Consider the following 226,740-nt stretch of genomic DNA (forward strand, 5'->3'; position numbering starts at 1 on the left):
ATTTGCATGCATCGCTACTCAAGACACCAGCTAAGCAGAAACTTTAAATAACCACGACGGAAACTTTCGATCAAAGTTTTCATAAAATGGTGCAGCTTATCTTCTCTACCACCAAAAAGATCACTAAGTGTCTTTAGCCACAAGTGGTAACAATACCACCGGATACCTCTATTTACAGCATATATATTAACTCAAACATGTAACATACTTTGCACGAATTGATTTCGCTTTCCATTTCGGACAAGCTAGTATGGCATAAGGGAAGTTCTTCCTATTAAGAATCCTACTTCCTTCTTGCAAGCAGTGAATATCGGCCTCACCTATATTTTTTAATAAACAAATCAAGTCAAATGACCGGATATTTTATTAGATTTCTCCTTCTATATTTCAAGACCGCCAAAGAAATAGATTTCAGAAAGATAATGCATACAATTGCCATTTCAAGGTCCACATTTACAAGCAAACGCTGACCTCATACATGTCCGTAGTGGTATAATCACCGAAACCCAACCAGATGAACTCCTTATAATTCGAGTCATCTTGTAGGTCCATATTCTAACTTATGAACCTTTGAGCACAGTTGAGCAACTTCCCCAATCACACAAACGAAGAGAAACATTGGCTCAATGACGAGATCTCAATATAAACGGTAATCACAGACTTAGTGCAAGCTAATCTTAAATTTATAACCAGAATTGAATAAACAGCAAAAGGCGTCATGGCCAGAGATCACTCAAAACGATTTAAGGACAAAGATTGGCACCGTATTCCTACCTCTGATTATTCCTTGTGATCATTAGGTAATGATAATAAGTAGGTTTAACCTAATATCCAGGAACGCAAAAAACTAGCGGCAATCGAAAGATCGAACAAGCCAGAGCATGATCGCCGTAGAAATGGTGAAACATCGGTGCACCCATGACGATTCAAGCTGGCTGACATGCTATTGCAGGGAGACCAAAAAAAAAAGAAGACCTTTCCAGAAAAAATATGTCTATGGGACAACCATCAGAAAAGAAGCTTCAAACAATCAAGCACGAAATTTCGATCCGAACCCTAAAACTCACCAAAAGCAACGCAAATAACGATCTAAAACAAAGACGAATCCCAAAAGAACCAAAAAGAATAATTAAGAAAGAAAGAAAAAAAAAACCTTCGCGAGAGTCCAGGGGCTGAGAGATCCTGAGGCTGGACAAGGAAGAAGAAACAGCATCGGGCTTGAGAGGCAAGGGCTCGTTGCTGAACGAGGCCAATTGGAGCTGTTCCTGCTGGTGCTGCTGCAGCTGCTGGTGCTGCTGCAGCTGTTGCAGCTGCTGCTGATGCAGCCGCGGATCGCTTTGCAGCGACAGCATTTGCGGCGTAGCGACGAGGCCCTCTCTCCGTTCACCGATCGGGAGCCGGGGAAGATTCCCTCGACCGAAGGAGCTTCAGATTTTCTCGGGAAAATAGAAAAAACGCCACGAGGTTTCTCGAGAAAACTCTCTCTCTCTCTCTCTCTCTCTTGTATTTAAGAGGAAATTCGGGAATTTGGAGAATCCTTTCTTTTTCTCTCTCTCTACCAAAAAGCGTCCCCCCTATCAACACGCGTTAAATGTCGAGCTTCTCTCCAGGAGCTTCGATCCTGTGTTGCCCGCCACACCCGACAGCCCGTAGATCCGCGTCGGATGCTCGACACGTTTGGCCTCCGAACGTCCTGGACGCCGACGGGTGTGTAACGTGTTCGAACGGAGGCCCCGTGTGATCTTACGGCGGGAAGTGGGATGCCCGGAATCGCCCTCGGGCTCCAGCGCGACGACGCGTGTACGCGAGAACAGTACGGCCTCTGGTTGAAAGTTCGGCGAGGGTGGGGTGGTTTCCCAAATTTCAATTAAGGTTAGGTTAGATTGACATTTATCTCACGATCATGCGTGATCGGGAAAGAATCCAATTTCGATCGGGGCCGGCGATTCTCGACACGATCCGTTGACGCCACACGTAATAAAACTGATTGAATTCCGGCATAAAGGAATCATCTGTCATTTTACGCGGGCTCGCCGCTTGATTTCAATGCGGCGCAATTGTACGCATTGTAACGTTTTCGATACATTCAAAGACGCTTCTCTGTTAAGGGCTTGCGAAGACGGCACGCGTAAAATCAAAGAATCAATAATAAGACGAAAGACAGATTTGGGGATACAGAAGCCGTTGAACATGAAGACATACTAACTGAATAGCATGTCTAAATTAATGTGATGTGCAATTACTCATATCGTCTAAAAAACATGTTAAAAATGTTAACATGACATATTCATTAAGTAGCACTGGTTTATGTGCGTTTACAAAAAAGTGAATGTTCGGTTCGCGTCGTATTGACATTTGACATGTGACATGTTTGATGATCATATTTGTCGTGTCATATCATGAGATCTTATTAAATATGTTAATATAGTCCATCAAGTTTATTAAATATGTCGTATTCGAGTTAAACATGCTGATGTTATCCCCCCATTTCGACACGACGCCATGAAAGAACATGAATTGTCCCTAATTCCAATTTGCAAAGCCAGTCTTGTGTACCATTCTAAAAAATCAGCACCAAAAAGGAGAAAACAGATGAGTAACAAATTTGACAATACCAAGCAAAAACACCAAAGCATAAAATCTACATTTATATGTGCACGATTGGAAGTTAGTACTCCTATATCAATTATAATTCAATAATATATCAATTACAATTCAATATCGATTTCACATCAATTGCCAAACCGGATTTCCTCGAGTTCAACTGGGCTTGGCCATTGGTCAATCTAACTAGATAGCCTCGCCAAACTTTGCAGAACATATCTCCAAGTTCTAGTGGTGTGGGTATGCGTGTCCCAATTGGCGAGCTGCTAGACACATGATCGGGTCTATTTGAAAAATAATTCTAATATTGGGTGGAGGGAAAGCATCGATAATTTACATTCTTTTCCTCTTTAACAAGAGATGAAATGCATTCACTACATATCAGAAAGAAGATACATGATAGTCTTCCCAAATCCAGCACACAAAGGAAATTCACTTGGTTGCCCATAACCAATGATGCAGGCTTTGCAGCAAGCTTAACAAAACCGACTACTAGACTTAGTCAACTGCTATTGACCTAGCTTAAACTGACCCACCAAAAGACACTCGAGGTGCCATGTCTCAGATTCAGTAACGCAGAGCCGTCGCAGGACACCTCGAGCCATACTCGAAGTTGCAGGCCAGTAGCAGTTGCCATATGTTAGCAACCATGGTGAGACAAAAATCATTTGCGCATCGTGAAGGCCCTCTCTTGCAATCTTCCATAGAAATCTGCTGGTTTGTCGTCTTCTCCCCGGACACAGCAAATCGTCTTGTGAAACTCATGCAAACAGACCATTAAGACAAATTCTGTGCCTCAAGCATATTCATTAACTTCTTGATCAAGAATGTCCAACTTTTTCATATAAACCAGAAACAAGTCCGAAAACATAGCATGAAACGAACAAATGGATTTCAGAGGAAAGATAAGGCTAACTGGCAAAGATGTGGAGATAGCAGGCACAGGAAAGAATCTGATGATACAACTAGCAAGAAAGATTTACGTAGAACAAAACCCAGAAGAATGATTCGCACGAAGTCTTACCTAATCCAATCAAACCAAGCATGGCAAGCCCTAATGATCCTCAAAATGGTAAACAAAAAGAACAGGAAAAAAAATGGAGAACCGTCTATACATGTCTCAATGAACTACAGGCACCTGCATATTGGAACCTTTTATATACGAAAGCATGTGTATTGTACATGGATTGAGGGCACCTTTCTTTCTAATGCTAGGTAATCTCAACTTAATATTCCCCCAAAAAACTCGTCAATCGTTGACCACATATATGAAGAGATGCAAATTATCTAGATACCGAGCTTGATTCACCGTTTCAATGATTTCATAGACACAGAACTTTCTCTTTCTGCAGGGATTCTTAAAATTGAATTGTATGGATTTTTTCTCATTTCTGAGGGAATATGGTGAAAACTCTCTTCCAAGTGTGGTAAAAAGAAATTCTGTTGCATCCAGATAGCATGGCCATAGTTTTGCTCCAGATAAGCATCGACATAAGAAGATGAAACCGCATTAGGACATTTTCTTTCTCCTGTAAGGGCAAGTAAATCTACTTGGATATTTGCCTCCTCATTCTTTTTCTTTGATTTCTGCGTTATGTTGCAAATTGAGCACTGATCGGGTGACTGCAATTTAGCAATTTTATCAACTTCAACAGATAATTAGCTTCCCTTTCTTCATATGATGTTATGTGGCTGGTCCATGCATTTAGAGCACATGCCTAATTTCACTGAGATATCGCAGCCAGGTACTACCAGGAGAGGAGGACCCGGTGTGGCACCTAGGAGCTGGCTTCACAAGAAGAAAACTCTTCGTCAAATCCAACTGAGTTTGGGGTGGATTAGTTGATTCGAACGTCCAAATAACCATATTGTAAAAAAGGATCTTGTTAACATTACCTAATAAAGAAACATTTGCATTTTGAATGCACTGATTGTGCATAACACGAGAATGACAACACTTTAAAAGGTGACGAATTTCTTTATTTGGATATTTAACAAGTTCATCTTGGGCACTTGTAAACAAAATCCCTACAAGATAACAATAAGAACATTCATTGGACAGAACATTTGATGACACAGGAAACAAAAATGAATAGCATTCGCTACACCGTATCCAATTATCAAAAGATAGAAGCCATTGAATATGATGACAAACAAGTTCTAATATTACCTTAGGGTAATGGGTTCATCATGGCCCTCAGCCACAATTCCCTAGTGATGCTCATTAGTGTGTGAACAAACTCTGCTATGATCCTCCTCCGAGAGAAAACTTCGAGTGAATAAGCAACTCAACAAATGTAAAGGAACATTCAAAGTTGAACAATTTAATGCCCAAAAGTCTACAGATTGTATGGTGATAAAGAGGTACGTGAAATTAGGAACTTTATGATGTAATTATGTCTGTTTGAATAGGTTTGAGATGGAAAATTGATTGGCGACAAGGAGATGGGACAATTTCTTACAGTTTTGTTGAATTCTTTGAAGGAACTATTGCTATTTCACATTCAAAAGGAGTAACTACATGAACGGTTAACTTTGGTATCTAATAGGTGGCTCATTTAACTAAATGAGTGACTTTATGATTGTCTATATGATCATGGGATATCTCTCTTAATTACATCAAAGACTTAATCATTGTGTATTCCCACCAGAGGTTTTAAAAATATTTAGGACATGGAGGCCAAATACCAACTGATATCTTAACCAGACCTTTTCCACAATTACATAATCAGTCGCATTTTAACCATAGGTTGGATATGCTGTTTCTTTCAAAACATCAGCACCATCTTATTTCTTACTGAAATTTGGGAAACAATTACATTTATGGAAAATAATATGTTTGAAACTATCACAGAGCATGAGACACGAGTAACAATGAAAGACCATCATATCTTAAGAATACTTACGTAAGAATGTTTGTGAAACTCAGCTATTAGTTCCACTAGCCAGTTATCTAGTAAATTCAACAAAGCAGCTAATAAATCAAGAAAACTTATTCACAGCGGCCACTGTCGCACAACCAACATAACTGGTATACCTGCACAAGGGAGGATACGCAAGATAAACAAATGTCTCGAACAAGGTGTGTAAGAAAAGGTTCATTCTTTAGAAGTTTCTCAAATGAAAAATCATTCAGTTTCAATCAAAACGATTTGACAAGCCTAGAGATTGCAGCTCACCTTCCTTATTGATGGAGCCCGGAAACTTATAACGTATTTGCAAAGGACATGGGTATTCATGACAGGGAACCAGACTATGTACTTTGGTTAAAAGGATTCTCGAGGCAGGGGTTCCCTGGAACCCAGAGTAACAACTTCTTGCTTACCCAGTATAGCTTCACACATTAGAATGCGTCTCATTTCAATCTCATCCAGCTTAGATGCCAAGGCACTGCAAAACAGAAAGTAAGCTAAATGTAAGTAGTGGAACAGACTGGTTGTGATGGATATCAACTTATTAAGAGAACTGTCGTTGCAAGCCTCAATTAGAAAGCAACTCTATGTAATGAGGCTTAGTATTGGGAAAATGGGCTGACTGCATGTTACCCTCATAACAACTATAGCCTCAGGCTTTCGACCATAACTTTAACACATCATACTTTGTCTGAAAGAAACGAAAATAATTTCCATATGTCCCAGCAAATTCCCTGCTACCATCTTTCTGAGTTCAACCAGCAATTTAATGGGAGCAATTCATATCCCAAAGATTAACCACAGAAAAAGCCTTTAGATCTCTAGTGTCTCAAAATTAAAACTTTAGAAACGATCTGCAGCATATTACTTATTCCCAAAAATGCAATTGCTCAGAACGACCTAGAGTAGAAAAGGTATTTTAAGAGGTCTAGTGAGAAGTTATTACTTCTCAATGGCAAAGTTCATTGGAGAGAAGTACACAACAACACCATAAGAAATGGTATAGCGTCGAGCTATGATGTTACAGATAGTTCGTTTCAGCCCCAATAATGTATGCTTAATGTGGGCATCAGTTTGCCACTGCCTGAGAGAGAGTTCGTAATGACTCAACCCAAGTTAATTTGTGTCGAGAAGTCCCAAATAAGCTAGTCCGCATGAGATTGTTCAGATTGTTCATTCCATATTTGTCAACCTAAATGGTTGGGCTTTCTAGGGTCACTAAAGTAATTTTCTGCTGAACTTTCTCTTATTCACATTCAATTGACTATTGGAATGCACCTTTCCATCAAACCCAGTCACACCGTTTACGTGTCAATCTATAGGCTAATATTACCCTCGCTAGCAAGAGTTAGAAATTGCCCATGAAATTCTATCCTTATGCACAAAGGATATGCAGTTAGATTATGATTGGCTATAGGAACTGATAATTCTTCGAATATGGTATTATTTAGTTGACATAATGGCATTCATATTCAAAGTCTGCATGTCAGCTGTCCTTTGACCGTTTTATAGGACGTGTCAATGCGACAAATAAGCCATCAGTAAAAAGGATTGTCAATGAATGTTACTTATTACCCACCTCGTATATTGGAATTCTCGATTTGGTGCCTGTGTCTCTTCCCTTTTAGCCAGAATCAAAATTATGTAGATGAAAAATGAAGTTTGATATCCATAATCCATGAGACTGCCCTGCGTGAGTATGTTATTTAATACATTATCAAAGAAAGGAAGTGACGGTTTCACAATACAAATGTAAATTGTGGAGTTGTTATAGTTTTCCAGATCTGTGAATTTTATCGATGCTTACCATTGTTCACTTTAGTGCATTTTTCTTAGAACAGTGTCACTTTTTAACCCAAGAAAAAAGTGTAATAGTGGCTATTAGGACGTTGTCGAAGAGCTCACCACCAATTTTTTCAAGACTAAGACAGCCGAAAGTGCCCAAGCTTCAACGATACACATAAAGGCATGATTAGTACCACAATCTCACTGCACCAATTATCCTTCTCCCAATTAAGGATTGTGTAAAAATGAATTTTGGAACTTCAAGTTAGAGTTAGGTTTCTAATTGTACTTATTCGTAGGAAGAGCGGTTGAATGGGATAATATGGACTATGGTGTTTAATGTCTTATATCGCCACAGGTATGGAGGACTTTCCAGAAAGCAGCTAGTATTGCAAAGAGCTACTCTAGTAGCTAGTTCGCAAAGAGCTACTTTAGTAGCTAGTTCTCCCAAAAAAGATAAAAGAAAAACGTCTTCAATCAGGTATTATCTGGTAGATTTCCTAACCAAACTGATGCAAAGAAAAGCTAATCGTGCTTTGAATCTCTAAACATATAAAAGATTTAGGGAGTAGAAATATTCAGAAAAGTGACATACCATTATTTTATATGACCTCCAAATAATAGGGGTCAAGGTCAGTCGGTGAGACGATGGTGAATAAGCTCCATCGTCGAGAGGGAAACAGCCCAAATCACCAGCTAAGGCCCCTAAATGACTGCTTAGCTTCCAAATGAATGTAATCAGCCCTGTGAAAATGAACAGATGCAACTTCTGCCAATTTATAAACTTGTGCCTTCTTAATGTGCATGATAACTCAGAAGCGGATACTGGAAATGCTTTTCCAGAATCCTCTGTTTCAAGCACAAGAATTATGTCCTTTACAAAGTCTATCCTTACAAAAATTTCATAGATCAACCTTCAGAAGGGACATTTAAACTTCACAGTGCATTTACTGGTTTTTAAAAGAGTCTTCCTTCCACAGCTCTGATACCGAATCGATAAGAGTGTTGTAGGTCCACCTAGTCTTTGCTTTGTTTTGAAGTTCAAAGGAGCAGTAGATATCTTCGCAACTTCTCAAGAAATGACCTTTACCAAATGCAATGAGAACCAGTGGGTCAGTTTCCATCTCCACATCCCTGCAGAGGAACCCCATCCTTCTCCATGCATCTAAAATCGGAAATCCATCAAAACCAATTCGGTTTGCATCTAATAACACCCCAACAGTCACAATATCGGGTTTCAATCTTTCGGCTGGCAGCCCCAATAGTAAAGTTCTCAAGTGCTTAAAATCTTTCATCTTCAAAAGGGTAAGAAAAACAGTGTTCACAAGTGTCACGGTCCAAGGAACTCCGGCTTCTTCCATCTCTCTGACAACCAAGTCCATGCCTGTGTTACTCAAAAGACGAGCATTAGAAAGGAGCCGTAAGAACCAAGAAAGATCACTACCACTACTTGAAGAACAATGGCATCCCAAATCATCCAGCCTAGAAAACATGTAGTTTTCTATATATATTCCAGCCAATTTTCTGATAAGATCCTCCTTTAGGGGAATTTTCGCATTCAAAACCCTTATGTAAGCCTTCTCCATCTTAGCTAAAATACCAAAGTTGGCGTATGCATCAAGCATCGATACCAGAGATAATGGCTGCAAATACATTCTCTTAGAAAACATTGTTCGCTGCAGTCTCTCCATCTGTTGAAGTAACCCAGCACGAGAAAACTCTCGAATAAGCAAATTATAAGTTACATGGTCAGGCAAACATCCGTTTAATTCCATTTGCTTTACACACGTACCCAACTCATCATACATTTTATATTTTCCATATGCTCGGATTAGCCCGTTATAGGTCTCGTTATTAGGGCCCAAGTCATTTTCTCTCATCTCATCAAGAAACAGTAACGCATCATCAAAGCTCCCTCTGTTGGCATATCCATGGACCATTGAATTGTACATTTCTACAGAAGCTTTCAGATAGTTATTTTTCATCTGTTGAAATGCTGAAACTGCTTCATTCATAAGACCCTCTTCACATAACAACAGTATGATCCTCTCATAGTTGAACTCAGTAAGGCGTGATGGTTTTCTGTCCTTCCACATATCAAATACCTGTTAACACCACCATGATTGTTATTTATCCAAAGGTCATAAAAAATTAGTTCCTCAAAGAGTACAGAGAAAGGGAAGATGACCAGATTCTCGAATCAGTTCTTATCACTGAACACCCTGTACAAATCATTGAAGCACGATTCACATGGCATCTTTTCACGACCGTACAAATTCAATTGGTATTGTGGGAAGTGTAAACAATTTACAATCATAGCAAAAGGCTTCACCTTTTACATAGTTTCTATTTTGTCAGCCCCAACAAAAACTAAAACTGAAAGAAAAATCTTGATTCTGTGTTATCAACGTTCGGCCCAAACATCGTACAACTGGCATATACTGGACTGCCATCATTTTTTTCTTGGATAAGTAAGTTATTCATTGGCTTACCAACTAAAGAGAAGTGATCAACCCCAAAAAAAAATAAAAACTGAAGGGAAGTGAAGGGCTAGATCCACCACAAGCCCAAGTATTACAACTGCCATGTTCAAAGCCTAAGAAAACATTCAAGCAGTAATTACAGCCTCTTGTCCCAGTAGAAGTTGGAGTCGGATTATGGAGGCAACAATTCACTATTAATAGCCGTGTAATTCAACTTTCACATCAAATCCTTATTGCCCATTTGCTCATTCTTTTCTATCAGCAACCAAAACAGACGACCCCATAGGAAGATTATACCAGAGCACCAAACTCTATACTAAACAGAAAAGCTTCGCAACTAAAAGGTCGAAACTTGTCAAGAAAAAGAGTAGCACAATACCTTGAGAATTTCAAGGGACCTCGAAGCGTGTCGCAGGGACTTGACCACGGCCCAGAACTGGTCCCGAGTCCAATCTCCATCGTCTTCGAGCATCCGCAGAGGGCAAGAGCCCTTCTCGCTGAGCCTCTGGAGCAACGAATTGAGCCTCCGGTGCTCGTGAAAGGCCTCCACGAGGACCGCCCTGTGTTGCGCGGAGCTGCAACGCGGGGTTTCGATTTCATGGCGTGATTGCAAATGGGTGTTTGGGGATCTCGACTTCTTGCTGCTGCCGTCCTTGCTGCCGTGGGCGACGAAGCTCGCGGTTCGTCTTCTGTGGGGTTTCCAAGCTGCGAGCGCAAGTGAGAGGGCCGTGCCGATGCCGCCATGGCTTTGGAACTTGATGGCGCCCTCCATGTTTGGCTTTTGGCCGTCCGTTCTCTGAAGAACTTTTTTCCTACTCTTCAGACTGTTATCATGAGTTTCCAAAACAGTTTAGTCCTGTGCTTTTGAAACGATCAATTTTCGTTCTGGTACTTTGTACTCGTGATGAAACCGATCCCAATTATCTTTCGACGGAAATGAAATCACTTTCATCACATTCGCATTCACATTCTTGATGATTCCTACGTAGTAATGTACAATTTCAGGAAGATGTTATTACAAGACGCCACTGTTCTCATGGGTCAAAGGGTAAGAAACGGCATCGTTTTAATCCACCGTGAACTCGGTTAAGTTTACAGCCATGTATTGATATATAAAGTCACCTCATCATTTTCGTCCGTCAATTTGAATAGAATTAGCGCGGGAACATAATTGCGTCAATGGTGCCCAACAAAGTAATGTACAATTCGAGGACGATGAAATTACAAGACGACGCTGTGCTTATGGGTTAAAAGGGAAAAATGGCGTCATTTTAATCCACATTGGATGATTTCGGTTAAGTTTACAATCATGTCTCGATGTATAAAGTCACGTCATCATTTTCGTCCATCAATTTGGATGGAAGTCATGAAGGAGCTTAATTGCATCAATGATAGCCAATGGATTAATGTACAATTCCGGAAAAATGTAATTACAAGACGACACTATATTGATGGGTTAAAAGAAAAAAGACATTGTTTTAACTTACCGTTGGCGACTCGGTTACGTTTACAGCAATGTATCAATATATTATGTCACGTCATCAACCGAAGAACTTAATTGCATCCAAGTTACAAGTTTGAGGATTATGTTGTGCTATCTGAAATTTTTAAAACACAATTGCATTTTCACGATAAATTTTAAACTTTTGGTACATGAATCCCTAATTTAAAGAATCCGTGTGTGTGGTAAAAGATCTTTTCGAGGCAAAAGAAACAATCACCATAATGATCTTGCAAATTTCTTTTTTGACTTTGATAATGTTCTTTCCGGTGACAACACGAATGGTCACTAGAACTAGAATTTGAGGTGATAAATTTCCTAATTAAACTTTCTCATTACGTGGTAAAATAGAGATAGTGTTTTCAAGACATTAAATTGTTATATTCATCTTTAACCCTTCTTCATAAGTAAAAAAAAAAATTCTCACTGTTTAGAAAGCAAATGGAAATTATCATAGAAGCATAGAATATTTTTCCTCCTTCATTGAGTGGACCTTGAAAGGTAAAAATGTTATTTGCCATTGAAATATCTACTTCCAATTCTCTATTTTGTTGCGGTGCCATTTCTCAAAGCATGCAGCCTCACAAATAGGAGCAGAACACATTTTTACATGACTACTTACAATTGCATGTACAAACCTTCTTGCATCAAATTGTTTATCCAGAAAAAAAAAAATCGTACTTTAAAAGCGCAAAACATTAGAAAGATCAATTCCCACAACAAGAAGCTCAAAAGATTAGCTTTGACTAGCATTGGACTCCATTGTTTGTTGCTGAATGAACCATGAACCACCACTACTTACCAGTAACAAAGCATGCATGCATCCCTCATCTTAATGGAAACCCTAGAACTCATTGGGAGTTTAGGAGCTTGCATCCGCATTCAGATGCGTTCTCTAATACATTCCAAACTTCCAACCGATCGACAAAAGTAAGGTTATTCGGAACTACATATATAGACACACAACACGGATAGATAGAGATGGAGTGAGAGCGATGTTGATTAGTTGGCTTTAATCTTCCCCTTCATTATGTTTAAAACTTCATCAATATCATTGGCTATGGCCACCAAGTCTCTTGCGATCCCCGCCAATCCTTGCTTAGAAAACCCGGCACAGTAAATGTCATTCTCTCCCTTCCAATGATGTGGGCACGGGCGTTTCGGCATCCCATCTTTGTTCAGCATGTCTTCGTAGTCCCGTATGCGTTCAACAAATGTGTTCCTTCGGTTAGAAAGTATGAGAGAGCGAATAGCATGATAATTTAAATATTATGATTCACTACTAGAAAAATTATCATATAATTATTACTCAACGACTTGTACAATATAGCACAAATCATTACAGTCAATTAACCTTAAACTACTCGTATTTGATCAGCAAAGCAAATGCCATATCCATTTCAAAAGGCTGAAAATGTACATAGATATGCTTTCCTTCAATGAAAAGGAGCGTAGCTTGCAAAACTACCTATCTATTCATGAAGTTCAATGCTATAAACTTTGTATTGTGGTGCTCTATTATTTGCTTGGACCAACCTTGAGCTAGTAATTTGCAGTACTCTTGTAGCCTATTGCAAAGATAATCCCATCGAATTGCTTAATAACACGGTTCTCAAATACCACATTATTACCATCAATCCTCACAATTCCAGGAAGAACCTGCAAAAAGATTAGAATGATCAAAGCCACCTTGGTTATAAATTGTCAAAACATAAATGATCCGTAAACACTTTTGCTTTGTAGGATTGACAGAAATAAACATGGACAAAATGTCAATAGTATATGTAGCTTTTACCATAATATCTCCAGATTGAATTTTCTTAACCGTATCAATGTCAATTACTGGAGATTTTCCACAAGCCACTTTTAGGTGAAATGGGCCTTTAGCCGGTCTACGGATCCCATGCCTAGTCAAATCGCCATACCAAAGCTTCCCAAGAAATGTCACCACAGCATCGGTGTCTGTCATCGGGACGTACTTGGATAATAACATTCCGATGTAAACCATTTCCTTGTTGAGCACATGAAACTGCAATAAGTTGCACAATTATATCAGTAGATCATTGTCCATTTGCTTTTCTCTCTCTCTATCAATAAAAAAGTTGAGGGATTGACCAAATTATTTTGTGATTGAAATTGTTCATTTGCTTTTGCTATAAATGCTAGATATTCACTTAGATTTTGCAATCCTCTGCCAAATTGAGACTCAAAATCTCATTAAGAAGGTTTAGAAGAAAATATCATAAATGCAAATGGAAATTATATGAATACCTAACATGTTAAAAGGTAAAAAAAGACTTTGAATTAGGTCAAGTCCATGCCATTCATGCCCATTCCGGGGGGCAAGATTCAAATTTTTTTTTTTTAAAAGGGGACTGAAATCAATTAATGAGAAAAAAAAATGAAGCAAAAATGACAGAAGACAGAAAAAAAAAGGTAAATAGAAAAGACATCGTACTGGGTTCCTAATCACAATTGAAGTATGAGCACCAAAGTTTGATAGATCATAGCTAATTATCTCCATCCCTGAATTTCCACACCCAACTGCTAAACCTTCTTTGTTCTCATAGTCTTTCTCGGATTTATACTCGCTCGAATGGACGATCTTTCCTTCAAAGCCGTCCAACCCAGGCAACTCGGTGATAAAACCCTTGCCGTTTTCACCCGTTGCCACAACCAAGAACTGGGCCATATAGACCTCCTTCTCTTGGGTCAACGTGTTCCTAGCATCAACCCTCCACTTCCTCTCCTTCTCGACGTACCAGCCTGCTTTGACGGAACGACAGTACCGGGGCTTGATACCGAACTTGGAGATGTAAGAGTCGATGTACTCGACGAACGAGTTTCTGGATATGAAGGTAGCGGACGACGATGCATGGGCCATGTAGGGCAGTGAACAGAATTTTTAAGCAAGATGGAGGTTCAAGCGATCATATGATCTCTTTTTCCACGGTGAGGCATAATAGTCTTCTTTCTCTAGAACTATGCTTGGAATCGATAGGTGAGATAAACAATTGGAGACCGCTGGGCCTGAAGGGCCAGCTCCTACTATCAGCGCCACCACCTCGTCCATATTAAGTCTAGGTTTTTCTCTTCTCAAGCTATTTCTATCTTATTTTAGTGTGTGCTGTGTTTTCGTTTGTGCTTCCTTTTATGGTGGAAAGAAGACATGATTGCTTGACGCCAGTCCCTTCCAAGTGTCGTTGGCGATCTCTTACGTTGGGCTCTCCATTTGTGTACATCTGGAAACAATGCACAAGCCGTAGATTCTGGGTTCGATGTCAAAAAAGGCAATGCGACGGTTATCGAGCTGGGTTTAACATAGTTGACCTTATTAACTTTAGTCCCGACTATCTCCTTCATTAAATGATGTAGATTATGTCCTTAATTATGAGGAATTAAGGTTTGGGCATGTATGAAAAGATGACAAAAATCAAGAGTGGTAAGCAATGGATATACATGCAATTGGTTATTAGTCATTTGCCATACATCGGAGAATCTAAAGATGAATGTCTCGGCGACTACTTGAGTCGAAAAATGAAGTGGTGATGCCTTAAAGAGTGAAGTAATATCATCATGTTATCACTTGAACAACTAAGATTATGATCTTGGGTGATAACAAGGGACAAAACCCTCAATCCTTGAGCATATCTGGTAATAAAAGGACATAAGTACCGTACAACATCTTGATTTAATCTATCCCCGAGTGATTCTCAATTTGCCGCCATCTCGCCTTACATGATATTCAGCCTAGTAGTCATCATGTACACCTGTTAATTATTGAAAGACATAAGCATCATACCCCATCTTCATATAGTTGTATTTATATGTCTAAGCAAAAAGAATTTGATTGTAAATTCGTGCTGCCATCATTACTTGCATGGTAAGTTAATTTGAAATAATGTTACTTAAAAGAGAAACTTTGTCGTCTTTTACATAATCATAATCGAACTATATCCGCTAAAACGAAAGAAATCCAATATTTATGATATCACTTAGATTTGTTCTTCAAGCAATATCGTGTCATTTTAGAAAAACTCTTATCTCATTCTAATGCGATTGTTTTTTTCCTGTCGAATCATAATGGCTAGGCGACGTAATTTGCGCATCACTTAGCTTAATAAGGTATCACTGACTATTATCTTTGACAAAGGCAACCAGAGAATATTTGATTGAATAAGATGAAGTATCATGAAAAATAAGTATATGGATTCATATCCTCCAATCACTTGCCAGAGGAATTTCGCATATCTTCTAAGGTCATAAACATGATAAATCATCTTGGTATCTAGCGATGGATATATAGTTTTTAACAAGGAAAAAAGTAGCCAACCTCAAAAAAATGTTTCACAATACATTAAGAGCGTAAGAAAATCCAACATTTTCTGGCAGTATTTAAAGTTATTATCTCGGCGACATAATTTTACGTCTAACGTTATTTTCTATCAACTGGTGACATTACGTTGTGTATGACATTATTATTATTATTATTATTTATCTATTGACAATATTATGTTGTGTTGGACGTTACTTTCTATCTATTGGCAACATTTTGTCGCATCTTACGCTCTTTTATATTTGTGTAATTTTAGCTCATAAAAGCTGCTACAAGCAATACTAAGGTCACTTTAAATTAGAGTACCGTGAGACATGGTCTTTATGTATAAGAATTTTATTCTTTAAATCTATCCTATCATGTCTTCAAAGGTAGGGGTGTGTAGGTTCCGAGACAGTCGAGGTTTATGGCTTACTTTGAAACCTACCATGAACCTATTGGGAATCTTCTTTAAAAACTCTTGAAATCACCTTCTTGAAATCCGAAAACAGAAGTAGCAGAGCTCGGGGAACCTTTTCCTGATGATGTTTATGCTTTTATTTTGTCATGAGATATATGTAACAAAAAGTTCAAAGGATTAGCTTATTAGATAAGAGCATATAGACTTTGCATCGAAAGAAACATGAGTCTTTCATTCGATTCTTACTCAATATGATCTTTTAGGCGATGTTACAAGGAAATAATTCTTGTGAGAACCCGGTTGTGACATGGTATTGTTGTGGGATTTGTCATTCCAAATTCTCACCAAAGCTCATTGATGCTTATCTATTTTCATTAATGATCTTAGGATTGATTACAAATATAATGGTCTCACAATTCTGAAAGTTTGCCCATTTTTACAATCAAGTTTCTCAACCTTTTTTTTTTCAATCGAAAACCTCAATTTATAATGTCCCTGAATGTGAAGGTTCTATTAAATGAAGTATTACACCATGTGTCTTTTACCGTTGTGATTTGCTTATTCAGTAAAAATTGTGAGAGAATGTTGATTATGATTGCCAATTCAAATTAAAATAGTTAATTAGTAGTTTTCTTTATTCTCTTGGTAACTAAAGATGGACATATAGTTTTATAATAGGAAAAAAGTGGCCGACCTCGAAAAATTGTTTCATAATACGGCATAAAAATACTTGAAAGTCTATCAAAAAGAATTATTTTATCTGTTTCCATAGTAACGAAAAATCTAATTGTATACTTTAAGAGCATAAGAAAATCCAACCTTTTCTGACAGTATCTAGACGACATAATTGTACGCCTGACGTTATTTTCTATCTGTTGGCGATATTGTCTGACAATATTGGCAATATTCTGCCACGTTATTTACAATCTATTGGCAACGTTTTGTGGTGGTTGACGCTTGTTTCTATTTGTATACTTTTAGCTTTTTAAAGCTGCTACATGCAATACTAACATCACTTCAAATTAGAGTACTGCGAATTAAGAATCTCTATTTGTGAGAATTTTATTTTCTAAATCCACCCTAATATGTCTTCAAATGTAGGGGTCTGTAGGTTCCAAGATAGACAAGGTACATGCCTTACCCTAAAACCTATCATGTATCTACTAGGAACCTTCTTTATAAACTCTTAAAATCACCTTCTTAGGATCTGAAAACAGAAGCAGCAGACCTCAGTGAATCTTTTCATGATAACGCGCGTGTGTATGTATGTGAATTAACTTATTAGACAAGAGAAGTTGGGCTTTGCACATGAATAAACATTAATTTTTCATTAGATTCTTACTCAATTAGATCTTTTAGGCAATGTTCCAAGGAAGTAATTCTTGTGACGCCCCAGACCTAGCGTTATTTTTTCCTAATGAATCTGATATTTTCAAAATTCTTACCAAAGTTCATTGACGCCTATCTATTTTCATTACTGCAACTTGGGATTAATCATGGAGATAATCACAAGTCTGAAAGTTTGGCTATTTTACAATTGAGTATCTCAACTTTCTTTTTTCATTCAATCGAGAACCTCAATTTCTAATGTCACTGAATGCGAGGTTTCTATTAAATGAAGCATTAGATACGTGTCCTTTACCAATTCAAATTAAATTAGTCAATTAACATTTTCCTTCTTCGTCTTTTCCTCCTCTTCTTCGTGCTTGCAGCTTGCCAGCTCGTGATATTCAGCCCAGTTGCTCGAGCTTGATGTCCTTGTTGGCCAAACCTGTTGCCACCGTCAACGTACTCTTTTAAAAGTTATGGCACTTAAGTGAATGTTTTGAAAGTTATAGCACTTAAGTGAACGTCGTACAAAAGTTATGGCACTTCTAATGTACTTTTCCCCAAATATTGCTGCTACCAAAACCCCCCACTTTTGCTTCATCGCTACCCTAGGCTCGACTCTAATACCACCTTCGGTTCTCCTCCACCACCTTCGGTTATTGCTCACTCTAGACGACCTCCAATGGAGGTTACCTACATCATCATATTTGAGGCCCCACAACCTCATATATGAGCTTACGACCTCCGATATGAGGCTGCCTCTTCGACTCTGGGTTTGCTACCTTGTGGAGTCCCGGGTCGAAGCAATTTCAAACAGGTGGCGTTGGTTCCGGTGGCGCGGCTCAAGTTTGGTAGAGGTGGTAGTGCTAATTAGGAGTGATCAGCCACTCTAAAACCGAGAACCGCCCGCTAGGAACCGGTTCCGAGAATTAGGAACTGTGAAGCATTTGCTCGTTTTATGGATCCACTCGAGAACCCGAACCACAGGTTCGATCCGATTCCTAAGTGGGTTCATGGAATCGGTCCTACCGAGCACCAATATCAATTAAAAAAGATTGTACTAGAGTGAATCAATGAAGCTATTCCCAATTTCCCATGGAATACTCTGTATTCATTCAAGTCACTCTGAATTGTCACATCTTGACAAAACCATGAAAACCGCAACACTTGTTCCCTTTTCTGACCCTCTTTTTCCTTCTCAAAATCGTGTACCATACAAGTATACTTTCAGTAAACCCCAAAATATGAACCATCTCCATTAGTGAGATGTACGTAGGGGGTATAGCGTACCAAAAGGTCTCACTGTTCCTCATCCTCCCACAAGATGATTAGCCTGAATGGACAACATTCTCAATGTTAATCCAAAACAAAGGTCCGGTCCGATTGAGAATGTAACATATATATATATATATAGGTTCAGTTAGTCCGGGTAAATGGTTCCAATATGAAATCAAGAACTGAATTGATATCCGGAAAAACCACCCAAAACTAACCAGTTGGGTACGGTCCGATTCGATTCGGGTGGATTTCGATTTTTTTTCTCAGCCCTGGTTCTAATGGCGGTAGAGAGCCATGGTTGTCAAGCGAGAGAAAGAGAGAGAAGGACCCCACAATATATTTATCGCCAAGCCAGACAAAGTTTTTCCACGTAAGGGTCTAACTCAGCGTATTAAATGGTTAGTTGCGCTCTTATGACGTCATTATCCTGATTCTGGCAATTGCTGCCACAATGACTTTTACTTGCACCTTCGTACCTTCATGATCTATATATTTTCTTTTTCTTTTTTTTGTCAAAGATCTATATATTTTCTAGTCATAAACAATTCGCATATTATTCTAGGGGTGTCAATGGGCTGGGTCGGGCCGAGTCTTGGCCCGGCCTTAGTCGACTTGAAACAGAATAGTACCGAGCTCGACCCGGGCCACTGGCCTGGGTCCTGGTCGGATTCCGGTCTGATTTTTTTTTCTTCTTTTTTTGGAATCAAAATCAATTAACAAACCCATAAAATGAAAGAATATAAAAAGAAAATATAAATTAAATTAAATTAAAAAGAAAATATTGATGTTAAAAAAAGTCAGGCGACGGGCCGACCCAACCCGAGCACCAAATCCGGCCGGAAAAACTTGAAAATTAAGTGAATTTTCAAGCCGGACCGGGCCGTCTAGCGCGAGCCTTTTTTGACACCCCTGCATTATGCACCTGCCAAATTCGAAATAGAGTTGGATGATTTTTTTCAACTAAAGAATACATACGTAAAAACCAAAGATGAGGGTATATTTTTCACAAAAATAAGGATTTATTAGATAACCGCCCAAGTATGAAACTGTAATTCGTATTGCTATCTAAGCTATATTTGTTTCACGAAAAATGTGACGTCTTTGGAAAATATTTTTCGAAAAGTTGAAAATGACAATATTTTCCAGTGTTTTGTTGGGACTTAAAAAATGAACTAGAAAATATCTCTCGTCATCTAGTAAGAATCTCATTTGATTTTCTGTGTCGTTGTTTGATTGGAAATTGCTAACAAGGACCTATGGACCTAGCCTTTCTATGTGGCACGACCGACGCTAATATGGGTAATTTTTGTAATTTCAAAAATAATTTTTTGATAATTTTTTTTTTTAAATTTTTTTTTTTCTTTTTTTTTTTACCGATCGCCAACCACGGTGACGGCCGGCGACCCGCCACAAGTGAGGGACAAGCTGGCAAAGGCCAATGACGCCGGCCTTGGTTGGGGCTAGCGTGGTTTGAGCTCACGAGACTCGAGCAAGCTCGATCTCGCTCGAGGCCGACGATTGGCAAAGGAAGAAAGAATAGACAAAAAAGAGAAAAATTTAAAATAAAATTGCTAAACCTTACTAAAAAACCAAAATAAAAAATAAAAATAAAAAATAATCAGAAAGAAAAGGAATGTGAAGGAATGGATGGAAGAAAGACAATGAAAAATGTTAAAAGGAAATCATTTTTTCAACTTTTGAATATGTTTTTTTCATGAGTAAAAAATGTTGTCCTTGACTAGTTTATTTTTTCTGAACCTGATTTTTTTTTTTTTTTTTGTAAAACAAACGAGCCCTAATGCTCTCTATTTTTCTTTTTTTCTTTTTTTAATTGAAGTTGAGTCAAGATGTTGGCGTTTTGTAGAGGTCCTTTTTCTTTTTCATGGCAAATGATGGGCAACGATGGGCTCACTCATGCAAGCAATGGCCTTTGAAACATGCTTGCTATTTGCGCAAAGAGGGATCAACGCCAACACAAATTACGTTGTTTTTTTTTTTTCCCCATTTTTGGGTCCATACAAAGTACATTGATTGCACGTGCGAAACTCATGGTCTGTGGATAATCAAGATCATCCCAACGTTTTGAATTTTGACTATCTCACCTTTACGGGAATTACTTGCCTGGACCGAACCGAACCGAGACCACAAACAAATCCGGTGCACCAAATAAAATTACCTAGAGATGAGCAGAAATACGTATCCATTCAGCACTAGCATCAATAAAGAGTCCTTTCGTTTTCTTTCCTTTTTAACTACAAGCACCATGAGTCCTCAAAATCAGGTCCATTCCCCCTATAGATCCATCTAAACAGAGAGCATGCAAGAAGTTCACACATCCCAGACACATTCAAGCAACATTTGACTGAAAGAGAAGCTTCGTCCATTTACCAAGTCGCCCCAGGATCAGATGAAGCAGAAATTACACAAGACTGCTCAAGAACTTGGTCCCGCCAGAGAGGATAAAACCCTCAATAAGTTCATCCACACGTCTTTGTTCAATTACATCGCACCAGTTAAAAGTGAATAATCTACTTCATCGAGCATCACAAAAGGACCGACGGTGCTAGAGAGACCGGGTGATCTCATTTCTATTCACCCGCTAAAAAAGTCACGGCACGAGCAGTGAAGATCCAGACATGATGACTGTGGCCTTAAGCATAGTAATTCAGGCTTGCTTTCTTCTTCGCTTGGACCTGTATGATCCCTTCATTGAAGTCCTCATGAGTAACCTGACAGATACCAACAGCAAATCAAAAACTTGCCACTGGAACATAACCACGCAACTTTGTCCCATAATTGGAGAGGGAAGGAGAGAGATTAATTACTTCTGTAGCATCGCGGCGAAGTGCAAGCATGCCAGCCTCCACACAAACTGCTTTCAACTGAGCCCCATTGAAATCATCCGTCGATCTGGCTAGCTCTTCGAAATTAACATCAGGGTGAACATTCATCTTCCTTGAATGAATCTATAGTCACAACACAAATGATCAGCTTCTAATAAAATACCAGCAAGCTGTAGAAGAATATCAATTCTACAACAGTAAGTGCAGCATTTACTTCGGACTTCTCTTTTCAGTAGAAAAAGGATTACTTATTCATAAGCGACTTCTGTCGGACTCTATTAATCATATGCTAAGATGTACCTGTAAAATACGAGCCCTGGCTTCTTCAGTCGGATGAGGGAACTCAATTTTACGATCCAATCGACCAGAGCGCATAAGTGCAGGATCCAATATATCAGCTCGATTTGTTGCAGCAATAACCTGCAAAATGATAAATATGCCGAAACTCACGTTGACCATAGTCATTTCATTGGTAGATGTTACTTATACAAAATATATCTATGAGCTGCATGGGCAATATCCATTTACGTACATGGGAATTGAGTTAAATCAAGGTTCATAGAGAGAAAGTGACACCTTAATTCGATCATCACTACTAAAGCCATCAAGCTGATTGAGCAACTCTAACATTGTGCGCTGGACCTCTCTATCTCCACTTACTTCACTGCAAACACCAAGAGAACAATCCGCTGTAAACATAGTGTACGAAAGAAACAACAGTTTTACAAACCAATTACAAGATGATGATTAGAGTGGAGGTTATATTACTATTAACAACTCTTAATATCTGCATAGTAATTTAACTTTGCAGATTATTTTCTTATTTCCAATGTATCCATATTACAAGGACACAAACCATACATATTCTCTTTGTTATCCACTCATAATTAACATAACCAAGGTTCAGTTGTTCATAATCCACTTCATTTTTAAGGCTAAGGAAACTAACTGGCATACCTATCGAAACGTTTTGTGCCAATAGCATCGATTTCGTCAATGAAGATAATGCAGGGAGATTTCTCTTTTGCGAGCTGGAAAGCATCACGCACAAGTTTTGCTCCATCTCCAATAAACATCTGCATGAATGTGTGATCTAATAAGTATATGGCTTCCAACTAAGTTAGTATATGGCTTCCAACTAAGTCATAGAACCCAATATCCAGGAAGACTAATTATTTATTACTACCAGATTGAATAATCTGACACAATATCAAGAAAGGAAACAGCTATTCCGCTGTAACATCAATTCGCAGTGGAAGCACAAGGCAGCATCTTCTGGGGCGAACATGCATTAATTAATGGTTAGCACCAACCCAGTAATATAAGAGCACATATATACCTGGACAAGCTGAGGGCCAGCTAGCTTCAAAAAAGTGGCATTAGTCTGCGCTGCACAAGCACGTGCCATTAAAGTTTTCCCAGTCCCAGGAGGACCATATAACAGTACTCCCTTAGGAGGACGAACTCCCAGCTTCTGAAATCGTTCTTTATGTGTCATTGGCAGAACAATAGCCTCTACTAGTTCTTGGATCTGTGTTAACAACAGCATTGTCACTAGATTGTCTACTTAAGTAGTGCGTGCAGGGTTGATCAAAAGTCTAGCAATGTACCTGTTTCTCTAGTCCTCCAATGTCACTGTAATCTTCTGTTGGTTTTTCATCTACTTCCATAGCTTTCACACGGGAATCATATTCAGATGGTAGAGTATCCAAGATCAGATAGCTGTCTTTGTTTACACCAACTAAATCACCAGGTTTTAACTTGTCTGGATCAACAAGGCCAACAACAGGAAGAAAGATTGTCTGCATCGTAGACACAAATATGAAGCCTCTTTCAGTTTTCTTGACTACTGAACTATAAGTGCCTTAAAGTCCTTGAGAATGATAAATGTTCTTAAAAAAATTTCAAAGCTAAGATATACAGCTTGGAACAACCAAACCTACAAGTACACTGCCCTCAGATAACAGGACTGATTGCATAAGAAAAGGCACTAGCATATGAAGAATCTACATCAAAATAACAGCAAATTCCACCAAAATAGAACTTACAACTATACATTTTTTCTCCACCCACTGTCTAAATACATGTAAATTACACAGCTAAACCCATCAACTAATTGATCTCAATTAAATGACCTTGCCCAGCGTATAGGTCAAATATAATGCACCTCTCACAGTTGTAGCAATTAGAACCAGAAAATAGCCCAATAAAAGTCCATATATCTTCTATGTATTATTCAAATACACTCAGATGTCTTCGATGAAACAAATATAGTTCCAAAAAAGGGAACATAGATAGCATGCAGCAAAATGATTTGATATCTAATTTAGACAAACAGTTGAAGTACTGGTGCTGCAAGTGAACCCAACACGACTTTGCATTTTTCCAAAAAGCCATACCTGACGTGTCGATGTCTTCAGGACAACACACTTGCCCTTCCTTTGTGAGTCAAGATCAATATTAGCACCATCTTCCTCAGCCTCATCCTCAGGGTTCATCTCGAGAATCTTGAAGCGCAATACGTTCGAATTAGAGGATAACTCAAATCAAGAAGGAAGACAAAAGCACTGGAAGCTTCAGGAGCATATCACCCAGACCATCTAGATCTCCTTACAACGAGGAACGCATTATCATCTCTCATTGACCAAGAAGACACACACTCAAGCTAAATACATTCGGAGAAAAAATCTTTGTCGCCTGAATTACAAAGACATAGTGCAACATGTAGCTTGCCACACCCCGAATTTTCAACAGAGTTTTGTCAGGGACAGTTCCCAAACAACAAGTAGAACAAGAGCCCTTCATCCAGACCCATCTTACAGTCAACGAATTTCAGAAAGTACCTCAACAATATTGCCGACCAAGTAAGGAAGTTGCTTGTTGAGCTTTATCTTCTCTTGATTCTCCTTTATCTTCTCCCTGTACGACTCCAGCTCCAGATTCGTCCTCTGAACCTCCTCCTGTCCATCACAAAAAAACCAAAATCCCACAAAAACCCCAATCAAAATCCCATCGATGCACGAACTAAAATTAGATTCAAAAGAAACCCTCGCGCACAAACCAAGTACAGAAGCCCCAACAAGAAGTAAACTCGCGCTACAAGCCCTAACAATCTAATCGAAGCCATCAACATCCACAGAGAGAGAGAGAGAGAGAGAGACCTTGAGGATGCGAACTTCATTGTCGAGGAGGCGAGAGGCTCTGACGATGTCCTCAGTAGTCATGGAAGCCAACTGGTCATCCTCGAAGTTGGAGTCTTCGACCATAGCCGTCGCCATCCTGCGATCAGGCCAAGCTCTCGTTCCCGAACGACGAAGCTGGAACTTCACACGCAGAGAGAGAGAGAGAGAGAGAGAGAGAGAGAGAGAGAGAGAGAGAGGGATTTCAGTGGATTGCCGCAGAAGAAAAGTGATGGTTGCTCGGGGAAGACGATGTTGTGGTCGTATTGAAGCAATGCAGTCTTGCTTTGCTTGGGCCTTAAGCCCACTGAGAATCTTTCGCCGAGGCCCAAACATTCTTAAACTTAGTGATAATTAATTACCCGTCTTTCCACAATAGCCCCCAAATTTTAAAGAATTACAAAATATCCCCTCTGAACTTTTAAAAGTTATGGGGGCGAACTGTCAAAAAAGTTCTAAATCTATTACTTTGATACCAATTTAGTCCTAAATCTTTTTTTGGTGCCAATTCAATCATAAACCTTTTGCATTAGTACCAATTCGGTCCTAAGAAAAACATAAACAGTATTATAAATCGTAAGCTATGGACCAACAAGATCTTTATGGCTTTCAAGAAAATCCTAGCGATAATCTTGAGAAATCCATGTTGTTTTGCAAAGTTCAATCCCGACCACAAAGTTCAAAATTCTGCTTATGTGACGAACATATTCCTATGAATGCAACAAAATCACCAAGCTAGTCACCCCATTCGTTTATGAATAAACCCCTTGCACCAGCAAGTCTCGCATTGCCTTTAGACGCTCCATTAGTATTCAATTTAATCAACCTAGAAGGTGGAAGATCCCATTTGACCAAAATCGAAAAAGTATATGATCCACTTAATGTCGAGTTATTCACAGATGAAAACCTTGATCATTTCTTATGTGTATGACCAAATTACTTATACCCGAATTCGAAGGGACAATAAAGTTGTCCTGAAAAAATGACTTGTTTCTTCATTGTAAAAAAAAAAAAAAAGCCACACTCCTGCTCCAAAAATTATGTTCCATCATGATGAAAATTTGGTTGCCCTTTACTAGCGAAATCTAAATTCAACCATTAACAAATATTCATCGAGAAGAATTCTCCCAAATATTATTGTGGGACAAACTCACAATTGGATAATCCTTTGGAACATGTAAAGTTGTTTCGACATGAGACTTCCATCTCAAGCAATACGTATTTCGCCCCAAGTTGGGAGACGTCTTTAATTTATTAGTCAATAGTCGATTATGAGCGGCTAGCCAGATGAAAGTTCTAATACGTTGATGTTCTTTCCACTTCCAAATAGTGGACCATATATTATGAGATTCTTAATTGTCTACCCCATTTGTTAGGATTCGGCGCACAATCACAACGAAATAAAGCTCAAAAAACAAGAAAGAGAAATTGAGACACAAGATTTTATCTTGGTTCACCTTTAAACTAGGGCTACGTCCAGCAGATGATTCTACTATAATTAATACCTCGCATCTCTAGTTACATTACTCAATTACAAACGAAAAAAAATATATATAAAAGTAGCTATTCATAAGCCCGAACCCAAGTCCAAACTATTAATGAAAAACTATGGGCTTAAATCGTAAAAGCCCTTTATTGTTCAGGGAACGATGTTCCCTTGAGACCCTCACGTGCTTTTATTAAAGAGTATGGACCACGCCCAACACCATTCATTACTCAAAGATAAAAACCAGCTGCCAATACCCTCTCTCAAAAGAGTGTCTTCCCGATCAGATGTCAAAGGAGTTTTGACAACTTGAATGCTAACGATTATTATATCTTTTGGTATTACTCCCCGGATATTCAAAAATCCCAATTTTCCTATAGACTTCTATGTTGAAGAATATCTCAAATTATATAACCATCATAAGTGCAAGCTACTGAATTCTATTCACGGACACTTTCACCTTCCCTCGTCACGATTGGACTCCGTTGAGATCGTGGTTTGGTCTCTGCATCAAAACAGCTATGGCTTTTCATGTTTGATTCCTGTTCGACATAATCTTTTAGGCAAGACTATAAGGCAAAATTTTCTTGCGATGCCGTAGTCCTACCACGAAACTTCAGGTGAATTTCTTAATGGAAGTCATAGTGAATATTTGTTGATGGAACTCGTATGGGGGAGACGGGGGTATTGCACCATGTACAAGCCTCATCTCTTATCTTCATTTTACCATGTTTCATTCGTGCATGCGACGAACTAGAAAAGAAAACATCCCTTGCACCTGTCCTTGTCCCTTTGCCTCAGCCCCCCCGAGTCTCTGTCTCCGCCGTTGTTGTCCCACGGCCTCTCTGACGAGCCTACCGCTGGACTCGGCACACAGCCGCCCTGGCCAACCATGCCCCACTTGAGTTTGCCTCCACTCGAGGTCAACAATGGTCGTGGACCTTGAAAAGCCTGCCAACGGATGACACTGAACGCCGATAGACCATCGTTCGAGGTTAATTGGGACTTCGGATTAGCCTTGATCGCAACGGTGGAGCGCGAGAAGAGAGGGCGCACACTTTGCTGGCAAGTCTCTCTAGAGAATTTTTTTCTTTCATGTCGACTTGTATGACACGTTTGCGTGGTGTGAGCGAGCATGCTAGTTAGATCAAGCTCCAAAATGAATAGACAACCTCCTATTACGGCAATACATCTCGTTGTTGTTATACATGAGAGTTTATTCACTTGCAGAAACATAAACCTAATTTTCCACAAGATGTTACAAATATAAAACCAGGTAGAAATACAAAAGCAAAGGAATAACAGGTGAAGTACTAGCATTCTAGTGACCATCTGCTTCCATTTGGATCTCCTCCAAGAATGCCTTGAGATTCCTATCCGACGAACCACCTTCTTTGGCAGCTGCTCTTGCCAGTCCCTTCCACTTCCTGGCATTCCTTCTGATTTCCTCCCCCTTTTCTCCATCGCCCATCACCAATTCCAAGCACTTTTTGATCTCATCTCCTTCCACGATGCCTCTCTCGTTCGTGTTCACCCTCACCCCAACCTTCCATTCATTCTCAACCAGCATGGCATTGGTTTGCTGGTCACCCCATTGTGGGAATGCCACCATTGGGACCCCACAAGCCAAGCTCTCAAAGGTTGAGTTCCAACCACTGTGAGTCACAAAGCAGCCTGCTGAAGCATGGGAGAGCACCTCCACTTGAGAGCACCATGGCACTATCATTCCCTTTTGCTCCAATTCCTCCATACAGCTCAATTGTTCTTCATCTCCCTCTCCTTCCTGTTCTTTGTCCTTCCTAATCACCCACAAGAACGGACGGCCAGTGCCTAGTAACCCCCGCGCCATCTCTTCCTTTTGTTCCTTGGACAGCACGGAGATGCTTCCGAATGATATATAGGTCACCGAACCTTTGGGCTTGGTGTCTAGCCACCGGACGTAATCTTTCGAACCCTGGAAGAGATCGCCTCCGAAGGATTTATCCAGGGGATCTTGTCCGTCCAAGAACGCGGAAGGAATTAGCGGACCAATCCCGAACATGGTAATGTTGCCAATGGCTTTTAATGCTTCAGGCTCTAGCGCATCGAAAGTGTTCGCAAGTACTCTTGGATTCTTCTCTTCCTTGAATACTTCAAACTGCACTTGCATTAGAGGCAGAGTAAAAGCATATTGGTTTTCGGGTGTCAAAAATGAGGGGACATCGCGGCAAGTTAGACGCGGCAATCCCGGTAAGTGGAGTGATGCCGAAGGATCGTCCTTACCTAGGTTTCTGATAATATCACCATAACCATTGAAATAGTAGTAATATATATCAAGAAGGGCTGCAGGCTGAGCCCAAATGAGTGTTGAGGGGATTTGAAGAGAATGGGCCACCTGAGCGACCCAAGGAATGACCGTGGTATAAAATATGCACGCGAATTTGCGGCCATCGCTGAGGCTAGTAACGACAAGGTCTCTTAGAGTTTCCGAACCCAGTCGCTCTACGTCGGCCATGTACTGCTCGAAGTCGATCCCAGGCCTGAGCCCCTCCTCGGAGCCGTCGGAGAAGGAGGCAAAGGACAAACCTTCGGGTGGGTCAGACTTGGCCATGCGGCGGTAAGCCAACGAGGCGGTGGCGAAGGTGACACGAGCGCCCGCGTTTAGAAGACGCTTGGCAAATTGGAGGGCTGGGTTGATGAGGCCTTGGCCTGGGAATGCTACTACAAGATAATTGAGGGGAGCCATGGTTAAGGGCTGATGCTATACTTTTTTTTCTCTCTCTCTCTTTCTTTTTGAGTTTTTGGTGCAAGAATAGAGCGTTCCTTGCTACTTATATATACTAACTGGGACTTGAGGGGATGGCATAGACGACGACGAAAAAGAGAAAGCAGCTGTCGTACGTTATTACGCATATGCATGTTTTAAGTGATAAAGTATTGTTTGATTTCGACCTCTTTGTGTTGAGGTTGAGTTTCATTATTCTCAAGGTTAGAAGAAGCGAAAATCATATATGCTTCTCTGCTTCTCATCTTGGATAAGGCATACATAATTCAAAATATAATGAATGATGGGTTGGCCAACCTTTTCTTAATATTTGCATAATTAGCGATTAATTAATCTTTCTTAATATATCCTCTCTCTCTCTCTCTCTCTCTCTCTCTCTCTCTCTCTCTCTCTCACACACACACACACACACACACACACACACGTTTCATTACTTGGTCAGATTGAAGTGTTTTACTGCATTTTGGCTTTCTTTGTCCTATGCTCGAGTCATAACAAAATCATGGGGGGACTTCAACACCTACCAGTCCGAAAAAAAAAAATCAATTTCATATGCGACAATTTCTATGTTCAGGAAAGCAGTTTGCAAATTCATTACAATGAATCATACTCAAAATAAATCATGAGCATAATACCCTCAAATATCTTAGAATTGGAATGAGTTTCGCAACGGATCACAAAATCTCCAAGATAAACAAATCATTTTGTCTATGATTTGGAATAGGACAAAGGTGGCTGGATAGGTATTGACTAGGCCAGGTCGACAATTATCAAAAAAGCCATAAACTTATTGTACGGATATTAATTTAGTTCCAAACTTTTCAATTTGGCCAGTTTTGTCCTAAATCTTTTGACGGTTTGCTAATGTAGTTGTTTTCGCCAATAGTGTGTCAAACGGATGAGTCGAGGTTTGGTTTGGGTCGGGTCAAATATAGTCCGACCCATATTAACTCATTTAACCCTTTTGACCCATTTTCATACAGTACAAATCTAATAATCCATATCCAACCCGACCCATATTACTTAAACACTTTTACATTTAACCCAACCATGGAATATTTTTCTTATAGTTTATTAGGAAAATGCAGTGGTTGGCGGTGATGGGGGACGGTGGCAGTGTTCCAAAAAAGTATCACATTTTTTTTAATTTTATTTTTTTCTTTCTTTTACTTTTAAAAATAAAAAATAAAAGCTAATATCTTGAGGCCCTTTTACAAGTGGTGCTTAGGAAGCTACAAGTCATATACCAAAAATGGGTCGAAAATTGATTGGGTTAAGACCCTATTTTAAATTTGCTGAATTCATATATGATTGAAGTGAATAAAAGTGGATGAAAAACCAATATTGACACCTCTACCTGTCAATTTTGGAAAAAAATTACTGACGTGATGATTTAGTCGGCGCCGTTTGTCTTACGTGATACAATCGATGCTTATATTTTAAATGTTCGTAATTTTCTTTCTTTATTTTCTTTTTATTTTTATTATTTTTATTTATTTCCTATTTTCTCCACCTGTCGCGAGGCCCGGGTGACCTCTATCGGCCACATCCGAGGGCTGCGACTTACTCTCAATAGCCTTGTCTGATCCAACAAGGGTCACTCTTCTCACCCCCTCACCCGAGGCCGACGAGGACGTCCCGACACTCACCTGTGGCCGATGACCTATGCCGGAGATTAGAGGAGGTAAATAGAAAAAAAAAAAACGAAATAGGAAACGAGAGAAAAAAATAAAATAAATGCAAAAATTGTCCACATGAGCATCAGCCGTGCCACGTAAGACTTAATTGGCAAAATTAAAAAATTTCTGATTGAACTGGTATCCATACAATAAGTGTAGGGGTGATTTTCCCTTTTTGTGCAAGTGAATCAATTGCTTCTTGTTCACAAAAAAAAAAAAAAAATCAATTGCTTCTTCTACTGTTTGTAAAAGTTGAAGCGTTCATCCGCTATAATTTGAAGAAGGTCGTAAATTGACCACTCTACATTTTTATGGATGGATGAAAGCCTCGAACCATTAGGATATTATTCATTTTTGCCCATACGTAAGATTGTGCTTTTTCTAACACACCACGTATAGTTGTTTGGAGAGTGAAATCACATGTTACCCAAAACGTATAACGGATGGATGATGAGAATTATATGTGTATGATGATCGATCGATGCTTATGTTCTAGCACTCCTCACAATTTTTAATTAATGCACAGACGGACACAAACACAAAATGACTATCTGAAGGCCCATAGATCATGCTGCAAGTGTCATGAACTAGTCACATTTAAGCTTTTAGCCTGTCCGAGCGGCTACTCAAATTCCCACGTATGTTAGTATAGTTTATTTTACTTAGGATAGTGAATTGATTATAAATATTATGAAATTCTAGAATTAAAAGTAGGAGTGATCGGTTCCCAATCTGGTCCCACCTAAGAACCGAAATCAAACTAGGAGGACCGGTTCCCAGTATCTGAAATCGGAAATCGAACTGGTTCTCAGGCGGTTCAACGGAACCGATGGACGTCGAGCTGGAGAGGATGAACTGTTGAAGGGGTTGTTGGAGTACTGCAACCTGTCAACGAGGAGAAAAGGGGTTGGAATCGGTTCACTTGATATCAACTTTGGTCTACATGCCACCAAACCTGGGCGTGCAACTTCGGAAGGAGGTACAGAGGAACAAAGTTAGATACTATGCCAGACGCGCCTGAGGAACTTTGGGTTTGGTTCATTTCTCTCAAAACCCAACATGGTGCAATGCATCGGGGATATCATATATGTAACAGTTGCCCCTAAAAAAGAGATAAAATCAGCCCACATTCTGACTTGTATGGCACATTTACAAGGTGTGAGCGAGCATGCTAGCTAGATCAAGCTCCCAAATGAACAGACAACCTCCTATTATTGCAATACATCTCATTTTTGTTATACATGAGAGTTTTATTCACTTACAGTAACATAAACCTAATTTTCCCCAAGATGTTACAAATACAAAACCAGATAGAAATACAAAAGCAAAGGAATAACAGGTGAAGTACTAGCACTCTAGTGACCACCTGCTTCCATTTGGATCTCCTCCAAGAATGCCTTGAGATTCCTATTCGATGACCCACCTTCTTTGGCAGCTTCTCTTGCCAGTCCCTTCCACTTCCTGGCATTCCTTCTGATTTCCTCTCCCTTTTCTCCGTCTCCCACCACCAATTCCAAGCACCTCTTGATCTCATCTCCTTCCACGATGCCTCTCTCGTTCGCGTTCACCCTCACCCCAACCTTCCATTCATTCTCAACCAGCATGGCATTGGTTTGCTGGTCATTCCACTGTGGGAATGCCACCATTGGGACCCCACAAGCCAAGCTCTCGAAGGTTGAGTTCCAACCACTGTGAGTCACAAAGCAGCCTACTGAAGCATGGGATAGCACCTCCACTTGAGAGCACCATGGCACTATCATTCCCTTTTGCTCTAATTCCTCCATGCAGCTCAATTGATCTTCCTCTCCCTCTCCTTCCTCTTCTTTGTCCTTCCTAATCACCCACAAGAATGGATGGCCGGTGCCTAGTAACCCCCGCGCCATCTCTTCCTTTTGTTCCTTGGACAGCACGGAGATGCTTCCGAATGATACATAAATCACCGAACCTTTGGGCTTAGTGTCTAGCCACTGGATGTAGTCTTTCGAACCCTGGAAGAGATCGCCTCCGAAGGATTTGTCCAGGGGATCTTGTCCATCCAAGAACGCGGAAGGAATTAGCGGACCGATCCCGAACATTGTAATGTCGCCAATGGCTTTTAATGCTTCGGGCTCTAGCGCATCGAAAGTGTTCACAAGTACTCTTGGATTCTTCTCTTCCTCGAATACTTTAAACTGCACTCGCATTAGGGGCAGACTAAAAGCATATTGGTTTTCTGGTGTGAAGAATGTGGGGACGTCTCGGCAAGTTAGCAGCGGCAATCCCGGTAAGTGGAGTGATGCCGAAGGATCGTCCTTACCTAGGTTTCTGATAATATCACCATAACCATTGAAATAGTAGTAATATATATCAAGAAGGGCTGCAGGTTGAGCCCAAATGAGTGTTGAGGGGATTTGAAGAGAATGAGCCACCTGAGCAACCCAAGGAATGACCGTGGTATAAAATATGCACGCGAATTTGCGGCCTTCGCTGAGGCTAGTAACGACAAGGTCTCTTAGAGTTTCCGAACCCAGTCGCTCTATGTCGGCCATGTACTGCTCGAAGTCAATCCCAGGCCTGAGCCCCTCCTCGGAGCCGTCGGAGAAGGAGGCAAAGGACAAACCTTCAGGGGGGTCAGACTTAGCCATGCGGCGGTAAGCCGACGAGGCGGTGGCAAAGGTGACACGAGCGCCCGCGTTTAGAAGACGCTTGGCAAATTGGAGGGCCGGGTTGATGAGGCCTTGGCCTGGGAATGCTACTACAAGATAATTGAGGGGAGCCATGGTTTAGGGGTAATGGTATAAACTTGTTTTCTTCTCTCTCTTTCTTTTTGAGCTTTTGGTGCAAGAACAGAGCGTTCCTTGCTCCTTATATATACTTACTGGGATTTGAGGGGATGGCATAGACGATGACGAAAAAGAGAAAGCAGCTGTTGAATGTTATTACGCATATGCATGTTTTAAGTGATAAAGTACTATTTGATTTTGAACTCTTTGTGGTTCCACTAAATTATTGAGGTTGAGCATCAATATTCTCAAGGCTAGAAGAAGCGAAAATCATGAAGGCTTCTCTGCTTATCATCTTGGATAAGTCGTAGATAATTCAAAATATAATGAATGATGGATTCGCCTACCTTTTCTTAATATTTTCATAATTAGTGATAAACTTGTCTTAATATATTATCTAGCCCTCTCTCTCTCTCTCCCACGTTTCGTTACTTGGTCAGATTGAAGTGTTTTACTGCACTTTGGCTTTCTTTGTCCTTTGCTCAAGTTATGACAAAATCATGGGCGGGCTTCAAAACCTACCAGTCCACTGCATCGTCGCATACACAGACCAATGTGAGGGGAACCATGGTTAAGGGCTGATGCTATACTTTTTTTCTTTTCTCCCTTTCTTTTTGAGTTTCTTGTGCAAGAATTATAGTGTTCCTTGCTCCTTATATATGTACTTACTGGGATTTGAGGGGCTTGCCTATATGATGACGAAAAAGAGAAGGTAGCTGCTGAATTTTAGTACGCATATGCATGTTTTAAGTGACAAAGTATTATTTGTTTTGCCCATCAACAAAGAGGATTGTTTGAATTGGTATTCTCTGGGGTTCGTCAAAGATGTTGAGGTCGAGCTTCATTATTCTCAGGGCAAGAAGAAGAAGCCAAAACAATGACAATGATATGTACTTCTGCTTCTCAACTTGGATAATTCACAGATAATTTAAAATATCATAAATTTCGGATTGGGTTATCTTTCCTTACTGTTTTTCATCATTACATAAGCTCCGTCTCTCCGTCTCTCGTCAGACCGAAGTGTTTCATTTCATTTTTGGCTTTCTCTGTCCTTGCACGGTCGTGTACCGTGACGCAATCATGGGGTTTTCAAAACCTACCGGTCCACTGTATACAAATATAATTGTGCAGACTCAAAAGAGTTTTTGCTTGCCGCAAGAATTGAAACTAATCTATTCCTCCATAAAGAAGAACAACTAAGCCCCAACGCGTAGTCATATAATAGTACCATAGTCACAAACGCATCTCGGAATTTACACAATTACGAAATTGACAGGATCATTTTGGATGAAGAACTTGGAATTAGAAGATGATCATGAGGAGGAAGAGCGAAAGAAAGAGGAGGAAGTATTGTTGATGTTAGAGAGAGATGACTACTACGAAGAAGGCGATGATAATGATGATTGGGTAATGCAAGTTGATGATTGATTGATCCATAAGATCGGGAGGTCTCTACACACCTTTCGATCAGTTCTAGGTTTTTTTTTATTGGCCAGTAGCATTTTCACTAATTTCTCCTCGTGAATGCTTACATCATCCAAAATTATACAGAGCATCATTTGTTTGATCTTTTTCTTGGCATTGCACAATTAGCTCAACAATGTTTTCCATATCATGTTTTTAATCAGTACCCGCAACATGTGGCTAAGGTTTTATATGGAATATTATCTTTTTGTATTTAATTCCACAACCAAATGTTTTCTATATATATATATATATGGGTTGTGTCCACCAAAGAGAGAGCTAGATATCGGCTCAAGAATAATGCAACAGTTGAAACTTTGAAAATGACTTGCGCATTCAAAATATACCTTACATCATTTTAAGCAGTAACTATCACGCTACTGAAATATCCGTGTTCCGCATGAAGCTTAGATTCAAGAATAATGCACAACATGAGCGACACAACATTACCAGAAATAAATAAATGAAAAGGAAAGGAGGAAATTGGCTTGGACAGCATTAACTATTCCGAGATGCCGATTGCCGAGGCGGATCGGTGGCAACATCAAATCCAGGAGGTATGAAAACAACATCATCCCATGTTGAATTAGAATTTTCCTGCAATCACTCCCCATGTTACTTATTCCATCCATTTGAACAACCAAAAGAGGACCAGCAATAGTGATATCACGATCGCAACTGCTGGCATATGTTGAGAAAAACTAACTCGATAATGATCTTATACACTCTTTTATCAAGCAAAATCAGGAGAAATAAAAGTAAGGCCAGTTTTACTCACCTTCATTCCTTTTATGATTTCCTCAAGGACTGCAACCTACATGGCCAAGCCCAGGAAAAGAGAATTGCTCAACCAGGAGGAACGCCTCGTCATATGTCCAAGAAGTAAAAAATTGATGCAAAGATCGTACCTGAATGTCACCTTGTCTAAATGCGGGATTTAACCTATTTTGTTGGCGAGAAGCTCTGAATAATGAATTTTCCAGGTCCTCCTAGAGAAAACACAAATGAGAAAAACTCTGAACTACAAATAATAAAACTATGAAGGTGCAAACTACAATTTTCTTGAAGAACTGACCTTTCTGAAGAATACTGGACGATAGCTTTGGCTCTGGCTCCTTAGTATCAAGCTTCTGGACTGCATCAACAATGATCAGTGAGTATAAAAGGCATCATACTTGAAATCCACAAAATTGATTGAAGACAAATTCATATCAGCAACAGAACAAAACAATCCCATCGCCCATAATAAACATGACACCTACCCAATTCACACTAATTCACATGACATACAACTAGTTGGAATCAAGAAGAGAAAAGAAAACAATACGAAGCTGCGGAGGAATCTGTGAGTTGTTAACTAGTGCGATGCTAAACTTTCAGACTATACTCAGTTTTCAATCAATCCCTTCTTATACACCATATTTTCGACCAACCCATTACACAATTAATTTAGTTCAAGCGAAACTCATATCCTCATTTAAATAAATTTAACATAGAATACTTGAACCCCCATCCAAACTACCAATCCAACTACTTGATAGTTGCAACAAGACCATGAGAGTTCCAAGAACATCATGACACAGACTTTGGTTAGGCTAAAAGGTAATTACAAGAAAGGGAATTTGAGCATGCAATTATAAACTCTAAGATTCTAACTCAGATCAGCCACAAATGTGGATAGCGATATTGCATATTATTTTCAATCCTGTCAAGCAATTGCTTCATTAGCAACTGTTTCCTATAAGTAATCCCTGACTCTCACAGATCTGCCTTAATCAAATCCAGAAAAGTGTTAGCCGGCAGCAGTTGCACACTTTTAGAAATATTCCCATTGTTCAAATTGTTTCCAGTGCCCTTTGCAATTCTTCATCGACAGTCTTCTGAAGAGTGCAACGGAGCTCTGTAGATGAAGAAAAGTTAGCAAGTACCTGGAAAACTGGAACCCCTGGGAAGGCCTCGTCAGACAAGTCGTTCATTTGCCTCACCTGCAAATGTCTAATTAACCCTTTCCAAGAAGAGACAATAACAGAGTTCAGCAAGTAATGCACCGTGTATGCCAACTCTAACAAAATAACTGCTGTTGCACCAATCCCAGTAGATCTAATTTTACCTGTGAAACAGAATCCTTCTCTCTTGACCATTACTACGGTTTGTTCTACAACTATCTACATTAGTCATGCAAGTGCAAGGTAGATATCTTCCTCGAAAAGGACTGTAAATTAGAGTAAATGGGCAAAGATGGCAATTTAAACAGCCTCCTTCTAATACTACAGCAACTACTCCAAGCCTCTGAACTGCCCTCCACATTTCCAAGACAGTGAGGCTCAAAAGTCAGTGTGATTGTCTTCTAAAAACCGAGGGTCCAACATTCGAGAAACATGTTTACATCAAAACCATCAACGCTATCCAGCAGAATCACAATCATCGCTGAATGGTTGGTTATGCCTTTCAGATCATGCAATGTACTCAGTACCTTCACCATTTATCATTCCAACCGAGAAGACGAAGATCCTTGAGTCACAAGTCAACAGGATGCTTAAGTTGACAAGCTATTGCAATTCCGAAGAACAAATTCAAATTCCAAACCCGCTGATCCATTCAAATCCAGAAGAAATATATATCCACAAAAGTCGCCCATCACAGCCAAGAGATAAAGCCTGAGATGTGTCACCTCAAAACAGTAACTTCTCTCACCACAATATCAACCGAACTTAGCTCTATAAACAAGGAAAGCCCATCCCAACGCATCACATTTCAACCATAACATTGTTTGTGCAGGGAATCTACTTACTTTGATAGCGTTTTTAATCTGAGAAAGCTCTGGAATCAGCCTAAACGCAACACCATCGACCTTGAGTTGAAACACCTGCGAAATCAAATCATCCAGTAAACTTCCCACTGTCTTCTCAATAAACACGTAACCATTAGATGATGATACATTAAAATCACAATCCAAGAAAGGGCAATTTAAAAGCTACCACCTTGTTCAAAGCAACAGGCACGACTCTAGACCCGCTCCTCATCCCGGGATCCATGCTCTTCATCTGCTCAAGAAGTGCCTCGGCATCCTCTTCCTTGAAACAGAACAACCCCAAGGCCTTCCTCGTCGAAACGCCCGAGACCAACACGAACTCCTCGGAGGAATTGCTCAGCGCGTACACCGGCACGCCCGCCAGCCGCTCCTGAATCTCCTCCACAGACATTGGCCGGCGCGACTTAGGGCTAACCGAAGCCAATTGGGCGTTGCCAACATCCGCCACCCGCGCGAAAACCGGGCTCTTCGCCCCGGCGGGAGAGGCAACGAGCTTGAAATTCGAAATTCCGGAATCGAGCGCGTGCCTCGTCTGGTTTTGGAGGTCGCAGAGCGAGGACTGAAGATTGGACGCGAGGGAATCCGGGAGGCGAGAGAGGTTGCGGAGGAGAGAGGAGCAGTGGCCGTGGACGGCGGTGAAAGCTTGCTGGAGGTTGAATTCGTTGGGGGGTCGTCCGATTGGGGAGGAGGCCTTAGGATTGGTGGAGACGGAGCTCAAGTTCATGGCTGCTTCTGCGCAATGTACCGTTTTCGCGGAAAGACGACGAGAAGTTCGGAGAGGTTCGAAGGGTTTGAAGAAGACGAAGAAGATACGAGAACGGAGAGACGAAAGAGGGTTTTGGGGTTTTTGTCGGGGCAAATAATTAATTACGCAGAATTCATCTTTCAGGTCTCCAACTATATCGAATATACAATTGAGTCCATAAAATTTATAGTTTTTTTCAGTTGAGACCTTTAAATTTACGCGATTTGTACCAAACCCATTTTACGGTTAACCTCTTGATCGCCACATACCAAAAGTATTTCAAAATCCTTATTTGAAGATTTGAAGATTACCTCTTGTCATTATTAGAAAGTGAGGATACAATATGTTCTCTCGATCCGTAAAATTTTCCTAATTATTCTAAACATTTATGGTATCGCTTTTATCTAGATTAGGAATTTTGATAATACCATTTATGTGCATTTGGTATTGTAGGTATGTTTTGGTTTCTTTACTCGCGAATTTCTTGGCTTCATTTGGTACCAAAGCGAGTCGCGGATTTACACAGACATTGAGATGGAGGCGATGCACGCCAGATTTCAACAACTCCAAGGAGGGATGCGGCATGTTAATCGGTGTTAAAGAGCACGGTGCTAGCCCCAGTGCCAATGAAGATAGCGGAAGTTTTAATGTATATTGTGATATGGATTCTTCAAGCAACTCTAGCAAGCAATGTTCCAAAGAAGATGGGAGAGATGGAGAATCTCCATCTACCAATGTAGGACAATGCTGCAGAGAAAGAAGAACTCATTCCGATCGAGATCTTGGTGTTACCGTGCAGATTAATCCTGATTTTGAAGGGCGAACGATTGGCTCCATGCAGCTGAATGTAAAAATTGTTCAAAAAGTTCTAAATCTATTGTTCGACAGCTAATTTAGCCCTAAACATTTTGACGATTTGCCAATTTAGTCCTAAATCTTTTGATGATTTACAAATTTAGTCCTTCCGGCCAATGATCCAAATAATAGTTTTAGAATTAAATTGGCAAATTTTCAAAATATTTAAGATTAAATTTATACAATTAAAAAATTTAGGACCACATTGGCATATTGTCAGAAAGTTTATGACTAAGTTGGCACAATTAAAAGGTTTAAGATTTTTTGGACAACTATCCCTAGGTGAATGTGCCCTCGAGTTGGAAGAAGTGCATAGATGATAGGAGATTCAGATTACTTGCTACCGAGTTGAAGAAAGTACGCAAGCAAGATGAGAGTTTGGGAGAAGCTTCCAAAAGAGAGTTTGAAGCAAAAGCTTCTGCCCGAGCATTATCGCCAAGACAAGTCTCTTGAAACTTCACGATCTTCATCAACATGGATGACCGCGGAAGAATACACCATGGAGTTTGATAACATCTTCAAATCCACAATTGAGCGACCGTCTATGTTTCTATGTTATCTCCCAACCTTACCGGACGTTGAATTATGTTATCTTGTTCCTTCATCTTGATACATATTATTGTGGAAGTATGAATTTTTCATGTACATGTCAATTTCGAGGCAAGATGAATGTCATCTTGAAAGTGGATGACCAATTGTGTTGACACCAAGATTGGGCAACCAGGCCTGTTCAATCTAGAAATCGAATCAAACCGGTCTTACCCCGCCGGTTCCAAGTAGATTCCACAGGGATTAGTTTGGTTCTTAGGTAAAAATTTTGGAAACCGGCCTTCAACCAGTTGAACTACTTAGGTAGAATTGGTTTTATACTGGTTGTGATCACGTGGTTGCAAGGTAAAAATTTGCTAAATAGCTGACCAATTGAGAATGACGATTATGGTATACTTTATATGTGCTGAACAGAGTTTGAAAGATCAATGAGAAGACACTTGTAGGCTTTTGTCTAAGAGATCAGAGAAAATATTCAGTGGTTACGTAGTACCACGTCATAAGCTGACATGGCAAGCATTCACATACCAAAATCCACTCGCAAATTGGCACATTTCCATGAAGTGGCAAGCAAATAAAAAAACGTCAAAAATCCACTTGAGTAGCCTCTCTCTCTCTCTCTCGTCATGGCCGAGCCACCACTTTGTTGTTGCTCACGGTTACGCTAATCCGTTGACAGACTGGGAGGTCTATGGCCGAGCCACCCCTCTATCATCAGTTCATCACCACTGCTCACAATCAAAGCTAACCCCTTCATAGTAGCTCGCGGCCATGCTCGTCCTTCGCCACATCTAGAGCCATGGTCCATGCCCGAGCCACTCTCTCGTCATGGCCGAGCCACCACTTTGTTGTTGCTCACGGTGACGCTAATCCGTTGACAGATTGGGAGGTCTATGGCTGAGCCACCCCTCTATCATCACCACTGCTCACAATCAAAGCTAACCCCTTCATCGTAGCTCGCGGCCATGCTCGTCCTTCGCCACATCTAGAGCCATGGTCCATGCCCGAGCCATTTTGGGGAACTTAGTGAACGAATTGGAAGAAATTATATCAAACTTTGAAACTGAATTCACTTTTTTTAAGGAATTATTTGTACTACGACGTTGCTAATATTTACCGGCAAAAATCCTTCAGGATACAACAAAGTCGTGGAATGAGAATTTCCAAAAACTCTCAATGGGAAACAATTGAAAAAGATGGTTGTATTACTCTTTTGGAAAGAAAGTTGTTTGTGAGTGAATATTGAATAGAATCGTTGAATATATGACAGCCAAAACCTTGGTGAACAAACATCTTATTCTGAAAAGAACACAACTTTTCATGTCCGAAAGATTACAACTCTTCATGTCTTAAAACTATAAATTCGGACACAATTCTTTAGGGAGAAAAACACCGTAAATACCAAAAGTTGTGTACGGCGCTCACTTTAGTATCAAAATTCTATGTCGGATCATTTAAATGCCAAATCGAAGAAAAAAATGATCACTTAAGTGCATCCGACGAGATATTCCGGCCAAAATTAATACGTGGCATTTATAATTAAATTTTTAATATAAAGTTACATTATTTTAAAAAATGAAGCCCACATGGACTTTGTAACTTTAAAAAACTAAAATAAAGTAAAAAAATTATATTTAAAAATTGCTAAAAACTATTTTTTTTAAATACAAATTTTATTTAGATTAAATTTAAAAACAAGGTTAAAAATTTAACGAAAAAATTAAAAAGGGAGGAAATTAAAAAAATTTAAAAAATTTAAAAAGCTAATAAAAAATTTTCTCCGTTGGTCCCCCCTTTTTAAATTTTTTAAATTTTCGTTAAAATTTTAAGGCTATTTTTAAATTTAATTTAAATTTTTTAAAATCTTTTTTAAAATTAAGGGAATGATTCAATTGCACCAATTTAACAAATTTTAGGACTTAAATGCATTTTTTTTTGTAATTTTTAGGACTCTAATTGTACTTTCGTGAGAAGTTTTAAGACTTTTAGTACGGGTCTTTTTTTTTTTTTGGAATTTTTAGCTTTTTATTTTCTTAATCTAATTAAGTTTGTATTTTTATTTTATTTTTTCAACTTTTATTTTTTTTTATCGCTATTGGGCCTCCGGCGAGCCATGTCGCCTTCAAATATTAATAATAAAAAATGCCACATCAGATTTCTGGCCAATAAGATCATAGTTGGCACTTAAGTGATTCGATGGAAACTTTTGACATTAAAGTAAGCGTCGTACACAACTTTTGTCACTCATGGTGTTCTTATCCCAAATTCTTCATCTCCAAGAAAAACTATTAATGTTGATCTAACTCTTTATGTCCGAAAACTGTTATGTCCGGAAAAAAAAAATTACAACATTTCAAAGGTTGTAACAAATAAAAAATAAAAATTTGAAATTAAAAAGAATAACCGCAACTCCTCCGTAAAGCGATCACACCTATAAAAAATAACGATCATTGATTAGTGTCAATTCTGATACGCAATAGTTTAATAATCACACACCAGTATGTTGGTAGAGTAGGATTTAGCCCACTCAACCCGTTGTCTTCATTTGTAACAATAGAAGACATCCATGTTAGAGTAATTAAATATTAAATCACGTATTTATCTAAAAATTTAATCTTTCGGAATAGTTGGTAGTGGTCCCACAAAACCTTACATGATATCAGAACAAAAACTCATGAGTTCAAATCTTTTCGGGCTCCTTGTCTCCCCAATGAAATATTTACACGCTTAGTACTAAGCGAAAAGACCAGACTAAGTGTGAAACATTTATTTAAAAGCTTAAGCTTTCGTAACGGTTAGCAGTGGTCTAACAAAATCTCATAGTTCACACTTGACACTTATATATTGGCCCACGCTCTTCCATATTTCCTATGTGAAATAAGAAAGAAGGCATCACTTTGTTTGCTTTACAACAAATCATCGACAATTCACCCCCTTCATAGTCGCTCACGGCCGAGCTCGTTTGTCGCCAGATCTAGAACCATGGTCCATTGCCAAGTTGGTTCCTTAGATCGTTCCTCTAACAAGTTGGTTCCTACCAATCTTGAAACCGACCGCTCTTAATTAGCACTTAGAGTGACGCCTCATACCGTTCACAATATAACATTTTAGAACCGATCAGAATAGTTCCTGTAGATACAAGTAGATGGGGACGGAACTTTGAAGTAGCTATAAGGGGCGGGACAGTCATCCCTAATATATCTCTTTGAGGATAGCAGTTAGGGTTAGTCTCTAAAATGCTTAGCCACGAGCTTCACAAAACAGTCACCAATTTCATTAAACGGCGGGTACATAGGACGACTAGCGACTGGCTCTTCCAACTATCTTGACCATCGGGGACGGGCCATTGGATTTGTGTGGAACGGTTTTGCCTGATGTCATCCCTACAAGCAAAGCTATTGCTCTCTACACAAATTGGGAAGTTAATCGCGCTTTCAGATCCGATTATCTCTGCATTGAAATTCATTTCGAGTACTCTTTAAAGCTGCTATATTCATCACGACCTTAAACTTCGACTTGGCTCTTTTTGACAAATGAACAAGGCCAGTACATGGCCAGGCACGAGCAGAAATTCAAGGCCTGAAGTTACAATCATAAGTTAATTAGCTTCTCTTAATCATTTCGTTTTCTGTTTGTCATTCTCTTTCTCTTTCTCTTTCTCTTTCTCTTTGTCGGTTGTTTCTTTTTCCTGGGGAGAAGGTTCGGTGGGTCTTTCGTTCGAACAATTTCATGTGCAGTCAAATGTTTGAATTTGACTAGCAAGTGATGGCTGAGAGTGTTGAAAAGGAGAAAAAGTAGTGGGCCTAGTGGCTAACTCCCCCACGGAATTACATTGAGTGGTCTGACATTATTTGCCTGTCTCTCTCTACCATAAAGCTTCCAAGTTGTTTGATTGATTAAAAAAGGATTGAATTTTCAAATTCCATGAAAAATAGGTTAAATATGAAAATGTGGGTCCTTGAATTGCGACATGAGCATTATTCGTCCATCAAATTTACGATAGACACTATTTGTCTTCGTAAGATCATACTCCCATAAAAACGTAATCGTGTTGTATCTTTTGAAGGAGAAGGGGCTAACTTAACTTTATAAAATGAGTTGGTTCTTCTGAAGTTGGATTGAAAGAGCCGGAGGCTCGAGAATGTCGCCTTTCGAAGTGTTCATCGGTAACCGAAGTGTTCATCGGTAACCAAAGTATCACGACCTAATCAAATAATGCCGTCCACTGTCCCATCAACAAAGACCAAGGGCGTCTTCTCTGTGCTTGGTATGAGAGAGGCGGCTATTTTAAAGGATACAAAATCAAACTTTAAACTAAATACTGAAAAAATTAAAGAATATTCCATTCGATGTTGAAGACAAGGCATGAGTTTCTATATAAAAATCTTCCATAGTCTCATCAGCTGCACTTCCCTAGCTAGCTCCTAAAGTCATGGTTCCTTCCCACTTTCTCCTCGTAGCGCTCCCGAACCGCGGTGCTATGAACCCGGCCCTCCTGCTGGCTGAGCGCCTCGCGCGCGTCGGCAGTCACGTCACTTTCCTTACCACCGTGTCCGCCCACCGCCGCATGATCAATCCGGTTCGCCTTGAAGGTGTAACCATTACCACGTTCTCTGATGGCTATGACGACGGGCGTAAGCCAGGGGTTGACTCCGAGCGCTTCTACGCCGAGATGGAGCGCCGGGGGTCAGAAGCTCTTAGTGGCCTCATCAAGTATAGTTTTGGACGAGGCCTCAGGATCACCTGCGCACTCCACACGGTGATCCCTTGGGTCGACGACGTTGCTCGCTCCTTTCAAATCGAATCCGTTCTCGTTTGGATTCAACCCGCTAGCGTGTTCAGCATATACTACTATTACTTCAATGGCTATGAGGATGTGATCAAGAACGTTACAAGCCAAAGCTGTGATACCTCGTCGCTCATCCGGTTGCCCGGCCTACCACCACTAACCAACCGTGACGTCCCCTCCTTTTTCAACCATGAAAACAAGTATGCTTTTGTTCTGCCAAAATTGCAAAGCCAATTCGAGCAGCTAACAGAGGGGGGGAATACAAAAGTAGTACTTGTGAACACCTTCGATGCGCTCGAACTCGAGGTATTAAGAGGGATCGGTACACTGAATTTGGTCGGAATTGGGCCTGTTGTCCCGCTCCGTTTCTTAGACGCACAGAATGATAATTCTTCTGATAAATCTTCCAGAGGCGACCTCTTTCGGGGCTCTGAGGATTATTTTCAGTGGTTGAATTCGAAGGAGGAAGCATCGGTAATTTATGTAGCCTTTGGAAGCATGGCGACGCTATCGAAGGCGCAAAAGCGAGAAATGGCGTGCGGATTGCTAGAGACCAGCCGGCCATTCTTGTGGGTGATAAGGGAGAGCGATGGAGATGATGATGAACTCATTCACAAAGAGGAACTAGACAAGATAGGAGTGATAGTCCCATGGTGCTCTCAAACCGACGTGTTGTCGCATCCTTCGATAGGATGTTTCCTCACTCACTGCGGGTGGAACTCGACACTCGAGAGCTTGGCGTGCGGCGTTCCAATGGTGGCATTCCCCCAATTTGGCGACCAGATGACGAACGCGAAACTCGTCCAGGACGTGTGGAAGGTCGGGGTTCGAGTGTCCGAGATCAATGAAGAAGGCATTAACGTTGAGGGAGGCGAAATCAAGAAGTGCTTGGAATTGGTCATGGGAGGTGAAGAGATAGGTGAAGGAATCAGAAGGCATGCAAAGAAGTGGAAGGATTTGGCCATGGAGGCTTTCAAGGAGGGTGGATCTTCGGACAGAAATCTCAAGGCCTTTGTTGAAGAATTCTCAAAAGTAGATTAATTCACGACAAAATGCAATATGTTAGCTTGAATTTATATGTTCGTACCGTTCTTTAAATGTGCATGAATCTTTGGAAATTGTACCAATGTGAGTGGCATTATAGTTCATGTATGGATAAGGACAAATCTTATGTCGTGTACTAAAAGCGAAAATAAAAGAAGTTTGAACGAGCCTTGTTGATAGTGGTCAATTTCATTATTCCATTTATAACAGGTGAATTATTCGAATTTTGATGCTGCTGGTATATTGTTCACTATTTGGATTGATGTTTTTCTAATTTGAGAAAAAGACATAAGTTCGGCAAGGGTCGCCGGCGATTGGCGACGACCGACGACCATCGAACGGAGACCGGTGACAAGCAGATGGCGACCTCGATCTACGACAGATGATTGGCGGACAGCGACTAATCGGCCAGATCCCGGCGAGCTCGAGGCTCGCCCGAGGCCTTCACAGTTTACAAACATTTTAGGTTCAAATTGAATGGGCTGAATATGGGTTTGCATCAAACCCCTATAACACCCATATAAACTTAGACTTTAACATTTCAACCATTTTTAACCCATTTTTAAACTTTTAAGTGACCCATATTTCACACGGGCCCACAAAAACTGTGTTAATAAATGAATTTCTGTTGCCACTATTAAGGGCCGTGAAGGCCCTTACCCGTGATCGGTGAGGCCGCGGTGGCCTCTCCTGGGGCCTTCACGGGCCCTCCGACCCAGGGCGATGTGACTTGGGCGAGGCCTTCGCGGCCAGCAAGGGTCGTCACTCACCCTCACCAGCAAAGAAGAAAAGGAAAACAAAAAATCAAAATGCAAAAAACTAATACCATCTCATTCTCAACGATTTCCGATCAAAATGGGTCGAATGGACTTAATTGGCAAAATGTAAAACAATTGAGGACTTAATTGTTAAAATTGAAAAGTTTAGGATTGAATTGACTGAAGTGCAATAAATTTAGAGCTTTTTAGATAATTTTCCTTACAATTATTCGCAACATTTTGCCGATGATTGTGTATATATTGGTACTTGGACTTGGCTATTCTCAACGAATGAACAAGGCCAGAAAATGAACAAACCCATGTAGAAATTCAAGGCCTAAACCTAAAATCACAAGTTAATTAGGGTGCGCATGGTAGCACTTTTGGAAGGGAATTTCGCCTTCGGAAGTGCTTATGAAGTATAAATCTTTTTGGTAATCTAACTTCTGAAGGCGAAATCTGTTTAGTAAAAACTTTTACTTCTGAAAAAAAATTTATACTTCTGAAGTGAATTCATTTTTGAAGTTATTTTTTCTCCAATTTGAGAAGTTAAAAAAAGTAGCTTATAAACTCAAGAAGTACTACTTGAACAAAAAAAAAAAAAAACTTACAAAGTGCTTCTCGCCTCACATTCTTTTCATTACGTTTTCACCCTCTTTTCGATGAGACCCGCCTCTACCAACTTCTATTGCCGCCCACCGCTAACCATCGACACCCACCACCCGCTAACCACCGCCGGCTACCGCCTGTGACCACTACCAACCGCCGACCATCGCTTGTCGCCTCCCACCGCCCTCCGCCGGTTGTGATCGCCGACCATCGCACGTTGTTGACCATGATCGCCGACCACCACCGCGGCCGCCCACTACCAACCACCGCCCTCTATAGGCCGTCGCCGCCGAGTTGCCTTCTTCGGGCACTGGAGTAAAAAATAAATAATATTTTTTAATAATAAAATTTATTTTTTTAAAGAAATTTTAAAATTTTAAAAATAAAGTAGAAATTTTTTCATTGCCGATAATAATTCTTCATAGAAGATTTTCTGTTAATAATATTTTAGAAGTATAAATTTTTAACCGTTATCAAATGAATTTCTATGATCAGAAATTAATTTATACTTTTGAGTAAAAATAAAAAAATTAACTTTTGATCAGAAATTAATTTCTGAAATAAAAGTGTTATCATGCGCGACCTTTAACTTGTCTTTCAATTCTCTTCTTCTTCTACTTTTGTGGGGCAGAAGGTTTGGTCTGCCTGTTGATTTTCAGGGGCAGCCATGTTTGACTTTGACTTGCAAATTATGACGTACCGAATCGAGTGGTCTGACATAATGGGCACATCCCTAACATAAAAGCTTTTAAGTTGTTTAATAAAAATTTTATGAATTTCAAATCTCACGACAAGAGCCTTTGACCATGTCGTACATGGAAAAACAGGTTAAAAAATGACAACGTCCCTCCAATAACGACACATTACTCAACATGATCCAACCAAATCAAATCCAACTCTTCCACGTAGTCGCCACTTAAGGCGTATATGAAAATATTTCTGAAGTAGAATTTCTACTTAAAAAATATGTTTGGAGCAGAAATTCATTTAGTAACGTAACTTCTAAAACAAAAATTCGTTTGATTACATAACTTTATTTTTTTTACTTTTAGAACCTTTTTTTGCTTCAGAAGTAATTTTTAAGCCATTGAAAGAAGTGAAAAGAAAAAAATTACTTCCCTCCAAGAGTAGAAAAATCAACTTTCGCTCAAAGAACGAAGTACTAAAATTAACTTCCGGCCGAAAATTGATTTCTAAAGTAAAAGTGTTGCCATGCACGTCCTTACCCAGTAATTGACTTCATCCGGCAAATTTGCGATTGACATCATTCATCATAATGTGATCATACAATATGAAACTTCAACTTAAATGTTGACTGATCCTATGTTGAAGACGAGGCATGTCTTTCTATATAACCTCTTCCATGTCGTCGTCATTTCTGCACTTCGCTAGCTAGCTCCTATAATCATGGCGCCTCCCCACTTTCTCCTCGTGGCGTTCCCGAGCCGAGGCTCTATAAACCCGGCCCTCCAGCTAGCCGAGCGCCTCGCACGCGCCGGCAGTCGCATTACTTTCTTCACCACCGTGTTTGCCCGCCGTCGCATGATCGATTCGGTTTGCCTTGAAGGTGTAACCTTCGCCACGTTCTCCGACGGCTACGACAACGGGTATCAGCTAGGGGATGACGCCGAGCGCTTCATGGCTGAGCTGAAGCAGCGGGGGTCGGAAGCTCTTAGAGGCCTCATCGAGCTTAGTTCTGGACGAGGCCTCAGGTTCACGTGCGTACTCAACACGGTGCTCCCTTGGGCTGACCACGTCGCTCGTTCCCTTCGGATCCGATCGGTTCTCGTTTGGATTCAACCGGCGACTGTGTTCAGCATATACTACCATTACTTCAATGGCTATGAGGACGTGATTAAGAACGTTACAAGCCAAAGCCGCGATTCGACGTCGCTAATACGATTGCCCGGCCTACCACCGCTGACCAACCGCGACGTCCCCTCCTTTTTCAACCTCGAAAACAAGTATGCCTTTGGTCTCCCTCAAATGCAAAGCATATTCGAGCAGCTTAAAGAGGGGGATAATCCAATCGTAGTACTTGCGAACACCTTCGATGCTCTCGAACTCGAGATATCAAGGGCGATCGGCACGCTGAATTTGATTGGAATCGGACCCCTTGTCCCGTTCCGTTTCCTAGATGCGCAAACTCATAATTCTTCGGATAAATCTCCCAGAGGCGACCTCTTTCCGGGCTCTGGGGATTATGTTCAATGGTTGAATTCAAAGGAGGAAGCGTCGGTAATTTACGTGGCCTTTGGAAGCATAGCGAAGTTCTCGAATGCGCAAAAGCGAGAAATAGCGCGCGGATTGCTGGAGGCCGGCCGGCCATTCTTGTGGGTGATGAGAGAGAGCGACGGAGATGATGACGAACTCATTTACAAAGAGGAATTAGACGAGATAGGAGTGATAGTCCCGTGGTGCTCTCAAACCGAGGTCTTGTCCCATCCTTCGATAGGGTGTTTCTTCACTCACTGCGGGTGGAACTCGACGCTCGAGAGCTTGGCCTCCGGCGTTCCGATGGTGGCATTCCCTCAATTTACCGACCAGATGACGAACTCGAAGCTCGTCGAGGACGTGTGGAAGGTCGGGGTTCGAGTGTCCGAGATCGATGAAGGCGGCATTAGGGTCGAGGGAGGTGAAATCAAGAAGTGCTTGGAAATGGTCATGGGAGGTGGCGAGAGAGGTGACGAAATTAGAAGGAATGCAAAGAAGTGGAAGGGTTTGGCCCTGGAGGCTTGCAAGGAAGGTGGATCTTCGGACAAAAGTCTCAAGGCCTTTGTCGAAGAATTCGCTAAAGTAGATTAATTCATGATGAAATTATATATGTTGGCTTGAATTTATATGTTCGTGCCGTCGTTTAGATGTGCATGAATTTTTTTAAATGTTGTACTAAGTTAAGTGGCAACATCGTTGATGTATGGTATGGACTCTTATTTCGTGTACTAAAAGCATAACAGAAAAGAATTTTAAATAAGCCTTCTCGACAGTTAGTCATTCTTTTAGTAGTCGATTTTATTATTCAATTTATAGGTGGAATTATTCCACTTTTATGCCGCTACCATCAAAACGTTATTTGCTATGTTGAGCGACATTTCTCAATTTAGGGAAAAATACATAGGAGGTCTGAAGTTTTCCAAACTGTTTGACCGGTTCCTGAGTGTCATTGTCCTTCGATATAAATAGTTCATTGTTTTTATAAGAGGGCAACAGCTTTTTTTAATTAGAGATAAGTATACTGGAAGTACTAAAACTTATCACTAAAGTGAAACGGCATCTTAAATCTTTTTTAAAGCTTTCAAAAAATACAATTAAGTCTTAATATTTGTTAAATTGGTGCAATCAACTTCTTCTGTTAACTCTATCCAAATTAACTAACAAAAAATACCGACTTGATTTTTTTATTATTTTCTCTATCCTATGTGGCGACGACGTTGCTATAATGGGAAACATGAAACTAAATCGATGTCGTCTTGATCCAAATATGACTTTTAGTAGTAAAAATAAGCAAAACTTTAAAATAAAAAAAAAAGGAGAAACTCAAGTGGTTTTGCTGGCCTCATCGCTTCTGTTGCCGCCCCACTATTGCCCAAAACGGCGGGATATAGTGGGGAAATGGTCGACAGACCCTGGTTAGTGGGCCGGCGAACCCTTGATAGATCGAGGCAAGGGTCACCTGGCCTAGCAAGAGCCAAAATCACTTCAATATTTTTCATTAGCCAAATTATATAAAATAATTGAAATAACTTGATAGCAATAATGTGATAAGTTTCAAAATTTAATTATACTTATTAAAAATTTTAAAATTTGATGGCATTTTCATACCAAACTTTGGGATTTTTATTACACTCTAGCTCTTTATATTAATAAGAAGCTCGTCTGTGCTGCCATTTTTGTGAAAGAAAAAATTGATTTTTTCACAAGGGAGGGAAAAGCCAGATGCAATCATAACCTTTGTGTCAGATTGAATGGTCAAAATTCAACGACCGAGACATGTCCCGTTCAGTCAAAGGACATGACTTTAGATATGATGGAAGCGTGGCAGGGAAAGTTACGATGAGTCGTAGTCCCGTGTCACAAAAGCCAGTGAATTTTGTTGGTACCACACCTTTATGAAATTGTAAACTATTCTATAATTTACAAAATTAACAATTTTTTTAGTAATTTGTCAATTTTTATTTACGTAATGAATACCAATGCTTCCAATATTCCATATTTCATTTAATATCATCAACGTAGATTAAAGTTAATTTCTAAATTTTGTTCAGTTTTTCAATTTGAGTTGCTTATCAAAGCTTCTCTTTCTTTTTAGTGTTTCAACCTCTCTTTATTATTAACAAACTTTTTTTTTTTATTTCCCATTAGCCACGCTTTAAATTTATCTACTTTTTAAAGGAACTACCAACCCAATTTGCACCAATTAAGTTACCAACTAGGTTATGAACTCTCATTGGATTTACTTATCAAGTTTTCTTTTTTTTCCATCTGGCTACCCACTTTCCTTGCCTCTTACCTCCAATTTACTTTTCAATTGTGCCTTATGTTACCAACTATTATACGCAATTACCATTTTTTATTTAAGTGATTTACCAACTTCTCTCCAACTAAATTATCTACCAACTTTTATTTGAGTTCATAACCAATGTCTATTTTGTTTTTTTTTTTCAATTAACAAATTTTCTGTTGGGTTATTTAACCAAGAATAGAGTTAGTAACTAGTAAGTCATTGGTACTTTTGGTGGCAAAAAAAAAGAGTCATTTGTACTTTCGTATAAATAGTATAAAAATTATGTTGGATAAGAAAGTTAAATGAAAGTTGGGAAGCATAAGATAAGTTCTTTTTTTTTTTTTTGTCAGAGATAAGAAAAAATGATAATTTTAAAAAAGAACCAAATATTATTGGTAACTTGCTCAAAAATGAGTTAGCAATGCCAATTCTGCCGGTAATTTAATTGTAGCAAAGGGGTTGGAAAATAACGTAAATATAAGTGGTAATTCAATATTAAGTTAGATAAATTATAAACAAACATATAGTCAGCTACTCAAATAAAAATTAGAGTCCATAATTAGTTAGCAACTTAATCTGAAAAAAATTGTTTAGTCACATAAAAAGAGTTAATAATTTTATATAATGATTTAAGATGTTGCTAAAAAAGATAAACAAAAATTTATAATAGATAAGAAAAAGGTTTTCTTTGTCAAAGATAAGAAAATATAGAAATTAAAAATTAAAAAAAGAACTTTGATAACAGATAAAGACATAAGATCTGGTAATGCAAAACCATTTGGTAACATGTTAAGAGAATAGTTAATATCTAAAAAGAGTTTGTAAATTTAGAAGTTGGTAAGTGTTAAAATATATATCGAATTTGAACCCGAAATGAAGATTTAAAAACTCCGAATCAGATATTTCTTATTTTGCTTGATATCTACTTTGGTTCTCTAGATTGTCGACAAAAGAAAGAGAATATCAAACTTGGACTTTTGATATACACGAAAATCATATTCCCGAATTGGAGTCCCAAAAAAAAAAAAAAAAAAAACGGCAGAATAGGAAACTTAAACATGTTTCGGTCAACTTGGGCTTAGTTGATCACTGTGGAATTGCCTTCTTTGATTCGGGCAGTGGGCATATTTATATTCTCAAGGTTTGTGCTGTTGGACGTGAGGACGAAAAAAAATTCTTGAAGCCGTTTTCTTCTCGAGTGCTTGGCGGTGAACATTCTCGTGAAATTAGATTAAGTATTCAAGTGTCAAAGTTAATTAAATCTTAGAGTGAGATTTGCATTTAATTCATTCGTGAGATTGAGAGATTATTTCGTGAGAAATTTTGAGGCTAAACACTTTATGAGTTATTTGATGTAATTAGGACTGGAAAACACAGAGAGTGTTTGAGTGACTCAAACGTGATTTGTAATTTCTACTTATCGCTTGATCTATAGTGAAATTCGTTCTTGCTCTCCCGTCGGCGAAGATCTCTACGACCGAATCACGTACATCCGATGTCCGATATATTTTCTTGTTTTGTCTATTTTATTGTTGAATCGCTTGTTTTCGTCCAAAGAATTGGTATCGGAGCAAGGCTTGCTTGAGTTGAAGCGAATCAACGGCCATAGAAGAAGTTAAAGTGAAATTTGATAAATTTGATGGGAAGGACTTTTGTTTTTGGAAGATACAGATTGATTATTATTTGTATAAGAAGAAACTATGTTCTTAAAATATAGCAAAGAATCAAGCCAAGTAACGCCCTAAATAACTTTCGAAGCGATCTAACTGTACTTCGGTACCTATGGACACATCTAATCTTAAGTGGCCTAATCATTACTCCCAATCAGACTGCTATGCGATGCGCAAGCACGTTGAAATGGTCGATGCGGTGCCAAACCGTATTCCTTCCTGGGTTATAACTGTAGTCGATCTAGGAAGCACTGTTCTTGGTCTTGGAAAACTTGGGACAAAAGTCATTTATCTGTGCAGCCAACTAATTCCTCAGTTTTCTAGGGGCTTTTACGTGGATCCTACTTCCTCATCCACAGGATTTGGTCGGTTGGCGTTTTCTCATCACGAGGAGTTGACTACGAGAAAAAGGTGGCACAGGAGGCGTCCACAAACACCAATGAACTACCAATAGGACACTGCGACATGACTGGATGGTAAAGGACACCAAGGTCAACACCAGGGAAAAAAACTACAACGACGGGAAACTTGTGAGAATTGGACTAAGAAGCAAGATTGTTGGTGCATGACTGGATTGCAAGCTAGATGTACTCTTGTTTAGGGAGAAATCAGAGTCGATGAAGCAACCTGATAGAGAATTGTTGGATAGACGAGCAATGGGTATTATTCGGCTGACGTTGACTCGTAACGTCACGTTTAATATCGTGAAGGAGAAGATTAATGCGAGTTTGATGAAAGACTTGTCAAATATATAAGAGAAGCCATCCGAAATCAACATGATCTATTTGATACTACGTTTGTTTTATTTAAAGATGAGCGAAGGTATGTCGATTGTTAATCATGTCTATGAATTCAACGTGATCATTAATCAATTGAGTTCAATTAATACTGACTTTGAAAACGAGGTATGTGCTTTGATTATATTATCCTCATTATCTGGTAGTTGGAATACTATTATTACTGCTGCTAGTAATTCCTCTAGGTCGACAAGTTTGACGTTTGATGGGATTCGAGATGTAATTCTGAGTGAGGACATCCGTATAAGAGAATTTAATGAATTTGTATATACTGCTTTACTAAGTGAAAATAGAGGAAAAAATGGAACTCGTGTTAGCAGAAGTAGTATAAACATGAACAAACGTAGTTAGTTTAGGACCGATGGTGCTATCTGTTGGAATTATGGTAAGAGAGAACATCTTATAAGGGATTGCCTTAAGCTGAAAAATGACAAGAATAAAGGACCTAGAATTGAATATGCGGATGATGTTGCAGCTGTAACTAACGGTAATTCGGATAATGCTGATTTTGTCTTATCCGCCACTGAGGATTTGTCTTTTGACGAATTGAATTATGGATTCTGGTTGTTCTTTTCATGCTACGCCAAATAGGAACTAATTTATTACTTATTAGTATACGGATAGTAGTAAAGTGCAGTTAGGGAACAATGCTAAATGCGATATTGTAGGTGTTGGCAATGTTAGATTCAGAATGTATTATGGTATTATGAGGACATTGACTGGAGTTGGATATATTTCGGAATTGTAGAAAAACCTTATTTCCTTGAGTGCCCTAGATTCAGCCGAGTGTCGATATTCTTTAGAATGCAGAGTTTTGAAAATTATTCGATGTGCCTTCGTGATAATGAAAGAAATTAAGTATAATGGCATGTATGAGCTTCAAGATGAGACAGTGATAGATTTCGCTACGAAGACGTCGAATGCATTTGTTCGAGAGTCCGAATTGGGCATATGCGTCTTGGGCACATTAAAGATAAAAGCCTGAAGGTTCTAAGTGAAAGAAATTTATTATGTGGTTATATTGTCGACAAATTGAGTGTATGCATGCGATGTGATTTAGTTCAACGACGAAAAGTGCAGTTTAATGTAGCTGTCAAAGAAACCACGAAAATTACAGAATTACTTTACTTGGACGTTCGTAGTTCGTCGCAATTTCCTTTGAGGAAGAGTGTCAGATTTATTTTAACGGTTGTTGATAACTACTCGAGGAAGACCTAGGTGATTATGTTTTGATTCTATGGTCATGATCAATCAGTTAAGAGCTTTGATTGAAAAGGAGACTAGTAAAACGATCAAGCATGTACGGACTAACAAAAGCATAGAGTTTTACTTTGAGCTGTTAAATGAATTCTGCATGAAAGAAGGCATACTGAGACATTGCACTAGTGCTAGTGAATCACAACATATTGCAAAGTTGATGAGTATAACATTACTAAAGACGGCTTACAAAATGCTCTCTAGTGCTGTTATGGCTAGGAGATTCCTAGAGGATGCACTTAGTAGAGTGAGCTACCTAGTGAATAGATCCAAATCGACTATGATTGGATGTCAGACTCCCGAAGAAGTGCAGTCGGGTAACGTTGCTGATTATTTTGTTATTAGAATATTTGGTTGCTTTTGTTATGTTCGAGCTAATGATGGTAAGCTCGATGGAAGGGTAAGAAAGTGCATGTTTCTAGGCTATGCACAAGATCGGCGTGGTTATCGATTGTGGTGCTCGGAATTAAATTCACCTATTATCAGCAGAGAAGTTACATTTGACGAGTCTCCTATACTTCTGGCTAGAAGTGATTATAGTAGTGTCCATACGGATCCGGACGGTGTTCGGCTTAAGGTGGAGTTGCAATTAGAAACTCCTCGGATAGCAAGTACTAACGAAGTAATCGACATAAATAGTTTTTGTCGCGAGGTGGAGCTCATAGAGCTAACGGTTGTTATAATTGCTGATATTGACAAGGTACATTTATGGTCTCCTGACATATATGAATGCAATAATGATTTTATTTATCTATGGTAGATGAGCTTATATCGGAAAGTCCTTGTGAAGCGCTTAAATGTGCATATGCAATTGGTGTTCTGATGAGGTTTGCGGTTATAGCGAAGTTCAAGTGCAGCTTGGACTTGGAAGATATCTATGGTGGTTGAGCCCATGGAAGCTGTGGGGTGTAGCAATGTAGCTTGAATTTTTTAGCAAAGCGATTGTGACTTGGCTCAAACTTTGAGTCAAAGTGGAGATTGTTAAAAAATATCTCGAATTTGAGCTCAAAGCAAAAATCTAAATATTTCAAATTGGATAGTTCATATTTTGCTTGATATCTACTTTGGTACTCTAGATTGTCAACCAAAGAAAGATAATATTAAACTTGAACTTTTGATATACACGAAAATCATATTCCCGATTTGGAGTCCGCAAGAAAATAGCAGAATAGAAAACTTCAACATATTTTGGTCAACTTTGGCTTAGTTGACCACTATGGGATCACCTTCTTTGATTCACGCAGTGGGCATATTTATATTCTCAAGGTTTTTGTGCCGTTGGACATGAAGAAAAAAAAAAAATTCTTGAAGCGCCGTTTTCTTCACGAGTGCTTGGCGGTAGATATTCTCGTGAAATTACATCAAGTATTCAAGTGTCGAAACCGATTAAATCTTATAGTAAGACTTGTGTTTAATTCCTTAGTAAGATTGAGAGATTATTTAGTGAGGAATTTTGGGGCTAAACACTTGGTAAGTTGTTTGATGTAATTGAGGCTGGAAAACATAGACAGTGTTTGAGTGATTCGAGTGTCAATTGTAATCTCCATGTATCACTTGATTTATAGTGAAATTCGCTTCTACTCTCCCCATGGACATTGGTCTCTACAATCGAACCACAATCCGGTGTCCTATTTATTTTCTTATTCTGTCTATTTTATTGTTCGATCGTTTGCTTCCTCACAACAATAATCAAGGATATGAAAGTGGTAACTCATGACAAGCTAGTAAATTTTATAAAAAAAACAATAAAAGTTTGTAAGGAATTTGAATTATATTTAATAATTCAAAGTTAGGTAATAATTTAAATGGAGAAAAGTTGGTAAATCACAAAAAAAAAAAAAGTTGATCATTTCATAAATTAGTTGGTAAGTTTAAGCCATTAATGTTAAACATGAATGAAAGTCAACGATAGGAGAAGCTTCTTTTGCTAAGAGATAAGAGAAGTTAACATTTTAAAACACATTGGTAACTATCTCAAATACAAGTTTATAATCCAAAATTAGTTGGTAACTTAATTCAGAAAATATGATAATCACTCTAATTAGGCGTTGGTAATTACAAAAAACAATTAGTAAATCCAAAAGCTTCGTAATAAGGGCCAAAGAGCGTATAACTCAATAGAAAATTCAATACATTGATAAATGTCATTAATAAGCAACTTAAACGAGAGTTGGTAATCGAACCCCAATTGGTACTTTAGTTAGAAAAAATGTTACAAAACACTGAGATAAAAGTTAGTATTATATATATTCATTGACAAATTTAAGTCGTTGGTAAAATATGTGAATAAAAGTTTGTCAGTGGCAAGATAACTAACTTATATGACAGTTGATAATTCAAAACTAAATGGTAATTTAATAATAAAGAGTCATAAATCACTCAGATAAAAATTGGCAATTAAATATGAGAGTTGGTAACGAAGGTGAATAAAAGTTTGTGAATGATAAGATAAGTGTTCTGTTGTCATTAATAAGAGAAGCTGATAAAGTAAACGAACCAAGTGATGCCAGTAGGTAATCAAATAGGAGATCATAATGCAAAACTTGTTAGTAACTTAATTGCATAAAAGTTTGGGGGGAAGGGGGGTGGAATTATCCAATTTAGTCCTAAACCTTTTAAGTTTTGCCGATTTAGTTCTAAACCTTTTCACGTCTTGCCGATTTAGTCCCGGTGATAGGAAATCACTAATGTGAAAGTCGGCCGCTTTGCGAGGCACCGTTGGTGCCGACGTGGATACATTTTCATGATTTTTAAATATTTTCATAAAAAAAATTCAAATTTTTTCTTCTTTTTCATCTGCTGGGTTCCTTGGCCAATGGCCCCTCCGATTTAGACCCGGTAGGGGATGCTGGCCCCCGGACGAGGGTCGATAGGGGCTAGCGACCCTCACCAAACCTTGGGCATTAACCAGAGCTGGCCACGGCGAGGGCCGTGATGCCCTCTCCGTGGCCCTTGAGGGCGAGGATCGCGACCCCTCGCCCGGAGGCCGGCGGCCCCTCCGGTAGGGCATCGAGCATGGCAGCTAGAACATGAAAAAGAATCAATAAAATAAAAGAAATTTTGAATTTTTTTTCATAAAAATATTTTAAAAATCATTAAAAATTATCCATTTCAGCATCGGCGATGCCAAGTAGGATGCCTGGCGTTCACGTCAAGGATTTCCGGTCAATAGGCTTGAATCAGCAAGAGGTGAAAATATTTAGGATTGAATTGGCAAAAGTGTGAAAGGTTTAGAGCTTTTTTGACAATTTTCTCAAAAGTTGATAATTGCGCTAATTAAATTCTAAAAGAAAGTTGGTACAAGCAGGTGAGTCAGATAAAAAAAAGTTGGTAACTCAATAAAAAATTAAGAAGTTTTAACAAATCAAATAAATGTTTGTAAGTAACTCAAACGAGACTTTTTGAATTAAAACTAGTTATTGACCTGGCGAGAGGAAAACTCTCGCAAAGTAATTTAAAGCTTTAAGTTGTTTAATGACAGCTGTACGCTAAGATAAAAGTATCAAGTTGGTGAGTGAAAAAACAGTGATAAAAGAATTATACTACGACAAAAGCCAGTCAACTAACATGAAAGCTTTAAGTTGTTAACAAAAATGTAACAAAAGCCTTTGCCGAAGTCGTTCACGAAAAATAGGTAAAAAATCAGCAATGGTAAAATGTAGAGACATGTCTTTCGATATAACTGCTTATGGTCATATTATTTGCACTTCCCTTGCTAGTTCTTGAAGGGGCTTTGGTAGCATAATAATCATTGAGTGAATGTGAGAGTAATGGCATATTATTGGCGATAATTTTTTAAGAAGTGAACGTCACAATAATTTTTAATTATTTATTAATATTCTGTGGCCTAGAATCGACTGTTAATTTCATAGTGAATTAAAGATAGTCACATAGTCATTTCTCTTCGTGAAATAATGATTCGTCCCCAGTTTATCCTTGTATTGCTTCGCACGCGTCCGCAATCATGTCACTTTCTTCACCACCGCATGATTGATCCGGTTTGCCTTGAAGGTGCGACCTTCGCCGCGTTCTTCGATGGCTATGACAACGGCCATAACCAAGGGATGACAATGATCGCTCCATGGCCGAGATGAAGTGGTGGGGGGGTCGGAAGCTCGTAGAGGCCTCATTGATACTGGACGGGGCCTCAGGTTTGCATGCGCACTCCACATGATGATCCGTTGGGCCGACGACATTGTTTTTTCTTGATAAGGTAAGTATATATTGAACTTTTCAAAGCGCTAATTACAAGGGGAAGCCGAACACACAAACGGGCCGACGACATTGTTCGTTTCCTTCAAATCCAATCGGTTCTTGTTTGGGTTCCAACCTGCTACTGTGTTCGGCGTATATCACTATTACTTGAAGGGCTACGAAGATTTATTAAGAAAGTTACAAGCCAAAGCTATGATACGACATTCCTAATACGATTGCCCGGCCTACCACAACCAACCGCGACATCCCCTCCTTTCTCAACATCGAAAGCAAGTATGCTTTTGTCCTCCCACGTATGCAAAGCCAGTTCGAGAAGCTGAAAGAGGGGTACAATCCAAAAGTAGTACTCGTGAACATCTTCGATGCTCTCGAACTCGAGGTATTAAGAGCGATCGGTCGACTGAATTTGGTTGGAATCGGGTCCGTTGTACCATTCCACCCGCTAGACATGAAGATTCATAATTGTCTGATAAATCTTCCAAAGACGACATCACGGGGCTCTGAGGATTATGGTCGAATTCAAAGGAGGAAGCATTGGTAATTTACGTACCCTTTGGAAGCATAGTGAGGTTATCGAAGGGGCAAACTTGAGAAATGGCGTGCAGATTGCTAGAGACCGACCGGCCATTCTTGTTGGCATTATTAGAGCGAGTGATCGAGACGACAATGAACTCACTTACAAAGAGGAATTAGACAATAGAGGAGTGATCGTCCCATGGTGCTCTCAAAATTGATGTCATGTTGCATCCTTCAACGGGATGTTTCTTCACTCACTGCTGGTGCAACTCGACGCTCAAGAGTTTGGCATGCGGCGTTCCAATGTTGGCATTTCCTCAATTTGGCAACCAGATGATGAACGGGAAGCTTATCATGGACGTGTGGAAGGCCGAGGCTCGAGCGTCCGAGATCAGTGAAGAAGGCATTAGCGTTGAGGGAGGTGAAATGAAAAAGTGCTTGGAAATGGTCATGGGAGGTGGGGAGAGAGGTGATGGAATTAGAAGGAATGCAAGGAAGTGGAAGGATTTGGCCATGAAGGCTTGCAAGGAAGGTGGATCTTGAGACAAGAGTGTTAAGGCGTTTGTTCTAGCAATCGCTAAAAATGTTACATGCTAGCTAGAATTCGTGGTACAATGTTATATGCTAGCTAGAATTCAAATGTAGCTAGACACCATATTGGCATCGTACTTTAAATGTGCATTAATCCTTAAAAGTTGTCCTGAGTTTTTTTTTTTTTTTTTTGTTGAAAAAAATGTCATTCATATCGGAATAATAAACTTTTATTTCGTACACTAGAAGTCGTCCTGAGTTGAGTTGTAACGGAGTTGATGTATGAATTAGACTTTTATTTCGCCCACTAGAAGTGGAAAAGAAAGTATCTCAAAAGAAAATAATTTATTTTTTGGTCAAATAAGAAGAAAAATGATTCTGTCATTGACTTGACTTGAGGAAGGGAAACGCAAGATGCAATCAAACGCTTCTGTCAGATTTTTCTTTCGTTCGGAAATCACTTGTGTCGGATTGGAAAGGGAGAGTTACGAGGAAACGTCATGGATCACGTACGATAGCTATTTTTCTTTCGTACAAAAACAAATCTACATTTTTTGGTCCTCACCAATAAATTTCACTTAAAGGGTGCTACTGATCGAATTAGAAATTATAACTTGCCGACACTTTTATGAAATTATCTACTATTTTATAATTTGCAAGAAGAATTAGAAATTATCTACCAACTCTCATTTGAGTTATTCACCAATTTTATATTTTTTCTTAATTATCGACTTTTCTTATTTTAACCAATTTTTAATTTTCCTTTTCTCAATTAAATGAGATTATTAATTTTAATTTAAATGATTGATCAACTTTTCTCCATTAAAATTGTCTACAATCTCTGATTTGAGTTGGTGACCAACGTTTATTTAAATTTCTTTTTCTTTCTACCAATTTTTGTATTGGGTTATGCTAAGTCACCATCTAAAGGTTGGTAATTTTCATATAATAATGAGTAAATTTAAGGTGTGGAAACAAAAGTAACTAAAAGTTAGTAAATAATAAAAGAATTCTTTTGTTTGTTAGAGATAAGAAAAGTATATAATCTAAAAAAGACAAACAAACATTAGTAACTAACTCATTTAATTCGACCGAAAAAAAATCATATAACAATTAGTAATGCTTATTCAAGTAAAATTGTACTTGTAAAAGTGGGTTGGTAAATAACGTAACTAAAAGTGAAAGAGTAATATCAAATTAATTAATTTAATCAAATAAACGTTGGTAAGTGATTTAGTTGAGAGTTCGTAGTCCAAGTTAGTTGGTAATTTAATCGGAAAAAAAGTTGAAAAATTTCAAATAAGGGGTTGAAGTGCCCTAATTGTTTTAAAGAAGGGGCCTGATCAAGGTCATTTTTGTCATTTATATTTTTTTAAAGTTTTTTTTCCTCTTCTTTTTTTTTTTTCATTTTTTCCATTTCTTTTTTCTTTCTTTTTTCCTTTAATTTTCCCCTTTTCGTTGCCGGTGGCCAGCGAGGGAGCCCTCACCTCGCCCAGGCAAGAGTGGCGAGGGCAGTCCTCTGCTCGCCCAAGCGAGGGCTACCCTCGACACCTATCTGAAAAAAGGCGAAACCAATAATCTATCAGCCTCAAAGGAAGAAAAATCTCCTCAAAGGGACAGTTCTTTTTATTCCGACTTCTCGTGGGTGCTCTCTATTTTGCCTGGGGAAAGAGACGGAGAAGAAATCAAGGAAACATGGCGGTGGAGAAGGACGATCTGGGCTTGTCTTTGGGCTTAACCTACCCTAAGAGGAATTGGGCTTCATAACGCAGTCTCTCTCTCCTTTCGGTTTCAACCTCCACATGCCATGTCAACCCCACCGTGAGACCTTTGCTTCAACTCGCTCGGGCGAGACCGGCGAGGCAGCCCTCGCCCTGCCCAAGCGAGGTTGGCCTCGTTCAGCTCTCACCGGTGGCCGGCAATTGCCTAGGATCGACCCCTAACAAGAAGGAAGGATAAAAAAAAGAAAAAAAGAAAAGAAAAAAAAGAAGATAATAAAAAGAAAAATAAAAAGGGAAAAAATATATAAAAAAAGACAAATGAAGAAAATGCATTGGTTGGGCTCTTCTTTGAAATAATGAGAGAACTTTAGGCCCTTATTTGAAACAAAACTCACTTTTTGCCATTATTTGAGAAAATGAGGGCACTTCAAGAGTTTATTTGAAATTTTTCCAAAACAGTTTGTAAGCCACACAAAAAAGGTTAATAATTTTATATAATAATCGGTAAAATCAAGACATAGCTAAGAAAGATGTATAAATGTTGTTAAAACATAACTGAAGGTGCTTTTTGTTGGAGATAAGAGAAGTTGGTAATTTAAAAGTACAAAAACTAGATAAATGTTAGTAACTAAGAAATAAGAGTTGGTAACTTTACTAGAAAAATGTTAAGCTCTAAAAAGTGTTCGCAAATAATAAAAGATTGCTAAGTAAGAAAAATAAAAGTGGTAAATCAATTCATAAGTTTGTAAATTGAAGAAGAAACAAATAAAAGTTGGGACGCCCCTTCAAAGGAAAGATTTTAATCCAAAACTTGGTGGTAAAATCAAAGAAAAATTAAGAAGTTATACAAACAAGTAAATATATATAAACAATAAACATAAAACAACTAATATGGGTAATTAATTCACATAGAAGTTGATAACACAAAATTAGCTAGTACCTTAATCGGGAAAAGTCGATAATCACTCTGATTTTTTTAATCAAAAGAAAGATTACATTCACTAATTAAACTATTACTCTAGAGGTACATAGACGGCTTAGCCTAGCAAATCCCAAAAAATTATAGAGCAACGCAAATACCAGAAAATAAATAACAATGAATAGTATGCTGCTATAAGTACACTATCATTTCTCAAGAACATATTTGCCACCATGAACGATGGGCATCCTATTACCGGATCTAATTATGAGCATACGCCGAGATCTCACACTCCATTTGTAACGGCTTACGGTACGCATCTAGATTCAATTTTCTCATCACTATCACCATGCAAATATACCAACATCAATATGTTGAAAGAACACATATCAAATGCCTATAAAAAACTCATATATTTATATCTATATCTAGCTCGGGAGAATAAAACCTCTGGATCTTCACCTAAATCTATATTGAGAAATTAGAGCGACTTAACCTGGGAGAGGTTGTGGAGCCATGTCACGAACATCCTCCTCGGTAGCTATCAACTGTACAAATGGCTGAACTGGTCTCCAGTTCATCCTAGATCGAGCTCTCAACTTTAGAAATTGAAATGAGAGCCTACGGGAGAGCTTTAAAAGAGGGAAGGGTTTTTGGGAGATGATGGGGTTTGTCGATATAAATTAGGCTCTAATTGGGGTTGGTAATTTTTAAAAAGAGTTGGTAAATTAAAAAAGTTTGTACGTAAAGTAAATAAAAGTGATAACTCAATAAAAAGCTAGCAAATAAGAAAAAACAAACATTTATAATGCAAAAAAAAAAAAATTAAATGAGGGTCGGTAACACGAAACTTATTAGTAATATAATCAGAGAAAAGTCATAAGACACTCAAATAAAAGCTGATAATTTAATACAGCAATTGGTAAACTTAAGGCATTGGTGAGATAGTTAAACAAAAGTTTGTAAATAATAAGAAAAGTATTTTTTTGTATAAAAAAAAGAAAAAACTGATAATTTAGGAAAATAGTAAATAAATGTTTGTAGATAACTCAAATAAGAAGTTGGTAACCCAAAATATATTGGTAACTCAACCGGATAAAACTTAGTAATCACTCCTATTACGAATGCTAGTTCGTAACCTAATAAAAGTTGGTAACTCAATTAAAAAAATTTTAAAAAAATTGGTAAGCGATTCAATGAGACTTGGTAAACCAAAATTAGTTCATGACCTAATGAAAGAAATATTGTGACAAATCACAAATAAAGTTTGGCGAATTCATAAGATGTGATAAATTTCGACCCGTTTGTAAGAGAGACGAATAGTAGAATTGTCTTTATTGTAATATTAACGAGGAAACTAACCAGGATCTTACAAATAAGATAATATTCAGATAATAATCTGGACAAGCAAAAGCCCCAAATCATAGTCCAGAAATTCAATCCTATGCTTTGATACCAATTTTGGATGGTCTTGGGCCTCTTTCATTCCAAAAGCTAGTTTAAAGGTTGAGGCTTTCCTTCACACTTATAAACCGACTCCCAGCTTCTTCCACAACCGATGTGGGACACCCCCAATAGTCTTGTATCATATAAATGAAGGATAGGAAGTATGCTGCAGAAAGTCCTCTAAAATATTGTTTCCATTACTTAACTCCTCAAAGCAAATACGTTTCTCGCGTGAACTTGCTTCAGATATTCGGAAAAAAAAACGAAAAAGAAACCTGCTCTAAATCAAGGCGCCTGAACAAGTTGAAAAATCTAGATGTAAATGGTATATGGCTTATAAAGTCTCTAATAAACCATATTCACGTCCAGTCCCAAAATAAAATAAAAAATGAAAAGAAAGTGTACGCTAATCGATATAGCGTTTATCCTATCTTATATGTATTTACTTCCCAAAACTTGGGTTCTACAATCTCCCATATCATTATCAATGACTTTTCCAAGTTGATGAAACAGAAAACAAATGGCTCTTTTTTCTGCCTGTTCTTCTCAAAGTTCTGCCTCAGAAAACCCAACGTTATCGACTACGGTACAGTCTCCAAAGCATGCCAAATCAATACAACTTTAATGGTTTAAACGTGCATATGCGTAGTTCTTCATCATTTGTGCAAAACTTTTTCGAATCCCAATCATCATATATAAGGAACGCAAGCAACTTTCCTTTCCAATTAAAGTTCCATCAATCTAGCTCAAAATTGAAAAGAGCAGCCAAACTACTGTATGCTAGGCTCCTCTCAGCTTTCACTTGTAGCTTTTCCGAGCTATGGCCACATAAATCCGGCCCTCAAATTCGCTTAAGGGTCATCTCAGCAACCATGCGCATGTCTTCTTCGCCGTGCCGTGTCAGCTTGCCTCGGTATGATTAAGCCCGGCGAGCCTCCCGAAGGTTTATTCTTCGCTACTTCCTTCGCGGCTCCGAAATGGGCTCAATCCGGCCGGCAACGTGGAATGCTACAAGGTCGAGATATAGCGAGGTTCGGGAACCCTGATAGACCTCATCAATGCCAGTCGCGAGGAAGGCTGCGAGTTCACGTGCGACAAGCGTCGTCTATGTGACGGTTGGCCCATTCTCTTTACATTCCCTCGACCATTCTTCGGACTCAACCTGCCGCTGTTGTTGATGTACATACATAAGTATTACTCATTGGCTAACGTAATGTTACTGAAAAACCTCAGCAATGAACCATCAACAATTCTTTTGCGTGATTGGCTCGCTAATCCCTTCGATGAGCTACGACCATCAAAGAAGAGAAAAACCTAAAAGTGCTTGTGAACCCATTCGATAAACCGAACCTGTCACACCCTGCTTCCGACAAAAACAGGGGGAGAAGTGTCAAAAAAGTCTTAAACTTATTACATTAGTGCCAATTCAATCCTAAACCTTTTTTTGGTGCCAATTAAGTCCTAAACCTTTTGTATTGGTGCCAATTAAGTCCTAAACCTTTTATTAGTGCCAATTCAGTCCTAAAACTTTTATAATAGTGCCAATTTAGTCATAAAAATTTTATATTTATGCCAATTGAGTTAATCCGACCAATTTTGATCGAAAATCGCTGACGTGGACATCGATTGTCCTACATGGCACAGCTAGCGCTAACTTGGATATTTTTTTAATATTTTAAATAATTTTTTAAGCATTTTTTTGGTTTTTTTCAAAATTATTTTTAAAATTTATTTAAAATATAAAAAAAAATTTTAAAAAAATCCACGTTAGCACCAACCGTGCCACGTAGGATAATTGATGTCTATGCTAGTGATTTCCAATCAAAATTGACCGAATTGACTCAATTGGCATAAATACAAAATTTTTAGGACTAAATTGGCACTATTATAAAAGCTTTAGGACTGAATTGATACTAATAAAAGGTTTAGGACTTAATTGGCATCAATACAAAAGGTTTAGGACTGAATTGGCACCAAAAAAAGGTTTAGGACTGAATTGGCACTAATGTAATAGGTTTAGGACTTTTTTGATACTTTTCCCCAAAAATAGGCCAATGACATGGCCATCCTTTTACCCAAAATATGCAGTCTTAAGGTAACAATAACTCAACCTGATATCGTAATATATATATATATATATATGATAAAATGTCCTTTGGTTATAATACCAAAACTTTCTATAAATTATTGAAAAGATATATTTACCTATCAATCAAAAAAATATATACATATATCTATCAAAAGAATGTCTAACTCAAACTAACTCAAAAGCTCAACAGCTATATACAACTCATATAAAAATCCCCCTATCAAAAAGTCATCCTACTGACAATAAGCTCACATCCTATGTGCGGCATGCTGATGAACCCGATAAGCAAGTAAGATGAAAGGAATGAGCTACAATGGCTTAGTGAGTATTACATTTCTTCTAAATGGATCAAACAGTCATTAAGCATATTTAATATACAAAACATAATTCATTTACACTAAACTCGAAATATAACAAATCTTTAAGATCGAAACGAGTGATATATTAATTCAACACAATATATTCATAGCAAAAGTATTCACTTCAATCAATAATATTGAAAAAAAAAAAGCAACGGTTTAGCCCATTGATCAATTCTATCGATACGTTAATGGTCCATCCATTGACCAATCTTATGCTCAAATAACTAACCTTGGTCACGCATAATGCCCTGTGATAAAGGTGACCAAGATTCCCCTCTTAGTAAGGTCTCCACCTATAATGTCGGTGGCTCGGCCCGCAAGGATATCCTAACACTAGTGTATGTATATTCACAAACTCCTCAAACGAGTTCATAGCGATATTGAACACCGCATCAACATTTTTCGATATCCACAAAATCATACCACAATATTTACACACACACATAACTTTCATGATTCAGCATATCAAAGCACCTTTCATAAACCACATTTATAAGTCATAAATTTTTCGCGATTCTTTAGTAAAAGTTTTCACAAACCATTTACAGGCAATCGGTTCAAACTGTTATCAAGAGAGAACTTTCTATTTCAAATTGATAAAATTAGGGGTGAGCAAACCGGACCGGATCGGACCAGAATCGGCCGGGTTGGTACGGTCCTTGGTTCCATGTGGATGGGATCGGATCGCCCATAATATAAATAATTATATATAATATACAATTAGAAAAAACATAGAAATTTTTGAAGAACTAATTAACCTAATTTCCCCATCTTCCGCTCGACGCTCACTCCTCCCCTCTTGGCTCGACGCTCACGTCTCGCCTTTGTAATATAGCCTCCGATCGCGTTTGTCAATATGCAGTCTCCGATCGTGTTTTTTCTTAACTATATAATCCAAACCCATTGTTTTGTTCCCATGTTCAAGAGTATTGGATTAATTAAAGTGGAGCTAGAGGTTGTCGATCCCCATGATAGGTCTTCCTCAAGTAGGAGCTAAATTATTCTTGCAATCAGAGTCCGTAACCGTTGGTTATCTAAGCCTTTGGGCATGGGCATTTCTTGGCTTGTGGAAGGTTTTTGAGTTGGGCAAATCAACCAATCTTGGGGTAATAGTCTTGCTTATATTTACTTTTTTAAAAAATTCTTGTAAAGTCGATTGAGATATTGATCCGTATCACAATCCAGCTATGACCTCTAGTAATGGAGGCTGTTTTCTGTCTCTTTAAATTGGTCTGCAATACTTATGTCAGTGTTCACGATAAGTATACTACTTTTTTTTTTTCTTTACGATGATCATGTTCGTGTTTTATTATGTTGGATGGTTGAGATTGAAAGTTGTTAGTTTACATCTAAGAGTTAAATTTTTACAAGCAGCCGGTGTTAGCAGTCCCACTGGGATTGGACCAAACAGTCGGTCCCCGGCCGGTCCAGAAAATTTGGGGACCGAGACTATTGGTCAGGTCCCCGATTCCATAACGGGAACGGACCGGCCCAAACCATGCACACCTCTAGATAAAACGGCAGTAAATGCTAGATTGCAACAAAAATGCTATTTCCTAACTCATAGCATATTTAGTACTTATCATTTTCGAAATATAAAGTTCACAAACACAAAGAAGAAATAGTATCACTAACTTGAAAAAGCTGAAAACCAACCTACGATGGTTACTCGAGCCAACGTATTCGTCTGCCTATCAAATAATTGAAAAACAATATCAAAAACTGAGTAAAACAAGATTCTAACGTATGACTCGACTAAACTAAGCATATTCATTGATAAAACAACACTAATGCGCCAACGTAAATCGTTTGTGCCATAACTTCCTTTGTCGAACTCCATTTCAAGCAGACTTACAGTACATAGAAAACGCTTTTAGCGTACTACAATCCCTAAACTGTCCAATCCAACATCTAGCCAGAAACTGTCGGCCCAAAAGCTACTATTTGCGCACTGTTTAGCATGCGCGCTCGACGCTAGAAATTGGTCTCGGGCAAATTGTAAGTCCAAATCAAGATCCGTTAACTCCCACGGCTCTAAAACATCATATATACACAGCTCGACAACCAATAATCGAAGACAGCAACTCATAATCAACCTAACTTCAAATTTTAAACCCTAACTCCAAAAAATTTCTCTGATTAGACGAATCGAGGCTTTGATTAATCACCCGACGTTACGAAACAGCGTCTTATAAGCCAAACGCGCGCGAAAATTTTCTCTCTTTCCCCTTTTTCCTTTGTTTTCTCTCTTCACGGACGGTCGAGCACTTCTTCAACGAAGCTGTTGGAGTAAAATGGAAAACGAGCTGGGCTGAGGCTATAGAACACATAGGCTTGGGCTGGGCCCATATGTTACAAGACCCTGGGTCCATGTTATCAAGATTTTTTCTTCCAATGTCAGTAAACTGTAGGCATATATTTCCAAAAAACAATAAAAATAAAAAGACAACTGTCAATAGCAAGTTAACAAGAACTTTGCTTAATTAAGCACGCTGGACACGCCATCAAGATAAAAAAAGGATGGACAAATTTACTTTTCTAGGGTTTCATTTGATCGAAAAGTTCTACTGGAAACTCTCACCTTCTAGAGAAATATCTAATGAACAAGAAAACTAAAAGCGCGAGTAACAAACTTGTGCTATCTTCGGAAAAGAAAGATGGATCCAGCTCTAAGGAAGAGCTTACCATTTCAACCGCAGGTTCGAATCAAGACTCCATTTAAAAACACTCCCTTCCAAGCACAACGACAAGGAGTTGACACTTCGAACAACCTCAGCTTGAACAATCTTCATGGCAAACCCCAACTTCCTCCTAGTGGCTTTTCCCAGCCAGAGCCACATAAACCCCGCCCTCCAACTCGCGAGCCGCCTCCTCCGGACCGGGGCTTCCGTCACATTCACCACCACGACGTCCGCTCACCGCCGCATGACCGGACTCCAGAAGTCTGACCGTCTGACATTCGCCACCTACTCGGACGGCGTCGAAGAAGGATTGAAACCAAGCACTAATAGCCTGGAGCACCTTATGGACGAGACAGCACGACGGTGCTCGGAAGCCCTGAGACAACTCATTGAGACGAGCCAAAGTAAGGGCCAGAACTTCACGTGCATAATTTACACGGCGGTCGCACCTTGGGTGGCCGATGTTGCGCGTTGCTATGACATCCCGTCCATTGTACTTTGGATTCAACCAGCTACATTGTTCGAGATATATTACTATTATCTCAATGGCTACGGTGGCAATATCACAAATGAGAGCAACGGTCCTCCATCACCGACTCCATTACCGGGACTGCCGCCGCTCACGGGCCGGGACATCCCTTCTTTCTTGTCCCCCGGGAGCCCATTTGGTTTCCTTCTCACTTTAATCGAAAAGCAAATCCAAGTGCTCAAGGAGGACAGGAGACCAAGAGTGCTTGTGAATACTTTTGATGCATTAGAATTGGAGCAATTGAACGCTATCGATGAGCTCGAACTGGTCGCCATTGGGCCGCTGTTGCCCTCCTTCGAGGGACAAGACTCTTCCAACGCATCGCTACGAGGCGACCTCTTCCAAGGCTCGGGGGATTACATCAAGTGGTTAGGCACAAAGCCCGCGGCCTCGGTGATTTACATATCGTTCGGAAGTATTTCCACGCTATTGAAGCCGCAGAAGGAAGAAATCGCACGCGGGCTGCTGAGCACCGGCCGGCCATTTCTGTGGGTGATCCGGAAAGGCGGAGACCACGGAAAGCAGGAGGAGTCGGAGGATGGATTGAGCTGCGAAGAGGAGCTGCGGAAACAAGGAATGATCGTGCCGTGGTGCTCACAAGTTGAGGTCCTGTCGCATCCCTCGGTCGGGTGCTTCGTCACGCACTGCGGCTGGAACTCGACGCTCGAGAGCCTCGTCTGCGGGGTGCCGATGGTGGCGCTCCCGCTGTGGGCCGACCAGCTGACCAACGCCATGCTCATCGAGGATGTGTGGAGGGTCGGGGTGAGGGCGGACGGGAATGGAGGAGGCATTGTGGAAGGAGGCGAGCTCGAGAGGTGCTTGGAATTGGTCATGGGAGGTGGGAAGAGGAGCGAAGGAATGAGAGGGAAAGCTGAGAAGCTGAAGGATTTGGCAAGAGAGGCGGCCAAAGAAGGTGGGTCTGCGGACAAGAATCTCAAGGCTTTTCTGGAAGAGATTGTCTCTAGCTGAAGAGTAGAGTTTCAATTTTAATTGAATCAAAGGACTTTGGTTCTTCTTGTGAAATCTAACCCAAGATTATAATGACCTCAAAAACTGCATCTTAGTTACCATTTTGCCCTTTTCAGAGTTATAATCTACGATATTGCCAGTGATGCTGTATTTGCTCGAGAAGAAACCAAATTCTTCATGTTTTATGTATAAAAAAATTGGGATAAGTGCACTGAAAGTTTGAAAATTTATCAAAAAGGTACAATTGAGTTCTTAAACTTTCAAAAAATATAATTAAGTCCTAAAACTTGTCAAGTTGGTACAATCAAATCTGGAAACTTATCGTGTTGATGCAATAAATCGTAAAAATTATTAGCATTTTTTCGTTTGTCAAGTTTGACGGAGTTAATGGAATGATTTTATTGCACCAACTTGACAAATTTTAGGATTCAATTGCATTCCCATGATGCACTAACCAACAAACCCAGGCCATGCACATTGAGAATGAATGTGTTGGGATGTGGTTTATGTTTCCTATCGAAAAAAAAGCATGAGGGGTCCGGGAGGGGGGCACCGTCAAACGGCGAGAGGGTTTTTATAGTTTGAGTCCATATTTTTTTTATTAGCAATTTTGGCTTGAGCCATGAATAACTACTGTTATATATTATATTTTTCTTCTATAACCAAGGGATGTAAGAAAGATGTACAATGTGCTAATTATAGTGGAATCCTCTCTTGGATATAGCCCTAATTTAAATGTGAACCAAGATAAACCTTGTGTCTCGATTTTCTTTTCTTGCTTTTATGCTTTACTTCATTTGCGATTTGTGCACCAAATCCTAACATAATTGAAGGTTGAGGTGAGAGTGAAGAGGAATGGTGAAAGGCGTGGTGGAAGGAGATGGGATCAAGAGGGGCTTGGAATTAGCAGTGGGAGGTGGAGATGAGGGAGAGGAAACTAGGGAGAACATTACAAAAAAAAATCATAAATTTGTTGTAATTGTGTCAATTCAATCATAAACTTTGTTTTGCCAATTGAGTCCCAAGTCTTTTGCAATTGTGCCAATTCGGTTCATTTTGCTAGTTGGCGCTGATGTGGCAATTTTTCAATAATTATTTTTTCTTTTTGTTCTTTTTTGGGTTTAGGGCCAGCGGAGGCCTTCGGCCACTAGACGAGGACCTACGAGCCCTCGCCAACAGGTGACGAGGGTTGCAAGCCCTCACTCTCCGCAACTAGGCGACGATCACAAGCCCTCATCAAGCATGTGTTGAGGGTCACAAGCCCTCGCCAGCTGTCGAAGAGGGCTTGCAAGGCCTCCAAGGGGCGGCAGAGGTCAACGGCCCTAACAAAATAAGAAGGAGAAAAAATATATAAAGAATTATTAAAATAATAAAAATATTTAATATTTAAAAATATTAAAATATTATTAAAAATTTGTCACGTCAATGCCGATCGACAAAATGGATTGAATTGATACAATTATATTAATTTTGAGACTTTTTAAATAATTTTCTCGGAAATTAGGAGGAATCCCAAGAAGTGGAAGGGTTTAGCAAGAGAAACTGCCAAAGTAGGTAGGTCATCGGATAGGAATCTCAAGACATTCTTGGAAGGGATCCAAATGGAAGCATATGGTCACTAGGCTTGATCATCAACCTCCTAAAATGTTACATATATAATCAATACATCATGAGTAAAAGGTTTTTAATTTCATGATTATGAACTCTCATAGCTCCATATATCACGAAAAATCTATAATTTTAGAATAAATTTTTTTCACCGATTATCAACAACATAGCTTCGAATCTAGAAGTGCTATAAGTTCGATATTTTCTCGAGAAATTTTTTCGAATTATGAACCATTATTCAACTCTTGTTATTTCAAGTTCACTATAAATTTAGGCATATGTATATATATAGCAAGTTAACGAGAACTTGTTTAATTAAGCACGCTGGACACAACTTTAAGATAAAACAGGTTGGATAAATTTATTTTTCTAGGATTTTTGTTTGATCAAAAAGTTCTTCTAGAAACTCTCACCTCCTGAAGAGTGAAAACAACTTGTGCTGTCTTAGGAAAAGAGAGATAGATCCAGCCTCCTGAAGAGTCATACCATTCCACCCGCAAGTTCTAATCAAGACTCCATTTAAAAAACACTCCATTCCCAAGCACAACACCAAGAAGTTTAACACTCGAACCAATCTCAACTTGATAACTCTATGGCAAACCCCAACTTCCTCCTCGTATTGGCTTTTCCTAGCCAAAGCCACATAAATCCCGCCCTCCAGCTCGCGAGCCGCGTCCTCTGGACAGGCGCTTCCGTCACGTTCACCACCATGACGTCTGCTCACCGCCGTGTGCGCGGACTGCAGACCTCTGACCGTTTGACATTCGTCACCTACTCCGACGGCTTCGAAGAAGGATCCTAGCCAAGTACTGGTAGCCTGGGGCACCTTGGGGACGGGATAGCCCGACGATGTACGGAAACCCCCACGACAACTCATTGAGGCAAGCCGTGATAAGGGCCAGAACTTCACGTGCATATTTTACACGGCGATCGCACCTTGGGTGGCCGATGTTGGGCGTTGCTACTACATCCCGTCCATTGTACTTTGGATTCAACCAGCTACATTGTTCGAGATATATTACTGCTATTCCAATGGCTACGGTGGCAATATCACGAACGAGAGAGCAATGGTCCTCCATTGCCGGCACCATTACCAGGACTGCCCGCCGCTCACGGGCCTCAACATCCCTTCTTTCTTGTTCCCCGGAAACCCTTTTTGGTTTCCTTCTGACTCTAATTGAAAAGCAAATCCAAGTGCTCAAGGAGGATAGGAGACCAAGAGTGCTTGTGAATCCTTTCGATGCATTAGAATCAGAGCAATTGAACGCTATCGATGAGCTCGAACTGGTCGCCATCGGGCCGCTATTGCTTTCCTTTGAGGGACAAGACTCTTCCGACGCATCGCTGGGAGGCGACCTCTTCCAAGGCTCGGGGGATTACATCAAGTGGTTAGGCACAAAGCCCGCGGCCTCGGTGATTTACATATCGTTCGGAAGTATTTCCACGGTATCAAAGCCGCAGAAGGAAGAAATCGCACATGGGCGGCTGAGCACTGGCCAGCCGTTCCTGTGGGTGATCCGGAAAGGCGGAGACGACGGAAAGCAAGAGGAGCCGGAGGATCCATTGAGCTGCGAAGAGGAGCTGCAGAAACGAGGAATGATCGTGCCATGGTGCTAGCAAGTCGAGGTCCTGTCACATCCCTCGGTCGGGTGCTTCGTCACGCACTGCGGCTGGAACTCGACCCTCGAGAGCCTCGTCTGCGGGGTGCTGATGGTGGCACTCCCGCTGTGGGCCGACCGGCTGACCGATGCCATGCTCATCGAGGATGTGTGGAGGGTCGGGGTGAGGGCGGACGGGAATGGAGGAGGCAATGTGGAAGGAGGCGAGCTCGAGTGGTGCTTGGAATTGGTCATGGGAGGTGGGGAGAGGAGCGAGGGAATGAGACGGAATGCCGAGAAGCTGAAGGATTCGGCCAAAGAAGGCGGGTCTGCGGACAAGAATCTCAAGGCTTTTCTGGACGAGATTGTTTCCAGGTGAAGAGTATACTTCGATTTGACATTGAACAATGCCCTAAAAAACTATATCTTAGGTCCTAAGCAATACCTTAAAAGGCTTAAAGAGAGATAGGGAAAGAAACTCTCCGATATGGTGGAGGATGTCATTGTAATTTCTCTCTGTATTTCCTCTTTCTGGAGAAGAAAAATATTCAGGAGAAACTTAAGGTAGACCCCAGGTCGCTTTTGGTCGACGACTACCTGGTAGGCTAGTATAGTAGCCACCCACGCCGGTAACCTTGTTGGGAGCTTGCTCCAGACTCTCCACCACTAAGAGTTATAACCCTCAAGGCTTTTTTGGACGAGATTGTTTCTAGCTGAAGAGTGTACTTCGATTTGACATTAAACAATGCCCTAAAAAACTATATCTTAGTTACCCTTTTGCCATTTTCAGAGTTATTATCTACGATATTGCCATTAAGGCCGTATTTTTTTTATCTATATAAAAAAAATTAGGTAAAAAATGGCTGATATAAAGCTAGACAAAATGCTCTCCGATTTAAACATATAAACCAAAAAAAAAAAAAGAGAGGGAAAATGTTCGCGCAGACGAACGAAAAATAAAAGTAGGTGTGAAATAGGGAATTGGGGTGGAATTTAATGGAATTTTTCCTCTTAAAAATGGAGTTGAAGGACCTAGGACTATTTTTTTTTTTTGGGTCAATCCTAGGACTGATTTAAAACGAACTTAAAATGTTGGGTATTTTCTACCGGGATTGAAAGGTCGGGACAAAATTGATTTATCTTTAAAATGTCGTGATTTATTTTCCCATGTGACCTAGGATCTTGTTAGAAAGTTTCCATGGGCACTCCTTAAAGTTAGTAACATTAATGAAACTACGTATAGGTATGTTTAAGGAAAAAAAAAACATATTTCGAAGTAGCATGCTTCAACTGGAAATACTCATATTCCCTATGAGCCTTAGCAAGTGCCAGAAATACACTCTTTAACATTTTTTTTTTAAAAGGAGCTATCTATATTTCAAATTCAGAAAAATTACGAAAGAAAAGCCATAAACCTATTATAGGATGTCAATTAGGTCTTAAACCTTTTAATTTGATCAATTAGTCAAACCTTTTGACAATTTATCAATGTAATCCTTCTTATCAATTTTTGGTCAAAAATCATTGACATAGACGTCGACGATCCTATATATGTGAATGCACACTGACAGAAATAATTTTTGTAATTTTTTTCCTTTCCTTTTTTTTTTTCTTATTTCCCAACTAACGGAGGTTGTGGGCCATAGGCGACGGCCACAATGCCCTCGCCAGCCCTTAGCTAAAAAAAAGGAGAAAAGTTATAAAAATTGTCCACATTGGCTATTTCTGATCAAAATTTACCAAAAGGACTATGCTGACAAATTTTCAAAAAGTTTATGACAGAACTGACATCATTTCAATATGTTTAAGAACTTTCTTTTTTTTTCCGGCAATTATTCCTACTGAACCCTTTGAAAGAGAGAATCGTACTAGAAGTATATTGGTCCAATAAAAGAAATTTGTGAGTGCCAAAGTAAGCTCAGAAACATCAACACTTTAAGGGGTGAGTTTTTATTTTTAAAGTATCTTGAGTTTTTATTTTATTTTGTGGTCTATCATATCTCAATCTGACTTTTTCTTTGCCTCTTTGTAGAGCGTAGAAGTCGAACCTGTACCTATGATACTAGCTTCCTCCCAATCCCTTTACCAACATGGCCGCATTCCTATTAGCAAGTATCTTGAGTTGAAAAGACTATTGTCGCAACATATTTTTTAGACTAAATCAAACACTTTTGCAAGAGAGTCCTTGACTACTTGTATTAATACAATTTAGGATACTCCAAAAGTAATTAATAGTTTTGCCTAGTAGAGTTACCCCGTTTGACCAAAGTACCCCTAAGCTTTGAGAAGATTTATCCCCAACACCCAAAAAAAGAAAAATCCTAACACACACCAATCTAAGGAAGAGCTGATAACCCGGCCCCCATGCCGCCGGCGCCGCCACCTCCGCCACGCATACTTAGCCATCGCTTAGACCCCGCCACGGTCCCCCTCCCTATCACCGTTATCAACCAATGTCTCTGTCTCTCCCCCTCCATCCACGAAGACATAGGGGCCTCGCACCGGGGCTCCGGCTTACATTGTGGTCGAGGCCCATGGAGCCGTGCTCGTTTGTGCAGCTGAATTGAATAGAGACGATGAGTCTGTCAGGTAGAGGGGGGAGGGGCTCGGCCAACAACAATTTTAGATGGAGGAGAAAAAACTTTGCATTCTAGCCAAAAGGAAACAGCTCTCCATGAACCACCAAACAAACAAAAACCAATAATTTTCTTTTTTAACATAGTTTTCATGTAATTTATTTTTCTTTATCATGAAGTTTTCAATGAAACAATTGCATCTTAAAAGTAAAATTCTCTTATGTTGCATTGCCGAATTCGAATCTTTATCATATCTGGATAAACTCGGACATACCGGATAAAATATGTCAAATAAGAGATCCGGCATAGGGAGCGTGACACACCAGGATTGGAAGAAAAAAATTCAAAACTAAAATAACAAACTGTGTTATCTTCCAATGATAGAGTGACGCATTCGACAAGCATTGACGAACCCACAATTCTTGACACTCTTCGCAGATGCCTCTCTACTCTCCAATCGATTCACCGAGCAATCTCCAATCTTTCTCAACCTTTCTCAACTCGCTCATGTTCGCATCGATGCAATTCAATTACAATCTACCTTCTCACCGGCCCGGCCTCCTCCTCCTCCTCCACCTCCATCAGACCATTCGACTGTCATGACCGTTTCACGTCGTCAATCTCCTTCGACAATTCGTCGTTCTTAGCTTCTCTTGATTCAACCCCATCGTCTGTTATCGAGATACAAGATGTGGCTTGTCCTGCCATCTTTCGGGGAGTTGAAAAAGACTTTTTAATTAAAAGGCTCCCAATCATGTGACCTTGAACGACCGCCTTAAATGATGCTTAGCATGCTGATAATTGCAATCAATTTAAAAAAACAAAACCGAGGACAGATGTTTTCGTCTATCACCATCACGATCATTAAATCTAATGAAATGGACACGCAACCAGCTCCCCGATTCTCCTCGACACCTGTCCACACCTAACTCCGTCAATCAAGCTTTGCTTCACGCTTTATTTAACGCCAGAAAAATATCCATAATATCTCAATGTCCTTTTCAAATTCATCCATTTCGAGCGAAATAAATAAACCGAACACATTTCGTTTTTTAACCCGTCTTATCTCTAATTCTCTTCTCTCTGACTTTTATTCTGTGTCTTTACAAAGCGCGAAATCGAACCCTATATCTTTCATGCTAATGATCATGATCCGGCCGGCAATCCTTTTAATCGTATTGGCAACCGAACAAAAGAGCCAGCCAATCATCTCCCGCGTTTTGCCAGCTCAGCAGATCTCAAGGGTGATTAGATTCCGTTTCGCCGCATGAAAAAGTCTCCGCAGTCCAAGCAAAACAGGTTGGAAGTTGGATTCTACTCCAACAAAAAGGCTGTATACAATAGAAGATTTCGATTTCTTGGTGGATTAGTTTTTACTATTCACGTGGGGTAAACTTCAATTTTTTTTTTTTTACGCAAGGTATTCGGAAAAATTAGAAGGTGTGTGGAGTAAATTTTGGGAATTATTTTACTGATATTCGTGCTTAATTTATATCCCTTAATTTAAGACAAGTGCTTTTTCAAAATTAGAAGTGGCAAATTAGGAATTTCCTGTTATCTCCCTCGAAAGCCCGCTCAAAATCTCTCTCTCTCCGCTGTCTGTCAACCCAGCCAAATCATCGTACGACAGAGCAACGCCACACCATAACACGTCTCTCCGTCTCTCCGTCTCTCTCTCTCCGATGGGAGACATGTCGACCCTCCACCGTTCTCTCCCCACCGTCGCCGCCCTCCTCCTCATCCTCCTCCTCTCCGCCGCCGCGTCCGGCGAGGACGACTCCTCCGCCATGTCCGCGCTCCGGGCGGCCATGTCCCCCGCCCCGTCCGGCTGGTCCTCCGCCACCGCCTACTGCAAATGGGACGGCGTCAAATGCGACTCCTCCTCCCGCGTCACCGACATCGACCTCGCCTCCAGGTCCCTCACCGGGACCCTCCCCGCAGATCTCTCCTCCCTCTCTGGCCTCAAAACCCTGTCCCTCCAGAAGAACGCCTTCTCCGGCCCCATCCCCAATCTCGCCAATCTCCCCTCCTTGCAGGTTATCTACCTCGACAGCAACAATTTCACCAGTGTGCCCGACGGGGCCTTCGCGGGGCTCACGAGCTTGCAGACATTGAGCCTGAGCAACAATTTCAACCTCGACCCGTGGGCGATCCCCTCCGAGTTGAATCAGTCCACGGGCCTCGTCACGTTCTACGCCGGCAGCGCCAATGTGATGGGGACTCTGCCCGATTTCTTCGGCTCCTTCCCGAGCCTCCAGAGTCTGCGGCTGTCCTACAATAACCTCACCGGGGCGCTCCCGCCGTCTTTCGCCGGGTCCGGGATTCAGAACTTGTGGCTCAACAATCAGGCGCAGGGCTTGTCAGGTACTATTGATGTTTTGTCTAGCATGCCCCAGTTGTATCAAGTCTGGTTGCACAAGAATAGGTTCACCGGTCCCATCCCGGACCTGTCGAAATGCGAGAGTTTGTTTGACCTTCAGCTTCGCGACAACGACTTCACCGGCGTCGTGCCTGCTAATCTGATGTCGTTGCCTAGTATAAAGAATGTGTCCTTGGACAACAATAAGTTGCAGGGCCCTGTGCCCGACAACCCCAACAACATCAAGTTTACTTATGATGGTACGAATAGCTTTTGTAACACTGCGCCGGGCCCTTGCGCTCCCCAAGTCACTACATTGCTGGAGATCGCAGGGGCACTGGGTTATCCGATGACGTTGGCCGAGTCTTGGGAAGGGAATGATGCTTGTCAAGGGTGGAGTTTCATTATTTGTCAGGGGAAGAATGTAACGTCGGTGTCTTTCTCCAAGCAGCATTTCTCAGGGACGATCTCACCCGCTTTCGCCAATCTCACGTCCTTGAGGAGTTTGTTGTTGAATGATAATGATTTGACTGGTTCTATACCGGATAGTTTGGCGACGTTGCCTCATCTTCAGGTCCTCGATGTTTCCAACAATAATCTCTCTGGGGCAGTGCCAGTCTTCCCAGCTTCGGTGAAATTGACTAGCACGGGCAATCCTTTGCTCGGAAAATCAAGCTCTGGGAGTGGGGGAACTCCTGGTTCAGATTCGACCTCTGGAAATTCATCGAGTGCAGCGAAGGGCTCTGTCTCAGCTGGTTTGATCGTGGCTCTTGTTTTGGCTAGTTTAGTATTTTTAGGTGTAGTGCTGTTTGTGTTATACAAATTCTGTTATGCCAAAAGGAAAAATACAGGGTTCACAAAGGGTGAAAGTTTAGAAAAGGGAAAAGAAGTAGTTAAGATAAATGGGATGAATGGGTATGGCGGTGTTCAAAGTGAGATGCATAGTCAAAGTAGTGGCGACCTTCCTGTCTTCGACGGTGGAAATGTCGCAATTTCAATTGATGTACTCAGACAAGTAACAGATGATTTCAGTGAGGGCAATGTATTAGGTAGGGGAGGTTTTGGTGTTGTCTACAAAGGGGAATTGCATGATGGGACCAGGATTGCCGTTAAGAGAATGGAATCTTTAGCTCTTGGAAATAAAGGCTTGTCTGAGTTCCAAGCTGAACTTGCAGTGCTTACTAAAGTACGGCATAGGCATCTGGTTGCTCTTCTTGGATATTGTATCAACGGTAATGAACGGCTGTTGGTATATGAGCATATGCCACAGGGCACACTGGCGCAGCATTTGTTTGAGTGGGAAGAGATGGGTTGCTCGCCCCTTACATGGAAGCAGAGAGTTACGATAGCTCTGGATGTTGCCAGAGGGGTAGAATACTTACACAGCTTGGCTCAACAGAGTTTCATCCACAGGGACTTGAAACCATCTAACATACTTCTTGGGGATGACATGAGGGCAAAGGTTGCAGATTTTGGTTTGGTTAAAAATGCCCCCGATGGCAAGTACTCTCTCGAGACTCGTTTGGCTGGAACATTTGGCTATCTAGCTCCTGAATATGCTGGTAAGTAGAGCTTCAATGCTTCTTGTTTCAGTTTTATCTTTTGTAACTTGCTTATAATACGGCTGCACTTTCTGAACTCAAGCAATCCAGATAGCCCCGAAGAGTTGGATTGAATTTTCTGAGAGATATAGTCACTCAATAGTTTATGATAGTGGACAATTAAAGAATATGAGAATGGGTGACATTAGGTCAAGTTGACGTCTTTTTGAAAACGTGCTATGATGTATTAGTGCGCTTATGAAAAGAGGAGAGAAATAGAGGAAGATACACCAAAATTCGCAAAGTGGTCTTTGTAATATTTAACTCTTTGGAAGTCCTCTTTCCTTGATTGGGATACTAATGAGCATTCACGCAATCCCTTGGCTGGAGATTGATGTATGAACATGATAGCCTACTTATTGATCTGTCTCGCTGCATATGTAAATGGAGGCCTGGTTCTAGTTTGTTGTGTCAGTATTATAGTTTTTGTTGGCTGAATAATCCAAAAATGTGTAAATGCTAACACTGAAGAAATTCTTCTTCTTCAATTAAGATGTACATTTTCGATTATATTCTCCAGTACTCTGTTTTGGGCATGCGCACCCATTTATTCATTTGCTTGGATTGTGTGCCTCGGAAGTTGCATTTGATGTGCTTTCTCTATTGATGAACAGCAACTGGCAGGGTAACCACTAAGGTGGACATTTATGCATATGGAGTTGTTTTAATGGAGATACTCACCGGCAGAAAAGCATTGGATGACTCTTTGCCAGATGAGAGCGCTCATTTGGTGACATGGTTCCGCAGAGTCGTAATCAACAAGGAAAACATCCCAAAAGTCATAGACCAAACTCTTAACCCTGACAATGACACCTTGGAGAGCATCTGCAAAGTGGCTGAGCTGGCAGGTCATTGCACTACCCGCGAACCCTCCCAAAGACCCGATATGGGCCACGCAGTCAACGTTTTGGGCCCTCTTGTAGAGCAGTGGAAGCCTTCTTGCCAGGAGGAAGAGGAGCACTACGGCATTGACCTACACATGAGCCTCCCTCAAGCTCTTGAAAGATGGCAATCAGATGAAGGCACTTCCTCATTGTTTAACAGTGCGTCCTTCTCCCAAACCCAGTCAAGCGTCCCTTCAAAACCTGCATGCTTTGCGGACTCATTCAATTCCACGGATTGCCGGTGAGGGGGACAAAAACAAAGGCTTCCCATCTTCTTAGTCCAGTGTCTTACCGAGGAGTAATTGTGCTTCTGTCATATATTCTCTCGCTTAATTGGTCTTCTTACAGTCTTCTGATGATTTATACTGCTCAAGCTGAGTGGACAGAAGCTACTGCTTAGGTTTTTGTTCTTTGATATGTTATTCTTTTCCTCTCTCGTTCGTTCTTTTCTATCCTCGCTTGTCCAGCTTTCTTTCACGCAGACCATCGGTTTTGCGGTGGTCAAGTAAAGGGGTCAAACCAAGTTGAGAAGAGGAGGGTAGATATGTGTATGATAGTTACTTTACATTGTAAAAAAAAGAAGGCGACTGCTTTCACTGGAATGTAGTAATGGGTTGAGAAATTTTCCCCTTTCTTCCTTCTCCTATGAATGATCACATTGATTTTCCTTTTCTCATGTATTCATTGGACTTTCCTTTGTGAAAAGCATCATGCCCCGGTACTTTTGAGATGATTCTCCAATCCAGCCTGTGCAACATGTGTTAGGTGTGGGTCATTGGATTATGATGCAGATGCCAGCAAATAGGTTGGCTACTTTTCATATGTAGCTTGATGAGAGAGAGAGAGAGAGAGAGAGAGAGAGAGTGGTTGGGTTTGCTTAGACTCTGCAACTGAAGTCACATGTTAGGAAGATGCATGAGTTGGGGCCATATTGTGGGAGTGTGAAAAGAGAGGACTTTTTCACTGAACATGATTTCGGTTGTTGTGCACATGTTGTGGGGACCCCTCCCCTGTTCCTTATTTTCTCCGCATGTTCTTGTAGGGAAGAGACAGTTCACCAGATGAGTTGGTGCTTTCGGTATTTAAGTTTTGCTAAAGTCGGCGGCTAATTTTTGTTCTTCCTTTTATGGTTCTTCCTTCTTTTTGGTTGCAGCGTGAAAAAGGACTGGAGATTAACCGAATACTATGATTGGCATGCATGAAAATTCCCATCCAGTTGTCAGGTCGTGAAACCTGACAATGACACATAACCAGAAAAACCAAGTCCCACAAAGCATTCAGAAAATGGGAAATTTTCAAATAAGAATCTTTGTTTCAAATAGAGTTAACATAAAAAAAAATTCAAACTAATATATTTGTGATAAATTTATTTCAAATTATTTTTTCATCGTAAAAAACTTCAAACTAGTATACTTGTGATAAATTTACTTCAAACTATTATTTTTACAATAAAAAATCTCAAATTGATATATTTGTGATAAATTTACCTCAAACCGATACATTTGTGATAAATTTACCCTCCGTTAATTTTTCATGAAATTTTACCGTTAAATTGTTGAAATGGATTATATGTGGCAGTTGATGGATGTACAAGTTTATGGTTTTCACCGTCTGTTTATTACAAATGCATCGGTTTGGAATTTTTCGTGATATTAACATGATTTATCGAAAAACTAATAAATGATAAATTTGTTACGGGTGTATTAGTTTAAGATTTTTAGTGATTAAAAAGTTTAGTTTGAGGTACATTTGTCACATATGTACTAGTTTTAGATTTTTTTGTCTTAAAAAAAATAGTTTGGGATAAATTTGTTACGGTTATCTTGACTTGAATTTTTTGTGGTAAAAAAAATAGTTTGGGTTAAATTTGTCACATGTATATCAGTTTGGGATTTTTTATGATAAAAAAAAAGTTTGGGGTAAATTTATCATAGGTGTACAACTTTGAAATTTTTCATGGTATTAATTCTTTCAAATAATGAATTTAATTGCACTTATTATTTTAAAGAACGAGCTAACTAATGACATTCTCATCATTTACTCTTATTTCCCTTATTTTTTTTCTTGTTTCTTTTTTCTTTTTCCCTCTTTCCCCCCCATGCCATCCCCGGAGGTCGCCTAACACCGGTGAGGGCCAGCCTAGCCCTCACCCGACGCCAACGAGGGTTGTCCTCACCGGATCTGCAGAGGGTCGCTTCACGTCGGCCCAAGAGAGGGTGGCGATGGCCGGCGGAGAGGAGAGGAAAAAGAAAAAGAAAAAAGAAAAAAGTAAAGTAAAGGAAAACGAAAAGCTTGTAAAATAAATTACAGAGGAGTTACTCGGAAAAGAAAAGGCGGGGCTCGATCATAAGGCGTCGCATTGTAGATAGATAATACTAAGCGACACGGCTTCGATGGCTTCCGGCAAGCATTGCGAAGGATATATCGAAAGCATCCGGCAACAATAAATGTAACCGAACGGTACCCAATAGAAAAATGAGCAAGAGCTTTGGTGAAGTTAAGAATAATGCAGAAAAGTGAATTGGAAATTTATTATTTTTTTTTGTATTTTTTCAAATCATAAATATCACTACAAGGCGTCTAAAATATTTTTGACATCCTCCCTCAAACTCATGGTGAATGTCACTTTGAGTTTGAATCGATATCGAACAGTGTTCCAACACGTAACGTGGCATCATGCTTGGTGGATCTGCAACGGGGTGGTGTGTGGGGCGACGTCTACCGGATCTGGCTCGTTTGAGGGCAGCGAGTCCGGTGATGGCGTCGCTTTCTTGAAACAAGAAGTGAAAAGTCAAAAATCATAGGTATTTGAGCCAAGCAGCGCGTGTCCTTTGCGGTCTCGAATTGGCGATGTAATACGACCACCGTGGAGCTTTCTCAGACGGAATGAAGCACTCAAATGAACACTAGCAAGTGGTGGTGATGGATTCATTTTGCTATGGAGTGCAAATGGTGCATGGGGTGCACCGGGTGTGAAGTGCCCTCGGTGCACCAGGATTGACTTAAGAAATGAGACTCTTGATACCAAGTTGACACCAAGTTAAGAATAATGTCGATAGAAAAGAGTACATGGACAACCTAATAACAAGTTTTATAGGAGAACTATCTAAAGAAATCAAATTAGATATGTATAATCAAAATAAATATAAAAAATTAGAGGAAATATCCTAAATATCTTTGAAAGATATTTAAAATATCTCTAACAAATTACGAGTCTTTATCGCAACCAATTATTTGTAGGGGCAGGATAATATCTATTTTTATAGATTATCAAACTTTACACCTTTTCCCTCTAATCGTTGCTTGTAAGTCAAGTCATACACATTAACATCGAGAAAGATATGTATTATCTCTTTAAGTACTTTCTCTCGAGCTATTTGTTCTTTCGCCGTGGTGATTAATCTCTTTTATGTTTACAGTTACCTAAAACATTATTATTCTTTTGCTAAGTTCAATGCTAACTTATTTTTTACATATATAAAAGATATGCAAAAAAGGGGAAAATGCCACATGTAAGAGCAAATTAAAAGTAAGAAAACCGAGATTTTAATAAGAGAAATGATAACAGATCACACGTTAAATTTTTAACTTGAGAACTCGTTTTGGGGATTATTAGTCTCATAATGTGGTCCCCCCCAAGAATCAATCTCCGGCTCCGTCCATGTCAACAACATCTTCATTGCAAGAAACAAGGGAGAAAAAAACTTAGGGTTTTCCTCAGAAGGCGTTGAAGAGGGCAATAATAGGAATAGGAATGGCTTCTACTGCTTCCGGCATGCGTCGTGAAGGATCATGTCGAACGCATCCAGCAGTGACCGGATGTACAGCTCAGAGTCTATGAAGCCTTGCTCAGCTCCCACCGCTACTCTCAGATTTCCCGCATAGCTGAAGATCGTTAGGCCGAGACTCTGCAAAAGTTGAACACAAGAAAGTATTTCGTGTATTCATTACAGTATCGCTTACGAAGAAGATAGTCACCCGCGATTCAGTCTAGTCATTAGGTGTTGTGGTAAACAAGACAGATCGAATTTTGAATTCGACGGTTCTGTCGACTCTTATGGATGGCATAGGAGCCCAACTTTTGCATAAACCGTGTTACAATAATAGAAAAGTTCATCTTTGGATCATATTTATGTCCCAAATGTCGCTATCTATATCGATATTTCATCAGAAGACGCATTTGAAGACTTGGAAAATGAGGCCTAGGACCAAAACTTTAGACCTACCAATCCAGCATGGGAAATCCTATGCTCTTGGGTCCAAAATCGAAATCGACGATAACTAGATAAATACCTCAGGTGTGCCGGCGACGGTGAAGTACATGCCTTTAACAGGATGATTACACAGAGACAATTTCTCCATCGGCCCCATAACGTTGGAGATGACCATGCTCGAGTTACTCATTGTCCTGCTGATGTGCTTCGCTACTGCCTGCAACTCCAAGCACACAAGAGTACGCTCATATCAATTTTGTAAATTGGACTTAGCATATTTAGCGTTTCTGATTAATTAATTGTCACGACGTGCACATACCTCTGCGTTTCCGCATTTCTTCATGATCTCAAGTAGCTTCCCTGTGAGGACCACGCCGAAAGAGCTCCGTTTCCTCCTGATCGTGTCACGAGCCTCGCGGACAAACTTCAGAGGATCCAGGAACTGAGAATCGCTCGGCTTCACTTTCGGTATCGGCACGTGCAAGAATGCGAAATTGTTCCCCCATGGCGACTCCGAACTAGGCTGGACCATGTCCCTCACCGACTTGTAATCGCGCAAGTTCCTCGTGTTCAGCAGCACCAGCGCTGTGGAGTTGGTGCTCAGGTTCGAGTTCGGGCTCGCTCTTTGCATGTACAACCGGGTCGCCAAGAAGATTATTCCCGTGATCACGTCGTTGACGGTCTGTTTCATCGAAGAGAAAATTCATGGGGAAAGACATGATGATATGTTAGTCGTTGCATGGTTGACTGATTCGAAGCCTTCGGATAATCAATCAATTTCTGTATAGTAAAAAAGCTAATATAACTACAGTTCCAAATTGACCCTAGTTTGAAAAGGAAAATGTTTACATGATCGACAGGGACGGTACAATCTCAATCAGGGATCCACACACCATCACCGCGTGTTTTGTATAAAACACTTATTGATTGGGAAATCGTGTGGTCAGAAATAACTTATATTACTATCAAATTGTCGGCCTAGCAGCTTATAGAAATAATGTTGCACATGTCTGGTCGAATGCTACTAATGATCTTTATCATTTGAGGTTGATTCCCATCCACTAACGTAATGTTGATATATCTCTCTCTGTCAAATGTCTTAATCATGCTAGTTAAATGTGGAAACATCCCTTTCTTGTATTAATTGCCCCGGAAAATTCAAGGAAACGCCCAATATGGTGACTTTATTGTAAAAGATTATGCACATTAAATGCGTAAATTCACATTATTTGCCTCAGTTAAATTTTGAACACCCAGAAAACTAGCCGTATACTAATTGACAGACTTGTGTATGGTAAATGTCTAAAATAAATATCACCTAAACGACGTAAAATTAGCAAAATACGTGAGAAAAAATAAGTAGTTTTTGAGCTAGTTATGTGTAGGCGACCATTATAATGCAAAAGACTAGAGACCAAAGTGTACCTTAAAAAGTGAAATGCTAAAAGATCGAGTCATACATGTGTGATGCAAGGAGCTAGACTTTAGTATAGCATTCAAAATGATATTTGTTACCACTCGAAGGCGGGACTTGATCTCTTTGATGCGATCCAACGAGAACGTGATTGTCGACACCGAGAACGGCTGGAAGCTCTCCGACCCGCGTCGGATCGGCGACAAATCGTCCTCGATGCAAGTGCTTTTCAAGACGCTCCAACCAAAATCTCTTACGGTGCTGACGACCGGCGAGAAATATCTGCTGACCACCTTCCGAAGTCCGACGTTTCTGCCGTCTTTATTGGCTGAGCTGAAGTTACTGACTGAGGGGAAGGTGACGGGAAGGGAAGGATCGTCAGCTCTTTGGAGGCAAGACAAGAGAGCGCCCACAAGAGAATAGCCATCACCGAGTGCATGGTGAAGCTTGAAAATTAGGGTTCCTTGTGCTTCGCTGGTCGGATACTTGATGATGTGTACCTCCCATAGGGGCTGGTCTTGTGGAAATGGTTTCATGCCCATTTCTGAGATGTAACTCTTGAGGAAACTGTCGTTCTCGGATGGAGATGATGAGCCCTTTGGAGAGGAAAAGCTGGGGACGTGTACATGGTTGTCCACATTCACTTCCACCTTCTTCCACTTCCTTCCTCCCTTCTTTCCCATCACCTGTCCAAGACAAAAGAAACCCAAAATAATATCTAAGTATGTGCAGTGAATTAGGGTTCATTCATTCACGCTATCACCATGCAAGTATCCGTATGTACCAATTAATCAAGTATTCTCTTGACTTTTTGGGCATTCATTCCATCATGCGACTAAATTCTTTGGTGGTGTGACATCAAATACTAGAAAGTTCATTCATGCTAGGAAGAAGTTCGAGACAATAATTCCAATTATTCCTCGGACTAGGCCGTCATTCCTCTCGTTCGACCATCTGTAGCACAATTACACATACATACCATGATTGAAGAGAAGCGTGGGTTGATTGGGAGGAAAACATCTTCGATCAGCCACTTAGTTTGGGAGTCGTCGATCGGAATTTCGGATTCCAAAATGCCAATAACAGAAACCGACAGCACTTTACTGTTGAAGTACTGTCCTGTAGGGCTGACGGGCTCAAGACCTTCATCCTCCTCCATCAACTCCATTGGACTTTGTGTTAACTGCAATCTAAGATCAACAGGTTTGAGAACTCACAGACAAGTCTATGAAACAGTCGGATATTATTGACACACATTTATATCTATTTGTGCGTGTATTTGTCTGTGTCCATGGATTGTTTTCATGTTTCTGGCCATCCTTGTGACTTCGTGTGCTATGGTTCGTCGGTGGATTTTAGGATTAGGTGGGATAAGAAAGTGTTGGCAGTTGCAAGTAGCTATACATAGGATGTCATCTGCTGGAAGAAGTCAAAAGACTGGAGATTTTCTCACGAACTAGTTCGATCCACATCGGGCCAAACTTAAAGTCTTTCAAAGGGTAGCCATTTAGAGACGAATCGTTCTTTACGAGTTAGCCGATATTACGTCTCCTATCGGATGTGAGACTTGAGGGTGTTAAACTCTTTTCCAAGTGCTCGAGGCTCTTCAAGCATCCGACTGCACACTCTTGTGCATACAACGCATGGCTCGTTTGCTGGAATGCACATGTTCGCGCTAAAGATAAATATGTGTTGAGATCAATGGGACCAATTGCCCGATTGACTTTTTGAATTGTAAGAAAGGGTTTTGTCAGCCGGTGATCTCGCGGCACTTATTATAACACGCAAATGAGATATTCGATTTTCATAGTATCGATTGTGCATATCACGAGAATGGTCAGTGCATTGAAGATTACGATGTTTTTGTGTTTGATAATTGTCGTGGAAGCACTCTTCAATAAAATGATAGCACTAATGTGCTTTCAAGTCTCAAAGATTCTCTTCAACTATGCTACCCCGAAGTTGCTAGTAATCGACCATGATTAGATGATCACCTTGATGTAATTGCTTGTTCAGAGAATGTAATCTTACCGTGAAGCAGCGAGAAAACCACTCTACAACAGCAAAAATCTCAAAGGATTGACCGGAGTTCATCCGTGACAAATGTTGCTGATAGATCTTCAACAGTTGTGAGAAGTGAGGAGACCGAGAACTAGAAAAGATATGAATGAGATAATTTAGGGTTGGTTTTGAACCAGTTTTGAGGTCGGTTCCCCAGTAAAACCGACTGGTTCAGCGCATAGATCCCGGAACCGAACTAGTTATTGCGTGAATTAGCCAAGTAATACCAATACAATTCGGTTCCCGAGTTGAACCAGCCAAATTGCTCAACCCTAGTCGTCACCTTCCTCTTGTTTGTCCTCTTCATGCTTTATATGCAAGTCCCACTAGTGGGAGTGCATACCCGCTCCCTGACGGTAGCTCTCGCCCAACAAGAGGTCTAAATCTACTTCTGAAGGGAACGGATCCTAATACATATACGTACAAATATACAACAGACTAAACTAAATTATATGCACTAGATCAAACTTGAATCGCTGATCGGTGAAGTGTATCACGTAGAATGAACATACCTCGATAGTCACGGATTAAGAGCCCCAATGCAGATGAGAAAAAGATCTAGATCCGCCGATCGATCGTCCTTCAAGAGAGCTTTTTCAAGAAAGTTTTTGAGAGAGTTTTTTCGATGGGTAGAAAGAACGATGTACGTTATGTAGAAGAGAAGTCACTTTCTTCTCTTTCTCTCTTTCCTTTATTCGATAGGAAATAAATCCGCCTTAATTTGCAATCAATTATCGCAATAATGGCAAATAATAAATTTAGCCCTTAATGGGCGTAATTTCCCAACATCTCTCACTCGCCCACAAAGGGCTAAACGCCTATAATTCTCTTATCACTGCAAAGTTCATATGAGCAAATAATCCGTACGATCGGTATACTATTAGAGCTCGTTGTCATACATCCGTTGGGAGTATATAGTAGCTCAAAATGGGCACATAACCTCAGAGTAGATCTAGTATACGGTACTCTAGATCGATCAGTCACATTTACATCATATCTCTCTCGATCTCTTTGACTATTCAAATACAATACATTGTATTCACAATCATCATTAAACTCAAATAATCATAATTGGTCGACCTGTGAATACAAAGATTGAATGTGACATCAAAATAAATTAATCTTCCTTTTCCCTTAAACCTTTCAATATCGGTTCGGCTCGATTTTCTAGAAATATCCCATTAGATCGAATCGGTGTCTTGACCATTGCTAACACTCGAAGATAACGAACACCAAAAACAAATTTTGAGAATAAGTAAGAGTTGTGATGGGGCTTAATTGAGGAACTATTATCCTCAAGAGTCTCACACGACTATAGAGTTGAGATTGAAACTCTTCCCAACTCTTCTTAGTCGTCTCATGCATACGTAATATCAAGTGCGTATTACGGTATTCTCTCATTTTCCATGGAGCGTATATCTTTCCACTTAATACCATACGGATAATAGCTTAGACATACTCAATGTCTAGCTTGAGTTCACAAATCTACTCTCTTTAAATAATCCATTAGAACTCACATTTGGCATCAAAAACAGATAAATTGAAATATGTGAGCTATTTCATTTTCGAATGTAATAAACATTATGACTTCATCTTAACGCTCCTGTTAAAGCGACATCAAAATTTCAAGCTTGAGCTCTCAATTATTACTTAGCTAATAAGCTTAAAATCGTCTCATCTCTATTCATTACACAGTAAATAAATGCGATTACCCTTGTGAGTGGGCTAATCTCTCATATGTTCGACATATCTTCTTATATAAATGTCATACAAACTCGTATGCATCAATAATGATAACAAATACCATTAATTGTGAACTTTATGAAATATAAATATCTAGTACTCTCACTTCTACGCACTTCTAGAGATTTCAATGTAGGGAACTAGTCCATTTGTCAACATATGACTAAGGAAAACATCTTGAGGAATTCACTTCGTCGGAAGATCTACTATTATTCTATGCGTATATATGTATTGTATGTTCACATCTTTTCATACAATCATGTCTTTCACAAAATTATATTTCGCAACTTTATGTTTGGTCTTGTAATGGATCCTTAGTGTAAGCTATTGCTGTCAAGCTATCACAATTAACAAATAATTGAACCTGCAGCATCCTTAGCAACACCTCACTGATCCAAGCATCTCTTATGCCAAACATTCTGCTGCACTGCTGCTGATAACACCACAAGATCAATTTTCATCGTCGATAAGGCTATGCACGTTTGCTTCTTACTTTCCAAGATATGGTGCTATTTCTAATTAAGAACGCAAATCTAGATGTTGAATTTCTCTCATATAAACCTCTTCCTTAGTCAACATCAGTATAACCTTCAAGGCGCAGATCTCTACCTTGATAACTCAGCAAAAAAATTGACAGTATTTTTTAAATACATTAGGATTCTCTTGATGGCAATCCAATATGTTTGACCTGATTTGGATTGGTATATGCTCACCATTCTAATAATATAACAAATATCAAGTCTTGTACACATCATAGTGTACATTAAGCTTCCAACAGTACTAAAATATGGAACACTTTCCATTTCTTCATTTGCTTGTGGAGTCTCAAGACATATTTTGCGGCTCGAACTTTCACCTCTTGTAAAAGGAGTGTTTTGGGTTTACAATCTTGCATACGAAATTACTCAAGGACTTTATCTATATAAGTCTTTTGTGAAAGAGATTACAATCTCTTTGAACAATATCTTGAAATCTTAACTTCAAGAATATATGCAAATTCACCAATATCTTTTATCTCAAAAATTAGAACATAACCAATTCTTGACTGTATTAACAAACTTCATATTGCTCCAAACAATTAGTATATCATCAATATATAATGATAAAATTACAAATTGATCTTTGGATCTTTTGATGTGTACTCAATGATTTATCATATGCCACTATGGCATTACAAAAAAGTATATGCCATTATCTCCAAAAGCGCTTAAAGTTGTATATCGATATCAAAAGTCGACATACTTTTTGTTCTTGGCCTTCGTAGCAAATCCAGTAGCGTTGTTTCATATAATTTTTTTCTTCTAATTCTCCATTGAGAAAAACAGTCTTTACATCCATCTGATGTAATTCAATAACCATAATAATCACTATTGCCCGAATAAAGTGAATTGAGGTAAATCTCACCACGGGAGAAAAAAAGCTTTTCATAATTAATTCTTCTAGTTGATTGTACCATTTTACTACAAGGCGAGCCTTATATCTCTCAATCGAGCCATCAGCTTTACGCTTTATTTTGAGAACCCACTTGTTCCCAATGGTTTTGTGTCCATTCGAAAGATCAACCGGTTTCCAAGCTTGATCCGATCTCACTGACTTCATCTTCTTCCATTGCTTGCATCAACTTTTCTTTATCGGGGCAAGTCAAAGACTCATTTACATTCCTTGGCTCATTCTTTTCTTATGGAGCGCGACCATGAAAGCTTTATCTTGAATGTCTAAATATCGACGAGTCGATGGAGAGCACTTTTGCGACTTGTTCGCCAAATTGGAGATTACACACTTAGTACTTCATGCTCCATTACACTCCCACTCGGATTAGATAACGACGACATCTTCACATCAAGTTGTTGCAATTGAGACTAGTTCGAAACAAATTCCTCACTTCTCACATTGCTCCCACTTGGAAGAGATGTCCCATTAAAAATATTATTACTATCCAAGATTTCAAACAGAGAATGGTCTTCATCTATCACGCCCTTTTTCAAAATTCAATCACTAAGAATGTAACATCTCGTGATTCAAATTCAATTACACTTCCCACTTTCTTGCTCACCTATAACACATATCCTTTTGAGTGCTTTCGGTATCTTATGAAGGCACTTTTTTTGTTTCCGGGGAGTATCTTAGACCTAACCATTTTCATTGGGATCTGTTCCTTCTCTTTGCAACTCCATTCTGTTGAGGAATCGTTGAAATAGTCAACTATTTTTCTATTCCTTTTTATCACATAAAAATCTGAATTGATCGGATAAACTTTCTCGACCTCGATCGGCTTTTTTATTTTAAAAAGATTTTCTAAAAGCTCAAAAAAAAAAATTCAAAGCAACTTATGCTTCAGATTTATGAGACATTAAAGACAATATGTCCAAATCTAGTGTAATCATCTATAAATGTAATGAAATAAACAACTCCATGCATTTCTCTCACATTCATTGAACCATATATGTCCAAATGGATCAATTGCAAAGAAAACTCAACTCTTGTTCTTTTTTCAACCGGTTTTCTCATTTTTTTTCCCGCCAGGCAATGCTCACAAATAGGCAAATCGATTTTTTTCAATATTGACCAATGAGACCTCTTTGGATTATCTAAAATTCGTTATTGGCTAATATGACCCAACCTAACATGCCATATATTTACATCACCACAAAAGATGTAAATAGGGAATAATTAACATTTACATTATTGTACTTAACAATCGGCACAATGAAACCATCTAGAACCATAATAACTTGTTCCCAATGACAAGTTATCACCACCATTATGAAAGTTCAAACTGAAATCAAATTTGACCAAACTAACATGGAAACTAAATTCCGTTGAATTTTTGGAGCATATAACACAATATGTAGAAACAGGATGCGACCACCACGCATATTCAATTGGCAGGTGTCAATTCATTTAACTTCCACTTAGGAATTGTTTCCCACATTTATCCACTTTGCTTCATGTTGAACTCGTTGAAATTCCATGAAGATATTTCTATCTTTCATTATATGGTCTGTGGTCCCTAAGTCTACAATCCACAAAGGATAAGATTCAGTTATAAAAACTAAATTAAAGACTTACGTAACACTCTCAAGTGCACAAAGGGTCTTTTAACTTCTTTGGTTCACTACAATCATGAGCAAAGTGAACCTTATTACTACATATAAAACATTTCACCTTGAGATGTTTTTCTTGAAAGGGCATTTTCCTTTCCCATGGCGGTTAAACTTCGATTTCTATCTTGAAGGATCTATTCCCTTGTTGTTCCAGTTCTTGAACCCACTCTGACGCTTAAGCCTGGAGCATGAAGCCCCATTTGAGCTAGAACCATCATAGCAAATGTCAATTTCTAGTTTAGCCGCCGGAAGGCGGTCTACCGCTAGTTCAAGACGCCGCATAGCATCCTCAAAAGTCTTTCTTTTTATTGTGGATCAGGTGGATTTTCATATGCACACAGCTATGAGGTAAATGATAGATTACTGCTTGCACTTGCTGTTCATCAATCAAAATATGGCTCGCATCTTACATGTTTGTCACATGCTCAAAAGTCATTTCATATTATACCCATGAGGCATCATATAAGTGTCGAATCTTATAGTGATTTGTCTCAAGTTGGTGACCGATGTCTAACCAAACTTAGTTTTTAATGCCTCCCACTTGACTTTGGCATTTTCATAAATGCCTAAACTCACGCATAAAATCATTCTTCATGCTACTCAGCAACGTAATGCGAGCAATAGTGTTCATCATTTTTCATGCAGCAAATGCTTCTTTTTCCCTTCTAAATTGTGCAATATTCCTAGTTTCAGGTTTTTCCATACCTAGGTTAAGAGCTTCTAGTGTTTCTTACTCTTCATAGCACAAACTGGATTCTCATATTCCAGTTTTCATAATTTTCGTCGATCAATTATCTCCTTTGTTTCGCTGAGCTATGATATTCTAAAATACGGTAACCATTGGATATGAACACGAAGTTTTATAGACATGTATTCTTGAACTACGATGCCTAACATTTATGCATCTATTTTACACTAACTAATTATATTAATGAATAATTTCACATACAGTCTCATATTCAAAAGTTCACTATGTTCCCAATCATCATCTAAGAATCCTCGCTTGAAATTACCATTAATATAATCATTTATGTAAAATTGAGTTCACTAAAGTTACTAAAACTTTCTAGAACTCCCCACTCGAATAAAGATCATAAATCAAATAATGATCTCCCCATTGATCACCTCATCTTGTAATCATAAAATTGCATGGCATGATTTGAGTTAATATACAAATAATTCATTCATCAAATTATACTCAAATTGCGGAATACTAGATATAAATAGCAAGTTCACTAAACTTTATACAAGCTATCGACAAAACATGCTCTACACGATCTCTATGTAGCTATCCACATGTGAGATATATTTTTTATTTGTCAAAAAATAGGGAGATCAAGGTAAAAGTACTTGAAAAAGGCTCCAAAATACGTGTATTACGGGTTTCATACGTATTTTCATAACTTTATATTCATCAAACATGTTCAAATAATATATCAAATTGAAGATAAGTTCGATACGAACACAACGGTACCTCATACACCCCCAACAAAGCTCATACGTGCCTGTACGAGCCGGTCAAAGTTTCTGCATTGACTGGTCAACGGTCCGTCAACTATGGTAAAAATGCAATTTTCCGAAAACTCCAAGACGAAATCGCAATTTCCAAAAAACTTCAAGGATTAAAGTGCAATTTTTAGGAAGTCCGAGGGCCAAATTGAAATTTTTGAAAAGTTTAGGGAACAAGTTGTAATTTTTTGAAAATTCGAGGACAAAATTGAAATTTTCCTAAAGTTTGGGGATCAAATTGCAATTTTTGGAAAAATTTGGGGACCAAAATGCAATTTCCAGAAAGTTCGGCAATTAACCTGGTCGGAACTGGACTGAACTGGATCTAGAATACGTTGCACTGGGTTTGGGATGGGGATAAACCGGTTCCGGAATAGAGTAAATCGGGTGCGGGATAAGTCTGGAAGCCCGTTTGGCCACATTGCACATGGGCGCGTGACGCACACGCGCGCCCGGCCCCTTCGGCCCGTGCGGCCCTTGCAGTCTCATTCGGCGGCCTTTGGCGACGAGCCACCACTCAAAATGATTGTATCGACGATATGAACTCGATCGTATATTCAAATCCAATTTTTGTTGAATGAAATTTCACGAAAAGGTGTCGTTTCACCGTTGCCTCGGGAACCCGATCCTATGGCGGCACGTGGCGCGCCCGCAACCTCTACCGGCATTGCCTTGCGACGAACGACCACTCAAATTTCTTGTCTCGCTGAGTTCGTTACGAATATGTGTTCAAAAATTATTTTTATTACATAGAAATTCACAAACAAACCATGAATAGTAACGACGAAAAACGGTTTTTTGTGCTAAAAACGACTATGAAATTATCACAAAACGACTAGGAAACAAGAACAATGGCTCCGATACCAATGAAGAAAACGGATCCCAATACATATACGTACATATACGCAGCGGATTAAACTGAATCACATGCCCTAAATCAAACTTGAATCAGCGATCGGTGAAGTATATCATGTAGAACGAACATACCTCGATAGCTACGGATTAAGAGCCCCAATGCAGATGAGAAAATGATCCAGATCTGCCAATCGATCGTCCTTCGAGAGAGCTTTTTCAAGAGAGTTTTTGAGAGAGTTTTTTCTATGGGTAAAAAGAACGACGTATGTTCTGAAGAAGAGAACTCACTTTCTTCTCTATGTCTTTCCTTTATTCAATAGGAAATAAATCCGTCTTAATTTGCAACCAACTATTGCTGGCAAATAATAAATTTAGCCCTTGATGGGCGTAATTTCCCAACAGCTTCGTTCTCCCTGAGCCCAAGCCCCATCTGCCGCTCATGGCGTTGGACATGGCAGCTCTCGCTTTCAAGGCCAGCATCACTCTCCAAAAGGGTGGTGAAGTTAGGTGGGGACCGCAGCCGGAGGAAGACCTAGATCTCTCCCATTTTGGAGATGCACTTCTAGGGCGGAGCTCGCGGAGATGATGGCGATGTCAGATATGGGATCAAAGAGTTCGAGATCAAGAAGATCTTCGCTAGGATGGGAAGGTGGTTGGCTCCGCAAGCCTTTTTCCACCTTTTCCAATTCGGGTCCGTGAGGAAGATGCAGAGATTATCTACGAAGAAGCGTTCGTTTAGGATGAAGTTGAGCGCGCTTTGGGAAAGCTCTATCTTCTCAATAGGAAACTACAGAACAGTGTAGAAAACTAGCCGTAGACCGTTTAACCAGTTCCCTGTTCCATTTATTTGAATCTGATCCAATCGGTCTACATCGTATCGTTAGGATATGAGGATCAGGATAACCGGATACTGGATGTCCTCGGCCACATAGAATTCATCATAAAGATAAACAATAACTCGGCCACGAAGCATCAAAGAGAAGATCTGGTGCCATACTCAGACAACCATCATAAGTTCAAATAAACGAAGTACAAGTTTAAACATTAAGAAAAGCATGGAGATAGTTCCATCCCCAACTTTTGATCGTCTAGTTCGTCAGCCATGTTTTCAAAAGTTCCCCAAACAATGTCATATTCCACTCCATAAGTACTGAGATACGAAACTAGAAACACCTATGGCGTTGAAGATTAAAATTCGCTAATGGAATGAGACATTGTAGGATAAGTGGCATAATCCTTCTCTCTCTAGAGATGTGGATTTTCATCGTTTATAGTTGACTTGACCCAAAGTTACTTGAATGAAAGCCTGCAAATCTCACGAAGGTTGGACGAACCATCAGCCACTTCGGCAACTATGCTGCTCGCCATTATGCCTGCATTACAGCAACCGTCAGAGGAGCACACCCAAAGCAAGAAACACCAACAGTAGCAAATTTTGCCATTCCTAGAGACCATCTTGAATCAAAAGGATAATTCTTTCGAAGGTTTTACCTGGAAAACAATATTTCCAGGTAAGGAAAACATGATCACATAAGTAAAAAATGTGAGTAACACAAGTTATTCTTGTGCACCATATTAAAGAGACGACAAGTACGCTTCAATGATCAAATATATCATGTGATTCCATCTAAAGACATAATTCGCACTTAAAAAAGATATCAGAACTCAAGGAATGTCCATGTAACTTCACTAAAATCAAGGGATTCTGCCAATAAGACCACCCCTACTTTCTACATCATAAACATTATCTCCAAAAAATAAAGCAAAATGAACATCCAATCCACAAAGGAAGCTTTAGTCAAGGTGTTCAACTCAAGGGATTCTGCCAATATGTACCAATTCTACTTTCTAACAATAAACATTATCCCCAAAACCTAAAAACAAAAAGAACCTTTCAATCCATGAAGGCAGCTCTAGTAAAGGTGCTCAATTTTCCAAGACTCACCATCTTTCTCCACCAGAGACAGAAATCTCCGTGTTCCCCCTCCAACCCCAAAGTAATGCTTCTTACCAGCCATATATGCAGCTCCCTGAGGACGACTCATGCACTGTTTACAAAAGCAAATACAAGAAGAAATGAGAACCGTGTCGTTGCAAGAGGAAGTTGTGCACAGATCCAAACTAACCTTCTTCACAAGTTCATACAGATTTTGGAGAGAGGAAACTGAATACACTGTCTCGGCCATTAAAATAACATTACAACCCCTGAGGCTGAGCCATTATGTCCATTTGGGACCGCTTCATTATCTTTTAACATGTGGACGAATTTGATGGACATCTTTCCAGTCACCACCAAAGAAACGTATATCTCTACCTGCTAGGCTACATTCAGGAGCTTGGGATTTCTTCAAGTTCACATCCATGTTTGGAATGGTCAGACATTGCAATACCTACGCATTGAAGTCTTGCAGGTGAACGGTAGGAGCGCCTACTGCAATGAATTTGAAGTCACTGTATGAAATTCAGCTTTTCTATAACAAGCATCAACTAGGCCACGCCTAGGTCAAATCTAAGATGGATACTTTACCTCGAGGCATGCAAAGATTGCCAGTAGTCCATGACCACATCCAAGCTGAAAAGTAACGCAATTTCATCAGTGAAAGCAACAGAAAAGAGAAAACAAATTGTTATCTCAATTTAGATCAGTAACGTTCAATATAAAAGGAAGTCGGATTGGCAAATGACGTGAAAGGAAGCTATTACTATAATTGGAACTTAACATGAATCAGATCACAGTGCAACTAGTTGTTTTGTGTTAGGATTCGGCGCACAATCATAATGAAGCAAAGTGTAAAATAAGAAAGAGAAATCAAGACACGAGATTTTATCCTAATTCACTCTTAAACTAGTGCTACGTCTTGCAGAGGATTCTACTATAATTAGCACTTCGCATCTCTCGTTACATTGTTCAATTACAAGCGATAAAGAGTATATATAACAGTAGCTATTCATGAGCCCAAGTCGATATAGCAGTAGCTATTCATGAGCCTAAGCCCAAATTACTGATGAAAAATTATGAGCTTAAATCGTAATAGCTCTCTGGTGTCCAATGGGCGTTGACCCCTTGAGACCCCTCGCCGGGGCGGCTCAGCTTAAAGTGGGATCCACGTGCTTTCCAGTCGTTGGGGAGTATGAACCACCGCCCAACATTTTGGAGCTTAATCAGTATTCAACCAAATGTGCTTAAGTTTCATGCAGCCTCCTAGTGAAAAGTCTAAAAATTCATCAAGTGATGTCAAGCATAAATGTGAAAAACAGAGAACTTGATTAAGATCATCTTAATGCATGGTTAGCCAGTAGCCACCAAAACGGTCATTTGGGATAAGATCATCGTCTTAGCTTAGGAAGACATTCCATTGGAAACAATTGGACCTACTTTGGAGGCTAATCATGCTAAGAATCTTCCATTGCAAGTCAGAGAGCGAACTGATTGTCTAAAGGAGGCAAACAACCTTTGAACAACATACTCTGCAACAACTTCTCATCTACAGCATTTCTATTCCGACTTTGAGCACAAAGGCTCAAAGAACAAATTGGATCAATCCTTAAAGACTACAAATTTCTCAGCTTCAGATACATATAAATATATTTATAGAGGAACAATTAAGAAATAGTTACTCCAAAGTCCAAACCACTAGGAAAGTTCATGGAAGTGTCAACCATGATAAAAATACCCAGGGTATTATGCAGAGAGATGCTACCTACATATGGGTTCTTAAGAAAGCTGATCACATGATGCATTAAAATCACAACTGATGCCAAACTTAAAGGTTGACATAAGTGTTGACAGCATTATTGAGTATATATCTGACGCTTCAACAACATTACATTGTCTCTACTCAAAATCAAGTGAAAATTTTCCATATTATTTTTACAGAGCATATTTTGGATCATGGAGACTGCTAGAGTTATGTAGTCCTAGCACCTCTAGACCATAAATACAGCACACTTACTCACTGTTAAAACGGCATCTTAATGTGCAGAAAGTTTTCCTTCAACACTGCAAATTCAGCAACTGTATCAGTTTCCTAAGCAAGAAAGTTTCCTAAGCAAGAAAGTTCAAAGCTTGGATACCCCATGGCAGCAAGAAAAGGCAAACATGTGCTATACTCCAGTGATCTCTTTACCACCGAGGCACACAAACTCCCATTGTGCATTGACAAAGCAGCATTATGCATGTCCTAAATATAACACTCAACCTCTGAAATGCAACACTCTCAGAACAATGAAATTTATCAGCACTGGTAGCATTTCCTTCTATCCACTAGTAACACGTAAAATTAACAACATACAAGCCTCCAGTCCAAGCACCGGATTTAGTTGGCCTCCTAATTGACCACTCCACACACTACTGTTCATGAAAATAACAAACAAGACTTTCTGCTCATGGGTCATCGTGCACTTAAAACAAGATAGAAATGCAGGCATGGGCTTTTAAAAATTCCAAATATGGGTGATGTATTGGCAAGAAGCAACCTATTATTACTCTTACTACTAGTTTTTCCATCCACAATCCACCATGGCTTCACAGTGAATCACCTGAAATTATGAGCCCACCTCTGGCACTCTCTTTCAACTAAATGATAAATGCCCAGCTTGGCTTTCTGACTGGAGAGCTTTAACCAAATCTATTGAACCTTCCCATAGCTTCAGTCCTCCTACACACCAAATCCACTAGTCATGTTTACATGCAACAGTCCAGTCAACCGAGCACAAGGACTAGAATGTGCATGAATAACAGAAATTGATCTTTCATTTGCAAAGACACAAAAGTGAAGGATTGCGGGTTTTACGCACCTTCATATTTCCCACGCGCCAAGTCCGAATGTGACAAGGAAACTACCTCCTGGGTGCTGACCCGGCCCTAGCAGAGCCCACAATATAGCGCCCAGCCACCAATTTTACAAGCATTAAAATCTTCAATTACATTGCTCGTGTTTCCTTTTGATGGAGCTCACATTCAGTATCAGTCTTGCTTAACCCCAGCAAAATAAGCAAACTCACAATCTTCAGATTGATCACTCACGACTACTAAGCTCATAAAAGCCATTTTCTTTCCCTTCTATGCTCTTCAATGACTTCAAACGAAACAAGTCTTCTCATTCTCCAAGCAACCAAATAATACCATAGGCAAACTCACCTTGAGCAACGTGAGTTCTCCCAGATTGACAGGCTCCACAGTGTACTTGACATTTTCCGGAACCTAAGCGACGGTAACCAACATCAGTATCAACGAAATGATAAAAAGTTTCGATATTGAGAAATACCACCGATTGATTTTGGTGGGAAACGATTCGAACCTCCGCGGGAAGCACTTCAACGGAAGGAGGAGGTGGATGAAGAGCAGCCTCCTGTGGAGAATCGCCGGCGAAGCCGAACCCAAAATTGGCGAAATCGCCAGATGAAGAGAACAACCGGAAGCCAGAGTTTGCCGCCATTAAAGCTTCAGAGCGCTCTCTCTCTCTCTGTGGCTCAAGCAGAAATCAGAATGACTACTTGACAGTTGACAGTTCTCGTTTCGGTGTTTTTGGGTAAAAACTGTAAATATTATTTGATTTTTCCAATCAGGTAATCTTGTAATTATCACATTTAGCTATGGTTATTATGATTATTTCATATGGCTATTTTTAACATTGTAAAAGAAGGGAAAAAAATTTTTAGTCTAACAAAGAAAAAATGGGCCATCATTAGTCCAAATTTATTTCTGAACAATCGGTACATCATTAGGAATTCTAAAAGTATTCTTACTCAATTTAGTCACATAAAAGGTAGGGATGAACATGATGGACCGACGAGTTTGGTCCGGTTCTGAAGGTTACCAGTACGGTCCCTACAACCTCAAAGAAGAATCGGACCGACGGACCACCCACCGGACTGATAAATTCTTAATTTTATTTTTATTTTTTACAACTTAATTCTGAATTTATGACCACAAAAAAAAAAACTCATATTTTAGAACTGAAATGCTCGCATTTTGAATTCTAATTGTTTTGCTGTGCTGATGGGACGAAAAGTTCTGTCTGACACTAGTAACACATGTTTAGCTAATGTTTTTAGTGTGGGCAAGACCTTCTCTAATACATTTTAGGCATGACCTAACGAGGGGGAAAGATGAAAAAGAGTGCCCGATTTGGTATATAATGCTAGAGTTAGCTTTGTGATTGTGAATGATTGTTTACATGTACTAGTGGGAAACTTTCCGAAATTGAGAACGGAGATCATCGGTCCAATCCCAAGTTCCTGAAGGAATTGAACCAACCCGAATCATGCTCACCCTTGATGAAAAGAGCACATGGACATAATTAAATGTAATAATTCGAAAAAGGACTTAGGTTCAGAAAATCAAGTCAGAGGACCTGACTTGCACTAACAATAGTTTAACAAACCAATTGCAAAAGAGTGCCCTAGTTAGAAGAACTTAGAATGATCACTTGAGTATTTTGGGTCTAATTTTTTTCTTAATGAATATACCAAATGAATGCCTCGATATATAGGGTGACTCTCCACTAATATGTCCATGTTTATTATTAGGCACTGTTACTTTTGCGAAAAATGAATAATTTAAAATTTTCTTCCTCAAAAAACGATCGCTCGTATCGTTTATAAAAATGAATGAACGAAATGTATTTCTATCGTCTATGAAAATATTTAGACATAAATTATTATTGATGATGAAACATGTTCCATTTTTTAATTATTTTAAGCGATACCTTGACACTCCTAGTTGGGAGGTAATTATTCGTACCTTTTAAATGTTTAAAAGAATTAAAGGTATATGCCGACACCAAAAAATGATCAAGTCTTTTTAATGAATATGATGCCGACTTAACCAAATATAAAGCTCGGTGTTAAGTACGATTCAACGGTCTGTAAGTTGCTGATAGTGGAAATACTTATCAATAACCATGAGGATTATCGATGACCATAATATGTAGTTGCCGACATACGGTAGCGATTAGTCGGCGACTATCACTAAACTAATTTATCTGAGTGTTGAATACAAAAAATTAAAGAAAGAAGACAAAGCAAAGGTGTGGGTGAAAGATGAATATACCGATTGATAGTTAAACCTAGTGACGACCGAGGATTTTCGATCACCTATGGAGATGCGGTCATAACCATCGATTGGAATATTAAATATTCGGAAGCAGTTATACTTTGTAGAGGAGATGCGATCATCAACACAAACTTTTGTATTTACTCAATTTCAATTTATCAGTTTCCGATATTTGTGTTTTTCCTCTTCCTTTAAATCTAGCTGTCTTGATCCTTGTTACGCAATTCAATTCCTATCTGAATAGCCATCGAAACTTGATTCATGAAAAATCAAAGATCAATCTTTGGTAAATGCAATTTGATAATTCCCGACGAAACAAACTCCATTGAGTTCCGCACCATAGAACTCAACAGTTACGCTTACTTTTTAGACCTATCTCGTTAACAAGATCCTTACAAACTAAGAATAGGGTTTCTGATATAAGGCATTGAACTGTTGAATGATGGAGAATAGCGATGGCTTCTACTGCTTCCCACATGCATCGTGAAGGATCATGTCGAAAGCATCAAGCAGCGAGCGGTTGTACAACTCAGAATCTATCAACCCTTGCTCAGCTCGCACGACAACTCTCAGATTTCCCGCATAGCTGATCATGGTTACTTGGAGGCTCTGCAAAAACAAAGCACGAAGAAAGTATTTCATGTAATGGTTACATCACCGGTCGAAAGCCACTCACAACTCGGTCTAGTGAACATGTGTCGTCGTGAATAGGGAAAAAAAAAAGCCCACTTTTTCGAATTCAAAACTCCGGCGACTCTTACCGATGGCATAGGAGCGTAACCATCATGTAAAATGTGGCGCATCATGTCCGTGATAGAAACGTTGGTCTTTAGACCCGTACATGTCCCGAACAGTCGGAATCTAAATCGATGTGTATAACGACTTTAGAAACGAGGCCTAGTACCGATAAGGCGAAGATCGAAATTTGCGATAAATTAAATAAATACCTCGGGCGTGCCGATGACGGTGAAGTACATGGCTTTAACAGGATGATTAGCCAGAGACAATTTCTCCATTGGCCCTATAACGTTGAAGATGGTCATACTCGAGTTTCTCAATGTCCTGTTAATATGCCTTGCCACTGCCTGCAATGATCTGAACACATTTCGTACGAGCAAACAAGCATTCAATTTTGGTTGATAATCGTACCAATAGGCCCAATAAAGAGTAATGCTAGGCACACTTAAAACCAATTTACAAAATTTACGATATACCGCAAGAAATTATACACAACGAGAGCGTGCCACCTACATCACTTGCCATATCAATTTTGTGAATATGACTTAGAATACTTAGCATTTCTGACTAGTTAATCGTCGCGACAGGTGCATACCTGGGTTTCTGCATTTCTTCATCATCTCTAACAGCTGCCCCGTGAGGACTACGGCGAAGGAGCTCCGTTTCCTCTTGATCGTCTCACCAGCTTTGCGGACAAACCTCAAAGGATCGGAGAACTGGGAATCGCTTGGTTTCGCTTTTGCTATCGGCACGTGCAAGAATGCAAAATAGTTTCCCCACGGCGACTCCGAATTAGGTCGGACCATGTCTCTCACCGTCTTGTAGTCGTGCAAATTCCTCATGTTCAGCAACACCAGTGCCGTGGAGCCCGTGCTCTGGTTCGAGTTCGGGCTAGCTCTTTGCATGTACAATCGGGTCGCCAAGAAGATTATCCCCCTAGTCACGTCGTTGATAGTCGGTTTGAGAGAAGGGAAATTTCATGTGAATAGAATTGATAATATGTCAGTGTTTCGCCATCCGGATCATTGCATTATCGATAGACATGAGTCTCCGTTAAATGTCTTAGTCATGCTTCTTAATATGTGAATAAAGTCGAAGAAAGATTTAATGTCCGACCAGAAAACATCCCTTTATTGTGAAATAGCAACCTTAATGGGAAAAAAATTCTTATAACCTGCAACTAGACATCTCTATCTAAAATCATGTAATTAAATGCAAAATTATCTTTGAAAGAACAAATTAACTAGTTTTCTAGGACTAATCTTCTATAATGATTTATGCTTTTTTTTCCTGGGAGAAACAAGTTTTCTAGCTCAAATAATCTCCGAGATTAGGTAATTTCTTATATTTAGTTATTTGAAATATTAAGTTAGCTATTTTGTGCATATCATTATCTAACCAAATATTTTTTAACCATAGGTGATCGATTAGGATTATTTCCTAATCCACAAACCGCATATGAATTTTCACTTTCATGTATAAGGCTTTAGATGAATTATTAATTGAGTGCGTTTCTTAAATTTGATAAGTTGATCTATAATGCATTAGACCAATTATCGAATTTAAAAGAAATCACAAAATATTCAAGTTCATTTTATTCGCTTTCCTTATTTGAATTGTTTGGATTGTATCGTTATTTTGCATATGTTCATTTGCATGTTTTAGAATTCTAAAAGATTCTGCATATAGATAGCTTCCTTATAGATTAGAATAGCATATCATTCTAGATAAAATTGCATGCTTAAGTTAGATTGCATTCTAGGATAGAGTCATTTAGATAATATTTGCATGTTCGATCGATTTCTAGAATAGTTTAGATAGCAATTGCATTCTAGATAACATTGCAGAGTTAGGTCATATTGTATGTTTAAAATAGTCCATTCAAGATGGGATAGGATTAGAGTCAGTTTCATGTATAATCTATGTTAAATAACCACTTTTTCTAGGTGATTTACTTTGGATTTTCATTAATTCTCAAAATGAAAAAAGGGTCATATTTGCCACGTCATCATGCATTTCAAGTCATCGATGCCACGTCATTTAGAATCGCATTTTAGTATAATTAATTCCTCATGAAGTCGAGTGCAGGTTTTTTCGGTACTACGGTAGGATTGTTTTTATTCAATAGCATGTCATTAGGATAGTCATGTAATTTAAATAAATTCATATTGTATGCATTCATCTTAGGATAGTTTGCATTTTATTATATCATTGCATTTGGATTAGTTCCATGCATTGCATAAAGTGTAGTTTTCATCTACAAAGAGAAAATAAAAAAGAGAGAATAAGACCTTGGTCTATGCTCCATGCTACATTTATTAAGTTAGTGAGTATTTTATTTGATGGATTGTGCGCCCGCTTGATAACCTATGCCCTAGTGACTTAAGTTAAAATAAATCAAACTGCCTTCTTAAATGTTTTCATAAATAAAATGAAATGCTAACGAAATGGCATTAGAATAATCTAGCGTAACCGAGTCCCCGAACTCATAATTTGTCGTTCATAGAAATAGAATACTCCCTCCTCTATTTTATTTAGATGTCTAATCGACATACCGTAATAGAGTAATGGCAACTCCAAGTTAGATATTTTGTATGTTAAGGCATAAAACCCTAAGTTGCAATTTGATATGGACTTGGGAGAGTCTGGATTGGGTTAATTAATTAATTAGCTTAACAATCCATTAGCCTAGGATTTTCGATTGGAAATTTTACGTCGCGACAAAAGCAAGCTCATATTGTAATTGCATGTTGAGCTATCCATAATTACATCAATGATCAAGATTAGGGGTGAGCATGGTCCAGGTTGGTTCGGTTCCCTCAAGAACCGGGGACCTCTGGTGCGGTCTGATTCCTAGGCGGTCTAATGGAACTGGCAAAATGAAAATAAAACGTGCAAGTTCTTTGAAATCAAACATGTCAACGTAACAACAAATTTACTCCCTAATTTTCTAAAATGCAAAAGACAATCTTCGAGCGAAATTTTCAGGTATCATCAATATTCATAGTCAAGATATACGTGATCGATGAAGCTCACATGTTCATTGTGGTTCGGAAAATATGCTTGGACGTTCACCAATTAGAATAATTAGGACTTCGATTGCCCGCTTGGGCAACTAGTTCATTTTTCAATTTAGTACTTCTGTGATGACAGCTTTCCATTAGAGGTCTTCTCTTATTCAACGGAGATTTAGTGACTAATACACAACAGTAGAATTCGACCTACCATAACAAGGTAGGAAATCAGCTAAAGAAACGATACGCATTAGAAAGTAAAGCTCGGAATCTTTAGTAAAGATAAGTCGCCAAAAATAAAAAAAGATGAGTCCAAGTATGTCGATCCAATACGCCATGGTCTCGAGTGATTATTACCCATGAAGCATCGACACGCACGGGGGTGTACGTCCATGCATGTCGATGTCAAACGCATGTCGTAAGTTAGCCAAGCCAAAGGTGACACTGGAAAGCCCTCAAAGCCCTCAATAGCAAGCTATTATGGAGGGCCTTTCCACTGAAAAACATTATTTATACTGCACTTCAACTTAGCCAAATAGCTGAGAGAAGTAAGCATTTATGTCTCACTCCTGACATTTTAAAAAGCCATCATACTTGCTATCCTCACTAGGCAGCCAACGTGGGACTCTTTCCTTCTACTTGTAAACATTTAGGTTTCATTCACGGCTTCTTAAAGAAAGTTCATGTTTGTCTCTCTCCCTCACTACCAATTGTGGGACTCATGAATCGCCTATTTGTCTCTTCTTTTCTTTATCAATGTAGATGCTTGACATTGTTGAACCTAAAAATAGGCTTTCACCTGGATTTTTGCATCACGGGTTATGAATAGAAGAGAGGGATATGTGATTCATCATCTCCTTTGCACAGGGTTTTTGTTACTTAGTCCAGTAGTTGTATATGTCCAGTACAGATTTAGATTTATAGTTTCTGGTCGGATTCACACCGAAGGGACGTGATGCCATTTTTTTTTTTTTTTTTGGTATATAGGATTCCGTCACTTTCTTCCTCAAAACTGTTGCAACTTTTGTTCGACCAAAATGCGAGTTCTCAGATCCTTATGCTTTTGGCCCCGGACACGGGAGCTATTCTCATGTGAAAGTAATGCTTCTAAGCTCAAGCTGTTATTGCCGGTCAAGCAACTTACAAAATTGTAATGAGCTTTCCCTTTGCACCTCTCTATCATTTCAAGATACATCAAGAGATGCCTCCATTAGAGTTGAGGGAGTTTGAACTCGCGAATATCATTCAGTTGCTCATCCAACTTTGAAATTGTCAAATCGCAACACATGCTTATCCATTGTAAGCTCTCATTTTGTATCAAATTAATTTGATGGAAAGAATCATAAAAATGATAATTTATCATACATATATAAATAGACACTCACGCTTTTAATATATAGCGCATCCCGGCATGTCGAAATTTTTATTCTTTTATAATGACATGTCGTCGTGCCGTGCCGTACCGTGTCGAGTTGGTGTTGGTGCTACTTAGTTTATTACTATGATAGTATAAGGATATGTGCTTGGAGTCAAGAGGACAAAAGAATTACCATGGCATTAATTTGTCGGTACGGGTGGGCGGTCCCATAGGGTTTGATTCCCCTCTAGAATTGAAAATCGGACCATCTGAACACCAGTTCCACCTTAAGAAATCGGGGACCGGACTAAACCCGTCAGTCCGGATAGTTCCCGATCCGATCAATCTGTCTTGCTTGTCCCTAATCAAGACAAGAGAGATAAGAACTATTCCCTATATGGAAATCCGGAGTACCTGTTCAAACCCACACAAGATGAGGTTACAAACGATAAATCAACCGAGGAAGGAACCGAGATGAACATGCTTAGGAAAATTATTACCAATAAAATAGCAAGGGATCATAATATGCCGGAGATTCCATGAAATTGTGTTTTCGACTTTTGTAATGTACTCTCATTATTTCTATTTGAGGATTTCCTATCTTAGATCTTGTAATGTGATGTTGCATATGAGGATTTCCATTATTTGTATTTGATTTCCTACCAGTTTCTAAATATCGTCATTTGTGGCACTAAAGAATAGTTTCAATTGCATGTCTTTTGATGCTGATCTTTGCAGTGTTGTTGGGTGGTATAGTCAAGCAAGGAAGTGGAATCAGGTACTAAACGCAATTATCTGCTTGGCATGATCACCTCTCTTTTATAGTCATAATAGAAATTGTGTATCATTATCAAACACATTCTTCTCCTCGGAAATTCATTTAGGGAATAGAATTAGAAAAATCCATTTGTGGCCAGAAATTATTCCCAAGTATAGAATTGTTATCATTCGGGCCATAAATATCATATATGTCCCAAATGCCAAGATCTATATATCCGGGAAGTGTTGGAATATATAAATATTAAACCACGCATTTTTCTATCAACTTAAACTTTTAGAGCAGTTAGCCGTGATCCCATAAAATCTTTCATGGTATCAAAGCGGGAGGTCCCGAGTTCAAATCTTTCCAAGCCTCTATTTGTCTCCCCAATGAATATTTACACACTTAGTACTAGGCAAAAAGACCGGACTAAACGTGAGGAAGAGTGTTGAAATATATAAATATTAAATCACGCCTTCTTCTATCGCCTTAAGCTTTCGGAGCCGTTGATTGTGGTCGCATAAAATCTTTCGGGAAAAAGATACATATAACTTCCAAAATGAAGCCTTGTACCAATCAAGCATTGGTAATTTGTACTCTTGGGTCGAAATCAAAATTTACGATAATGACATGAATACCTTGAGTGTGCCAACGACGGCGTAGTACATGCCTTTAACAGGAGGACTAGCCAGACACAATTTCTCCACCCACCCCATAACATTGGAGATGACCATGCTTGAGTTTCTCATCGTCCTCCTGATGTGCTTTGCTATCGCCTGCAATGATTAGATACATTATGTACAAGCAAACAAACATAAACAAAGAGCAATGTTGGGTTCACCTAAAACCAATTTTAAAAAAAAAATTGGCACACTGAACTAATGATAGAATGCATGAGGTTATTTAACAAAAGTGCGGCTGCGCATTACTAGACCTGTGAAAATGGATTACAAATCCATTTCTTAATCCATATATAATGAGCTGAATTATTATATGAGTTAGTTATATTTAATAAATGGGTTATAAACCCATTTCTTAATCAATATACAATAAATTGAGCTATTATAAGGGTTAGTTATCATTAATAAATGAGTCATACATAAATTTAAACATAATATGAATTTTTTTGTTGAAATCGTAATATAAGTGTTAAATGAGTCATAAATAAGTCGTAAATTAATCATAAATGAGTTTACAATTTATTTTTACCCAACCCACCTCTATGACACTCTCTTTCCATTCTCTCTCGCGCACACTCGATCACTCTGCACTCTTACCTCAATTTGGGTATAAATTTTTCTAAATTTGACTAAAGTACACTACAAGTGCCAAAACTTTTTAGTGCCAAAACTTTTTAGTATCAAAACTTTCAAAACGATAACTTAAGTGCCAAATTTTTTAAAAAACGCTCACTTCGGTGCCAACTCCGATTTGAGCTTAGATGGCTCACTAGAAATCCTATGTTGCCTATTTTTAATTAATATTTGAGCTGACACGGCTCATTGAAGTTAGTCTTGAAGTGAGTGTTTTTAAAAAAATTGACACTTAAGTTATCGTTTTGAATGTTTTGGCAATGAAGTGATTGTTTTTCAAAAACATTGACATTTAAATAATCGTTTTAAAAATTTTGACATTAAAGTGAACGTCGTGCACAAGTTTTGGCATTTGTAGATTTAAGCCTCTTAGATTGAATTGGATATGAAAGTGATTTAAGAATATAAATTGGGTCGGATATATAAAGTCGAATATATAGGGTCGGGTATAAGTCACTTAATTTGCATTTTCATTGTAATAAATGAGTCTATTCAAATCGGACCATTCATGACCCGACTCACCCGTTTGACTGGTCTACGCGCTGCCTTTTTTTCACTCAACAATACCCCACCATATCACTTACCATGTTAATCTTGTGAATCAGACTTAGTATTCTTCGCATTTCTGATTAATTAATTGTCTGCTGTACATGCATCTGCGTTGAGCTTCCCTAAGAGGAATCCACTAAAGAATCTTTGTTTATGCTTGATTTACCTTACAAGCTTTCTAGAACAAAGTATAAAGCTTGTGTTTGGTTGTTCGGATTTGAGTTCGGAAAGGATAACAAATTAATTTATCCGATGTTTGGTGACGTTTTTTGGACCGGATAAACCCGAATATATCCAGATAAAATGCCAGATAAGAAATCCAGCATAGGGGTGGAATAAACCCGAAATGGATATAAGATTGCATAATTAACTTAACAATTCCCATGCACCAAGAAAACCCCACCTCAGGCAAAACTTATCATCCTTGGGGTTTCACTAGCACCACCCCACCCCACCACAACTCAGACGATCGTCCACCGTGACCATCCCTCACTCCATCGTCCTCGAGTATCCTCACCAGTGTTCTTGCTCACGACTCACTTGGAAGCTAGGGTTCACCACCTCATCCATGGCTCCTCTCTTTCTCAGCCGGTTTTCAGCTTTTCCACTGCCACCAAATTATCTCTCGGTTCCTCTCTTTTCTTCGATTACTCATTCTCGGCCACCATTGTTCCACAGTCTCTCTCATGATCAACTCTGAACTAGGCGCTCACCAAATGTTTGATGAAACACCATAAAGAGATCCTCATCGCCTTCAGTTCAAGCTTTTGCTTAATGAAGGTCGCCATCCTCCATTTCGCTTTGTAGCTTGCCCTGGTCCATCATGCTTCCCCCACCATAGTAGCTCCACCATCAAATCCTATTTTAGGTTGCGTCAAACATTGATGCGATATTTCCACGATCCGAAGGATATTTGAAAGATTTCAAATTCCCCTTTATCCTATCCTATCCCAATCCGAATCCTTAGAACCAAACGCAACCAAATTGTTAGAAATCTGAAGATCACTCGATTTCACTTTTAGTAGAGGCACATGCAAGAACACAAAATAGTTTCCCACGATGAATTCTAATTAGGTCGGACCATGTTTCTCACTGACTTGTAATCTCACAAATTCCCCCTATTCAGCAACACCAGAATCATGGAGTCCATGCTCCGGTTCGAGTTTGGGTTAACTCTTTGCATGTACAATTAGGTCGCGAAGGAGATTATTCACGTAATCACGTCGTTGGTGGCCTATTTGGGAGAAGAGAAAATTCAAGAGAAAAAAGCTGACATCAGTATTTCACCCTCGGGGTCATCGCATTATTCATTGATTTGAAGCCTTAGGATTACCAATCGATTTCCCTACAATTAAAAAAGCAAATATACCTAAATTGCTAGCTTGACCGATCAAATGTGATTGCTCGGGATAAGAACACTATCGGTGCTATAACTTTTATATGGCGTTCACTTGAGTGTCATAATTTTCAAAACGTTCATTTAAGTGTCATAACTTTCAAAAATCGTTTATTTGAGTGTCATCATTGGTGTAGATGCCCGAAAAGCTGACGTAAATGCCGAAAAAGCCGACGTGACATGTCGAAAAAGTTAACGTAGTACTCAAGTGAACGATTTTTGAAAATTATGGCACTCAAGTGAACGATTTGTGAAAGTTATGGCACTCAAGTGAACGTTTTAAAAGTTATAAAACTCAAGTGAACGTCATACACAAATTATGATACTCACGGTGTACTTATCCCTAATTACTCGCCCTAGTCATCATCTACCTCTTCTTTGCCCTCTTCATACTTTATATGCAACTCCAATAGGTTACACCACCACGACAAGCTCATACCCCACTCTCTATGCCGAAAACAAGCTCTCATCCAACCAGATTTCCTTTGTCCTCCCCAAGCCCAAGCTCTAGTAGTGGCTCATGGCGTCGAACCAACTTGCTCCGTCGAGGCCAGCGTCACCCTTTGAAAGGTGGTGAAACGAAGTAGAAAACCACCTGTAACCAATTTAACCAGTTGCCTTTTCCATTCATTTAGATCCGATCCAACAGTCTACACTGTATAAGAATGACTCGGTCACTAAGGGCGAAAGAGAAAAGATCTAGTGCCAAACACTGAAAACCATCAAAACTTCCCAAAAAAAAAAGTAAGTACCAAGGTTAAACATTTAAGAAAAGAAATGAGATGATTCCAAACCCAATTTTTGAATCTCGCCATCTTAAGCCATGTTTTCAAAAGTTCAGCGCACAATAACACATTCCAAACCATGGGTAATGAGATAAGAAACTAAGAAAAACTATAGCATCGACAACTGAAGTTTGCTAAGGGAATGAAACATTGTATGATGAGTCCCATTAACCTTCTCTTTCTATAGATATCAATTTCCAGTTGACCAGCCCAAAGTTACTTGAATGAAAGCCTCCAAATCTCACGAAGGTTAGATGAACCATCAGCCACTTCAGCAACTATGCTGCTTGTCATTATGCCTGGCCAAAGAATGAAACACAAACAGTAGCAGATTTCGTCATTACTGGAGACTATCTTGACTGAAAAGATTCTTGGAAGATTTTGCTTGGAAAACAGTATTTCCAGGTAAGGAAAACATGATCGCGTAAATAAAAAACACGAGTAGCACTAGCTATTGTGGTACACCATATTAGAGGTAACAAGTATGCAATCACGTGATTCCATCTAAAGGCATAATTCACTAGAAAAAGGTATCAAAGCTCAAGGAGTGTCCATATTATTAAACTCAAAGAATTTTGCCAATGGATAACAAACCATTTTCTATATGACGAACATTATCTACAAAAATGTGAAGAAAAAAGAAATTCAGTCCACAAAGGAAGCTTTAGTCAAGGTGTTCAATTTTCCAAGACTTACCATCTTTCTCCACCAAAGACAGAAATCTCCGAGTTCCCCCTCCAACCCCAAAGTAATGCTTCTTACCAGCCATGTAAGTAACTCCATGAGGACAACCCATGCACTGTTTACAAAAAGCCAATACAAGAAGAAATGAGAACTGTGTCATTGCAAGAGGCACACTATACACAGATCCAAACTAACCTTCTTTACAAGTTCATACAGATTTTGGAGAGAGGAGACTGAATACACTGTCTCGGCCATTAATATCACATCATAACCCCCTGAGGCAGAGCCATTATCCCCAATGGCATCCTCTTCATTATCTATTACGTATGGAAGTATTTGATGGACATTGCTCCAGTCACCACCAAAGAAACGAATATCTCTATCTGCTATTCTACATTCAGGAGCTTGGGATTTCTTCAAATTTGCATCCATATTTGGAATGGTTAGACATTGCAGCACCTCTGCATTGAAGTCTTGTAGGTGAACAGTAGGAGCACCCTACTACAGTGAACTGAAGTCATTGTATGAAATTTTGCTAATCTATGACAAGCATCAACTTGACCACAACTAGGCGAAATATAAGATGAATACTTTACCTCAAGGCATGCAAAGATTGCCGGAAGTCCATGACCGCATCCAAGCTAAAAATAATGCAATTTAATTAGTGAAAGCAGCAGAAAAGAGAGAAGAATTGTTCGCTTGACTTAGACCAGTAATGATCAATATAGAAGGGAAGTCAAATTGGAAAATGACATGGAAGCAAAATATCACTACAGTTGGAACTTAACATAAATCGGATCACAATGCAAATAGCTGTTTGGGAACTTAATCCAATATGCAAACTTAATATCCTTACCCTCATGACAACCAAAAAGCAACCACCAGAAGGTCAGGGTAGCCTACATAAATTAGTGCAGACAAACGCAAAATAAATGACTCGACATTGCACACCTAAGTTTCATGCAGCTTCCTCGCTGAAAGACTAAAAATTAGTCAATTCATGAATGAATAAACATAAACATGGAACCGAACCCAAAAAAAAAACATCAACATGGAAAACAGGGGAACTTGATTAAGATCATCTTAAAGCATAGCTAGCCAATAGCCACCAAAACGATCATTTGGAATAAGATCATCATCTTAGCCTAGGAAGACATTCCATTTTAAGCAATTAAGACTACATTTGGAGGCTAATCTTGCAAGGCAAAGTGGTTGAACACTTCAAGTTGAGTTGTTATGAATCCTACATTGCAAGTCAGTGAACGAACTGCTTGTCTAAAGGAGGCAAACAACCTTTGATCAACATACTCTGCAACAACTTTCATCTACATCATTTCTATTCCCACTTAAAGCACAAAAGGCTCAAACAACATATTTGAACAATTCTTAGGGACTACAAACTTTTGAGCTTCAGATAGATCGAAAAATATATATAGAGGAAAAAGCAAGAAATAGTTCCTCCAAAGTCCAAACCACTAGGAAAGTCATATAAGTGTCAAAGATGGTAAAAATACCCAGGGCATCATGCAGAGAGATAATACCAACATATGGGTACCTAAGAAGCTAATCACGTGATGCACCAAAATCACAACTGATGCGAAACTTAAAGGTTGACAAAAGTATTAACCTCATGTCTAAGTCCCAAGCTTCAACACTACTTAATACAAAGTAAATTTTGGATCACTAATACTGCTTAGAGTTATGTAGTCCTAGCACCTCTAGACCAGAAGCGCCGCACACTTCCTCACTGTGAAAGCAGCAATTTAATGGGCGGAAACTTTTAATTTGACACTCTGTAAAATCAGCAACCTTATCAGTTTCCTAAGCAAGAATGTCGAAAAGCTGGATACCCCGTGGCAACAAGAAAAGGCAATCTTGTGCAACATTCCAGTGATCTCTTTCCTACTGAGGCACACAAACTCCCATCGTGTAATGACAAAGCAGTATTATATACGTCTTAAAATAACACTCAAACTCTGAAATGCAACACCCTAAGAACAGTGAAAACTATCAGCACTATGTAAAATTAATGACATACTGAGTATCCATTCCAAGCACCAGATTTAGGTTGCCTCCTAATTGACGACTCCAAACACTTCTGTTCATGAAAAGAACCGCCAAGACTTTCCTTTCATGGGTCATTGTGCACATATACCAAGACCGAAATGCAGGCATGGGCTTTCCATGCACATTCACAATGAATCACCTGAAATTAAAAGCCCACCTCTAGCACTCTCTTGCCACTAAATGATAAATGCCCAGCTTGGATTTCTGACTGGAGGGCATTAACCAAGTCCATCGAGCCTTCCCATAGCTTCAGTCCTCCTACACACCAAATCCTCCAGTCATGTTTACACACAACAGTCCAGTCAACCAAGCACAAGAACTAGAATGTGCGTGAATAACAGAATTTGATCTTTCATCTGCAAAGGCAAAAGTGAAGAATTGTGGGTTTTACGCACCTTCATATTTCCCAGGCACCAAGTCCGAATTTGACAAGGAAAAGACCTCATGGGTGCTGACCCGGCCCTAGCAGAGAACACAATATAGCGCTCAGCCACCAATTTTACAAGTATTAACTTCTTCAATTACATTGCGCATCTTTACTTTGTATAGAGCTCATATTCAGTATCAGTCTTGCTCAACCCCAGCAAAATAAACAAACTTCCAATCTTCAGATTGATCACTCACGACTATTAAGCTCATAAAAGCCATTTGATTTCCATTCTTATGCTCTTCAATCACTTCAAATGAAACGAGTCTTCTCATTCTCCAAACAACGAAAGAAGACCACAGGCAAACTTACCTTGAGCAACGTGAGTTCTCCCAGATTGACAGGCTCCACAGTGTACTTGACATTTTGAGAAACCTAAGCGACACTAACCAACGTGAATATCAACGAAACTCTAAAAAGTTTCGACATTGAGAAATACCATCGATTGATTTTGGTGGGAAACGATTCGAACCTCCGAGGGAAGCACTTCAACGGAAGGAGGAGGCGGATGAAAAGCAGCCTCCTGTGGACAATCGCCTGCGAACCCGAACCCGAACCCGAAATCGAAATCGGCGAAATCGCCGGATGAAGAGAACAACTGCATGCCGGAGTTTGCCGCCATTAAAGCTTCAGAGCTCTCTCTCTCTCTCTCAGGCTCAAGAAGAATGATTACCTGATGTTGACAATGCTCGCTTGGGAGTTCTTGGGTAAAATGCGTGAAAAATTACTTCACTTTTCAAGCTTGCCTCCCTTTGATTCTTTAAAAATAAATAATTTTAAAAATATTTTGCAAATTATTGTATATCGCTTAAAAAATAAGTAAAAAAATCATGCTCGGAAAAATTTAGACATAAATTATCAATGATAATGAATATATTTGTTATCGATAAATTATTTAAAAAATATAACGGATCGTTTAAAAAAAGAGTTTTTAAACTATTCATTATAATGCGAGACTAATAGTGAAAAAAAAATATTTATAAAATTATAAATTTTAGTCTAATAAAGAGAAAAAAAAGGCCCATCGCTAGTCTAAATTCATTTTAGAATACCAGGAGGAACATCATTAGGAAAAAGTATATTTTTCCCTCGAATGGGACTAAATTTGAGAATTCTAAAAGTGTTTTCTTCTATTAGGCACATGAAAAAAGCACATCAACATAAGTTTAATGTAATAATTCGAAAGAGGACTTGAGCTTAGAAAATCAAGTAAGAGCGGCCTGACTTGCCCTAAGAACTACTAGTTCAAGAATCCAATTACAATATAGTGCACAAGTTAGGAGAATAAATTTTAGAATTGCCCTATAGTTATTTCAGGTCTAAACTTTTTGGACCAAAAACCCGAAATGAATGCCTCGATAGTTCAATCAATCACTTGATATGTAGAAAGGCACAATGCACTTTTATGACATAAAATTTTAGGAAAATTTCAAATAATGGCCCAAAATGCTCTCATTTTCTCAAATAAAAGTCTCAAGTGAACCTTATTTCAAATAAGGGCCTAAATCAACCAAAAAAAATATGGGTCTGAAGTAGCATAGCATGTTTCAAATAAGGGCCTGAAGTGACCATATAATTTCACAAAAGGACCCGGCTTAAAAGGCATTTTCATCATTTCTCCATTTTATTTTATTTTTTTTTCCTTTTTCTATTAAAAAAAACAACAACCACATAGGCGGGAGAGGCCCTCGCCTTGACCAGGGCGAGGATCATCAGCCCTCCCCTAGTCGGGGCCGGGGCCGGCAACTACCCACCAAATCTAGGAGAGGGCCCGACCCTCTTCCTGTTTTAGCGAGGGCCTGCTGCCCCGGGTCGAGGCGCCGACGGCCACAAGCGGGAGGGATTGTGTATGTGTTTTCTTTTAAAACAGAAAAAGGAAAAGACTAATAAAAAAGAAAAAATCAAATAAAGGAAAATGACGAAAATATCCTTGAAATCAAATCCTTTTTTGAGATTTCATAGCCACTTTAGGTTATTATTTGAAACAATGTTCACTTCGGACCTTTGTTTAAGAAAATGAAGGTATTTGACGCCCTTATTTGGAATAAGGTTTACTTAAAACCCTTATTTAAAAAAATAACGGCACTTCGAATCATTATTTGAAATTTTTTCTAAAATTTTAAATACGATTGGATAGTTAAACAACCATAAAACACTGACTCTCATTTCCACTTGTAATTGTTACAACGACTTCTTTCTTCGACCGCAAAACACCGGCTCTCACGTCCACTTGTAATCAATACAACGACTTCTTTCTTTTTCTTCTTTTATTTTTGTTAGCCGTAATCCCACGACTGTTGATGAGTCACAGCAATGATGAGTAAAAGAAAATTCTTATTTTGATAATTTAATTAAATAAAAATTGAGATTTCATGAAATTGCACCCCCTCCAAATCAAATGACAAAGTTTGGTAGTCTGAGTTAGAGCTGGCAAAATTGATTCATTACCCAATTTTTCATTCGAATACAATGTGTTAGGTCAGAAATGAGTTAGTTGAAAATTTAAAAAAGAAAGGTTAAAAAAAGGTCCATAATAACAAAACGACGTCGTTTTAGTTTTAGTCCCACTGGCCCTCGCTCAAGCACTAGTCCCAAGCGAAGGGCCCAGCCCTCCTTTTCTTTTTTTTCTTTTTTTAAATTTTAGTCCCTTTTTTCGTATTTGAATTTGTCTTTTCTATGGAGATTTTTTTTTTTGGATTTTTAACCTAATTTAATTAAGATTTTGTGTAAATATTAAGATTCGGATCAAAATGACGTCGTTTTAGTTTTTTAATTAACCTTAGCACCATGTAGGAAAGATAAAATATAAAAAATACTCCCGAGAGCATTTTCCCTTAGTTAAATTGGACGGCGTTAGATTAAAATCGAGTCATGGGCGAGCCCCGGCCTTACCTGTGGCTGATGATGGTCGCCCAGGTGAAGGTTGGCCCTCACCTATGGCTTTCGAGGGAGGCTTCACTTGGCCTTCTTTGTGCACCGCTGATAGCTAGCCATCATTTGAGAGTGGCCACCACAATTCACAAAAAGGAAAGGAAAAACATAAAAAGGAAAAAAAGAAAGAAATCAAAAATATAAATAATGAAAATTCCCTTGACAAGCCAATGATGTCAGGCCCTTTTTTAAGACTAACAAGAATACTTTAAATCCTTGTTTGAAATAATATTTACTTTAGGGCATTATTTGAAGGGAAAATTCTAAATAAGGGTCCTAAGTAACTTTATTTCAAATAAGGACCTGAAATACCCTAATTGTTTCAAAAACAAGCCCGACCAAGGGCATTTTTGTCATTTACTTATTTATTCATTTTTTACTTTTTCCCCTTTCTATCTTTTTTCTTTTTTTTTATTTTCTTCTATTTACCCTTTTCTATCATCTTCAACCTCTATTCTTCAACTTCCAACCCCACTCTTCAACCTCTGAGAACTGCAATCGGCTTGGAGCCTCCGCGTTCGGCTCAAACTCCCGAAGCAATTGGACGAACGCCGAGTCGGCTCTCCGCAATGACCAATTGAGGAAATATCTAGTCGTGCTCTCGTTGACCAACTTCCAAGCTGAATCTCTTCGAATGGAACTTACGGAAAAAATTCACAGCTTCTCTAAGACTTGGAGAACACTTTGGGACACGTACCCTCAAATTTCAAATTTTTTTCCGACAAGGGCAGCCCTCACCTTGCCCAAGCAAGGTCGGCCCTTGCTCGATTTGGCAAGGGCTACGCTTGCCAACAGTCACAAGGCTTGGCCTCCCCTGAGTAAGCGAGGCAAGCCCTCGCTGGTGGGCCGTGAGGTGGGCCTTTGCCTGGGTAGGGAGTTTGGACAATTTGATCTTGGGAATAGCTACTGGATTTCTGATTGATTGATTGATTTGTTAATAGCGGGATGGAGACTGGACTCTTTTTATAAGGACCCTGGGGCTACCGCTATATAATATTTGTACGCTTTGGGTCGAAGTCCTCACGGCTTTAAAACGCATTACACAGAACCCTAAGTTATCCACTAGCCCATGACTTCCCTCTAGGCAATATGGGATAGAAGGTATACGCTTAGCATTTGCACTAGCCCGTCCATCTGTACTTACGGAGTTTGGGTCGTGGGTCATCACATTCTCCCCTCCTTCGAGCACAGCACCCTCGCGTGGCCCACATGCGGTCGAGAGTCTAACTCTAATACCACCTATAAGGACCCGGGGGTTACTACTATGCAATATTGTCCGCTTTGGGCCCAAACCCTCACGGTTTTAGAACGCGATACACAGAGTAAAGAACCCTAAGCCTTATCAACTAGTCCGGACTCGCCTCCTAGGCGATGTGGGACAAAAGACATGCGATTAGCCTCGCCCGCATATTGCCAAGGCGTTGTACTAGCCCGTCCCTCCGTACTTACCGAGTATGGGTCGTCACACTTTTGATCTCAAGCTTAGTTTTGTTTTTTTTCAGAGAATTGCTTTGGAGTTAGTGTATTTGGAATAGTGAGAATCGATGTTTAGCGCTTAGATTGATTCTTGCTGGGTGTGGAAACTGAGATCTTCCATGGAAATTTTAGTTTGCAACAATCATTTGAGAAGAGGGTATTGAAATGCAGTTGTGCATTGGAATTTTGGACTCTTCTTGACTAAGAAAAATTCATTAGAAGAGGCCATGAAGCTGTGCTTGGAACGGGGTCTTCGGGTGATCGTCTCGAAGGTGAATGGTGTTTTCATAAATCCAGCGACTGTTCCAAGCCCGCGACTACTGCGAGGAAGAAGAGAAAAAAGGAAAGAAGAAAGACGAAAAAGAAAAAGAGTAAAAAGACGAAAATATTATTGACCAAGCCCTTCTTTAAAACAATGAAAACACTTCAGGCCCTTATTTGAAACAAGGTCTGCTTCAGGCTTTTATTTTAAAAAAAAAATATGGTACTTCAGGCCCTTAATTGGAAGTTTTTCTTATTTGAGAAATGACGATACTTCAAATCCTTATTTGAAATAAATTTCACTCTATACCCTTATTTTAAAAAAAAATGAGGACACTTCAAGCTCTTATTTGAAAAACGATGGCACTTCAAACCCTTATTTAAAAAATTTTCAAAAAGTAATTAGCTAGAGAAAAATAAAAGAATTCCTCTCTTCTTCTACAGAGGGAGAAAGGGCAAAGAGAATCACCACCGATGGTGCCCCTCCATTGTCTACAATGTCGCCTACAATCGCCGGTCTCGCCAATGGCATCGCAAGCAACATCAATAGCCTCGTTGGCGATAGTCTTGCGAGCAAAAACGGTGTTCACCTAAAACAATCCAAGAGGGCTCGTGGCAAGCACGTGAGGTGGCGACAATCGGCTACGTAAAAGAACACCGAGGTAAGGAACATACTAATTAAAAAGGTGCCATGTGTCGGGATGGATTCTGGCGCCATTTCCTTCCGGAACAAGAAAAGCGCGCGGAGAAGAGCCACGATCGGAGCGGTTACCAAAAGATTGACGGTAATCCCCACGAGGTAAAAAGAAAAGGCGCGAATACCAGAAACCGTCGGAAAAACTATCCACGTGGCTTATGGAAAAGGATAAAGCGTGCGGCCAAAGGAAGAAATCACTCGACGGTTACCAAAAAGTCTGCCTATAAATACCCCGCAGTAGCAAGACACAAACACAACACATACACAAAAACACTTATCTTTTCAAATAAGCTCTTAAGCCTTTAGCCTAGTCTAGTTGTAGCTTTCCATATTCCCGTCGTCGATTCAACTCCGGCGAGTTTCATATCCAGAGTCGGGTGTCGTCGATTAGATTCCGACGTCTACTCACTAGGTTCGGTGCCATCGATTCAATTCCGGTATTGCACCCTTCATCCATCTCGTCTAGTACCGTCGATTCAATTCCGGTATTGTGTCCTACAATCCCCCATCCAATCTTGTTGATTGAATTCCAGCATTGTGTCCTATATTTCTGTCCGACCCTGCCGATTTAATTCCAGAGTCGTGTCGAAGCTTGCTGCACGCCTCGACTATTGCACGTGTTGGGTTGTCGAGGTTATTAAGAGTCCGTAACACGCCTTTTGTGTTAATAAAGACATTTACTGCATTTGACACTCTCTGTCCAAAACCGACCCCGAACTCCTTTTCGGAAAACGAACGGATTAAGTTCGATAAAAGATTCTCGCGTTAGCAACCCCTTTTGGGCTATAGTCATTTTGGGCCCGGAACCCATAACCAAGAAAGCCCTGTCGAAGGATTTCGATGCGCAACAAACGGCAACTTTGTTTGGCGAAGAAAATTGCTTTCCCGCAAATGAAAGGGTGGTGGCCGAAGTGCGGCGGTGGCTCAAGGTGGTGCCGGCGACGGAGGAAGGGGCGCAGGACATCTATTTGGCATTTTCATCTTTTATATATGCTTAATTTTTATTATTTTAAATTTGTTAAAGGCTTAAGTGGAATTGTTAAAAAAAATGTGAGTTATGTGAGTACCGTTTGCTTTCTGTCCTTATAATGCATACAACTTTGGTCACTGGTTGGGCCGGATTTAGTTCATCCTTGGTTTGGATTGGGTGTGGGCCATCTAAATTATTTAAAAAAGGCTAATGTAAGTTAAATTGGTGAGTTCGGCTTGAATTCATTATGACTCATCCAAACCCAACCCATCCCACCTAGTTGCCACCGCTAGTCGGGTTAAAAACCGAGATAGGATTCCCGTGTTCATATTATAAAAGCTATTCTCTAGAAAAACCCTATCATCTGCCTTTCTTTCGCCGCAATGAGAAAGACGAAACTCTTTCTCTTCTGTAGTTCTCTAGTTCCAGACGAATCTGAAAGTGACGAGAGAGTCGAAGCACTATACTTTTCAAAATTGCGAAGGTGAATTATCATACCTTCTCTCTCTTACTAGATCTAAAGTTCTCTGGCTGATCTATCTTATTAATGTCACTTTAACCTTCGTATTCGATTCTGTGGCTTTAGAATGGTACAATCATTTTAATGCTTCGATATATAGGTCGGAAGATGTCTTCGATTGTGCATTTTCGATTTCTTTAGTAGTGTATTATGGGAGATTTTTACCATTTTCGTTTGTGTAATTTCAGTGAACGTGAGAAACAATCGGCCATACTTTCGATTTGTGCATTTCCAGCAATAATCATGGATTGATTCGGTGAGAATCTATGTCCCCTATGTGTTCTATGCATGCATTATTATCTTTTTATGTAGCTTTTGTTGGTTTGAAAAAGTTATATCATGGGGCTTTGGAGGATTTTGCTATAATGTCACCTGACAATTAGCATCTCATGTTTCTTTTCTTTTTTAATTTGTTAGATATGGATCTTGATATTAGTGAATAATTCCTTAGCATTCAGATACATCATCATCAAAGACGTAGAAACAATTGATATTGTTGAGCCGTCGAATCATTAGAAGACATGGAGGCAAAATTTGGCGATACAAGTGTTTAATGAGTGAAGTGCGAGTGGTGGCAACAGAGAGGTTTGTGATTTGACATTATTTAAAGAATCAATTGTTTCCATTGTAATAATGTAAGATTTTATTATTTTTCTCTTGCTCTTAGACATGTGTAATGAGGTGCTGATTTGTCATTTGAGAATAATGACATTATGGCCTTTGTCTTCCACTCCTTTTGTGTTAACTTCAAAGGAGGAGAATGTCCATTGTCGATTGAGTCCAAGTAGATTCAAAAGAAGCTGTTGGGACCATCCAAAAGTGTCTCATTGTGTCATGTATGCTTTGACTCCATAATTTGATTCCACTTGCTCATTTGCTAATGTTATGGACAAAGTTTAAAGTTAAGGGAACATTTTTTCCTAGTTATTCTTCTCTTGCTGAAAGCCTTTCTTACATTTTCATCAATTGCATTTCCTTTGCACGATTCCAATGCAATTGTTTCTTTCAATTAGTCGAATTTGTGAGCTTTTATTTTTCTTTCCTTTTACTAGGAATATGGCAGGTAATGAAGATAAAAATGACACATCTTCATGGGCAGCATAAAATGACATATTTGTTATTCCAGTTCATGGGATATGAAAATATCCAACTTATATAGTAAAATATCCGGACTTCATATCATATCTTATCCAGAACGATAAATGCCGATGACCAAAATTAAACTACCTATTTTGATAATTAAAATTACTTGTTTAAGAAAAAGTTGAGAATTAACGAAATTGTTCGAATTTAAAAACCTCCTCGTCTGCGCAGTCTTCGAGAGTCTATTCGTAAGTTGTCGGAGCGAGAGAGGGAGAGAGAGAGAGAAAGAGAGCGCTCCATTTTCAACTGGATTCTGTCTCAATGTCGACTTCTCAGTCAAACAACCAAAACCAGGTGAGCGACGCGCTCCACTCGACGCAAGCTTTCGCTTCTTGTTCTTGCCTTGGGTTTGATCGCTGTGCAAAAAATCCTTTACCCAATAACGGAAAAATTATCTAGATTGGCTCGCGAGTTTCGATTGCCCGACAAGTTTTGATTTTTCCACGGGAATGCCGATTCTTTTATCTAATCCGTGCTTGCATGTCCTCGTTTCGACCTTCGGTGGTATTCGGGGTTTTATAAAAATTGCCCAGAAAGAGTTTTGAATGTGCATATTGTATGCGATCTTGGTTAAGCTGGCCGTGGATGATTTCGTATGCGTTCGAGTTCGATAATATCTGTCGGAAATTCTGATCGTAATTGGAAATATGTATTCGGGTTTGACAATGTAGTTGATTACTTGGAAGAATTCCGGTAACAGTTGTAGAGGTTACTTGTAGTTATGTTTGTGAAATTTCAAACTTTTCGAGTTTGTATAGTGTTTCGCGTGAATTTCGGAGAGACGTGCAGTTGCTAGAGTACATTTAATCTCGACATAAATTAGGAGCTTGGCAGGAATTTAATGTGTATTATGCTCAATGAACTGAGAACTCGCTGTATGGGTGGAGGACCAATTGGTTTGAATATGGGTATAAAGCAGATGACCTCCCTTAGCCGGTTAATTCATTGATTAGGAAGATCATTAGAAAGTTGGAACATTCCATTTCAATTTGTCACCGAGATCTTTTGCTGTCTATCAATATGGGAAAACCTGCATGTCATTCTTTGAGCACAAGCTAAATTTGCTAATCGCTATGAGCTCCACACTTTATATCGAACTATTGATTCTGATCCAACAAAGAAAGTTCAATGTTGCAATCATGATAATCTGCTGAACTTAAGAAATGGGCAGATACTGCGATGAGTTCAGGTATCACAAGTTCTGTTCTTTGGTTTCTCTGGTTACATGAGAAGATATCTATCCAAGAACATGGTTTGTTACTCATTATGGTATCATTGACAGTCTGAAGTAAGAAAAGTTCAAACGTTTTCACTCAAATTGTGCACCGTCTCTTGGAATTTCTCTGTGCATGAGTGATGGTTATATACTTATTTTGTTACTGACAGCTTTAGTTTACTCCATATCGCATGATCTGCATTCTTCAGCTTATTTGTTTTTCAAAGATGCACATAATTAGTTGATGATGTCCATCCCTTTGCAGCCTTCTTTGAACACAATGGCATCACCCCGCCAAGACTCATTGGCATTGGTGGTTGTTGATCAAAATGAAGGATCTGCGAATGCAAACAGCGGAGTGCTACCTGGAGGCGTTTTACAGGCAGATATGTTAATTAACAGTTCTAAGGTTTGTATTTGAAATGGCTCGGGAGTTTCTTGGAGAGTCAGACAGGTCCAACATTCATCTTCATCTAGGCTATTAGCGTAATGATTTTGACCTGTTCAGTCTCCATTGACTTAGTCGTACTCAATACAGGGATGAGAATGTTTTTTGGATTGAACAGGTCAGTCCAACTGATATTCGCCTGTGTTTCTGTAGAGACTTCAAGATGATCTGCAGTCTCTCGGTCGAAAAATCAAAAAGCATGAGGATAACATAAAATCTCTGAAGGCTCAGAAACACATATTAGATGACTCTATTCTTGATAAGCAAGGTATGTTATCTGAAACCGGATGCTTGCAGCGTGAATGCCTATTAGACCATTCAGACCTTTTTATATGGAAGTCGAAATCTGGCCTTCTTTCCTTGCAATATGGTCACACATGATACAGAATATTATTTAACATAAATCAGAAGGCAAGACCTTGAATATGGCCTCATATACTCGTACTGGGTTAGCATAGTATGCGCATCATCAGGTGGGGTGAGGTCATAGAGTTTCTCAAAGGAAAAGCAAAGCGCAATCGCCACTTCTTTGATTGTTACGGCATCTTCTAACATGCTTGACTTATCATATCTCAGTCATTCTTGGGAAGTATCATTCTTCCGCGCCAATTACCGCTGAAGATCGTAGCCTTTCCAATGGAGGTGAGGAGGAAACAACTGAGCAAATATTGAAGCATGATAAATCTGCTGCTGGAATTTGGTGCCAACTTATAAATAGTCATGGCAATGAGGCTCCCAATCTTGCTTTATCCAAGGATATCATCGGCATAGTTGCTACTCTAGGGAAAGTCGCAGATGAAAATCTTAGCAGGTTTGTACAGTGAGACATCGATAGTTAGAAGTTGGAACTGAAACTGCTTTCTCACAAGTAATTGAATTATCTGTTTTCGTGTTAGAAGTGACTGGACTTGTTGATGTCTCGAGACCAATGTTTAGGATTGTTAAGAGAGCAGTGAGCCTGTCTCATGAATGCTCATGAGATATGGCTGCAAGTAGGGTAGTTCCAACTTGCGATTTCTAATATTCTCAGACTTGCTGGTCCATATCCTAGATTGAATTTGTGTTGTTTTAGTTCATTATCTTGCTCTAATGTCAATTCATCACTCTCCTTGTCTGGTTTTTAGGCTTCTCTCCGAGTATTTAGGAGCGGAGACCATGCTTACCATTGTTTGCAAGACTCGAGAAGGCATCAAGGCTTTAGAAACATATAATAGAGACGGCAGTATTGATAAATGTGCTGGTCTTCATGGGCTTAGTTCTTCTATTGGGAGGATTTTAAATGGAAGATTTCTCCTTATTTGCTTAGAAGAACTAAGGTGTGATTCTTATCTGTCTTGATGGATGATGCGGAGTTTAACCTTCTACAGAAACTAATTTACTTCATTCAATTTTGTCAGACCATATGTTGGTGATTTTGTAGCTGATGATGGCCAGAGACGGCTTGATCTCTTTAAGCCCAGATTTCCGAATGGGGAATGTCCACCTGGTTTCCTTGGCTTTGCTGTCAACATGATTGACATAGATGCCACCCATTTGGTTTGTTTAACACCCAGCGGTCATGGTCTCAGGGAGACTCTATTTTATCATCTTTTCTCTCGTGTTCAAGTCTATAGCACAAGATTGGATATGCTACGTGCTCTTCCTGTAATCAGTGGTGGAGCCATCTCCTTGGATGGTGGAATAATTAGAGGTCCTGGCGTGTATTCCCTAGGCAAGCGGTATGACAGCTTTGCCCATCATCAATGACAATGTGCATCCATGTAAAATTCTGATGCATTTTAGTAAACAATTCCTGCACATTGGGAAGGTCTATTTAAGAAAAAAATATGCTGCATAAAGTGTCCATTCACGGTCCTTCCTGATCTTGATGGCTTCTTTGGTTACGTCAGCTCGTCTCTAATCATTTATGTCCTCTTCAATGTAAAATTGTGTCTTCTTGCTCAAGTCTTGAACATTATTCACAGAAGAATCAAGTAGAGCTTGCGGCTACAGGTCAATACTTGCATGCATTAAATAGTTACATTTAAAAAAAGGTCTGTCATTTTTGTGTTGCAAAGGTATCTTCTTTCTTGTAATATTTCCTTTTGGTCAGGTTGTAGAGTTTTTTTATTTTCTATGGTTGAAAGTAACTGTGGTCTTCTTCTGCTGCATTTGCCCCTGCTATCAATTTTAAGGGAGGATGTTCCTGTGAGATTTCCAGTACCATCGGGTGCATCCAGTCGTCCTGCTAATTACCGTGTAGTTGAAAATCAGATGAGGGACTTGAAGGGGAAAAGGGAAAAACTGCTGGAAGATTTGCAACGAGAGCGACAAATGTTGGATCATGCTAAACTGGCATTCGATAGAAAGAAGCAAGAATTTGTTATGTTTCTTGCTCAAAGCTCTTCTTATGCGACCCAGGTAATGTCTGATCCAATGTAGAAGTGATGCATTAACCTTATTTTGATGGCCATCATAATGTTTTTTTGGAACATTTCTCTGCTGATTAGTGTGTAAATTAGGTTCGTGTAATTATTTGTGCGTGCGCGTGCACGCACAGGGGCACTTAGGTCTAGTGTGGAACTTGTCCAGCATACCGTTCAGTTAATCAAGCATTAAAACTGACCGCACATTCTAGTGAAATTATATGCAAGTGAACTTTATAGTCAACACAAATTGATGAATTGCAACAAAATAAAAGTACATAGATTTAGTGCATCTCTGAGCTTTATATCTTTTCCCACTTTTAGTCCGGAAGCATAGGAGATGTTGGAATTGCTTTTGACATTCAGGATTACTTTCGGCATAAATTTTCTCGATCGCCTTTATATGACACAAATTCTAACAAATTGTCATCCTATGGTTGCATTAGGTTCATATGGGAAGCAACCCCATGACCCCCAAATGAAATTTTTGGATGAGGAAGAGATCTTTGCAATTAATCAAGCGGAGTAAACCGACGGAATTTCAAGACGCCCCGACTCATCTGACTTGTTGTCTTGTTTTAAGTTTTCGGCAGGACTTATTTCCTAGGTCTATGGGTTGGAATAATGTCTTCGGTTTAATGCGGTTTAATTGTATTTGCAATGTTCGACTGTAGTCTGGTATAAAAGCTCTCTCTCTCTCAATGCATGCCAATTCCTTTGCAGGTCCAGTTTGTGCTTGGTTTGCTTATTAGTGATAGCGGTTGATCTCTTTCCATTGTGGGCTGTTTGATTCTATTTGGTAGTCCTAAAATAGAGTTAAAGCTCTGGATGACAAGTCCTAGCTAGAAAGGCCCACATATGCATGTCACAATCGAATGTTTCTTTAGAGTTTTTTATGTTTGTGACAAATACAAAGATCTTTTTTTTTGTCAAAACAATGATATATGAGAGGCGGATATATGGTCGGATTGGGCGATAGGTCATACAACGTTAAATTTTTATGTGGTATGCCATTTATTGAATACCGTTTTCCCCGATTCAAGTATTATTGTGCCTTGCCCTGTCCAGTTTGTGCTTGGTTTGCCTATTAGTAACAGCAGTTGATCTCTTTCCATTGTGGGCTGCTTGAATCTATTTGGTAGTCCTAGCTAATTCCTTATGTTATTATCGGATCATGCGGCGAATCGCTTGCTGGTCATCATGGAATCACACCTTATTGCGCTCCAGCATTATATAGAGCATATGAGCGCCAATGAAGAATGCAGCATTAGGAGTTGTGCCACGGTCCGATTACTTTGACCTAAAGTACAGATTGACCGCACGCCCTGCTCACAGAGCCACTGGTTACATGTGAGAGTCAGGAATGAATTCCTCTCATTACTCAGATTATGAATCGTTTTAAGAGAAACACATACTTTGTTCGAGTCAGAATCCATAGCTTATCTATTGCTCGATCGATACTGTTTGTGTCGTGGTAGTTGGACGATATTATGAACCTGAGGTGAAACCAAGAGAATTTGAAGCTCTTATCCAGCAATTGAAGCGTATCTGAGTATGATCTCAAAAAGATTAGCATACATAAAGGTGAAACAAGAGAATTTGAAGCTCCTATTGAGCAGTCGAGCGTATCCAAGTATGATCTCAGAAAATCAGTATACATAAATTTCTTCAAATCTTTAGGGCCCGGAGCAATAGGCATATCCCTAATAAAGAGTGTCAAGCTTCACTCGCTAGCAGCACCTGTTTGCCACTATCAATTACGGCGGGGCACAGCGCCTAGAGTCTATCTGTGTTAATACACATGATAAAGCAGTTTTGTCTACGACGAAGAAACGCATTGAGGAACATGTACCAAGCTAATCCATACCTCACCTTGAGAGCAATTTGTGAAGCTACAACTGTTTCATTCAATTCAGTGTGGTAACATATCACAGCCCAGATGTCAAGACTTTCCTAGCCAAATGTATCTTTATATAACTCATACCACACTACAAGATGTGACAAAACCACTGTAGAAGATGTCAAATTATCTGTGGAAGAGGGATGATTGCATTGACTGCGACTATGTCTTGGTGCCAACCCAGACAAACGATATAAACATCGAGCCTGAGAAAGCGTGCTCGTCCTGCAACATCGAAGCTATCTGGACATCAGCATCCAGAGTCACACCACCACTCAAGCCACTCCTGAGAAAGATGCCGCTGAGTAGTACATGAGCCATTTCATGTTCTTCGCAATTGAGCCGAACCAAATGAAATCAAATGCATAATCATCAAATGATACCATCTCTGCAGTTTATCAAACAATCAGTCCTATCCATTCAACTTGTAATTAGATGATCTACAGTAAAGAAATAACCACCAACAATCATGAAGGATGCAATCCCACTACGAGCCATTCGAATCCAAATTCCGCGGAAGAGAAGATTCCGGTCAGAAGGGTGGATGCCAGTTGCTCTCTCAAATCTGCTACCTGGTGTATTCCATCTAAGAAGCTTTCTTTCCATAGTGATATACTGACAACAAAGCAACGCAAAACCATCAGGATCAGTCAGCAAGGCATTCTATAAAAGGTACACCTGCTCCATGGCAGTATGGCTAGCAAAAAAGAATGGTATATACCAGGCTTTCCCCCTCATAAGCCAATGAGACAACAAACCAAGATAGGTACAGCTAACATATCTGACACTATGTTGTGCAATAACAGTAACTGAGCTTATGTTACTAGTCAATTTATAAGGACAGAACAATGACAATGAGCATCTCCTATCCTTATATACTTGAGTGGGACAATCCAAGAAGTTGTATAGATTCAGACACCTATTTCTCATGCCTGATTTTGTCTGGGACCTGCATCTGTATCTTAAAGACAAAACTGCAAAATAAGGTCATCAAGTGTAGGCGTAGGCCCAGATATCCAAATCAATACTGTTTTTTTTACCCTTTGCCTAATTGGTTGGGGGAGGTGTAGCGATGCTTGAAAGGACCTAGGTGGGGTTGACTGGGGTGAGCCGGATGGGGTAGTTGGGAAAGAGCAATGCAAGAGAACTAATTTCAAGACTCGGGAAACCCTTGTAAATGGCGGGGAGGAAAAATTTGTCTTCCATGTTAGGGCAAGCAAGTGGCAACTTCTGATGCTGGTCAAAACAAGTGTAGCAACTTCTGAAGTGCCTGTATGAAATCTGATCATGAATTTCAAATGAAAGAATAGGATAGACCTCATTTAACCTTATAACATCAGAAAATGGGGAGCGATGATTATTATGAAGAATTTTCAACCCAAATCTAGAATAAGCAAAGTTAAGTATAAGTACCTGAAAACACGTGAAAGCATATACACAAATAACAACATCAAGAAACATATATGTGAGGCTACTTTTATATGAGATAGATCTCACTAATTTAATTTTTTCCGATTTGTCTCTCTTGAGTTGTAATCTAACATAATAAGATCCCAAGAATAATGATCCATGAAGTAAAAAAACAAGATCACAGAGCCTGAATAAATCACACTTTCTCAGAATATGACCAATGGTCTATCAAACTCATATCGTCAACATGAACTGCCAAACCAAACACCAAAATAAAATGTCTCTCAGCAAAGAGTAATGTACCTTAGGTAGCACAATACATTGCGACCGACTCTTGGCAGTGTCAAAACAGTGAGAACCTGCAGCAGCAATCATTCCAGAAAATCCAGCCGAGAGACTAACAGCTAGAGGAGACAACGGACCAATTTCTTCATCAGAACTGTCCCAACATGAGAAGAAAAAGAAAAGACAAGGTCAACCCCAGAGCAATTTGAATAATATTGAAGTTGAATTCAATCAATCCAATTTAAAGCAATCCTTGAAGCAGCATGCAACAGCATGGTTAGATTAGTAGTACATACTGACAGCAGAATTAGTTGCCCTCCAAAACAATTTTCCTATTGTAGACACAATCTTTAAGGATAAATAAATCGATCTCCTGCATCGGCTCAGAAATATATTTTTAATTTCAGCAGCAGCCACAAATCGGGGCTCGTAAAAATGCTAATTCAGTTCAGGACAAAACATCCTAGGAGCTAAATTCTTTATGAATGCTCTATGCATAGCACGCTAGGGAGCAATTGCCATGTCAGTTGCTTGCAGTGGGTAAACAGAACGCAAGTAATGCAGATTAACGAAAGAAGACTTGAGTACTACTCAATGCTCAAATCCTTTCCTTATACTTCTACAGACCCAAAAAAAGCTTTAAACAAGTGAGGCAGTATTAAACAATCTTTTTCAATACCTCCATCCAGACACCCCTATCAATCACATACATTGTAAAACCCTCACGAAGGGCTATGGAGATGCACTAACATTCCAGAGCATAAACGTGCGCAAAATACCATAGAACAGCTAAGTTTGCATGATGTTACGGCAAAGCTATTTCTACTTTCACATTCCATTTCCTCTTTAAGGAAGATACCTGGATTGGGATCAAATTTAGCAAGATATCCTTACCAATTCACTCGCATATAAGCAATGAAAATTTCACAGACATATAAATCCTTGAAAGATAAGTGGAACTGAGTTTCAAGACCTTGGTTTAGGATCCATCCCTACTGCCTTCCAGTCAAGCATAGCTCGGTGCATGAACTGCCAACTAGTAAAGAATATGCCCGCATAAAAGGAATCTCGAACAATTCCAGATCGGAGCCCTCTCCATAGTGCTGACCAACCTTCCAAAGATATGATGTCTGATGACCTCTTTACATCACATATGGAAGGTGGCCTGCCAGACCCAGTCATCATCCATGGGTACTCTTGCAAGGCGGCTGCCATATTGGGATGCCTGGTGGTTAAGGTGGACAAAAGGCCCACATACTCGCTCAAAACTCCCTTATCTGGGTTATATCCACGTAGTAACCTTTCAATTACAGGTGAAGCAGCTCGCTCTGCTCTGATGTATGCAGAGGACGAAACGCGAGAAGCAGTGCCAACCTGTGATCGTAGTTTGAGAAGTTCAAATGGAGAGCTTATAAGTGATTCTGCTGCACCAGCAGCAAGTCCAGCCAAAAGGGCCTCAGAGACATACACATAATTGTCTTCCCGACCATCTGCAGTGAAAATATTTGTTACTAGTTAATATACAAGTTAAACAAATCAGGTTGCTAGCCAAACAAAAAAAGGAGTATAAATCAGCTCATAAAGTACATTGCTCACTAATAAATAAAAGCATCTCTTAAAAAGTGTTATAATATATAGATGACTCAAAGGAAAGCTAGGGATTATAAAATCCCTAACTGGTAAAAAAAGGTCATTGGCATCGAAGTTTGTTTCATTTTGTGGTTTCAAAAAGTGAAGAAGCCGAAGCCACCATCTAAAACGAGGTGTACTCAACAACAGGCATGTAAGAAAATGAACATATACTGCCGGGGAAAAAGGAAGAATGACAAACGGAGGACAGACAAAGCATAGTCATAGTCAGACACAGATGTCTGGAAGACAAGATAGTGGAAAAGGAAGTACCTTTACAAAAAGCTGTTAGAATTTCGTAAAACCCAAAACGAGCTCCTAGACCAAATGTTCTCCCCAGCATCAGCCATCCAAAGCCACTGTAAAGTCCTACAATTCGAGAGTAATGACAGAGTCAACAACTATGAACCACGTGTATGAATATCGAACTGTTTTTGTTCAAAAAATATTATGGATAAAGTGTTTGATCTTCCTGGGACATACAGTCAACTAAAAAGGAGGAGCAACAATTCTCAAGCAAGTTGCCCTATATTGGTATAGGTACCCCTTTCCACCATTATAGAACTTCAACTGCCAACTTCCATCATGAAGAAGGTCCTTACTAAACAGATGATCTCGTCAAAGAGCTTGCAGAAATTGCATACTCCAGAAACAAAAGGTTATTCCACAAGAGGAATTTTTTGCAAGTGGGATATCTTAAGTTTTTTACAGTATTTTACATGATTTATGTTGAATAAGCAACAGAACTACTTCCTCGGCCGGAAAATGCTAATTAATTCAAGACCACTAAATGGATCACGGATGTTATAGCTTTGAACAAAACCACGGGATGTACTTCACAAATACCGATCCATTTTCCGAGCTAGTGGAAGAATAAACCAACAAACCGGATAAAAATCGAATAAAGATAATGTAAATGGACTGCAAAAATGGCTGTATTCCCGAGGTACCTCCAAAACCTCCAGACAAAGCCCGAACTCTTTCCACAGCCTGAGTTGGAGTCAACTGCTTAGTTGAGCCAGAACCAACCTGCTTTGCACCACAGAGAGAAAAATATGATGGCAATCGAAAGCCCTGCTACTTTGGAGGGGAAAGAAGAAAACAAAAGGCATAGTTGTATCCCGATAAGCGCACGCAACAAACCTGCATAAGGGTCTTAATCGTATCAAGCGGGTAAGTGAGAGCCGTTCCAAAAGTGACTGAAGCAGCGGCGGCGACCGCGTGCGTTGCAAACATTCGGTTCTTGAAAAACTCGTCCATCTCGAGTGTGATTCGGAACGCGAAACCACCCCCGCAATTCGTCGAGCAGGTGATACGCACAAAACCCAAGACCCGTTCTTGGGATCTCTCTCTAGAAAATTTTCTTGTTCCGATAGTCGGAAAGCTAACTCCATGTCAAAACATCACGGGGAAGATACGTGCTGACCGAGTGCTCGCCCAAATGCGTATGTCACTGCATGAAGCTTTTCAGCCTGACTCTGGCAAAGGTGCATGGAACTGAGTTCACTTGCATGGAGACGGGCAATATGCCTAACATCCAAAAAAGAACCAAAAAAAAAAAAAAGACCAGCTTTAACTCCAATCCATATGACAAAAAGAAAACAAAAAAAAACCCATCCCAATTCTATTATAAATTTAAAAATATCGTAATTTTTCCCGGGTCGGTCCTAATTTCATCTAAACTTTTTTTTGCCTCATAAAAACGACCGCTTTTTATTTAAGTCTCATATCTGTCTCCGTGAACCATTTGTCCAAAATCGCCTTCAGTAATGTGGCATTTCCATGTGTTTTTTCTTCAAATTTCATATTCGAAAGAAGACGTGTTGGGAAGATGAATTTTCATGTTAACCCAAACAACATCTTATTAGATTTGAAATTGGGTAAAAATCGAAGCAATTAATGTCGGCTTTCTTTAGTTACTCTTACTCTTAATAGAGTCTTCCTTCCATACCGTTCGAAGATTTTCGATTTCATACTCAGGCTTCAATTTCTCGTGATCGGGAGGCTTCCATCTCTCGCACTCACATTTGGCTCTGGACGCTTGAACATCTCACGCTCGAGTGTTCTCCCTCTCTCAATTGTCAAGAGAAATTTTGGACGAAGGACATACTTAAGAAACCATAAAAAGTTTAAGCTTGGATTGAGATTAGATCTAAAATCCAAGGGTTTTTTAGGATACTAGGCGGTGAGTCCAACGAACAAGATAAACTTGAAAAAGGAAAATTGAATATGAATGGGATGGTTGCGCAAATTAAAATTTAAAAAAAAAATTATCATAATTTCATTTTGGATAGACAATCATATTTAATGTACCAATCCAAAAAATTAAAAATTAAAACTGATATTGATCGGCAGAAGTAATATATGTTATAGTGTATACATTTCGAAAAAGGTAAAGCAGATAAGATTTTAATACGAACGTGATTAACGTGGACCCAATTTCCCTATATTGTTGTTGAATCAAGTGATCTTCTTGTGTTCCATTCGCATAGATTAATTTGTTTTCTTCTAATTTAGTCTCCGAATTATATGAAAATGTTTAACATCGTACTTCCGTTTATTCAAGTTAACCTGAATATGTCGACGAGGCTTTCAATAATTTAATCGGGATATTACTTTCAATCGAACTTACAAACAAAAAAAGTTGCGAGTGCATTATCCGAGTACTTATTCAGCTCAAACAGGGATATAATATCCCGAGTCATCAATGACAATTGACATATTAACGCCGTACTTTTTCTTCCCTTGTCTAAAGTAAATGGATAAAAAAGATGGACACGTTGACTCATCATTTTAAAAGTCCAAATTGGTATATAATAAACAATGTCATCAAATAGTGTTTGATTTGCCATTTCAACAAACCGAAGGAATGACTATATTGAACATTCGCTAATAGTTCAAGAACCATATTGAACAAATTAAAAGTCTAAGAACCATATTAAAATCGAGCTAAAGTTTCGGGACTATTTGTATTATTTCACAATTTTTTTAGACAAACCTAATCATGCAAGTGTGGATATAAAATTTGTACCATGTCCCACCAGGAAGCGTCTTAAGCCGTTGGCGATACAAGAAATCATTTTACATGGTTATTGTCGTTATAGACTCCGTATAATGACTCCGACTATGTAACAAAATATATGGAAATTTCAGGGCGTGCATAGACATGGCCACCGGACACAGTACGGCCTTCCGACGACGGAAAATATCTCGAGCTTTCCAGAAGCTTTTTAATTAGTTATACAGCAACTACTGGGGCCTTTGAATCTTCCAATGTCGGTCAGCTAAAGCAGAAAACTAGGGTTTCATTGCAGTGACTTAATCCTCCATTGGTTGTGGCATTGTGCAAATGCGTCTTTTATAGTTGGGGAGATGCAAAATATAAGTTCAGAAACCTGACGATAAAATTTGGTATAAAGAGATAATTATCAAAAAAGTTCTAAATTATTGTAATTGTCTCAATTCAGTCAATAAATCTTTTGCATTTGTGCCAATTTAGTCCATTTGACTAGCCAACTGCTAAGGTTGGCTGCCGACCGGAAGGAAAAGGAAGAAAAAAGAGAAAGAAAAAGAATAAAAGGAAAAAAAAAATAAAAACAATTAAAAATGAAAAAATTGGAAAAAATTGAAATATTATTAAAAATTGACCATATCGGCACCGGCAGAGACACATCAACCCCGGTTGGCCAAATAGACCGAATTGGTATAAATGTAAATGTTTAAGACTGAATTGACATAATTGCAACAAGTTAATGATTTTTTTGGTAATTTTTCCTGTATAAAAAACAAAGATAAGAACGGTTTTACACTAATCCAAAGGAATATATATATATATAACCGGTGTGGAGTTAGTTCGATCGGACAGACTTTACTATATAATGGATTAAACAATGCACCTTTGTACTAAGATCGATTGACAGGCTCGAAATATACTAACATAAACTCACCAACAGATTCCAAATTGTGAACAAATGGAATCGAATTCGCAAAAAGAACATGTCTGGCTAGAAACGAAAATTCAGTACATAAGAATGCAGGAGCAAGGCTGGTTAAAGTGTTTAATTTGCGAATTGAGGCTTATTAAATTCCCCTCTCCTTCTTCTTTTCGGGGAAAAAAAAAATCTCTGCTCCTGTTCCACTCAAGTTAGTCTCCTTAATCTTCTAATCTTACACATCAAACAATGTCCATGGAATGACATGGATTTTAATTTGCAGAAGAATGAATAATGGCATGATACAGATTAGGATATCAGAATAAGTTTGACAGTGAGTCTGACACATTTTTGGATCTGGTAGCACACAACCATTGCCTCGGCATCTCCAAGTCATCACCTGTGACTGTTGGCACATGCCAACTACCATTTTCCGACTCCTGCAAATACGTAAGCCGCCTTGATGAGTCTCAGAGAGAGAGAGAGAGAGAGGCGTTCCTCCAAAGAAGAGAAAAATTATAAGATGGCATCACTGATAACAGAACACACAGATTACGTTCAGAGGACAACCTGAATGACAATTGAATAAGGTGGAGGCATGTGAAGTTGAATATTGCGTTTTGAGACCGATATCCGAACCTATACAAAGACAAGCTTCGCACTGTTACTAAATTGAACATATTAAATAAGTATCATATATCCCTCGCAGCAAAGGAAGCAGCTAACCGTGAGAGGGCTATTTAAGATATTAACCTTCTAGAATACACACACACAAAGTGCACCATTCAGCCAGCTGTTGAAATTTATAAAAAAAAAAAATCCAGAGGATGGTAAAATATACAGTCAAAACTGAAAGCAATTTAGGATTCTCTAAAAAGACATTCAGCAGCATAATAGCAATGAACAATCATGGTTCTGTGTTTCCTCCTGATTTGCTGTTGCAAATATGCTGAGAGAAAACAGTGAAGGGGGATATAAACAAGTGTCTCTCCATGAATATTAGAAATGCTAACTGATGCCTCCAATTGGACAGACCTTCCCTGTGTTACTTTATGAGGTGCTATGCCGTCTAAAGATATTTTTATTCCCATGCCAATACAGCAGATTTAATCAAAATCTTACTTTACCTTTTCCAGTTTTTACTAGGTGTACAACAGAAAAACAGGCAACTTCAATCAATGAAGTTCTTTGTTGAGGAAGATACAATGTCCATGAGATAGAGTGGAGCCCAGAATATAAACTTCCTGGAATATTCTCCTTAATTAATTTTGTCTAAAATTTCTGTCCCTTTTTTGTGTGACATTTTTCTAGCTTTTAGCACCCCATAGCCACAGCTACAGAACTATGAGACTTATGACTAATAAGACTATTGGATCCACGTCTATGATTAAAGGAACACACGGTGTCCAAATGGTGGACATTATGTCAATCAATATTCAATCAATCACTCCATCTTTAAGCTGCTTATGTCTTTTCCATCAGCTTCACTATCTGTAATCAGAATTTGAGACGTGCAGATGAATGAACAACAGAATCCCAAACCCAAAAGAAAGAAAACATGTAATGAATATCAACCTGATGCTTTTCTTTCCATCTTGGGAAAAAGCCAGATCCAAGCAATTGAAATAGGTGATCCCTCATCTCATCGTTGGTGACAAGCAAACAGTTACAATGGACAGCAGCATATAACCAGTACCTGGACACAACAGATGAGATCTGGATTGGTGAATAGCACACGTCACAAGTAATGTAATTTATGATGGTTCCATCATTGCCTTGATCATGGTGTCTATGGTTTTAAATTATTCAAGCTCTTGAGGCAGTTTCTATGTCCCCCACCCCCTCTTCCCCAAGACAGTTTCTATGTCACCCCATCCCCCTCCTCCCCCAACCAGACCGGATGCTTGTCAAACTGCTTAAAGAAATTTACCTTCGACCTTCTATCCCCTTAGATTTGTGTATAAAATTAGTTAAATGATATCCCATTGACTTCGAATCTCGGGTCCACTAATTTGAAAATTTTTCATCTGATATATCACTCCCCAAATTGTGGTCATTCCAACTATAAGGTCAGTAACCTCCGAAAGCACTGCTCCAATAAGACTCTTGACAGTTCTGCCAAGCAAAATGCCCAGCGTCAAGGTGGAAAATGGACCAGAAAAGAGGAACTTTACTAGTTAAAGATGCACTCACTAGACTTGCACAAAGTAGTAAACCTTACCAATCATCATCTGAACCAGGGGGAGTTGCATACAGTGCACCAGACTTCTCCCATGTCTCCAACAATTTTTTGTTCCTAGGATCTTTATCAGGTTTTCCACTCACACGCCTTTTATGCAATATAAGTAAAGGGAATCTCTTTGACGGGCTCATCTCACGTAACTTGTTCATAATAAAGTTGACCTAGAACGAAACAACAATTCAACATCAGAACATTGTTTCAAAAAACATTAATAAATCAGAACATTGCTGGACTAATCTCCACCTGGAAAAAATTGAAATGATGCTGGTTGACAAGACCCGCATTTGCACCATCTATGACAGCATCAAAAGGTCCATGCTTCCGAAGCCAAGCCTAGAAGAATTTATCACCTCATTCAGTTGCCATGACATAAAACAAGAACCTAATAGATTGCCAAAGCATACGAACATCCTCCAATTATAAGCAATACCATAAACACAGATAACATCTACAGTTAATCTTTAATTACTTATGATGGATCCCCACAGGAAGGGAGTGAAATGGACATATACAGATATTTAGCACTGAAAGACACGTATTAATATTGATCTCATTCTTTACCATCTTTTGCATGAAAGCACTAACCCAATCAGTAAACTGTTCACTTCCTGAAAACTGGGGAACATCTTTTGCACAATTGTACTATCCCAATCTAGTAAACCAGTCATTTACTGAAAACAGGGGAATAACACCTCTTAAAATCGCTCTACACATCTAATCTGATATCACACTTGCACAGCAAGCAGAGAAATGTGCTTAAACATAAAACACCAAACAATTTTGTTCATCTCTTTTCAGCATTTAATGATGCCATTGTCTTCTATTCATTCACATTAAACTCCTTCATTTCTTAAATGCATTGACTGTATCAACCCACCAATTTTAGTTGACAATTGGAAGTTGATTAAAGACTTCTCCAGAAATGCAATGAACAGTTTGAGTGCCGGATAAGAGAGACCATTCCCATTTGACTCATAGCACCAGAACAGCATAGACGATATCCTTCTCAATTTGGATGGCGATATGCATGATGGTGATCAATTCTACACGTATGTCAAGAACTGAAGCTAGTTCTATTTTCAATGGTCAAGATCCAATGAAGATAGACGGGTTCCACACCTGAAATTTTGCAAAACCAGCCTTAGCTTCTCTTTCGCAAGCTAGTTTGGTCAATGAGCGGGCAAAGTTTTCTGTCTCCTTTGGATCAATATCAATACAAACAAGCTTCTCACCACAGGATTGGCACACACCTTTGTTGTCCATTTTAGTCCTTTTAATCCTCCAGTTACCAGAGCCAAGCCACCCTTGCCCATGCCAACCTCCTCCTCCCTTGACTACTCCATCCTTAATCTTGATAACATCCCAACTTTCTACGCCAACACTAGCAGCAAAATCAGACTTGAACCAATCCTCAACAATTTGAGCAGATGATTCAGAAACCTGCCTCACAGTAGCACGTATTCGGTGCAGCAAATCATACACCTTGTCAGCCTTCTTTGCATCCACACTAACTTTCAGAAGTGCCGACAGCTCAGACTCTTCAGCCAAAACTCCACAATCAACCATGTGTTCGTCTACCTCATAAGCTTTATCAGCATTTCCCTTTTTGCAGAACCCAAACAAGGCAGGTCCATAGGACCTCAAGCGAGGTGGAATACCATAGTTCTTCATCTTTCTAACCAAATCAAAAGCCATTTCAGGGTCTTCCCTAGCAGTTGCTAGCCTTGCAGCATTGGTAAATGTTGCTTCATTTGGGGCAACATTATCAATGGCCATCTGCTGAAATATTTCAAAGCCCCTCTTCATACCTAAATCTTTTAGGTCCTCATCATTTTCACTGCCACCTTGTCCCAGTGAACCACTTCCAGCAGAAGAGCACAAATAAAGCATCACATTGTAATGGTATTGAGAAATTGGAACACCATTTTCCCGAGCCTCGTCGTAAAGTTGAAGAGCTTCAACAAGTTTTCCATGTCTTGAGCACATATCTAGCTTGTACTTGAGCAATGACTCAGGTAGTTCCATATGTTCTTTCTTCTTTGCTTTCCTGGAAACCTTTTCACTAGAGGTCTGATGAAGTGGTGGCGAGGAATTAAGGTTTGCTGAGGTGGAAAGGCAGTTTATTCTCTTCATAGAACGAGGATTGAAAGAATAACTGTTAACAGTTCTGGTGATGAAGGAACTTGGACAACAACGCAGAGGCAAGAATCTTTTCCGATGTTTTAAAAGAAGTGGGATCTCGGATTTTGTGACAAATGACAAGACAGGAAATCTTTTAGCAAGTGCCATACTTCTCAACTAATTATGATTACTTGGCTATTTATTATAGTCGCCAAAGCAAACCACGATGGAAACCACAGTGAGATGACTCATACATCAAGAACCCAAAGAGAGTTCAAGTCCCTCATTCAATATTGAGAGCGTGAAAAAGACAAATAAAAACTCTGGTTTGTCTCCAGATAACAGCAGTCCTGGCTTGCCTTGGTCTGTAGATAGTTGACAAAGTTCGACAGCACAAGGGATGTGGCTCTAACTCGTCAGTGCATTCCCCAGTTCACAATTTTAAGAAGATATCTGCAAAAGAAAATCAAAACACCCCACGTTAGCTAGAGTATATCGATGATACACCAAAATGGCACAGTAATTCTAGCAAACGCCAGTCTTACAACACTGATCCTTTTGTACGCATCCAATCATGAGATCTGTAAACGAGAATTATAGAAACCAAACATAGCAGAAGATAAGGAAGGGCACTCCATTACTGCTACTGGAGGTGGCGCTAGAAAGATCATTCAAAATGTTCCAAAATAACAATCCACTAAAACCCATCAAAGAAGACCCAGATACGAAGTTTTTGTCATGCAGATGATATATAGAAAACCAGGGCATCACATCACGGGAACAGCAACAAAGCAGAGAACTTTAACGTTGGTTTGAGAACTTCATCAAACAGCTAGCAGACATTGCACTGGCAACGTACGAGCATGAGGGAGGGTCACGGTATGTATCTGAACAAACAATCCGATCCCGAAAGCTTTAGCCCAGGCCCTTCAAAGCGATTCATACAAAGCAGTTTCATTTCGCATTCACAGTGGAAGAGAATTGCGCAAAACGGGGAAGAGAGACGGGGAAAAATGGAAGAGACATGGGCATCGATTTAAGACACCCGCAGGAGATGGCAGATTCACTCCAAAAGGGTCGCTCGGAAGCTGAACACCGAGCTTGTCACCTGCCTGCCGGTGGAGACTCCATGAACTGGGAAGCTGCTTGTGGAGGGGTAGCATTTTCATATCTTCTACTACTCTGCATCATGTCATGCTAGTTGTAGGTTTTGTAGCATGGTACGTCCCCCAAATTTTCTGGAATGTTCAATCAGGTCTTTGAATAATTTTTTTTTATGCAATTGGGTCCTAATATTATGTTTTGCTCCAGTTGCTCTTAACCGTCAAAATCAGGGACTTAAATACTGACTTGGCACCATTCGTGACATTTCAAAAATAGAAATGATTTGGAATTAAGGAATAATAAAGAAAGGAAATACTGAAAAGGAAATATATCAAGCCTAGGTCGGTGACGCCTAGCTAGGCGAGGCCACGTTAGAGGTCCTGCGGCCGGAGCGATGCCCGGAGGGTTGCACAACACCAAGCCATGAGAGTTGGCGCAAGCATTGTCCGGCGATGTCAGGTGTTGCACAACCTTAGTGATCAACAATCGAGGTAGCTTGGGCCAAATTTGGCCTTCGTTGAGGTCTCTCTTCCCCAGTGATGAGTTCCTAAGGGTATCTCGACGCCGACGCCGACGCCGGCGATGACTGACAAAGGCTCGGTGGCCCAAGCATGTGCGTGAGCAATGCCGATGCCGCCTCCCATGTCTCTCCTCTCTCTCTCTCTCTATGGGTTTGATTTTTATTTTATTTTTCAGTATATTAAAGTTGATCTAGTCAACACCTGAAAATTACACCTAAGCACCGATTTATCCAACCAGCATTGACATAACGCTTATGTATCAGTTATGTATCAGTCTCGGTTAGTATTTCTTTTTCTTTTCTTTTCTTTTTTCCAACAGAGTGACAAACTCAAACCACAAAAAAAAAGATGTACTTTAAGGGCACAATTGTAAAAAAAAAAAAGTTCAAAAGCCTGAAGGAACTATTTACAAAAATTCGGTAACTGAGATGCCTTTTTCTTGAAAGGGAAAAAAAAACAGAGAGAACATATCTTCTGTAAGCAACTCCATCGAGCAACAGCACTCTTATGCACATTAAAAGTTACATATTAAAGAGAACAAGCATGTCGATCTAAGAAACTCAAGGTTAAGTCGAGAATCCAAGGAATGATACATTTAATCGTTAATAGAATCATTAAGCGAAAACTTGATAGGAGCCAAATTTCAATATCGATCAATCGAAAGTTGGTGCTTTTTTATAAGACGACAAAACAGTTGGCTAGAATTCATATCCGACCCAAAGTTAATATTGTTCACAAGACAAAAAAAGGAAGTTCAAGCCAGAATTTATGGTCATGTGACCACAAATCATTGCCTCTCACTATAGCATTAATTGAGTGACATTGCTCATAAGCCACACTTTATTGGACCTGTAAATATTCATGAAGTTGACTTATATATAGCCTAATTATAATTAATAGATTTATTATCATCAGTCTTGAGCTTCCTTGCTCACACTTCGTAGAGCTGTAGTGATTTGCCCAGTAGGTCGTTGGCGTTTCGTTGGCCCCTTAAACCGATCATTCCGGCAGCAGGCAGGGTAGTTCCAGTTCCCAATCTCTTTCAAATTCTATTTAGGGAGCCCAAAAAAGAGAGAAAAGGGAGAGAAGCGTCAAACAAATCACCTCAAAAAACTCTTCTTGCCTCCGGTGTTTCATGACTGCATGAGGCAAATCATGAGATGGATATTACAATTCTGCGAAACCGCAAGTGCGAATGAGGGCTGACATGGTTCTGCCACTCACCGTAACTTCGGCTCTCATCTTGCCCAGTCCATGAAGTTAGGAGCGTGTTCATGGTCCTTGGTTTACTTCTGGTGCCATCCCTCGTCATTGATAAAAGAAAAGAATTGATTCCAAGTTCCAACTGTACCATCGCCTATCGCTGGTTCTCGTGAAAGTTAATCAATCTGGCAGTGCCACTGATGGCCCGAATTTAACCGAACCGCCGCCAACAGAAACCAAAGCAGAGCCAAACAATTCACACATGAACAGCAGAAGCAGCCAAGTGCTCCCGCCTATCGTGGATGAATTTCTCTCGAAATTGTTCAAACTTGCCTTCCTTAATTGCTTCTCGTATCAAATGGAAGAAACCAAGAAAATGGTGGGTATTATGACTGCAACAGAGATGAAAGAGAGGGTAAATAAAAAATGACTCTTGAAAAGAAGTGGTAACCTTTCATGACAAAGTCAAGGGGAAGAGGAGTACATTTCCAGCAGAATCTGAGCAAGCATCTCGTGAACGTTGAGAAGGTGATTTATATACGCTTTCGTATGATTCTTGCATGTATAGCAGCTGCAGTTTTGGACTACAGGTGTAGTGTCTTTCCTGGAGCATATGAAGGTAATCGATTCAGATATTATGCAATGCGGATGTGCCTCCATTATGACAAAAAAGTGCAAGGAGAACAAACAAAGCTAAGGCACTAATACACATGTTCAGACAAGAATGCTGAAATTAGTCAGATCATGCCACAAGGACTACTAAATGGGATTAGTCCATTTCATGAGAAACATGGACTACCAAGTGAACTCTTCCGATAGATCACGTTGTCATGTCTATGAATCAAAATGAAGCAAGCAAAGATCTGATCAGTTACCGGTAAACAGTTGCCCTCAGATTGATCTTTGTCTGGTCACTTCCTATGTCACTCGAATAAGGAATTAATTCACTAACTCCAATTTTGTCAAGTGGAAAGGTAAGTGCGAAACCTCCAATAGTAATGTGGTAAATATACCTGCCAACATTCATTTGATCAATCAGTTCTGAGCCAAATCATGACAGCAAATGAAGAAGTTCCAGAGTAGACGGCTAAGTTGCATACGTAGTATCAAATAGATCAATTCCAGCAGCAACACCTTGTAGAACCTCCTCTGCACAATGAATAACCATAAACTTTCAATTTGCAAGGATTTATTGGTGACAATTAACTTTTTTAAAGAAACATATCAAAAAAGGATAATTAATCACATTAAGATTTCAAATTCTGAACTGAAATGATCATAGAACAGCTGATGGTTTAACATACTCTGAATATAATCCAGGATTGCCAAAGAGCACCTAGCATCCTTGTCCAATTACAAGGATAACTTCTTTACAAACAGCTGACACTTGAATGCTTCCCAGAACAATAAAAGTACAGGAGACAAGCAAGAAAAACTGGAGGGAATGAACCTCATACCAGGTAGCCCGAGACCGCAGACTAGGCGAGGCTTCTCTTCAGGCAAGTTATCCTGACGACAGTAGCAGCATCAAATTTACTAAGAAATCGAAAAATGAATCATCCAGCATTGGAACCAAATGATTTTGGAAGCTCTGCTTGAAGCGTTTGCCAAAAGCCATAGAATAATTGCTCCATTTAAGGACCAGGATGATAACACACATCCACTTGAAGAAATTAAATTGCAAAAGATAATCACTCTGCAGGAATTAAGCACTGTTTAGAAACTCCGACTCCTCAAAGAACCATACTATGCATACTTAGCCATTGGAACAAGCAGCCAGTCGTGGAAAATGGCAGCTTGCAGGTAAAATAAACAAACCAACATTGAATACCACACATTGACTCTGACATATTTATTCCTAACAGCTGTAGTTAACAACAAAATGCCTTGCATGTCGCACCAAGCTCTTCTGATCTCAAGTCATGGGCATCAAACACAGCGTGATGAATTAATCAGCTATAAGGTGAGTTGGAAGTTACCACGACAAACATATATGTAAGATGTACGGGAGATAAACATAGTTGTAGCTCCACATAATTATAACAGAGTTCGTGCAAACTTCATGACTTCATTTATCCAATATAATCTAGTCTTTTACTTACATCTTCTACATGATTGTGAGCCAGAAAAGAGTTGGAAGAGAAGGAAATACAGGAAACAGAAACTGCCACTCAACAAACTCATACAATATACATGCCTACCAATTGAGCATACAGACTGCCCAAATTTAAAAGCAAATTTCCTCTGCTTAGTCTGTTGAGTTCAGTCGTGATAGTTTATGAGGTGAACCCAGCTGTAAAAGCAGATCGAGTATAAAAGTAGACCAGGTTGTACTCTAGACTCGATAGAGTCAAAAGGCAATCATCCACAAATTCTTCCAAGTTAATGCATGTAGAAAGTTGGGAAACTAGAGAAAACAAGCTCTTACACAAACAGCTTTAAGTAGAGCAGGACGTTCATCCATGCTCTCGCCGAGCCCAAACCCCCCTATCCAATAACCTGTGGAGAGCACAATTTCTAACTATTCAAATAGGAAATCAAGAAGAAACGTTAATCACAATGAATTTACCTAAAAAAATAAAAGTCAGGAACAAGTGTAAGTATGAGCAAAAAACAGAGCCACCTTGCAAATTGACTTAAACAAATATGACATAACCAGCGTTATTAAAAATGTATAGCAATAGGCCATGTGATTTTCTAAAGATGGTTACTTTAACAGGTCACTGACATCCCACTGGTAGAAGCTATAGCGAAACAAGTGGGAAGTACCTGATACGTTTCGTTTAGCAACTTCTTCAGCACATAGTTGCCGCTGCTGCACATTAGCTCCACCAACAATGGAACCAAAGATGTCTCCACCTAACTAGAGATGAATTTTAGAGCATTTGCATTCGTATCATTCTGAAATAATCTTACAATCTTCTAGAAGCAAAATAAAAGTCCCCAATTTAACAATCTACCATCCTTGAAAGTGCATAAATGACCATCAGATGAGATGGCTGGCAACTTAGTAAGTTGAAAGTTCAAACAAATAAGCTAGATTGATTAGGCCATGAAACTTATGGCAGAAAGCGTAGCATACACAAATTGCTACTAAATTGCCCAGCACAAAAAGCTATTTACCTAAAGCAGCTCTTGTTCCTTCAACTGCCTATTTTAGTATGGAAAAAGCTGCACCCTGGTAAGGAACAAAATCATTTTGCATTTCATGTTTTCATTTTAGAGTGGCGCAATCCTTTTCATGCTGATTGATTCCAATCAAAAAATTTCTGATTCACAGTAGTTCAAGGCACTAAAATGAAAAATGAACATTGGTTTTGTACCGGCCTCAATGCGATGCATTCATCAAGCCACCTGATAGTTCGATCCACAGAGGAACTGTTTCGCTTTGCAGATACCCAAGTTGGCACCTCATCAGCCAATGTGACCCAGATGTCGGGCCTCATCGAAGAAATCATTTCCATGTATTCTTTAGGTTTAATCTGCAATAGCAAAATCATGCAACAATTCCAAGCAGTTCCTTTGGTGAATGGTCCAAATCAATTGAATACAAGGGGAAACCATTAGTTTACCAAACAACGGCCACATGGAGTCTCGAACGATGCTCCGACTTTATTAGTTCCTTCAGATGCAGGAAGGCATTGAATGGAATCCCTCGGAACAGCTACCAACCCATACTCATGCAAACAAAGCATCTGGTGGAGACCTCCAAGATTTGATATTGTCTGCGTCGAAAGTCCCTCTAAGCTACGGTAACAAAAGATCACAGGTTTCAATAAACTTGATCCCCAATGAAGAATATTCGCATGAGTCACGCGTGCTAAGGTTTACACTTCCAAAACCACTACTTTAAACTACTCAAGAATCAGAGACAGCACCTGAAAAGATAAAACAAACTGAAAATGATGAACATTACTAACACAGACTTTTTTCCACAAGCAACGTTGGCGTTCATTCACAGGCATAAGTAACTACATGGGCGACTGTATTCACGCTCATCAAGACTGAAACTTCCCACAGGAAGCATCAAAACTGGTTTTTGCTAACAACCACCTTTAGGCAACTTAATGAGAAGCTGTAACAAAACTATCTGAGACACTTTAAAAACCGACAAAAGGCACAAAATTTAAGCAAACCACCTGCTTTGAACATACAATTTTACGCGCCCACGACAAATTCAATGAGAATTGACGAGCGCCCCACAAGTTTCGCTTTCTTGTTCTTTCCCAGCCGCAGTACCATCACCAACAGAAACGAGAAAGACCACACACCCACACTCAAACAGTTCAACAACATCATGGCATTTTACAGTGGAAGATAAAGGAGCCAAAAAGACTAGGAGAGAGAGAGAGAGAGAGAGAGAGAAGCACGTACAAGTGAAGAGGGCTGAACTGAAGGAGGCGAGAGTCAGGGGAAGGGAGAGAAGGGAGGAGGTCAGGAGAGATGAAGCGAGGCAGGCATTTGCGGGTGGGCAGAAGCAGAGACGGCGTCTCTATCTCCAACGGGCACGGGCAGCTGCTGCCCAGCTGGAGCACTCCCGCCCGCGCCGTCCCGTTGCTCCATGCCTTCACTGCGTACTGCATCGTCTCTCTCTCTCTCTCTCTCTCCGCCTTCTGTTAACGCCGGGAGGAAGACAGGGTTTTGGGTTTTGGGCGTTTCCTTCCTCTGTGTGTGCCCGTCTTCTTCGTTTTACGACTCTTTTAGGAAAATTACTCTTCTTTTTTAATTCAATCGTGTAATTTTGGTTTGTATTTTGTTTTTTTAATCGAAGGTTTGTACTTTTTTTTTTTTTTGGGGCAAAAAAGGTTTGTACTTGATTTGGCACCAATTTTTCCAGTTTTAGTTCAATCCAATCCACATACTGAGTCTGACCCCAAAAAAAAAAAATTCCACATTCTGAGTACGGAGGGAGATAAATGGAAGCAAAAGAAATTGTTGAGGCGGGACTAACATCAATCATCAGATCGGCGGCCGGAGGCATGTTGTCGTCGGTTTCGGTCATTGACCCACAATTCAAACTTTACCAATCGATGTGGACGAGTAATTGCCATCCAAGGTCATGGGAGCCACAATGGTAGCAAAAGAAATTGTTGAGGCAGGACTAACGTCGATCATCAGATCGGCGACCGGAGGCATGTCGTCGTTGGTTTCGGTCCTTGACCCACAATTCAAACTTTACCAATGGACGTGGACGAGTAATTGCCATCCCAGGTTAAGGGAGCCACAATGGTTGCCGCTGTGACATGGAACACAATCACATCGTTACGAGGAGCCCCATTACTCGAACTCGACCGTCTTTCCTCATTGTGCCACGCAATTTGATCGAAACAAATTTATCTCTTATGATCAATACGGTCTTCTGTCTTGGAGTAGATTAGTCTATATTTTCCTCTAATCATACTTCTAATTGGCAGGTCACGAGGAGCCGTAGACATCATCAAATAAACAAAATTAATTACATGTTAATGTAAAAAATATCGTGTGTTGTAAACCACCAATTAGGAAAACGGTCGGATGATCTCGAACTTGGAAACCGTGGCCCTAAGCAATCTGCCTGGCTTTCATAGTGACATAAGCTGTTACCTTACTGTCGGGTGATGAAATAAGTATGCCATAATGTGAATCCAAGGGAATTAAAGTAAAGAGATGTGCTTATAAATCAGATATGGTGTTTTCCTAAATAGTCGCGGGGAGAGTTGATCTCATTATGTGCTAGCTAATTGCTCGGTGAACATCAAGCTTTTAATTCAATCCCCTATATTGACGGGTTTTTTTTGTTCAGACCGTAACATGAAATCAATCAATAACCCAATAAAAAAAAAACAGCTAAAAAATGCATCATTATTGAATTTATTGGTTTGATTCGACTCGGTTCAGCTCGGACTATACATTTCCTCGGTTGCAACCTTCTAATTCTCAAAGTACTTTACTTTCATAAAACAACATACGATGAGAGGATTCCTTGACGATTCATGCACCAAGGTTAGGAACTCACGGGTAGGGAATGTTCCCCTGTAGTTATACATAAGTTTCCAAATATACCAGCCTCCCTGACAATCGGTTCATCTCAATGTCCCTACACTTGCAAGTTTGTAAGTGACTCCTAGGGACTGTCTCGTCTTCACTTATGATCCCCGCCAACCCCAACTACCCAAACGGCAAAATCCCACTTCCTCGCTGTCCCCAACAAGATCCCCACTCAAAGAAACCAGAGAGAGAGAGAGAGAAAGAGAGGCATGCCCAAGCTCAACCCTAAGCTCAGCTCCATCACTTTCTTCCACCTATCCCTCCTCTTCATCCTCATACAACTCACAAACTGCAATGGGGTATCCATGCTAGGCCTCAGTTCACTGAGAAGCAGCAGTCTTGATCTTCTTCTGGAGAGGCCATCATGCTTGGAGGCCGCCATTGGTGAGTGTGTGACAGAGCCAGAGATGGAGTGGGAGATCAGCCGGAGAGTGCTGGCGGCGCAGCAGAGCAACAAGAGGTACATCAGCTACGAGACGCTAAGGAGGGACGCGGTGCCGTGCCAGAGGTCGGGGGCATCCTACTACAATTGCCCAGGTGGGCAGGCCAATCAGTACAACAGAGGGTGTGCGATCATCACTGGGTGTGCACGAAACGTCAGAGACATCAAGACTTGAAAGAGTTTCATCTGTGAGAGAGAGAGAGAGAGAGAGAGAGAGAGAGATGGTGATGTGATCATTGCTCTGTGATCTATTTGAAGTGGTGACACAACGTTATCGTTTTGATTTCGCTCTATGAAAATAAAGAGAATTTGGTGTTTGGTCTTTCTCGGCTTGGTGTTTTCAGCATTTTTTTTTTTTTTTGTATGCTATAAAACAGGACAATGTGCCATCATCAGTAATCTAATTACATGTTTCTCTTGCCTAGAGTTACGTACTACCGTTACATTTCCAAGGGTGTGGGCATTAAGGACTTCAATTTTTTGTCTGTTTCCAGCCTCCGGAGAGAATTTGTGCTTGAAGAATAGAATTTTTTTGCTGATTCATTTCTTCAAATCAGTTTGTCTAAGGACAATGTCATTGGTTTGTGTATTTTCATTCTGTATAAGCATATATCACAGATCTACTTAGGCCGATGAGAGCGACATCAAACATTGGAGCACCGTTGATCCACAATGTAACAAGTACTCAAGGAGATTCCAGGCAGCCAAGGACTGGGACCGGAGCATGCGTCTTTTCTCATTACGACTACTCACTTGATTGTCCAGGGCCAATTGGAGTGTGCCGAAAAATCACATGAGAAGTTTGTTTCACCGCTCCTATGTCCCCTCCAGCTTTCTGCATATGTATATGACAAAGCAACAGAGCCAGACTGTTAGTCTTCTGATAACATCTGCACGAACAGATTTTGAGCTTTTGCAATTTCAAATGAGAAGGCAGGAAGCCCCGGCTTCGGATGGACACGACACATTCTCAAGGAACAACATGGATTTTGCAACAGAAAATGACAGGATTTCATAATTTTACTTACATTTGCATAGTCCAGAGTACACTTAAGTTCAATGCATAGTCATTTACAGAAAACCCTCATGTGGTCTCCTAACTAAAGAACATTACACGGAAAATGCATTTCAGATCAACATTTAACCCAGTATAACCCTTGTCGAGCACACACCTCAAATTCTCACACAAAAAATTACTCCAAGTGTCATCATTGCACTTTTTGACATGCCATCTTTACTGAAGTATGAGCATGAGTAGCTCCACAAATCCAAGCAATGAGAAAAGGCGAAAGTAGAAAAGTGAACATACATAAGCTACTAGAAAGCTCATGTCCATCCAAGGAAACGAGTCGCAACATATACTTCACATGAATTCTGAGAAGACATCTACCATATGAGGACAGAATCTTCATCTTCAATCAAATATCTCCTGGGCTTCAATTATACTGTGCTGACTGATAGTGTGATATAAGAAGTTAAAACAATAGCAGCAATATGACAAATTGAAGCAATGGGAGTCAACAAATTCAAAAACTTACTGATCATCCTTTGAGACACGATAATATTTCTCTGCATGCTGTCGCTGACCAATAAGTTGCGCAAACCGTTCATCATGTGTGATGACAATCAGCTGAAAATTCTCCTGTCCCTTCCTGTCCTCCATAATTCTGGAGAAAAACAAAATAAAATGAGAGATTGCAAGCTGTGGTACAATAACCCCAACATGATACCTTTAATGCTAACCCATTTTCACCAAAATAGAACAATGATGATACCTCACAAGTGCTGCTGCAAGACTTTCAGCATTAGGACCATCCAAATTGGTAGTTGGTTCATCAAGTGCTAGAATTCCACAGTTGAGGCAAAAGGTCTCAGCTAAAGCCAAGCGAATGATTAGCGAAGCAAGAACCTGAAACCAATTATAGCTGTAGATTATCTCCCACACAAACAGCATAATAAAAGTAGACAATGTGATCTCTTCTTAGTTGTGCACCTTCTGACCAGCACTACACCGCCCTCTCATTTCCAACTCAGCATCACCAGTTTGCATGAGAACCTGCATAATTGTCAAAATTTATGGGTGAGAAGTCTGACGGAACAGATTAAATAAATATAAATAACAAAAAGTTTGCATGCCTTGTAGCTGTATGATCGAGTCCCAGCACCTTCAGAGTCCGAGTGTATTCTGATGTAGTCGATATCTTGTCCCCTATAAGTTTGTTGCCACAATTCCCTTATAATTTTATTAATTTCTTCCATTTTCATAGTGTGGAATCGCATAAGAGCTCTGTCAAAGAAAAGTATCATGGTCATGGTCATCAGTAAATAAACCACTTGTAAAGACAAACAAGAGCCTTCGCAACCATTGTCAAATGGCATAAGAACATGTCCCAGGAGAAAGATTCCTTGGCTAGGGAAAGGACGATAGAGTTAAGCACCATTCACAAAACTAATGTTAAAGGGAAGACAGGATCAACAAGGAAAAAGTTAAAAATGGCTAATAGAACATTTTATTTCTCCTTTTGCGCATTTAAGATAATGCCACATAGATTCCAAAGGAACAAAGCACTGAAAGGGTGCCCTCTTTCTCAAGAATGTCAAGAAGAGAACAAACAAGATCCCAGTTGTAGCTACAACTGAATATATAATCCAGGGAAGCTTCTATTGCTACCAAGCATGTTTTCTCCAGCAAAGGTGGGAATAAGGTCATGTCGCAAAATATTAAACCTTAGTTGACTAGTATGTTGGAGTAAGAAGTTCATGAGAAGTGGTCATTTCCACGCACTTGAAGCCACGGGAAGGCAGCGCTCTAACAACAAGAGTTAATTAATTTGAGTTAATGCACATGATATGGAAAAGTGAGGATTGAGAAAAATGGGCACACATGCAGCAGGGAGAAACTAGGTATGGACAATTTAAGCACATTTGGAAGGTTGCCCAGCAATATGTTGGGAAGAGACCCAAAAAGAGACAAAGGAGTTGAAAGAGGTGCTCGTAAATTTGAGAGACCTCTCTTTTGCAAATGAGCTCTTTGTGCATTAGGGTATGCACCCCCTTGATATCTCTTTTATGAACATTTTGGCTTTCAAAACGAAAAATTGTGGCCAGCGTCTTCGGGGTAGGGAATGTTATCAATAGAAAACACAAGAAAATAGTCTACAAACATTATACCATCGTCAAGGAGCTACACCCTCACCAACCACTTAATCTGCTGTTCTTTGAGGACAGAATCAAATATTTACTCATCTCAGGGCTTTTCCGTCTTCTTTGCTAAAAACTTTGCTAAAGAAAAAAAAACTTATGGCTGCATAAGCTCAGCAGAGTGCCTTTCTTCCCACATTCAAGATTTTTTTGCCAGTTAAAATCCCTAATAATTCCTTACAGCACCCAGGGGGCGCAGACCCATGTTGAAAAAAAGAATGAGCTCACAGCCCAAACTAACCTTTACAGCAATATACTAAGCTATACCAAACTGTACATGAGATATTGGTTTCATAGTTGCTGAGCATATGGCTCAAACAGAAGGAGAAAAGTCAACAGCTGAAACATTAAAGTTTAAAGAGAAACGAAGTACATATATAGAGGGCTCACTTGTCAAGGGCATTGTAGTATCTGTCCAGATCCTTGTTTGCCATCTCTGTGGTCTGACAGAATTTGGTTCATTTGTAATCCAGTTAAGAATATAAAAGAGGATACCAACTACTATTCATAAAAAACTTACCTTGAGCTGTATTAACTGGTCAAAATATCGCTTGTCGATGTCTTTGTATTGGGCTTGCTTAAGGTCTAATTTATTCTTAGAAATGTTGCTCTGATAGACGGACATGGTTCCTTGACACCTGTTTAACTGAGGCAAGAAGAAAAATGAGGAACTAAGTAGTATTACTGTAACATTTCAATCAGAAATATATATCCATTATAGCAAATACAAGCGTAAGTTAAGCATGAGACTAATTCAAGGAAAGACAGACAAGGGAAACGAGAGGCTTAAGAGCCCTCTCGTCTCCATAAAGAAGGACTACTGCTTATCAAACAAAGGAAAAGAATAATAATCCCCTTGACCGAAAACATCTTCAACACCCAGCTAATGCAATATAGGAACAGAACTGCACGTCTCTGACAAAGAAGCACATTGTATGATGGATTGAACAGACCAAAACACCCACATAGAACCACAAGCTGAAGTATTCCCCTTCAATACTCTATCTCATCAATGCCTCTAGCATCAGTACAGGGGAAGCAAGCATATATTCATCAGTATTGGTTTCAACATCTTTGATGATGACGAAGCCCACCACAGCATGCAACCCCAGGCCTTATAAATATCTCTAACCTAGTACATTAGATGAAACACGAATCAAAACCCAGGTGGGTGGCCCAAGATAGAAGAATTTCATCACAAGTATGAATACCTCAGAAAGTAGCCTCTCTCTTTCTTGTGAAAGTTTTCCAAGTTCAGCTTCAATGGTAGAAATGCCACCGATTTTGAGTATTCTGTCTTCTAGTGATTCGATTTCACGGGTGAGGTCATCTACTTCAGATTTTGTCTTTCGGTAATTTAGGTTATCCTCAATGTTTCTTCTTAGTTGATCCTGATTCCTCATTAAGTCCTTACTTTTGGTAAGTTCTTCTGAAATTTCTTGCTTCCTCTGATCACAACCTTGGAGCTGAGATTCTGATACAGCTTGCTTTTCTTGCAGCTCTTTCAATCTTTCTCCTTTCTTGAGATCATGGTACCTAGTATAGCCAGTCTGCTGATTAATTTACAGGTCCTGGGATTTCACACAACTATCACAAAATTCAGAAGAACATACTCCTTGATTTTGGAAGATAATTTGAGTAGTGAATCCACTTCTTGATGATAGCTTCTTTTCTGTTCAGCCTGTTCGTCGTACTCCTGATTAAGTTTAACCTTCAAATCATTGTACTCGTTCAGAAGCCTCTCTCTCTCTTTGGATATATGACCAAGAGACTCCATCAAATGCTGAAAGCAGCAGAAAGAGAATGAAAATCGACAACAGCATAGAGATTGCAAATCATTTGTAAGAAAGCAGCAAGTAGCAGATAAACTTCATACATTAAAGTATGCTTAAGCAGCAAGCTCAAGTTATAAAGACCTATAACATTGAAAAGAGAATGTACATAAAGGATGAGCACATTCTTTCTGTTACTATGGGGTCCTGGGGCACAAGGAGATTTTACTCATTGGAGTCAATTAGGCGGTGTGTGGACTTTCACGCCTCTCCATGGTGCTTTCACACTGATAGAGTTTTGGTAGGACATGTTTCCCGTGCAGTCAACAAAATTCTCCTGAGCAGAGACACAAAGAAAAGGATTCCAATATAGAATTTCCGTATATCCACAAGAAAAGTTGAAGTGGAGAGATTTCCTTATTGGGCATGTCGAAGAATCAGGAGAAGATCTCGGAACATCAGGAGAAAATCTTGGGATATGATTTCTTTTGTTTCCCTTTATTTTATTTTCTTTATTTCTGAATTCTCAAGATTAGGAAGTAGGAAATCTTTTCCTTTTCTGCCTTTATTCCCTTTCTTTAGCATAGTTGTCCTAAACTCTATTTATGTATAATGTTCTCTGTAACATTGTGAAATTAAGAAATAGAAGAAACTACTTTTCTTCTTTGAAATCAACAGGGCACAAAAGGGATGCCAATTTATGTACAAAAGACCTTGAAGCAAAAAGGAGCTCGATTACAAGAAAGAATCAACTGTAATTGTAGATTCACTCCATAAGTCTACTTCACGGTCAAATCATTTTACTCTATCCTGGGGAAAGGAAATCTCTATAAGTAGACTACCTTCTCATCGAAGTCAAGTTGATTTTTCTCCTCCCACAATCGCTCTAGCTCCTCTTCCGCCTTTTTGACATCACGGAGCGTATTGGCTGCTTTCACTTTCTCCTCCCTCAAAGTGTGCCAGCGAATTTGAATGTTGGATAAATCATTCTCCATAAACCTTTGCTCATCCCTGAGCTTCTCTAATTCATTCTGCAGATTATCCCTAGACAGGGAGGTTGAGCTTTAATGTTAGAACCATGAGCTCGAATCAAATTTGCACGCAGCTATTAGTATCAATAAGCACAAGCCGCTACAACCAAACAACATCAAGTCAAGTTGGCGAAGAGAGACTGAATAATCAGACTTCCATAGCCCAATTTCGCCAGACAACTGATACATAAAGTTTGGGGTATCTCATGCACATGTCATGAGAAGAAAGGAAAAGAAGCAGAAAGAGAATTTAAATTAAATAAATAGTGGGACGTCATGTACTTAGTGCTCTGCAAAGCATTCAGCTCCAGTTGGATCTCTTCCATAGTTCTCACACCTTGTCCCCGGAAATCAAGCTTATATTCCAAATCATCAACTTGCTTCTGGAAAGTCTGGATCTCTTGGAAAAGCCTGTCGGCCGTATCAACGGGTTGCAGCAAGGCCTCAACTGACTCTTTCTCAGATTTTATTTGAGCCAAAACCCCTAGCACCTGTGCTTGCGAAGTAACTTTAAATCATCAATAAAACAATATTCATGCAGAGTTAACAATAAAGATTGGAAATTGGATATGAATAGTGGTAACTTTTTGTGTAAATCAAGAATCAAAGTGAGAAGTAGATTTCTGTTTCCTTTTGCAAAAATTATGTGTGCAGATATTCTTCTAAAATAAGCCATTCTGTGGCCCATAAGAGAGGCGTTACCAGGAGAATTTCATTATGAGCATGCTGCTTGACTTAAAAATGGGATGATTCCATAATTTTCAAATTTTACACTATTGATTTCTAATAGCAAAAGAGGATTAAAAGCTAGATCTCAAGAAGAGAATAGATGATTTTCCCTGCGAACATGATTAAGACCTGTGTAAGGATGCTTTTTTCCTTGGCAGTCAGTGATGGAAGCATCCTGTCATGTCTGTATAATTTCTAAATATCTCCATTTCCATGCCCAGGGCAGAGGCAACACCATTATCGATTCACTAGCCTCTAACATGCCTAGCTGTGTAATAACACAACCCCTTTGTTATGAGGAATGACACCCACTTATGTATTCATGTAAAGTTAAATATTTAGTATTAACGACTTATACTAATAGGGGCTATGCAGATAACACGTAGCAGTAAGCATAGGACAAGAAGTCCACAAATAGGCACCCAGAATCAATCTCCTAAGGATTTTAGACTAACTAAAGCACTCGAGAATATCGTACCCAAAGTACATACAAGCTGAGATAACCAAAGAAAACAGACGAACAGAAAGTTACTGCAACTTCACTTTACTAATGCACCAAGCAGTCAGCACTTAAGTGACACCCTATCCTAGCCAGTCCAGGAACTTAAATCCTGTATCAATTCAACAAGAGCCACAAAGACTGTTTCTCACGTCATAAGTACCCATCCGAGATGCAGACCAAACACATACAGCTCTACCTTAAGTTGTCCTAGATGATTATGAGAATAAAATAACTAAATAAGAACTCTATAAAGCACTTCCTTTCCTACCAATTAATCAGTTATTATCTGGAATAGTAGTACAAATCAGTATTCCTCAGAGGTCAGAAGGCAGGAAAGAGGAGATACCTAAGGACTTCATCCTGCATGCATAGGACAGGAGGCATCTACAACTTGTAAGCAACACGTGACTTATTAAACCTAATGGACTGAGAAACATCATCGTATCTCATATAAAAAAATCAATAAGTAAATTATTCTTTATGTGCAAACGCACTTGAGAAATTTGAATACAAAAATTTCACACAGGAAAAAAAGAAAAAACATTTCAAAGATGATGTCAAGAATCCTGAAGCCAATCATCTTAAACAGAAAGCATTATTGAGCAAATGGTAAGAGAAGAGATTATTACATCATCAAGGGCCTGGGACTTTTGATCCAACTCTTTAGTAAACTCATCCAAGCTTCTTTTTGTATGAGGGATCGTTTCCTTTTTAATTATGGTATATTCTTCATATACCACACGAAGCTTGTCCAATTGCTGAAAATATGAGTCAGCATTTGAGGATTCCACAGCCAGAACCTTCATGTGCTCGGCAGAACTAGCAGCCTTCACTCGTTGCTGTAATTTTCAATTGCCAACAGAGTCAAAAGTATCAAGGCAATAAACCCGGAAAGAGAAAAGTCTAAGCGTCAAATTCATATATAAGCAGCTTGTAAGCACTGCAAGAGATATACCAACCTTCTTGACAAAATCATCCTCTTCTTCTGCAGAGAAAGGACGCTCGCAGCAAGGACAAACATGATGAGCACGAGCAACTCTTTCAAAAGGATCAAACATTTGCCTCATACCATCGGCAATATTATGTTTACTGCAGACATCATGTGATGATTGTTAGCATTATCCTCACCACGAGCTTATTTATGATCTTGACTCCAAAATTGTAACCTTTTCTGGACGTCTCTTTTCTCCTTCGCTGACTCCAGTACTTTCAGATAAGCATCAATACCAGAAGATTGCTGATCCAACGAAAGCAGCTTGGACTCAATAAATCTCTTCCGTGCTGCAATGAATTAAACAGGAAAATCCTCATGTAAAGCAACTTGGCCAAGAATAAAGAAAAAGGAAAATCACCACCAATTACATCCAAACACCATCTATTCACCAAAAAGAGAACTTCAATTCTTTCCTCTCCATCCTTCAAGATAGAATCACTAATTTGTTTTTCTTCATCTTAACAGCTATTATAACATTGATCAATGTGGAAAAATTTCCGCTAATTTTTATCACTTAAGCAAGTTCCATTAACTCATAAAGCCATGTCAGGATGACTGCCCTCACATCCTAAAATTTCAAAGTTATCTGAAGTTCCAGCAGTTTACATATTCCAATCCAGTGGAAAGACCAACTTATGCTTCTGCCTGGAGACCAAATAACATTGAACCTGGAAGAGACAGAGCTATTCTTCTCTGTGTAGTCCCGGTGCCCTAAGCATCAAGTACTATCATCCTATATATTTCAAATCGTTGCGATTTAGAAGACTATCATTAGTTTCTAATATTTTCATCTGCAACATATTCTAATGGCTACTAACATTCCAGGAAATCAGACCACCGTGGCCAATATTCAAGCATATGTCAACTTTAGTTGAGCACAATAAGTTCCCACCTATCATTACAAAGTGAAAAGATTTTCTACATTCCAAATCCTTTGAGATTAAGACGGGCTATCGCTAGTTTCAGGTACTTTCAACAGCAACACATTCTACTAATTGTCACTTACACTCCAAAAATCAGACCAGCAAGCCAATATCAAGCATAAGTCAAGTTTATATGTTCGCCACAAAGCATATGTCAACTTCAGTTGAGCAAAATTAGTCCCCAGAACTACAATATGTAAGATGAAAAAACTTCCTACATTCCAAATCCTTGTGATGTTTAGACAGGCCATCATTAGCTTCTTGTATTTTCATCTGCAACATATTCACTTCCTTCTCAGCTTCACGGGATTTCAAGCCCAAGTCATCAAATTCCAAATTAATAGCCCTGCAGTAGGAACATCAACCTTAAGGATGACAAGAACAACAGTGACCAAAGCAACAAATCAACCCTATACCCCAGTTCCACTACATGGATCCTCTTACGCCATCTGAATAGCAAAAACGCTAGACACCTTCTGGAGCACTTCTAAACCATGAGCTAGCCCCATATTGTAATGTATGATGATAGAGCATGAACACAAGGCATCAGGAATAAACAATACAACAACAAAAGTGCCGTTTTTATGAAATTTCCGCCAAATATTTGCATTGAAAATCGCTTCCATATTGTGGCAATAAATCTTGGTGTTAATATCTGATTCCCTAAATAACAAGTTTATGGCAGAAGAATGATTTCACATTGAAGCGCAATGAAGAAATAGTAAACACCTAGCAGGCTTAGGGAATTGCATCCTTCAATAGACAGTATAAGATTTACCAGCAAGTTGGCTTATTGACGAAGTGGAAATCTGGAGGAAGAGAAACACACAATCTTAGAGAGAAAATGTTTTGGTGCTTACAATTTTCCAGCAAAATTGCCTGGTTGGTTGTTGCTTGATTCCATAACCTCAATTGTTATTAATTGCAACTTATGGTAAAATCAAACAGTCAGAAATGTTATGTAGCCATAACTGTTTGTTAGCTTGAGGTTAGCCTTTGTTTAGCAGTAAAAGGTTACTCCACTGTAGCTTTTGTGTTTAGCAGTACATACATACACTCCTCCTCAGACCCCACAATGCAGGGAACCTTGTGCACTGTGACCCCCTTTAATAGTTAGTCAGGGTATACTCGGAGGCAATTAAGATATTTCATGAAAAGGTTCAAGATTTCACCATTGAGCACAATCATGCATATAGGAAATCATATTCAAAAACAGTAGACATCTAAGCATACTCTCAAAAGTGGCTTGACCAAACGGTTGCTCCCTTGTGAGAAAAACTAATGAAAAGCAAAAAAGTTCATAATCACAACCTATCGGTGCAGCGGTGATAGAATCGTGATAACAATTTCATGATTCTCATCATTGGCACACATAAACATGACATAGAACGACCTCAAAGCTTGAGTCATTTCCTTCTTCAAATCCTTGTCAGGTGGAAGCCTCCCTTTCAAGACTCCTCTAATTTTATCCTTGCAATCATCAATTCTGAAACAAAAGGACGCCCAAAGTAAAGCTTCCACTCATTACTAATCACACTAAACTGCAAGGAGCACATAAATGGTATCATGAGAAAGAAAGAAAGAAAGAAAGAAGTTGAACTGTGGAGGAATATCCTATTTACGTTTTTCTGTGTTTCTTCTTGTGATTCTCTAACTCAGCTTTCTTCAATGCAAGTTTTACTCTGTCCTCTGAATCACCCGCCATAATGTCTCTCTCTCTATTAAGCGCCTTAATTTTTTGCTCAATGCTGTAAACCTCGCTCTGCTTCTGCCGTATGTTAGATTCAAATTCTCTTCCAGCAAGCTGGTTTGTCTTCCTCTCGACCTCAATTCTCTGCACACACAAGAGAGAGAGAGAGAGAGAGATTAGATCTGTGTATTTTGCTTCTAACATGCATGGACCCACAAGAGGAGCTAATTATGGCTATGTTACCATGCTCTGCTCCCTCTCATCTATATGAGATAGATCAACATCAGATATTTGGAGCTCAAATGAGTCACGCTCATCTTCCTTTCCTTTGATGCGCTTCAAAAGGCCACTCTGCATAGGATAGAAGTTCAAATGACCTGAAAAAATTAAGAGAGTGATCTGAATTTTGAAAAATCGTGACAAAGCATGTCTTCTAAACCTTGATCTCTGCCTTTGCCTGTTTCTGAGCATCAACATTTTTCCACTGATCATTTGCGTCCATGTACTGATCCCACGCAGCCTTAAGTTCTATCTCATTTGATTTCTGCAAGACAATTTTCCCAATCAGAGTTTTTGTCCCCCTTCAAATAGGAAAATGGAACACTACGTTCAGATAACATAAGGACTTTCTTCTTTTAAGACATTGCTTCTCGATAAACTAGTACAGCTACTATTAGATATGTTCATAGTAGCATTTTAGCAGATCATTGTGTATAGATTCAAACTGACAAATTAAGCACGATGACATAAATACATTCTAGCTAGAAAGACCCAATAGACCATGGAATTAGAAGGCCACCTTTTTATCTTGTAAATCCTGCTCAAGATCCAATAGCCTTGATTTCACTCGATTTGTAAGGTTCATGGCAACATCATTGCCAAATGGAGTATTTGGAAGAGACCCCAAATTATGCCGTGCAAAAAGTTTTTGAATGGTAGAATCTCTTTCACTCTTCAAAGAATTATGAGCCTAAAACAAAAGGTAAAGGAGTTAATATGGAACAGTACAACATCCCAACAGTAAAAATCAGCAACCCACGTCACTTATTTGAGTTTACCTCGGCTTCAGTTTGCAGCCTGCTTATTTCCCATATGCATTCATTGATCGACTTCTTAAGGAAAGAACTTTTTGTCTCAGTGTCATTCATTTCCCTCTCTAACTTCCCGATTTTAGATTCCAAGAGTGCAATTTTTTGATCAAACTTGGTTTTCCACTCCATCAACTCCTCATCAGAATCTAGTTTTGCAAGAAAAACACACACAAAAGAAAGCGCATTCTTTATTAAAGCATCATACAATGTGAGAAACATCTGAAAAGAGAAGATGATGAAAGTAGAAGACCCGAGAGATTTGATACTAAACAGTTGGGTTTTTCAGTGTAGCCCATTATAATGAACAGGGTGTGACCTTTTACAATTGCCACCATACACTCAATATAAATTTAGATAAATACTCGTCAATTCCTCTCAAGCTGGAGCATACATGTCATATATTCAGAGCATATTAGAAGAATCTAATTCAAATGATGACTATGAGGATATTAGCAAATAAATCGGTAACTTGGTCGCTTGAGTTCATAAAGGCTATTGCAGTTCCACCAGAGATCAGGTTTCCTCTAAATAAGTGGCAGTCAATCTCAATGTGCTTAATTATGCCATGAGAACTGGAACTGAAGCTATATGCAGTGTAGTTTGACTATCACAAGCAAATAGCATGGGATCTGCCTATCTGAGGAGCTCCTCAACTAAATGTCTCAGTTACATCATTCACATGTACTTAAAGTCGGCTCTCTGTTTCTTCTCCTTCAATGACCATGGTGTATCTATTTAAAAACCAGTCTGGCTATTAGTAATAGACATTGCCTCTTTATAGAGCATTCTCAATAGAATAATAGACATTACAACAATAGCTACAAGAGTGCTACTTCCCACTGAATATACTCTTAAGACAGACAATCCTGAGCAAAGCTAGGCAGTTCATTCCCAGCATAAGAGGGGGTGCGGGAAACTCAAATAAAGTATATGATTAAACGGATATACAAACACCTTCGTTCTCCTCAGCAAGAGCGGCATACTGCTTCTGCTGCTCCTTAAACAAAGTTCCTCTTTCCGCCGTTTTGGTTGCTATCTGTTCCTGTAGTTTCCTCACATCTTTCAGTGTTACTTCTGTATGATGAATTTTAGCATCCATCGTTTGAATACTTTCTTCCAAGTCTTGCAATTGACTTTTCAAAGAATCTGTTTTTTCTTGATCTTGAGAAATGCTTTCACGTAGCTGTGAACCACATAAGTACCATCAGACTAAAGTCTAATGCCGCAAAAAAGCAAGAACTAAAGCACATCAGGAAGACTATCAGCTTTCACTTAACTACAAATCTAAATGTCATAATTTCTCTAAGAACAGAAGAAAAGAAAAGGAAGGAATGAAAGAATGAGTGCAAGCTCCTTCTCTTCCTTCTCCTGTGAAAGTAGGGAATCTCCTCTTAGGAAAACTAATTTCCAAAAGCTGTAGGATATTGAGACTTATTTCCAATTCGCAAAATACAATAGAAGCATATAGTCAAACCATAACAAGGTTACATGATGAGTAAGTCTGAGTCCATTCTATATGCCCATGCCAAGATTCCACATGTAAAGCAAGTGATATGAGAAAAGTAACTCAAACCTTGACTGCGACTGGTTGCTCACTATCATGCTTAAGAGATGAAATATTTAGTAATGTGAAAATTAATCTTCCAATTTCTTTTTCTTTATCGAGAAAAGCTATTCCTCTGGATTTTAAAACAATTGTAAGGGAATTGTTTACGCTGTGATTAGAAAATCGGGCACATACTTATTGTCAGAGGTTTAATTGCAACTAGCTAGCGCAGAAGAAGTAACCTTCCTAGCCTCCTCCCCTTTTCTAAGATAAAGAAAGTACCGTAAAGTACATCTCAATCTTATAGTACCTTCGGCAAATGCATTGATAACTTCCATACCACTGATACTGCTACATTTTTTTTTTTTAGTAACTGACTGTACTCAGATACATCAAAATGATAGATTCAGATTATGGAATATGGCTTAGGCATGTCACTAAGATGAATAGATGCATACAAAAACCAACCTTGTATGCAGCATCTTTCAACGTCTGGAGATTTTCTAACTTCAACTTGTAAGTTTTTATCTCTTGTGCCTGGTCTTTGTGAAGTTTCTTTATGGCTTCCAAGGCCTTTGTGTACCTATTTCACAGTACATCAAAAGTTACATCCTCCAAAGAATGATCATAGCATTGAGAAAGGCTTCTGACAAATAAAGGTAAAACATAACTACTTTACAGAAAATTCGGTAGACATAGTGCATGCACGTGATTATAAAACTTATTCTACTTGCAGTAAAGTTGCACGAATAGTCTGGAATATACCGAGTAGCAGAGAAAATATCATCGAACTTCTTTTTCAATGTGGAAGGATCTTGCAATGGCCAATTTGCTTCGTCTTGATGGACAAATATAACATTTTCCAGAACAGCCTTTGATACACCCATCAAAGCAGGGATCTCCCGGTCCATATCGGCGCATCTGTAGCTAAGGCAAACTTTCTGCAGCATAAGAGCACATGTGAAATTTAAGCGCAGAGGATAGAAATGTGAAAGGTGACAGCACAAGCAACGTGTTTTGCGAATCCATGGCTTTTGGGGATTCCATACCGTACTTCAAATTTAATTGCCCTCAAGTTACATAATCCAATTGAGCTAACCAAAAAGACAGTGTGTACTCAAACGACGCATGAGAGAAGTGTCTGCTAAACGGATGAAGCGACAATGTAATCAATGTTGGGCTGACATCAAAAGCAACCATCTAGCCACAGAATAAATCCATGAACAGAGAACATTATCTCGATGATAAATCCAAGAAGCTACTACGAAAATGAGCTAGGCGACATACACACCTCTCCAGTGTGAGGATTAATAGTTTGCAGGACGCTCTCGATGGCCTTGAATTCCATCTTTGAGGCCTTCTGCGTCAACTGAAACGACCGAATGCACACAACATCCTTACCAGCCGCCGTCTTGAACCTTAACTTAATCTGCCCCTTCGTCTCCGTTTCTCCCGCCACCTTCAACCACAATCCAAACTATCTCACCCCCAAAAACCCGAAAAAGAAAACCCAGCAAAAAACACCCCCGAAGCCAAACGAAACAAAACAGAAGGCCGAAATGGCAAACCGAGCACCTTCGGGTCGTGGATGAAACTGTGACCGGACCGCGCGTTCGGGGGCAGCTCGCCAGTGCAGCACAGCTTCAAGCACTCGATTATCGTCTGCGGAAACAGCCGAAACTTCTCAGATAAGCTCTCCCAGCCATGAAAGAGAAAGGCGCAAAACACTCGAGAAGAGAGAGAGAGAGAGAGGAGTGGTACGGTTTTGCCGGCGCCATTAGGGCCGACGATGAGGGTCAAGGGCTTGAAGAAGGTGATGACGTGCTTGTTCTCCGGGTCGAAGCTCCGGATGCCCTTGATCAGCATCTTGTCCACCGTACTCATCCTCGCTACTCCGGAGACCCAGTCTCGCTACCGCATGAGAGAGGAGAGTCCGAATCGGAAGAAGAAGAAGAAGAAGAAGAACCAAGGGAGAGAAAAGGGATTTCCTGTGGCTCTGAGGGATAGAAAGGGAACAGAAAAAGAATACATTTAATAAAAGAGTGATTTGATTACAAGATCAAACTTTCTATGTTCCATTACAAATAATATTTATGTGTACATCTTCAACTGTTAACTGAACTCTCAAATCCATCTCAGACATAATCAACTCACACCCAAAAATCATTCTACTTGCAACTCAGGTCCTTTAACGTTCCTCATGTTCTTTCTGACTGTCCATATGTGTGAAGGTGAAAAACTGCAGTGAAATCGAGTTTATATCCAATGCTCCTTGTAACTCCTCAAAAAACGATGCTCCACGAAACTTTGCGAAGCCTCACTATCTGATTAACATACCATTATATCACTTCTTATAATGAAAAGAGCGAATTGATATTGCAAAAAATGTGTAGACTTAGTTAATCGATCAACAATTGAGCATATAACATTCTTATCACTGGACGTCCTCGGTAGACCGATCATAAAGTCTATGGTGATATACTCTCACTTCCATTTAGGATTTTTTTTGGTAATTTTTCCCATCAAAATGCGAAGAAACAAATCTTTCCCATGCCTTTAGTATGCGTGTACATGTTTGCTCCTTAACCAAAGTCAAATTCAAGCAGTTATATTGGTTTTATGTTCCATGTGTCCTATTTATATTTTATTTTATTAATAATGTTGAACAGGCTAGCACCGATTTACAAAGGATTATTCTCGTAAAAGAAAGTTAATTGGTGCACTCATATCACTTTTACCTTTAAATAATTTCCGTGTAACAAAAAATCTCAAACTAGTATTTTTTTTTTTGTTGCATTTATCCAAATTAATTTTCAAGTTACAATAATTTTTAAACCGTTACACCATTGACAAATCTACCATTCACTAAATTGTTGATGCAGAGACACTCATGGCAAACTACTGAAATGTTCGACATGTGACGTGGATTCAACATGGAAATTCAACGTAAATGGATCTCCTAGACGACGTGATTTTGAGGAAGCCATATAAATAAAATGAACTAATATTGAGAAATCCGTTAATTTTTCCCTTAAAGTTCCCTCGTGTTTTCGAAGATTTGCTAAAATCTCTAATTTTGCCCTAAAAATTTTATCGATTGGCACAACCTTATCATTTTGAGATTTTGTGACAAGAAATAGGTTGGGTAAATGTAATGAATGGGTACCGTTGGGGATTTTTAGTTGTACAAGAATTAATTTAGGATAAGTGAAAACAAGTGTATCAATTTGAATTTTTTTTTATATTAACTATTTCAACCCCGATAAGAGAAATATTAGTCTTTGGTTGGTGCACATTTTCCAAAAATTTTACGATTAACAATGCATTCACAGTAGGGGTGAGTAGGTACAATATTCCTTCGGGAAGAATGAAAAATTTCCCCTAACAGCAATAAACTTGAGCTAAAAATACCGAGGAGCCAAATCAAACAACAGAAAAAAGAGCACAAACATCGCCTAGTCCATCCAGCAAAACCCAAGGCCAACAATAGAAGACCATGGTCATTTCCACAGCCGCAAACATGATGCTTCCACAGATAAAACTCCAGAACCAATGTCTAAAGACTTGTCCTTGAGATATTGAATAGGACTAGAAGGCCAAGGACCACTAAATGACTCTATTGGCAAGTATTGGGATTTTACTGTTATGAAAGAGATCAGTCATGACATGGGTCAGATTTGTAATTTGGTTGGCCAGTTTTTTGTCAAATGTCATATAATTGCAGGACTTCGATCGGAATCAACTGTAAACACTCAACTAGGTCAGATTTGATTTCCCTAGTATAGCCATAGAAGAAATATACATGCGTTTATATCATCCCAAGAAACTAATGATTTCGGCCAAAGGGCAGTAGCCTAACTGTTACAAACCCCTTAGGGCAAAAGGGGGAGGAAGGAAATTTGACAACCCCTCTGTCCTAGGGCGGATTGGGGGTAGGGATGAAAAACTGCCTAACAGAATGAAGGATGCTCCGACCATACGATGTCTCAACACTAGATCTCTTCTAAAGGGAAAGGGCAGGGAAACATAGGCTAAGCATGAGCAATAACAAAATGCAGATATCCTGCAACAAACAACAAATTATTTAGTGGCTATACCAACTTAGAGCAAATTCAAAAATTGCACACAAGACAACCCACTAAATATGAAGAAATCCAAACCATATCCAAAAACTAGTACAGACATTCAAAAGGTTAAGCAACCTTTGATCAGAACAAGTAAAAGCTGAAAATGGAAGTAACTGCTCAAAAGCTGCCATCTCCGCCTTCTCTGCTACCATACCCGCCACTGAAGTTGCTACCGCCAAAACCTCGGTTGCCACTGGGTCTCTCAGTTGCGTACTTTACAGCGATACTCCGTCCATGAAGCTCCTGAAAAGACTCACATGTGAAAAACTATTATGATTATGTCACAGACATGTTACACATTTTCCAAGAACAATGCTGACCTGACCGTCCATGGCTGACAATGCTGAGCTGGCAGATTCACCGCTAGAGAAATTGACAAATCCAAAACCCCTCGATCTTCCTGAATCTCTGTCTGTTATTACCCTGGCTTCAAACCATTATAACATACAAAAGACGAAAATATTACCACAAAACATCTTTGAGAAGTAGCAACTCAATCGATATAATTTAAAATAAAATAAGCAAATCTGAAGATCAGGGGTTTCAGGGGAAAGAGTCGGTAACAAATAACAAAATCTATCGATCAAGTGTGCAGATCCCTGTTATCGAGTTTCACAATGTAATTTCTCCATTATTGCCACGGGTTTCCCACTGAACAATCAATTTGTGATCTTTTTCTTATTGTTATAAGCAACAATATTCTCAATGTAGGGACCAAAGTGGGTGCCAAGGAAACCCAGTCAGCAAAAGAAAGACGATTGGATTTCATTATGTGGTAGATATCGTTGTATCACTGAGAAGAAGTACACAACATAGATTATATTTTAAGAAAATAAATGGCCATACCATGACAAAAAAAATGAGCCATTGACAGTTAAAACTCACCTTCAACGACATCACCAAAGCTCGAGAACGCATCCTTAAGAGAGTGGTCATCCACTCCCCAGTCAAGACCTGAGGCATGGAACATCAGATAAGGGACACAATAGCAGAAATCAAGTTTACATCCAAAGCATTTTGTAATCTACATTGAACAATACCTGCTACAAAAAGTTTAGTTGAGGTTGCCATGCATCGAATAGAGTTAAGCATTGAAGCAGACCCATTTTGGGAAATACTCTGCTTCAAAAGATTTCCAACCTTGTTGCAGAAAGCCATGGTCAATTGTATAATGAATCAGCTTGTCCAAGAGGCTGCATCAACATAAAATCGTAAAAATCCACCAAGTCAAATGCTTTACTCCATAGTGGATGTCACCCTCACAATTATTGCAAATGAGGAAATGGGACCCTTGACACAATTGACCACTCCCAAAGAAAATCTTAATACAATAAACACAGAAATCAACAGAAGGTGCGCCACCTCCTCAAGACAAGAACCATGAACAGGAACCATGACCATCTACATAAAAAACAATGATAAGCAGAAATGGAACCAACAGATCCACCTTCAGCATATACAGACTGTGCTCAGGGGAAGAACACAAAAGTAAGAAACCCGTCAAACATCCAGAATTTGTTTCTCAGGGCATCACTAGGCTGCTAAACGAAAAACCCATCATATTCATCCTCCCAAACAGAACACGGCCAAGAAGCAGACAATCAAGTTCTCCGAGTTACAGGAACAATATCGGAGCGCGCTCTCTACCAAATACTCTCCTCTTCAATGCTAGTGAAAGTAAAACAGCCAGGTTTCTCGCGCCTCGCCGTTCACGTACCACTCCCGTACATATCATGCTACGTCCAATCAAAACACGGGAACCCCTCCTCAAATAACCCCAAACAAAACAGCAAGCAACGAGCGTATCCACAGTACTGAGCGAACCCAAAAGAGGAGTGACTAGACTCTCCCGAAACCATTTCTAATGCAAGACCCACCCAAACACGCAACAGCCACACACGGTGCGCAAGCAGCTCGACATTCAAGAACGAAAGAGGGAGAGAGCAGAAATCAGGATCAAGCGAGACGGCCTCACCTGAGAGATCAATTAGGGTTTAGGGCTTTAGCAGGAAGAAGAGCGCAGCCGAGCGCTCCATTTATACTTCCCCGGCGCTGCTTCCCAAAATATCTTCGAGCTCGGGATTTCATTTAAATTTCTTTTTCATTCCATTTTCATTTTCTTGGGGCTTTGGGGGTGAAGAGAAGGGGCGGTTTTTCACCGCGTCTGATGCTGATGTCTTGACACGTGGGTTCCTTCTATTGGTTCTGCGTTTTTTGCGTTGTGCGTGTGCAGGGATTGTTGCTACTAGGCGATCACTTCCCTCCTTAGGTCACAATTTATTTTCTACTTCATCTTTTACCCGCTCTTTTTTTGGTTTTCCGCTCTTTTTTTGGTTTTCTTCGTAACATCAAATATCTCAAATTTATACCAATATAACACATTTATCCTTCGTAGAAAATATATCAATGAACACTATTTAGAAAGCAAATAGTATTGACATAGTACCCACATAGCTTAAGTGTAATAAAAGTGATTGGCTAAAAAATCAACTAACACAATTTTGATGAGAGTAAATCTGTTACCTAGGTACAAGGTTGGCAATTTTTTATTTCACGAGAAAAATTTTATGGAAAATTTATGTCGTTAAAATTACCAAAAAGTCTTGAATCTATGTCCTAAATCTTCTTCTTTTTGCAAATTGAGTTATAAATCTTTTGCATCCATATCAACTTGGTCTATCCCGCCAATTTTGACTTAAAATCATTGACGTGGTGTGATCGGCCCTAACGTGTGTAATTTTAAATAATAATTTGGTGAAGTCTTGCCATGGATGGGCGACGCCAACTATCGCCATCACTAGGTGAGATCGGCATCGCCTAGCCTCACCAGTGGCGAGCGAGGAAGAGCGTCGCTAGTGGCCAGTGGGGCATGTTATGATGAATTTATGAGTTGTGCTAGAAAAGTTTCACATCAAAGAATTGATGTAGTGTTGAACAATTGATATATCATAATTGGTCGATAACTCATTGGCTTAATCTTTTGAGTGAAGGTAAATCCAATTGAATATTTTGGCGGGCTTGAACTTAGGCTCTCTCTTAGAGATCTCCACGAGTGAAGGTATCAAACTTGCATTGCGCGCTTCAAGCAAATAGTATCGGATTCAATGATTGATTGGTGAGCTTCCAATCTGTTCTAATGTTTCGTGAATATATCAAGAAAGATGTCTCATAATCGATATTTTTTTTGAGTGAAAAATTACTATCATGGTTAGTCCGGCAAAAAGAGACCATGGACAAGTTGATGTTGGTTGGTTGGTTGCGGTCATAGTGAGGATGCATTGCAATGACTAGGAGATTCAAGTTAGATAAGTTGATGTAGAAAGATACTTAAATTAAGGGGAGCAAATTTAGCACGAAAGCTCACACGTGAAGGGGAGATTGTTAGAATGATATGTGAGTTGTGTTAGAGAAGTCACATACCAAAAAATTGATATGGTGTTAAGCAGTTAATATATTTTAATTGATTCATAACTCATTGGATTAAGCTTTTGAGTGAAGATGAATCCAATTAAATATGTTGACGAGCTCGGACTTGAGCTCCCTCTTGACTATCTCTCCTGGTGAAGGTATTGGACTTATACTCTACCTTCCCAACGCAGCCGAGCCTCAATGACCGGCTCAAGGAAGAATGAAGGGAAAACAAAAGAAAGAAAGAGAGAGACAAGAAAAGAAATATAAAAAAAAGTATTGAAATATTACTTAAATTGTCCACATCAAGGATTGGAGTCCAAAATTGCCTAGATAGACCGAATTAGCACAAATGCAAAAACTTTAGCTCTCAATTGGCATAAAAAAAATTGACAAAAAAAAATTGGCAAAAAAAAAGTCTATGATTGAATCAAGACAGTTGCAATTGGTGCAAGACTTTTTTATAATTCTTCCGGTATATCATACTAGGCATAGTTTTGGATTTTTTATGTCAAGCACAAAAAATCAGAAAAAAATGTGTCGCGATGAATATAGTTTAGGGGTTTTGGTGATTTTTTTTTCCCGTATTTAATATCTTCTAATTCATAATATTTTCCTCAAATAAAATATAGGCACATGCCTGTTCAAATTGATTATCCTACACTCCTATAGAATTTACTTTCTTTTTGTGCCGCAAAACAAATGGTAAGATACCCTCCCAACGCGTTTCTCGGACTTAAGTGAGGGGCCCTTGCTGGCGGGGCTAGCCTCCCTCCAGGTATAGTCGCCGTCGGAAAGGGTCTTCGCCGCCCTTCGGGTGGTGGTGAGTTGACCCGATTACGATCGGCGGATCCTGGATTACCAAAAAAAAAAAAAAAAAACAAATGGTAAGATTGTCTCTCCTCTAGATTAGGATTGACGAACACAAACAGAAAAGGATCGAACCCCTTTTACTCGAAGAACTTTCCTTGAACACAAATACTCGTACTGCTATTTGTATGAATGACCTTGCACTCTTGAGAAAGTTAAACTCTATCCAAACCGTTCAAAGACTCAAGATTTGATTTTTCATTTTCGACATGAAACCAATGGTAATATCACCACTCGTTTAGATGAGGATTAAAAAGTACACACCAAGAAGGATTGAACTCATTTTGCTCAATGAACTTTCCTTGAATGGCGAATACCCATACTCTTGATTCATATGAATGCTTGAGAAAGCTAAACTCTAAAAAAAAATAAACTTCCCCCGAATATGCACACTCTAATTAATACGAACATAGCCCGTGATTTAATTTTCCTTTTTTTATGATGAAATACATGGTAAGATAATTGTGCCGGATTTTTTTTTTGGGTCGAAACATAAGTAATTCCATTCATTCAATGAAAAAGGACATACACAAATTGAGGTCGGGCTCCCGACACCAGCCCCCAATCTAGATTTCTGTTTTTCAAAGTCTCCCATTTTCTCCAATGAATGCCAGATTTTGCCGAGTTTTGCTTCCACCAGAAATTGACCATCTTTTGTTCTATAGCTTTGCACATTGACATAGAAATCTTGAAAATCGACATGGCATAGTTTGAAAGTACCTGGAGCACTGTTTTAATCAAGGTATCCTTTCTTGCTTTAGACTAGTTTTTGCTTTCACCTCTCTAACTTCATGTTAACTCTCGCTAGTATCCAAACAAATATTTGCTTCTTTGAATGGCTCCAGTGGGATAGAATCCCCCAAGTATTTCCCCGTTTTTTCGATGACAGGTACTCCCAATTTCGATGCCAAGTTCCTCTTCAAGAGAACCAGGCAACCTTTTGCTTAAAAATACCCCTGATTTGTTCAAATTTATGACCTAACTAGACGCAAGACACCATTGGTTCAAAATACTAGCTAAATTTTGACACTGTCACATAAACCCGTCAAAGAAAAAGATCACATCGTCCTTGAAGAGTCGGTGAGATGGAGAGGGCCAGTTAATGTTTGGACAATTGTGCTGGCTGGTCAGTAGGATCAGCACGCATACTACATACTTGTATAGTACCCGATCAAAAGAGAATCTGCAAAAGTCAACTGACCTAATTTGGAGAGACCATGGTATGATAGACAGATTTGAAGGTGGGGGAGTGATATGGTGCCACGTGCATGGACAATATACTCAACGCACATCACTCGCGTGCAGACCGCTGTTCTTGTGTGTCTTTCCAGTACCCAGAGATGGAGGACAACGTGGTCAAAGGTGCAAAAACCTTAATATTGATGGCGGATGACAGCGTTATGTTACACGGGGAGTATCGAAGAAGCAAACGACCGCGTAAGGATACGCAAAGATAGAGGGAGGGGGAGCGGAGACTCGTTTTGTTGGGGAGACGCCACTGAACCGGCCACAACGAGGAGTCTCCTCTTCCTTCTTTCTCGCTCTCTCCCGGAAACCATTTTGCAGAGTAGAAAACGCCGCATACGTTGCAAGGGAGAGTTCTTGACAGCCGAAGCAGCATCACCGGGACAGAGAACAAAGAACCAAGAAGCACACACTAAATATAACTAAAGCTCTGGAATACACTCTATTTGTTCCTTCTTCCTCTCTTTGGTTTTCTTTCAATCGGGTTCATCGTTCATACGCTTAACCGTATGTTTTTTTTTTATCTCCCTTAACCTTCTGTTTAAAGCAATGAGAAAATACAGATATCCTGCAACAAACAACAAATTATTTAGTAGCTATACGAACTTGGAACAAATTCGCAAATTGCGCACAAGACAACAACACATTAGCTATGAAGAAATCCAAACCACCAGATCCAAAAACTAGCACAGCTATTCAAATGTTAAGTAACCTTGATCAGAGCAAGTAAAAGCTGAAAATGGAAGTAACTGCTCAAAAGCCGCCATCTCCGTCAGCTCTGCTACCATAACCGCCACTAAAGTTGCCACCGCCTAAACCTCGGTTGCCACTGGGTCTCTCATTTGCATAGCTTACACGGATATTCCGTCCATGAAGCTCCTGAAAAGACTCATATGTGAGAAATCATAATGATTATGTAACAGACATGTTATACATTTTCTAAAAACAATGCTGACCTGACCGTCCATGGCTGACAATGCTGAGCTGGCAGATTCACCGCTGGAGAAATTGACAAATCCAAAACCCCTAGATCTTCCTGAATCTCTGTCTGTTATTACCCTGGCTGATGAAAAAAATTGAGAAGTAGCAACTCAATCAATCAAATTTAAAACAAAACAAGCAAATCTGAAGATCTGAAGTTCAGAGAGAAGAGGGGGAATAGAGGGTGAAGGGGAAAGAGTCGGTGAAGTGCACCATCTCTAGAACCCCGTCATCGAGTTCCACAATGTAATTTCTCATTTTATTGCCACCGTTTTCCCACAGTATAATCACTTGGTGCTAGTCTTTTTTTTTTTTCCCCTCATAATGAAACAATATGCTCAATATAGGACCAAAGTGGGTGCCAAGGAAACTAAGTCAGCAAAAGAAAGCCAATTAGAGGTTATCACGCTGGGAAGAAGTACACAGAATAGATTATCTGCTAAGATGATAAATTACCAAACCACGACGAAAAAGAGATCCATCAACAGTAAAACTCACCTTCAACCACGTCACCAAAGCTTGAGAACGCATCCTTAAGAGAGTGGTCATCCGTTCCATAAGAAAGACCTGAGGCATGGGATAGCAGATATTGGGAAGGATAGCACAAATCAAGTTTACATCCAAAGCATTTTGTAATCTACATTGAACAATACCTCCTACAAATAGCTTAGTTGAGGTCGCCATGCATCGAATAGAGTTAAGCATAGAAGCAGGCCCGTTTTGGGAAATACTCTGCTTCAAAAGATTTCCAACCTTGTTGCAGAAAGCCATTGTCAATTGTCTCCAAGAGGCTGCATCAACATCAAATCGTAAAAATGCACCAAGTCAAATGCTTTATTCAATAGTGGATGTCACTCCCATAATGATTACCGATGAGGACATGGGCCCTGGACACCATTGACCACACTCCCAAAGAAAATGGTAATACAACAAGTACAGAAATCAACAGAAGGTGCTGGACCTCCTCAAGACATGAACCACCAACAGGAAGCCCATGACCATCTACATAGAAAACATAAAACGCACAAATGGAACCAATATATCCACCTTCAGCATACACAGACTGTGCTCCAGCGGAAGAACACAAAGTAAGACACCCATCAAACATCTGGAATTCATTTCTCAGAGCATCACTCGGCTGCTAAACCAGAAACCCACCATATTCATCCTCCAAAACAGAACACGGCCCGAAAAGCACCCAACAAGAATAAGTTACATACGCGAACAATACCGGAGCGCGCTCTCACAAAAAAAAACTCTCCTATTCGATGCTAGTAAAAGTAAACCAGCTCGGTTTCTCGCAACCGAGAATCAACTAGTTTAGTTCTGATCAGAGTAGGCTCATGATAGGGAATAATCTAAACCTGGGAAAACAGCAAGGTTTCTTGCAACATCCACAGTGCTGAGCGAACCCCAAAAGAGGAACCCTAACAACTAGACTCTCCCGAAACCATTTCGAATGCAAGACCCACCCAAACACGCAACAACAGCCACACACGATGCGCACGACGAACAGCTTGACATTCGAGAACGAAAGAGAGAAGGGAGAAAGAAATCCAGGATCGAGCGAGACGGCCTCACCTGACAGAGGAATTAGGGTTTTAGCAGGAACGAGGAAGAAGAGCGCGGCTAACTGGCTGAGCGATTCCCTCCCGTCGCCGCTCAATTTATACTCCCTGCCTGGAACCGCTTCCCAAAATACCTTGGAGCTCGGCTTTCATTTTAATTTGAATTAATATCACGAAAAATTTTGACAAAAAAAATACTACGAGGTGCACCTATATTTCAAAATTATTTTTTTATCATAAAAATATTCAAATTAAAACACATATGATAAATTTATTTTAAATTATTTTTTAAATCACTAAAAATCTCAAATCGGTATATCTATAATAAATTTGCTCTAAATTAATTATTTTGACCACCAAAAACTTCAAACTAATACATATGTGATAGATTTACTCTTCGTTAATTTTTGTTAAATTGATTTAATAACACGAAAAACTTTAAATTAATACATCTATGACAAATAGAGGGTAAAAACCCCAAAACACGTATATTAAATAATTATCACGTGTCATTCAACTCAGCAATTTGATGAACGAATGGTAAATTTGTTATAGGTATATCAGTTTTAAGCAAATTTTAGATCTTGAATTTTCTGAAAATTTTGATCTTTACTGGTCATGAAACAACATTTTCGTTAATTTATGATTTTTAGTGATAAAAAATAATTTAAAATAAAATTATTATAAATGCATCGGTTTGATATTAAGTTATTAACCCTTTTAATTTCTCTCATTTTCATTTTCATTTTTCTGGGCTTTTGGATAAAAAAATAATAATAAATAAGATAAGGGGTTTTTGCCGCGTGTGGTCGTGCTTACGAAACAGCGCCTGCGGCCGCCGTAGGCGCGCGTCTGATCCTGATGTCTTGACACGTGGGCTTCTTCTACTTGCTCTGCGACTTTGCGTTGTGCGTGTGCAGAGATTGTTGCTAGTAGGCGATCATCACTTCCCTCCTCAGCCCACAATTTATTTTCTACTTTATCTTTTTACCCGCTCTCTTTATTTTCTTCGTCCCAGTAATTAGAGTTGAAAACGAGCCCAACCGAAACCATTCGGGCCTGAAATACGAATTGATTAGTCGGGGCTGGATTTCCGATTTCAACTCCTTTATTTCTCGAAAATAAATAATTTAAAAAATTATTTTTTAAAAAATACTATTACTTACAAAAATAAATAAATAAATAAATAATATTTTTATCATTCACGAAAATATTTAAATATAAATTATTGTGAATAATGAAAATATTTATGATTAATTAAATTATTGTCGGAAAGAAAATTGCTAACGAACAGCTTAAGTAGAACCGAAGTCTTGCTTGAACATTTATTCTCAAAATATATAACAAAGCCAATCATTTCGTTCACGCCGTCAAAATTTCGGTACTTTCATTTTTAATATTCTCTGATGATTTATGAAGGCTCTGATGATTTATGAAGGCCTTCATATGTTTTATCGAGCTTTGTGATTATTTCATAAAGAGTTGTCATGTTCATAACCCAAAAAAAAAGTACATTTAGCTAAGACAATCGCTAAAGGACCGAACTGGTTAGTCTTAAGTAGAGTTGTCATTTTGCATGAAAATTCATGTTTCAAAACTATAAAATAGTCGATTATCTTGTTCGTGTCTCGACTTGACCTCGCGCTGCGCTTTACCGCAACGCCAATAATCATATTTGGCACCATTTTAGCTCTATCCTCATTCCTCATCCCCTCTTGCTATTATCAATTTATATAAGGTGCGTTTATTCAGCGAAAAATAAATAATTATAAAAATATTATTCTAAAAATTAAGACTTATATCACATGCAAAAATGCATGAATAGAAAATATTTTCATCGTCCACAAAAGTGTTTAGATATATATTGATGTCAATAATGAGAATATTTTTTGTTGACTAATTATTTCGAGCGATACGAGCGATTGATTCTTAATTTTTTCTTAAATCATTTATTTTTCACGAAACAAACAGGGCCTTAATGCCTTCTAATTCACAACATTTTCCCTGAAAGGAAAACATATGTTTACCGGTGTCCAAATGGATTTATCCTACGCTCCTCTAGAATTTGCTTTCCCATTTTGACAAGAGAAGTGGTAAAAACATCACTCTTTTGTCGAGGATTGACAAATACCCGGCGAGAACATTGAACTCCTTCTAGTTGATGAACTTTCCCTGAATGCGAATGACAATGTATACTCCGATTAATATCAATGACACTGTCCTCTCGAAAAAAGGATAATTGCTTACCAAAAAAAAAAAAAAACTAAATCTGTTTCATTTCGGTTCAAAACTTTTTAACTATGTTAATTGAGTCCCGATCATTCTCGTTTTTTTTCAATTGAGTCCAACCGGCCAATTTTAACTGGAAATCGTTGACTTAGACGCCAACTATCTTACGTGGACAATTTTTAAAAATCGAATCTTTTCTTTTTCATATTTTCCTTTTATTGTGTTTTCATCCATTTCTTTTAACCTGTGACCACGACCCCTCACCGGTCATAGTAAAAAATGAAAGGAGAAAATAAAATAAAATAAATTTAAAAAACTATGAACATATTAATAACAATTCTCCGCATGAGTGCCTATCGTGCTACTTAGGATTGCCAGCGTCTACCTTAGCGATTTTTGCCCAAAATTGATCGAATAGAATTCGTTGACAAAACATGAAAATGTTTACGACTCAACCAGCACAATGAATGTTTAAGACTAAATTGGCACATGTATAATAAGTTTATGACATTTTTTGTAATTTTCTCTCTTGAGAAATCTAAGCTCTATCCAAAACAGTCGAAGACTCGAGATTTGATTTTTTATTTTTATTTTTGTTAGCATGAAACCAATAGTAAGATCACCACTTCTTTAGTTGGGGATTGACGAAAACACACCAAGAAGGATTGAACTCCTTTTACTTGGTGAACTCCCCTCGAATGCAAACACACATATTATTCACATCGATGACCTTGCATTCTTTAGAAAGCTTAGGGTGAGCCCACGGGTCAGTCCAGGTTCTAGGTTTTCACGTAGAACTTGAAACCTACTATGGAGCCTCTTTCCCAAATTTTTTTAACCCAAAACCTACTATACATACTTTAGAACCCGGAATCAGCTTGTCATGGGTTCCGTGGTCGGTTCCAATGTATACATAGGTTCCATCTATAATCTTAATTGAATGATTACGATAAATCATCACTTTTAATGACCATCATTTGTTGCTACAATCAATCGACCAATTCATATTTAGACACACGCCAAATATGAAATATTAGTAAAGTGAAAGTTTCAGTCATGGATATTGCCGGAAATATAAGCTCAAAGTGGTGATTACATATTACACATTCATCAATGGACGCCGTGGAATACCATAAAATCGCGCGAAGACATGTAATATGAAAAACACAAAGACTTATTCGAGCTTCCAAGTACTTGAAACTTGGAACTTGCGCGTCGGAATCAATTCCCTATTTTTTGAACATGAAACCTATCGGATTCTACCTTGGAACCATGTTTACCCCTCGAGAAAGCTAGACTCTCTAATGAACATTCAAAGACTCGAGATTTGATTTTTCTTTTACGACATGAAACAAACGGCAAGATCATCGCTCCTTCGGATAAGGATTGATGAATACATACCGAAAATGATTGAACTCCTTTTACTTGATGAACTATCCTCGAATGCAAACATACATTGTGATTCGTATCGATGACTTTGCACTCTCGAGAAAGCTAAACTCTATTAAAAACATTCAAATTTTGATTTTTCCTTTTTGATACGAAACCAATGTTTTTTTTGTCAAAAAAAAAATATATATACGTATCGAGAAGGACGAGGATTAACAAATACACACCAAGAAGGATTGAAGTCCTTTTACTTGATGAACTTTCATCGAATGGAGAATACACATGCCTCGACTCGCACGAATGACCTTGCACTCTTAAGAAGCTACACTCTATCCGAAGCATTCAAAGGCTCGAGATTTGATTTTCCTATTTCCACTCGAAACTAAAGACAAGGTCACCATTCGTTTGGACGAGGATTGACAAATACGCACCGAGGGGGCTCGGACTCCTTTTACTCGACGAACTTTCCTCGAATGCGAATACGCATACTCCGATTTATACGAATAGCCTTCCACTCTTGAGAAAGCCAACCTCCGTCGAAAGCATTCAAAGACTCGAGATTTAATTTTCCCTTTTCGACGATGAAATAAATGGTAGGATAATTGATGCGGTTGAGTGAGAATTGTCAAGTACACCGAGAAAGAGAATAAATATACGAATTCAAATTGAATAGGGTGTGTTCTTAAATGCCCACCGTGACCGGCATATAGCAAAAGATCAAAGAGGGAAAAATCTGCAAAAGTTAATCCGACCTAATCTGGAGAGATCATCATACAATGGACAGATTTGAAGGTGGGGGGTGTGATCTGGTGCCACGTGTATGGACAGATATGGGCAGTGGTAGGCTGGGGTGGCGCCACCTGGCGGGGCACCACTTGTGGGAAAGTCGGGGAAGGGAGCCAACCCACATGCGGCTTTAGGCAAATGGCTGCTCACTCTCCAGCACTTCTTCCCCTGTATTGGGGAACCTCGTTAGCTCACTCGCACTCGTAGAGCGTGGGCTTCACGCTCTATGGCTAGTTTTCCCGTCCCCAGAATTAAGTCTAATTTTCTTTTTCATCAGAAGTACTTTTCTATTTTCCCGTCAAAATACGAAAGGCTATGTAAATTTCAAAAACTTATAACAGTATATATGTGAATCTACTAATAAACATTTTTTATATTGTGAAAGTTTAAAATGTTTCGGATGACAAAAAAAGAAGAAGTAAAAGCTCGTTTACCATGAAATTTAGACTTAACTCAAAAGTAAACTATGCGTCAAATATTTCAAGCAAACTTAAATATTTCAAGCAAACTTAAACGCATGTATAAATTTAGCTTGATGGGTTTCGTTTTCCTTTTTTTTTTTTTTAAATTTATTCATAAAAGCCAAGCACTATTTCGAATGAAAAAAGCTAAAATCGAAAATTTATGCAATTTTTTAAATCATTATCATCACCAACATCGCATTTATTTCAAACTAGTTGGGGTTGACGGTCGACGTACTAAAAAATAAATAAAATAAAACCAATACCGATTGAGAAAAAAGAAATAATTATATAAAAATCAACATCACCTTTATGCAATTTTTTTAGATAATCGGTTGAAATCACTTAAAGCGATGTACACTCTTATGACATCGATTTTACTAGGTGCTATCAATCTAAAATATTTTATGTAACCAAAAAAGAGACTTTAAATCACGAGTAAAATTAAACATCACTGAAACATCATTTGAACTACTCGATCGCAACAAGTTCTTTTGAAACAAAAGACAAAAGTCGCAACAAGTTCTCAATGAAGCGGGAAAAGAGTATCCAATAGAAGTGTGCCCCACTTCACTATTTTCGAAGGAAAGAGAAGGCGGTTAAATGACTCAAGATTTTTTTCATAAATTATTTTAACTATCCGCATCGCGATATCATATCGCCTACCTTCAGTTAACTCTCGGATTTAGTATATTATTAACGAGCGGCATTATGATATCGGTTAAGTCACAAAGCGTTCACCGAAAAGGACTAAGACGTAATTATGACTTCTTCTTCTCCTCAACGGTCATCGTTCTGGCATCGCCACCGCCCCTCGAGGGAAGACACAAAGTTACTATTTTCCGTGGAAACAAATAATCGAAACTGCACCTCTCCTCCTTGCGGGACAATGCCATTTTCATCCATCGACCAGGAAAAGAGAGCAGTCTCCCGAGAGTTCAATTTCTTTTTTTTTTTTTTGGCGTCGCGGAAATTGGGTTCGCGTCCGGTTCAAGCTCTCTTTCCTGTCTTCGATTTCAAATCCATTTTTGGATTTTAGAATCCGAAATGGACCATCCATTGAAAAAAAAAAAAGATTTCTCCAAAGACAAGACGATATTTTTCTTGATCCCTGACCGAATGGAATTTTCTTCCTGGCTCATGCTTTTGATGGACAAGGTTACAATGGTAACGAGCTATCAGTCGCACGGAGGCTTTGATGTTATTGTTTTTCCAGTACCAAAAGAGACGGAGGAGGCGAACATGGTCAAAGGCGCACAAACCTTAAATATGTATTATTATTACATGGGAGTATCGAAGGAGCAAACGACGGCGTCAGTGTGCGCGAGAGGGAGGGAGGGAGGGGGGGAGCGGAGACTCGATTCGCTGGGGAGACGACACTGAACGCCCACAACGAGGAGGTCTCTCTCTCTCTCTACTCACATATTTATAGCTCTGTCTCTCTCTCTCTCTCCGCTCGCTCGCGACTCGCATTCATTCCTTCGCGTGTAACTTCCGAACTCAGCCCGCACACCCGCATAAAACCTTCTCCTCCCTCCTCTCTGTCTCCCTCTCCCTGAAACCAATTTACAGAGGGGAAAACGTCTGCGAGGGAGAGTTCTTGACAGCCGAAGCAGCATCATCGCGGCACGGGGAGAGAGAATAAAGAACCGAGAAACCCACACACTGACTAAAGCTCTTGTATATACTCTTTATCGTCCCTTCTTCCTCTTCTTTTTCTCTTGTTCTTTCAATCGGGTTCGTCGTTCGGAGAGATCTTGTCCCTCTACTGCGCAATCACTGTGTAGTGGGCGAGGTAGTGACCTGAAACCCCCCCACATCATTCTCCCTCCGCTCCCAATCAAATTTCGCTCATTTATGCGCGAATTTGCTCCGAATCGAGCTTCCTCCCTTTTGCTTTTTGATCGCCGTTCGTGCGCAGTGCGATTCTCAAAAGGAGGTGAATAAAAAAGGGGGATGATAAAAAGATTGGAGAATGAATACAATCCGCTTTACCGCTGTTCTCTTGATAACGAATTGGGCAAACGGCAAAAAAAACATTTTTTTTTTTTTTTGGGTGATTTGGATTGTGGTAGGTTTTAGTTTTTTCAGTGTTCTTCGGGTGCTCAGTGAGATGTTTTTGCTGCGTGTTGCTAGGGTTTGCGGATCCTTATCGGAATCTCCATCAGTCGGAAGGTCCCTCGGGCGACTTAGGGTTTTGATCACGGGGCGGTTTGAGAGACGTAGTACGGTAATCGCACCTGCAACGAAATGGGTGCGAGCTTCTTCTTTATCCACAGCGATTGGCATTTCGAGCTGGGCAGCACTGTGGGAGGGTCTCTCAGAACTTGAGATTGCTTAGAGCGGTGGTCGACGGGCATTGGGTTTTGATGGGAATGGAAGAGGATTGCACCTACAGAGTGGCGTAGGCGGTGGAAGAAGCAGCTCAAGAATTCAACTTTTGTTCTTTTTGGGGAAAATTAGGGTTTTTGGCGTTTTCCCTTTTCGGGAGCTTTGATCCCCCACCGGTGGATTACTTGGTTTTGGTGACCAGGGGAGAGAGGCGATTCCTTTTTCAGGAGATCAGGTTGTCCACGAGCCTCATTGGATCTCCAGAGGCCGTTTGACTTCTATTGGAACAATATTCCGGAGGTAATTCCATAAGTGAGCTCTCGCGCCAGTGTTTTCACCTGACAAGCCGGGGTATCAGCCTTTGAGTTTGAATTGGTTGCTGGTCTAATCTGCTCAAACTCGTTACTTTCGGGTGACAGGAGCCCTCATATTGCCGGTTGTTTATACCTGTGGCTGCTGGAGTGTCTGTGAAGCTCATGGCGGAAAATTGACTTCACATTACAAGGATATGGTCCATGAAAGAGCATCACCACCAGCTCATTCCCTGGGGTGGCTTTACTAGAAAGTAAATCCCGAGTTTTTTGTTTCTGGAATAGCTGGCATTTTGCGCCTTCGGGTATTGCGCAATGTCTCGCTGCTTTCCTTTTCCTCCGCCAGGCTACGAAAGGAAGGCTAGAGCAGATGATGTTGACTTACTAAAGAAGGTTAATATGTTCTCTTTTTTGTTGGTCACGTTTCATATTTGGCATAGCATGCATGTTGGTTATGTAGCTGGATTCCTCTTGCCGTGCTTTGCGCTTGTAATAGTATTTTTAACTTGAAAAAACTAGCTAGAGCATCTGAGTTTTCTTGCTGCCTTTGCTTCTAACTGAAGAAGCAAATGGCTTTCGATTATGATGGTTGCGCGGAATTCAGAAATACTATGCCAACAAGAACTCATACTCTCAACTCCATGTTAGTCTATAGGAAAAAGTAAGGTGGTTTTGCTTGTCGAGGAGAGGAGATGATGGGAGTATTAGAGTTTGGATCAAGAGGGCTTCCATTGGTTTCCACTTCATATAGGTAGATGGGTAGGTTCAAGTCATTTATCACTTGGTCTGGTCACCTTGTCACCTTTGTTCCCAGGGCGTGAGACTCTTCTTTATTCGCTATGAGATTGTAGTTTCGCCTTTTCTTTAGTAAGATGTATAGTTCTTGCTAAGTACGATGTTCGGTGGTATATGCCTAATTTACTAAGCTCGCATTACCTCAGAGATGAATTTTCTGTTGATGCTTGTAAAGAAATGTAACTGGTGGAGATCAGAAAAGACCTTTTATATTTACGCTTACCCAGCCGTTATATTATCGCGATTGAGGCAGTATACATCCCAGAGACATCGCTGACTGTGAATTCCAAGAAATCAGTTTCAAAACTCATATGAAAGGATATGATAGATTAGTTCTAGTTGATCTGATGGTTATGTGCTATATACTAAAAATGTGACGGGGTGATAGAGGAGGATCAAGATTAACCTACATAGTGTTCGGATCTGGTCAATAAGTCGAATACATTTCATACTGTGTAATTGGCAAGGTCCGATATGCTAGAAGTTTTGTTTTCTAGTTTATCATGACATGACACTGCGTTTCAATTCGCTGAAATGTCAATATCAACTTTATATTAATCTCTTGGAGTACAGCTAGTAGGTTATGTTTCATAATGGAGAACTCTGCCCATTGCCAACGGAACATTACCATTCAATACGTAGAACCTCCTAAGGTTGTTAAGAGTTGGTAGGTTCAGTTATGTCCTCCTTTAGAAGAATGTGGGAAATCTTCCTTATATGAGGTCTCTACTTTTGGCATAATAAACTTCTCATCCAATTCAAGTGGACGGCTAATTAGTCATTGCGTGGTAGTGCAAATAGAAAAAAACTGAGGCAAGCTGAAAGTTTCGGGAGTTGAATATGGTTATTCTAAGGGAAATTGATTTCGGACTGCTTCATCATTCCTCATTTTTTCCTTTTCCATATTGTTTGCTTTTGTAGATTCCACTGGGATGGAAGGTAGTTGTTTATATGAAGGTAGAAGGACTTAGGAGGGATTTCGGAAATTTGGATTTCAGACTTCCTTTTTAAGCAAGTGGTATAGAGATTGGTTGAGTTACCTCTTAGGGGCATTAAGACCATTATGGATCCCTAGACTTACTAAAGGTATATAGGTTTTAAAATAGGACTGAATAAGGAGTTAGCAATCTTTCCTACGCTATATTTCACATCTCTCCCTGTCGATGACTATATAGTACAACAGAGTTAATCGGATTTCATATGTAGAATCATATGTTGTTTTGCTAATAGTCTTGCTTGGTCTTCGTTTAATTGTAGTGAAATTTCTATGAGCATTATTTCTGTCCGTTCTTTGTTGTTAAACAGGGATAACCAATTCTTTTACTGCTGAAACTTATGTTTGAGTTGATGACAAAACGAGGTGGGCATGATAGTCAAGTCTTTTGAATCACTGTCTATTTGTTTAGAGAAAACGTAGCAGCACGAGATTTTTGTTTTTTTTTTTTTTGGGTCAGATAGCAGCACGAGATTCACAGAGCTGATTTCTCATCATAAAAACATGAAGATCAATGAAGCTGATTCTACCTGGGTGGTATGTGCACAGGCAGTTTCGTGAGTTTAGTAAGACCAAGTGATCTAGGTCATGATCTGCATAACTGCACTGAGAAATCCATTTCTGCATGAGGCTCAATTGTGGCAATCTTAAAGGAGGCTAATTTTTGTCGATCATGTATGGCTCCTAATTTGGATTGAGCCTGTTCGGTTTTGATTGGCATGACTGATTGATAGCATTTATTAGTTTCAAATACCATGCTTATAGATTTTTTATTTTCCTCGCTTGGCCAAATTTATAGTTTTGTAATTAGCTATGGTACGAAGTACCTCTGTTTATTCACCTTTATACTTATGTTAGTAAATGGTGTGAACTTATTTCTTAGGTCAATGTCCATTAGCTGTAGGGACAGAGATGCGTTTTCTAATTGCCCTGCATCTTGTTCTTGCCAATTATCATTATGTGATCTTTTGTTTATAGCAGGAGTACACTTGACTTGCTTAGAATGTGGTTGTCTCAACAAATCATCAACCCGATTGTCTACTTTTCTATCGTTTTTCTTGAATGTGGTGTGATTTACTTTTTTTGTGAGCCGTCATTCTTGAATTTGATTGTCTCAATTGGCGAATTTTGAATTTTGACATGACGACATGGAGAAGACTAGTTTGCTGTGGTTTTCTTGATAAGAACACTCCATTAGGATTTTGGCCTAAAACTTTTGATGCTTACTCCTTTCTGTTTTTGTAGGATTGTTTTGATGCCCTTAAGTTGTTACCATCTACGAAATGTGCTTTGTGCTTAACAAAAACAATAGCACCTAACCTTCTCAATCACCGAGTCTGTTAATTGCTGACTGTTTAATGAAAGTGCTTTTTTGGCATTGCCTCGCGATATCTGATACTGTGTAATTCGTACTTGCCATAATAGGTCTATGACATTTCATTTTCAAAACAAACACCTACAATTGGTATTAGAATGTAAGGGTGGGACTTACTCTAGACATGACGGGACTTCCAAAATAGGGCTATCATTTTTGGGTATCTAGCAAGGAAATTAGTCCATAAACGGGCTGTACTGAACTCTTGGCACCACAGAGACCAGCAATTTGGGCATTCATAAGTTTCGTCATACTGTAGCCAAGCAGAGTTTTTCAAATTCTCCTGCTCTTTGATTTGTAAGAGACTTTTCCTGGCATGGTAAGACTGACTCTGATAGATCCATGTGATTTCTGTACTAAGAGTTTTATTAAATTTATTTCCCTTGTGATCCGTTTGAAAATTAGAAAGCTGTTCATTTCAGTAGAGAGGAATTCGGGATTGCCCTGATTGAGAAAGAAAAATTCTTTAATAGTGTGCTTGGTTTGCAGAGGGTTTTAGCGCTAATGATAAGCACGGCATATTATTGGGTTTAAGTTTCTATATATCATTTATTTGGGAATTCTAGCCGGTCTTGCAGAATCTGGTTGGCCTTTTGTTGCGGTGGACATTTATTTTAATGTTGCAAGTCTGTACTTAATTTTCTAGAATTTGAATTGTAGGAACAATTCATTGGCAGTGTCCATTTTGACTGACTTTCCTTATTTGCATCTAAAAGCCAATCTTGTGCATCGGCCCAGAAAAAGTATTGTGATGACCTGACTAATTTTTAATGAATGGTTCTTAATTTAGTTGAGAAAAAAGGAAATGCTTCTTCTTGACTCCGTCTGATATTATGCCAGTACACCTTATCTGTTAGATTGTGAGGATTTATCATTTTAAGATGCTTCTATCAGCTGAAAAGGCATGCATATCACTGAAAGATATTGAGATGTTATTGATGATATCCACTGCAACTTTATCTTGGCATTGTTTTCTGAAGGTGTTGATTTTGTTATGTTGAATGTGTGCATGATTGGTATACTGTATATATGTTAACTGTGATTCGGCTAATTATGTCTTCCTGTACTCTTAATCTAGTACAACATAAGTTTTTTTGTGGTTGATTTGGTTTGTCAAAATGTGCCTGATCTTCCTTGCAACTTTGGATGCGACCAATAGCAGATGTTTTAGCATCTGTATAGGATGATAAAACTTATCATTGCTTGCATGATGCGTCATCCTTGATTGAATTTAGTGTCAACAGTTTTTATTTTGTGGCTATATACTGTTCTTTAATACCATTCATGTGGATACTTTTAATGGGGGTAGTGGATTTTCTTATCTATTTTAGTTGGGACGAGGCCCTTAGTTAACACCTTTTACTGGTTCTGCGGACGTTGATGTTCACTCTAGCCTGCTGTTTTACCATAATATGTAGGAGAAGCATCGAGAGAAGAAGCGTAAGAAGGAGAAGAAAGACAAAGAGAAGCGGGAGGATAAAGAGAAAAGGGAGAAAGATCGAAGTGAAGGGAAGCATAGGGACAAGAAAGACAAAAAGGAAAGGCACAAAGATAAAAAGAAGGATAAGGAGGATAGGGAAAGGGATAAAGAGAAAAATGGTGCCGCAGATCAGAGGAGGCTATCAGGACAGGCTGATGGTAATGACAAGGAGAAAAATTCCGATAAGGATAGACTATCTTGGCACTCCGGAGGGCCCTCAGGCGAGAAAACAATTCAGGATGCTGAGAAGGATAAAAAGAAAAACCATACCTTGTATGATAAAGGAGGTGCAGCGCAGCTTGCATCTTATAGTGCAGAGAAGATATCTCAGAAGAATCAGAACAGCCATTTCATTGAGAATTCCAATGATTCCAAGTTAGTGCAGGAGCTAGGCAAGAGGGTGAGAGATGGTGCAGGATTAGGGAGTCAGTCGGTTGAGAAGTTTACGGGTGTAGACCGGAAAAAGGATGGGGGAATGGCAGAAGCAACGATTGCAGAAACTGGTTCTTTGCCTGACAGTAAGGAGAAAATCCATCAAAGGAAAGGGGGTGACCGAAAGTTGGGTGAGCGTGGAATCAAGGATGAGAGAAAATTCAGTGGAAATTCGGTGGTTCTAAACACTGGTGGATCTATTCAGACGGTACCCAGGCCAGTGGAGAAAATTGTTGACAGGAGGATGGAAGGGAAAGAGAAGATCAAGGAAAAGGAAGGTGACAATAGGGGGTGGGACAAGCGCAGTATTGTGGATATGCCCCAGATCAAAAGCCAAGGGAAGGACAAAGACAGGGACAGAGAGAAAAAGAAGGAGGACAAGGTGAAAAAGAGCGACGGCAGAAAGGATGAACCCGAAAAAATTAGAGAAAGCAAAAAGGATAATGCTGATGCTATCCCTACCCCTAATGTTATTGCACAACCTCTGGAGAACACAAACAAGGTTACTCTTACTGGGGTAAATCTGAAGAAAAGAAAGGACTTAGAAGCAAATGGGTTTTTACATGGTAAGAATTGAAGGACTTCTACCCTCCTTTGAATCATGTAGGTGCTACCAAATCACTAATAAGTTGTTGCTTCTCGCACCTGGAATTCATGTGGGTTCTGCGGACTGATTGAATGCTTTCTGAAATTGAATATCTTTGTACTATTTGTTCCTGGGATTGTGTCACTTAATATTCAGTATTTGTACGACTGATTGTCAGGTGGGACACTTGCACCAACATATTGACCTAACACCGACTGACTGTTGCTTTTGTATCTTTGTACAGAAAAAGAAGCCAAGTTGCACAAGTTGCCAAGACCTACATCCACCTCTGATTATTTGACGGAGAATGGAACGGTTTTGGACCCTTCCCCCGAGTTTTTATGGGATGGGTGGGATTCCCCAGATGCTCTTAAAGCAGAGAGCAAGGAGAACAAAGTAAACGGTATTCTTGATACCAAACCAGATCCCTTCTCCACAATTCATCCCTTACCGGAAAAATCTCTAGAAGATCTATTAGCTGAAGCAGCTGCCAGATCACCCCATCCCAATTCGAAGTATTTAGATGAATTAATGGCTGTTCCGAAATTGGAGGAATTGTCGGAGTTGGAGCGTGATGAAGATTGGCTGTTTGCAAGCCGTCAACAAAAACCAAAGAAGGAAGAGGGAGGATCTTCTAAGGTAGAAGAGGAGACACCCAGGATTTGGGACAAAGCCATCTACTTGGAGTCTGCAGATATTGTCGCTCTTCCTTACGTGGTTCCTTTCTAATTGGCATGAGATGTAAATTATGGTTCACAATCCTGATTGTGGAGGCACTCTTCAGGACCAGAATTTGCGAGGTAATTTTCTAGAAACTGGCTGTGGAGATGGATCTTCTGATTTTCCTGTGGGATTTATCTCCAACCACATTCTGCAGATCTGTGCCTTTCAAGGTATATTCAAGGCCCCGGCAGCCATGACATTCTGCAGATTGATTGTTTGCGGTACCGGGCATTTGGGGGCACTTTCCGTACTTCTTGAAGGAACGACTAATTCATTCAATGTGGGGACTTCTATAGGAGCTAATTTTGCTCAGAAAAGAGAGATGGCATTACCTTTGGGCATTCGATTCGCTTACAGGTTGGAGATGTTCTTAGTTGAGATGTTAGAGAAGCTAGAGCTTGTGGTCTTTGCAACTCCACCACAATTTTGGTTTGTAACATAGAAACTGTTTATTTACAGATGTAAGATAGAAGGGAAATGATAAGGAAGAAGCGCAATTCATTCATTTAGTAGGCTTCTCATTCTTTCAGATAAACTCCGGACTCATTACTGTAGTTGGTCATTTAAGAGCTTCAGTATATAATGGGCCCTTTGAAATGATTTCTGAGTGGCATCTCTGTTCCAGTGCTAGGCGTCTTTTTCCATCAATGTTTTCTTTTGTACACAAGATCATCCTTATTACTCTCAGAGTGTGATGGCATAACGGGCAATGTAAATTCACAGATTTGCTCTGATACAGACTCGCACAGTTTAGCAGGAACTGGTTTTTCATCTGGTGCTAAGTTCTCTTTGCTGAAGCTGTGAAAGTTCTTTCACCTTCTGCAATTTCCATTGGGAACTCTGAATCCCAGCTACACGAACGGCTCTATTAGTGTTTCAAAGCTGCAAGTAGTCTACTGATATTACTAGCGAAAGCTCATTTGATGCTCTATTGAGAGTTTGTAGACGGATTTCGAATCGTTGTCGGAGAGCTAAAAGCAGATTTTTGAACTTTCGACACTACAATGTTGTAGTTACTTCACATGCGCCTCCCATTGAGATTGAATTAGCTTCCCTAGATCTGATCCTCAAAACACTATTAAACTTGGCACTGCTATGTGCTCTGTGAAAATCACCTAATCTTCAGTGAACGAATTAGGAAAGAGGAAACCACCCAAGAGAGATTGAATAGACAGAAGAAGTCTCAGACCTTGTTTAACTTCTGTTCTACATCAATTCGGCTCCATGAATATTGTATTAATACAAGAGTTTTAACGTTTCTAAAGCCAACGCTCGGTCATTCAGCCAGTCTCTCAAGAGTTGGAAAAATGGAACCAGTCATGAGTACACATTTCCTTCGCACTAATTAAGGTTTCGGCACTTGCGGTTGGGAATGTTCGTTTGAGCCATTGTCGCTGCCCGTTTTGAGCAAACCTGTCACCGCTGCACCATTGCGTATGGAGCCAAAGTCATCATATGGCGGGTACATAAGCAGAACGAACGTCACAAATGAATGGGGATTTCCTTAGATCGAAAAGCGATCGGCAAATTCGAACTTGTCACCAAGGGGGCTCCAAACTGTATTAGGAGCAAGCCTCGTTCTATTATGGCAATCGCTTCGGTGGTAATGTCAATCTTTTTCGCAAATCAAACATATAATCTAAGGAAGACATAAATAAATCTCTTTGGATTGGAGAGAATTACCAAAAAAATCTTAAATCTATTACAAGTGTGCCAATTTTTTGTCCTAAACATTTGCCGACCAGAGATGAAGGCCGGCTTGGTTGGCCTCTGATTCAAAACCAGTGTAACCACTAGCGAGCTTGAATTGGTCTCTATTGCAGATCTTCTTCACTAGTCGCTCTCGACACTCTCGACAATTGCGAAGATCGCGAGTACATTAACTGAAATCCTGCGGGCGACGGCCATTGTCTCTCTTCTTTTCTTTAGTTTGCTTCTCAAATTCGTCGAGCCAGAATTATAAAGAGGTGTAGATTCTATTGGTTTCTCCATCACCTCATGTCCTTATGCTATTTAAATGCATTCCTTAGCCTCGTTGCATGTCATGGTCATCTTATGCTTCTGGAAGTGATCAATCGTCACTGTCCTTGACGCAACAAAGATCTTCTCCCTAGAAGTAAGACTAATGGAAATTCGAACTGTGTACCGAATCCTCCTGTTTTGGGATAATTATCCAAAAAATCCCAAACTTAGTGTATTTTTATCAATTCAGTCTTAAACCTTTCAAATTGGCCAATTCGGTCTTAAATATTTTCACGCTTTGCCAATTAAATCCATCTAGCTAATTTTGATTGGAAATTGCTGACATGGACGCCGGCCAATGCCGATGTGGGCAATTCTTGTTAATATCTTAATGTTTTTCAAATTTTTTTATTTAATTTGATTTTTTCCTTTTCTTTAGTATTTTGTACATATTTGGCCTGGAAGGGCTAGTGACCCTTGCCGGCCATGGACAAGAGCCTCCGGGCCCAAATCCGGGCGACGGCCGCGACGCCCTCGATGGTGGGCGGCGATGGTCGACCGATTATCTCTCCGGCCAGAGATGTTAAAAAAAAGAAAAGAAAAAAGGGAAAAAAAATTCACAAAATTAAAATATTAATAAAAAATTATCCATATCGGCGTCTACCGTGTCATGTAAGATAGTCGGCGTCCACGTCGGTGACTTCTGGTGAAAAATTGACCCGATAGAACCAATTGACAAAACGTCAAAAGGTCTATGACTCAATTGACAAAATTAAAAGGTTTATGACCGAATTGGCAAAAGTGCAACGGGTTTGGGACTTTTTGGACAATTTTCTCATTTCATTTGGCACATGCTACGTGATAAAGGTTGCTTCGCCATCTTGTTGCGTAAAAAACCGTAAATTTATTTTACAACGATCGATTCAGTCTTAAACTTTTTAAATGACCAATTTAATCCTAAACCTTTTGACATTTTTTCATTGTAGTCCTCTTGACCAAAATTAGTCAGAAATTGCTCACGGGCAGCCGACCATTTTACAAATGCAAAAAAGTTTAAGACTGAATTGGCTTTGGGAAAAAGTACTTGGCGGCGGCGAAGCTGTTGTTTCACATTTAGCTTGATTTTGCCATCACATTTGAGACTTTTCTTGTATATAATGGTAACAATTATGAACATATAGTTGCTATAGTGCACTTGGAGATTTGAGCCAATTATAAAATGACACACGTCATATACACTTACTGTCGTTGTCCAATCAGATTTCGGACATGTGTAGCGAGCTATCAAATTGTTTAGATGGGTAAATATCGGCCGATCCAAAAGACGATCCGAATGATTAGTTTGAATAGTGCTACGTAAAAACGGAACAATTTAGATAGAAGCTATTTCGACCCGTTCAAGCCTTATTTGATCCACTGCTTTAATGGGCAGTATCTTCTCCGATTCAAAGCTTTTTGCATACCCGAGCGCACGATAATTGGCGCAAGTTAACTCGAGCACGGCTTCTATCGTGCGGCGAAACATGTAACTCCGCTTTGGTCCATGTCATGCCAATAATTTGTGGCGAAAATCTTTGCCACCTTCTTCACTTATAGAGAAGCGAGTTTGGGCGCAACATGGTCTTGCCGTGTAAATCGCAGGGTGCGCTTGTTTGATTGGAAGAATTTCCTGTAAATTAGTTTTTTGGACTTTAACGCGTTTAGTTTTTCCGAATACGATTGGTTAGCGAAAAATCATTTATGGTCAATGAAAATATGCATGCATAATATTTGAAAAATGAATTTCCTAACCTGAAAAAGGAAAAATTGTTTCTTTATCATGTAATTTTCTCAAAAGCAGACGCTGGTAAATAGAGTTTGGTTTCATTTACTGAAAACTTCTGAACTTGTTGGGCGACGTCATGCCCAAAAAGCCCGAATCGAAATCGGATAGAATTGGGTAAGAGTTTGCACCAATGAAGCCCAAATCGGCCGAGAATAATGGGCCCAGCAATAAGTTGGGCCGCAATACGTTCTGCCAAAGCCCGACCCTTGTTTGGCCCACATACTCGGGCCGGGACCCAATACGTCGCCCAACCTTTATCCAAACCCGCCCGTTTACCTCTCGGGCTTAGGGTTGGCCCGGCCCGCCCGACGATAACGCGGAAGGCAAGGAAGTAGCAAAGAGAAGTGGGTTTCCATAAACCCTGTCTCTGTGTCTCTGAGTTAAAACCTCTGGAAGCTCTCCCTCCACACCGCCTTGTCTCCCGCGATTGTAGAGGATTCGCCGGCGCGCCGCCTCTCCGGAGAAGAACACCCCCGAGGACGGTTCAGCAATGGCGACTTCGTCCGATGCTCAGGCCGTCAAGTCTCTCAACAAGTCGCCCGGTCGTAGGCGCTTCGTCGTAAGTCCTCGGACATCCTCGATTTCTCAGCGGCCGAAGCTCGTGCTTCTTCTAGCTCTGGGAGTTTGCGAGATTTCTCCGTTGTTAGTTGTTACTGGTCTTGATTTCGGGAAGTCGTGAGGATGGATAGCGTGAGCCGATGAGCGCGCGAATCTTCTCCTCCATATGCACTCGCGTAGGCAATTAGCATGCTGTATTACTGTGGTGTCCCATAAGTTGCCCTCTAGAGTAGAATTGGTTGTGCCAGGTGAATTGCCTTATCGTGGTCACGGCACTTTCAGAATTATGTCTCGAGTTTATCTTTTCGTTTGTCTGCTTGCGTATTAGTACGTGGATGTTGATTAATCCGCTACGTTTTCTTGTGGATAGTTCAAAACGTTCTCCCAGAGGTTGGAGGAAATTGAGATCGATGTCTACAAAAGCCTCGACAAAGTTAAGTCCGAGCCAACTGAGGGATCATCTTTTTTCAGGGATTGCCTCATAGAATGGAGGGTATGCAACTGTCACATTCTTTCCTTCTTTCCTATAATCTTTTGGGTGTCTTCCGATTGTGTGAATTCATTACTGAAATTATCAGGAATCAATGTTTAGAAGTATGGAGCAGTTGCAAAATAGCAATTTTTTTTTTTAGGGTCTTGAGGGACCTGATATTTTCCTTTGGCCTCAGGAGATGTTCTTATGTCCTCTGAGGTTCATGAGCGGAAGCATGAAATGATTGCTCACTTTGCTTTGGGTGGAGTTCCTGCTCATACTCGATTCTTGCATGTGGAATATCTGGTCGTTTCTGCTACGTGTATGAATTAATAAGATAGGTTGAGATGGCTCGTTCTGCATTAAGCATTGCACCAAAATCAGTTGTTCTAACCACCAAAGAATGGCTATTGTTAGAGGGGTCGTGATAGTCTTCTCCTTTTGCAAGGAAATAGATGATGTCGAATTGCTCGCAGGCCAATGCTTATTATCTTCTCTTATAAGGATTTTTCTACAATGTCCCTCTCTCTCTCCTGTGTTCGCAAATGCACACTGTTATCAACGCTTTGATGTCTTCAAGTGTTAGTGCTAGGGGCGGAACGTAGGTCAGCCATTCAAATGGGGGAAGTGATTATAAGGGTTTGTTTAAAACGTAATGTATTATCTGTCTCTTAATCTAGGTCTGGAGTTAAAGGTTTTATCTTGAAAATGTTCATGGTATGATAGAGGATGTGGAGGTTGGAGCTTTGTTGCCATTTTTGTGAGGTGAACTTCCATTAGTTTTGTTGGTCACATTGATTTTCTCCAAAATGGCATCACTCATGTAAACCTTTTGCTTTGGAAGTACTTTCATTATTTTGATGACTCACGGGCTGGTTTGGTTTTAGTTCCAGTTGACAGTGGCTATGCATTTGTGTAACCACTCGATCTTCTAGGTTTGGGCTTGAGATTTTTTGTGGAAGGGGGCTCTCCTGGCATTTTATCTCTAGGTTTAATTGCTATTTCTTTCATTCACTCCTTCCATCAGAGGAAGAAATTGCTGTCCTTAATGGTAAACTTCTGATAGATTATGCGGTGATTTCTACTGAATCAACTCGATGTAGGGTGCTTAAATTTGTTGGGTTGATCATTGCTTGTGATTCTTTTCTCCCTTCTGATCTGGACGTGGTTCCTTATATTACATTTCAGGAATTAAACACTGCGGAGGATTTTATCTCTTATTACGAGGAGATTATGCCTTTAGTACAGACATTGCCCTTGGTTTTATTGCACAAGGAAGTGATAATCTCAAAGCTTTTGTCTAGATTACAAATGAAGGCGAGGTTATCGCTTGAGCCAATTCTCCGGTATGGTAAAGTTTACTGTCATGAATTTCTTTCTATTTTTGTTATATTAAGCTTTATGTTGGTCCACTCATAATTCTACTTAATGAGTCATGATTTTACTGTGTTTTGCCAAGTTTATTTCCCTGCTTCTGTTTTTGGGATGCTATGCAGACCTATAAGCTGGAGAGAGCAGATGATTCATGTCCCTCACTGATGTTGATAATCCTTGAGTTGCCCTGTTCTTCACTTGCTATGGAAATGTTTTTTGGATAAGTCAGCGAGATGTTGGCTCATATCACTCTGCAGAGTTTTAGTTGCTGTGAATAAATGGTCTTTTGGAAGAAATGAGAGTTATTCGCATGTGTACTGGGCACATTCACTAACATCCTTCATTGAACACGCGAAAAGTTGATAAAAGAGAAATATGGGCTTGGTCCCCAGTACAGATACCCAAAAGATGTGGGGTTGGATTCTTAACCTATACTTGCCTAGCCATGGGAAAAGGAAGGAAGGAATAGGAGAATAGATATGCTTTCCTAATTACAGTACCCCAGTGAATTGCTGTTTTTAAATATAAATTTTTATCCTTTGAGGTGAACATCATTCTAGAGCATCTTAGAGGAATTGTGCCCGTGCCTCTTGCCTTTTTTTACTGGTTGGGCAAAGAATGAACAATTTTAACAAAATAATTTGTCTTGCTGAATGTACAACTTATACTAGCCATACACTAAATGAATGCTCTCTTTGGTTTTATTTTATAGGGACACTGGCATTTACCTGCATTCCAAAAATTATTAGTTTGTTTGAAATATGGTTCATTTTCCATCATTTGAAATTGACAAATATTTTGTTTAACCCTTATGTGAATACAGGTTGATTTCGGCTTTATCTAGAGATTTGCTGGAGGATTTTATCCCGTGAGTTCATGCTTTATCATTAATTTTTTTTGTTCTTTTGGTTTTAAGTCCTTTTTTCTTTCCAATCGTGTAACTTGGCGTCTGATTTCATCTCTTGAAGAACAAATTAATCTCAACATAACCTCGTAGAGCAAATTTGATATATTGAAGCCGTCCAGGGTTGCCAATTGTGATCACCACAAGATAGACTATCTAGTAACTTTGTATCACGTGAGCAATGAGTTTCTCTTTTTCTATATTTTTCTTTTGAGGAGTGCAAGAGTTAGATGACTGCCATAAAAGAAATTGATGCAATTGACTTCTATTTGTCCGGAGGGACAAGAATATTCTCGATTGTAGTCAATGGAAAGTCTGTTGTACCTAAATTTTTCTTTACAGTTATCACTTGCCAATGTTCTTAATACTAGGAAGATGCATTTGGCTCTTGAGACACTGGTTGGTTTCCTTCATGAAATGGAGGGCTTAAAGTTAAAGTCTTTCGGTACTTGTAGATATGTGCAACTTAATTGACGTTTAATCGCTTAAGTTAATGGGGATATGCTTAATTTTTTCGAATTCATGATGGAAGTAGTGAATAAAACGTATATAATGTAGTTGAGTGGATTGGTTCGTAGAATTGTGGACTAGAGGCGGCTGTGGCAGTGGTAGCTATCATGCGATAACAATATTCTGATGGCAGGTGATAACTATAGTGGTGGCATGAATGGTGGTAGTGGTGGTCGATAGTTGTTGGTAGGAAGGTGCTAGTGAAATTTATAAGATGGAGCACTGTTTTGGAAAGATGGGGTGGAGTTGAAGGTGGTGATTATGATGGTGGCTGCGGCCAAGATAGATAGATGTAGCCTACATAATTATGTTTACTTTTAGAACCTAAGCACTGTACGTTCATAATTTAATAACAATAGGTACTTCATAACTATGCACTACTAGTATATTTCAGATGCCAACAAAAATATTATGCCAGCAAAAAGATGTTACATGTTTCTCAACTATTGTCTGTAGGACTTAAAATTCAACGCTTATTTTCCAATACTTAGTTTTCGGTTTTGTCAAATAGTGCAAGTTATTATCCTAACAGCAAGAGGCGCAGTGTGATGCACCTGCTTACTTGTTGCATGCCACCAGTGCTTTAGTTTCTTACTGGGATGTTTCCTGAACCATGTAAACCATTTGCAATACGAAGAAATGCAAAGCAAAGCAAAGCAGATTGGCTCATCTAGGATTTAGCTACTGGGGCACAGAAGTTCGGAGGAGAATGTGAAATGATTTCTGATCTTTTCAGAAATTTTACAAAGAAAAATTTTAATTGTTTAATTCACTCTGGTTGGTTGGGTTTTCTAACATATGGAGGAGAACTATAACTTGATACTAATAGATGGTATTTTCAGTGACAATATGTAGGGGAAGGGGAGTAGAGGTTTTCCGTTGTGTAGATTTTTTTAACAGGCGGACACATTCTTTTCTGCCCATATGTTGTGGAAGCTGTTCATCTCGTAAAGCAATGTGAAAAGTAACTGAGAGCTCATGCTTTTACCATATAGATACATAAGGGTCATCAGAGACTGTCTTCTGTCTCACATTCCTGTTCTCTTGCTTCACTTGCAATATTAGGTGATTAAATATCCTCTTCCCTCCCATTACAGCATAAGTAAATAGTATCTAGGTCTCATGTATGCTCATGGAAAGCTAATCATCATAAAACCTTGGGGAAAATTCGTGTGGATAATAGAATTGGTTTCAGAAACCAAAGATATATTGAGAAAGCTAAAGAACCTTTATTAAACTAATGGATTAAGAAAGCAAATTATGAACAAGGTACAAAAAACCTCTTTCCAGTTTTAGGTATGAACATCAGGAAACAATTTTTCTTCAGGTTTGAAGGTGAGGGTCTTTTAGAGTTACTCTCCATAAGAGGTTCTTGAAGTTCACTTCAAGTTTGAGGGGTGAGGTTTTTTCGGAGTTTTAATCACACCTGTGTCTTAAGTAGGCATTAACAGAAAGCATAGTTCTAGGACGGTAGTTTCTCCAGTAAAACTATGATCTTGAAACCCTTTAAAGAGATGAATTATTTAAATTCTTTTATAACTTATATTCGCCATCTCTACCGTAAGCAATGATTCCAAAACATTTGAAATAATTCACATTACTAATACGAAATGTCTTTTAACAAGTATTGAGCAGTCAAATTTTGCTGTAAACTGCATAGATTTTTTTTTTTTAAGTTTCAATCACACTGGGTGGGAACAAGAATATATTCTTGATGGCAATATTATAGGCTGTCAGCTATTTCCATTGAAGAGCCTCGCATGCAAATCTTCTTTAAGACAGATAGATAGATAGGTCACAGTATGATTAATTTTACTATTATTTTCCTCTGTCATTTGTATGTTCTGAGTGAGCATTGATAACTCTTGATTCCATTCATTCTCATTAAGTCGTCGTATTTGGTTGTGAATGAGCCCACTTCGCGCAGTTTAAATCTGCTATCCATTCTTGAGAGATTTGAGCCTTTTGATCTTAGAATTGGACTGAATTGAATGATATGACTGACTGTTCCATGCAAAAGTTGTATCAGGAATAATGACTTATTTATTTCCCATCCGTTGACCTTTATTAAATATAAAATGGAAAAGGAAGTTGGGTTTTCTTTTGCCTTTTGGAAGATGACATCTGAATTTGTTCTTTTCCTATACCTGTTCATAGCTCTGCAGACTGCAATTTACATTATCTTTACTTGGATACATTGTACACTATTCCATCATGGTACACTATTCCTCAAGTGCTGTGATTCGGAATTCTCTGTCCTTTTTTGGGCAATTTGGAACACCAAAATAAACGTTTCGGACATTCCCTAACCATAATTGATCACTTTACTTTCAGACGAAGTTCGATCTAGGAATATATTTTATCAAGAATTGACTTGCTTTTACTATAATTGGAGTCTCTACGTTATGGATATGAATATGGATATTGCCCTTAAAATATCCAATTAATCATATCTCGTTTGAAAAAAGCCTACTTTATTGTATTACACTTCAGAACTAGAGTATGTTCCAAAATGCCATTGCGATTTCCCGTACGAGAGCAATTATGGTCTCCGTTCTACCTTTTTATCAACTGTGCCATTTATCAGTGGCTAATAAAGGACAATTTGTCTACTGAAATCTTATGATATCTCTAGAATCATGCATTGGTAACTTGATTCTATGTATAATCAATTTGTATACTTTTGCCAGGTTTTTACCAAGGATTGTTGATTCTTTAGTTTCTCTTTTCGAAAATGGCGCTGATAAGGAACCTGAGATTATTGAACAGGTTTCATCCATTATATTTTTTGATGTTTTTGAGACAGTGCTTTTCGTTGATTGGCCATATTAATGAGCTTTCCTTCTGCAGATCTTCTGCTCATGGTCATCTATGATGATGTATTTGCAAAAGTATCTAAGACGGGACATTGTACATTTGCTCAAGTAAGTAATGCTTCATGGATTGATCTTGTGATAGACCTGTGTTGTCAACCTTCTGGATATGAGAGCGTGGTTCCTTTTTCTTTTGGTTTGTCAATGGGGAGAGATTTATATATGGTCTCTGGGGGGGTAGTTTGGTCTATATTTATCTGACACCTTGTTTGGGGAATGACGCGTGTGTAGACATGAAATGTTTGAGTCTGTGTGTGTGAATCATCCTTTCTGATTAAGATACTTATCTTAATCCTCTTATTCTTGAAGGATTACCATCAAATTAAGATATTATGTTAAAGAATATGTTCAAGAATTTATGGCAGAAGCAATGTCTTTCTTGCTAAGGAATGCACCTGTTGAAGAGCTTATAAGAGGTATGAGGATCCCTTTTCATCCAAACAGTTATTGCTTCATTGACATCTGACATGAAAATCCTGTGTTGATTGGCTGTAAACCTCAACTAGTTTTTAGCATAGATTATGCTAAATGACTGCATACATGCAATAATGAGCTGCATAGTTGCTTGGGCACAATAGCCTAACAAGATAAGCATCCCGACACTCTCTTCCCTCTTAATATTCTGAAAAGTGATCAGAAGAAAAAAGACTCTTCACATAACATCTACGGCAAAATAGTCAACGCAACAGGATTTTTTCGTCATCAAACTAATGCTAAAAGGGAAAAATCATTCAATTCTGAAGTATTGATTTGATGCGAAGACAAAGCTGTCATTTGGTCAGTTATATTTGAGGAGCCTAATCGACTCCTGTTTGCTTGAGAAATGACTTGATATTTTATTGGCTAACGTGTTAAATAGGAAACATTGTGAAAAGTACCAGAATATTCTAAGTATTTCCTTCCTGTCAGACCATATTAAAGGAACATGTGTATGTCCTTTTTTTGGCTAGTGGTTATAATGTGAAAAAGACGGAATTTGGCATTAGATGTGCAGAGGAAAACGGTTAGTTGCAATACTATGTCCCCTGGACTATCTATAATAATCGAATTGAATCTCTCTCTGTGCGTGCACGACACACACACACACACACACACACACACATATATGCGGAAGTTCCTTGGACAAGAACAGAGTCCTCTTGTTATGGTTTTATATACTTTGAATGGCTTTCGCCACTTTTTTGTGGATTTTAAAATGAATCTGTCTCGATTATGCTGTGGCTGCCTTTGCAGAGATCTTCCATCACTCTAGAAAGGCTACTTAGGATGCTGATTTTGGCTAGATCTCCATCACATTATAGGATATATGCCGTAGTTTTACACTAGTTCTTTTATAGCAGGGATAGTTTCAATCTAACTTTCTTCATTCCGAATATTAATTTATAAAGACACAATCAATACGTGTTTTGACTTCCTTTTTTTGGGCAAAAATGTGGAGGAAATACGTGGACCTTTCCATGTTTAAATTATTTGATAACTCCAATAATAGGTCCACATGGAGGTTTTATTCTTACTAGACATGTTATTGGAGCAGGTGCAAGAAAGCTCATGTTTGAAGTTGTGAAGAAACAATCAGTTGAGAGAAAAGCTGGAGTTAGTGCCCTATTGTATTATACTATGAGAGGAACATCAATGAAGTTCCATTCAAAGGCAGAGCGAGTACTGCAGATACTGCTGGATAATTCAATTTTTAGGATTGGCGATAAATTCACCAAAGGCAAGTTCCCTTTTCTTTTCCCCCTGAACAGTTGACTTCGAGTTGGTATACCAAAACTTCTTTTTTTTGGGGGGGGATTGAATACCAAAACATTTCTGTTCACTCATTAATGTTATGCAATTTTGTTGGCTTTCTTATGACTGTATGTCTCAAGCAAGCATAGACATTCTTACTATGCTGACAACCTGACACTAGACTTCACAGGAAGTTGATTATATCATTGTTTATCTGATAACTACACTTGCAACCTTTCCAGTGGCATTATTGGCAGTAGTTTGTAGTGTCTATTTATTTTGGCTGTTTTGTTATTTTTTTTACTAAGATCTCCATCTTCATTTATTATTTGTGGAGCTTTCTTGCGTTTCCAATAAAAGAAGATTGTGCTCTTCTTGGGCCGCAAATATGTGACTGGATTTTCCATTGAACTGAAAGGTTTTTGGTTTTGACTCTATCCCCTCCAAACCTCACACCACCCAAAAGCAGGTTCTGACACTATTGTTGAGGTCATTGATGCTTCCTTCCGAAGGTTATGTGAAGAGCTGGAGTCCAAGGAGTTGGCTTTGTTGTGGAATTGCTTGTATCAGGAGACTATTGATGCTATAAATAACAAAAACTCTTCCTACCTTGGTAGACTCTTGACTTTATTTATCTCGAACGTACAGACTGACGAAGGACGCAAAGTTTTAGGTAGTTTAACCAGTCATATTATGCTACCCTTCTAATTTAAGTTACCAAGATACGTTTCTTGATTTTGCTCAACATTGTGCAGATTATGAGCCGCTCCTTGAACTCGTGACAATGCTCTTGCAGAAGCTTTTCGCCTTTCACGGTTCCACAGTGGATGAGGATGGTCTTGTCGAGGTTCTTGATAAGGTTCTGAAGTTAATGCTAAGTATTGTCGATGGGCTACATTGTGCTAGCAACTCATCTGCTCTCCAAAACTGCTGTATGCAATGGGCTCCTCTATTTGAGTTGCAAAACTTGAGGTAATTGGTTTAACGAAATACTGTGTTCTCCTGTGACTTTTTTCAACTTTCCCTTCAATATCTTCACACTATGGGTCTTGGCTTTCAGTTTGTTGGAATTTATTGGAGAAATGCTACTGAAGGATTCTTCCATAGTGTGTGTGTTCCGTGCCATCATTTTGAGGTAACGTATCCTTTGCACCTTCTTATTCCTTGTGTGATTGCATAGATTACTGCCCGTCACTTCTACCATGCCCCAATTTCAACTTTGCTGGTGGGACTACAGGACACTGGATAATTTGATTGAAAATTCCCTGGAACAAGTGATCTGTCTTTGTCTGTGCTTATCTGAGAAAATGCAACCAGAGGTTGACATCCATGGGGTATTATTTGGAGGACATTCAAGGATTCGGCAATTTGTGCAGCAAACTGTTGCCAACTGGGTTTCTTCGATTAAGGGTTATAGAACTGGAGATCGCTTATCTGTTCAACTTGATGAGACTGAACTGGCTTTGCTGTGGGGAGTCATATGCTGCTATCCTTATGCCTTTGACAGTCCGCACAATGTGGCCTTGTTAATGGACCTGATTGATGGAATGGATCAGCTTTTAATGGCCCAAGATGGTATGATTTTTTTTTTGTCTCAGCATATATTTCAATTTTTTGCTCTTAATTGCTATACGACGGATTGCGAGCTACTTATTTACCTGCAATAGTACACGAATATACTTCACTTTCATTGGATAAGCTTGTATTAATCATCCTTATTTTATGTTCAGATACAATCCTAGGTTTTGCTAGGCACACTTGGCAAAGCCTGATCGGTGCTGCTATAAGTTCCCACCACAGACTCTGTTGCAATTCCAAATCTGGGTTCGAAGATGCCATTAAGGTCGTGCAACTTGCGAAAAGACACAAGTCATCTCCTCCAGTGTTGGTAGCTGTTGCTGATTATCTCGATAGTGTGCATGGGTAAGTTGAACGGAGATGCTGCTTAGAATACTCTTTGGTCATATGTTTTTCCTTCCTCTTTTGCATTTCTTCAATGCTATTTTTTCAATTGATCAAATTTGTGCATGTGTTAATCTACGTCACTATCTTCCTATAATAGGTCTAAATTGCGAGACGCTTGTGGCACATATCATCAGGAGTTTGAGGCAAACAAGTTTGTGGATGCAGTTGATGTTTTTACAGAAAATTTGGGTCACTTTGACAAGAGGATTCGCGTCTCAACTTTACGAATACTGTGCCATTATCAGCCTCTCAGTTGTGATATTTATGCTTCAGATCGAACTTTAGGGCAGAAAATAAGTAATGAAATTTGCAAGACTTCCCATGGCATTGGTCTGGGTGGGGATGTATGTAATTTATTTTACATGTAGTGAGTCAACTTATTCTTTACATCACAGTTGTGTTCTCATGTTCGTCAATTTCAGGTGCTTGAGCTCCTCCTTTCCATTGAGACGATTCCTCTTTCGGTTTCTACTAGCAGGAAAGTGATCCTATTGATCTCTAAAATACAGATGGATTTGTCTTCTGGAAGGATCTGTGAAAGCTATATACCGTTGCTTTTGTATGGGATAATAGGCATCTTTTATAACAGATTTAGTTATCTGTGGGCTCCAGCTTTGGAGTGCCTTGCTTTTTTAATGAGCAAACATGTTGGAACTGTATGGGACATATTTATAAGGTATCTTAGAGACTGCCAATTGGTTTTCAAAGCTTCATGTGATCATCTTAAGGAAGTAGCTGCTGAATTGCCTGACAAGTCAAATGGTACGTGATGCTCCAGCTTTACGATATCTGGTAGTAATACCCTTTGTGTTGTCTCCAGTACTTTAGGGTAGTTCTCTATTTCAGATGATTTTTTGCATCCCTTCAATTTTCAAATGATCTGTGGTGATAGAGTAAAAGTCATAGTATATATAAGCTTTTGATAGAAAACGAATTGCTGACTTATTCGCTTATGTAAGAAACTGTCCTTCAAGCATGCATGGTTTTGAAGTTTCAGGCTTGGTAGAGCGCTTTCATTTGTTTACGAGTCCAATGGTGGATGGGACGCCTATTGAGTCAGTATTTTCTCAGTTGATCCAATCTCTGCAAAAAGTCCCAACTATTACTGAAGCTCGATCTCGGCAACTTGTTCCTCTTTTCTTGAACTTTTTGGGCTACAGTGATCACGAGCATTCAAGGTAGTCACTTGGCTGCTAAGCTTTCTTAAAGCAGTTCTTGCACCTAAACCTGTGAATGATTCTTTCACTCTGTTGCAACTGAATGCCATGTTCTTGTGAGATTGCAGTGTTGGTTCATTTGATTCACATGCTTGTAAAGGAAAACAATGGAAGGGCATCCTCAAAGAATGGCTAAACCTTCTAAAATTGATGCGCAATCCTAAAGCCTTCTATCGGACTCAGTTTCTCAAAGAAGTTCTGCAAAACAGGTACTTGAGGTTGTCAGATTGTTGCCTGCTTCATTTATTTCTGGCGATGTTTTTGAGTAATCCTGTGCAAAGATTAACAAGCTTGATTACTAATTCAATTTCCTATTGTTTTGATAGGCTTCTGGAAGACAATGATCCCGAAATACAGATGAAGGTTCTGGAGTGCCTCCTGACATGGAAGGATGAGTTCTTACTGCCTTATGAGAAGAATCTCAGGAACTTGATTGATTCAAAAAGCTTACGGGAAGAATTAACTACATGGAGTTTATCCATGGATTCTAATCTGATTGAATATGGTCACCGAGCTTATATTGTTCCTTTAGTGATCCGGATTTTGGTGCCCAAAGTGAGAAACTTAAAGACATTGGCCTCACGAAAGGTATCTATCTCGTCAACCAGTGCATAATTACCTGATCTCAATAATTTCCATAATTATTTTTCAAGTACAGCATGGCAGAATTCTTATACATGTGAATTGAATTTTTCCCCTGCTTATTCTGACTCATTCAGCTGTTAGATAATCTACACCTTTTTGCTTCATGTCAGCACAAGAGTGTGTATCATCGGAAGGCAGTTCTTGGTTTCATTGCTCAGCTAGATGTCAACGAGCTTCCACTTTTCTTCGCTCTGCTGGTAAAGCCTTTTCAAGTGATTGCCACAGGAAGTGATGGCACGCGGAATTGGTTTGTGTGCTCTGCGAGCATTTCAATGGATGACTTTCTGGCATTTAACTTTCTGAAGTATTTTACTACGGATAATATAGCAGCCTTCTCTTGGAAGAAGAGATCTGGTTACTTGCATGTAATTGAGGATATTCTAGCGACCTTTGATGAATATCATATTAACCCATTCCTTCAACTGTTAATGGGTTCTGTGATGCAAATTTTGGCTTTCTGTACATGTCAATTGGACAAAGGAAAGAACAAGAATCCATCTTCGTTGAATGGGTCCACTAATCTAAACCAGGCTTGGAATGAGGACACTGGAGCAGGGGATAATCTTTTGGTAATTTCTCTATCATAGTTGAAAATGCTGCATTTAGTGTTGCAGATTTATCATATGTTTATTGATAATATTTTATTTTATATGGTGATCAATGGAGTATAAAGGAAAAAAAATCAATTCTTAAATCAGCTCTCTGCAGTAGGTGCTCGTGTTGGTGGGGGAAACATAAATTTTGCATCTTTCTCATGTTGTTGTCTCTAGTAATTTTATCTTGTCGAATCCCTGAGAGGCAAATGACTAGCTTGCATTCGAAGTAAGAAGATATAATAAAGCTTCCTCACTTATGTAATTCGCGAGAGTTCTCAGCATTAATTCCGAAATGCCCCCAAAATCGACGTAAAATCTCGAAGTCCCCCCTATTCCTAACTTTATTTTAGATAGTGACTAAACTTACTAAGAATCTGTCAAATTACCCGAAAACCAATCTGCCATGATCAAGCTTCTATGCCATCAATGCACGTGCAGCTCACATGATTCTTTGGTGCTGACATGGAGGCTCTCTCTGTTATAAATTGGCTAGCACAGCTCTCATGTGACTAGTGGAAGCTGAGTTTTTTTTTCCTGCAAGTGTCCTCCTTGTTGGCGGCAAAGAATCATTTGAGACACACCATTGTCGAGTCTAAATTACTCATCGGGCAGATCGGTTCTGCCACTAATTGCCATACATTAGCAAGTCTAAGGGTTGACAGTAACAAACTCGGGTGCTGACGGAATTATATCATTGTTCTTTTAGGGGCGTTTTGGGATCAAGGGGGACATTTATAATGTTCTCCTCTTTTGTTCAGTTATGTGTCTTTCCTTTTCTTTTTGCTCGTATTCACTTTCTTAGCTCAAATTCTACTTTGAAGGTGGGTCTGGAAAGTAAGCAGCTCAAGGATCTGAGGTCTTTGTGCCTGAAAATTGTTTCCTCTGTTTTAATCAAGTATGAAGGACATGAGTTTGATGGCGAGTTGTGGGACCTTTTCTTCCATTCGATGAAACCATTAATTGAAGGCTTCAAACAAGAGGGTTCAAGCAGTGAGAAGCCGAGCTCGCTGTTTTTGTGCTTTCTTTCTATGAGCAGAGACCACAAACTTGTATCCCTGTTGTGTAGGGAACAGAGCCTGGTTCCGGATATATTTTCAATGCTGGCTATTACAACTGCATCTGAAGCGATTGTCTCGGTTGTTTTAAAGTTTATAGAGAACCTTCTCAGTCTTGACAGTGAGTTGGGGGAAGAGGACAGTTGTATTAGAGAAGTTCTACTTCCTAACCTTGAGGAACTCACTTGTAGTCTGCATTCTCTTTTTTTGGGCGATTCTCCTATAAAGAGGTAAAGCCATACTTTGCGCATTGTTAGATTACGCTGCTTACGTCTCTTGTTAGAACTATATCTTGGTAGTTATGCTGAGCTTATCTTTATTAATCCGTGCTGTATCAAAGTTTTCCATCTTGAATCATATTTGGTTTACGGCCAATGGATAAATTCGGTTTAGTTTGTCATCAAATCTTTCTGATAATTTTGCCTCTTAGTCTAATACTTTGATAGCATGTTTATCTGTTCATTGTTTTTCTGGATGTTGGTTTACTGATGTATTTTGGGAATTGCTCGCTTTTTTAAAGTGTACTTGAACATGTACTGCTTTCTTCCTACAAAATTTTGCCATCCCAAAAAGGACAATGATGCTACAGAAGAGAAGAAATATTGTGCTTTCATGCCCATATATGCCTCGTATATTCATCTTTGCATTATGATTGGTCTGAGTGGCATGTGTCAAGTAGGCATTTTAGATGTGATCCAGAAGAATGAAAACTCTTGAAGGGATGGGGTCAACAGCTTCAAGCTGAGAAATTGTGCATTCAAATGTGCGAATGACCGTACTGTTGTCTTGTTAGGAATTGCTTCTATTTTCTTTCTCACTTTTGAGTGCTCTTACGTGGTACTATATAATGAAGAAATGAGTTGAAATGTTAAGATACTGTAAGTTTTGGTTAAATGCTGCATGCTGTGCGGTTGTACTTCTCTAGCCATCTCTTTTGACTTCTGCTTAACGATTGCCACTTTCTTCTCTAAAGATCTGTTGGAGTGTTAAAATCTGCATAGCATGCTAAATGGTACTAACAACGAGAATTTGATGGTGTCTGATATGTTTCCTTGTGTTCTCTAGGGTTCGACCTTCTCAAAATAAAGCAGTAGGATTTGTTGGACCATTTCATTTGTTTTGGTCTCCGTTACTTGATAGAATGACGGTTTCACAGTCATGTTTCATCCTAGAGACATTTTCTGGTGAACATATCCAATGTTGATCATTTTCAGCTAAGGTGCATTTGTTTCGCGGAAAATGGAGGATTTTATTCCTAAAAACGATGGCTTGTATCGCTTATAAATATGAATGACAGAAAATTATTCTCATCGTCTATGAAAATGTTTGAACATAAATTGTTGTCGATCTTGACAAAAATTTTCAAGCAATTTTTTGGCAGAATGTTGTCCAAATCATTCACTTTCCACAAAATAAACAGAGCCTAAATTTTAGATGTGAAAAACTAGTATAGTATCATCTTATCCAAAAGATTACGCTTCTCATTCTTAGCAGTTCATTCGTTAAGTAGTAGTCTGAAGTGTTTGTTGTAACAATCATCTTTCCATACAACTACGAACAAACTAAGAAAGAAAAAAAAAAAAACTTGGTAGGCTTGGTTATGCATGGATGTGGATGATCTAATTCCTGTAGAAAGCCAATTTGAAGAAGAACTGAGATTTGGGAAATAGTGGCATAGACTAGTCGATTTTCTTTATATAAGAAGTTATGCTATGTTCTGATTTTTTGGACCTGCATTGTGGATCTATGGAATGATGCTACTGCAAATAGTACGCTTTATTGTTATGTTGAAACTATGTAAAGGGAAGAAGTCCACTCTATATTATAAATTCCTTCTCTTAATTGGAAGGTATAGTTACTCAAGATGCATGATATCTGAGAGATTAATGATTTTGAGTTGTTGTGACAGGAAATTGATCAAACATCCTGGGGAGTCTCTGATTAAAGTATTTAAATTGCTACCCAAGTGTCTGAGCAATCAGTCAATGGGAAGAAAGATTATGGATGTTTTACTTCTGTTCTTGTCGAAGGGAGGTCACAACCCTGGTAAGAACCTTCAATACTACAGCAACTATAATGGTCATACACTTAAATTTATCTAACCAGTTACATTTTTTTTTTCAGATGTTTATCCAGAAATTCTGCATGTGATTCGAGACTTATTACCTGTCTTGGGTGGCACATGCAATAAGGAGATTTTGGTTGCAGTTTCTCCTCTGCTTAGTTGGGTCGAGTTGGATATGCGAGTATCTATTTGTAATCTTCTCGTCGCTCTTGCTGAAACCGACCATTCTATAGCTGTTGTGGTAATATTTGCCCTTTTCTTGGATTTTCTTTTGTATTATTTCTAGGGGATTTTTATAGCTCTTAATGGTGACTACTTTGTTGAACTGCAGGGAAAACTCATAAACGAATTGAATGCAACCTCTTCCATGGAAGTAGAAGGCCTTGACTATGACAGAATAACGAATGCATATGAAAAGATTGGCTTCGATCTGTTCTATTCTGTTGAAGTGGATCATGCAATAATCATTTTGTCGCAGTTTGTCTATGATATGTCCTCTGATGACTTAATTTTAAGGCACGGCGCTTATCGGTCGTTGGATGCATTCATTGAATTTTCCACCAAGATCATTGACCGTGACACGAGGGGTGTAGAAAAAATGCCAGAAGGCATGGTGGTTCATGACAGTAGTTGGTGGACAAAATCATCTGTTGAACGCATTGTTGATAAGTTTCTCTTGAAGCATTTAGGGGAGGCAATGAGGAAGAAAGCACCAATTCGTAAGGTATATATTTTGTGGCAGCGCGTATAATCTGATGGTTTAGAGTGTTGCCCTTGGAACTCTTTTAGTTATGCAAGATTGCGCATGTGCATTTAAAAGAGATGTACGTTGGCATTAAAAATGAGTTTCTTTGTGCCTTTCTGCTTGTTGGATATGTCCAGAAGAATGATATTCTCATATTTAGTAAAGTCTTTCGAGTCATTTTTGTAAAGTGAGCTGAATTTTTCCCTTTTATTTTGACTTGTGGGCAATCAATAGTCAGGTGTCGTTATTAGGCAACCCGCTTTAACTTGGCCTTTCATGTGTATAGGAATGGATGGATCTGCTACGAGTGATGGTCTTGAAGCTCCCTGAATTGGCAAACCTGAACTCGTTCAAGCCATTATGCAGTGAAGATGCTGAAGTTGATTTCTTCTTCAATCTTGTTCATCTGCAGGTTGGTGTCAACTTTCTGTCGCCTTTAATTTAAAATGGACATATGGTCTTGGCTTTGATGTACTTGTTGTCTTACTTTTTTATTGCACCTTTTTGACTTCTGACTATGTAGATAAAACTTCCTTTTAGTTTTGATTAATATAGCAAGTGTAACTGTTTTTTCTTTATGAAATCCCAAAGAATCCTATGAGAGGAATATTTACTTCCTGCAAAAGTATGTCAACAGGATGTTCTTGCTTGATCTTCTGAGTACTTCTCATATATTGATTATTGTGATGACAGAAGCATAGAAGGGCAAGGGCTTTGTCACGCTTTAGGAGTGTTGTAAGTGCCAGTAGCATGTCCGAGGTACTTCTGTCCTGATGTTTTATTGTGATTTCAGTATCTGATGTCCAGTATTTGACCGATAATTCTACTGTCAACTTCCAGGACATCCTTAACAAGATTTTTGTCCCAATGTTTTTCAATCTGCTGTTTGATGTTGAAGATGGAAAGATAGAGCAAATAAAAAATGCGTGCCTAGATGCCCTTGCATCAGTTGCTGGTCATGTGGGATGGAGGTCTTATTATGCGTTGCTCATTAGATGCTTCCGAGAAATGACTGCGGAACCTGAGAAGCAGAAGCTATTGTTGCGTTTAATTTGCTGTATTTTGGACCAGTTTCATTTCTCAGAAGTCAACTTTAATCAAGAATCCATATGCCCTTCTGAAACTGCTCTAGATGCAGTCAAGTTGGGTACTGCTTCAGTTACTTTGAGAAAATGTACTTCAATTGAAGCCATGGAGATACAGGATTCCCTCCAGAAAAATGTGCTACCAAGGATACAGAAGCTTCTGAACTGTGACTCGGATAAGCTTAATGTTAATATTAATCTAGCAGCACTCAAGCTGCTAAAGTTGCTTCCAGGGGACACACTGGAATCACAGCTTCCGACTATCATTCATCGTACTGTAAATCTCTTGAAGAGTCGTGCAGAAAGCACTCGTGATGAAGCCAGGTCTGCTTTAGCAGCTTGTTTGAAGGAACTTGGGCTGGAATACTTGCAATTCATACTCAAAGTCCTGCGTGCTACACTGAAGCGAGGATATGAGCTGCATGTTCTGGGTTACACATTAAACTTCGTATTGGCAAAGTTTCTTGTGAATCCCAGTAGGTTGAAGTTGGATTATTGTTTGGAAGATCTTTTATCAATAGTAGAGAGCGACATCCTTGGAGATGTTTCTGAGGAAAAAGAGGTGGAGAAGATAGCATCTAAAATGAAAGAAACTAGGAAACGGAAGTCCTTTGATACCTTGAAATTGATTGCACAAAACGTCACATTCAGAAGCCATGCTTTGAAACTTCTTTCTCCTGTGACTTCTCAATTACAGAAGCATCTTACTCCAAACCTGAAAGCGAAGTTGGAGAGCATGTTAAGTCATATTGCAACGGGGATTGAATCTAATCCGTCCGTTGATCAGACCGACCTGCTCATTTTTGTATATGGCCTCATTGAAGATGGAATAAACAAAGAAAAGGATCAGGGTGATAATTTGACTGTTCCTTCTGGACAGAAATATCATAAGGATAACATGAGGGGGAACAGAGTTACTACGAGTCAGGTGTTTCGAAATGACTCTCAGGGTTCACATATGATTACGGTCTTTGGTCTTGGATTGTTGCATGCTCGTCTAAAAAATTCAAAAATGGACAGAAATGATGTAAATCTGCTGTCAATGTTGGATCCTTTTGTTGCACTGTTATGCAGCTGCTTAAGTTCCAAATATGAAGATATCTTGTCAGCATCTTTAAGATGTTTGACTCCTCTGTTCAGGCTGCCCTTGCCATCTTTTGAAACTCAGGCTGACAAAATTAAAGGAGCGCTGCTTGATATTGCGCAAAGTTCTCTGGATAGTAGCAGCCCTCTAATGCAGTCATGCCTCAGATTATTAACCGTGCTTCTCCGGATGACCAAAATTACCCTTTCTTCTGAAGAATTACACACATTGATACAATTTCCGATATTTGTCGACCTTGAAAGGAATTCTTCTTTCCTTGCCCTTTCTCTACTGAAGGCAATTATCAGCCGCAAGTTAGTGGTACCTGAGATATATGATGTTGTAAAACAAGTTGGAGAATTGATGGTAACTAGTCAAGTGGATTCTATACGTAAAAAGTGCAGTCAGATTTTATTGCAATTTTTACTTGATTACCATCTATCTGAGAAGAGGTTGCAGCAACATTTGGATTTTCTGCTTTCGAATCTGAGGTGAGTACTTACTTGAATACAGAGCAAGGTTTCCTCTGATGGGTATCATATGACTTACTTTGTACATTTCAATGCAGGTATGAGCATTCAAGTGGAAGAGAAGCGGTGCTTGAAATGCTTCATGCAATTATTGTGAAGTTTCCTAGAAGCGTTCTGGATGAGCAGTCACAATCATTATTCATCCATTTGGTGGTTTCTTTAGCAAATGATCAAGATAACAGAGTTCGCTCTATGACTGGTGTAGCGATAAAACTTTTAGTTGGGCGTATAAGCCCTCATCCACTTCATTCTATCCTTGAGTATAGTCTTTCTTGGTTTTTGGGTGGTAAAAAGCAACTCTGGAGTGCTGCGGCACAGGTAGATAATCCGAAATCTTTCCATAGTTCCAATAGTTAATATCTTCTGTACTAGACTGCTAGTGTCAGGTTACTTGGGACTTAACTGGCTATCCATGTTTCTATGTACTATACTTTGCTTCCCTCTCTCTCTCTCTCTCTCTCTCTCTCGTATGTCGGTACATACCAGTGAGTGGGTGAAAGAGTGATTGAAGCCATGGTGGTATTACGCGATTCAAGTGTGGAAAATTGGTGCTCTGCATATTGAAGAGAACTTAGGGTTCTACATTACCATGTTTCCATAGAAAAGTCATGGATTTTTCAAATTAGAGCTTTTTTTTGTTGATGATACAGAGAAATCGAATCTAATGTGTTGCCAGTGAAGGCCTTTTCTTTTACGGAGTCATAATTGCTGCCACGGTCTTTTTCTCAATGCATCTGTCAATATATTTCGGTCTGGTCTTTGTATCATCCAGAACGTAGTCGTCTTGGTCTGTCCTTTGTGTTTTGAGTTGAGTTTACTTAATCCACAGTGTTTTCAGAGGCCAGCATCGTGGCTGATGTTATTTTTCTGTTTTTTTAAAGAGAATACATTCATACAATTGCTTTTATTTGTACAGGTCTTAGGGCTGCTGGTTGAAGTCATGAAGAAAGGCTTTCATAAACATATTTCTAGTGTATTGCCCGTAGTTAGAAGTGTTTTGCAGTCTGCTGTTTGTTCTGTTGCAAGTGACCAACTGGATCTCCCTGATGAGGCAGCTATTCCTTTCTGGAAAGAAGCATATTACTCTCTGGTTATGCTGGAGAAAATTTTACATCAATTTCAGCATTTGACTTTTGAAGCAGAATTTGAGGTATGAACAAGTTCACTATTTTTGTCTGTATGCGCCACATTTCATTGTTGTTTGTGACATGTCTTTGGCTGATGCCATAATTATCAATGAGTTGCAGCTCACTTTGATGTTCCCCCATTTTAATGTTCCATTTTCCAGTCAGAGTTATTGGGGCTTTTCCAGCCAATATAATCATCAATGAGTTGCAGCTCACTTTGATGTCTTCATTTTCCAGTCAAGTTTTTGGGGCTTTTCTAGCCACAATATTTTTGTTTTTAGCTCTTCTTGGAGAATAGGTTTGATTTGATTTGCCTATGATAATTTCTGCCTCCTACTTGGACATTCTAAATTTCTAATACCTCTGTAACACATAAAATAAAATGCCATTCTGTTTGCTTCTCTTAAAGCGCATGTCCTGATGCTCTATTACAATCCACCTTTTCTGCTCAGAACTTTTTATGTGCAGAACTGCTAGTGCATTGGTTAATGTTGGCTTTTTTATTCTTGGGCTACAATGAGATTGAAATAGCTACCTGAATGTGAGAACTGTGGTTCCAATTGGTTACATAAATCGCTTATATAAGACTTGAAATGTCAACATTGTCGATAGTTTTGAAGCTTCATTATGCATCAGTTATGTTTATATTGTATGCAAGCTGATGGTTTGACGCATCCAGCTCTGTTTTTAGACGTCACTTCATATTGATGGTAGCTTTTTAACTTAAAGACTTTTTTCTGAATTAATATAATTAATTGAGTGGGGAAGACATTCCCTTTTTAGAACATTTCACAAATGGGAGCATGGCAGTGGTACTGGAATCCTCTGGCACTGATGTTAATCGGGTGGTCCGAGTGTCAATTTTGCTAAGAAAATATATCTGTAAACTGTTAATTTGATATTTCTTAATGTTTATGTTGGATTTTTTTGGTTGTCACTGTCTTTGTTTTGTGCCAATAGGCTGGCTAAAATTTTGTGTGGTGTGAAACTTAGTATTTCTAGGTCTTCATTTTGGGTCATCTCTTTACTTCTGTAGTTTCAGTTTGTGCATGGACATAGTTTAGGATGGGGCGGAGTGCATTATAGGAACCATCTAGCCGAACCCACTTACTGTTAAAAGCTTCAGAACTTCTTGTTGGGTAGTTTTGCAGTCGTGTATTTCACGTTTTCGTGGGGATTATTTTTTTTTGTGTGTGTGTGTGTGTGTGTTTTATTTTATTTTATTGGGGGGAGAGGTGGCGGGGATGGTGCAGTGTCTTATTTATTGCAATCTTTCAGGATATCTGGACAGCAGTGTCAGAGTTGCTGCTGCATCCACATATGTGGCTACGCAATATATCCAGTCGTCTTCTAGCATTTTACTTTGCAGCAATAACTGATGCATGCAGAGGAAACAATGAGAAGCAAGTACGAAACTTTCTTCTAATGAGAAAAGGCAGACTTTTTCTGATAGCTGTTTCCTTGTGCTGCCAAATGAAGACGCAACCTGCGGATGATGCAGCAGGACACCTCATGATAGAAAATATTGTTTTCTCCATGAGTTGTTTGAATTCTTTGATGGCTCATGTTGAGCCTCTAGCTTTCAAGAAGTTTTGGCTTACTCTTGGACAGGATGAGCAAGTTTGCTTTCTCAAAGCCTTCCAATTACTGGACCCAAGAAATGGAAAAGCCATCTTTGTCAATCTAACATCTGGTTTAGAAGAACATAACAATGGCCACTCTGGAGATGGTCGATATTTTCTCGTACGCAGTTTGCTTAAAAGGTTGGGGAAGATTGCCCTTCAGATGGAGCATGTTCAGGTACTTTTCTTTGACAAAGAATATGTGCCAAGATGCTTTACTAAGGCTTATCCTATGTGAGAACCTTCTTTAGAAAACTTTTCACCGTAATGTGGGAGTCTTGCTATCACTTATCGTGATGTGTTCTGCATGGCCTCAAAGTCCCTGGAGATGCTGCTGGAAGAAGGTGCTTTAAGTGCCTAAAACAGGGGCTAGGATTATTTTGACACTTCCTTTCTGCAGAAGTAATAGTAACGAGGGAATGTCAAAACCCTGGAGAGATGAAATTTTGAAATTGACAAATATTTCATTCCCGAATTATACACTTGTCAAGGTAATTGTTGCTCCAGAAAGCTCTCGACAGATTTCAAAAAATGCAGTTTAATCAGAAGTGGCAATAAGTATGATGGCACAAGAAATTGATAAGCATGCTAAAACAAAATGTTAGAACATTCTCGGGCGTCCTTTGTGTCATTTTGCTGTATGATCTTAGTGCCTGTTACGTTTCTTAATGTTCCTGCTTTTTTAATAACATTTTATCTGTTGCATGCAGTTGAAAATTGTCTTCAGTATATTCCAGAAGTTCTCATCGCAAATTGGTGGTGAAGATGCACTGCAGTATGCGTATGAGTTGCTACTACCACTCTATAAAGTTTGTGAAGAATTTACGGGGAAAGTCATATCTGGTAAGTATATTGATTATGTTGTTGAGAAGTTACGCATTTTGATAAAACAACTTGCAGAAATGGGGCTTGATTTTTTCTTATGGGTCAAAAGGTTAAAAATCTGTGGACGACTAGATGTTTGGTCTAGGGGCGAGAGCTTTTCCTTCCTAGTCCCAGGGGTGCAAAAAGGTTTGTCTTGCACAAGGTTCAAGACGATAATGCCTTGTGAACAAGAGTAGAAGCAGAAACTTGTATTAAGCCATATAAAATTCTTAAAGCCACGATCTAATGAGGGCTACCTTCTATGTAAATGTTAAATTAATCTTCACCTCAGTTTTTGTCATTCTCGTTGTCAAGTCCGTGATGTAGAGGTAAGGGGTCTAAGAACCAACTCTATAGAGATGACAAAAGAAGCCTGTATGCCAGCAAAGCCAGAGCTTAAAGTTGCGAAATATTGTAAGAGACTGACAGGCTTTCTAATGGTACAGCCCGGAAAAAAGAAGAGGGATGTAAGAACTCCACTAACAAACAAGTGGAGGGAGTGCATTGGGATAAGTATGCAGCTACAATCCCACAATCTTATCTTGGGTCCTTTTTGAGAGGGTAGCGGGATATGAAAGGAAAGCAGAAACCTATTCTATAAATACAAAGAAAAGCGTATGCTATTAGGGAAAATCAATCTATCTCTAACTTTACCCAGGGAAAGAGAGAGGTCTATTATAGGACGCGAGGTAATCAAACTCCCATCTCAGTGAGTATAGAAGAACTAGACAACCCACTTTCTGCAAAGAAAATAGGAGATTGGTAGATAATCTCAATCAAATGAATTTTGTTTTAATGGGAGTCAATTTATTAATTAAATAGGAGGTAGTCCATGAGTGGTTGTGAAGCCAAATTAAAATGGATTGAAAGAGGATATAAGTTGTCGAATTTATAATGTTTATCTTTTTAAGGAAGTAGGTTACCTCCTGTAAAATCTGACAAATCTTCTTTTCCTTTTCTGGGACTTTGTCTCGCAGAAAATTCTAAACAATTAGCTCAAGAGGTTTCTGAGTCATTACGAAGCACTTTGGGCCTCCAGAATTTCATGCAAGTTTACGGCCAGATAAGGAAGGATCTTAGGCACAGGAGGGACAAAAGGAAACAGGACGAGAAGCTCATGGCTGTGATCAATCCAGAACGTAATGCCAAGAGGAAACTGAGGATCTCTGCCAAGCATCGCGACCACAAGAAAAGGAAAATAATGACGATGAAAATGGCGAGATGGATGCATTAGAAAGGGGGATTGTGGACAAGGGATGCATCTTTGTGAACAAGAGGGGCTATCTCCCGCCTTAAAGAAATGCCTTTGATATACGGTCTCCTTTTGGCTGTCAGATGCTGGAGGAGCCAAACAATGGTCGACACGACGCAATCTCATGCATTGCGCTTGAACCAAATTTCTTAATAACAGTTCTTGAAGCATGACTTTGATGTCACCTCTATCTGTTTGATAGAAACCCTGGAACCTCCCGGCACCATCTTTGAAAAGGGAGATTAGCACCGGTTGAGTAAGCAGGGTTGTGTAGTATTATATCAAGGACCCTTTTGCAGCAAGGCTGCGTTGCTGCAGTAATATCTGGTGTTCAAGGACGCTGTGGTGGGGCATCATGGAGAGGTCATTCTTAGCCTGATCAGTACCTGTATTTTTTTTTTTTGGTAGAACAGTCATAATTATGCGAGCCGGAGCTGGCTCCTCAGCTGAGGAGAAACAGAACGAGGTCCCCTCTCTCCGGACTAAATTACCGGGGAATTGGTTAAACAGTGTCTTAACTGTGTGTGGTTCAAGAATTCCGTTGCGAGGAAAACATCTCTTTTGTGATGTACAGATACGGATATTCTCTTATATTAATTCATTCTTTTTACAGTGGCATCACTTGATGATGCTCGTTGGATTTCCATGTGCCTGTTGTCTTCTCCTTTGTCAATTATGGAATTTTTTTTTTGGCAATATCTCCCGAGTTGCCCGAGATATGAGAAGGCACAAGGTCGAGGCGTCTTTCCTTCTCGCTGGTAGGAAGTAACACATCCTTGCCGCTAAATTGCTGCCTTATGATAAAGAGGACAACAGTTTTATGTTCGGATCCCATGACAGCTCCCAGTTTATCTCCTCTATAGCCTTCTTAGTTCAGGAGAGCTCCAATTTAAGATTATAAATTGGATTTGCACTGTGGATTTTCATTGGATTTCCTGAAATTGTTCAATTTAGAATCACTTCAAATCTGTTTTGTCCAAAACTTCTAATGACAGCTCTCGATACTCAAATTTTCAAATCTAGTTGGTCAGCCCCATGCTTTTGCCAAGGCAATTCCAGACCTTTTAAGGCAAAGTTATATCCTGTTTTCTGCTTGATAGACTAGCTCTTAACAATAAAATGATAGGGTTTTGGTTGAGTCAGGGTTTTGAGTGCAAGAGATTATTTAAAATTTGGATGGAAGTGCTTTTTAAATGAAAATAACACTTATGTAGAGAGAAAAAAAAGAGGATAATTTAATTAATGTCAAGGCATGACGTGGTATTTAGAGTTAAAATCTAAAGTGCAAACATGGGATTTTGAAAATAAAGGTATTAAAGTTTGGTACTTTTCTTAGATAATACATTCCTTGTTATTATCGTTGGAAAATAAGAAATTGACATCCTTACTAGCCATTAACATTACTTGCCATATCGTCCTCATTTCTACACTTTAGAACCTCACAAAAATCTGATTACATCAAAATAGACAAAATAACACCTTAAGAATCAAAGAGTTGCTACTTATAAGAAAAATAAATTGAGACGATATAGATCTATTATGTGCATAGTGCTTCAATGCTATTATGCAAGAAATTAACATCTTCCGTTGTTGTTTTTGTTGAGTTAAACTCATTTCGTTGGCCATTATAAAGGCTTTAGTTGTTTATTATGACAAGTGTGTGGTGAAGAAACTTACAGATGGTGTGACAGGATTAGTGATAGACCTATCTTGAAACCGTGACATCCTGTTATAACGTTAGTAATGCGTTCTCCTACTTTAAATTGGAAAATAATAACTATTGCTTATGATATCTCATTTTTGAAGTATTAATCATCATAATTTATTTTTTTGTTGGTCATTGAATAAAGAAAAGCATATATTTTATGTCTTATCGATTATTGCATATTATACCACGAAAGTAAAAGTCGTCAAGAAGGCGATTTCCAAATTCGTGCGACACACAGGTCTTCGATTAGTATTTTACCTATAAGTTATGCAAATGTATTTATTGGTGGTTAGTTAGTTTATTGTTCATGTAAATTTAAATACAGAAAAGTAATTGTGGTATACATAAATAACAGTTAGGTTACTCGATTTATTGAAAAGAATAATGTTGAAATAACACTTACTGCAACAAAGCTTCTTTTTTTTTTTTTGCCCCCTCGAGTGACAATTTACTGAAAAACAAGCAAAAAGAAAATGAAAAGAAAAATTTTAAATTGCAATTTATTCATTTAATTGCATGAAGCCTCTTCAAAGTGGAACTACTGCCAGAGAGAGAGAGAGAGAGAGAGAGAGAGAGAAGACCGTGGCTGGGCTGTGTCAGAGAGGGAAAAGAGAGAAGCGAGTGAAAGAGGGAACTGTGACGACGGCATCGCATGCTCGTCGGAGAAAGTGGTGGCGCGCCGGAAACAAAATCAATCTTCGACCACTTGGGGTGAGATGTTTCCGCCTGAACTTTTCGTAGTGTTTGAGGTTTTGTGCTTGGAAATTTTCAATTTCTTCGGATCTTTTGTTGGTTTCTCTTCGCCGGCGACGCTCGGGTTATGTCCTCTGGCTAACACACAGCCGTATTTACGTTACCCACGTTTCCAAGAGTCGGTAGTATTTCTACAGGACTCGATTCCTGAGTTTCTGTCTGAGAAAGACGAGATTTTCAAGTCAGATTGGTCGGGTATCGTGTGAAATTTCATTTTTTTTTTTTTCGGGGCCTGTTCTGCTTTCTCATGAGTATGCTTTTGGTTCTTGCCCCTCTTGGTGTTTTAGTTAAATGGAGGAGTCCGAAAAGAGGAAGGAAAGATTGAGGGCGATGCGCATGGAAGCTGCGCGAGCTGGTTCTTCAGACAGCCCTGAAGCTTCTGCTGAGGCTGGCTGCCTCGCGAATCCGTTGATTGAAACACAGACACCTCAATCGCAGCACGGACAGTCGCGTGCCTCGCCCAGGTTTGATTACTATACAGATCCCATGTCTGCTTTCTCCGGTGATAGGGCGAGGGGTAATGCAGGCTTCCAATCTGCACAAGTGAATTTCACCCCTCCGCCGCCTCGTCTTTCAGGTATTTTTGTCTGACATGTGGACTTGATAACGTTAGCTTCTTGTTGACTCTGCCTATTTCTTGTTTCACCAACTCTTTGGAAGATTGCAATTTGTTAACTTCAAATGGGAGTTGTGCTTAAATATACTTGTCTGTATTCTCTTGTGACCGAGAGATTATCTTAGTGCGGGATGGTGCTGTTGATGTTAGTGGTGATGATTGATGAGAGTGCTGAAGGTATTTGAGCCACCCATTGAACCTTGCAAATGATGGAGCTGGTTTATCAAACAAAACCTTAGGAAGCAATGTATTGACTCGAGCTGTTCTAGTTCATTCTGTTTTTTTTATTCTGCCCGGTTGAGGAGCAAAGTACACGCGTCAATTAATAATTTGGGTGAACAGATTTAGGGAAGTATTGCACATGGTTGTGTTTGATAGAAATGATAGGAGTCGCAAAGAAAGCAAAATGGTTGAATCCCCTGATTCTGATTTATCTTCTATTGCTTGTCCACCGTTTGGTCTGTGTTTAGATATCTTGGTTTCCGTTTGAGGCTTAAAAGTCACATTAGGAGCAGCGTATTCACTTGCGCCTAAGCAACTTTTCTTTTTCTGGTGTAAAACTTTGATTTTCAGGACCCAGGAACCTCGTAACAAGTCCCTCTCCTGCCTATCAGTGGCGTCCCATTTATCCACCCAACAGTGGAATCTACCGAACAGAAAGTCCTCGCCCCAGATGCCCTCCCCACCAAAGTCCTAGCGGATACATCCACCCTTTTCCAATGCAAGATGGGGCTTCTCCTCAAGCTTGGAATAGATCCAGCAGCACAGCAAGTTATTTTAGCCCATCCAGTACTCCAGGAAGTGGTACCCATAGTTTCAATCAGACACAAGATCATTCTCACTGGCATGGGAACAGTCCAGGGCCAGGTTTAGGACGGGGGGTTAATTATGCTGCAAGTCCAGGCAGAGGCAGAGGCCAATGGTTCGGTGGCAGCCCCAGGTCAGGGAGGAGTGGTGGACGAGGTCCAGGACATCGTGGTCATGGTTCTACACCGGCTAGGCCACTAGGCCCAGAGCGTTTCTTTCATGAGTCCATGTTAGATGACCCATGGAAGGATTTAAAACCTGTTTTATGGAGGGGCGTTGATTCTCCCTTCATCAGTTCCAGTTCACTCGGATCTTCGAGTTCCTGGATGCCCGAGTCCATTAGGCCAAAGAAGCTGAGAGTTGCAGAATCTCCCAACAAGTTTGGTTCTGGACTAAACCTTGCTGAATTTCTTGCTGCCTCATTTAATGAAACTGTTAAGGAGACGCCAAGCCCATGATGTTGTTACTATAAGTCCTAGAATTTCACCTGCGTGTGCTTCTTCTCAAGAGCCAGAGGCTTGGGGCCACTAAGGCTGTGGCTAGACGGTTAAAAGGAGATGCATGAATCCTTCCTATTTATGTCTGGAGTTTTTCTTTCTGATGATCGTCTCATTCGCTAGTGAATAGTCATCTGAGTTGTTGGTTGCTAGAAAATTGTCTAGTTTGTGCAGTTTTTTGTAGTATTTGAGAATATCTTACAATATCCGGCCAAAAAAAAAGAATATCTTACAATGTAATATCTCCATCTGCATTCTTTAGATGCTATGTCAAGCTGTTCAGTATTTCATGCCATGTTATACAAATGATTGCTAGAGGAGTTCTACAATATATGACTAGGAGGGACACTTGGTTTAACTCCTTGTAAAGTCCATGACAGGACGAACAGTTCTTCTAAAAGTTAGTGTTTGTATTATCTTTCTCTCGGCTAAAATTAATAAACCAATCAGCAAAATAGTTTTAGACAAACTTGTTGGATAGATGGTCATCATACTAGTGGTAATCCTGTGCCTTCAGAACAAATAGAGTACTAATACATATTATTATCTCAGCTAAGTTTTTTCCCAGACTAGTAAAGTTGTGGATATACTAATCTTCTAAAAATGAGGATCGACTCCAAGAGCAGCATTTACATCATGAAGCTGAACATCCTAACTCTGCAACCTTTACACACAAATGCATTCTTCACCAACTTATTGAAGATGGTCTCGCCTTTACAGTGTTGAACAGGCCTGTGAACTTCCAAGTTCCAACCTCCTGCAAGGCTATCAATCATGCGCAATGGGAGTAGTTTCTTTCAGACTTCGATGGCAAAAGGGCACTCAATGGATGAGTAATCTCACCTGTATATTCCCTATGTCAGGTAACTAGAGACTACTAGAAAGATGAGGAAGTAATATTTTCTTTTGTAAGCCTGTGAAGCATTCCAAGCGAAGTAATCCGTAAAAGCGTGGAATAACAGGTGTAAACCCAGTCAATAACACCAGGGCGCTTTCCTTCCTTTACTCCTCGACTGATTCTAGGCACTTGGAAGTGAAAAGCTGACCATTAGTAGTCAGCTGCCATATCATTTGACAACATTAGGTGCACATAGCTGGTTGAGTCAAAAGAAGTCATAAACCAATAGAATGTCAACCCAAGGTTTAGTAAGAAGCTTCTTTCATACAGGACTATTAACGGTCAGCTTCTTGCCTCTTTGTATAACGTCCCCCCATCAGAGTTTTTTGGCATCTTATATATGCCTTCATTTTGTTTTGCCAGTCACCATATTCCTTTCCATCAAAATAAGGAGGTCTGGTGTGGCTTTCTCCTTCAATAAAAATAGCTGCAAAATTGCTAGCCATAATAGATCGTTAGCTCAGAAGTCTTCAAAATAAAGAGCACCAAGGCTCTGATACCAATTGTTGTATCTAGCAAGGTGAATATGTGATTTCAAAAACTTGGTGTAAAACAATACGAAATTAAAAAGAACAAGTTTAGAACTTAGAGTTTGATCAAGAATAAAATTTGAGGTGGCTTCGTAGTCTGTCCGTACACAATTCTACTATCGAAAATAATATAAAGAGAGTTTAAGGGGTGGAGAATTTGTACACAAAGTTTATAGTAGTTCGGCTTTGATCAAGCCTGCATTCACTTCTTCACGCTAACAGTCAATCGGCCGGATTCCACTATTGAATTGTTTAAATGTTACAACTTGGTGATGATCCTTGAGTCAATAAACTACTCTGACTAACACTCAGTCACTTCGAACAAAACATCTAAGAATTACAATGTTTGGATCAAGAATGAGTAGAGAATGTAGAAGCTTTCTTGAACTTTGGAATTTCAGATTCTGAACTCTCATACTCTTTTCAACTTTGAAGTCTCATTTATACTCCTCTACCTTCAAACTAGCCATCGAAAGGTTTTCATAGGATCACTCTCCAATCAACCCGTTCGACAAGATTACATAACAATGATTTCGTAGCCGTTGAGAAATAAGATTAGAATGTTCATCCGATTGGCCATACAATCAATATCTGGATTTCTTAAGATATAATTCTTCTTTTGATAATGAATTCTCTCTTTCTCAATCCACGTTCTTGATAGAGATAAAATAATTTTCACGATTGATAATCCTCAAAGACGAATCCACCTCGATTTGATAGCCGTTGTGATAATATAATATCTCTCAATCAACATCTGATATTTTATCCCGGAAGAATCTAGATGTTGCATGTGGAGTACTCCCTCAAAGTCAGAGCTTTTCCTGCGTCGGTGTCTAAGCTTTGAGTTACAAGATCAAAACCTATAAAACCATTTTTTAACATCTGAATGTATTTAGGATAATTTGTAAAAAAAGTATTTCTACGCACTAACTTCATTCTCAAGAATATGGATTGTTTTGTCGACTTTAAAATTAATCAGGAGTTTTTCTCAACAAGCTGCCATAGTATTTGACCACATTAGGTGCACATAGCTGGTTGAGTCAAAACCAGTCGTAAACCAAGAGAATGTCAACCCAAGATTCAGTAAGAAGCTTCTTTCATGCAGGACTAGTGACTTATCTGTACTATACAAATAACAATAAATAAAACCCGTTTGTCCCCATTAGGCAACATATCAGCTTGGTACCTAATGCGATTGACTGGTGCAAGAGCAGAATCCATGTCGGAAACTGGATTTTGCTTGCGACAGACCTCACAGGCCAATGAATGGATTAGTTGACCCCGCTAAGCTGTTGGTATTGTCAATTGAAGTGTCTACGAAATTCCTAGCCACCTTCCAGCAGAACCAATTTGAAAAATTAGCTCAAAAGTTCTTGGCTATGTGCCGACCATCTGATTACTCTTGCAGAATATTTGTAATGACTCTGCATCTGCCTTTGATAAACAAAACTTGGTGTTTCTATTATTTCACAGATTTGCAAGGTGCTGCAGGAGAAGGAAGTTGCGCAAATTGAAGAAATAACTTCTTTAGTGGGCAGAAGAGGTGAGAGAGGCCCACCATATATCCTTTTA

The 226,740-nt window shown here is 39.4% G+C and overlaps 25 protein-coding genes, 1 long non-coding RNA gene and 3 pseudogenes across 44 annotated transcripts in view; 12 read left to right on the forward strand and 17 right to left on the reverse strand.

The window, feature by feature from the left end:
• Nucleotides 1-1,558, reverse strand: part of LOC115732568 (probable UDP-N-acetylglucosamine--peptide N-acetylglucosaminyltransferase SEC) — a 9,794-nt gene extending 8,236 nt beyond the window's left edge. The window contains exon 1 of the mRNA XM_048281683.1: nucleotides 1,154-1,558. Within this exon, the coding sequence (XP_048137640.1) occupies nucleotides 1,154-1,352 (199 nt within the window). The 5' untranslated portion in view covers nucleotides 1,353-1,558. The remainder of the gene's footprint in view (nucleotides 1-1,153) is intronic.
• Nucleotides 1,559-3,978: 2,420 nt separating this feature from the next.
• On the reverse strand, nucleotides 3,979-10,756 carry LOC115743301 (pentatricopeptide repeat-containing protein At4g14190, chloroplastic). Of its 5 annotated transcripts, none has more exons than XM_048271543.1 (5): nucleotides 10,164-10,756; nucleotides 8,253-9,406; nucleotides 7,897-8,150; nucleotides 5,784-5,994; nucleotides 3,982-4,873 (listed from the first exon to the last, which is right to left on the reverse strand). In XM_048271543.1, the coding sequence occupies exons 1-3, from the start codon at nucleotides 10,554-10,556 to the stop codon at nucleotides 8,114-8,116; spliced, it is 1,584 nt and encodes a 527-aa protein (XP_048127500.1). In that variant the 5' UTR covers nucleotides 10,557-10,756; the 3' UTR covers nucleotides 3,982-4,873; nucleotides 5,784-5,994; nucleotides 7,897-8,113. The 5 variants fall into 5 exon arrangements, with proteins under 5 accessions (XP_048127492.1, XP_030533883.1, XP_048127500.1 ...); XM_048271539.1 differs by having other exon boundaries at nucleotides 3,983-4,860; XM_048271535.1 differs by having other exon boundaries at nucleotides 3,979-5,994.
• Nucleotides 10,757-12,827: 2,071 nt separating this feature from the next.
• Nucleotides 12,828-14,169, reverse strand: LOC115743299 (probable indole-3-pyruvate monooxygenase YUCCA10). Its single transcript, XM_030678020.2, has 3 exons — nucleotides 13,744-14,169; nucleotides 13,081-13,314; nucleotides 12,828-12,944 (listed from the first exon to the last, which is right to left on the reverse strand). Exons 1-3 carry the CDS (start codon nucleotides 14,167-14,169, stop codon nucleotides 12,828-12,830), a joined length of 777 nt encoding a protein of 258 aa, XP_030533880.2.
• A 6,816-nt stretch (nucleotides 14,170-20,985) lies between these two features.
• LOC115743304 (26S proteasome regulatory subunit 6A homolog) lies at nucleotides 20,986-24,881 on the reverse strand. The gene is made up of 10 exons (XM_030678027.2): nucleotides 24,633-24,881; nucleotides 24,315-24,431; nucleotides 23,871-23,978; nucleotides 23,082-23,273; nucleotides 22,811-23,002; nucleotides 22,429-22,547; nucleotides 22,048-22,135; nucleotides 21,772-21,891; nucleotides 21,454-21,594; nucleotides 20,986-21,357 (listed from the first exon to the last, which is right to left on the reverse strand). Exons 1-10 carry the CDS (start codon nucleotides 24,747-24,749, stop codon nucleotides 21,280-21,282), a joined length of 1,272 nt encoding a protein of 423 aa, XP_030533887.1. The 5' UTR covers nucleotides 24,750-24,881; the 3' UTR covers nucleotides 20,986-21,279.
• Nucleotides 24,882-27,286: 2,405 nt separating this feature from the next.
• LOC115743302 (phloretin 4'-O-glucosyltransferase-like) lies at nucleotides 27,287-29,005 on the reverse strand. Its single transcript, XM_030678025.2, has one exon. It carries the CDS (start codon nucleotides 28,859-28,861, stop codon nucleotides 27,458-27,460), a length of 1,404 nt encoding a protein of 467 aa, XP_030533885.1. The 5' UTR covers nucleotides 28,862-29,005; the 3' UTR covers nucleotides 27,287-27,457.
• A 2,759-nt stretch (nucleotides 29,006-31,764) lies between these two features.
• LOC115743303 (phloretin 4'-O-glucosyltransferase-like) lies at nucleotides 31,765-33,472 on the reverse strand. Its single transcript, XM_030678026.2, has one exon. The coding sequence runs from the start codon at nucleotides 33,336-33,338 to the stop codon at nucleotides 31,935-31,937; it is 1,404 nt and encodes a 467-aa protein (XP_030533886.1). The 5' UTR covers nucleotides 33,339-33,472; the 3' UTR covers nucleotides 31,765-31,934.
• Nucleotides 33,473-35,112: 1,640 nt separating this feature from the next.
• On the reverse strand, nucleotides 35,113-38,453 carry LOC115743305 (protein TIC 22-like, chloroplastic). The gene is made up of 7 exons (XM_030678029.2): nucleotides 37,787-38,453; nucleotides 37,597-37,671; nucleotides 36,734-36,790; nucleotides 35,881-35,940; nucleotides 35,714-35,794; nucleotides 35,584-35,619; nucleotides 35,113-35,402 (listed from the first exon to the last, which is right to left on the reverse strand). Exons 1-7 carry the CDS (start codon nucleotides 38,339-38,341, stop codon nucleotides 35,304-35,306), a joined length of 963 nt encoding a protein of 320 aa, XP_030533889.1. The 5' UTR covers nucleotides 38,342-38,453; the 3' UTR covers nucleotides 35,113-35,303.
• A 5,584-nt stretch (nucleotides 38,454-44,037) lies between these two features.
• LOC115743434 (phloretin 4'-O-glucosyltransferase-like) lies at nucleotides 44,038-45,734 on the forward strand. The gene has a single exon (XM_030678201.2). It carries the CDS (start codon nucleotides 44,199-44,201, stop codon nucleotides 45,594-45,596), a length of 1,398 nt encoding a protein of 465 aa, XP_030534061.1. The 5' UTR covers nucleotides 44,038-44,198; the 3' UTR covers nucleotides 45,597-45,734.
• A 2,537-nt stretch (nucleotides 45,735-48,271) lies between these two features.
• LOC115743433 (phloretin 4'-O-glucosyltransferase-like) lies at nucleotides 48,272-50,001 on the forward strand. The gene has a single exon (XM_030678200.2). The coding sequence runs from the start codon at nucleotides 48,374-48,376 to the stop codon at nucleotides 49,769-49,771; it is 1,398 nt and encodes a 465-aa protein (XP_030534060.1). The 5' UTR covers nucleotides 48,272-48,373; the 3' UTR covers nucleotides 49,772-50,001.
• A 9,179-nt stretch (nucleotides 50,002-59,180) lies between these two features.
• LOC125313601 lies at nucleotides 59,181-60,522 on the forward strand (annotated as a pseudogene).
• A 9,231-nt stretch (nucleotides 60,523-69,753) lies between these two features.
• Nucleotides 69,754-71,179, forward strand: LOC115743341 (crocetin glucosyltransferase, chloroplastic-like). The gene has a single exon (XM_030678078.2). It carries the CDS (start codon nucleotides 69,784-69,786, stop codon nucleotides 71,170-71,172), a length of 1,389 nt encoding a protein of 462 aa, XP_030533938.1. The 5' UTR covers nucleotides 69,754-69,783; the 3' UTR covers nucleotides 71,173-71,179.
• Nucleotides 71,180-73,372: 2,193 nt separating this feature from the next.
• Nucleotides 73,373-74,759, forward strand: LOC115743298 (annotated as a pseudogene).
• A 3,782-nt stretch (nucleotides 74,760-78,541) lies between these two features.
• LOC115743339 (receptor-like kinase TMK4) lies at nucleotides 78,542-82,478 on the forward strand. Its single transcript, XM_030678076.2, has 2 exons — nucleotides 78,542-80,875; nucleotides 81,529-82,478. The coding sequence occupies exons 1-2, from the start codon at nucleotides 78,637-78,639 to the stop codon at nucleotides 82,041-82,043; spliced, it is 2,754 nt and encodes a 917-aa protein (XP_030533936.1). The 5' UTR covers nucleotides 78,542-78,636; the 3' UTR covers nucleotides 82,044-82,478.
• A 2,846-nt stretch (nucleotides 82,479-85,324) lies between these two features.
• Nucleotides 85,325-88,737, reverse strand: LOC115743340 (wax ester synthase/diacylglycerol acyltransferase 4-like). Its single transcript, XM_030678077.2, has 5 exons — nucleotides 88,406-88,737; nucleotides 87,528-88,112; nucleotides 86,332-86,694; nucleotides 86,092-86,229; nucleotides 85,325-85,706 (listed from the first exon to the last, which is right to left on the reverse strand). Exons 1-5 carry the CDS (start codon nucleotides 88,592-88,594, stop codon nucleotides 85,560-85,562), a joined length of 1,422 nt encoding a protein of 473 aa, XP_030533937.1. The 5' UTR covers nucleotides 88,595-88,737; the 3' UTR covers nucleotides 85,325-85,559.
• Nucleotides 88,738-97,961: 9,224 nt separating this feature from the next.
• On the reverse strand, nucleotides 97,962-102,136 carry LOC115743297 (annotated as a pseudogene).
• Nucleotides 102,137-104,046: 1,910 nt separating this feature from the next.
• On the reverse strand, nucleotides 104,047-105,444 carry LOC115743342 (wax ester synthase/diacylglycerol acyltransferase 7-like). Its single transcript, XM_030678079.2, has 3 exons — nucleotides 105,089-105,444; nucleotides 104,703-104,842; nucleotides 104,047-104,364 (listed from the first exon to the last, which is right to left on the reverse strand). Exons 1-3 carry the CDS (start codon nucleotides 105,396-105,398, stop codon nucleotides 104,218-104,220), a joined length of 597 nt encoding a protein of 198 aa, XP_030533939.1. The 5' UTR covers nucleotides 105,399-105,444; the 3' UTR covers nucleotides 104,047-104,217.
• Nucleotides 105,445-113,653: 8,209 nt separating this feature from the next.
• Nucleotides 113,654-117,529, reverse strand: LOC115743295 (histidine protein methyltransferase 1 homolog). The gene is made up of 8 exons (XM_030678018.2): nucleotides 117,318-117,529; nucleotides 117,158-117,220; nucleotides 116,814-116,880; nucleotides 116,576-116,676; nucleotides 114,948-114,992; nucleotides 114,547-114,849; nucleotides 114,364-114,466; nucleotides 113,654-113,966 (listed from the first exon to the last, which is right to left on the reverse strand). Exons 1-8 carry the CDS (start codon nucleotides 117,465-117,467, stop codon nucleotides 113,884-113,886), a joined length of 915 nt encoding a protein of 304 aa, XP_030533878.1. The 5' UTR covers nucleotides 117,468-117,529; the 3' UTR covers nucleotides 113,654-113,883.
• Nucleotides 117,530-123,510: 5,981 nt separating this feature from the next.
• Nucleotides 123,511-129,585, forward strand: LOC115743294 (protein DEFECTIVE IN MERISTEM SILENCING 3). 3 transcript variants are annotated; one of them, XM_048284897.1, is made up of 9 exons: nucleotides 123,511-123,664; nucleotides 123,889-123,956; nucleotides 126,325-126,468; nucleotides 126,661-126,775; nucleotides 127,084-127,318; nucleotides 127,632-127,823; nucleotides 127,905-128,225; nucleotides 128,682-128,907; nucleotides 129,359-129,585. In XM_048284897.1, the coding sequence occupies exons 3-9, from the start codon at nucleotides 126,340-126,342 to the stop codon at nucleotides 129,392-129,394; spliced, it is 1,254 nt and encodes a 417-aa protein (XP_048140854.1). In that variant the 5' UTR covers nucleotides 123,511-123,664; nucleotides 123,889-123,956; nucleotides 126,325-126,339; the 3' UTR covers nucleotides 129,395-129,585. The 3 variants fall into 3 exon arrangements, with proteins under 3 accessions (XP_048140854.1, XP_048140849.1, XP_030533877.2); XM_048284892.1 differs by lacking the exons at nucleotides 123,511-123,664; nucleotides 123,889-123,956 and adding an exon at nucleotides 124,811-125,137; XM_030678017.2 differs by lacking the exons at nucleotides 123,511-123,664; nucleotides 123,889-123,956 and adding an exon at nucleotides 125,161-125,399.
• Nucleotides 129,586-131,113: 1,528 nt separating this feature from the next.
• LOC115743421 lies at nucleotides 131,114-135,673 on the reverse strand. 2 transcript variants are annotated; one of them, XM_030678186.2, is made up of 6 exons: nucleotides 135,563-135,673; nucleotides 135,087-135,165; nucleotides 134,410-134,505; nucleotides 133,481-133,997; nucleotides 132,526-132,661; nucleotides 131,114-131,427 (listed from the first exon to the last, which is right to left on the reverse strand). In XM_030678186.2, exons 3-6 carry the CDS (start codon nucleotides 134,477-134,479, stop codon nucleotides 131,233-131,235), a joined length of 918 nt encoding a protein of 305 aa, XP_030534046.1. In that variant the 5' UTR covers nucleotides 134,480-134,505; nucleotides 135,087-135,165; nucleotides 135,563-135,673; the 3' UTR covers nucleotides 131,114-131,232. The 2 variants fall into 2 exon arrangements, with proteins under 2 accessions (XP_030534046.1, XP_048127271.1); XM_048271314.1 differs by having other exon boundaries at nucleotides 135,280-135,668.
• A 2,588-nt stretch (nucleotides 135,674-138,261) lies between these two features.
• Nucleotides 138,262-143,609, reverse strand: LOC115743365 (proteinaceous RNase P 1, chloroplastic/mitochondrial). Of its 4 annotated transcripts, XM_048283518.1 has the most exons (8): nucleotides 143,456-143,609; nucleotides 142,791-142,884; nucleotides 141,430-142,626; nucleotides 140,554-140,643; nucleotides 140,290-140,471; nucleotides 139,644-139,764; nucleotides 138,639-138,707; nucleotides 138,262-138,508 (listed from the first exon to the last, which is right to left on the reverse strand). In XM_048283518.1, the coding sequence occupies exons 3-8, from the start codon at nucleotides 142,597-142,599 to the stop codon at nucleotides 138,386-138,388; spliced, it is 1,755 nt and encodes a 584-aa protein (XP_048139475.1). In that variant the 5' UTR covers nucleotides 142,600-142,626; nucleotides 142,791-142,884; nucleotides 143,456-143,609; the 3' UTR covers nucleotides 138,262-138,385. The 4 variants fall into 4 exon arrangements, with proteins under 4 accessions (XP_048139475.1, XP_030533972.1, XP_030533971.1 ...); XM_030678112.2 differs by having other exon boundaries at nucleotides 141,430-142,884; XM_030678111.2 differs by having other exon boundaries at nucleotides 141,430-142,884; nucleotides 143,291-143,609.
• A 1,603-nt stretch (nucleotides 143,610-145,212) lies between these two features.
• LOC115743366 (queuine tRNA-ribosyltransferase accessory subunit 2-like) lies at nucleotides 145,213-149,910 on the reverse strand. Of its 2 annotated transcripts, none has more exons than XM_048271714.1 (10): nucleotides 149,634-149,910; nucleotides 148,832-149,006; nucleotides 148,570-148,741; nucleotides 148,029-148,118; nucleotides 147,688-147,758; nucleotides 146,717-146,768; nucleotides 146,360-146,408; nucleotides 146,135-146,272; nucleotides 145,744-145,863; nucleotides 145,213-145,651 (listed from the first exon to the last, which is right to left on the reverse strand). In XM_048271714.1, the coding sequence occupies exons 1-10, from the start codon at nucleotides 149,840-149,842 to the stop codon at nucleotides 145,516-145,518; spliced, it is 1,212 nt and encodes a 403-aa protein (XP_048127671.1). In that variant the 5' UTR covers nucleotides 149,843-149,910; the 3' UTR covers nucleotides 145,213-145,515. The 2 variants fall into 2 exon arrangements, with proteins under 2 accessions (XP_048127671.1, XP_030533973.1); XM_030678113.2 differs by having other exon boundaries at nucleotides 148,029-148,122; nucleotides 148,583-148,741; nucleotides 149,634-149,909.
• A 1,350-nt stretch (nucleotides 149,911-151,260) lies between these two features.
• Nucleotides 151,261-152,040, forward strand: LOC115743367 (protein RALF-like 24). Its single transcript, XM_030678114.2, has one exon. It carries the CDS (start codon nucleotides 151,496-151,498, stop codon nucleotides 151,901-151,903), a length of 408 nt encoding a protein of 135 aa, XP_030533974.1. The 5' UTR covers nucleotides 151,261-151,495; the 3' UTR covers nucleotides 151,904-152,040.
• An 898-nt stretch (nucleotides 152,041-152,938) lies between these two features.
• LOC115743253 (DNA repair protein RAD50) lies at nucleotides 152,939-167,130 on the reverse strand. Of its 2 annotated transcripts, none has more exons than XM_048274515.1 (27): nucleotides 166,969-167,130; nucleotides 166,783-166,869; nucleotides 166,499-166,666; nucleotides 165,973-166,148; nucleotides 165,676-165,790; nucleotides 164,616-164,844; nucleotides 163,629-163,807; nucleotides 163,370-163,540; nucleotides 163,010-163,114; nucleotides 162,814-162,921; nucleotides 162,503-162,714; nucleotides 162,274-162,366; nucleotides 161,099-161,226; nucleotides 160,130-160,244; nucleotides 159,923-160,052; nucleotides 159,593-159,802; nucleotides 158,015-158,223; nucleotides 157,544-157,745; nucleotides 156,543-156,712; nucleotides 156,141-156,465; nucleotides 155,450-155,575; nucleotides 155,320-155,372; nucleotides 153,865-153,937; nucleotides 153,722-153,784; nucleotides 153,504-153,637; nucleotides 153,267-153,395; nucleotides 152,939-153,182 (listed from the first exon to the last, which is right to left on the reverse strand). In XM_048274515.1, the coding sequence occupies exons 1-27, from the start codon at nucleotides 167,089-167,091 to the stop codon at nucleotides 153,143-153,145; spliced, it is 3,873 nt and encodes a 1,290-aa protein (XP_048130472.1). In that variant the 5' UTR covers nucleotides 167,092-167,130; the 3' UTR covers nucleotides 152,939-153,142. The 2 variants fall into 2 exon arrangements, with proteins under 2 accessions (XP_048130472.1, XP_030533832.1); XM_030677972.2 differs by having other exon boundaries at nucleotides 153,865-154,015.
• A 2,136-nt stretch (nucleotides 167,131-169,266) lies between these two features.
• On the reverse strand, nucleotides 169,267-171,418 carry LOC115743256 (glycine-rich RNA-binding protein 2, mitochondrial-like). 2 transcript variants are annotated; one of them, XM_030677975.2, is made up of 5 exons: nucleotides 171,310-171,418; nucleotides 170,375-170,527; nucleotides 170,220-170,288; nucleotides 169,655-169,761; nucleotides 169,267-169,577 (listed from the first exon to the last, which is right to left on the reverse strand). In XM_030677975.2, the coding sequence occupies exons 2-5, from the start codon at nucleotides 170,490-170,492 to the stop codon at nucleotides 169,452-169,454; spliced, it is 420 nt and encodes a 139-aa protein (XP_030533835.1). In that variant the 5' UTR covers nucleotides 170,493-170,527; nucleotides 171,310-171,418; the 3' UTR covers nucleotides 169,267-169,451. The 2 variants fall into 2 exon arrangements, with proteins under 2 accessions (XP_030533835.1, XP_048130506.1); XM_048274549.1 differs by having other exon boundaries at nucleotides 171,212-171,347.
• Nucleotides 170,534-177,043, forward strand: LOC115743258. The gene is made up of 2 exons (XR_004015665.2): nucleotides 170,534-170,822; nucleotides 176,932-177,043. It is a non-coding gene; the product is annotated as an uncharacterized LOC115743258 (long non-coding RNA).
• On the reverse strand, nucleotides 175,384-177,561 carry LOC115743255 (glycine-rich RNA-binding protein 2, mitochondrial-like). Of its 2 annotated transcripts, XM_048274541.1 has the most exons (6): nucleotides 177,420-177,561; nucleotides 176,492-176,629; nucleotides 176,337-176,405; nucleotides 175,814-175,920; nucleotides 175,570-175,736; nucleotides 175,384-175,425 (listed from the first exon to the last, which is right to left on the reverse strand). In XM_048274541.1, exons 2-5 carry the CDS (start codon nucleotides 176,607-176,609, stop codon nucleotides 175,611-175,613), a joined length of 420 nt encoding a protein of 139 aa, XP_048130498.1. In that variant the 5' UTR covers nucleotides 176,610-176,629; nucleotides 177,420-177,561; the 3' UTR covers nucleotides 175,384-175,425; nucleotides 175,570-175,610. The 2 variants fall into 2 exon arrangements, with proteins under 2 accessions (XP_048130498.1, XP_030533834.1); XM_030677974.2 differs by lacking the exon at nucleotides 175,384-175,425 and having other exon boundaries at nucleotides 175,427-175,736.
• A 6,142-nt stretch (nucleotides 177,562-183,703) lies between these two features.
• On the forward strand, nucleotides 183,704-219,968 carry LOC115743269 (small subunit processome component 20 homolog). The gene is made up of 32 exons (XM_030677996.2): nucleotides 183,704-183,724; nucleotides 195,506-195,644; nucleotides 196,014-196,136; nucleotides 197,304-197,461; nucleotides 198,313-198,357; nucleotides 201,594-201,672; nucleotides 201,754-201,827; nucleotides 202,086-202,192; nucleotides 203,311-203,493; nucleotides 203,977-204,180; nucleotides 204,263-204,479; nucleotides 204,568-204,642; nucleotides 204,745-205,082; nucleotides 205,238-205,430; nucleotides 205,570-205,816; nucleotides 205,895-206,234; nucleotides 206,470-206,650; nucleotides 206,758-206,898; nucleotides 207,016-207,277; nucleotides 207,445-207,903; nucleotides 208,752-209,215; nucleotides 210,895-211,031; nucleotides 211,110-211,291; nucleotides 211,382-211,774; nucleotides 212,082-212,207; nucleotides 212,489-212,554; nucleotides 212,636-214,455; nucleotides 214,533-214,812; nucleotides 215,411-215,644; nucleotides 216,900-217,421; nucleotides 217,954-218,086; nucleotides 219,085-219,968. Exons 2-32 carry the CDS (start codon nucleotides 195,576-195,578, stop codon nucleotides 219,339-219,341), a joined length of 8,109 nt encoding a protein of 2,702 aa, XP_030533856.1. The 5' UTR covers nucleotides 183,704-183,724; nucleotides 195,506-195,575; the 3' UTR covers nucleotides 219,342-219,968.
• Nucleotides 183,733-191,803, forward strand: LOC115743254 (myb-like protein X). Of its 3 annotated transcripts, none has more exons than XR_004015663.2 (5): nucleotides 183,733-184,066; nucleotides 184,408-185,306; nucleotides 189,496-190,555; nucleotides 190,820-191,375; nucleotides 191,453-191,803. XR_004015663.2 is itself a non-coding variant. In XM_030677973.2 (4 exons), exons 2-4 carry the CDS (start codon nucleotides 185,229-185,231, stop codon nucleotides 191,302-191,304), a joined length of 1,623 nt encoding a protein of 540 aa, XP_030533833.1. In that variant the 5' UTR covers nucleotides 183,733-184,066; nucleotides 184,408-185,228; the 3' UTR covers nucleotides 191,305-191,803. The 3 variants fall into 3 exon arrangements, 1 of the variants encoding a protein (XP_030533833.1); XR_004015664.2 differs by having other exon boundaries at nucleotides 183,733-183,951; XM_030677973.2 differs by having other exon boundaries at nucleotides 190,820-191,803.
• Nucleotides 219,969-221,640: 1,672 nt separating the features above from the next.
• Nucleotides 221,641-223,944, forward strand: LOC115743270 (protein SICKLE). Of its 3 annotated transcripts, none has more exons than XM_030677997.2 (3): nucleotides 221,641-221,778; nucleotides 222,108-222,397; nucleotides 223,010-223,944. In XM_030677997.2, exons 2-3 carry the CDS (start codon nucleotides 222,112-222,114, stop codon nucleotides 223,699-223,701), a joined length of 978 nt encoding a protein of 325 aa, XP_030533857.1. In that variant the 5' UTR covers nucleotides 221,641-221,778; nucleotides 222,108-222,111; the 3' UTR covers nucleotides 223,702-223,944. The 3 variants fall into 3 exon arrangements, with proteins under 3 accessions (XP_030533857.1, XP_030533858.1, XP_048130487.1); XM_030677998.2 differs by lacking the exon at nucleotides 221,641-221,778 and adding an exon at nucleotides 221,791-222,015; XM_048274530.1 differs by lacking the exon at nucleotides 221,641-221,778 and adding an exon at nucleotides 221,791-222,001.
• Nucleotides 223,945-226,740: the final 2,796 nt, after the last annotated feature.

The sequence above is a fragment of the Rhodamnia argentea genome, chromosome 1, assembly GCF_020921035.1.
Source record: "Rhodamnia argentea isolate NSW1041297 chromosome 1, ASM2092103v1, whole genome shotgun sequence".
In the NCBI taxonomy this organism is placed as follows: Eukaryota; Viridiplantae; Streptophyta; class Magnoliopsida; order Myrtales; family Myrtaceae; genus Rhodamnia; species Rhodamnia argentea.

Excerpts from the sequence above, each read along its gene's own strand:
- LOC115743304 (XM_030678027.2), bottom strand. The coding sequence starts at position 24,749 with ATGGCGACGGCTATGGTCGAAGACTCCAACTTCGAGGATGACCAGTTG. Across the intron at positions 24,432-24,632 it reads ATGAAGTTCGCATCCTCAAG|GAGGAGGTTCAGAGGACGAA; the intron begins GTCTCTCTCTCT and ends TGTGATGGACAG. Across the intron at positions 21,358-21,453 it reads TTCGCCGCGATGCTACAGAA|GTTACTCATGAGGACTTCAA; the intron begins GTAATTAATCTC and ends GGTATCTGTCAG.
- LOC115743303 (XM_030678026.2), bottom strand. The coding sequence starts at position 33,338 with ATGGCTCCCCTCAATTATCTTGTAGTAGCATTCCCAGGCCAAGGCCTC.
- LOC115743256 (XM_030677975.2), bottom strand. The coding sequence starts at position 170,492 with ATGGCTTTCTGCAACAAGGTTGGAAATCTTTTGAAGCAGAGTATTTCC. Across the intron at positions 170,289-170,374 it reads AACTAAACTTTTTGTAGCAG|GTCTTGACTGGGGAGTGGAT; the intron begins GTATTGTTCAAT and ends TCCATGCCTCAG. Across the intron at positions 169,762-170,219 it reads CTTTGGTGATGTCGTTGAAG|CCAGGGTAATAACAGACAGA; the intron begins GTGAGTTTTAAC and ends AATGGTTTGAAG.
- LOC115743270 (XM_030677997.2), top strand. The coding sequence starts at position 222,112 with ATGGAGGAGTCCGAAAAGAGGAAGGAAAGATTGAGGGCGATGCGCATG. Across the intron at positions 222,398-223,009 it reads TCCGCCGCCTCGTCTTTCAG|GACCCAGGAACCTCGTAACA; the intron begins GTATTTTTGTCT and ends TTTGATTTTCAG.
- LOC115743433 (XM_030678200.2), top strand. The coding sequence starts at position 48,374 with ATGGCGCCTCCCCACTTTCTCCTCGTGGCGTTCCCGAGCCGAGGCTCT.
- LOC115743301 (XM_048271535.1), bottom strand. The coding sequence starts at position 10,556 with ATGGAGGGCGCCATCAAGTTCCAAAGCCATGGCGGCATCGGCACGGCC. Across the intron at positions 9,407-10,163 it reads GGTCCCTTGAAATTCTCAAG|GTATTTGATATGTGGAAGGA; the intron begins GTATTGTGCTAC and ends TGGTGTTAACAG. Across the intron at positions 8,151-8,252 it reads GAAGACTCTTTTAAAAACCA|AGGATTCTGGAAAAGCATTT; the intron begins GTAAATGCACTG and ends TGCTTGAAACAG.
- LOC115743340 (XM_030678077.2), bottom strand. The coding sequence starts at position 88,594 with ATGGAGTTGATGGAGGAGGATGAAGGTCTTGAGCCCGTCAGCCCTACA. Across the intron at positions 86,695-87,527 it reads TCAAGTCCCGCCTTCGAGTG|ACCGTCAACGACGTGATCAC; the intron begins GTAACAAATATC and ends TCGATGAAACAG. Across the intron at positions 86,230-86,331 it reads AGAAATGCGGAAACGCAGAG|GCAGTAGCGAAGCACATCAG; the intron begins GTATGTGCACGT and ends TTGGAGTTGCAG.
- LOC115743299 (XM_030678020.2), bottom strand. The coding sequence starts at position 14,169 with ATGGCCCATGCATCGTCGTCCGCTACCTTCATATCCAGAAACTCGTTC. Across the intron at positions 13,315-13,743 it reads CAATTGTGATTAGGAACCCA|TTTCATGTGCTCAACAAGGA; the intron begins GTACGATGTCTT and ends AACTTATTGCAG. Across the intron at positions 12,945-13,080 it reads TTCAATCTGGAGATATTATG|GTTCTTCCTGGAATTGTGAG; the intron begins GTAAAAGCTACA and ends ATCTTTTTGCAG.
- LOC115743294 (XM_048284892.1), top strand. The coding sequence starts at position 125,105 with ATGTCGACTTCTCAGTCAAACAACCAAAACCAG. Across the intron at positions 128,226-128,681 it reads GTGTATTCCCTAGGCAAGCG|GGAGGATGTTCCTGTGAGAT; the intron begins GTATGACAGCTT and ends ATCAATTTTAAG. Across the intron at positions 128,908-129,358 it reads GCTCTTCTTATGCGACCCAG|GTTCATATGGGAAGCAACCC; the intron begins GTAATGTCTGAT and ends TGGTTGCATTAG.
- LOC115743421 (XM_048271314.1), bottom strand. The coding sequence starts at position 135,396 with ATGGACGAGTTTTTCAAGAACCGAATGTTTGCAACGCACGCGGTCGCC. Across the intron at positions 133,998-134,409 it reads TCTAACAGCTTTTTGTAAAG|ATGGTCGGGAAGACAATTAT; the intron begins GTACTTCCTTTT and ends TTTTCACTGCAG. Across the intron at positions 131,428-132,525 it reads AATGTATTGTGCTACCTAAG|TATATCACTATGGAAAGAAA; the intron begins GTACATTACTCT and ends CTTTGTTGTCAG.
- LOC115743339 (XM_030678076.2), top strand. The coding sequence starts at position 78,637 with ATGGGAGACATGTCGACCCTCCACCGTTCTCTCCCCACCGTCGCCGCC. Across the intron at positions 80,876-81,528 it reads TCTAGCTCCTGAATATGCTG|CAACTGGCAGGGTAACCACT; the intron begins GTAAGTAGAGCT and ends ATTGATGAACAG.
- LOC115743255 (XM_048274541.1), bottom strand. The coding sequence starts at position 176,609 with ATGGCTTTCTGCAACAAGGTTGGAAATCTTTTGAAGCAGAGTATTTCC. Across the intron at positions 175,921-176,336 it reads CTTTGGTGACGTGGTTGAAG|CCAGGGTAATAACAGACAGA; the intron begins GTGAGTTTTACT and ends TTTTTTCATCAG. Across the intron at positions 175,737-175,813 it reads TGTCAGCCATGGACGGTCAG|GAGCTTCATGGACGGAATAT; the intron begins GTCAGCATTGTT and ends GAGTCTTTTCAG.
- LOC115743269 (XM_030677996.2), top strand. The coding sequence starts at position 195,576 with ATGGCGACTTCGTCCGATGCTCAGGCCGTCAAGTCTCTCAACAAGTCG. Across the intron at positions 204,181-204,262 it reads CGAAGGACGCAAAGTTTTAG|ATTATGAGCCGCTCCTTGAA; the intron begins GTAGTTTAACCA and ends AACATTGTGCAG. Across the intron at positions 207,278-207,444 it reads AGACATTGGCCTCACGAAAG|CACAAGAGTGTGTATCATCG; the intron begins GTATCTATCTCG and ends GCTTCATGTCAG.
- LOC115743302 (XM_030678025.2), bottom strand. The coding sequence starts at position 28,861 with ATGGCTCCCCTCAATTATCTTGTAGTAGCATTCCCAGGCCAAGGCCTC.
- LOC115743367 (XM_030678114.2), top strand. The coding sequence starts at position 151,496 with ATGCCCAAGCTCAACCCTAAGCTCAGCTCCATCACTTTCTTCCACCTA.
- LOC115743254 (XM_030677973.2), top strand. The coding sequence starts at position 185,229 with ATGTCTCGCTGCTTTCCTTTTCCTCCGCCAGGCTACGAAAGGAAGGCT. Across the intron at positions 185,307-189,495 it reads ATGTTGACTTACTAAAGAAG|GAGAAGCATCGAGAGAAGAA; the intron begins GTTAATATGTTC and ends CATAATATGTAG. Across the intron at positions 190,556-190,819 it reads AGCAAATGGGTTTTTACATG|AAAAAGAAGCCAAGTTGCAC; the intron begins GTAAGAATTGAA and ends ATCTTTGTACAG.
- LOC115743295 (XM_030678018.2), bottom strand. The coding sequence starts at position 117,467 with ATGGCGGCAAACTCCGGCATGCAGTTGTTCTCTTCATCCGGCGATTTC. Across the intron at positions 117,221-117,317 it reads TTGAAGTGCTTCCCTCGGAG|GTTTCTCAAAATGTCAAGTA; the intron begins GTTCGAATCGTT and ends AGTGTCGCTTAG. Across the intron at positions 116,677-116,813 it reads GGTGCCTGGGAAATATGAAG|GAGGACTGAAGCTATGGGAA; the intron begins GTGCGTAAAACC and ends TTTGGTGTGTAG.
- LOC115743305 (XM_030678029.2), bottom strand. The coding sequence starts at position 38,341 with ATGAACTTGAGCTCCGTCTCCACCAATCCTAAGGCCTCCTCCCCAATC. Across the intron at positions 35,941-36,733 it reads CAGGGGTTCCAGTTTTCCAG|TCCAGAAGCTTGATACTAAG; the intron begins GTACTTGCTAAC and ends TTGTTGATGCAG. Across the intron at positions 35,403-35,583 it reads AAATCATAAAAGGAATGAAG|GAAAATTCTAATTCAACATG; the intron begins GTGAGTAAAACT and ends GAGTGATTGCAG.
- LOC115743342 (XM_030678079.2), bottom strand. The coding sequence starts at position 105,398 with ATGCAAAGAGCTAGCCCGAACTCGAACCAGAGCACGGGCTCCACGGCA. Across the intron at positions 104,843-105,088 it reads GAAGAAATGCAGAAACCCAG|AGGCAGTGGCAAGGCATATT; the intron begins GTATGCACCTGT and ends TCAGATCATTGC. Across the intron at positions 104,365-104,702 it reads CCGTCATCGGCACGCCCGAG|AGCCTCCAAGTAACCATGAT; the intron begins GTATTTATTTAA and ends TTGTTTTTGCAG.
- LOC115743366 (XM_048271714.1), bottom strand. The coding sequence starts at position 149,842 with ATGCAGTACGCAGTGAAGGCATGGAGCAACGGGACGGCGCGGGCGGGA. Across the intron at positions 147,759-148,028 it reads TGCTAAACGAAACGTATCAG|GTTATTGGATAGGGGGGTTT; the intron begins GTACTTCCCACT and ends TGCTCTCCACAG. Across the intron at positions 146,769-147,687 it reads CTCTACTTAAAGCTGTTTGT|GATAACTTGCCTGAAGAGAA; the intron begins GTAAGAGCTTGT and ends TACTGTCGTCAG.
- LOC115743341 (XM_030678078.2), top strand. The coding sequence starts at position 69,784 with ATGGCAAACCCCAACTTCCTCCTAGTGGCTTTTCCCAGCCAGAGCCAC.
- LOC115743253 (XM_030677972.2), bottom strand. The coding sequence starts at position 167,091 with ATGAGTACGGTGGACAAGATGCTGATCAAGGGCATCCGGAGCTTCGAC. Across the intron at positions 164,845-165,675 it reads TGAAAGATGCTGCATACAAG|CTACGTGAAAGCATTTCTCA; the intron begins GTTGGTTTTTGT and ends TGTGGTTCACAG. Across the intron at positions 153,183-153,266 it reads CGTGTCTCAAAGGATGATCA|TCAGCACAGTATAATTGAAG; the intron begins GTAAGTTTTTGA and ends TCACACTATCAG.
- LOC115743434 (XM_030678201.2), top strand. The coding sequence starts at position 44,199 with ATGGTTCCTTCCCACTTTCTCCTCGTAGCGCTCCCGAACCGCGGTGCT.
- LOC115743365 (XM_048283518.1), bottom strand. The coding sequence starts at position 142,599 with ATGGCACTTGCTAAAAGATTTCCTGTCTTGTCATTTGTCACAAAATCC. Across the intron at positions 140,472-140,553 it reads ATCATTTCAATTTTTTCCAG|GTCAACTTTATTATGAACAA; the intron begins GTGGAGATTAGT and ends GTTTCGTTCTAG. Across the intron at positions 138,509-138,638 it reads CTTATTCAATTGTCATTCAG|GAGTCGGAAAATGGTAGTTG; the intron begins GTTGTCCTCTGA and ends ACGTATTTGCAG.